At 42.9% G+C, this 283,767-nt stretch overlaps 19 protein-coding genes and 3 non-coding genes across 25 annotated transcripts in view; 9 read left to right on the top strand and 13 right to left on the bottom strand.

The window, feature by feature from the left end:
* Positions 1-1,329, top strand: part of LOC144542896 (uncharacterized) — a 2,579-nt gene extending 1,250 nt beyond the window's left edge. Inside the window, exons 2-3 of the mRNA XM_078290467.1 lie at positions 563-673; positions 950-1,329. Coding sequence (XP_078146593.1) covers positions 563-673; positions 950-1,191 — 353 coding nt within the window. The 3' untranslated portion in view covers positions 1,192-1,329. The remainder of the gene's footprint in view (positions 1-562; positions 674-949) is intronic.
* An 890-nt stretch (positions 1,330-2,219) lies between these two features.
* LOC144542932 (uncharacterized) lies at positions 2,220-4,404 on the top strand. The gene is made up of 3 exons (XM_078290554.1): positions 2,220-2,325; positions 3,379-3,489; positions 4,187-4,404. The coding sequence occupies exons 1-3, from the start codon at positions 2,274-2,276 to the stop codon at positions 4,402-4,404; spliced, it is 381 nt and encodes a 126-aa protein (XP_078146680.1). The 5' UTR covers positions 2,220-2,273.
* A 2,082-nt stretch (positions 4,405-6,486) lies between these two features.
* Positions 6,487-9,255, top strand: LOC144542929 (uncharacterized). The gene is made up of 3 exons (XM_078290542.1): positions 6,487-6,659; positions 7,906-8,016; positions 8,636-9,255. The coding sequence occupies exons 1-3, from the start codon at positions 6,608-6,610 to the stop codon at positions 8,854-8,856; spliced, it is 384 nt and encodes a 127-aa protein (XP_078146668.1). The 5' UTR covers positions 6,487-6,607; the 3' UTR covers positions 8,857-9,255.
* A 237-nt stretch (positions 9,256-9,492) lies between these two features.
* On the top strand, positions 9,493-15,158 carry LOC144542945 (uncharacterized). Its single transcript, XM_078290577.1, has 3 exons — positions 9,493-9,685; positions 11,139-11,249; positions 14,521-15,158. The coding sequence occupies exons 1-3, from the start codon at positions 9,634-9,636 to the stop codon at positions 14,742-14,744; spliced, it is 387 nt and encodes a 128-aa protein (XP_078146703.1). The 5' UTR covers positions 9,493-9,633; the 3' UTR covers positions 14,745-15,158.
* A 4,128-nt stretch (positions 15,159-19,286) lies between these two features.
* clic1 (chloride intracellular channel 1) lies at positions 19,287-26,487 on the top strand. 2 transcript variants are annotated; one of them, XM_071910875.2, is made up of 7 exons: positions 19,287-19,458; positions 19,735-19,797; positions 21,216-21,325; positions 21,766-21,891; positions 22,240-22,346; positions 23,247-23,428; positions 23,636-26,487. In XM_071910875.2, the coding sequence occupies exons 2-7, from the start codon at positions 19,756-19,758 to the stop codon at positions 23,795-23,797; spliced, it is 729 nt and encodes a 242-aa protein (XP_071766976.1). In that variant the 5' UTR covers positions 19,287-19,458; positions 19,735-19,755; the 3' UTR covers positions 23,798-26,487. The 2 variants fall into 2 exon arrangements, with proteins under 2 accessions (XP_071766976.1, XP_071766977.1); XM_071910876.2 differs by having other exon boundaries at positions 19,444-19,517.
* An 87-nt stretch (positions 26,488-26,574) lies between these two features.
* Positions 26,575-29,111, bottom strand: LOC144542935 (uncharacterized). Of its 2 annotated transcripts, XM_078290562.1 has the most exons (4): positions 28,744-29,111; positions 28,392-28,511; positions 26,894-27,154; positions 26,619-26,695 (listed from the first exon to the last, which is right to left on the bottom strand). In XM_078290562.1, exons 1-3 carry the CDS (start codon positions 28,793-28,795, stop codon positions 26,943-26,945), a joined length of 384 nt encoding a protein of 127 aa, XP_078146688.1. In that variant the 5' UTR covers positions 28,796-29,111; the 3' UTR covers positions 26,619-26,695; positions 26,894-26,942. The 2 variants fall into 2 exon arrangements, with proteins under 2 accessions (XP_078146687.1, XP_078146688.1); XM_078290561.1 differs by having other exon boundaries at positions 26,575-27,154.
* Positions 29,112-33,624: 4,513 nt separating this feature from the next.
* ddah2 (DDAH family member 2, ADMA-independent) lies at positions 33,625-41,757 on the top strand. The gene is made up of 6 exons (XM_071910885.2): positions 33,625-33,735; positions 34,883-35,618; positions 36,302-36,490; positions 38,386-38,505; positions 39,454-39,597; positions 40,739-41,757. The coding sequence occupies exons 2-6, from the start codon at positions 35,316-35,318 to the stop codon at positions 40,856-40,858; spliced, it is 876 nt and encodes a 291-aa protein (XP_071766986.1). The 5' UTR covers positions 33,625-33,735; positions 34,883-35,315; the 3' UTR covers positions 40,859-41,757.
* On the bottom strand, positions 41,753-45,152 carry rps5 (ribosomal protein S5). The gene is made up of 6 exons (XM_071910886.2): positions 45,075-45,152; positions 44,220-44,326; positions 43,726-43,935; positions 43,143-43,271; positions 42,238-42,336; positions 41,753-41,873 (listed from the first exon to the last, which is right to left on the bottom strand). Coding segments are annotated over exons 1-6 (615 nt in total). The 5' UTR covers positions 45,076-45,152; the 3' UTR covers positions 41,753-41,804.
* Positions 42,419-42,550, bottom strand: LOC139920812 (small nucleolar RNA SNORA3/SNORA45 family). The gene has a single exon (XR_011785065.2). It is a non-coding gene; the product is annotated as a small nucleolar RNA SNORA3/SNORA45 family (small nucleolar RNA).
* LOC139920813 (small nucleolar RNA SNORA3/SNORA45 family) lies at positions 44,018-44,149 on the bottom strand. Its single transcript, XR_011785066.1, has one exon. It is a non-coding gene; the product is annotated as a small nucleolar RNA SNORA3/SNORA45 family (small nucleolar RNA).
* Positions 45,153-47,518: 2,366 nt separating the features above from the next.
* ppt2b (palmitoyl-protein thioesterase 2b) lies at positions 47,519-53,590 on the bottom strand. Its single transcript, XM_071910867.2, has 8 exons — positions 53,162-53,590; positions 51,580-51,733; positions 50,712-50,807; positions 50,135-50,242; positions 49,822-49,905; positions 49,014-49,098; positions 48,254-48,308; positions 47,519-47,918 (listed from the first exon to the last, which is right to left on the bottom strand). Exons 1-8 carry the CDS (start codon positions 53,339-53,341, stop codon positions 47,775-47,777), a joined length of 906 nt encoding a protein of 301 aa, XP_071766968.1. The 5' UTR covers positions 53,342-53,590; the 3' UTR covers positions 47,519-47,774.
* A 769-nt stretch (positions 53,591-54,359) lies between these two features.
* cratb (carnitine O-acetyltransferase b) lies at positions 54,360-66,368 on the bottom strand. Its single transcript, XM_071910865.2, has 15 exons — positions 66,082-66,368; positions 64,968-65,192; positions 64,152-64,270; positions 63,282-63,335; positions 61,777-61,942; positions 60,502-60,676; positions 59,688-59,778; positions 58,960-59,047; positions 58,727-58,827; positions 58,424-58,543; positions 57,516-57,638; positions 56,773-56,908; positions 56,375-56,437; positions 56,149-56,286; positions 54,360-55,373 (listed from the first exon to the last, which is right to left on the bottom strand). The coding sequence occupies exons 1-15, from the start codon at positions 66,130-66,132 to the stop codon at positions 55,170-55,172; spliced, it is 1,854 nt and encodes a 617-aa protein (XP_071766966.2). The 5' UTR covers positions 66,133-66,368; the 3' UTR covers positions 54,360-55,169.
* Positions 66,369-80,439: 14,071 nt separating this feature from the next.
* On the bottom strand, positions 80,440-84,448 carry nrm (nurim). Its single transcript, XM_071910891.2, has 4 exons — positions 84,296-84,448; positions 82,871-83,064; positions 82,582-82,758; positions 80,440-81,119 (listed from the first exon to the last, which is right to left on the bottom strand). The coding sequence occupies exons 1-4, from the start codon at positions 84,444-84,446 to the stop codon at positions 80,805-80,807; spliced, it is 837 nt and encodes a 278-aa protein (XP_071766992.1). The 5' UTR covers positions 84,447-84,448; the 3' UTR covers positions 80,440-80,804.
* trnak-cuu (transfer RNA lysine (anticodon CUU)) lies at positions 83,885-83,957 on the bottom strand. Its single transcript has one exon. It is a non-coding gene; the product is annotated as a tRNA-Lys (tRNA).
* A 1,059-nt stretch (positions 84,449-85,507) lies between the features above and the next one.
* Positions 85,508-86,301, bottom strand: limd1b (LIM domains containing 1b). The gene is made up of 4 exons (XM_078290553.1): positions 86,241-86,301; positions 85,970-86,100; positions 85,748-85,799; positions 85,508-85,591 (listed from the first exon to the last, which is right to left on the bottom strand). Exons 1-4 carry the CDS (start codon positions 86,247-86,249, stop codon positions 85,508-85,510), a joined length of 276 nt encoding a protein of 91 aa, XP_078146679.1. The 5' UTR covers positions 86,250-86,301.
* Positions 86,302-91,420: 5,119 nt separating this feature from the next.
* On the top strand, positions 91,421-101,997 carry cdcp1b (CUB domain containing protein 1b). The gene is made up of 13 exons (XM_071910877.2): positions 91,421-91,630; positions 93,573-93,797; positions 94,477-94,827; positions 94,955-95,164; positions 95,421-95,768; positions 95,991-96,206; positions 96,919-97,275; positions 97,483-97,842; positions 98,444-98,641; positions 98,924-99,286; positions 100,210-100,566; positions 100,721-100,802; positions 101,013-101,997. Exons 1-13 carry the CDS (start codon positions 91,561-91,563, stop codon positions 101,527-101,529), a joined length of 3,654 nt encoding a protein of 1,217 aa, XP_071766978.2. The 5' UTR covers positions 91,421-91,560; the 3' UTR covers positions 101,530-101,997.
* Positions 101,998-102,424: 427 nt separating this feature from the next.
* Positions 102,425-105,225, bottom strand: clec3bb (C-type lectin domain family 3, member Bb). The gene is made up of 3 exons (XM_071910887.2): positions 105,104-105,225; positions 104,647-104,745; positions 102,425-103,696 (listed from the first exon to the last, which is right to left on the bottom strand). Exons 1-3 carry the CDS (start codon positions 105,198-105,200, stop codon positions 103,293-103,295), a joined length of 600 nt encoding a protein of 199 aa, XP_071766988.1. The 5' UTR covers positions 105,201-105,225; the 3' UTR covers positions 102,425-103,292.
* Positions 105,226-107,181: 1,956 nt separating this feature from the next.
* On the bottom strand, positions 107,182-111,268 carry exosc7 (exosome component 7). 2 transcript variants are annotated; one of them, XM_071910889.2, is made up of 8 exons: positions 111,147-111,262; positions 110,856-110,957; positions 110,147-110,241; positions 109,541-109,706; positions 108,953-109,023; positions 108,623-108,746; positions 107,924-108,079; positions 107,182-107,325 (listed from the first exon to the last, which is right to left on the bottom strand). In XM_071910889.2, the coding sequence occupies exons 1-8, from the start codon at positions 111,201-111,203 to the stop codon at positions 107,221-107,223; spliced, it is 876 nt and encodes a 291-aa protein (XP_071766990.1). In that variant the 5' UTR covers positions 111,204-111,262; the 3' UTR covers positions 107,182-107,220. The 2 variants fall into 2 exon arrangements, with proteins under 2 accessions (XP_071766990.1, XP_071766991.2); XM_071910890.2 differs by lacking the exon at positions 110,147-110,241 and having other exon boundaries at positions 111,147-111,268.
* Positions 111,269-111,840: 572 nt separating this feature from the next.
* zdhhc3b (zDHHC palmitoyltransferase 3b) lies at positions 111,841-123,411 on the top strand. Its single transcript, XM_071910868.2, has 7 exons — positions 111,841-112,235; positions 116,218-116,549; positions 117,156-117,280; positions 118,949-119,045; positions 119,206-119,287; positions 119,831-119,961; positions 120,876-123,411. The coding sequence occupies exons 2-7, from the start codon at positions 116,247-116,249 to the stop codon at positions 121,032-121,034; spliced, it is 897 nt and encodes a 298-aa protein (XP_071766969.1). The 5' UTR covers positions 111,841-112,235; positions 116,218-116,246; the 3' UTR covers positions 121,035-123,411.
* Positions 123,412-126,916: 3,505 nt separating this feature from the next.
* On the bottom strand, positions 126,917-129,744 carry tmem42b (transmembrane protein 42b). Its single transcript, XM_071910892.1, has 3 exons — positions 129,568-129,744; positions 127,461-127,607; positions 126,917-127,063 (listed from the first exon to the last, which is right to left on the bottom strand). Exons 1-3 carry the CDS (start codon positions 129,742-129,744, stop codon positions 126,917-126,919), a joined length of 471 nt encoding a protein of 156 aa, XP_071766993.1.
* An 8,942-nt stretch (positions 129,745-138,686) lies between these two features.
* On the top strand, positions 138,687-200,118 carry osbpl10a (oxysterol binding protein-like 10a). Its single transcript, XM_071910881.2, has 13 exons — positions 138,687-138,955; positions 147,340-147,515; positions 153,755-153,834; positions 158,077-158,145; positions 162,416-162,604; positions 171,361-171,601; positions 175,696-175,826; positions 191,924-192,073; positions 192,217-192,721; positions 195,707-195,893; positions 196,585-196,767; positions 196,889-197,042; positions 197,978-200,118. Exons 1-13 carry the CDS (start codon positions 138,687-138,689, stop codon positions 198,020-198,022), a joined length of 2,379 nt encoding a protein of 792 aa, XP_071766982.1. The 3' UTR covers positions 198,023-200,118.
* Positions 200,119-201,025: 907 nt separating this feature from the next.
* On the bottom strand, positions 201,026-277,808 carry LOC139920803 (dolichyl-diphosphooligosaccharide--protein glycosyltransferase subunit STT3B). Its single transcript, XM_071910884.2, has 16 exons — positions 277,346-277,808; positions 240,741-240,849; positions 233,677-233,964; positions 225,510-225,575; positions 220,523-220,622; positions 218,832-218,930; positions 216,351-216,497; positions 213,359-213,407; positions 212,506-212,660; positions 211,021-211,232; positions 209,192-209,379; positions 208,274-208,445; positions 207,475-207,648; positions 206,885-206,998; positions 204,736-204,942; positions 201,026-203,251 (listed from the first exon to the last, which is right to left on the bottom strand). Exons 1-16 carry the CDS (start codon positions 277,603-277,605, stop codon positions 203,177-203,179), a joined length of 2,415 nt encoding a protein of 804 aa, XP_071766985.1. The 5' UTR covers positions 277,606-277,808; the 3' UTR covers positions 201,026-203,176.
* Between the last annotated feature and the right edge of the window lie 5,959 nt (positions 277,809-283,767).

The following is a 283,767-nucleotide window of genomic DNA, read 5'->3' as shown; positions in this document are numbered from 1 at the left end:
AACAGGGTGTGGTGCACCACAAATCAACCACAATATTTTATGGTGATACTTTGGCGCCGGCACAGAGGTGATGCCATGCGGCCCGGCAGAAAGTCATGCTGAACGGTCGGGAGCAAGACTAGAAAAACATTATGAGGCATCGCTGACATCAAAGGCAAACCAAAATAACACAAGAATAACACAAACTCTTACCAAAAGCATTGCCGCCATGAAAATAAAGCAAATTATGGGTGGATATTAAAGTCGAGAGTCTTCGTAAGATCTTTGCTTACAAAATAGTCTTGAGGACATGATAAATCTGTTTTTGAAATACTGAGTGGAAGCTTTTTGAATGAAATCATTCCAATATGTGCAAACAATCTCCTGTAGATACAGAGATGATACAGATTTTTTTTTTCCAGTCCATTGTTTCAGCTCATTTGACTGAATCTAAAACTTTTGGAGATCAGCTATCTTACTGCCACCAACATCAGAAACTTAGCAGCGTCTGAATCCTCTCCTCGTCTCTGTTGCTTGCAAGTTAAATTACACCTCTTAACCTTTTGTATTGTTTCTGTTTCAGTGGAGTCCCTGACATGCAACAAATGCTCAGTGGGTCTGTTCGGTTACTGCCTGAACTCTGCTGACGTGACCTGCTCAACCAACACCAGCGTCTGCTTTACCGGAAGAGCAAGTAAGTCTCGTCCACCTCACCAGCACTCACACCCTGTCAGTCAAACATTACATAACCACATGGGCATGTCTGCATTGTCAAAATCACTTTCACATACCAACACTCAATCACACACACACACACACACAAACACACAAAGGTCAACAAGCATACCCAGAATGCCTCAGCTGCCCCCACGTGACTAGAAGTTCATGTTTTACCTTCACACTGATCTGTATGTTTTTTTTTCTCTCAATACAATCCTTCTCTTCTCAACATCAATACTTTATTCCTCAGCTTTCCCCAGCCTCAGTGAATTCCAGGGCTTCAACACCCAGGGGTGCCGCGAGCCCTCCGGATGCAACGCCACCACCAACAGCACCCTGCTGGGCGCCACCGTCCAGACCACGGTCGAGTGCTGCTCCACGGACAGGTGCAACCCCGTCCAGCTGAGCGGCGCCCCCTCCACCAAGCTGTCCCTCACCGCCGCCCTCGCCGCAGCCGCCCTGGCCTCAGTGTGGGGGAGCATGCTGTACTAAACACCTGACCGCGCCCCGCCCCGCCCCTCCCCTTCCAGCAATAAACACTTTACACAAAAGCAACAATAACAACAACAACGGGAAAGACACACCGCATCTGCCAGCTGTCCATGAAACCAGTCTGACAAACCGGTTGCTTCAAACTTGACTTAATTTGTCGTTTTGCTATGATGTTGAATTAAACTCTCTGGACTTCTTGAGATAATGGTCTATATTATTTATATGCTTTGGCCATCCTATACTTAGTTCTGCTTGTGGATAGTTGTCATGTCAGTTTCCCCTTTTCTGATGACGAGTAACGTGAACCCAAATGTTCAGTATGAAGCTAAATGAACCGTGTATAGCTGGAACTGTTTTCATTTTTTACATGTTTACATCATGGAAGTCGATCAATGGAGTGTTTAAGGCAAACACTGAGTTCTTACACCTTCCACGCTGTTTTTATTCTTCTTCTTTTTTTTTTTTTTTAAACAAATTTTATTTATCCTTTTAATTAGTGTGTGTCTCATTGGACAAAATGAAGGAGTGAAAATAAAGAAAATCCTTTAAAAAAAACGTTCACTGGTGTTTTTATTTTAGAACATCATACAGAATATGAGCTGATCTTAATATGTCTTAGCAATATTTTTCTCTCTTCTCTTCTCTTCTCCTCTCTTCTCTTCTCCTCTCTTCTTTTCTCTTCTCTTCTCTTCTATACTCCTCTCTTCTCTTCTCCTCTCTTCTCTTCTATACTCCTCTCTTCTCTTCTCCTCTCTTCTCTTCTCTTCTCTTCTCTTCTCTTCTCTTCTATACTCTTCTCTTCTCTTCTCTTCTCTTCTCTTCTCTTCTCTTCTCCACTTCATATTAAAGGAATGTGCCTCCCGTCACAGGTTCCCTCTTATCGCAGGCCTTTTGTTGACCTTTATTTGCAAAGTATCACTGATCTAACTCCTGGTATATATAGATATCGACTCTATTTCTCAACACTTTATCGCACTCACACAGCTAGAGGAAGAGGAAGGTCCTGCATTATCACAGTTAGAGACCAACACTACTCAGTGATATTTTCTCTGATATTCTCACACATCTCTTTGAAGATCATAATGAACAAGTTTCTGTGCACCTGTGTGGCTCTGGCGGCGCTTTTTGTTACAGGTAGGTGCATGGCAAGCATCTATTGTGCATGGAAAACTATACATGCCTTTAACTTATACTTACCTTGGGAAAATGAAAATGTTTATCTTTTGTTAATGAAACTATACATTTTGTTGTCGATAACAACGACTTAGGTTGTTCTTCATTTCTTCTTGTTACAGCTGTGATAATCTCTCTTTAAATTTGTGTTTGGTTGAATTTCCAAAAAATGATGTTCTCTCCTTTGAGTTAGAGTTGGGAGATGTTTCTATTAAGGATGATGATGATGATGATGATGATGATGATGATGATGATGATGATGATGTAGAAAACCAAGGACAGGGTATTGTGGTCACAGCATGCGGTGTGATTGTACAAAATTGATTTAAAAAGCAGGGCAGATTTCATCTCTTCTGTATTTACCTCATAAAAAAAGGGTGCGGCATATCACATAATTTGCTTCAAAGTCATAATCCATTTCACATTGTGCAACAGGGCCGAGGCCACGGTTCACCTTGGGTGGTTATGGAACAAACCCTGTTGTGTACATTGTGATTACAGCAGGCGTTTGTTTGATAAAGGTGGTAAAGTAAATGAAGTTTGAATTTTTGAGCTTTTTGTTTTTTAACTTTCACCCACAGTATATGGTGGAGGATTGATACCCGGGGATCAAAATAATTCAAAATAATTAAAATGTTTTCAATCTTTTCCCCTGTGTCCCCTCTGAACTTTCTCACTGTCCTCTCCTCTCCTCCTTCTCCTCTCCTCTCCTCTCTCACCTCATTCTCCTCTCTGCTCCTCTCCTCTCCTCTCCTCTCCTCTCTCTCACCTCATTCTCCTCTCCGCTCCTCCTCTTCTCTCCTCTCTCACCTCTTTCTCCCCTCCTCTCCTCTCCTCTCCTCTCCTCTCCTCTCTCTCACCTCATTCTCCTCTCCGCTCCTCCTCTTCTCTCCTCTCTCACCTCTTTCTCCCCTCCTCTCCTCTCCTCTCCTCTCCTCTCCTCTCCTCTCCTCTCCTCTCTCACCTCCTCCTCCTCTCCTCTCCTCTCCTCTCCTCTCCTCTCCTCTCCCACAGTTGAGTCTCTGATCTGTAACACCTGTGATTTTGATCTCTTCGGCGCCTGCTTCAAGGAGTCAACTGTAAATTGCAGCAAAGCTCAGACCAACTGCTACGTCGGAGAAGCCAGTAAGATCAACAGCTGAATGACTGATGCTTATTTCATTTAGCAGAAGGAAAAGCCATCAGATAACTGTACTGTACTGTTACAAAGTTATCCAGGAACTATTTGCATTAGACTGACATGTCGTTATATTGGTTTGCTGATATATTGGGCTGATATTGGCCTTATATTAAATATCAGAAACAGGCCGGTCAATGCCGTCCATCTCTGATACGATTAAGGTTCCTCCCTGACCACAGCTACAGCAAAACAGTGTAAAAGGCAATGACAATTTATTTTCTTGGCACATTTTATTTATTTATTTAATTGTTCAATTAGGATTTGTGTAAATTATGAACGTCATTTTGGGTTAAATTAACAATTCAGTTAACTCCAAATTATGTCACATGATGATCTAAATGCTGTTTCAGAGCCTGCCAAGAATAAAATTCTGGGGGAAACACTGAATATTAGTAATTTGTTTTTGGCATGAAAATGGTCAAATTTAAAGGTATAGAATATCAGCACAAAATATCGGCTATCTGCGACTATAGTCCAAAAATATCTGTATGGAAAATAGGACTTCAAAAACCCATGTCAATGAAACCCTACGTGTCATTTATCAGAAGTCATTTTTGTTTGCTTTGACTGTGTGATTGCTCTATAATAAGCTCAAGTAAAATGCAATTCACGTCAATGATACCTCTCCTCTGCCTCCTCCAGAGTTTAATGTGACAGAGCTGCTGAGTCTCTATGCCAGAGGCTGTATAGAACCAGCTGCCTGCGTAAACCAAACGGGAATCATCCTGACGACCAGCTACAGCGTCACCAGGACCTGCTGCAGCAGCGACCGCTGCAACGGAGCCTCCTCCATCCAGCTGCCTCTCACTGCGGCCCTGGGAGCCGCCATGGTGGCTGTTTGGAGCACCTGGGATCACTAGAGAAGAAGAAGAGTGGAGTGGGAAATGAGTCACTACACATTTCAGTAACCCTTTAAATTACAGGCCATTAATTACGCAGTAATAACCGGAAAAACCTAAGTAATATCCAAGTAAAATAGATGTAATAACTAGTTATAGCATTAGAATGACTGGTAATTACTGTGTGATACACAACTAAATAAAAAAAAGGTGCTTTTTCATGTGGCACTACCACACACTTTTGAAAACCCTAGAAAGGTGCTAGAGGCAGATGACACCTAGGTTTTCATTTGCTTGTAATGTAGAATACATACAATAATACATTATATATTTTAGAAAAGACATACCAGTACTGACTATGTACAATATTCACATATTAACAGAAAACAGCTGAAACCCCAGAACGGGCCTCGCCCGATAAAAAGCACCTTTGTTTACTTATACTTTGTTTACTTACTCAGTAGTTACCAGTCATTCTAATGCAGTAACTAGTTATTAAATCTATTTTATTTTTATTTTATTATTTTATTTGGAAATTACTTTATTTGCAGGCATTACTACATAGTTAATGGCCTGTAATTTAAAGGGTTTCCCACATTTCCAATTCAAAATTTCATTCCTTTTTTCTACGCCTTAATTTCTTGACTATATTTTAAATTAAATTTTTTGTTCAGTGTCCATATGATGTATACTGAAGGGATGCGCAATATGACTCAACTTGGACATAACACTCTATAGTATAGGAGACAATTACATGCAATGTGTTGGGTGTATCGAGACTGAACTGACCTGCTTTTATATGCACTTCCACACTTTTCAACACCTGTTAATTCAGTTTGAAAACCTTTAGAGGCTTCCAGAGTGTGTTGCCGTTATGCAGTGAAGCCACAAGAATTAAAGCAGGTTTTGATCACGTGACGTCTCCAATGTTTATTCAAGATATTGTAGTTTCACCTCACTGTATTCTCAGAGCCAACTCAAAGGCCTCTGTCTGCACATAACTGCTAAATCCTGACACCAATTACAACATGATATTATTTCCACTTGCATCCCTGTGTGTGATTTCTTTGGAATGTAGCTACAGCTTATAAGTAATTAATGTGATTGAATAAGCCAGATGTTAAACAGACCAAGACACTTGACTGGGGAGCGGTCCACCTGCCACCTGGATCAAACAGCATTTCCAAATAGTGTTTGTTTTAACCTGCTTGGAGTATGTGGACGTGGATTTTACAATAAATGCTATTGACTGAATTACTATTGACTATTTGCAAGTAAATTTTGTGTACTTTCACTATAGATTAAAACAAAAACTAAACTTTCAGATACTTTTTGACCCAGGTGTGGATTGCATGGGTTCAAACTCCAGTCACACTTTGCTATCATCTGTGTTGTTTTGATAGAAAAACTGATATGAGTAGACCTGAAAAAAAAAAAAAGATTTGAAATATGATTTACATCTCTGTGCTTATACAGTTCATATAGTTAGATGCAAAGTATGTTTTGAACACTTACTCACTGAGCTCACAGCTTCCATTCCATTCAAAACGAGTTTCTATTCTATTCTATTCTATTCTATTCTATTCTATTCTGTTCTATTCTTCAAAGTCTGCTATAGTGTAGTTATTAGCTCAATGCTATTACAGTGAAGGGAGTGTTCTCCTCATTATCGGATTGCTTTGATACAGAATCCTAATGTTTGTTGAGGAATTACTGTATTATTGACTGAAGATTAATTCTCTATTGAAAAGTTGTTCAAAGAATTCTTTTGAAAAGTAAGGTAATGGTGTTTTAAGTTTAAAAGGCTTGTTGTGCGAGAATGACGTGTGATATGTACACACACAAACACACAAAGACCCACTCAAACACACACACACATGCACACACAGCAATGAGGTTGTGCTGTCAACATTTTAACAAATGTGTGAATGGGCGACAAATCTACATCTACGCCTCTCTGACGCCCCGTTCTCTCACGGGTTCAACCCCGTTTTTGTTCACCATATAGGGGTAAGAACCACGTTCCCCAACCCCGAGCCCCTGACGCCACACCCTTGGGATAAAAGCAGATGCCCGCAGCAGGTGATGCTCATTACAAACCTCGATACACTTTATCAGACAGATACTTGCACTGTTGGATCTTTGAAAGGCTTTTTGACTGGTTCTGTTGCTGTGGCATCATCTTATTTCCTCTGTAGCCCACACATCTCTCTATAAGATCAAGATGAACAGATTCCTGTGGGTCGGTGTGGCACTGATGGCGATGTTAGTTACAGGTAAGAGGAAGAAGGAGGCATTCATCTACCACAGGAAAATGGCATTACATATTTTGTTATCATAGCATATTTTGAGGATTAGGACCTCCAAATGGTTCTCTCTCAACCTGATCAATGATAATCAGTGGTCAATGATCACCTATAAGGCGCTGATAATGCTCAGAGATGCAACATGATACATGAGAAAGACCCTCAATGAAACAACCTTGGGAAATGGATGAAGTTAGACTCACACTAGAGATACTTTATGTGAAAAAAGTTACAGACATTTACTGTAACTGAGATGATTAAAAGGAGGACACAGATAGGATTAACTGCTGATGACAAAAAATGTAATCAAATAATTTAAATGTTTATTATCATTTTAATGACTGCATTCCAAAGTGCTCTACATGCATAACTCATGATGTGCCTTACTTTTATACCAACAATCATTTCATAAGTTTGTTGTCAATGTTTTTTATTTGTTTATTTATTTCAAATTTTGTGTTCTAATTTTGGAATGAAACTCTTCAATTAGACCAATAGATAGTTCATGTCAAATGTGAGTTTTACTGATAAATTTAAGGCAGATATTTCACTGCTTCACGCAGAATCTTTGAGCTGCTCATATACTGTTTCGCAAATGGATTACATCATTATTTTATTGCACAGTGTCACCAAGTGTTGTGCTAAGTTTAGAAGGTGAGTCAAACTTAGTCACATAGTCATTACACCAATACACATGATGATAAATTATACTAAAAATGTGAGAGCTAAACTTGTCTGTCTGTGAGTAAATTAACTGGAATGTCATGGGAATAGAAAATGGCTGATCCATGAAACAACATTGGGCAACTAAAAACTCTTTGTCTCTCCAAGTATAAATTGAAAAGTTACTGGATTTAATCTGAATTAATGAAAGTGTTTTCTAACATTGTAGTTAATGTTTATGTGTGATGGTGTGTTTTTTTTATAATAACGACAACTTTGATGATGACTATGATAATGATGGTGATGTTGTGATGTTGATAAAGGAGATGATGATGTCAGCATTGTGGTCAGGGAAGCGGCAGGTCGTTGTATTCATTGAAATATTGGTTTAGTGACAAAATATTGAGTTTAGTCACTGTGGCTTACTGGTTAAATTTCCTCCGATGTATTACTTGGAAGAAAGTAGGTCCTTCTCCTTTTCCATCACCTCTCCGCTCTCCTCCTGTCCTGTCGTTTACTCTCCTCTGTCTTTCCCTCCTTCCCCTTGTTGCAGGTGAGTCTTTGACCTGTAACACCTGCAGAGTGGGGATCGCAGGTAAATGCCTGTTCAGCTCCACCGAGACGTGCGGCGAGTCCGAGACAAACTGCTACTGCGGAAATCTGGGTGAGACTAAAGCAAATGATCATCTGCTTTCCCGTTCAGTCCGTTACAACCTGTACGACTCACAGTATGTCATTCTCTGCACGTCAGGGATTCTTTATGATAAACAGTAGTTGTTTATTATTATTATTGAGTTTAAACAGCTGCTCTACAATGCAATGTGCTATATAATCAGTTGCAGTTAGGGACAATTAAAGCTACAACATGCAATAGGCTTTGAAGAAGTGGATGGTGAACGCAGCCAATCTGCAAGAAAAAGAAAATGCAATGCTGATGTTCACTGTGTTTTTGAACAGGTCTTGTCTGCTGCACGTTTAGCCGTGTTGTACTTTCTTTTCTTACCGCTTTCTACCATTGTAGTTGTTGCTATGACTTCCCTGCACTGTGGTCTTTGCCTCCTTGCTGGCCACACCCACAGCAAATAGTATATGCCCCGAAACGTCCCAAACACCATTGAAAAGCAAATTTTAGACAGTGGGATTTAGGCATGAACACACACAGACAGACAGACTGATAACGTATAATGCATCCCATTTTTTATTGTTATTATAACGTCAAAAAGTTACATACTGTAGCTTTAAGTTCAACAGAGGCAGCTGAACTCTTTCCTCGCCCCCTCCAGCTTTCAACGTCAGTGGTTTGCTGAGCCTCCAGACCAGAGGCTGCCTGGCCTCGGCTTCCTGCAACCAAACGGAGACGGGAAGCCTCCTGACGGCCGGCTACACCGTCAGCAAGACCTGCTGCAGCACCGACCGCTGCAACGGAGCCTCCTCCATTCGGCTGCCTCTCACTGCTGCTGTGGGCGCCGCCCTGCTGGCCGTCTGGAGCAGCTGGGATCAGTAGAAAAGCCTCTTAAGGGAGGATCCCACTCATCACTGGGTGTAGTCTTTGTATGCAAAGGGATTAAAAACAGGTTTTACTCAGGTGATGTGTTGTAGTTGTAACAGTGGCCTCTTGGGGAAGCACCATACAAACTGCTACATTGTGATACTTATGATGTTGTGCTATGTCTGCAATTTTTTGGTTCTGAGAATATAGACTCGATGTGGAAGCACAATGTAACTGTAGTATGGGACAATATTTTATACAAATGTGCAGCTGAGAAATTGTTCATCTAATTAGATCATCTAATCATCCATCTCATAGCCACAGAAAAATGGTTCATTACATTTATGTGGGCTGTTTGATTTCTTTTAATACATTTTTGCTTTTGTAGATTCACATGAAATATTAAGAAAAAAAACAAAAACAAAACAACTTATTGACTGATTGACTGATTTTACTCTTGTGTGTAAATTGGTTGAATGAATAAAAAAAAACAACTGAACAAGATTAAACTGAATGTCTGTCAAGTTTAGGTTCCTCCAGACTGTGTATGTTAATGGAAAAAGGTTTGACCTGTGAGGAATTTTCCAGTCATGCTGCTGACTTCCTCTTCACCCTGACACAAGAAGACAGAAGAACCTGATGAACCTCATTCTCTTGCCTGTTCCTTCCTCTTTGTTTCTCACCTGAAATCTTGCCATTGCTTTTTCAGTAGCCTGCTTGAGTAAGACCAGTAATTAAGCCTAAAAGTATTTTTATTAGAGGAATCTTTTGATCCCGTAACCACACGGAAAGATGAATAATTTTTGGAAAGGAGTGTTTGTCCTGGGAGCCTTCATAGCAGCAGGTGAGTTCAGAAACACGTCTAAAATCAGAACATTGACTTGATAAAATGAAATGTTAAACCTGATCCTTATACCAAACCAAAGCCAAAGGAAGGCCCATTACTGAAAACCAAACCATTTATTATTGTCATTGTTATTGTTGTTGTTTTTGTGGATTAAAAGAGCTTTTGATACGACTAACATTATGTAACGCCAAAATCTTTAATGCACTTTTGAGATGTAAAACATTTCTTTACGTCCGTAATATGTGTAGTGAGGTGAATCAGACCCACATATTGAGCTATATAAGTTAAAGTGTATCAGTATACCCAGATGCTTTGTGGCTAAATAAAATCCCAGGCTGGGGGTAACAACTAAACATTACTTTGACCAACAGCAAACAGCTGTGGAATTTCAGCGCCTCAAAGCTCGTCATTGTACTGTTACTGTGGCATCTGATTTCAATATCTAATAAGTGTGGTTTTCATTTTTGTGCCAAGTGCCAAATGACACTAAAACTCATTATAATAGGAGGACAAATGTAGTCAAGAGAATTGGATTCATATAGGTAGTATGGCTGTTACGATGTTTGTACCCAATATTGGAGGCTCATTATACCTGCATAAACAAAAAGAGAAAGATGGGTGATTATATTAATTGCCTTCCATGATTAAGCCTCATGGGGTTTTACTGCACAGCTTAATGATATTCACTCCATCAACTGAGTTCCTGGTCCAGTGGTCAGTCAGATCTAATAAGGTGTTCTTCGTTATCTTGTAGTATATACTGAGGTTTCACAATAATGAGACTAGAGCATTCTATATAATAATTAAAGTCACAATGAAACGGCACTTTGAGGGCATCTTGCTTCTTTCATTTGATGTATTTCCTGTTGAAATGGGAGATTGGGGCATGACGCACAGAGGGATCATCAAAAGTGTAAACCAACTGGATATCAGTTAGGGAGGGAAAGGCAGTTTTATTTGTTTTTTTAAGCCTCCTGGTACACAATAATGTGTATTAAAGATAGGCTACACTGTTTTGAAGAAAGCATAAGTGATGGGATTTTGATATAAAAATACAAGAAAATAAAACTTTTTTACAAATTTATTGATAATAGGTGTTTATTATGCAATGGAAATTTAGCTAACAAGGTGAAAAGTCATTTTTCATTTCATTGTGACTTTAAGTGCAAATACAAAATAGACCTGATTCCATTTTTTGGCATCTATGCATAATAATGTAGTTTATTACATCATCATCTCTAGCTGTCTTTCACACCATAGCAGCCCATGTTATAAGAATCAAGCTCGGTCACGTACGCCTGCAGCCTAGACTATCTCTATATCTCCCCAACCATCCATCATCCATATCTTTTTCCTGGTACAGGTGTGCTGTACAGGCAGTGTCTCCAAACTATGTTGTTGAGTGAGTTGTGAAGCTGCCATCATATTGTCTCCTCTTTCCATCCCACAGCACAGTGTCTGACCTGCAGGCAGTGCCCCATTGGTGTATTTGGGACGTGCCTGTTTCCACAAGATGTCACATGTGATAACTCAACTCTCAACTGCTACACTGGAGAAGCACGTAAGGAAAAATAATTAACATTATGACCAGACCGGAAAGGATGAAATATACCTGTATCATAAAACTAAAGAGAGTGATGTTAAAGGCCCAACCTGTAAGACAAATGTGAACAAGTGCAAATTATTTTAGCACTGAATGAATTAATGAATTGTCAAGGGGCAGAGATTAGGACCCAAATGCAGACAGTCTGAAGCAAGCAGCTTCAATGAAGAACTGCGGCAAGTACAAAACAGGAAAACCAAAAACCACCACAGGCTGGCAAACAAAGGAAGACAAAATCAAATCTGGCCAGTAACAAGGCGAGAAAGGTATCCACATGAAACACGGGGGTACACAGCAGGAGGCGCCGCAGGTAACGTGGGAAACACAACAGACGAACTGACACCACTCCAGGGAAAAGACAGACTACTTATACACACAGACTAACGGGGAAATGAGGAACAGCTGGCAGGAGGGAAAAGAGTCCGGGAGCTGATAGGTGGAAGCAGGCTGGTGAAGGGGGAACAAGGTAACAGGGCAAACGAGGGTGATGCAGGGCAGGTGTGGAGGGAAGGAGCACAGAAGGGAGGAAAGTCCAAGGGCATCTAGTGGCTGGCAGGAGGATAGCAGGACTGGGGAGTGAAAGGAGTGGTGACCACACAGGGGCAGACAGGGGCAGACCATGACATGAATGAATGAATGAATGAATGAATGAATATTTTATTTTCGTGTCTGGTCATCTGGCCATCCCTCATGGAATTATTCAGACACATTAACTAACAACAAACCAAACATTCTGGCATGTTAACCCACCATCATCTAACAGCACAATACATAGATATCATACAAACATAAATATAAACATAAACAAAAACATAAACATCATCCAAACATAAACATAAGCATAAACCTCCCACAAATAACGTTCCAGGAGATATCCCACAATGGAAAAACAGCAAATATACAAACATACAAACACAGCACTCTAAGCACAAGACACAATACACAAATCCAAATAGGACAAAATCTGCATCTGCATCCATTAGTGCCAAACACTGTATATTTGATCCAGTTCATAAACCAATAGTTTGCAATCCATATAAAATAGAGTATGAGGAATTTATCTATCATATGTTACTTTTCTCCTCCTATCCCATGCTTTAGAGAGATATTCAGAGAATGCAAAAACATTATCAAAAAGGTATTCAATTTAAGCTCCATTCTCAATACCTATCAAATCTAAATCAGGAACATTAACTAACAATATTTGTCGTAAATCATGATATAAAGGACAATATAGAATATAAATTACTTCTGCCCATGACTGTGTGCATTTAGTCTGGACTTGGTATTTAAACTCCTCCACTTCCACATTTGCTCTTTGGAGTCCACACTCTTCTAATAAATCAAGTATTTCAGATACCCATTCACCTCCGACAGACAAATCCCAATAAAATATTTCACTAGCCACCCTGTTGGTTGGTAAACCCAGCAGCTTTCCATCTTACTTCACAGGAGTCCCACCCCATATCTCCATTAACTGCCAAAACAGGCGCATATTTATGAAGTCCCAAAAATAATCGAATTGCCCGATTATGGACACCTTCGTTTTTCTGAAACCTTTTGTAACCCCATATTCCTGACACATAATCTAAAACAAGACATACACATGTTTGATACAGTTTGGAATATGTAGAATAACCCATATCTCTCAGCATTTTAGTTTTACCTATAATACCTCCCAATGCCCTGCTTGCCGAGTCTGCTAGAACTGATGCACCATGTAAAAAGGACATACTTTCATCTAGAAACAAACCAAGATACTTATATTTATCTGTAAACTCAAGTTGTTTCACACCAACACAAAACTGAAAACTACTCCTTTCTCTATCTGGTTTTCGAAAATCCATAACTTGTGTTTTTCTTTTGATTGATAAAAAGTCTCCACTTTTTACACCATTCAGCAACATGTCAGCATTGTTTGTAAATCCTCCTCATTTTCTGACAGTAAAATAATATCATCAGCATAAAGAAGAATGTACAGTACATGGCCACATAACACCCCTTTCCCCAGCTGCTTTACCTCTCTTACCAAATCATTAATAAAAACACCAAATAAGGTTGGTGATAGAACATCCCCTTGTTTAACACCAGAGGGCGTGGAAAACCATTCTGTAAGATATTCATTCACTTTTTCACAGGCAACGGGTGCCCTATATAAAGAGTTAACAGCTTGATAGAATTTTCCATTAACCCCTATTTGGTAAAGCTTATACTTTAGGAGATCATGATCAACAAAATCAAACGCCTTTTGAAAATCAATAAAACAAGAAAATGTGGGCTTATTGTATTTTAATCTGTTTCTAACCACTGTGGATACTGTATAAATATGATCTATACAGGCTCTTCCCTTTCGAAAACCATTTTGCTCCTCCTCTAGTAGACTGTTTTGCTCTAAAAACTGTACTAATCTATTATTTAAGACGGAGGAATACAGTTTATATACAGTGCTCAGTAGACTAATGCCCCGATAATTTAATGGCACCTTTGGGTCATCAGCACTAGTTAAATGCTTGCCAGCTGTGAGCGAAATACAACAATACAAAATCAAATCAAATCATTAGTAATAGCTCACTACTACGAGTAAAGTTACATCCTTATCAAAGTATTAAGCTCCCTTAGAATGAAGAAATCCAACAAAGAATATGTAAAAACTGTCAAACAATCTAATGTTGTTAAGTTGCAACATTACCTTATCTTATCATCAGGGAATGTGAAATGAATCTTCTACTAACAGTGAAATGCTACAACAAACAATTTAAATTGTATAGAAATGTGGAATGGAAAAAAACAACCTTGCAATGGAATTACACTGAACCACCACAGGCATTTCAGACAGTTTGACAAGGACCTAATGAAAATCCTACAGTCTCTTTGCAACTTCAGCACATGTAGATACTTGCCCTTCTGAGCATGACAGTAGAGTCGCTGCACCACTGAAAACTAAAGACAATGGGAGTTTTTTTCACTCTCACACTGATTGACAGAGAATCCTAGTTGTGCAAGCTTTGTTTACATTTCTAACGCTTGTAAACAGCGGGATAGAAGAGGCTTGTACTTTTGAGTTACGATGGATTAAGATAACAAATTTATTTTCCAGAAAAAAACATCATACTGTCTAAGAACACATGTACATATCCAAACTTTAGATGGTCAAAAAAGTGTGTATTGGGGCTTTAATCTCTTCTGACTTTCCAATTCATCCTCCTCCTTTTTTTAAAAATCTTTCCAGAGTTCAACGCCACAGGGACGTTCAGCCTGCACACCCGCGGGTGCCTGGACTCAGACCTGTGTGGGAAGACGCTGACCGGCTCCATCCTGGGTGCTGGTTTCACTAGCAGCTTCCAGTGCTGCCAGACTGACCTCTGTAATGGAGCCGGCGCTGTCCGGCTTTCACTGACTGCTGCCCTCAGCGCTGCCGTACTGGCTTCTCTATGGGGATTCTGGGAGTTGTAGTTTGGATTATCTCACCTTCTCCTGCTGTTTCCACTGTTTCCCACAGTGGATTTCCATGATTTGCCCCACCGTTGCCTTGTAATAGTACTTAAACTGATCATTTGTAATGCAGTGCACAAAGTAACACTACATACTGTGACCTGTTTTGCTGCTCATTAAATTATCTTAAAATACACAATGACAATGCAATGCTTGAATACTTGATTGACCTAAATGGGCCTGAGATAAGCTAAGGTGAAACTTATCCCTGACAGCAAATAAAAAATAGAAAATAAATAAGAATGTAGTGTGTGTGCATATGTGGGTGGGTGTTCAAATGGAAAATAACCTGTCTCTGTAGTTATGTGATAAAATTGAAAATGAACATAAAGTGTGCCAAAAAAGAACTAACTAAAAGTAAAACTGATAATGATATTTGTCTGATCTTTCTGCATCAAAAGCAACACGTTCATCATAGCTGCATTTCCATAATCAACTCAGAACTCATAGCATCCTGGTGTCCTCCTTTAAGTTTTTTACTCTCCAAACAAACACACCCTTGTCTGGATAATAAAAACTTCAAGTGACAGTGCCACAGACCGTTAATCAGCCCTAAAATCAGCCAAAAAACAACCATGGAAAACTACAAGACTTCACTGGGCGGCCTGAGAGACCATCCTTCACCTGAAGGACCGGGGTCAAGTGCTGTGTCAACAAGCATCTGAAGTGTCCAGAGCGGCATCCAGAGCGGCAAAATTAGAATTTCCCTATGGAGATTAATAGAATAGTTCTTCCAAAAATGAGTCAAAATTCAGTCATTATCTGCTCTACACCCATGTCAGTCAAAACTCCATTGAATCTTGTAGGATCTCCAAACACACAGAGAGTTAGCTCCATCTTCATCTTAGCCTTTTCCCAAACTGTTGAAGTTAACAGGGCCATCTTTTTACAGCTAAAAAAAAAGCATGAAATGTCAAATCAAATTTCTCCAAACACAGCAGAGTATTGTCAGTGACCCTAACCCCTTGCTGCACAAGCTCTTTGGAAGAATTTCATGGCCATTTTGTGCTTTTTCTTTTGAGTCGTAAAAACATAGCCCCATTGATTTCAATGGTTTGAAAGGAGGCTGAGATGGAGCCACGAGGGCAAACTCCTGTGTGTTCGGTGATCCTGAAAACTTCAGTGGAGTTTCGACTGACATAGGGGTGAGAAGATAACGACTATATTTTCATTTTAGGGTGAACTTAATCTCCATAAGGAAATTGTTATTTCCCGCTCTGGATGCCACTCTGGAAACTTCAGCAGGGCAGAAGCTTGTTGACACGGTTCTTCAGGTAAAGGATGGTTTCTCTAGGCCAGCCTGGCTGATTTTAGGGATGATTTACGCTCTGCACCATAATTGGTGGGCATGGGAAGCTTTTATTGTTCACAGAGGCAGACAACAGTTATTGTCTGCTCCTTTTGTGCAGGGCTTTGTTTTACAAGAACAGTCTGCACTGTGATATATTATGTGTCACACTCAGCAACTAGAGTATATCTTTGTGTGAAATCTTCTCCGCTGAGCCTTACGACCTACTTAGTCCTGTTTCTCCACTCTGTCTGCAGGTCGCTTCCAAACCAAGGATGCCATCTAGTGGCTTTATTAGTGTGACTAATAAAGACGGGGTTTGTCCGTCCTGTTTCTCTCTCTTTCTCTAGTGCATCTTAAGGAGGAGCACGGCACACTGACAGGCTGACTAGGCCTGAAGAGCCAGTCTCAGTCTAATCACAACATGACAGCCTCAGGCTTCTGCAATATGCAGCAAGCATGCCTTCAACACTATGTTTCAGTGTTTTTAAATGAGGCAAAGAATGAGTCACGAATGAGCCAAACAGATACGCGATTGTTGAAGAGTCCTAACCCTATCAAATGATTTGAAAGAATATGAGTCTTCCGGACACACCGCATAAAATTTCCAGGTCATACAGATACAGAAGATATGAGAGTAAAAACAGAACTGCAAGACAAACATTTTCCCCTTATTTGATCAACAAGTGAAATAATTCTCTACTAATTCTTTACTTCTCAGACAGGTCAAATTGTCAAATCAGGTCTTTTATAACTTGCTATCCAATGTCATGCCATTGTATTAACGCAGAAGCTACAGTAGAGGTTCCCAAATTTGTTGATGTCAAGGAAGTTGAGACAGTTTTGACAACAAACCCCCATCTGAGAAGTTTTTGTTGTCAGTCTCTACTTTATATGGGAAAATCACAGTGGAGAGAGTGAAACCTCTTATCAGAATAGTCACACTTATACTTTCTCTCACTGGGTTAACTTCTAGTGAATTAAATAACATTGAAATTAAACTATTATTATTAATTCATTAAACTATCCCCAAACTATCATTTTCCTGGAGACCCCTAAGAACTCCCTCAAGGACCCCTGGGGGCCCTGGGGTAGTTTGGGCACCACAGTCCGACATGACTGGGGCACACACAGCACCTGAATAAAGGCTTTGACTGTCAGTGTTACATGAGCCTGTTACTTACAGCTGGACTGATAACCCAACGTGGCTTCCCGCAATACTTTTTTCATCTGGCAGATTTTTGGACACGATTCAGCCCTGCATAGTTTTTGACTCCTGGCAAGAAGTAACATGAAGTTGTTTATCTTTTGAAAGCAATGAGCCAGTTAAAGATCAATATCACCCTCAACTGGGCATGTCCTGTACTGCAATACAACTAGACACACACATGCATTTATGCATGCATGCATACACACATGCATACATTTTCCATATATTTCAGAATATGATTAATTCAAAGACATACTTTTTACGTGCAGCTGACATTCATTGGAAATGTATTTTGAATGTATATTTTGACAACATATTTGCTGTTGACAAAATATATTTCCAAGTATTAGCCTATTCACTGCCAAAAGAAACAAAACATTGAGCTAATGTCATATATATTTTTTACTAGTCTGATATTTAATAGATTTGCATGCATATGTGAAGTGTTCAATATCCGTGCAAACACTTTGTGAACAATAACCAATAAATGTCTGTGACAGTTTGTGGCTGCAGATCCAGACTGAAAATCACAACATGAGCTGGGAAAAAATCATGATGTTTGAAATCACCCCACCGGTTGTGATTGGTATAGATTTAATAAGGGAAATCAATAAGGGACACCTGGATTCACCTAATCAAAAATAAATAAATAAATAAATAAATAAATACTGGTGATAAAGCTTTTTCGCTCTCATCTTCATCTGGTAATATAATCGAGAAAGTTAATGTTTATAAATATCTTGGTATTTGGATCGATGACAAATTATCATTTAAATACCATATTGAAACTCTGGTCATTAACCTAAGGCAGAGGGTTGTTTTTTTGCGTAGGAATAAAGTGTTCTTTCCTAGGAGTTGCAGGAAAAGGATAGTTGAGGCAATGTTTTTATCAGTCTTGGATTATGGTGACTTTGTTTATAGAAATGCTGCTACCTCCACACTCCACTCCCTGGATGTTGTGTATCACTCTGCCCTCCGTTGTATTTCTGGTGCCCCTTATTCAACTCATCACTGCACCTTGTACTCTAATGTTGGATTGCCCTCTCTTTCTCAAAAGCGCGATCAACATTTGTTTGTATTTATATTTAAAACTTTAATTGGTAAACTCCCACTCTATATTTCATCCCTCTTTGAATGGCAGAGAAATAATCACGACACGCTCCTCGGATCGCCTAATACTTCAAGTTCCTCGTGTAAACTCAGAACTTGGAAAGACTGCTTTAAGTTATAGTGCCCCTGCAACAGCCTTCAAAATGTTTTTAAATTAGATACCTTGCCCTCCCGAGGCCATTTTAGATCGCTTGTTGCGTGTCAAGTGGTATTTGAATGCAACTGTTTTAATTATTTTTTAAATTTGTAATCTTTTAATTTATTTGAATTTGTATTTTACTTTATTTGTATCTCATTTCATTCATTTTATCATTTTATGTACCCTTGTTTTCTTGTTCTTATTCATGTATTTTATCTGTTGTCCTCAATGGGTTTTCCGAGTATAAATAATGGTGTGATGATCACTGTAGGCTACTTAAGAAAGAGTAGATGTCCCTAATATTTCATTCATTCAGTGTATATTTTTGGCTACTATGAATGTGAGCTACATGTAGGCCTACAAATACACATTACATTTTCCACATCTTGAAACATATCTTTAAACGTATTCTGAAGTGTAGGCTATGTGATGTGAAATGTATTTTTTGCAGTATGGCAAACAGTCCTGCAGACATACCTGAGTAAGTAGACTATTACATAAGCGACAGCATGGCTTCCCTCAACCTACTTCTTTATCTGAACAGATTCTTGGATAAGATTCAGCCCCACGTGCCCAGGTTTTGACTCCTTTCAAGTTTATCTTTTGAAAACAACGAGACCATGTAGAGGTGAATAACTCAAATTCAGATGGACCGTTTGGTTTCGCCACACCTTCCTCGTCCTCAGGTTCCTCAGGACTTTTCTCAGGACTTTTTTCCCCCCCAGCCTCCTCCTCGACATCATCACAGCAAATCAACTCTTTGCTTCTGCCTTGAACGCCACTTGTTGCTCGCTGACTGAGACCTGAAACCAAAACCATCACCCGCTACCAGGAAATGGAGGAATGATGAGTGTGTAGCAGCAGAGAGGCTCGGACTGGGAGGGGAAACAACAAACTAGGCGTCAACGGCCACTTTCAGGACTTGAAGGTATAGCTGTGCGGATTCATTGTTATAAAATTTGATATTACGAGCCTTTTGAAGCCAAGGTTTGCTTTATCTGAACATTTATGATGCTTGTATAGCTGCTTCGATACTGTATTTGTTACTTAGTTGCTGACTTTGTAGCGGAAAATAGATTGGGGTGCGCGAGGCGTTTCCTATTCGTCTCGGTTATGTTAGAAAATGTTTTAATTTAGGCTACTTTCTGGCCTGCGCAACACAAACTTCTCCTCGCTCACTTGTCCATTTCTGTCTCCCCGAAAGGTTCGTGCACGAGCAGCCGAGATGAGCGACGAGAACCGACCGAAAGTTGAACTTTTTGTCAAGGTAAGCGATTGAATGACAAATCGCTGTCGCATCCACAAGTGACGCGCAATGGCGACATGCGTGACATGAATTTATTCAGGCAGTGAGTTCGTTATCTTCTTATCGCATCATCTTACTATGGCTAATGGCGCTTTATCGCGCACGTTTCTTTATTCGCAGCTGATAACTTATCACGGTAATGGGGTTTTCCTTGTTTGGGGACATGATGCCACTTTGATTTTGCAGCCACGGCAGTCTCTTCTGTTCTTTTATCATGATTTAATACACATGCCAGTTTGACCACCTTCGCTGACTCACCGGGTTTATGAACGACAGTACGGCTAATCTAATTAAGTGCACGTTAAGATCATGAACAGGCGACTTTAATCTATATTTAGTGTGTTGTCCAGGCTAATCTCGGGGCGTTGTCTTTGTCTCGCAAAAAAACATCTTCTATAATATAACCAACACGGCACTTTCTGCGGCTTTTTTTTTCTGCCTTCCTTCCCTCATGCTCTTACACAAGTTTCCATAATGATTCCTCTGTATGGACATGTGGGCCCAGCTGAGCCTCCACCTCCCTCTGTGTGTTTTTTTTCCTCTTCACAAGTGAAAGATGCTGTTGTAACTTCCCTAAATCCTGATGTCCGGTCAGCCTTCCCAATCAAACCTGCTACCCTTTCATAAGAAACAACCCCTGCCTGCACTTTGCTGTATGATAATTAGCCTACTGTATGTTTGGCAGGAGTTTCACGTGGGCGTTGGTTACAATGAGGGGTAATTTACCTGCCATAGCCAGCGCTGTAAAAGGCCACAGTAAAGATCCAGAAGGAGATATAGTTTGACTTAACATGAAATATTATGCTTTTAAAGTCATACAAGGCCACACTTTAGAGATGTATAAACATTGCATGAGTAGTACAAGCTGCACATGACTATAAGGATAGGCTGCTTACTGTTCCTCCTTTCAAGACTGAGTCAAATCAGCCAAACTGCTAGAGACACGTGCTGCTGGCTTGGATGGATCAAACCCTGTGTTGCAGTTTTCTGTGAGGCGGAGGATATTTAAGTAGAAGAGTTAAAGCAATAGCTGAACAGCATGCTTTTAACTCCTTGACTTCTTTGTTCTTAGTTCATTTTCTCTGTCATTTGCTTTCTTTTCTTGCTTCTCTGTTATTTGCTTGCTCTGTTCCTCTCCTTGGATATGGATTTCTGGCCATACTGTAGCTTAACAAATCAAGGATTACAATTTGTTTTGCCTATAAATAAGGTTATAAAGTCTCCACTGACTTTAAGGTTAACGTCGCGGTTAGGTCAAACATATCCCAAGTGCTGGGTGCAAGAAATGACCCCCCCAAGTGCAAGAAATGACCCCCCCCCCCCCCCCCCCCCCGTGCATGTTTATTTGTTTACAGCTGTTGTCTCTGTTGTTTTCCCAGGCGGGAATCGATGGCCAGAGCATCGGCAACTGCCCCTTCTCTCAGCGTCTCTTCATGGTGCTGTGGCTGAAGGGAGTCACCTTCGATGTCACCACAGTGGATATGACGAGGTGAACAACTTGGCCTTTCACTTCTTCTCTTTTTTTTTTTTTTTTTTTTTACTTTCACAGCCTTGCAGGTTTATGTATTGTCCCAAAAGTGGAATGTCGGCCCACTGTTTCAACGCTCCCAAATGTGCGATATGTGAACTTGGAGCATTTTCATTCAATTAATGGGTGTCAAAAGATATAAAGCTGCACTGGCATTGATTTTAGCGTAAAGCCAGGCACTTCTTAGTCACAACCATGTGAGTCATAGAAGTTTCCAATAAAAGTGAGGTTTCATATTTTCTCAGCTTCTTATTGTGTTTCCCCGATTCTCATTGCCTTTTAACCCTTTTTATTCTCACTCCCTCTCTCTCTCTCTCTCTGTCTCTCTTGCTGGATCCCCTTTCCCCTCTCTCTGACTCACGTCTCTCTCCTTTCCTTCCCCCCTCCCTCCCTTGCTGCAGGAAGCCAGACATCCTGAAGGACCTGGCTCCCGGTGCCCAGCCGCCCTTCCTGGTCTACGGCAGCGAGGTGAAAACCGACACCAACAAGATAGAGGAGTTCCTGGAGGAGAATCTCTGCCCTCCAAAGTAAATCTCTCCATCCATCTGTTCTCCGACTTTATTCGGTTGTTTTGCTTGCCTCCGACCTTTCCTCCCTGCTGTTTTGTGTGTCACATCCCCGTCTCTGTGATCCCCTTTGTCTGTATCCCATGCAATATTCAAATTTAACGATACTTTAAGATACAGCGTACATGCTTAGTATGAACGGTCTATGCTCTTCTTAGTCTAAGCTTTTCAAGATTTTACCGTCTCACTTTTCATCCAGGTGATTTTTTTGTTTGTGAAGAAACACATATGTATTCATATGCATGCAATAGCAGTATAATTATAAATATTATCCTGCTATAAATCATCATTCCCCTCTTTGTCGTTCAGGTACCCCCGCCTGGCCGCTCGTAACCCGGAGTCGAACACAGCGGGCATGGACGTCTTCTCCAAGTTCTCCGCTTACGTCAAGAACTCAAACCCCCAGCTTAATGACAGTGAGTGAGGCCTAATCTGCCCAAATTAGATTACAAGTAAAATTCGGATCTGTGAGGGTCTGGTAATTATAATTTGATACTTGATCCATGTAGGGAAACAGCAGGTGGATGCTTGCCTTTTTGCATTTCAGATCGTAATGAAATATATTGGAGGGAACCTTGTTTATATTCGGCGTATACGTTTGCATATGTATACCTAATACTATAAATAGTGTTTTTTCACACACACACACACACACACACACACACACACTGTACATCTACGCACACTTTACACAGACCCTGTTCTATTTTTGGGGGAATCTCAAACTGGTTTTCATCACACAAAGAGTTTTGCCTGTAACGAATGGCGCTGAGCTCCTTCTGTCTGCCTGTGACTGACAGAAAACCAGCAGGGAGTGTCTGTGTTAATAACATTATGGCCTGAGCTTTTCTGCCTCAGTGCCAGCAGGTCACCTGCTGCTCTGTGTGTTTAGCTCTGTGCTGGAAATGTCACTGCTGTTGTGTAAAAATTTCTAACCCCAGTTTTGGTATTTTTCTAGTTTCTGGTTTCTCTCTGAGTTTTATTGTTATTACCGTGTTTTAATAATCATCTGATTGATTATTTTAAGCATTTTACTGTCCCGATCCTGCTTTTAATATGCTTTTATCAGGTCCGCTCTACCTCTTAATATGTTTAATTTTTTTACTGGGTAATTTAACTGAAACTAAGGTCCATTAAATGCATTAAAAATCCATTGCATAATTTCAAAATTGAATTGCAATCAGCCTGAAATCAAGCCAGATTTTCTCTATTCTTGTTTACTTTTTGGAAATACAAACTATCCCACAGAGTTTTGATTATATACGTTTGTTTGTGTGTGTGTGTGTGTGTGTGTGTGTGTGTGTGTGTGTGTTCAGACCTCGAGAAAGGCCTGCTGAAGGCGCTGAAGAAGCTGGACGACTACCTCGGCTCCCCACTTCCTGACGAGATTGACGAGAATAGCGCCGATGACGTCACTTCCTCGTCCCGCCCCTTCCTGGACGGCCAAGATCTTACTCTGGCTGACTGCAACCTGCTGCCTAAGCTCCACATTGTCAAGGTAAGCTTTCGTTTTAAAGCAGCACAGCGTGAGCGCTTGGATGAATAGATTAAGTTTTTTTTTTAATCTCAAACGGAAGGCGTGCTGCGCTTTCTGTTTCTGTTTGTGTTTCCTGCAGTAACGAAGAAATGTTCCCCTAAAAAATTTCACACTCTCTCTCTCTCTCTGTCTTTCTCCTCTATTTCCCCCTCCCCTCCCTCTCCCCAGGTGGTGTGTTTGAAATACCGTAACTTCAATATCCCTCGCTCTCTGGCCAACCTGTGGAGGTACCTGGACGCTGCGTACGCCCGGGAGGAGTTTTCCTCCACCTGTCCGGACGACAAAGAGATCCACATCGCCTACTCCTCTGTCGCTAAAGCTCTCAAGTAGGAGGAGAAGAGGGGAGGGGTGCAGAGCATGAATACACCAGCAGAACCATACACACAGAAGCAAACACACACACAGGAATATACACACCCTCACACACACACACCCTGCGTTCACACTGCGAGCAACTTGGTTGATTCTATTCTGACCGATTGTGGGCGGGGAAAGAGGCTCGATCGCATTTATGTCATAGTCTCATGCAGCTACAAGTTTCAAACAGTCACATCATGAATTCTTTTTTTATTTAATAATGTTGCATTGTTTTGATGAGTCAAGATAGCTAACTTACCATCGATCGCAACGATGATTGTAACCGTCCTACTAACATTGTTTTTGAGAGGTTTGTTCCTGTAGTTTTTCAAATAAAAGTTGTAGAGAAAAGGGAAACTTTGAATGCCTGGAATCAACTTCTCATCCATTTTGCGCTTGCCAGGCTGAACTGTTGTTTATGGAACAAAGTCACATTGGTAGGGAAACGAATCTGATTGGCTGTTGATGGTCAATGATCATGAAAACTTCAGACATGGGCAACTTTTCTGGCTTGATGACCGTCTACACATCGGCCAGGTTTCCCTAGTTGCTCAACTCTATGGGAAATATTGATCGTGTTGCTCGCAGTCTGAATGCGGAGATGCACTCTTTGAATAGCAGATGAAGTGGATCCTCCCAAACACACACACACACACACATTGTACATGTACGCACACTTTACACACACTTAAAACTACAGCCTTGCTCGTGTACAGAGCTTCAATACCAGTAGATACACACTGTAAAGTTGGAAACATTTCTTTGGCTTGTTCAGACTCAGTAAAGCCTGAGTCTATCTGAAGCGTGCCATTGTTCCCTTCTTTATGACGAATGCCATATCCTTCATTTTGGTAAATCCTAAAACCGATGCGTCGATATGCAGATGCCCACAGAGCTGCCTGCCACATCAAACTGTCACCCGTACCTTCATATTCAGTCATCGCTTTGGGAAATACATTGTTTGTTTAGATGACAGACAGACATAACCAGCACCAGCTCACCTGCCAAGTGCCTTTTAAGGTATTCTTGCAATTACAGAAGCGTCACTTTCAGTACAATATATTACTCCACTGCTGAGGTATCAAGGCCTTTTACTGTTGAGGATCACAAGGGCACCGATCGCATATTTTAGTCACCTCGCACCTAAATGTAATAACTTCATATTGTTCATGGCCTGCAGGCTGGGACTCGCTGCAGGGACGTATAGCGGAGAACAGTCACAGAGGCAGGAAGTGATTTCAATAGACCTCTGCTTCCCCTTTCTGCTTTCTGCTGTCCCACACCAGGCGTGAAGGATTAATCAAGATTACCAAGCTTGTTTTGATCCGCTGTAAGGTCGTCTTGCCAGCGAATCACTCTGCTCTGCCTATATAATGTGTGAAGGATGTTTTTTTTTTGTCTTTCAATAGTGTAAGGAATCAAATTGTGAGCTTGTTGAAGTTACTCTAGATGAAGAAGTGAGGCGACGGTTGACTTGTCCGGGGCGCGAGGCCTGTTCTGTCATGAAGAAATGCAGGAAGTTACGCATAAGCACAGTTTTTCAAGAGGAAAAAACATCAAGAGCATTAGATTGATTAGATTGTATGATTGATTATGTAGTGTTTGCAGACTGACAGTTTGCATCATGTCTGCAATTCTCCTCAAAGTGACTTGAAATTGAACACATGGGAAGAACTGGAAATCATTTGTCCGTCCAACCGTAGTAGGAACTAACTGCAAGGCACTGTTTGAATTAAAATTTACAGAGGCAGTTAGCAGCCAAGATTTAATTTATAGGTAGTGCATGTGAACATTTTTTGTTGTGAGCTTTATAGTGTTAGCTCCTGGTAGCCTCGTTGCGTTATAAATGTCTCTCGGATCAAGGTAAAGCTCTGTAAAGCAATTAAACCTAAGTGCAATTTAACACGATTGAATAGGACAATCTTCTATTATCATATTGCTTTCATTATATTAGATATCTAATGTGAGCACTGTTGGTTATTTTCCTACAGAATTTTAATCACACAAGTTAAGCCCCATGTGTGTCGATCAAACCCATGAAATATTTGATTTGACTGAAAGATTAATTGTTGTGCATTTAATGTAATTGCTAAAGAACGGACCAACTTTCAGAATGGCTGTATGTTTAAAAGGGACCGAGTCTGTATAATTTCAATGCTGATGTATTCTTGTGTTTCTTTTATCCAAGCATGGAAGACTTGTTCTTGTTTGACTTTTTACTGTAAGACTAGAGACAATTTCAGGGAACTTTTAACTCACTTGTTACATTCCTTAAAATATGACCTTTATTTACTCGGTTAAATTTTCATTTCACTATTTCTAACTCAATTTTTTTTTTATCTTGCTGTCATGTATTGTCTTTGTTGGGAGACCCACATTGTGATTTTGACTAGCTGTTCACCCACTTCTGTGCATTTCCCTCCACATATTTTAGCCTTTTTTCTGCTCTCTTCCATGTAATCAACAGCAGTTGCACTTAAAGTCCACAGGAGCAAAATGTTGTGGACACTGAACCAATACAATTGACTTAGATCATTAATGCTGACGATCGAACTAATAGCACAGCTCAAAGTTTCTTTTATGTATTTTGTACCTCTTATAAAGACACATTCAATTATTAATATTCCAATAAAAACATCTTAAAAATAAATCCACCATTGACAGATGTGTTTTTATTCGTTTTTCTCCCCTCTTTTATATATGAGCCCCAGCCAAGAAGGCAGCATACAAAAAGGTACACATGAAATTTTTTAAGAGCAATGGCTTTAAACGTGAAATGAATTAACTTTTTTAAAACACATGTACATGGCAAATACTCACATATCTTTAAAATACAGCACCATTGAGAACCATAATGTTGGGAGGGCGTCTCTGAAAAGTAGTTTATTAAGGTTAAAGTTGCATTAGCATCACTATATACTGTTATAATTAATGTCATTTACTGGGCAGCCACTGGGACGCTTTCACTGTTAATTCGAATTATAAAAATGTAGGAATTTCCAAACCCTGCTGGCTCACAAATGTATGCACATGTGCCTCTTTTCCAGATATCTTTCTCAGGTGACTTACATCTTCAGTATGTTGTGTTGCACATGCCCCAGCTCAGCCTCTCTGCCTGTCAGGCCAGCAGCAGACAGAGGGCAGGCAGCAGGCAGAGCGCCGCCCCTCTCCAGCTGAGGGCAGCAGCGGGCCCGGCCCCGTTGCACAGGTCCGTGTCGCAGCAGATGTTGCTGTAGTTGAAGGAGAGGCCCGCGGCTTGTTTCTGGCCGCTCAGGCCGCACTGGGAGGCGACGGCACAGCTCTTCTCGTACAGGGTCAGCCGCAGAGAGCCTGCAGGGACAGGGGAACGAGGGGTTTTGGTTTTGTTTTGGCGCATGCAGCGATGGGCAAATGGTGGAGATTCACTGGTCAGACAGCATGTGAGTGAGTAAGTATTCATGAGTCCTGATGCTTACCTCACCACTCAAAGTTGGTATTTTATAACAGGAAATAATACTTTTGAATCTGAGCTTGTTATTTGACATCTTACAAGTTTTATTGTATACTGAAAAAAAATAAAAATAATAATAATAATACTCTCGCATAGAATTAGATTTGTGTCTTTAGTATAAAACAAAACATTTCAAATTGAGAAGAAAGAAAAAACGCAAAGAAAAATAACGATCTCAAGAGCAAAACTTAAGGAATAAATATTGCAAATTATTTCTATGTGAGTGCAAACTATCTACCTTTTAATTGATTCAAATAGCGATCCTCTGTTCATAGTTTTCTCTGCTTTGTTTATGCTGATCAGGACATCACCTTCACTCCCAGGATTTGCTTTTATGTTTCTGACACAAAACTCTCATGTGGGCGGGGCTTAGAGGGATGTGTCTCCTTTGTTTAGTGTGTTTTGTGTTGAGTGACAGCTCAATCACCGGGAAGTAGAAACTGCAAGGCAAACGTGCCATAAACTCGCTTAGAAATAATTTGCTTGCGAGAATTTTTTCCTGTTTGTTTCAAAACCTAAGTCTTAAATTTTGCTCTTGCGATCGTTATTTTTCTTTCCTCTCAGTGTGAAATGTTTTGTTTGATACTAAAGACACAAACCTAATTCCATATTCTCGCACTTAAGGTCAAGTCTGAATATGTCGTAACATGGATGATGTTGACACAAGGGAGTGTGTGTTTTTACAGCTTTTTGTCTCCTCTTAGCCTTTGATGAGACACACTGCCCCACCCACAGCCCTATTCTTAGAGATAATTTGACGGCATCACGGGCATTAGAGGACCGACAACCGGCTTGATGAGAAACCGGTGCTGAGGTTTGACCTGTTGAGCTACTCTCTTGTCTCGTGTGTTGTATGTAAGAGTCTAGAAAGGATCAGGCCTAATTGAAGGACGGCGCTCAATCCTATTCACAGACATTGTTCTGTAATTTGAGGCCATCATGCTCTAAATTCTCAGAAAACACTCTCATAAACAGAAGCAACACTCTCTCCCCCTCTCTCTCTGTCACACACACACACACACACACACACACACACACGCGCACACACACACACACACACATCGACCTGGAGCTCACCTCGTGTTCCCACCGCAGTGCTAGACAGGCAGCGCTGCCCAGCTGGGCATTCCTGAGGAAACTTGAGGCAGTCCAGAGGAGAGATGGCAGGAAACACACATGTGTAACAGTGCAAACAAGCTGAGGGGAAATAGTAGGAAACAATGGGAAATTCATTGTGAGACTTTACATTCTGCAAACAGGTCGCAAGTGATGAAAACCTTTTAAAAACCTTTTTGTGGAGGTCCGAAAACAGGTTTGAAGGCAGGTTTTACACTGAATCAAAACACATCCCTTAAATTTGTACTTTTGTCATGGTTTCAGTGATGATTACATTAAACAAAATCGTTCTTTCTTTGCATTTCCTACATACCTGCCAAGGGGAGACAACACAGGAATACGATGAGAAGTTGTGAACAAGACATGATGCTCCAAGTAAGAAGTCCTCAAATCGTTCTCAGTGCGGTTTTCAAGCTCTGCGTCCTTCCTGGTACCTTATAAGTTTCTCGTCCAACTAACTACAGTTGATCCGATGCGTCTTCCAACTCGTTCATAAATTGAGTTTCTCTTCTTTGTCCTTCTCTGCAACTTTGAAGTCCAAAACCACAGTCTCTCTCTTCTTGACCTCTGTCCACTGTCCTCCTTCCACTGTATTAAGGTAACAACTTCTCGAAATGTAATTTGTATCGTCAACCCCCTCACTTCACCTCCTACTCTATCTTTTTCTGTCTTCCTCAACTATTTCTCCCTCTATCTTAGTCGGGCCTGAGTCGGACACATAGTCATGTTACTTGGGCAGGCAGCGTCTCCTCCCTAAAACCTCTAATTTCATTTGGAGAGCAGCTAACTGTTTACAGCTGACATGCTCAACGAACACACCTCAACGGAGGAACGTTTGTTTTAAGAAAACGAGGAGCGAGCCAAGTCAAGAAATGTGTAGCATGGGTTATTCATTTATTATCTTATCCAGGATGTACCAAAGCGTCCTGCCTTTAGATCTATTTTGAGAGAAGTACACTGTAAAAAAAAAAATGTTTCAGTTTAAAATCATAAGGAATCCAGCTGTGTTGTGAATTTAAGTCTAGTCAATGGCAAAAAAATGAAGAAGTATGTTGTGTGTAAGGTCAGTGTTTACATTACAATACCACCTTCAGTGAGTTTCAACCACAACAGCATCTTAGTCACAGTTACTCAATGATCTGTAGTTCAAAAAATGACTGGAACACTGATACCATTTAGAGGAAGAGTGAGACAGAATTAGAGTAGAGAGAAGAGGAGTGTTGATGTGTAATGGAGTTGAGTGTGTTCAGTTAAACTCACTCCTACGCGGCATGATGGTGCAGTGAGCAGGGAGACCGGACTCCAACCAGAGGGCCTGGCTTCAACCCCCTGCAAGTTTTGGTTTTCAGGGGATCACTACGGTATTGCCAACAACAACAAAGATACTATCCTTTGTCCAAGTCAGATTGACACCTGTTGCGAATGTGTTTATGTGTATTTGTGTAGTGTCCACATTATTTTCCACATTAGTATCAGTCACAATACACTTTACATGTATGTTTATCATCATTATTTTGTTATTTCATTTTGTGTTGCTTCGGCAGCAGTGATTTGACCATCGTTCATGCCAATAAAACCTTCTTCAATTGAATTGGGTAAGAGAGAAAGGGAAGAACCAGTGAGAGAGAGAGAGAGAGAGAGAGAGAGAGAGAGAAGGAAGGAGAGGAGGAAAGAGCCACACAGTCAGAAAGACAGCCAGAGGGAGAGAGAATGACAGTGAGACAGAGAGAGAGACAGCATTTAAAAAAGAGAGACAAAGAGAGAGACACAGTCAGTACAGCAGAGATAGAGCATTTAAAAAAGAGAGACAAAGAGAGAGACACAGTCAGTACAACAGAGAGACAGCATCTAAAAAAGAGAGAGACAGCATTTAAAAGAGAGAGACAAAGAGAACGAGAAAGTCGGCACAGCAGAGAGAGAGACAGTCAGCATCTATAAAAGAGAGACAGACAGAGAGAGAGAAAGAAAATCAGCAAGGTGGCGAGAGAGACAGTCGGCATCTATAAAAGAGAGACAGACAGAGAGAGAGAAAGAAAGCCAGCAAGGTGGCGAGAGAGACAGTCAGCAAGTCAGAGAGAGAGAGAGAGAGGGAGAGTCAGTGAGCCGGAGACAGAGCCAGTCTAACTGAATTATCCTTTAGGGCCTAATAGGAGCCGTGAGGGCAGCAAGCAGGACGGTCTGCTGACAGCAGTCTTGTGATGGAGTGAGGCAGGCTCAGACTGAATAAGCTGTTTACCACTTGATTAATTACACAGCGCTCAGCCAGGCCAGAAAACTCCCCGGAAATGTTGACAAACACCCACCAGGCCCGGGCCAAGCAGTACTGGCAATAAAGTTTTCTGTGGTTTAGGTGCTGGATGGCTGGGTTTTGTTACTTATAGGACAATACAAGAAGTGTCAGAAAGTTTAGATCATCACAGTTGCGTATTTAAAAGTCATTTTGGTAATTAAGTGTGATTGACAACTTCCCTCACACTGTTTGAATTGTGCTGATTAAACTCACCTAGCGTCCCTGTACCATCCTTAACAGTCTGGCAACCACAAATCAAGTCACTGCTGTTGAGTGAAACGCTTTTATCTCCAAAATGTCCAACAGCCAATGTTTTTAGATTGACCACCATGCATTTTTGAGTTTATTAAAATGGATTTGAAAAGGTTTCATAAACCCAAGGGTTGCAGGATTTCCTCCAACCTTCAATTTAAGTTAAAACATAAAATTAACTACAATTGGAGTCATGAGGGTTTAACCTGACCAAATACAGGCCAAAAATGACAGTGAAGTTGCCCTCAAGTGCAGTTTAGGGATTAGTTTCCCTGCCACCAGTCCACACCGAAGCTGTTAGTGAGCAAAATTGCAAAACTGACCGTGGATCAGATCTTGACGGAGGGTTTAAGGGTGACTTCATCTTACTCACAACAACTAGAGCTAGTACGGGGCAGTAATAGCATTCATACAGCTTGGCGTCAGTACCAGCACAGCCTATTGAAGTCAATAGGAGTTTAACAGATGGACCACAGTTTTAGAAATGGTCCCTATGAATTAATTCCAGTAAAATCGTGCCCATTCAAGCCAGCGGTAATAGGATGGGCGGACCCACAGGAGGACAAAAATTTTGTGAATTCTAATTGTAAGGGGAGCGGAGAAGACCGTTTCCACACAGCACTGGAGTGGTGTGAGCCCGCTGATGCCGTGTTGATGTTGTGTGTGTTGGCTGAGGGAGCGCGGTGGACAGATGGTGTTCTTTAATCCTGTCTGTGCCCTCTACCTCGCTCCCTCCATCCCCTTTTCTCTCTCTCCTACTACAGCCACATCACATTTTCTGCCTCTCACGCTCTCACACGCGCAGATTTACACTCAGATTGCTTTTTCTTCTTGGTTTCTCCTTTGTCCCATGTAAGCTTTTCATCTCTCTCTCTCTCTCGTTCTCTTTATCTGTCTCTCTCTGTGTTGATGAACTGATCTGGCTGCAGTAACTCACTCCGGTCAGTAGAAGGGAATATTGTGCTTCCCTATGAGTCAAAAAGTATAGTCACATGCACACATGCATACGCACACAGCCATCTGTTACCTAGGATGTGTTTGTGCGTGTTTACATCCCTGCATGCCGCCCAAAGCCATATTGTTGCCAAATTGTTATATAAAAAAAAGTTTGATCAATAACACATCTGGGTATTAATTATAAACAGGGAGAACATTATGTGTTTATAAGCATTGCAGAGCTGTTTCCCTGGTGTCCGATGAGGCAAACTGTTTATCCCACAGTCTGTGCAATGTCCAATATCATTTGACCCACATTTCAGGAAAAGCCAGATTATATTTTTTGCTCTCTCATGCCACACAGACAAAGACAGACGCAAAGACAGACAACAACAATGGCTCTAACATAGCCCAGGCCTTAATCTATGAATCTGTGATCTCTTTGAATACAAGGAGGGAGAGAGAGAGAGAGAGAGAGATAGAGAGAGAATTGAAGGTGACTCACAATTGTTTAGACAGCCTGGTGAAATAAATCAGCTGTGAAATTGATAAGGTTAATGCAGCCATTTATTTAGACCGGTGTGGGAGAAGTGATAATAATATTGACTTATTTGATTTACTGCAACAGTCCCAGTTTATATCTAATGGGCGGATACAAAAAAGAGAGAGGAGGGAGGGAAAGAGGAGGAAGAGGAGGAGGGGTGGGCGTGGGTGGCTCTCTGGCCTTTTAGAAAAACAACACATCAGGATTAGGGGGGAAAATATGAATCCTTAATCCTGTGAGAAGACCTCATAGAAATACCCCAATCCCTCCTTTACTCCCTGTCCTGCCAGGACAGAAGAAACATGAGCAAAGGGTCAGAATAGCTGTGTAGGGTACAACAGTTATGCTAGCATCTTTAAATAAAAAAGGTGAGATGTGGTCAGTTTTTGGCCTGGTTACTCCAAAAATAATGTATTACTCGTTACTCACTTGAAAAGTAATTTACTTCTTTACTTACCACTCTCTGTTAGCGGTAATTCGTTACATTAATTTTCCGTTACGCACCCCAAATTGGCAGTTAGTTAGTCTCTCACCTTCAAAAAATCAGGCTGTTGTATCTCCTGTGAAAGACCAGGATAACGAATAGTGTTGATGTCCATTGTTTTTGTCGTCCTTTTGCTGTAACGTTATAAAATCACAGTAGTGGGATTACTTCAAAAGTGGAGAAAGTCAACTTTTATACCGTGTTTTGATCTAAGCTAGTTTAATATGAGAGGACGACAACTCCAGTTGACGAATCGGGAGATGGTGAGACTCGTAGTTTTTGGATAGTTCAACTGAAATTGTTGTTGTAATTCTTTACACTGCTCGTTACTCTTGGAAACGTATTCAGATTACTGTAACGCGTTACTATACAACACTTGAATCAGCGTGGACTGGATCCGGACAGGACGTGTGGGGGATGGGGGGGAAGTAGGGGATGAAAGGGAGAGAGAGAGCCGCGTCAAACCTCCGTCAAACCGGCCACTGATACGCAGATAAGACCGGAGGTTAGGCGAGTCGGGTTTCAAAATAAAAGCCTACTTGTTAGTCCAAAAACCGTTGCAACCCTGGAAGTAGTATATTACTGCAACCACGTTCCTTATTAAGAGTTTTATTTTGAAAGTTATAACCGGACGTCTTCGTATTTTGATTCTGGAGGGCTTGACACTGGTGGGTGAGAGACGGAGAGAGAGACAGAGGGAAAGAGAGAGAGGGAGAGAATAACGGGAACCGGTCGGTTTGGGAATAAAACACAAAGAGGGAAACGCGACCGTGCGTACAAGCCGCTGCACTTAAAAGAGGTAGGCGGGTGTCTATGTCCTTCTCTGTTATCTGTACAACTTCAGCAAATGTTAGTGATAGTTTGTAGGCTATAAATAGGTGGTACATCATCAGAAGTATTGAACTGCTGGGCGGTGCACTCCTGCAGTTTTGTTCTGCGTATGGCCGATGTTCGTATTGGCTACTGCAGCTGGACCTCAAGAATATCTGGAAAAGCCTTATGCGCAACTAAACAGTTATTGTTAGTGTTACTTTGTGAACCTAATGAAAAACAACTATAGTAATCATATAATGAATATTATATTGAAATATTATAATGATATGAGGCAAAAATAGCCTACTATAAAGTACAACAAGGTCTCTGTAAACTCACTATTGAGTACCACAGACACACTTCAAACCCCTATAGGAATATTATAGGAATATTATTGTGGTTCTTCGTTGAGGAACTCTCAAAAGCTTGGAGGTAATTCTCAGATACACTGTAAGCTTTTAGTGCTGCATAATAAATGAAATGCAATACTCCACACTTGTTGCGCTCGTTTTGAGAAAGGGATCGACCTGAATTTGAAGCACAGTTAGGAAACATCCCATCCTGTGCGTAGGGGATCCTTGTCCCGGACTGCAGCTTCACAGTGGGCGGCTGCTGAGGTTTACAAGGGAAGATGATAAAGGGGCAATTGTCCCAAATCAAACCCACCGCCCAAATATGGAAAGGCTTTGCAGCATATTGCAAGAGGCCATTGAAGAATGTTCCCTTTTAATCTAACCTTGAACAATGCTCCCTTGTCTACGTTGAGCTCTGCTATCTCTGCTGTTATTTCAGCTGCCTTTGGATGGTCCACTTTGTTGCATTTACCTTTCATTATGCATATGAAAGTTTGTTTAACTGGACTGCTTGTTTCTTCTTCTTCCCAGCCAGCTCACATCAATATTCTTCTTCAGTGCCATGAAGTAATCTAACTCTCCAAAATAATGATGCAGGCATTCGTCTCTTAGCAAACTAGAGCGGGATGTGTGGGCCCCGAAATATCTATAGATGTGTGCACTGGAGCTTGAGCAATTGATCGCTGCAGTTTTTTGGCCCGCTGAGCATTCATGAAGCAGTCTCCGTCCCATTGTGTCTGGCCTTATTAACATGTCCATCTCCTTTATCCTCTGTCTCAGGCTGTGACCACCAGACTGGATCTCTCCTTGGCGTCTGTGAGGATGCAGATGGGGCCTGAGTAGCCGGCGGAGCAACTGGCATGAGAGAAGGAGGGGAGAGAGAGAGAGAGAGAGAGAGAGAGAGCGAGCGATGAAGACATTCTCCACTCTCTCCGCCTGGATGACAGACTTCCCACAGATCTGCTGATTCGCCCCATCAGCTTTCTTTAGTGCTCAGCTGGTCTCGTAATAAAACCAAGCAGTCAGAAAGTTGGGAACACACACACACACACAATCCTCTTTATTCCCTCTTGCTTGTCTCTTGGCAGAACACACATATTGCCATTTCACTGGAAGAGCACCATTACCTGCTGTTAGAGAGGGCACTACCACTTCTTCTTACAGGCAGATTTAAGAAGTACACACACACACACACACACACTGTAGTGACATCATGGCTAACATGTGCCCATACGGCCGGTTCACCCACGCCGTGGTGCGGGGCATCCCAGAGTCCTTTGGGACTGCGGCGGGGGGCGACGGGCATGAGAACGGGGAGAACTCGGTGGACCTGGCCAAGGCTCAGCGGCAGTTCGGGGTCCTGACCGGAGCGCTGAGGCAGAAGGTGGGCCTGCAGCTGATCGAGATCCCCCCCGACCCCGAGCTGCCCGAGAGCTGGAGGATAGAGGATGTGGCCGTCATCCAGGGAGACACCGCACTCATCACCAGGCCCTTCAAACAGCAGAGACGCAGCGAGGTAACAAGGGGGAAGAAAATGACTTATAATAATCCATTGATATGCGTGTTAGTGTCTGAACCAGTTAAAGGCATAGTAAGTGAGATTTTTACTGCACCATGGCACAGAATGAGCATAATTTATCTGCAGGGGTTGATAGAGGTCTTGATCAATACCAGTGACTCAACGATTACTTTGCCAGGTGCTGAGATTTCTGGCTTCAAAATGTGCTACTTTTTTTTTTTGCCTACTTTTTTCTTTCTTTTTTTTTGCAAATACACATATTAGAATACACAGTACATATATTACACATATACTATACACAATACAATACTACAATGGTGTGATTTTTAATTTTTTTAGGTCTCCAAACATGTTGTACCTAAGAATCCATTGTTGAACTTGGAATTTAAAGACAACCCCAATCCTCCCATTTACTCCCCTTGGATTCATTTCTCTATGCATTTTCAACTCTCAGGGCCACATGTGAAAAAAGTATTTGAGTTAATCTCAGAATTCTGAGAATAAAGTCAGAATTACTTTAATCTCAGAATTCTGATTTAAATCTCAGAATTGTGACTTTAATCTCAGAATTCTGACTTTATTCTCAGAATCTCAGAAGATGAATTAACGACCCCTTAATTATGTCAAACTCTCATAGTAAGATAACTTCAGCATGTCTGTCTCTCTCTCCCCCCCCCCAGGTGGAGGCGGTGAGGAGGGTGATGTCGGAGCTCAACCTGACAGTGGTGGAGATGGGGGCGGAGGAGGGCGGCTCCGCAGGGGCCACGCTGGAGGGCAGCGACGTCCTCTTCACAGGGAGGGAGTTCTTCGTCGGCATCTCCTCCCACACCAACCACAGAGGGGCGGAGGTGCTGGCAGACACTTTCAGGGTGAGCGGCATGGAAGAGACAGGGAATGGATGATGCAGGATAAATGAATGAAAGACTGAATGAATGTATGAATGAATGAAGAAGACAGAAAATACAGTCGTGGATGTGGAGAAGTACCTTGGAGAAACTTATCTAATCCACAAACATTTTTCTATATCGCATTCAGTAGTTGTAGTGTGGATTTCTGGAGGGTAAGCTGGCTCTGTGGATCGGTATATAAGAAAACATAAGAAAACAGCTGATAAAATCAAAGCTAAACTTACCAAAAACCTTTAGCTGTAAAATAATCTTTGTTCATTTTTTTAGCTAGTGGAACAAAGACAACCTTCGATGCCAAGATGCTTGTCTGAAAACGAGCCCAGCTGCCAAAAAAGAGCAGGTGGCCATTTGTTGTATTGCATTTGGGGAATTATACCTTGTAAACAGTGATGAATGAGGCTGATCCATTGGCCAAATGATGGAGACCACACAGCGAGTCCCTTTAGGCTTGGCATGACCCGCCCATTAGTATTGATTCCCTCACTCCTCTTAAGTGCATTTTACACTCTTCTCTTTTTCTACACACACACACATACTTTTTATCTACTTGTGTTGAATATGTGTGTGTGTTTGCATTTGTGTACCTTTCTTTGTGTGTGTGTGGGTATGAGTTTATTGTGTGGGCGGCGGGAGGGTTTGTGTGGTGAGCAGAGGGATTAAAGAGAAAGATCATGGCCTTCCTTTGTACTTCTAAGCTCTTCTAAACACAAAAGAACATGATCCTCCAACAGTCAGTTCACTCCTTCACTGGCAGTTTAATATACAATGCTAGTTCTTAACAATAATCTTTTGAATTTGTATATTCAATATCACACCTACAGGCAAAAACACACCGCTGGGTGCAAAGGACAGCAATCTTCTAAGCATCTGTATCATGTTTCATGCCATTTGTCGCCAGGTTTTCATTTTTCATTCATAAAATTCTAGTGCACAATCCCTCACTTGTGCTGTTTACATGTTTCCAGTTAAACCATCTGTCAGTGTAATCATTTAGTCACACTGAATGCCTGTATTGCTCTTTATATTTTGTTGTTTAGAGGGATTCCACTGCAGTCTATCCTCAATTTGATTTATATCTTTGCATTTTTATTCTAGGCATTTATCTGACACTATTGATGATTGATTGACTTCAATATTTCAAACACACAATGTATTTTATGTGTCACAATGTATCTCACAGTGTATTTTAAAAACACAGTGAAGCATTATTAGAAGCTTTATTATTTCCAATATGGTTGTTAATGAAGCCTGTTAACCATAGAAACATTCAGTGTGTTCAAACTAGGGTTGGATGTTTTTAAAGGATGATACCGACCTGTAGCTTTGGATTGTAAAACCCCCCAAAATTACAAGGATTTGGTGTTTCCCCCAGAATTGTATTCTTGTCAAGGTGGAAAAGCCTCTGAAACAGCGTTAAGACCATCATGGGACACTAAAACTCTCCACTGAAAGCCACACTAATGAAATTCTTTCAGTTGGGTCAGCAGCTCCTGAAGGCAGGGTGAGGCAGGCTTCATTGCAGGTTTTGCAGACTGCCGTCCCTGAAGCTGTTGAGTGAAATAGTCCTGCATCACACTGGGATGATTTTGCATATCAGCCATAATAAAAAATAAAAAAACATATTCAGTAGCTGTGGTCAGGGACGAACTGCCATCATATCAGAAGTGGACAACCGACTAGCCTATATCCAATTTTTTATAAAAGGCCCATATGGCTTAATTATATTGGTCTAATTTTACTCCAAACAATGGAATTAGTCACCATTCATGAATAACCATAACTGCATTAACCCTAGTAGTAAAGAATTGTAAGGGACAATGTTCAGCTAAACCCTTTCACTGTCCCTCTGTGGTCAGGACTTCGCTGTGTCCACGGTCCCGGTGTGCGGTGGAGCCCGACTGAAAAACATCTGCTCCATGGGAGGTCCAGACACCATCATCATCAGCAACAATGACGGGGCCAAGAAAACACTCCGGGTCAGTGTGTGTGTGTGTGTGTGAATGTGTTTGTGTGTGCAATGTTTCCCACAGGTTAGTAGTTTACCTCAGCAGAGTGAGGTACGACATGTTCTTTTTTCCCCTTTATTCAATCTGTTGAAATATTGATGGCCTTGATCTCATTTTTCTTAGTTGTGTTTCTATATTTGGTCACTAAATTGACTATTGTAGTCCCAGTTTTGTGAAGCAAATATAAAATACATTACCTATGCTACCATAGGTTAGTGTGTTCAGTTTCTGTGCCAGTGTTCCAATTCCAACACTTTTCCTCATACCCCAACACTGCAACTGAAATATTACTGTAAAATATGTTAGACACATCTGTTCTGCATAACAATCTGCATAATCCTAACCCTCTAACCCCCCAAACAAAATCCCAGACTGTGTTTTTGAATTGTGGATGAGAATTTGGACCACGGGGTGATTATAATGGCTATAATGTGCGTTATAATCATTAATCATGTTGAGCAACAACAGTATTAAAAAATCACAAGCACTTATATCAGATATTGATCAATTTATTCCCTGAATATTGAAAATCATGCACTGCCCAGGCCCTAGAGTGTAGACATTACTCATGAGCCAACATTAGACCTAATTATCTGCCGTACATTTACCTCCCCTCCCGTCCAGATGTGCTCTCTCACGGCCCAGGAGAGTCTCTCCCTCTGTCTTCATGTTTCTCTCTGTCCTAATGTGAACTACACACACCCAGACTCCTGACTGCTAATGTCACACTAATGGCATTAGTGCTTTCTGTGTGCAGAACGCTGGGAGTGGTGTGCAGCAATATGTGTGTGTGTGTGTGTGTAGCTGTGGAGATGGTGCATCATAACACTGTGTATGTGTGTATGTGTGTGTGTGTAGCTGTGGAGATGGTGCATCATAACACTGCGTATGTGTGTGTGTGTGTGTGTGTGTGTCCAGATGATGGAACAGCTGACTGATCACCACTATGAAGTGCTCAGTGTCCCTGAGGAATCGGCAGCTAACTGCATCTACATCAAAGGCCCGTCCAAACTGGACTACCTGCTGCACCGGCCCGCCGAGGAATGTCCCGACAGCGTCTCTGTGAGCAAAACTAATCGTCCTTTGCTCTGTCTCTAGCTAAATTAATCCAATCCCTTTCTCTAGCTCAGAGCTCGGGTTCAAGACACCATCTCAGCTTTTTCTAATGAAAGGGGCATTAAGTGATCTATGAGCTTTATCGGCCTCTATCGAAGACCAGTAGAAACTGCAACATCTCCTCTTACACGAGTCTCTGCCACAGCTCTCTCATCCCTCCCGTCACTTTGATCTACGTTGACCTGAAATTGACAAATTCACAAGTCACATTTTCATAATACAGCCAAATAAGCTAGCGAATTCAAGCAGAGATTCAACAGAAATGTGTAGTGAAGAGGTAATGTATCACCATGCGAAATACTGGAATAATAATCATTCTTTGTCATTTACTTTTTTGTCTTGAGAACAAGGCTTTTTAGCCTTAGTAGCTGAAAAGTCTTAGGATGCTGGTCGCTCACTCGTAGCAGCGTCCTCCATTGCTGACCAGTTGAAAACAAAATTAGGTTATATTTAAAGGGCAGAGTGCCAGTGTGTATCGTATCTGTTGACATGATCAGATTTACTGATATGAAGGTATCTGATCAGGACAACAAAAGAAAAAAAATCAGAAAAAGATGGGGGAAGAGTTAAATAATAGGAAACAAATGTGAGTTGTGTTTAACAACCCTAAAACTTCCAACAATCCCATCCTTGGATCGTCTTTGTCCCATAGACCTAAAGGGAACTGAGATGAGTAATGTGGTTTCTCCTTCTTGCCCTTTTGCCCATTTAAATGTCATATTTGATTTATGTCTGATATTGTGTATAATGTATAGATCCAAGAAAGGAGAACATCAAGGTTTTTAAATGTTATTCCACCATGAAATAGCAAGCTACTGCATTTGTAAAGTCTATTCAACCAAAAAGAAAATTAAGGAACACACCAACATAAGCAATTACATTATTTTATACAAGCCACCATAGGCTGTAACAGTGATCTAATGTGCATAGTCATTTTGCTGTGTGAATTCCAGCCAGTGAAACAATTTTTTCCTTGCTCCCTTTCTGTCATTAGTCAATTATTTCTTCTGTTGAGCATGTGCAGTGCAGTCTGTGCCGATGATGTGACCGTGTGACTGTATGAGTAAGTTATGTTTCCTCCCTCCAGGCCTTCCAGAAGCTGCAGGACTACACCCTCCTCCCCACGGCCTGCAGCGAGGCCTCCAAGTTCGGGGCGTCTCTCTCCTCGCTCTGCCTCCTCATCAACAGAAAGCATACGTATTTCTAAGGAAAAACACTTTTAATCCTCAGCACATACACACAGTTTCCCTACTCATTTTCACAGCGGGGTTGGAAAACGCCTCTCTGAAACAGCTTTTAGGCAACGTCACACTAACGCTTTCCACTGAAATTAAATGCTTGCCTATTAGTTGTTAGGGGGGGGAAAACACTGATACGCGGCATTTGTACGACAAAGAATTTGATCCAGCTATAATGTGAACTAACTATTGACACAGCAGCCTGGGCTCAAGTTGAGTCCACAAGGCGTCCAGCGTGCGGTTTCTTTGCACAGCTGCCCCCCCTGCTGAAGGGAGAGAGCAGCATGCTGGTTTCCACACAAAGTCAAACAAAATTTATTCATGACACCACTGAATGCAGTTGTAGTTTCTCACTGTTGTAACTTGTTAAGTCGTTAACCACTCATTTCCCAGTTACTTTGAAGAGGACTTTGAATTTGCTGATGTCGGCAGCCAAATTCTTGTCTGTAGATTGCAAGAAATCTATTTGATCGGTGTCAGGACAGTGTACAGCCCTTATCAATAGTGAACAGTTTGTTAGAACACATTTCAATAATCCCTTCTCAAAAGCAGATTTGTTACTGACACTACAGTCTCATTTACGGTACGTGTAGCTGCTAAGTTTAGAAATGCAGATTTTTCCTCAATAATAGTGTTATGTTTTAGCTTTTGTATGTATAAATTTGTATCAAGTGTAGAGATGCCAATAAATTCAACTGACAACTATCACAAACCAAACATTTTCCTTGCTCATGTATTATCTATACGCTCATTTCAAACACTGTTCCATTTTGTACATCAAGAACTCCAAACAAGCTTCCCCATTAATGACATGAAAAGCAGTTTGGTAGACAGCAGTACAAAAACCACTCATGAAATCAACAGAAGTTTCTTCAAATTTATTTCGTGTTTTTTTTTTAGAAAGCAACAAACATATTAACGGTTGGACTTGGCCACTCTCTCCAACTCGTCCTTCTTCTTGATGGCGTAGGAGTTGGATGAACCCTGAATGGGAGGAAAAATATGTTTAATATACCTTAATTATTAACAAATGCCAAACATTCACAGCACAATAAAATACAAATGAAGAACAGACTGCCTGTTGTGTCTCAGCACTCCAATTACAGGTCATGTTTCATCTCTGAATTGATCAATGACTAGATGAGCGCATTATAAGCACTGGGAAGGGATTTTGTGCAATGAGAGCAATATACACAAAATGATCATATGTATGCTATGTGTAAAAATGAAGGTGTTGCACATATTGTCTGTTTAACTGAATGTAAATTGCGGAACAGGACCGCCCATGATGCACAACAAATGTGTGATGAATGGAGTGTGGTCATGTTGTAAGTGGATGAAATGTTACCTTGGCTGCATTGATCAGCTCATCAGCCAGGCACTCGGCGATGGTCTTGATGTTCCTGAAAGCAGCTTCTCTTGCTCCTGTGCACAGCAGCCAGATGGCCTGAGAGACGGGAGAGCGAGACATTAGTGGGTGAGACGGACCGACAAATTCACTTTAGTGGAATGAACAGAGCCTAGAAGTGTAATGTATCTGAGTTGGTGATTGGCTGGGCCACGACAGACTACAGCCAATGAATAAGCAAAGACATTTACTCTGCGAGCACTCTAGCACACCAGGACAACGGGCAGTGTCCAGGCGTGACTCTAGCCTCGCTTAACGCATGCAATACACAAGTGCTGAAACAATTAGTACATCAACAGGAAATTAACGGATTATAGTTTTATAACCTGATTAATCGTTTTAGTCATTTGTCAAGTAAAAATACCAAACATTTGCTGGTTACAGCTTCGCAAATGCTAAGATTTGCTTCATTTTCTCTGTTTCATATGATTATAAAATGAATACATAGGGTTTTTTTGGCTGCTAGTCAGACCAAGTACGCAATTTTAAGACTCACTTTGGTCCTGGTCCAATTTATAGACTAAATGATTGATCGAATATCTGATGATGATAATTTGCTCATAGTATTTCTGGGATTAAGGGTGCTTTATGCCAGACTTAACATAAATTGTAAATTCTATCTCTGGTTAATGTTCACTGCACTCAAGATGCATCCATCAGATACAATTCATGGCTATTGTCCAAGATACTTTCAAGCTTTACACCATCTTTACTCGAAGGAAAGAGGATTTTGTTGTCGAGACACTGAAGCAAAAAATTACCTGAGCCGTTTTAGAAAGACTCAGCATGGATGGGGTAGAGCAATAAAAGGCCTTAGCTGTCAATGCAGCATCTAGACACGTTACCTGGTTGACTCTGCGGAGGGGGGACACGTCCACAGCCTGCCTCCTGACGGTACCAGCGCGACCGATACGGGTGGAGTCCTCACGGGGTCCACTGTTGATGATGGCGTTCACCAGGACCTGGAGGGGGTTCTGAGGACAAAATGGGAAAGACATCGGATGGTCAGTCAATACATAACATCTGGAAATATCACTTTAAGAAAGACATTCATCGAAATGGATACCAGCTAAACTTGATGCATAGAGCTATTAGTAGCACAAGGCATTCTAATGCTTAGTTAAATTAAATGAGATTTGACAAATTAATGTAGATATATCAATGATGAAAAATGGGCATCAAAGGCCTCAGTCCCCATGAGAAACAAAACACAGGAGCTGCATTTAACCATAAAGTAAATATTCTTAAACCTTTTCAGTCTGAGAACCAAATGAGAAATTTTGTCCTAGCCTGGGATTCAAGCTCATTTAAAACATACCAATTCTTGTCATATGGAGACCCACCAGAAACGAGGCCACGGTCCAAGAGACACAGTTGTCATCTCTAAGGACTCAATGAAACACAATCGTCTCGTCATACTGTACGCACCTCCCCGGTCAGCAGGTGGATGATCTCGAAGGCGTGCTTGACGATGCGCACGGTCATCAGCTTCTTGCCGTTGTTGCGGCCGTGCATCATCATGGAGTTGGTCAGACGCTCCACGATGGGACACTGGGCCTTGCGGAAACGCTTGGCGGCATAACGTCCTCCAGAGTGTGGCAGGTACTTGGCGTACTTCTCTTTCACAGCAATGTAATCCTGTAGAGAAAAGGGGGGCACTTAATATTTACAGTTTATGCACCTTTGGGTGAAATCGTGTTGGGATATTAATGAGAACTGGTAGTGTATCTGAGTTGGTGATTGACTGGGTCACAGCAGACTACAGCCAATGAATAAGCAAAGATATTTACTCTGCGAGCACTCTAGCACACCAGGACAACTGGCAGTGTCCAGGCGTGACTCTAGCCTCGCTTCACAACAATAAACAGGTGATACAAAGTACTTTAACAGCTAGAAAAGACAACAACTCTCATGCTTCTCACCTGCAGGGAGATGTCATTGATCTGGACATCGTCGGTGCTCCACTTCCCAAAGAGCTTGATCTCTGGGGTCTCAGCCACGGCTGGGGCAGTCTCCCACGACTCAGTCACTGAGGATAAACAACCGTGGGTAAGTTGTAATGTTACAGGCTAAAGAAATCCACAGGAAAACCCGATGGCATCCAGGCGTCTGTGTATTTCCAAACTACGAGCAGTCTCGATCCTAGTGGCCATCGAGGTACTACGGAAGCTTTAGGACTGACTTTGGTTAACATTAGCTACATCCATCTGTCGGGCAAAGTCAGCCAATGCAACATGAACAGCAGGGTGTAAAGCTTCATTTCAAAATTTCTGCATATAGCTGGCCACCTTCACATAACCACAGCAAGTTTAACTGAAATTTCAGGACTCAAGTAAAAGCGGAGCCACACTTCCACAGTAGGGCCTGAACTGAAGCCTGCAACGGGTAACGTTAGCTAGCTTAAACCAAGGTAACCACAAGCTAGCCAAACGCGTGTAAACTACACGTCACATTTCCAATCACATATAGGATCAACTTTATAGCGAAAAGAGTGGATATATTGAGAATATGGGTGCGTGTAATGGGATATTGATTGTAAAAACTATCGATGGCCGGTCAGCATGCCGCATCCACACGTGCTAGCAGTTAGCCACATGCTAACGCACTACGCTGTTGTGCTCGGAGGCAACATTTAGTGGAAATAAAACAAGATTTCGGCCGAACTAAGATGCTTTTCTCTCATTTATCGTAAACGGGGATTGTTACCGCACCTATTTATCCGACAATACTCATTTTGATGACATCTGAAGCAGCAAAAAGGTGAATTTGTCACTCACTTGTGTCTGCCGTTCTGTACAGCACTTCTCAGAGACGGAAAAGGGCCTTCATGGGGCGCCTCGTGCAGATATCCGGTGGGCTGGTGGGGTACTTCCGCTGCGCAGGGCTTTTATGTACTTGTAGTCTTTTTCCACAGAAGAATTGGATCACCCAGTTTCCTTTGGTATTGGAATGGGGCAGGTAACGTTAAATGAAGCAAGAAGCCACGAGACGCCGCGTGCTTTACAGTGATTTTGCAACATCTTCGATGCGATGTTAAAGTGGAGTAGAGCTTTTATAAAATGGAAGAAAGAATGCATTTATGAGTAGCCTGATAAAATAAAATGATTACGTTTTATCCTTCCGCCAAGCAAACTAGTTCTTGAGCAGTAGCTAAACAAGCAGCATAAGTACAACACATAATCATAACATATATAAATTTGGTGCATTAAAATAGTTATATTAATCTTTAAATTAACTCTTATGTGGTATTTTCAATTTCAAACGTCACTCAGCCAATCACAGCTGAGGACTACCCCTTTCATAAAACTGAATAAACCAAAATAGCTGTTCAAAACTGTCATCTTTATTGAGGATTTGACAATTGAAACTTTCCATTTACAGACCATATACTGTGAATCTTGTAGAAATTGTATATTATTTTTTGCAACACTTGGTTAAAAAAAAAAAAGTCTCCATGCCTACATTTGATGTCTGTTAAGACACCAAAAAACTGAACAGAGGAGGGCATCCCTTAATTCCATAACAACTTAGGTCAGTTCATTTGTACAAGCATACATAAAACCAAGAATGCAACATTAATAAAATACATATACATAATACTGTAAATCTAACAACTTGAAAACATTTACAAAGGATTTTCAGCAAATCATCCCATCTTCATCCTTTTCCCCTCATGGTTCATATCTGGTTAAATCTGTAACCATTTTGTGCAATTCCCATGGTAATTCACTTCTTCACTTTGACACACAACAGATATTTCCCTTCTTTGTCGAACACCTATAATACAACAGACAGGCATAAACATTCAAAATATCGCAAATAATTAAAATCAATCCCTTTCTGACAGAGACAGACGAAGAAGAAGGTTGCTCAAACGCCTGAGATATCTAAATGCAATGGGAGGTAAAGAGTGCCACGTACAATAGTTTGGTGGACAGGTAAACGCTAATATAGCACTGCCACTCTCCGGCTTCTCTGCATCCGTCTCTACCCCACCATCCCCTCTGTTATTTATTTTTTTTAGCACCATCACTAAAGGCAGTGTGTTATAGCACTTCGGTTTGGGAAATGAAACACTGAGGTGTGTGGGAAATAGTCTACATTTAAGGCTTGATCTACTACAGCGATAGCTCAGAGAACAGCTGAAAAAGCACTGCATGACAATGATAACAAATGTGATATTCATGATCCGCACACATTAAAAAGGTTTGTGGGTTAAAACACAGGGGGGGAATTACACTCTCCGGGATTGAAAAAGAAAACAAAAAAGATACAAATCACTCCATCGTTGAGATGAGCGGGGCAGTGTGTGTCTGTACATGTAGACAGGATGACAGAACGTCGCTCAGGCACTGTTGTGTTGTGTTGTAACTTTTTGAGGTATGTGTGACCAAACACACACACACATACACACGCAAGAATGTATGTATATGTGGGCTCGACGTGTTAAAGTTATAAACCGTAACATGTTCATATAAATAAATATCGCCGATTGATGTAACACAATAGCGATTCAATCTAAATCCAGTTCATGAAAGCTTTTACATTTCCCGTTCTGGGTCTTTTCTGTGAAAAATCCTCTGGCAGACAAGGAGTGATGTGTGTTATGTTTCTTGCAGCAGCAACAGTGGTTTGTTTGAAATGAAGAAGAAGAAGAGGTCGGTAGTTCGCATGAGCACGACCAAGAAAAGGCCGGTACCTACAGAAACCCAAACCTAATCAACAGAATATAAGGAACAAGGACACACAGGGCCATAGATGCGAAGCAGCCTACACAGTTCAGCAGCCTCCTAACGGCCACTAGGGGCATACAGGCTAACTGTGAATGAATGGATGAATGGATGAATGAATGAATGAATGAATGAATGAATGAATATGTGAGAGAGTCACTTTATGGATCCATGAGGTGCTTCGCATCTAAAAAGACGTCAAAATACTGGCGACACTGTTTGATTACCAAGTGATTTCTGGGAAGTGCAGTGCAGAAACACCACAGCAACGACCGTGACTCACTAAAAATGTCGCCAAAATAAAAACAAACGAGGAACACAAACATTACCACTTTAAAGGGAAACAAAACACAGAGACTAGTTTTCAGGTTGGACCGACATCTACTGGCTGAAACATCATGCTATTGCAGTCTGCTATTGGCTGATCCATAACAAACCATGACAAAATGGGTAACCTACATCACAGGTAACCAAGATCAGCCAATAGCAGATTGCAATAGCATGATGTTTTAACCAGTAGATGTCAGTCTAAATTGAAAAGTAGTCTCTGTCTTTGGTTTCTCTTTAAGGAAAGAATCAGAAATGTTTGAAAATATGCTATAAAATGGTTGTGGAGGCAGAGTTTTTTCACACATGGTGGAAGTAAGAGCATATCACAACATTGCTGAGTTAAAAAACCTGTGTGTAACAGTGTGTGTGTGGTGTGTGTGTGAGTGTGTGTGTGGTTGTGCTGTCCAATATTTCCCTCTACACCAGCCACTTCTCCATGCAGGCGTGGAACACCGTCTCGTTGGAGTGCCACCAGACGTGTTCGACTCCGGGCACTGAACACAGGATCAGGTCCCCGCGAGCTGCCAGGCTCTTCAGACCGAAAACATCCCTCAGATACACCTGGAACAGCAAAAAGAGGAACATGTGTCAGGAGGGCAAGGTCATGTGTTATAGGGTTTATAACTGAATCTTCCCCAATGCACTTTGTGTCAGAAAAACAGTGGATGAAATTATACCAAAATCATTTTTAAAGAATTGAAAGGATCATAAAGGGCATTAAAACAAATGCAAAAAAGCAAGACAATACTTAAGACAGAAACCACCATCCAGTAGTTATATCAGCAGAATATGTTAAACATTCAATACATAGCATATAACTTATTACAAATAAGACACGCATAACTGAACATTAAACCCATCAGGAGACTGAAAATAAGAGAGTTTGTTCCACTCACATCTTGGTGCTGCATCTCGACGACGGTCTCGTTGTCGTCATAAAATCCAAACTGACTGAAAAGGAAAAGACAGAGAGGATTATTTCAGAGGGAGGAATCACCCAGGTAGACCTGGAAAGACCAAGTGTTGGATGGAGGGAAACAAGGCCTACACTGATAATAGAAAGTTTTATATTACATGAGAAAAAAAGCCTTTCTAAAACCTGAATAAAATAAATATACAATAGAATCATGAACAGAATGTGAGACTGTGCACTGAAAATTAATAGATCAGAGGGAAAACAAACTGTTGCATATTTGCTGCTCCGCCAAAGCGCATGAATCATTGTGAACTGAAAAAATAAATCATTCTGCACAACAGAAAAGGCTGTAATGGTAACAACCAGTGTGTTTTCAGCTGTAATAGCTTTCATCAGGGTTACAGAAGTGCAAGCATAATATTCAACATACTGAACTGACCTGGGTCTCTCAAAAGCATTTTAGTACTAGGGTATTAGTATTAGGCCAAAGACAGAATATCAGTGCAGTTGGAGCATATGGCACAAAAATGTAAAAATTTGAATGCACATGAACATATAGAAGATTTCCCTCTGACTACTACAATTCAAAGTGCTAGAACTATGCAAAAATGACTCCTATTTTTTTTATTTTATCCACGTCCAAATTTTTACATTAAATCATTCTCGATGTGGAAAGACCATCAGCACCACGATGCTTTTGAGAAAGTCAGGACCAGAACAGGACAGGGGGACCAACTCACCTGGACTGCCAGGGGGTGATGACTCCATCGTCCGGCCCTCCAATCAACACCAGCTTCTTGATCTTCAGGAAGTTCTTCTTCCACTCTGTGATTGACAGGTAAAGCACAGTGACTACATGTAGTTTTAGACGACTACTCAGAGGCTGAAAGGCATTGTGCACAACACACATCCTCGATATAACGATGTCTGTGTGAGAATGGCATCAATAACAACATGTAAATGAATGTAAACAAAGGACGTCACTGAATTTCATGGGAGGCTTTGAATATCCAGATAATTTGTGTCTTTGTTTTTCTTATCCAGTTATCGACAAATGTGTAATTGATGCCAGTTGATCAGATGTGTGTATATTCTATATACTGTATATTGTGATGGGTTTGTGTGAAATAATGTGTCACTGAGGAAGATGAAATCGATTCAATGTTTGATTCAAAGTTTTTTTTATAGCCCTTCTGCATTTGAGCACTGTGAACTTTTTATTTGGAGCATCTGTGATGAAAAATAACAGGAGAATTAATATTTTGACATCTTTGTGAGCCTATTATTCAGCAGTGTGTGAATTCTTCAGTATCTGCTCATTACACTTTGTATTTATAATCGACACACCTGCAAGTCAAAGTTATTTATGGACAAACTCTTAGGCACAACAACCTTTTCCTACTTATTGATACTCAATTTCATGGGTCGTGTAACGGGTCAAAGTTGGATAATGTTACTTCAAAAAGAAGATAAAAACTTAAACCCACTGATAATTAAAAGCATTAAACTGATGTGAACTGAAGTTTCACCCGTGAAGAATTTGCTGACCTGTTGCATTGGGATTAGGCCTCTCGCTGTCAAGCAGAGCCAAATAATCACTGCTGTTCACATACATGTCTCTGTGGTGCGGATCTGGAGGAGACGGAGAGAGAACAAACAACCAGAATGTCAAAAAGCAACTCCTGGTGGGTCAGCGATCAAAGACACAGATTATTTATTATACTCATGGGTTTGAATCCAATATAATCTTGTGAAAAAACGGTCTTCCTAGCCCACTGAAAATCCCATTTTCAAGCTTGACAAGCAAAAGAACATTACTACATTTTAGAATTTTTCCTGCCGTTGTCTTTTCCTGACTCACCATTCCAGTAGTTGCAGATGGATATCCTCTGTCCTACTGAGGTGTAGCAGACGTGGTAGAGGTTGGATTTCACAAACTGAGGGAAGAGGTACTTCAAGTAGTCCGTGTCTGGGAAGAAACAAGAGGCCAACAGCGGGGATAAATATCAAGCTCTGAAGTTGCACCTAGAAACCAGACCGACAATAGATACGATTGATGTTTGCATAATTTAGCGACATGAATTTGAGTCTCTGTGGAGGATTTTTGCTTACAAACCTCAGACAGAAACTCAAACGACTGTGGCCAAAGTGGGGATAAAGTCCTTAACGTGTTTCAAATTATCATTCTTGCCTTTCAGAAAGTTTTTTAGTTTATGTTTGGAGTGAGAGAGAGAGAAGAGATTTGTTCATATTTTAGAAGGGGGTTAGGTGGCAAGCAAATTGTAGATTTCCCTTAAAATTCCCTTCATATCTTCTATTAGGAGAGGATATGTATTTACAGCAATATCATTCCCATTTACTCCCACACTGCACATGATACAGTGTGTGAACTGATACCGATCCTCTCTATTCCCACTGGCTTCTGAAGTTGAACCCACCTCCGTATTGTCCGGCCTGTGGCGAGGACAGAGAGATGAAGGACTGGACGTTGTGGTCGGACAGAGTGGAGAGGATCCCTCTGCAGATCAGCCCGCCTGCGACAACATCAACAACAACAACAACAACACAGGAAGTCAAAAAGGGAAGCAAACAGTAGCTGTGTGTGATGCTGCGTTCCAGAGATGTCAGAAAAGTTGGAAATTCTGACTTCCTACTAGAGAAAATGCAAAGGAACGGCCCTTCAAGTCGGAATTTCAAGTAGGAAAATCACATGATGCCAACATGGCGATACACTGTGAATGTGACTCAGCATTACTTTTAAAAGCCATAAGATTGATTTTCAGCATTGTATGACTTTAAATCTATCAAAACACAGAGTGGTAAATAGTTTAACATATTAATTTGAAATGTAAAGTTTGCACATACAGTTGCTAATGTTCTATGCAAACTAGCTGGATAACGATGCCAAATATCATAAAGATAACTTTAGCTGTTGGGGAACAGTAGTTTACATTGGGCACAGATACTCTGGCAGGCTTCCATGTTTCCTCTCTGGTTTTTCCGAGCTCAGCTGCTGGGCTACGATCTACCGGCTGCAGAATTTCCGACTTCCGACTTTGGATGGAAAGCAGCATGTGACTATTATGACTCTTATGTGTTATAAAAAGATAAGCAGCAAAACAAACAAACAAAAAAAAAAACAAGAATTCTTTTATAGCCCCATCTTTTAAAAGGAGGAGTGAAACATCTACAGATTTACAGAATACAATGCCAGTCTGAAAAGGCCAATTCAGAGGCAATCTCATTCTATCCTCTCTCTCTCTCTCTCTCTCTCTCTCTCACACACACACACACACACACACACACCTTGAGAGTAGCAGATGAAGTGGACCCCGTCTGCTGCGTTTTGCATTATGGGGTAAATAGCTGCCTTGAAGCCCTCCACCTGCTTCCACATAGGCTGCAGGCTGGCGCTTCTGTCAAACAGGTCAATAACCGACACATTGGTTCCAGGATGAGACTGCCAGAGAGAGAGAGAGAGAGAGAAAGAGAGAGAGATGGTATAACTTATTAAACAGGGTGTGTTAAGCTGGCAGGGAGGCATTGTGTTTCAGTAACTCCTGATGTTCTAGTATGTTGCGTTAAATGTGTTTAACAAGAATCAACGTGCTGATCTCAGGTTATAAGCAGCAAAACTGATCCATGATGATTTGGTCTACTGGTCTCTAACACCTCAGATGCCTGTGTTATCAATACCAACACAGCTTATCCTATGGAATGTTTAACTACTAATTGATCAGGGTGTGCTTCAAATATTAATGATTCTGTAGTATGTTTGGTAAGCGGGAGAGAACGCGTATCTAGAGAGAAAAGTCTGAATTTCTCCTTTTATTTTATCTTTTTCCCCCCCCATAAATGTTGGTAATCTGGTTTCGCGCTAGAGCTTTGTTGGGGTAAATGAGGGGAACTTGATATTTGCCTAACCTCCTGAACCATGCTGGAGTCCCACAAAACTTCCTCTTCTTAACACACTGCATCTTCAACTAATGAGTTACTGTTGCTCTTGCAGCTCTCATGTGTAAATGTTTTTGGGAAGGGGGTGGGGGATGGGTGTGAGTGTGTGGGGGGTGGGTGGGCATGGAGAAATAAAGACGAGATGATAGTTTATGGGCTTACACAAAGAAATTTGTCAATAAATAATCACTGTAACTACCCACTGACAACTTCAATTAATTAAAAAAAGACTATATCAGCAATGGTTTGGCCAGTCCCATATAAAAATCCTATAAAACTTTATAGATTACCACAGGGAAAACTATAGAATATTGTACTAAACTATAATAGACTATAAATGACTAAATGGCTGTACCTTTACTATGCTATAACGATTACTACAGTACAGTTTACTTCATATTACACATTACTAAACTTTTGCTCTGCTATGGTAATGACAACAGTATAATATAGTTAACTATAGCAGGCTGCATAGTTTACTACAGTGAAAACTATAGAATATTGTACTAAACTATAATAGACTATAAATGACTAAATGGCTGTACCTTTACTATGCTATAATGATTACTACAGTATAGTTTAGTAAACTATGATATAGGCTACTTAATGTTACTATACTACACATTTACTCTCATATAGTAATGATAATGTAGTAAACTATTATACTTCACATAATACTACCAATTTACTATACCATATAAATCAATACTAATAATGTGGTATAGTATACATATATGACATACATACATATAGTATAGTGTAGGTTTACTGCCAGTGTGTCTGTGGTGGTGACATAATCTATAAGGCCTACAGTATGTAACGTGTAAGATGAACATCGAGTCAACTCCTGATAAAAATTCCTATATAACTTTCTTGCAAACCGGCCCATACGAGGTGCAGAGAAGACACGCTAAACCATTTTTCCACGACTCACCTCGTTGATGAAGCGTTGTAAAGTAGCAAAATCCCCCGAGCTGTCGAACAGCCCGTGGACTATGATCACCGGCTTGTATCCGACCACAGCAGCCCAGAGACACGCGCCGAGCAGCGGCCACAGCAGCCCGGCCGCCCCGCTGCTCCTCCGGCTGGAGACGGCAGAATGGGAGCCTTTCATTATAGCTCAAATCAAAACAAAACAAATAAAAAACCTGACTAAAATCCTTAAAATTTTGAAATAACAATAAAACTGCTAAAATAAAATAAAACAGCCTGGTGCTTGAATTTTCGGCTAATGTTCTGGTCTCATCATTCCCATTTGTTTTCCAGCAGCATTTCAGATGAACTGAAGATCTTCAGCGTCCCTCCGATGATCCAGTTTATATCTAATGCATTCCCTTTACGTATCTTGCATAATAACACTTTTAGGAAAACACTAAACAGCTGCAGAGCTTTGGTTCCTTTTGTTTGTTCCGGTTTTGATCAAAGCGTGCCGCAAGTGGCGTAACTTCCGGTTTCTATTGCTGGTCCATTAGGAGTACTGACCAAAAAAAGAAAATATTGGGACCGCTGGCTGAATGAAGGTAAATTAAAGTTTCATTTCATCCCCAATACATTACATTTAATCAAAAGTGTCTTTTAACCGAGATAGGATCTTTCTGACCGGATCGGTCAGTTCTGATTGGCGGAATGACGTTCGAAGCCGCTGGAAAACATCCAATAAGACCACAGCTCTGACCACTGACCAGGCAATTTAAATATTAATGCGCTAACCGAAAATCACCACTCGTTCGGTAACAGATACTTACGTGTTGCTTAGCAGCCACTTCGTTTAGTTACTGTTCAACTGCTTGGCTGAAGAACGTTTTGTTATATATATTTATAATATATATAATATTTTAATATTATAATATTATTAAAAATCAAACATTTGTTGAACACGTGCGTTCTTTTTTAACACCTCTGTTATATAAAAGCTTTGTATTGTGCCTAGCAACGCCTATTAGCTGTTCTAAAAACCACTGTAAAGCACAACTTGTGGCTTTTACACCCTTGCCGGTATTTTTTAAAGGATCGCAGACAACCGGCACATTATCCCATGCAAAACAAACACAACTCTGAGATGTTTGTATTCCACTTTGCCTAACCACACTGGCTGGCACTCACACAGACGCACACAAAGCATTTTAACCAAGTAGCGTGTGATAACAGGCTTTATTGACCAGTCCTGCAAGCGACTGCAGAACAGCATGCCCCTCTGTCGGGGAAAAAAAAAGCCAGTTTACATTCATTTCATAATACAGTAATAGACCCTGAAGAGCAGGTTGTTCGAGCCCAGCGAGATGAGCTCACCAGACAAAAGCTCCTGTCGTTTCTTTGTACCAATAATAACCAGCTTGCTGGCATTTGGTCCTTTTCAAACACAGACTTATCATCCTACAAAATAAACGGGTTCGATAAACGTTCTACTAGTGATTCCAAAGGCAGTGCAGCACACATGAAACACATTTAATATTTGCAGAGAGCATCAGATACTAGTCATCTCGTGACTTGCAAAGCGAGTGCAGTAAATTTAACCATAGACATGCTTGGCTTCCTTTGATTAATGTTGGAGTGTCAGGCAAGCTTCAACAGTGTCTTTGTTTTGCTTTCAGCATTAAAAGATTCCTCCAAGTGCATCCACTCCAGCGGCTATAATGCAACTTGCTTGCTTAGCTCATGCTGGGAAAATAGAAAATGAAAGAGATTCATCCCTTATCAAAAGCATTAGCACCTCAGAGCCGAGTACTTTGAGTTCAGTCATCGTCAATGCTCTCTCAGCACTAAAACGCTCCGCTGCAGCATTACAGGCCAGCACGCATTAGAAAACATTCAAGCCTCATCAAGACTTCTATAGCGACAAATGCTGGTTTAAGAAAATAAAATGTTTTTTTTTTTTCCTTTTCTCTACAAAGAACACCGCCATTTCTCCTCCTAGTGTTATCCTCCTGGACACAGACACAGCTCTACACAGCAGGCTGCAGCAGGTCTTGTAGCTGACACAGGGTGTTGTTCAGGGTGAGGGCCAGCGTTTCTGCATGCGTCTCCTCACAGCAGTTGAAGGCGGTGATGGAGAAGTGGACGTGGTCTGCCTGGGGGTTGTAGCAAATGGCGTAGCCGTCAGGAACGAGGGGCCCAAAACACATCACACTGTCTGTGTTCGCAGGCACCTGAAGGAACAAGAGAAACAATAACATGAGATGTTACTGACATGAGATAATGTAAAGGAATACCAAAGTGAGAGTAGACTCATACAAACAGTATGCAGACGCTATTCACAAATAACAAATATCCTAATTAAACTATGCTGACAATACAATAGACGTGTTAACAAGATGGTGGCAAGACTGAAGAACAATTCTGACATGCTTATTCATTGTGCTGTATGTAAATTCTGTCAAAAGTTAACAATCTGGGCAGACGATGATGTGGGCATAGAGAGTCAATCATCTGAATAGGGAAGGGCACAGTCTAGAGCTGGATTGTAAAAGGGCAATAACACAAAATGGCATGTGACTTGTAAAACTAGAGAAATTACAGCAGGCAATGAAAAACATGTCGAGAACATGGTTACAATCAAATCAACGTGTCATTAGTTTATGGCAGGATTTGGAGTGGATAACTTACAAGTCACAATGTCACCGTTTAATAAGAGAAGAGAAGCAGCTTGATTGTTGGAAACTCCCAAAATGCACGATGAGGCAGTAAATGTGCTACAATAACAGTATATCATGCGCTCCAAATAACAGGAAATCTTCTGACACAAAATTCCCCCTCATACACTTGCATCATTCACCATAAAAAACAAAAACATTTCCCACTTCTAGTTGGGCTTTAGTACCTTTTGTAAACACATCTTTGACATCTCTACAATCTCTAATAACACAGACACACACATAAGGACACAGAGACACAGACAACAGAGACACACAGACACGAACACACCTGCCCCGTTCTGAGTTTCCAATGTGTTGCCAGTCCGTACGCTGTGTCCATGAAGACTTTGGGGATGCTCAGTCCCTCCTCGATGGCCTGGAGCTTCAGACCCAGCAGGTGGCGGTCAATGCCGCGGCCTTCAAGAGCCTGAACAGAGCAGAGGACGAGTGACGGTGAAAAGGGACGACTAAAAGACAGATATGCATGTCATTAGTTTGGTTTACTTGGTGTTTACCTGCTCAGTCAGAGCGCCATAGGCATCAACAGCCTCTCTGAATAGTTGCAGCTTTGCTTCCCTCTGCAGCACAACAAAGAAAACACAGCATGAGTACACAGTGTTACCATTTAGTTTGCCTTGTTTTGTTGATGTTTGTTGTTGTTTGCTGGCTTGTTTAGCCTGTTTTGTGGTGTTATCTTGTGTTATGCATGTTTGTTTTTATGAGCGCACTACAGAAAATTCCAAGCAACTGTCCAGTTGATGTGGCAATAAAGTAAAAAGTAAAGTAAAGAAAAGTATTCTGCTACCTCTTACTCCAGCTTCCTTATCTTTTAATCAGCCGACACTAAACAAGCTATAAGTATCCTCACATTAGCCATAGTGAAACAGTTCAAAGGCAAAATTATGTTTCTCACCGAAACAGATGGATCGTCAAAGGCCAGTATGAATTGGAGTGTTTGATTTGTCGGGGAGCGGATGAACTCTGTCCGTCCTCCTCGAAACATCCTCTGGGAGGCGATGTCACAGGCAGGACACACCTCACTGTGAACTCTAGTGGTGATGGGAAGGACACAAAAACAACCACAGCAATTGTGTGAGATTTAAAAACACAATACTGCTGATTTTAAACAGGCAATCACAAAATTCTGACTATTGCTCTTTTCCCTACAGTACCATGCTTCCAGTACATAAATCAATGCTTCTGACACATTACACAACTCACTGGAAATCTGTACAACAAAGTGTGAAAACACCACGAATAACAAAATAAAAGACTACATCTGCAGTAATTAGATATTTACTCCACCCTAGACACGCCCCAGTGTTCACAAACTAGTTTGCCTGCTAGCTATATTTATATGACCTTTGATTGAAAGCAACAAGTTCACGCCTGTTCTCTGGGGAGAGTCCCAAGTCATTCTGGGAAATGTAGGAAATCACTAACTGAAGTAGAAGTAGACGAGGCAGGTTGAGGGAAAGTGGGTACAACAAAAAACATAAACTGCAATACCATCACAAAATAACTCCTGGAATGCATTGAACATAACAGATTGATGATATATAACAGTGTAAGCGTATCTGTGGGTGGATTTTTCTTTTATTGCAAACAATAACACAAAGACTTCCTCATTCCCTGTGATAATGTCAGTGTCCTGACCTGTAGTAGGCCAGCTGCAGGGCGACCTGGATGAAGGAGTTGGGACTCATTTTGTGCTGCTTGGGCAGCTCCTTGCCAAACCTCTGGAAGTTGAACACGTTCACATCGAGGTCGTTGATCAGTCTGCAGGAAATTCAAATTAAGTAGTTATTGCCAATACTGTGACATGGTAATTTATAACTGTTTCATTAATCATACGACCGGCTAATGCAGAGATTCATTTTCTCTGCTGTGCAAAACACTAGCCCTTTTCACAACGCGAAATACTGAATTTCTACAGTTTATATACTGCCAGGTGTCTCATAATCCCATAACAAAGCGAGTTCTAAACTGAACATATTTGTAAGGAGATTTAACAGGCATGGGTAATTCTGTAATGGGCTCTAACAGACTGTCTTTTGAACAGCGGCCATATTGTTCACATCTGTCCAATCCACTTAAATCCTCTCAAATCAACAGTGCACATAAGGCAAGGCTTCGTTCCCCATTTAGACCTCAGACACCTGACTGATTTAAGGCTGTTCTGAAGTCAGTTTAAACGCTTGTGTTAGGGATGTGGTCAAAGTGAAAAATGCAGGCTTCAGGACAGACAACCTGGATTACAACAATGACTTTTACGGGGGTCAGGGAAGCAGCCAAGCCAACGAGAGAACATTGTTTAGGCAAGGTTACATTAACACAGAGGAGAAGATAGCTCTATTTACACTCCTGTGGCTTTGGCTTAGGCCACCTATAATTCAGCTTTGTTAGATTTTGAAGCAAAAGCAAACATCTAGCTTACACTATGCAGCAAGGCTTTTCTTTCCTTATCTGCAGTGACCCTGCATTTACACTTGAGTCTGTTCACAAGACAGCAAGCTATGAGAGGTAAAGCAGGGAAAGAGGGTGTGAGGGACACGGGCGCTTACATGTCCAGGTTTTGCTTGGCGTGCTCGATGTCCCTCTTGATTTCTCGGTCGATGTGAAAGTAAAGCTTCTTTGGCATTGGTAGTGGGACCAGCGGGGCCCTCTTGGGGTCTGGTTTCTTACTGCGGTATGGAAAATAAAAATGTCATGAAGACCGCCAAAGACAAATTTTATGGGCATTTGGCGGATGTTACTTTTGGACCCTGACGTAGGAAACTACTCAAACACACAAAATACAGTAAAATACCACAAAGCACGAGAAGTAGGAAATGAGTGTCTCTCCCTTCATCATCCCTGTGTCTCACCAGTACTCCAGAATGTGATCCAGCAGTGTTGCTATGGGCGGACCCTCAGCGGTGGCTTGTTCATACAGAAGGCCCCATGAGCCGTCCTCACCCACCACAAACTGTTACATCAAGACACACACACACACACACACAGCTGGGTGCGAGATTTTTAAAGATTCTTACAGTATGAGTCTGTATCAGCTGCCCTTTTCTTATCTGACATACAGTATGTGACTTTTCCTTCTGCTCACCTGCAGTGTTTTGTCGAACCAGCGGTTGCCGCTGTTGGAGAACGTCCCGCCCCCATGCAGAACCTGGGCTGCCTTTCGACTAGCATACCTGCCAATCAAAGTGAGAACATGCAGAAATTACGTACTGTAAAGGTCAGAAGTGGTATAACTGTTCAATTTATTCCGAACACAGCATTATACCACTGCATTATGAGGATTATAAACATGCTAAAAGTAATGCTGTGTACCATTTACAGTGTAAGCTGCCATGCTGACGTTAGATAATTGCATCTCGGAAAACTCGGGTTTGAGAAATCTTGCCCGAGTTTCCTACTTGGAAACCTCCGACTTCGTTCCATTCGTTCTGTTGCATTTTCCTATTAAGAAGTTGGAATTTCCGACCTCCGACTTTGAATGGAACGCAGCAGAAGTGGCTCCAAAAGTCAAGTTTCTACATTGATTTGAGACCTCAGAGATGCAAATCTAAGCGTGTCACATTTTATAGATACAAAGCTGGAAACATGTAGCGTCAGCGAAGCAACTGGGGCAAAATTTCCGAACTATTTGTGTTTGAGTGTGAAATTAGAGGAAGTGACAAGTGTACATTATTGCTTAAGAATAACAGACTGCATAATGGTATCTGTCCACACAGGCTTACCCTACATATTTAGCAACCACAAAAATACCTGAGTGTGGCTTATGGGTGTGTGTGTGTGGGGGAGGGGGGGAGGGGGGGGGAGGGTACATACTTCTCATCTGATATCCTCATGACTGGAGAATCCAGACACAAGGAGAAAAGTCCCTTCTCTATCACCCGCACCGACTCCTTGTTTAGTTTATCTGAGTCATGGAGAGAGCATGGAAAGGTACACAGAGACAGAAAGACCATATAAACAAACGGCAAACAAAACCATCAGTGTTTTTTTTTGTATTAAGAGTCGACAATTTCAAGATTCAATTTTCTGCCATATGAGTGCAACTCTGTTATTAAATTATCTTTGTGCTTGTAAACAATAAAGTCTTTCAGACATATTTATCAAAACATAGCAATATTGTAAAAAGGATGAAGTTTGAATAGTGCTGAGTCAATAAAGCTGTAATTACAGCTACCAAGGCTATCTATAGTACAGTACTCCCAAATCAAGATTTCTGTGGTTCTGGACTTGTCATTATTGTTTTGGTCCTGTCTTAGCCTTGGTAAATTTACTACATTCACTTATTTCAAAGCAGAAAATCAACACTTTTATCCAAAAGTAAAAGCAACAGATTAGTCATATTTTCTCAAAATAGGTTGTCATCCAAAATAGTATCACATACTGTAAGCAATCACATATTCTTGAAAAAGACTTGACTCCCTTTGGTCTTGCTCTCATCGGCATTAACTAATGTGGTCTTGACTACAGCGCTGACAGCTACTAATAATAGTATAGTAAATCTGCTAAATGCCTACATTGTAAATAATATTCTACTATATCTATAAAATAGTTTTCTAACATTCTCTAAGACACTTTACTTGGACATATACAGTGATAATGTATTTGAAGTATACACAGCATGCTCTACCTCTCAGCAGGCGGTTGTAGGCCTGTCCCCAGGTGTGGCGGTGCTCGCTGGTCAGGATGCCCATGGGCTCTTTGTCCGTCTTCCAGGACTGAGACCTGATCCTCAGCAGCTGAGCGTGGATCTGGCTCTCCGTCATCCGGGAGCCGTCGCTGTTGTACACCTCCAGCTGGAAGAACTAGAAGGCAGGGGGAAAAGACGTCAGGAGACCACCTTCATTTCGGTCTCCCTTATCAGCAGTTCATGAGTTTAAAAAAGGGGGATGTTAGAGAAGTGAAGTATTGTCTTCTCAATTTTTTTCTCTAAAATCAGGGGTATTTAGGACATCCAGGTAGCTCAGTGGGCTTAGGCGCGTACCATGTGAGAGCGACGTCCTGGGTTTGAATCCGACCCGGGACCTTTGTCATGTCATGTCACGCCATCCCTCTCTCTCTCCCAATCTTTCCTGTCTCTCTACGCTTTCATCTGTCAAATAAAAGTGCAAATCCCAAAGAAAAAAATAAATCAGGGGTATTTATGTCTATTTATGTTTGTTTTACAAAGAGGAGACAATACCCTTCCAACCAAGGAGCGGTTTATTCAAAAGAGCATTTACTCCTTTAGTTCGGTTCACTTGGGCAGGTGACAACAGTGGCATTCAAATTCCGGTGGCATTAAATGACCGCTTGAAAATGTGGGTCTTGGCACTTTCCAAGTGAACTGCGGTGCGGTTCGTTAAGAGTGAGAAAGTTATCTGAACCAACTACAGGAAACGAGCCCAAAACACAAGGGTTTATGGATATAAGGAGACATCTGATAGCTGCGTGGAGAGCCTAGCATAGCAAAGTGAACTGAGAGAAACCTGCAGTCTTGACTGATGCTCATATTCAGCTATTTCTTCATGTGTTCTTACCTGATATGAAAACCAGACAAGGTAAGAAGTCCATCCTGCATAGCTAAAGTTACAGGGACTGGTATCAGATTTGTTTCGTCTCTAATCTCATGGGATGACAGGTTGCCAAAACAAGCTACTTCTGCATCCATGTGACTTTTGTTTACAAGCCCTGCTTCGCTTGTAATTGGGTGGCAAGAACCTTAACAAACCAAATACAAAAATGCAGCAAAGCAACTTTTCCACTCTGGTTCGCACCCAAGAAAACAAACAGTAGGTGTGATCGCACAAGATTCTTCTTCATGTGATGAGCTTTCTCTGGGAATGCCAAGAAACAAGACCTGACATGAGCTCAAAGTTGTATAACTTGAAATCCCAAGAGGGTGGAAAACGGGCGGCATCATCACCTGGTAGTTCCTGACCACTGTGATGTGTGTTGGCGAGCGCCGGGAGCGGCCGTGATGAGCGATGTAGTCGTGTTTAGGACCCGGGATCCTACAGGAGGAGAAGAGGAGGGGGAAGAGCTCCATGCACAGAGGCTTCCCTCGCATGTACTCTACTGGCAGCTGGCCACTGAGGGAGGGAGAGAGGGAGAGGGAGAGAGAGAGAGAGAGAGAGAGAGAGAGAGAGAGAGAGAGGGAGAGAGAGAGAGAGAGAGAGAGAGAGAGAGAGAGAGAGAGGGAGAGAAAGAGGGAGAGAGAGAGTGAGAGAGAGAGAGAAAGAGAGACATGGAGAGAAAGAGGAAGAGAGAGAGTGAGAGAGGGAGAGAAAGAGAGAGAGAGGGAGATAAAGCGGGAGAGAGAGAGAAAGAGAGAGACATGGAGAGAAAGAGGGAGAGTGAGAGAGGGAGAGAAAGAGAGAGAGAGGGAGAGAAAGGGGGAGAGAGAGAGAGAGAGAGAGAAAGGGGGAGAGAGAGTGAGAGAAGGGGGAGAGAGAGAGAGACATGGAGAGAAAGAGGGAGGGAGAGAGAGAGTGAGAGAAGGGGGAGAGAGAGAGAGAGAAAGGGGGAGAGAAAGGGGGAGAGAGAGAAAGGGGGAGAGAGAGAGAGAGAGAGTAATTTTGTACAGAGAGAACAATCGTGTTACTGGTACATATGGATATGTGACACCTCAAGCTGAGAGAGACAAAGAGAGATTGTGCATGTGTGTGTGTGTATGGAGGGAGAGACCGTACAGAGGTATGGCCATAGAAAGCAGGGGAGAAACAGAAAAGAATAGAGAGCTGGAGGAAGTAACAGAAACACTTTGCAAATACTTTGTGCCAGATGGGTGGAGTTTGGCAAATAAGATATGTCTTGATATGGCAAAGCCCGCCAATCTGGTCCTCTAAGCAGATTAAAACAAACAATACGATTTATTTACAACTACTACCTGACCCGGGTCTGCAGAGAAGAGTATACAGAAGGGAGATGGCAGGAGACAGAAACTGTTACTGAGAGATACTGTTACTGACAGTGCAGCCAAATAAAATTAGATCCAGATTAACTTCATACACCAAAGGAATACAGGGCAATGCCAGCCAAGCTAAAGGTTGGAGCACTGAAATAGCCGTTAGTGAAAGTGACTGCAACACAGGAGATTAAAAGAGTCATTGGATTGAGTTGTGTCACTAACTACTGGGTGATCAGTTTATACCTGATACCTGGCTCAAGTAATTGTTGCAGACAATTCCTAGCATTTGTTTTAATTTGCTTGTATTGTAATTACAGTATATGTGATTCAGATACTGTCCGGTAACCTGTCAATCACAGAAAAGCTTACTAAATTGACTTCCAAATACTTCCCTGTGGTCGTCTATACCATCTAGTATTCATTGTATTGTGCTATGTGGTAACCCCCATCCATATGGCAGTTAAATTAGCCAAAAAAGGTTTTGTATGTGGCCCAGGTTGATCATACAGGTAAAAACTTACGTGTGGATTTTGGCTTTGAAATCCAGCACTGCAGCTATCAGTTTGGATGCAAACCTAGGGTGGAAACAAACATGTTTTGGTCAGTGTTTTATTATCATGTAGAAAAGCAGATTATTCAGTTGTGCTATTTCAACACTCAGGGATGCAAATCCATCGTGCCTCAATCCTACAACAGGTAAGCAATTCATATTCAGGAAAATCTGCTCGAGGTGTCAAGTATCGTGTGAAGGCTGTTCACACAAATTTCAAATGCAGTTTAGAGATTACTAATGCATAACAGAGCATGTATAAATAGTACATGTCGTTGTGAGGTGAAAACCCTGTATCTCCAAAATGTCAACTTTTCAGGAACGATAAACAGCCTTGTTTTTAGCTTGACGACCATGCATTTTTAAGTTTCTATAACTGGTTTTGAAAAGATTTCATAAGACCAAGGGGTTGCAGAATTTCCTCAATCCACAGAGGAGCATGTAATCCTTCAACTGAGGCTAAACATGAAAATCACAAAACTGGAGTTACGAGGTTTTCACCTGACAACGATGATATACAAAACAAACAGGTGTGTGTGTGTGTGTGTGTGTGTGTGTGTGTGTGTGTGTGTGTGTGTGTGTGTGTGTGTATCCATCCAGATCCTGTCAACACTCGCTCAGGTTTGTGTACGGGCCACAAACTGGCCAAGCGCCCTCACTGGAAACATAACTACATGGTGACACAGAGATACAGGACTAAAATAAACAGATTGTTTTCGTCTGCTTGGCCTGGTGTTTGCGTTTTATTGTGAGAATGAAACTGGTTTAACTGCGCCATGAAAAGATCACTTCATCCCAGAGATACATTTAAATTTATAATAGTGTTTAGGTTTCCACTCACACCAGCTGGCCCCTCCAGTCGGAATAGTCTCTCCTGGGAAGAGAGATGGCCGGGTTCGAGTGCACAGGCAGAGGCTGTCTGCTCTCCAGGTACGCCCACTGCACCCACCAGTCTGAGATCTGCACAGGACAGCAGAGGAGAGACCACAGTTAGGTACGCACACGAGCTCCATGAGGATCAACAATCACTCTAGTAGCAGAACAATGTATGGAGGGATCGAGGGTTGATTTTTAAAGTATTTTATGTATTTTGTGTATGGTCTATCGTCTTAAGAGTTGCACTGAGGCTAATTCCTATCAATTTTCTTAACAAGGCGATAAATTATTGAATGTTGAATACTGAACTCGTCAAGCTAGAGGCCCAAAATATATTTTAAGCCAATGGTTCTCAACCTAGGGGTCAAGACCCAACCAGAGTGCTGATGTATGGTCCTGGAGAGATCGAGGGTTGATTTATGAAATGTCAAATTTATTGTTGTGTTTAATCTTTACGATCTTGTGAAATAATGAATGTTGCAGCTTCTAGGCTTCTTCCATTAATTAACCAGTAAAACAACCTGAAAAGCGCAGATAAAAAGCATCATTTGGTGTCAAAGTTCACCACTCTACAAGAGGTCAGAAGCAGGTGTTGCTTTGTTTTTGGGAAGAGAACCACGGCTTTAAGCAGTTTCACACATATGTCATCAACAGTGCTGGTTCATCCACCCCTGCGTGCTCCAAAAAAAATGTCACGGCAGCGTTATCTGTCCTTAAAATACGGCACGTCCATCACTAACATTCGTCCTTGTGTGCGGTTTCCCACACTGATATGACAGACCCAGTTCTTGGTGTGCCTGGCTCTCCTCTCCAGGCCCTGCTGCAGACTCTGGCCCAGGCCGCCCGGCTTGCCGAACTGCTGCACCATCCTGCGGGTGTGGCTGAGCTCGTCGGGGGGCAGCAGGGGCTCCAGGGCCGTCAGGTAGCCCTGCAGGGTCTGGGCCAGCGGGGGCACCGGCTGGGGGGGCACAGCCGAGGAGAAACACTGCTCCTGCCTGGACGCCACCTGCAGGTTCAGGACATGTTGGTGACATCTGAATGGAGATTACATGCCCTGTATTTACTGCATGTGTGCAACAGAATTTCCCTTAAAGTCTAATCAAGCCAAACACTTTAATTGTTTCCCTGCATAACCCCTCCTGCACTTTTGACTGATTAGGTGATTATTTTACTTACTTTACTTATTACCTTTATATATTTCATTATGTATTATAATTATTTTTTTCAGATTTCTGTACATATTTTTGTATCTTGTATGTATGTATGGATAGTTAGTTAGTTAGTTAGTTAGTTAGTTAAGCCCATCGCTCCTATGTATGTATGCATGCATGCATGTATTTTATTTTATTGTACTTGCCTGTGTAATTATGCTTTTTATTCTGTGAACCACAAGTATGATGTAGTAGATTTTCTGTCATCATTTCATACCGCTACTACTAATGTTTGTATCTTTATGGAATTTAATTTAAAAAAAAAAAAAAACCTCACCATAATAATAAATACATAAACAAAATAAAATAACAATAATCAAGCCAAACTTCTACATTGTAAGTGCAGATGTACAGGTACTGCTATACTCTGCATGTCAGTGCAGAGACAACTGTAATGCCTGCTGACATAACATAACATAACACAGTGTTTCACTTCCATGATATTTTGACTGAAAGCCAAGCAGAAGGCAGGGCAGACCAGGGCGTATCACAATAGGAAGTGTGAAAGACGGGTGAAGGTGGAAACTTTGATCACACTCAGTTGCTCTTTAATCGTTTCATTGCCCAAAACCAGAACAGCTAGATGTGGCCTATATGTGTCTCTATATATACCAACATTAGGCCACTGTGTCACCAGCATGGCCGTGTCAGTGTAAAGTAAACTCTAAAAGAAAAATCACTCACCCGAGACAGCCAAGCTCTGCAGGTTCCTGGTTGTATTTTCCTCACAATCATGTTACTGTTTCTTCACTTCAGTCCTCCAGTCGCTGTTGCATCTGTCAAATCTGTCAAAAGCAGCTTCACCTTCCTATATATTTTTTTATAAGTTTCGCAGGTTTGCACAGTTCAGACGGCCAAATCGTCAAAACGAAGTCGGAGCCCTCCTACTTCTTCTCCATGGTGGACACAGAAAACTCTTCTCATCGCCTAATAGTTCCTACCCTCTCGATGTTTCTTTCTTCTTCCTTTAAAGTACGAGCAGTCGCTGTTTCCCCGCAGAGGCGCACGTACTGAGGAGGCAACAAGCCCGCACACGTGTTGACGTAAAGCGCGTTTCCATAAACAGCTAAACTGACCTGACAAATCCCCAAGACATAAAGCAGTACCGCATTTGTCCACAGAGCGTCGCTGTTGTCCCCCTCATGATGATGACGCTGCACACCCACAAACTGGGGTCCAGGGGCGTCCAAGGGTCTTTGAAGGGGGCTCCAGGGGCCCCCGAGAAAATGAGCGACAGTTACATTTCACTGTTGTTTTGTTCACAATAAGTTAACACTAGACCCACTGGGTTGGGTGGGTTACTATAAAAATATACTACATTATAATTAGTTACTTCATCAAAATTGGAAACAGTAATGTACTCCTTGCCCAATGTATTCTGATTGTTTTCAGTTACTTTCAGATTGCTTTGTCATATTTGATGTATAAAGGTATCAGTACAGACAAGAAAAAGTGAAAAATTACAATGTTCATGAAATGTATGCATACAAATACAAATTTTCTCCTCTAAAGATGTAGATCACCTAGTCTCAGAAGTAGCCTAATCCTCTAACTTTTCACAAGTATCTGTGATCAGAAATCATTATTTTTTTGGTAATATAATGGAATATAGTTACTTAAAATTTTAGAATATGCATTACAAGTATCCCTTTACTACCCAACCCCCAGCACTAGAAGAGAAGTGGAATTATTATTTTGATCACAGGTTTCACTTTCCCCTCCAACTGTACAGACAAAAAAAAAACTACCAAGGGTCCCTGAGACAAAAACCAAACAAACAAATGAGGGTCTGTGGTTTGAAGCGTCTCTTCTTCTTTGATATGACGAGGGTGGTGGAAAACCCTGACTTTAAAAATACCAACAGACAAATAAAACAAGATGAGAGAAAACTCTTTTCAGAATTATTTATTAGACTTTTCTCTTGAAGCCAGCTTCTTCAACCATAATAGAAAAAAAAAATAATAATTTGAAAAGAATTTGCATAATGCACATTTTCTTTAACCAATTAAAATATTCATTTACAAACAAAAAAAATATATATCATGAACATAATACAGCCAAAAGTCAGATAGAGGCTGCAATATGATGACATGAATTGGAGTGTGAATTGAATTGTTTGTGCTCTCAACCCATCTTCCTCTCAGATATCTTTCTCCATCTCAACAAGACAAAATAATAAAATAATAGCTATATTTAAAGCATCAAATATACTATAAATTTAACTGTTACCATAGTTTAGCACCCGCAGAGAGGAGGTTATTCAAAAGGCTTCAGATAAGAAAAAATAAATTCAAATATCTCAGTCAACTGATCTTTATATCATCTGCATGGGCAAATCCAGCAGGCACATGAAAGCAGATGATATAAACATCACTGAATCTTTTATGGTGCTGAGGCAGTGCTGCCTTAAAGTTAGAAAGTAATTAATATAGAAGAAACTATCAAATATATTAGCTAAAAAATAAAATCTTATAAGGTAAATTCCATCATTTTGCATAGATAAGTGATCCTCAGCACCCAACAGACCTGAGGGTCAAAATAAAACTCTTTCACAATAACTTTTACAATATGTACCATACCATACTTTATAGTCACATTTGTTCTCCGTTTCCCTGACACTGAAAATAAACCTAGGTGATATTTTTCCCAGTAAACACCATTGTGTTCCTTTTATCAACTGCATACACCATACACCATGTATTTCTCGTACAACACTCATTCTCCCTGCTGCTACAACAAAATATTTTGCATCATAAGGATTACAAACACTCATCGACAAGTCAAACAAAACAAAATATAAGAAAATAACATGATATTGCTCAAAAAAATGTTGGTGATCTCGTCACATGGGCAATTTGGCGAGGTGACTGGCTTCTACCGAGGGCAAGACTCATCTGCAAGACAGAGAGACGGAGATGGAAGGTAAATAAGACGAATCTAGGATTTCTTTGGGCTGATCGACTCCATTTTCCAATCAGCAACCATGACATTTATGGCTCGGTGAAAACCAGAAATGCAACCTCCGTTCCATTCGCTCTCCAATAATCAGAAATTTTAGCTGAGTTTTTACAGTTTGTGTTGCTGCATTTGAAACAGACGTCACCTGAGATTGTTAGTACAGTAGCTATACTGTTAGTTTGGTTTGTAATACCCTGAGCTTGCCCATGCACCCTGCTACCTGCTGCCCAGAACAACACTGGAAACTGATCAAGCAACTAAAAGCTATTGACCTGATTCACACAGCGGCCATTTTGAACACTCGGGGTGGTAAGCTCTACCTCAAAGATTGTTATATATCAAAGTAGTGTTACCTGACAGTCATCAAATTAGCTAGCAATACCAGAAACAACAACCACAACAACTGCCTGAATTTAGCAGGGAAGTTAGTTAGCTAGCTTGTAAGCTAACTTCCCGGCTATAGACTCTGGTAGCTAGCAATAATGGGCCAGATATATTAAAATGTGAACCTGTATCCCTCTGGATTCTTCAGATCCATTTGTTTCTAATGTGTTTTTCAGTGGGGAATCTGTGAAACGATAAATGTTTGTATCATGCATCTTGGTACACAACAGTAGGACAGAGCTGGGCTGGAGTTTCCCCCCCTGATTGTTCAAAATGGCCGCCATGTGAATAAGGTCAATATAGCTTGCCATGGGCGAATGGTGGCTATTTATTGCTGAGGAGCAGGTTTGCATTTTTCAAGTAAAGTTGGCACTCCAGCCTCCTTTGGTGTTTTATTCATTTTTCAGGTAGCACAGTGAAGATAAACAGGAAAGAAACAGAAATGCGGCAGCTCAGCCTGAGTGAGATTCAAAGCCATGGACAGTTTTGCAGGAGATACGTCTGCTCAGCCGCTGTGAACCAACAGGAGGAGTGGGTTCGCAGAATACTCACAAATCCACTACACGTTATGTTTTTTAAGAAGGGGGTGGCACTGACCCACTCTCAGCACTCGGCCCATAGCAGTCCCCACATTCCTGGTGCTCTTGGATACCGTCACCCCTCGCTCCTCCTCCTCTTCCTCCTGCCCCTCCTCTTCCTTCGGCCTCTCATCCCTCCCCAGGTCGTGAGGGTAGGGGGTGCAGGCCAGCATGGAGGTCTCCGACGGATACTCACACACCTGCTCCAGCTGCACCTCGTCGAAACACACCTTCCCCTGTAGAGAAAGAAGAGAAGGGCTTGAGAGTCCTGAGAGGTTTAAATTTATTAACACCTAGACGTGGCGTTTCGAGTGGAGCGCTCTTCATCAGAACAAGTTTGCCTGCTCTTTTTGGTCCATATTTGCACCTGTTCGAGATTGGGACGTGTGTTTTTATACTCTGTTTGGTCGTGAGTAGGGAGACAATCCTTCAACTGGAAGGCCCAAGTTTAAGCCTCTCCTGTAGAGTCTCACACTGATTGATTACTGTGACTGAAGGCAATTCTGTGCAAGAAGAGACAAAGTCAGAGTTTTCGAAAGGGGCACCACACCCAAAAACCACGCTGACTGATTAATGATCTCAGCTATATTCCAAAACTATAAACACTGCTGCAAAAGAGAGAGATAGCAAGACTTGACAGGTGTGAATTTGTCCTCTATAGCGATGCGACTGGAGAACACTGAATCTCTGTGTTGTGTTCATTAATTAAATGATTTAAAGAATAGCATGACCAAACATTTCGTAGAAGGACACTGTAAGGAAAATATGGCTTCCAAGTTGATAAGTGAATAGTAGGCTAAATCAATCAGTTTAGGAATCCAAAACAAAGCATTACATCCAAGCAGTTAACAAATTAAAAACCGAGAAGATGGAAGCAAAGATCGACTAGGAAGACACACATCGCACCCCAAAGATATTCAGATATTCTAGATATAAACGATGGGCTAAAAGTTATATTTAGACATTCAAATGTAAAAGATCATAAAGGCGGTGAGGCGTGTTTCAGTCTGTCTCGGCCGATACTGTGGGATGTTTGCATGCTGTCAATATAATGTTAACTGACAGCATGGGGCTTAACACAGCAGAAATACTCGCTCCTTGAAGGACTGGCTGATGTCTGACTGATTGACCAGGGAGAGACTGTCATCACTCATATCATTGTGCAGCAGTGGAAGCAGAAACTGAACTCCACTTTAGTTTGCAGTCTATGTAGGTGTAATGTCGAAGAGGAATACCAGGCCCTGTAGTGTTTAGTTTGTCTTTGCCTGGATTGACGGATGTTTGTGTGCAGTTTGTTTACTCAAGGGTCAGCGTGGTGTAAACAGCCGGCCTAAATCCGTCAGGAAATAGACCTAGGGGTCAGCGTAGCACATTCACAGCGTGTCCTATTATACCAGCAGCTCAGGTCCGAGGTCTAGACATGTAGTAAACACACCTAGAGATGCTGACATGATCTGGATGGAGCTTGACACACGCACACACACACACACACGCAGCCCACGCCATGCCTGCTACATGCGAGTTACCGCTGCTTCACCCCTGAGAGTGGCTGTCTGGAGAGGAGTGCAGATAAAGAGCCTGGTGTGAGAGAGGCTGGGCGACTCATGCTAAGGCACAGGAGGCTAATCCCCCCTGCCTGAACCTGATTAACCCAGGGCAACACAGCGGGACAGCAGAGGCACCGGAGGGACAGACAGGGACGGGGAGGGAAAGAGATCCCACTGAGCGATTTTACATTGATTAGCCATTTAAAACACGTCTAAATTGCTATAGACGTCCAGACTAAAATGAGGCTACATAGGGTTTAAAAAGTTTAGACATCTAAGTCTTCTGGGGTAAATCACAAAAATAAAGTATTATCTTGTACTTCCCTGGTGCATATTTTTGATATTTACAGCTGTTTATGCATTGTTTAAATATGTAATAATGTATTTACTGCTTGGTCTAAAAGTGGGCTATACATAGCCAAAAAGATCCTGGGCTTTATGAGAGCTAAAGCCCAGACGCAACGTTGAAATTACGCCTACTGCTCAGTGGGGAGCGAGCAAAGGAGAGGTTGCCATAAGCAGGCTAGACGGTGGTACTGTATACTGTCCTGTGTGGTTTTATTCACCACTAATTCACCGTACTCCTTCACTGGTGGGACAGTGCTAATCTTCTCTAGTCCTGTGTGTAAGCTTAAAGGAAATACCGGGACGACTGCCGTTAATATCTGTTACTTTGTCATGGTCCAGTAGTCTGAGAAAGACCAAACCATGGGATTGAGACTAGGGGGGGGGATGAACAGAGAGCAGGTCCGAGGTAAAAAGTCATAAGAGGAAGATGAGCGAGCCAAAGAGGAGGAGGAGGAGGAGGAGGAAGAGGAGTAGAGCGCAAGCAAGTCACCCCCCTATGTGAGTTGATGGCGCGACTCTGGGGGGGGGGGGGGGGGGGGGGGGAGGGAAGGCTGGCGTGACGTCAAACGGTCTCAAGGGCAACAACGTGAGAGCAACAGGTGGTCAGAGAATCACCGGCCGCAGAGTGGTCACTCACCGCAGCTTTACGGTCATCGTTAAAGAGGAGCGCGCTTAACGGCGGAGATGATACAGGGAGCATTACAAGATTGCGGCCCTGAAAGTAAAACAAAAGATTATTGAGGGTTTTTTCTTTCTCCCCCCCACCTCTCTTGTATTCAATTTGGGGAGTGGGCAATTACTTTGAGAGATTCATTTAGGTGAATAATTGTTTATTCAGTTATACCTTAATGGATCAGTTGAGCGATTCATTTACAGTGAGGTGCACAATAATATGATGCTCTCCGCCTGATGTTGTGGTTTCACAGCGTCGAATCCTCTTTCCCAGTGGCAAAAGGCTACTCTCGTGACAATTACTATGCAACCTATTCTCTCATTAGACCGAGCCACATATGAAGATTTGAACATGAATGTCAGTTCCTTGTAGTCTCGTTTGGAGGAAGTGAGGAAGTTTGAAAGAGGAAGCGAGAGAAAATAGGCAGTGTGCGACAGCAACAGATCCCTCTCGCAGGGAGTTTCTGCAAACGGGGGACAACGTTTAGTTCGCCTACAATGCTCTCGGTATGACTGTCTTTTCTCTTTCTCTGTCTCTCTCTCTCTCTCTCTCTCCCACTCTCTCTTGGTATGTTTGACCTCCATGCGCTCTCATTTTTCTATAGCTCTCTGTCTCTCTGTGTCTCTTTCTGTCTCACCCACGTCAAATGAGTCAAAAGAGCCAGTGGCCCGCTGTAAGCGACGCTCGGCCATACCGTGTAAGGTCAGCGTGGTCAAAAAGAGTTTCTGCCAAGACTGCGGCCTAACGAACAAAACCCACAGCGAAAAACAGCCAACAAGATACAAAGAGAGATTTGTCTGACAGGCGGTGAGGGCTGACTCAACAAAAATGGCAGAATTTGTCAGAGGGAACAAGGAAGCAGCCTGCAATATTGTATGTATGCTCAGTACCTGACTGTACATGGTCAGATAGGGGAAATAACTGTTTAAAGAGCTTCAGATAGAGAGCTTTAAATAGAGAAAATATAATAAATGAGATTACAGGACAACACTTCTAATAGGGAGTTAGGGGAAGTGAAACACAAAGAAAGAAATACAGACAGACAAACAGATAGATAGATAGATAGATAGATACATAGATAGATAGATACATAGATAGATAGATTCAACCTCATTCACACTAGGGATTGTGCGGTCAGACACAGTTTAGTTCTGCTCTGCTGAGCAACTTTGTCCAGCGTTGCCCTAATTACATAAGACTCTCATGTCTGTCAGACAAGGATTGGATTCATGCAAATTAAAAAGAGGAAACACAAAGTACTAATACTAATTGTGACTCTAATGGGATACATTTGTAGTTTGAGTCTACACTGCTAAAAACTGAATTAAATACCATTGTGTCCTTGCATGTATTCACACACACACACACACACACACACACACACACACACACACACACACACACACACAATCTTGTTCGTTTGGTAGACAGACAGAATGAAAAAAAAAAAAAAAAAAACAGGGAGGAAGGTGGTGACAAGCTGTCTGTGGTTTCCTATTCAAATCTTCTGTCTCCACTGATGCCTGCAATATTACTGTAAAATTTCTACAAATGCTTACGCAAACTTGGATAATATTTGAAATTTTACTACTACTTTTATATTACTCTTATATTCATATATTATTCTGACTAGGCTCATTTTAAGTGCTAAGGTATTGGAAACTAGCAAACAGCTGAAATTACTGTGATGCAATGCAATAAGCAGTTGCTTTCACTGTGGTTTCTTTTGGGTGCATGTGCCCTTCTAAAAATAAACCACAGATACACAACAGCAAGTCTTGATTGTCATTGCCCTAGCTTGGTTAAAGTATGTATAATGAACATTATCATCACAGTGTAGGCCGAATCAAACGTCCATGATGAATTAGGCAGCAGAAGCAAATGGCCAAGCAGATCACTCAAGTGTTGGTAAGGATTTTATGGCTAAGAATCAAGATGTCGTGCTTGATAAGGCTTTAACAGGCTTAGGTCAGTCTGTGTGATCGCACTTCTCAATCAAAAGGGATGTTCTTCCAGTGAAAGGGGATTCTACTTGACGACGAGGGACCTTCAGGTAACACCGGGTCAGGGGGTTGGACAGAGAAATGGAGGGGGTATTTCACTTTCATTTCAAAATAATTTCAAACTGTAATAATGTAGATTACTGAATGATGAAATCTGACCAAGTGTATTCCAGTTGTTATAGTCACTGTTGTTTAGACAGTCACATGTAACCAAAGTAACCCAAAACTAACCATAATCCTAACCCAGTCTCTTTTTTGTTGGTGTCATTGCTTTAAACATGGTTAGGAGGTCAAAATCAATCCATAATCAAAAACTGAAGGTCTGCTCTTCTGCTTTATATTTATCTGTACACATTACACTGCCAGTGTGTGAAAAGCAAACAAACACCTAGTTCAATTCACAGTTACAACACTAATACTTGTGGCTATATATCCTGTGAAGCCTGTGTTTCCACTCACCCTTTTGGGCGTCCCTCCTCTGTTCTTGACCAGACAGGACTTGTCCAAATTCTGATATCCACCGATCACTTCGATTTCCTCCACTGTGGGATACCTCTTCTTCACTGGCTCGGCGACAGGAGAGGTAGTCTTGGTAGCCGGCTGCGCTGCTGGGGTCTTGGTAGCCGACGGCCCCGCTGGCGTGGACGCTGCTGCCGCCCCTCCTCCTCCTCCTCCTCCGACAGGCTTCTTGGGGGTGATTGTAATGGTGGCACCTCTCTTCACCTGGCCCCCAGAGGCACTCCTGATGGAGAAAAGGATGGGAGACGGGGTGGGAGATGGGGAGATGCTGGGAGACTGGGCAGGAGAGAGGGAGCTTGGGGAGGAGGCTGGGGTGGGTGCGCAGTCCGAGGGTTTCAGAAAACTGTCCGGGGATTGGCTCCTGAGGCTCCTGGGGGTGATGGTGACCACCCTGGACTGGGTTTGTTTGGGCTCATAAGTTGGAGAGCTCACCCGCTGGGACAACTCTGATATTCTGGGGCTCGATGCTGACGTTTGTTGATCCTTCTGTGTGTCCTTCACCTGGTGCAGCAGCCCTCCTCTGGGACTCGTCTGCCCTTTCGTCTCCCGGTCCCTCAGCGGAGTGTTTTGTTGTGTGCAGCCATCATGTGATGACTTCACCACTTCCTGCTCTCTCAGCTGAAACTGCTCTACCTGCCGCTGTATCGCCTGAACCCCACACAAATCTTCACCCGACTTTGCCTTGTTCTCCCCGAGTTTCCCCCCACCCCACAGCTGCCTCACATCAGCTGTCTCCTGATGGCACGACTCCTGCGGCGCGTGGGATACGTGGGGCTTCACCTTGACAAGGTGCACCGACGGGATGTCCACCGCCCTCTCCCTCACGCACAAGCCCGTCCTCGAACCGACCGTTTTCAAGTTGTAGATCCGGCTCATGGCGGCGAGGGAGTTGGGGTGAGGTGGAGAGGGGGAGAGAGATTGCGAGGGAGAGAGGGGGGATGTGTATTCCTCCTCCTCCTCCTCTGAGAGTTCGTCTTCTTCCTCCTCCCTTTCTTCCCCTCTGCTGTCGTATTCTCTCTGCAAACCGCTGTGGCGCCTCAGCTCTTCTTCTACATGTTTCAGCGGGTCATCTTCCACCCCTGATATTTGGAAGCAGTCAGAGATAACTTCGGAGACGGCAGCGGTGCATCCGCCTGTTACTTCCTCTCCTCTGACGGCTTGTGAGACTGGCAGAGAAACAGGAAGCTGAGGGCTGGTTTTCAACACGCTGACTTCCTGTGTGACGTCAAACGCAGTCATGGATGTCTGCGCTGCCGCTGGGCCCTCCTGTCCTCTCTCTGCCTCGATCAGCCTCTTCCTCATATGAGCTGCAGCTTCCCACTCTCTCTCCATTTCAGTTCCCCTCTCCTCGTACCGGTCCCCTGCTCTCTGGGTAACCGTGGCTTCTGCCCCATCGCCTCCATCCTCTGCCCCTCTCTGCATATTCCTCGTCCTCTCCATCTCTCTCTGCCTGATTTTCTCTCGCAGGGACTCGACGCGGCTCAAGGGCTTGCCGATTCTCCAGCTGTCCCTCCTCTCCACCCCTCTCCCTCCTTCCCGGTCTTGCCCCTCATCGCCTTGACCGCTTTTTCTCTCCACCATTTCCTCCGCAACGTAGAACACAGTCCTGGGGATTTGAATCTCCAGCGGACCCGGGGGGGCCCCCATAGGTGCGATGCTTTTTGGGGACTTGGGGATAACATCGTGAATGAGGTTCTCTGAGCCATAAATATGCGCGTCATGTGCCTGCGTGATCTCCTTGTAAGCCCTCTCTCCTCTCTCACTGCTGTAAACAGTTGTTTCTCCTATTCTCTCTATTTTACTGATGAGATCCTCTGTGTGTTGGGACAGTACGGACTGTGTTAGGTAGGGTCCTTGTGGCCCTGTACCGCTCCACTCTGTCGCTCTATGGGGTTCACCCGGCCTGTCTGCCACTGTGCAGAGCAGACTAGAGCACTCGGTGAAAGCTGATGCGTGCCTGTAGTGACTCTCAGCAGCATGAGGCAGACCGGCTGGATCTACTGACACAGCAATGACATAATTCTGCTGCGTAGTTTCAGCTGGGATTATGCCTTCTGTTCCCTCTCCTCTCCGAAAGTCTGACCCCCTTCTTTCGGCTACCTGTGGCTCAGCCTGCCTCGCTCCCTCCCTCCCTTTCTCTGTACTCCGCTCCCTCTCCAAAGTTCTCTCGCTGTCTTCTCTCAGTCGCTTCACCTCTCTCTCCGTTGCTTTCGCTCTCCCGTCCTGCCTGATAGGCACTCTTCTGGCAAAGGAGATTCCCTCTGTGTTTTTGACGGACGCCACCGTGAAGCCCTCGTCTCCGTCCGCGTCACCTGCCATCTCCGCAGCCCTCTTGTCGACGGGCTCTACTTTCTCGACTGTTGATGCTGAAGTACAAATTTTTGTCTCAGTTCCTGTGTTGCTCTTCGGCGTGGGCTCTCTCTCAGCGTGCACCTCTGGTTGGCTGTCGTTTTTTACGTGTCCGTCTCTGAGCTTTCCATTCCGGTCTTTATCCAAAAACCGAGCCCTCCCCAGTTTGATTTTCGCCGTGGTCTCCTTCTCTGAGCCTTCCCCTTTTGCTACGTCTCCCCAGGGTGCCACCTTCTTCTCTGAACGTGTCCTCTCGATCATTTTCTGGTATCCCTCGTCAACCACGCCGTTCTCCTTAGCACAAAAGGCTCGGTCGGAGAAGCTGAATGAGCGTTTGGGCATGGCCCTCAGCGGTGTACTCTTCCCATCTGCTTTCCTCTCCTCAGATTGGTGCTCATCTTGACCTTCTGAGTATTTTCTGCTGGCAAGTCTGAGGAAATTGTCTGAACTTTTGGATCGAGACGGAGGCTTGGGGTGCTCTCCGAATTTACTCAGCAGCTGACTAACCCTCCCTCCCTTCTCGACAAACACGCTATCGTCAGTACTGTCCTTCCTGTCTTCTTTAATGACCGTTGCCTGGCCCCACGGTCTCTCTTTCTCCTTGACAGTCTCTCTCTCCTTCTCTCTCAGCCAGGCCGAATCTGTTCTGTGCTCCCTGCCCATACTATCCCTTCTTCCATCCATGGTGCGCTTCGCCTCTCGCTCCTTCTCTCCATCTTCTCTACCCGACCCTTTGCCTCCTCCTCCTCCTCCTCCTCCTCCTGCACTCCTCTCCTCAGATGTTACCGAGGGTTTTATGATCAAAACCTCAGAGGCTCGGATCTCTGTGACGCTCCCTCCTCCAGCCAGAATCTCCCTCAGGTCCATCTTCATTCCTATCTTCTCCTGGTGGTCTTCCTCGGGCCTCTCTCGCTCTGTCTCCCTCCATCTACCCCTCCTCTCATCGCTACTTTTCCTATCCTGTTCAATGATGATGATATTGTCGGCCCGGATGGTCCGAAGGCAAGGGACCAGGGGAGCAAACAGGGGGCTAGGAGGGTCCGTGTCTTTCTCCTCCCCCTTCTCCTCTTCTTTCCTCACTTTCAGGGATTCCCTCTCCCTTTCTTTCACAGCATCCTTAAGTGACTCTCTCCTTTTGCCTCTGTCTCTTTCCCATCCCTCACTCGTGTCCCTGCTTCTCTCTTTTTCCCTTCCATCGCTCTTGTCCCTGTTTCTCTCTCTTTCCCTTCCCTCGCTCCTGTCTCTGAACTTCTCTATTTTCATTTCTATATCTCTCCCGCTTCCTGACTCCCCATCGTGACCTCTGGGGCTAGGTTTGTCTTTCTCCCTCTCCTTATCTTTTCCCACCTCGGCTTCTTGCTCGCTCCCTCTCTCTTGATAACCCACCTCCGCAGCCTTCTCGGCATCCCTACCCTTCCTCCATCCACTCTGGGTGCGAATGAATGGGTTTTCGTGGACGGGGACAATGGTTTCCATGGACACCTGACTCAGTGGTTTGGTCTCTGCATCCAGCCATTGCCCTGGATCTGGACTGAGCGATGGTTCACTTCCCAAATTAACTGTTACGGAGCTGTCCGTGTCACTCAGACCATCAGAGGGGGATTTGACGTCCGCTGGTAGGAGGAATCCCTCTCTCTCCTTCTCTCTGTCTTTGTCACCCAAACCCTCCTGCTTCGCTTTCCTCCGCTGGATGATCCCTCGCTTCCAGGCAGGCATGCTGGCGAGCTTCGCCTCCTCCTCTTTTTCTCTCCTCTCTCGCTCCTCCTCCTCTCTCCTCTTTCTCTCCAGTAGGAGTTGCTTCCATTCCGGCAAAGAGGAGACAGACATAACAGAGAAAGACGCAATTCTTTGGACGAGATGTTTGCCGTTCCTCTTGAGACCCTCTGAGATTTCTCTGCAAAAAATGAAATGGTGAAATGAAAACGATTCACTCTTAAACCAGATTTAATTTTCCATTACAAATATCACCCATATGAGACTGTTAGATACAGCTACAACTCATAATTTTAGTTAAGTTAATACAAATTCAACAGGTGTAATAACAGCTTAACATGCAATTGCAATTTCTAGTAACATTGAAAAGCATGATGCAAATCAATGCAGAATAATAGGCATACATTATAAATAGTAGCTTGCACGCATAGTTTACCTGTTGCACTGAGCCAAACATACAATATCACAGACCTTGCACGATTATTGGCACGTCAGATGTTTGCAACGTAACTGAAAATCATTAGCTGTTTTTCATATAATCTTTACGATAAATAAATGAAACTAAAACTCACCAGTTATTTCAAAAATATTTTTATATCCGTCTTGGCTTCGATTTTACGGCTGGCATCTCCACTTCGGTAAGGAGCGACTGCGCGTCTTGGCCCGGCTGTGCGTAATGCGCTCCACTCTCCACCTCGACGGAAAATCCCCTTTACCAGTGACTAACAGATTAATCTATGCTGTCAAAACGGAGGGTTTAAAATGTTTACATAACCAACTCAAATCACACCGACCTTACAGCGAATCAGCGCATGAATACACCTCCGTCGGCGTAGTAAATATTTCCAGCTTCGGAGCGGCAGGACTGTAATCCGATAATTACATTAAATTCCCTCAGGAGAGTTTAGTAGCACACACACCATATTGTCGGACCTAAGAAAAGGCGTTTAAAGAACATACCCGTCTGCCCGGTCACCAACCCCCCTCTTCTCATCCCTCCGTCCCGCAGCGCTAATTGGAAGAGAGAGAGAGAGAGAGAGAGAGAGAGAGAGAGAGAGAGAGAGAGAGAGAGAGAGAGAGAGAGAAAAGAGGGGGGGGGATGCTGTCGGCAGAGGAGAGCAGAGGGCTGTAGGAGTTACCTGAGGTAGCAAAGGCACGATAAATTTCCTTCCTATGACATTTCAATTGCAATTCTGGATACATAACCATAAACAGATTACCAATAAAAACTTAGATGAAGTCAATTCAGCTAATCAAACTGAATTTAAAAAGGTATAAAAAGCAGTTACTTTGTCACTTACTGTATAAAAAAACAAGGCAAAAGGACCTGATAGGACACTATTAAAATAAGAAATGAACATGGCACAGAACACAGCCATACAGTCTATTGCATTTATTCAATATGCTCTTTAAAATACTGAAGGCTATTAATAAGACATTACAGTGAATGCAAATGCTGCTCTATGGAAAAAATAACATTAGCCTGCCTTATAAAATCAAAGATTCAAAGATTACAGTACTCTAAAGTTCCAGAAGTAGCCACACATTTCAATACTGAAATGATTCTGCTCACTGCAATAAGCAGATGTATTTTGGCACACGTCTGACATTGCTGTAGGTGAGGAAATACATTTATGAACTAACAAATATCAGGAGACTTGTTTTCATGGATTTTCAGTGTGAAATCTCAATAGTAGGCCTATATCCTTTTCTGAGGACAGTCAAACTTGAAATCAGTGTGTAGAGAAATACAGTGTAACTGCAGCTGGCACATTTGAATGTTAGCTACACCAATAGGCTATAAAAATATACTCTATGATAAACAAAAACACATTCTGAGTAGTAGAACAAAAATATTCTATAGTATTTATAATTTCTTTTTATTTGTGTTTGTTTTGCTTAGAGATGGTCTATTATGTACTGTCTCTAATTGACTCTTTTTTTTTTTTTTTTTGCAAATATCTGATGTTATTGTCAAGGTACCTGCATCCCTTATATGGAAAAAAAAATTTAAAACTTAAAAAAAAAAAATAAAAAAAATACCAGAATATTTCTAAAAGCACATACAAAGTGACAAGGAATAATAAAAAAAAAATACAGTGTCAAGTTGCAAAGCATTCAGTTCAAGTGTGGTCATTTGCCATTAGCACAAACAGCCAGACCAGGTTTGTTCTTATTCAGCACAGTAGATCGGGTGCGAAGATCATCAAAGATCATAGAGATTGTCTTGGATACAAATAACAGTCAGTTTTGCAATTTCCCGCATGATGTTTCTGGGTAATTTTGGAGGGATAGGTACGTCGACCCATCGTCACACCGCAGCAGCAGCTTCCATTCACTTCTGCTTGTGGTTGTGACTGTCCGGGGGGGGAGTGGCGCTGCCCCGGTGTGGCTCGGCAAAGAGCTGCAGCTTGCTGTTAAGCTGGACGCACAGGTAGGCTAAATCCTGTTTGTCTAGTGAGTGCGCCAGGGCCAGGTAGGCCGAGAGAGTCGCCGCCAGCAGGAGCCGGTCCAGGGATAAGGCGGGGAGGAGCCACAGCACCACCGCCAGCTCCAGGCACACCGGGTGACGCAGGTGGGAGAAGAGACGCTGGGCCCGGGGAGACTTGTGCGACAGGGGGTCCCCCAAACCAAGACACTCATAATACACCTGGGAGAGAGAGAGGAGGGAGGGAGGGAAACAGAGGATGAGGGAGAAAGGGAGAGAAACAGAGGATGAGGGAGAGAGGGAGGGAAACAGAGGATGAGGGAGAGAGGGAGGGAAACAGAGATTGAGGAAGGGAGAGAGGAAGGGAGGGAAACAGAGGATAAGAGAGAGGGAGCGAAATTAGGTTAAGCAACGCATTCACTTAGCAGCAAAACCAATAATGAGTAAATCTACTTATATAACATTTTAAGGATATTAATAATCACTGTCACAGATTACATAGTCCCCGTTACGTATATTTTGATCAAAGTCATTATTATATTATTTTATGTGCTGTTCTGGCATCAGATCAAAATGAGGAAATTAATCCAGATGCATAGCAATCTTTCAAAACGGCACAGGATTGGGAAATCCTGTATGTAACCATGCAGCAGCAGTAATCTTGCTGAACGTCTGTTTGCCTCCTTCCTGAAGTTTCCACTTGTCCACTACCGGTCCTACTAACATCAATACTCTGCTTTGTGTCTTTACAGATTTTAGGAGAAAGAGTCGTTTACACTTTGGTCGAAAGGACTGGGAGTACAGTGAGTATGCTGGGGTTCGAACCCCTTCAAGATGTTAATGTGATTCTACTGTATATCCATTCACACTGACTGAGTTTACATGCAGGGAAGGCTGCAACTGGACTCATCTAACCAGGCTAATACGTACTTGGGTTGCTGAATCAGCTGTTGAATTAACTGGCTATTGAATTAACTGAAAAACTCAATCCCCTTGAAGTTTCCATCTGGGGCCAATGAGGTTACTCCCGTCAAGTTGATGTGATTATATAGGTACGATAAGTCGGAACTGAAGTCAATGTATTATGTTAATATATACAAACATAGACTAATATATATTACGTGGTCCTGTAGTCAGTGAGTTGAGTGTGACCCCAACACTGTCCCATACTAAAAATGTATGCACTCATGGTGCTGTAAGCAAGATTGGGTAGTAATGGAATATTTGCAACGGCTTTATATTTTCGGAATATTCTAAATTCTGTTATGTTACCTAAAAAATAATGTATTCTGATTACAGATAGTTGTGAACTCAGAAGGCCTTTTCAATAGTGGCAGGTGTGTCTTTAGAAAATGTGACACAGTGGAAAATATGTGTTTGCATCCAAACCTGAAATAAATTTCCTGAACTTTATTTTTCACTTTTTGTAATTCATACATTTATACCTCAAATATGGCAACCTGAAAGTAACTGAAAATAATCAGAGTCCACTACTGAGTTTAGGTAATGCCTTTGATTATGTTACCGATTACAGTTTAGATGAGGCAATTAGTAACTGTAATGGAATACATTTTTAAAATAACCTACCCACCCTGATTGTGAGAAACTTTATATAAAAGCGTCGACCAACATGGTGTTATGTCACAGCCACTGACCCAAGGTAGGGTTAGAAAGCACAGCCTACCTGCTTAATGCCCAGCAGTTCTGGGTAATCAAAGATCATGAGGATGCTGCAGATGATGGCCCAGCAGAGGAAGTGCACCGTAAAGCAGAGCAGAGGGAACCAGATGCTCCAGGGCGCGTGACGCACCGACCACAGACAGGGGGCACCGGTCACCGGCTGCCAGAACCGCATCAGGATCTAACGCAGGAGGAGAGACAATAATAGCACTGAGTGAGGACTATATAGTGGTTATGGGAATTAGAGAGAGAGTACATGCAGTGTGAGTGTGTATGTGTGTGTGTTGCTGTACCTGGAGTGCCAGTGCAGTGGTGAAGCAGTACGCCGCCCTGTTCAGGACGCCCAGCACTGACTGGCAGGCCTGTTTGACGGGCGGCCAGGCGAGCAGACTGTGCTGCGTGGTGAAGAGAGCCAGCAGCCCCAGATCCACACCGACAGCCCGCAGCACAGCGCCGTCCTGCAGGGCGGCCGACCACGGGACGGAGTCTGAAGGGTGGGAGAAGAGGGGAACAGTCACTTCCTATTTTGATTATCAGTTGAAGTTTTTGTTTGAACAGCAACACAAAATGTTTATAGTTCAGCATTAAAAATATGGTCACTAGAAACTCTACTTTTGAGTATATAAACACATTGTAAGTGCTTGCAGGGGTGTTACAGTGATGTTTTATTTTGGGTCAGGCACCAAGGTTTATATTACATTACATGATTGACTGATTGATTGATTAGTTCATTTCAGTGTCTTGCATCTTTAATAGTGCCCAGCCTTCATGGGCCTATAAGACACTATTATCCATGAAGTCATTGAGAACAGGCATCAAAAACACAAGCATCACATATAGCACATGGCCCAGCAATATACACACATGACCTATTACACACTTATGTCCCATAATTTAAACAGATAATTTAGCTTGTCTTCTAATCCATGGCCTAAACAACAGAAATGTGAATTAGATGCAAATAATCTCCAAGTATTCAAGTTTTCCTCTATCATCGATCGAGCCTTTGAAATTGTGGCACCTAAACTATGGAACGCTCTTCCACTGGACTTAAGATCTGCGGTCTCTGTTGACACTTTTAAAAAGCAGCTGAAGACTCATCTGTTCAGACTGGCCTTTGTCTAGCCTCTTGTGTCTGTATTTCTGTGTGTTTTTATGTCCTTTGTTTTTGTTTTATTGTTTCTTACTATTTGATGGTATTATTTTAACTATTTTACTCCTGTGAAGCACTTTGTGACTTTGCTCTGTGAAAGGTGCTATATAAATAAACTTTACTTACTTAATGTCTCCTCTCAGAAAAAACATTGCGCCCAACGTGGGGCTCGAACCCACGACCCTGAGATTAAGAGTCTCATGCTCTACCGACTGAGCTAGCCGGGCGGTGGCATTCTTGGATTTCTTCTCGCGATATCAACTTGAACTCATCCTCAGAATGTCACGTCAAACGTGAACTACTGCTACTTAACATTTAGAATCTTGTCGCGCGGTACATAGAATCTTCCATGTTTTAGAAACCAACTGCCGTACAGGAACCACAGGAGCTTGTTTTCTAACTCTTTTTGCATTAATTTAAAACACAGTCTAGGATGTAGTTGATAGCTTATAACGTTGTAATAACAAGCTCAAGCTCGTCTGAAAACCATCTAAGTTTATTTCATTGATAACCCGCTTCCACTTATATCATGCTCGCCTGACAGCAAGCAGCTACGGAAGCTTACCTTGACAGAGTGTCGTCTCTCCGGTGATGTTGTGGTAAATGGCTCGAAACGAAACGAAGCGGATGAAGTCTGCGCCGGTTATGAAAACAAACGCAAAGTTTAGCAGAGCCAAGGTGCAGAGAGCCCAGCCACGTACCGTGACTGACGCCATTTCAAAAAGCGTTTATCTTCATTTGGTAACTTCCAAAGTAGTGTCTTCCGGGAAGGTAATTTGTGGCGGTACTGGATATTAACACACGGTGTCGCTGCTAACCTAACCGACAGGAAAGAGGACAACACTATCCAAGTGGACCTCTTAGGGTACTTGATAGGGTAAATATTTCACTATTATGGTTATTTCATTCACTATAAGCTAGTACAATGTTAGAATGTGTAAGACTGGCTATTTTGATCATAGGTTTCACTCTCTCCACTAGTATTTCCCTCCGACAGCATAGAAAGACAACCAAAATCTTCTCGGATGGAGGTCTTGGGGACAAAACTGTGGTCTAAAGTGAGATCCTTGACTTGAACTGGTTGGGGAATTACTGAAATATAACATACAAGTGGAGATGTGGGACATTTGAATCCTATAAATCCACCCTATTACTTCAAATGTTGATCTTCAAGTAGGCCTAGGTGTTTCATCATTTGTTAATCATTTTGCATCATTGCATTAGACACATGATTCACCCACATTAATCATTGTTTGTCATTTAGGCCAGTGATTCTCAACCTTTTTCATATCAAGGACCCCTAATTTAGTCCACATTAGAGCCACGGACCCCCATTTGATGAGATTTTGCCTCTCGGACCCAAATCTGAGAATATTTTTATTGTGAGATATGATTTGTTCCAGAATTCCATGACTATCTGTATTGTAGGTAGAGAGATAACAGTGAAACTATGACCAAAACAGTCATTCTTCTACATTCTCTAATTGTGTTAACTTCTTGTAAATGAAATAATGCTGAAGTTTAACGATTCATCAATTTGCCTGGGACCCCCTGGAACCCCCTCAAGGACCCCCGGTGGTCCCCGGACCCCACATTGAGAACCACTGATTTAGACCACTAAAATGGGATACACAGAGGGATGCATGATTCTTTGACTTGGGCCTTTATTGCAGAAATTGCATGAAACATTACAATTTCACCATTTCAAAAATCACAGTTTCTTTTACATTTATAAAACAAGTACAGCACCAAATATGGAAAGATGAATGTCATATTCTCAAATGAGGTTCACCTCACTGTCATAGCACTCCACATGGTAGTTTCTGTTAAATGATACCACTCGAATGGACTCTGTAGACCCCTGAAACAACAACAGGGATTTTTTGCAGTTATTATTTGGGAAGCTAGTTTGTGAAATAATTATTAAAAAAGACAACCAATTTCTCAAAATATACGGAAAATACTGCAGGTGCTACAAAATATGAGAGGTCATTCACTTTAATTCATTCAAGCTCACCTCAGATGGCAAAATGGGCATTCTGCAAGCAGCACACCTGGGAGCCCGGAGCCTGAAACCAACGAGAAGTCTCAATGAAACATCAAAGAAACTCAACGATGAAGTCATTCTGGGTGTGACTTATCTCGGTGTGTGTCCGGGTGTGGTTTCACGTTGTTTCGGGGGTGTGAATAAAAGGGCTTGGTCCATTGTATTGGTGTCAAACAAGTCTAAAAAACTCACTTGTGATAGTCCCTGACACAGTAAACCTTGTTGTGTGTGTCGACAGTGAAGGACCGACCCTCCAGGCTCCGTCTGCAGACGACACAGCGGAAACAGGCCGGGTGGTACGACTTCCCATGAGCCTGTAGGACCTGGAAACACACGGGACATGACACCAGGATGAACTCCCCCTTCCATACAGTGAGCACAAACCACTCATGCATACATACAAATGAATGCATATATGAACGCATGCATGCACACAAACAAACACACATACACTCATACTCACCATGTCCATGATTAAATGTCCACAGCTATTACAGACTTCTGGGGATGGATGAACTCCCGAGTACTGAATAACAAAAAAAAGATTCACCCATCACATTTATTTTTTTCATTTATTCAGGTAAAATCCAATTGAGATCAAAATCTCATTTGCAAGAGAGACCTGAATTACATAAAAACTCATAAAACTAACAATTCATAAAACTAACAAACAATCTAAAAATTAATCAAATAAAATAATAAAAATGTTAAAATTCAATAAAATAAAATGTAATGAAACAATACAATGTAATAAAAGCATTAGGAAATATAAAAGAGAAAAGAAAATACTTAAAAGGATAATCCTATAAAAGAAACTGATTGTTGATTGCTGTATTTCTTTTCAAACAGGATATAAGGAATATATCTCTGTTTGTATCACATTACATCCCACTGTACAGCTGTGCAACAATATACAGTTGTGAAATACATACTTACTAAAAAGTCATCCTCACAAAAGATTCTCCCTGACAGAGAGTAAAACGGCTTGCCACTCAGCTTTTTACCTAAATGTGACACACAAATGACAGTTTGATAGGAGGAAAGAAGGGGAAAAGTGCTATAAATAAGAGTCTCTGAGCCACTTCACACAGACTAACCCAAAGGAAGTACTGGAGCACACTGTTTCAATTATATGCTTTCAATTTGTTATTTTGTTTTTCCTGTTTGGAGAGGCTAAAGCTTGTGAAACATCCTTTATTTGAGGGAAAAGTGACTTCTCCATAATGACACTTGAAAACACACTGCTGATTCACTTCAGGGATCAAAGCTACTGGAACGCATTCAATATTACGGCATATGAGCAGTTAGATTATTAGACTCACTGCAAATACTGCAGGTGAAGCAAGTGTCGTGGAACAGATCCCCCATGGCCTGGCAGGCTGTCCCTGCACCACACACTGCTTTGCTGCATCTCACACAGCTTCCTGAAAACAACAAAACAACAAACATTGTCCTGAAGACAATACACAACACAGAGTTATTCACCTGAACAAACACTACGCATGTGCTCTATTTTCAGTGGAGCAGCTGAGCAGTTTCTCACAGAATCGGTTACTGTGAAACTTGATCCACTCTCCATTCACAAATGCATACTGTACACACTGACGACACACTCACACACGCTGACTAATGATCTATCTTGAGCGTAGAGAGTGCCAGAATAGACTCTCACTAGAAAGCCATGCTTGAAATACAGAGATAAGAGATTTTTTTCTTTAATAACTCCCTTACCAAAGTAAAGATTAGCGTTATTACCGGTGTCCATCTCCTACTTTCCCCAGTTGCCTCTGACTCCTGGAGCCTACAGTGCGACTGTCTGGGGGTCTAATTTTATGTGCAGGGCAGACAGCTGTAAGGGGAGCTGCTCTCTGGGTTTATGGGTGCTGCATGCGGTGCTTGTGGTCTCTCCCGGGGGCAGCGACTCCTCCAGGGTGACCGGCTGAGTAAGTGGCGACAGACGAGACCAACTGGTATCTCTTACGCACTAGTCTGGACACTATTTGGGCACTATTTGTGTTCTGCTGGTGCTGGGACTGCATTAAAGGGATAGACAACTAAAATAAGCAATTTCCCCATTATCATGGCTATTTCCGTCGTCCTGGGATGTGAATTACGTCATTTAACTCTGAGAATCTGTGAGTCATATCTATGTTGAGAGAAGTCTGTCTGATCAGTTTCCCTGATTCCAGCAACCAGTTTGTATGGGGCGGGATTAAAAATGATGTTCATGCCTAACAAGGGGGGCGATCCTATCAAAACATGACCTCATTTGTGGATACTAGTGACCAAATGTTGAGTTTGAAAAGGCATGTCAGTAACACCCACGGAACAGAAAATGCCTAAAAGCTTAATTTTATTACAGTTACTGAATTTTAACCCTAACCCTTTTCATGACACCCTGAAGAAGGCATACTGCCGAAACATGTTGGTGGTGTAAAATAAATATTTTGTATGGAGAAAAGTGTACAACCTTCATATATTTATTTACTCAGTTATTGAATTTTAACAATGCTCAAATCTTGGTGGAAGATAAAGATACGTACACAAGTGATACTAAATAAAAAGGGCACATTTTCAAGCTGGAGTATCAGTCCCCTTTAAACCAGGGGTGTGTCCCCTATAAACAGTGTTTCTTACTCTAATAACTCAAGGTTGCAGGTCTGATCTAGGTGGGTCAACATGAGTAGAGAACCAGCACATCTGAATGAGCCTTGGTCCCAGGGTGAGATTAAATCTAATTAATATGAAAACAAGGTTTAAAAGGTTTAAGTGTTTGAGTGTTGCAGACTATGGGAAGCCATTAGGCAAGCTGTCTGATATGCAGGACAGACAATGAGTCATTCCTAATTGCCCATAAACATAGACTGGATTAAACTAGGTTTGGCATCTCACCTAGAGGTAAGAGCAACCTGACCTTGGTCCCTCCAGACTTTCCTCTTATCTTGTATGATAAGGTTGGTAGCCGTGCAAGCTGGTTAGTGAGAGAGAGAGAGAGAGAAATATGGTCAAAAACCTTTTTCTAATAGGCAAAAATGACCCACTTACAATCTAAATAAATAAACAAAAATAATGGACCTGTCTTCTGCTAAATTATCTCAGAATGTGAATGAGTTTGTTGAAACGACCTCTTATATGATAACAAACTGCAGTTCTTAAGGCTGAGATGACAACTCAGTTTATGTCAGTAGTCATTTTCTCAGAAGACCGCTGTCTGGGAGAGAATGTCAGTTTGAACCCAGAAACTTTTCTGAAATGAAGTACAACACTCTATCAGGGCTGTGTACATGTAGCATGCCACTGGTCACAAATCGTGCATTGCTGCCCTCATGTGGACTATTTAGGCCCTTAAGTTTATAATAAGTAGGCCTATTGACCTAGAATCAGACTGGGCCAAATGACAGTTTCAAATAATCCAGCCATTTGTTTTAGCCTGTTTGCGGTGCCAAGTGAGTGGGGCTTCCTGCATCAGAACAATTCAGACAGTGTAAGAAGATAAATACCCAATTAGATCAGGCAAGCCAAACTCAACAACAACTTTATCCCTTAACTTTCTTAACTGAAAAATGTGTGTATTTTATTCTTTGTTTTGTTGTTTTTATTCTTGTTTTAATTTTTTTGTTTTTTAATTATTATACATTTTACATTTGCCCTTAAGCATTTTATTATTTTTCTTATTAATTCATTGTTCACACTTTTATTTATTGCTGACATTTTTTGTATTGTAAAGCACTTTGTAACTCTGTTTTATAATAATAATGATGATACTACCACTATTACTATTACTACTACTACTACTATTACTACTTCTACTACTACTACTACTACTACTACTGCTATTTCTACTATTATTACTACTACTAGATAATGAATAAGAATAAGAAGGTTTGACTCAAAAATTGACTCAAATACAATCATTGTAGCCTACTGTCCATTCATTACAAAGCCCACCGATCTAGCACCTAAGTAGTCTAACACACTCTGTGAATAAGTATTCATAACACTACTTGACCTCAGTCAGCCTGGAAAGTCTCCAAACTGGTACAAACGCTGGCAGCACAGAGTCACAGGTGCTTATCTGTTTTGAATAACCTTAAAGGCCCTGATAAAGACTCAACAGCTATGAAACTTTGGTTAGGAAAATAGGGAATGAAAGAGAGGGACACAGTGGGGTTGTGAGAGGAGAAGGAGGCGGCCTTGTTACTCCTCCTTGTTCTAGGGTAACATGGGAGGGGAGGGAAGCTGACAGCTGCTGCTTCTTCACTGGGGTCTCTTGTTAAGAGACACTCCAGCACCAGACAGGCTGTCACATGCTGTCAGACTGGTTTAACCAAAAACTTGAATGTCGCATGTGTTGGTTGGTGTGCGCGGGCGGGCGGGTGTGCGTGTGTGGGTGTGTGCGTTCTTTCTATACTTATGAAGACCTCAAGTCCTCACAAGGATAGAAAGATAAGGAAAATCATGAGGAAAAAAGTGAGGACATTTTGCTGTTTCTCACTTCTTCAAAGGGTTTTTTTTTTCAGTAAAAAAAAAGAGTTAAAATTGGAATTAGGATTAGGTTTAAAGATTAGGTTTAGAGTATAAGGGTTAAAGTTAGGGTTAAATTTAGTGTTTAGGTTAAGTTTAGGGTTAGGGTTTGGATTTAAGATTAAGGTTAGAATTAGGATTAGGGTTAAATTAGGTTAAAGGTTAAGATTATGTGGGGTTTGGGTTAGGTTTTAGGGGTGGGGGTGGGGTGAATGTAGTGAAGTGAAGGCCCTCACAAATACAGTAATAACACAAATTTACGTGCGTGTGTGTGTGTGTGTGTGTGTGTGTGTGTGTGTGTGTGGGTGGGTGTATGGTGGCGTGGTCGCCCTTAGGGATTGTGTCTGTTCAGGAATGCCTGCGCTGCGTCATGAGGCATGTGGAGGCAGGAGGAAGCCTCAGCACCACTGGGAGTATTACTCAGTGTGCTATCACACATCAGGGATACACAACTAAGTCCTAATCACATTTTGATGATGATTTCACTGAAAAAAATGCATCTGACCGGACAAGTCTCACTGGTCTTTGAGTGAAAACATAGTTATCTGCCACCAAGAATTGTGTAACATTCCTACAGGGATTAGTAATGTGTCTGTAGTACTCATAAGTGAGTTTATAGTGACCTTTATAGTTTTTTTTTTATCTCCTATGGTATCGCTATAATATCACTAACACTCCTGTAGGGATTTATGAGGATTATTACAGTTCATTTTCGCTTGGGAGAGAAAGACTTATCATATTTTTGTGATATTGGTCCATAAAGTAATAATCTACTCCATTGTGGTACACTGTGGTCATTAATGCAGCCTATATCCGGAGAATTAGCTCTGTCGACCATATCCACACCCTTCCCTCTGTCTCATTTTGGGGATACACAGCCCCGTGCCAACAATCCTTGGCATGGTTTGAATGTGTTTAAATATAGGGCATCCTTTGTGCCAACGAGGGGAAGTCACACAAGGTCCCGATCTATTAGTCTATTTGCCAGCTCTAGCTGTTTGTTTCGGCTCACGGGTACACCGGCAGGGCCCGATCCTCACCCGTCAAGTTTGGACAGGTAACCGTAACCTACCTGCGGTCCACGCCCACAGGTAAGGAGGGAAGGCAGGATCAGGAAGTTGCGAGGCTGTCAACGCCATCGCAATTGTTTTAGCGTGGGATCTAATAAAAAAACATGCAAAGACCGCGTATTTGAGAGAAAACAGGCATCTATTTTTTTTTTTATCTACTTGTATTTTTCTTCACCTTTATTAGTGAACATGCAGCTCTGTGCGACCTGCGCCGTGGCGCTGCTGGGAGTTTTGTTTTTGTCGGGCTTCAACTTGTCAGGTGAGAAAATAATCTGTAGTCTGTCAGCGAGCAACATGTAGTGTTGGACCTTGTGTTAGTTTGGTTTGCTTTAATGTCCTCTTACTGTATTGTTTTTCAGCACAGTTGTGAAAATGTATTAAATTAGCCTATCAAGATACATTGGTAAATCGGCTACTGTAATATTATAATAATTCATCATTTGCATAATTACAAGTGCAAGTCTGTCCTGCTAAGGGTCAAACAATGTAATTATGATAAGTACATGCTGTTTATTTTGATAAAACATGATCAGGCCACATATTGAAGGATATAGAGGATTTCTAAGCAACATTACAGGTGATTGACTGACTTGACAGTGATGAAATGAGACTGCTGAATAACCTGCTACCCTGACTTATAAAACCTCCATTTTCAAAGGTTTACAAGACATTTATGGTGCTCTCAGAGACATGAAATCATCATGGCTTCATTAATGATTAACCAGCAATCTGTTGTACTATGAATCTGGAGGGCATTTTATCAAGCGAAAGCAGATATTCAGCAGATTTTAACTCTTTGCTTTCTTCCCCATTGACTTCACTGTTTTTGGAGTAGTTGCCACCAACAAGGTGTATTTTATTCCTTCCACAGTTCACAGTGTTTGTGGAAGTTGATGCTGAAAACAAACACCTTTACAACTGCTAGGTTTCACTGTTTTGCACCTTGTGACACCCCTGACACACCCATCGCTTACTGTTACAAGAAGGCCCTAGGAAGGCTTTTGACAGCCCTCTAGCCCATATTTTATGTAAATGCTGCGGTATTGTTCTGTTTCGGTTTCAAGTCCTTGCAAGTTTTGGTGAGGTCAAGAATTCCCTGCTTCTTCTTGTGTGAGAACTTATGCTGCTTTAAAACTTAGAGTAACAGGTTTATTCATTCAACAGGCAGTACATCACTGCAGCAAGAATATTGACACTACTGCCAGAGTGAATGTGAATTGAAATAACACCATGATTTAGCCAAATTTGCCTTTAAAACATAAAGAAATGTATTCCTAATGGTTAGAAGTGGTAAAGGAAAAAGGAACAGGTTTTTAGCAGCTCAACCTGCACTAGAACCATAACTGCATGGAACCAAAGCAGGGACAGATGTAGAGCCAAAACTAAAATTACACCCTGCTGCATAAAATCACAGAGGAGACAGCGACAATGGATTCATCTAAGCTTTGTAAAAGGATAAGGCTACATGTGTACAAGTTACTCAAATGGAGAAGTGTGGGGGCAGCCACCACAGGAGAGTCAAATATCACAGAGACAGCAGCTATTCATGTTTTTAAAACAAGACACTGGCTCACCTTGAGATCCCCCCTACCTGCTCAGCACTCAGATGACTCATGATAATGAGAATTCAATGAATTTGCTTCAGTCTGCCACCAGAGTACACAGCGACAGGTGTGCCTGGGACCGCTGTGTTTGCTTAAGCGGCAGCGCCGGTGTATATGTTTTGTTACTAGATTAATATCCTGAAAGTTGCTGAGGTGGTGAATCGATAGCTTAATTCATTATGAAGGACAGTTGGACTTTGTTCTGCTCAAACTGATGTCCAGTCATCTGATTCCTTCCTGCCCTCAGTTGATTTGAATATCATAGCCAGCATGAGCTACATTTTCATGAGAACGGACATTGTTGCTTGTAAGGATGTGTGTTTGTGCAATATCCACGGGACTCGAGTTCAAATATGGGAATGGGTCTAAGCATGCTCTTCCTCATGTTCAAGCAGCTGGAGGATGTGCTGTTGAAACAGGATATATTTGGCAATGATGGTGCCTTCTCTCATTGTGCATTGATTAAGAACTTTGCAATGTGTTGATTTCTTCAGCAACCAAAAAAGAAAATCACATTTTGACATTGATTGATGTTGACCACATATTTCAGCTATTGGCAACTGCTTCCTTCTTTCTGACATTGATCTGTTTCCTCAGAATGCCTAAAGATGGCGGTCCGACCAGACAAAGGCTCGGTGGTGACTGTGTCCACTGACCTGCCTAGCGATCAGTGTGTTGTGTGTACAGTCAGTGGTGTGAACGACACCCAGACCTCCTGCCACTCCTCTCTTCCTCTGGTACCTGAGGAAGAGGTCACACTGCTGTTCAACTGCTCCCAGCCGATTGAACAGGCTTACACCGTCAAGATTACCAGAAGCATTGGTGAGTTTAAAGATAGTGTGGTGATCTCTTTTCCAGTAAGGCACTAGCAAATACTTGCTCTGTTGGTTGGAACTTTAAAGATCCCATATAATTCAGGTTTCATGATTTTGTTTTCATTGAATTTGTTAAACTGAATGAATTTGAAGACTAGCCCTCATAGGCAGAACAGTCACATACTGGACCCCGATTGGCTGACAACACCAGCTCCTCTAATTCAAATGAGATAAAGCTGGTGAGTGGAGGCTTTCCCGTTCAAATGCTGCAAATTGGCCTGATTGGAAGGATTTCAGTAATTCTTTAGTGAAGGGAGCCAATCAGGAACAAGTCCAGTTGTGATGCATTTACTGGAGTTTGTCTGAAACTGCCTGTAAAAAAGGATGGATTTTTGAATGAACTCTATATTTAACCACTCAAATAAAATACAATATAATTTTGTTAAACATCTTTGATCATATATGTATATAAATAGAAGAAATAGAAGAACATTGTTGCATGACTCATAGACGTGCAACAGAGGAACATTTGAATAAGGGCCCTCTAAGTTAAATAAGTTAAATTTACATTGTAGCATGACTCATAGACGTGCAATAAATATGCAGATTTTAATTAAATCCACCATCTCAGAGTTTGAATTGTAAAACCAGTTTGGGAATTACTCTTCTCTTTATTTGTGATCCAGAATGCACTAAGGACACCTGCAGCCCTACAACAGGAGAAGCTCAACCCTCCCTCCTCACAGAGTTCACAAGAACCTTCACCTGGGACCTGAAAGCCCCTGAAAAGACTGTCGTGGATCTGCACATCCTCGGAGAGGGGCTCCTGGAGACATCTCAACCGAAGTCATGCCCTGATAGATTTCAGTACTCAGTGGTCAGACCAAAACTGAACGGCAATGTCCAAACTCAGGCTTACTGTCGAGGGGGTTCTGTGACCAATTTAGACCTGCCCAATCAAGCTGCTATGTCTCTGCAAGTTGGACCAAAGGCAAAGGTGGATTCTGTGTTATTCCAGGCCTCCGCCAAGCCGTTGAGTAAGGAAATATTATTGAATACAGACTCTTCTTTTACAAGTAAGCTCAAATCTGGCGCATACCAATAACATTGTTGCTCTCAGTTTACCGACTTCTCTCTCTCTCTCTCTCCTTCTCACCCCTTTAGAGGGCCGAACGATGGTGATAACCGATGACCCCGGCACAACCGTGGTATTCAACAGGGACCCTGACAAACTAGAATGCAATGTGTGCTCTGGTGACCCCTCCACTTGCAACCCTACAGAACTGACACTGCCTGACCCCCAAAAAACCTCGCTGGAGTTCAGCTGCCCTCAGCCTCAGGAAGTGTTCAGTGTCCAGATCAAGAAGAAAATAGGTGAGGACAGTGGAAATGATAAAGGCTTGATGTGCATGAATGTCTGAACAATGTGTAAAAATTGTATTCAATTGTATTGTATTGGAAGAGTAACTAAAACTTATCATGACCCTTTCACTTCTTATATATTGACTGCTTATAATGTTGGTAAAATATAAATCAAAGCCTTTTCTGCTATTGTACTTGTAAGTTGCTCCGGAAAGGAATGTATGTTAAATGCGGAAAACTCAAACATTGTCTCATTTTCTTTACCCAGAATGCACCAAGACCTCCTGCAACCCCGCTACAGGAGCAGTTCAGCCTGACCTCAAGGAGTTCAAAAGATCCCTAACATGGGACATAAGTGTACCAGAGAAAACCATGTTAACTTTGGGCTTCCCTGGTGATGGACTGAGGGAGATGACTGGAGCAGACAAATGCCAAGATGGCTACCAGTACTCGCTCAGCACAACTAATAGTGAAGCAGAGGTGAAAACTAGGACCTACTGCAAGAGCGGACCTGTGTCTCAACTGGATCTGCTTGGAAAGACCACTGTGACTGTAGAAGTCCCCAAAGGAGGAGAATTGAACTCGACTGCATTCACTGCCAAAGCAGCGGCAAGAAGTAAGGGTCATTTGTCCCTTCACGCTTGCTTTCATACCAGAAAAACAGAACTATTTATTTAATTTGTCAATTTGATCTTTTGATTTTCATGCATGTCTTGTAGTCGTACCAAGTAATGATCTCATTTGATTTCATTTGAGGCGTCATCTGGCTGAGAAATCTTGCTTCTAGAAATACCCCTCTGGTCTGATAATTATCTGATTGCACTACTTTCGTCTTCAGGGGGCAGAATGATGTCCGTGATCCCTGACCCTGACACCAGAGTCATCATCAGCAGGCAGACTGGAGAGCCGGATTGCAGCGTGTGTGCAGGCGAGGAGCCCAACCAGAAATGCGACCAAAAATATCTACGCCTGACAGACGCTCGTAACACCTCGGTGGAGTTTGGCTGTCCTCAGCCTCAGGATTTCTTCAGTGTGGAGATCAACAGAGAAATTGGTACGAAGCTCGGAAAATCGGCGTTGATATCAGTCTTTTTTTATTTTTCTTCAGGCATAGCCTTGCATGTGTGTTCTGTTGGCCACGAGAATCACTTCATGTTCCTGTCTAAAAGAAGGTCTAAGCCGCTGTGCATGATGCAGAACATATTTAGCTGAAAACTAACATTGACACACAGGTTCTTTCTCAATATGCGTGGTTGTGCATTCTTGTCTTTCATTATGCGTTTGACATCATATCTAACATCCAAAGTACAATTCCAAAACAAAAGAACGCTGAGGACGAAGACGGATATAGATCCCCAGAAGTTTACTTGCCAACCAAAGATGGTGACTCAACCAGTGAGAATGAATGGGAAGCCCCAAGATTCACTGCAAGAATGATGCATCATGTCCAATACTGTACTAGTCTATCGGCTATAGTATAGAGCTGGTAGAAACAGCTGGGAAATTAAACACCTCTGTGTCTTAATTAATCGTGTACAGTTTGTTCTCTCCAAGACAACTTCGGAAGACTGTGGCATTCTTTGATTTGATAATTACCTACAGTAAATGATTGCGTGGTAGAGTTTGCAGACTGATTCATATTGATGCTTCTGACTTGTTTTTGTGCCCTAATGATGCGGTTGACTTGGTACATTGCCAATACAAATCTCAGTCCAGAAACTAAATGACCATTGCATCATATGTTCTTCTATCTGCACCTCTTCCAGACTGCACAGAGACCACCTGTGCTGGTGACATCGTACAGGCCGAGTCCTCCCTGTTCCCAGACTTCAACAGGACGTTCACCTGGGACCTGAAGGTTCCCTCCACTCATGCCTTCCAACTGGGCTTCCCAGAACCAGGAATGCGACAGATTCCCAATGGCAACACCTGTCCAGATGAGCACACCTACACCATCGTGACCTATCTGCGCAGCGGACCGGCAACCATCGGCACCTACTGCAAAGGTGGCACTGTGACGACCATCCAGGTGCTCTACAAGGGCCGAATGTTGCTAAAGGTGCCTGGGGACAGGAAGCTCGAACCCTTGGACTTCAAACTCAGTGTTGGGTCTAAGACCACCAGTAAGTGTCGTTCAGTCATTGTGGAGATAGTATAGGAAAATGAATCCCTGTGAACAGTTTTCTCTTCCAGGAATTGCTACAGAGGCTGAGAATAACTGTTTAATTACTAGAACTGCTCTTTTGCATTTACAAGCTCATTTACAGAGAACCTTGATGACCTCCTTTGCATCATTTAAACCACAATGTTCTCTCCCTGTGTCTTGCCAGTGCTGGCCATAGTAAAAGTTAACCTACCGCGAGGCGTATCGGATACAGAATTCATCACAGCCAACTACCCCAGTGATTTCCCTGACAACCAGCACATGATGTGGGACTTCATCGTGCCCGGCATGCACAACTACACAATGCGTTTTCAGGATCACACAGCCCCAGAATGCCTCAAGAAGGAAGTGATGGTGGAGTACCAGAAAGAGGATAAGAAGGTGACCAAATTGACGCTGACGGACCCTCAGCCAGCGCATAAGCAGGGCAACTTCAAGATGTTGCTGTGGAACTGTGAGACCAACACGACACTACAGGGACTCGCCCTAAAATTCACAGTCTCTGTGATGAGGAGTGGCCATCCAGGTGCGTAGATCTGCTCTCACTGACAGCTGGGTGTCTGAAGAGGAGTCACATCGGATTTTATGATACTGATTACAGTCCTGATACTTTTAAATTCCATACTGGTCCTCAAAGGTCATTTTTTTCGATACCATTCCAGGTTGAATGAAAGAATATATTGTGTGAGAGAGTAAATTCATTTTTTTGTAACAGTTTTACATTTCAGTTGTTTTGATTGAATCAGACCAGGCTCATTTAAATTTCTTAGTACAAATGACCAGAAATATATAAATGTAACGTGTAAATGTAATGTTTTAACAGATTTCATTGAATGTCTCTAAAGTTCTGGACCTTTTGATGACAAAAATTGGTACAGTGCTGATAATTTTTGCTTTCCCATACCCAGTCTGAAGTGCCAGTATGCAAGATTGTTATAATGGCATATGTTCATTATAGGCAGCAATAACCAAAACCAAAAACAGATGCAACATTTTTGGTTTCTCTGGATGTATGAATACTACACAAGACAAAATACCATCATGATATATAGATGAATGCATTTCCAATACAAATGCCTTTTTTGATCACTAAAGTATTGTCCCTCTGTGTTGCATTTCCTTCTCAGTTCTGTGTACAGTGGATCTAACCAAGAAGCAAGGGGTGTCCCTGCAGATAGAGAAAGTGGGCTCTGATCCCTACTGTGAGATGAGCATAGGCTCTGAGGTTAAAAAGAAGATCAATGTGGCCACTGGGACTAAGGCCAGCCTCTCCTTCCTTGACTGTCCAAATGAAGATGTACGCCTGACTGCCAGTAAAATTATTGGTAAGATGCTTTTGTATCGTACAAAGTCAAAGACGTTTAGTTTCACTGAATAACAATGAAATAGTCACCACCTCTGGAATTATTGCAGTTAGTTCTTTGTTTTTTGATTGTATTGATATCAATATCTATCACGAAACAGAAACATTAGGTATTCTGATGCCTGTCTTGAAGTCTGAATGTGTTATTTATTAGAAAATGTTGATGTGTTTGTCTCTGGGGTAGTGTCCGCTGCCTATGAACTCACTATAGCCTCTCATGTGATTGTGTGCCTTTTAATAATAGGGTGCCAACATTTGAACTCATGCTCTGTGAGTGGGATGCTCCTCACTGTGCCCAAGTTGGATTCCTGCCTGCCCATGCCGCTCCACAGCTTCACCTGGCACCTGAACATCCCAGAGGACGGTACAGTGGAATTGGTGTCTCCTACAGGGACTCTCCGACAGTCGCTGCCCGGCCAGGAGTGCAACGATTCTGTGCCCTTGCATGTGGCCGAGGGCGATGGGTCTTCCATTGGGGATTTCTGCTCTAAGGGCATCATCCAGAAAGTCCAGGTGCACTCCAATGTCTCTGTCACAGCTACAGCCCAGGACTTCACCAAGACCAGGGGGCCTTTTCTTAATGTCTCCTTCAACAAAGAGATCTCAGGTACAATGTGAATATTTGTCCTTTATGAGGTAAATCCACCCTTAAAAAACTTAAACAGTGTTAAAGTAACAGCTACTGGTGATGTACCTTGCATTTCTGGGCCCATTTTGTAGTTTAGCGGTGTATTCTTCTTATTCCCATGGATAACTGGCCAAACATAAACAACGTGACGTCACGTTGAGATATTTCCAGTACAGCAACAAGTTTGATAGCAGAAAAATTTGTAGCTATCTAAAACATCAGCAGTAAATGTCAGGTTTGGTGTCAACCCCTCAGAATCAAAGAGCAAGGGCGTCTTTCTAGACTTAGAATACAATGCAGCTGTAAGACATGTTGCATTTTGAGTAAAGGGCGCAACTCTCACTTTTTCTCGACTGGAAAAAACGCTCGCTCTCTTACTCTCTCTGCCTACATGTATAACCCACAGCTGAATGCAAACAAGTTCACGGCCGTTCTCTGGGGGGGGTTTGAAAGTCATTCTGGGAAATATAGGAAACCACTAACACTATTGCAGTCGTTATTGCTCTCCACCTACATGTAAAATGGATGCAACAAGTCCAGGTGAGTATGTAGGAAATAATTTTAGTAGAAGTAGATGAGGCAGGTTGAGGGAAAGTGGGTACACCAAGTAAATTACCACACTTCAACCAAAAATAACTCCTGAAATGCATTGAATATCGCAGATTTAGGATATAACAATTGAAAAGTATACATTTTTCCCCTGAAAATTTCTCATGCTGTACTATACTGTCATACTGCACTGAAATTATGGTCAAATCGAGCACATTCACTCTACTTTAAAAATCCACGAGGGGGCACTATGGCACCACAAACAGTGGAGACTTCTCTTCAATTTGCAGAACAGTGGAGATTACTCACACATTATAATGATACTGAACATTATTTGCATCCTCCTCTTTCAGAGAGCATCATTTACACCGTCAGCCCTAAGATGTCCTCTCCGGCCCTGCTGGCCACCCCCAACTGGCCTGGCGGTATGAAGCCTTCCTCCACTGTCTCCTGGATCGTCAAACTGCCGAGCCGATACAAGGCAGCCATGCAGTTTGTCAATGTCAGCCAGCCCAAATGCGGCCAGAGGCACACGAGCATCAAGGTACAGAGGCTGGGGTCTGAGGAGGAGATGCTGAGCCGCAGGGAGGATGAGGTGGTAGAGGACAAGCTGGAGGTGCCAGGGAGCTTCTACCTCAACATGTCCAACTGTATGCCAGAGGACGGACACTTTGGAGCGGTGACCAAAGTCATTCTGCAGAAGAAGACTAGTAAGCAGACTCCACTTTGGGTTGTTGTTGTCATACATGGAATACCCTAATTGTGTATTTCAGTATAATCTGTCTCAGTAAGCTATACAGTATGTTTTCCAAGGTGAGCATATGAGTAAATGACCCTTATTGTCTCTCATTTTTGTCTTTACAGATCTTCTAGCTATCCTCCTCGGAATAGCAGGAGCTCTTCTCCTCGTTGTCACAGTGTTGGCTGTTGTATGCGTGATCACAAAGTGAGTACGCCTGTAGCTACACTGTCAACAATGTTTGGTTTCTTTGGGGGTTAATTCTGGCTCTGTAGTAAATTTGTTACAAGTGTCAAAGTATCATTTCTGTGGCCTGTCAGCAGTGGTTTCTCTTTGTTGTGGTGTAGTGAGATTTATTCTTCAAGTGCGTTGTCTGCTTGCCTGAATAACCGTACCCTGTCTTCATCTTTCAAACAGGAAAAAGAAAAAAGGACAGATGAACACGTCATCCATCTACGTCGGCAAAGGGAATATCTTCCTCCCGGGTGACAGGCACTTCGCCAAAGCGCGGTCCGACAACGACTCCCACGTCTACGCCTCCATAGACGAGACGATGGTGTACGGTCACCTGCTGCGTGACTCCACCTACGCGGACAGCATGCAAGACCACTTCAAGGGACTGCAGGTTGACTCGTACCGGACATTCACTGGGCCCATTGACGGAGAACCCCCTGTCATAATAGAGCCAGACAGTAAGGCGGACCCCGACGTGGACCAGTACAAGCCGTTCCTGGACCCCTCGGAGTCCTTCATCCCACCCCGACCCCGGACCCCCATCGACCGCCAGGACAGCCTCGGCTTCCAAGACCGCAGGATGGTGGACAATGAACTGTACACATTCAAGAGCACAGGGGAAATGAACACTATTCGGCTCTCCGGTGCAGACCTGGAACCGCAGCCAACGGTTGATACGATAAGAGAGGAGTCCTTGTAGTGGGATCGTACTGTGACTGGCATGATGGACTGCTGTTACTCAAATCTCGTTACGGCACCAGGCTTCCCCAGAGTGTACTGAAGGGGAGAACTGTGAATTACACTCAGGGAATCTGGGTTCGGCGGGCTCTTGAATGTGATCCGGATGTCGTCGACAGACAGACAGACAGACACAGCTGCCAATGGAGTGACTCCGTCATCTCCAAACCTTCTACAGTAGAAGCTATGATCTTGTTGTTTAATGCTTGATTTATCTAGTTTTATTAAATCTCAACCTGTGTGGTATGGATTCAGGAGCAGGGACACTGGGGAAAAATATTCAAGTACCTCTGCTCTTTTTTTTTGTAGGCGTTTTTAAAAGTGTTTTATATTGTTTACTATCTACTCTAGAGATCTGGCTTTCCTTTTTTTTTTTTTTTTTCTGTAAATACAATTTACCTGTTTTTTACAATAAATTCTATCAAAATTGGTTTGGTGGGAAATTAGTTTACTCCTTGAGATAATGACTGTCATCACACACTGGGCAGTGACATTTTATTTTCTCCCTTAGGCTAAAACATTTCAACCTTTTGAATTCTGGACGGTGAATCTAATTGAAACCACAGGAACTCTAGCCACAAAAAACAGTGTGAAGGAGGGTGTGGAAGGGCTGCAGACTTCAGAGTGGTAGCCACTGTTTACCACAGACAAGTGTCTTTTACTGGAAACAACCAAGGCAGAAGCCAAGTTTTCATACTAGCACCACATTTTTTGCAGCTGCAAGCAGCACAATTTTCAAGTCTGCCTTTTTTTTGTGTATTCTATGCATTCAGTTTTAAACATCTTCTACCAGGTACTTCAGTTTTTGGGAACAGGTGTGAGGTTTTATGAAATTATAAGTAATAGAGTTAACAATAGGATTTTCATGGTTTATTAATGTAAAATTTTCAGGTTATATCAGGCTAGACATTTTGTCAAAATAGGAGACTGCAAGACTAGCAATCGGAAATAATATTGGATTTTCTGGTTTTGAAAATCCAATATCACTTACCATTTTGGTTCCATGTGAGTCTTGTTGCCAAAGCACAGTAGTTCTCATGGGATCACTTGGTTTGAACCAGTGTTTCTCAACTGGTGAGTCATGGGACCGCTCTAACAGGGTTGCGGATATGTGCAAATTAAAAAAATCCCACCCAGTTTTGACATTTGTGCAGGGTGCCAGCACCTAAACACACTTTTATTGCAGAAATATTGAGAACATCCAATATCCACGTATCGGATATTGTTGCAAAAATGAACATCTTGTATGTTTTATGGGCCTATGTACACTTCTATGAAATGAACGCAGAGGTTTTGGAAGTGATCCTGTCCCACAATCCCTCGCCTATTCTTGCCTAAATTATGCTTTCTCTGGGTTTATTGTAACCACAAGGAATGCTACATACAAACAATACAACTGTTGGATAATTTGGGGTCTTAAGTATTGAAGGACCATGTAGTCTTGTTCTCAGGAGGTCTTTTTGGGCCTTGAAATCTATGAATATGATCCAGAGTCACAAATCATATATCACCAGACAACATTTGTCAAACAGAACTTTATATGTCACCGTTTAGTACAATTGACTAAGATTTCAAGATCTAATTTAGGTCCCAATGCAAAACCAGTTGAGAACCGCTGGTTTAGAAACTCCTTTCAGAATAGCAGGGAAAGTGGCATTGCAGAAAGATTACACAACAGAAAGCAGCTTATTACCATGCGCAAAGTCTATGATTAGATATGTGTGCTCAGACAATATTGAACTGGCAGACGGAGGCCTTTTCATCGCGACAGTTCTCGTCGAACCACTTCCCACCGGTCCCGGCGAGCACGGCGCAGTTCTGGGCCTGTCCGCCATCCGGCTGAGGGGACCGGCGGTTGGACGTGTCCCAGTTCTTGTAGGCAATACTGAACCCGGTCTGGTCCATCCACTTGCCCTCGCTCACCATGTCATTGATGCCGAGCCAGACCTGCTCGTCTGGGCCGATGCTCTGGCGGATGTAGACGCTGAGCTGGTCGTTCTCGTCGGCGGATGTGGGTGCGCTCAGGACGCCACCTAAGGCGTTGCAGTCTTCGCTGGCTGTGTGGTAGCGCTTCTTCAAAGGCTCAGCCAAGAAACACTTGCCATGGATCTTTATGCCTTTCAAACAGACTGGGGAGAAAGAAAAAGAGGGAATAGATAGTTAGAGAGTTTAATTTTTTTGGGGGGGGATCTCACTGCAAAACATCTTTAATTTTTTCCTTAGGAGATAATACAGGTGTCATGATATCTTGGAGGACTTTCCCTTGATAATAATATGAATAAAATTAGGTTAGTCGTTTGTTGGAGCCAAGATACGAGCACAATATTCTGAATGCTAATGATCAACGTAATGAAAGACAAGTGCTTTATATGTGTACTTGTAAGATTTGTGGATATCCGGAACAACTGGATATCATTTCGTGTTCTGGGCAAGAGGTCAGACAGGGTTTGCCATGTGTTCTCCAGATTAAGACTCTGCTGTTTCAAAAAACTACACATGTACCCCATCTGTCTTCATTTATTTGTGAGGGAAACAGACCGCTCTCAGACTATAAACCTCTGACTTGCATACAAATGGTGTGTCCTGAACAGTGAAGCTCATGTAGCACTGTCAATAAATATAATCAATAACCCCCCTAAAAAAATTTCCTATCCCTCTACATATGGAAGTGATACAGAGTTTTGTCTATTTTTTTATTACCAATGTGATACTTTATTCTCTTGCCTCTCCTCCACTGGGAAATCAGAGAGAAGGGAAGGAGTTCAGAGTCTTGCTCAAGGACACTTCAGCAGGTCGGATGCTTATCAACACAGGGACTTGAAACTGGATCCTCTGGTTGAAGGACCATTTCGCTAACCACAAGGTGTTCAAGTTTTATTTCTGTCTCCTAAGTGGCACGGGTCTCAATATTGATTCCATCAGCTTAATACCGCTGTCAGTCAAAAAGGTAAGATGATAGTGTTGGGATGCTTTTGGGAAATCCAGCCCAGATGAGAGGAATTCGATTTTTCTGCCTGTCTTTGAAAATAAAACAAATTCAGGTCTGTGTTCCAGCTGTAAAAAAAAAATTCAGTTTTACCTGTCTGCAAGGCCTGTTGTTCCTTCAGCAGGTTGAGCTCCTGAACAATGTCATCGATCTGTTTCTGTAGCTGTTCGACGGCAGCATCCTTGCCCACATCTGGATCCACCGGCACCAGGGACATCAGGAAGGTCAAAATCAGAGAGTGTAAGATGCAGTGGAAATTAGTGCATGATGCAGGTGCATCAGAGAAAGTAATAGGTAAAGTTGTCGCGACAATGATGGGTGCTTGGGTGATTTTCTTAATTTGTAAATCATAATTTCAACATTTCTCTTAAAATTAAGACTCAAACAGCTTTAGGCACATGGTTAAACAGGAAACTTGTGTTGTATAAAGAAAATTGAAGTAGATAACAGTATTTCAACAACACAAATGTTTTGATCTAGTTAAATAACACATAAATGTCCAGTCATTCGGCCAACTGGTTGCGGTCTTTATCAGATATCTGCCACCCACCTTTTTTCAGGGGCTTCTTCCTTGGTGGAGCCTGCTGAAAAGAGCAGTTCACCAGTAGCAGCACTCCCAACAGAAGACAAACTCCTTTGAACTCCATGGTTAGACCTGCGGAATAAGGCTGCCCCAACGTGGAAACTGGCAATTTATCTGTCCCTTCCCTCTCTCTCTCTCTCTCTCCTCTCTCTCTTTCTCACACCCTCCCTCTCATCTCCCACAACAGGGGAAACTGCTGCAGTCCAAAACTGCTGTTTGCAGGAATAACAGCCCAACCTCAGGATGGTGTGTGTCTCATCTGGCTCCAGACGCTTCATGTGGAAGGCCGGTGCTAACCAGAACCAGGCATGGAAAGCAGGTGGAGACTGGCAGACTGGGCGAGACAGCAGGAACCTCCGCTTAGCGTTTATGGCATAACCGTTTATGGCATAACCGTTTATGTAACATTACGGTGTGTTTCATCAAAGTGGGTGAAAAAAGAAATAAACACTGACTCACCCCTAAAAGCCTAAATAACTCCATGGTTACAGGTTGTTTCTTGGCTTTAAATCTTGAAAAACATTTGATGCAATAACAGCTTTCTCTCCTAAAACTTGTCCGAAAGGTATACTGTATGGAGCTTGTTTTTTGGCTATATACTGGCAAGATTTAAAGAATATTGCCAGGTATTTTTGGCAGTGATGGGCCACAGCAATGCAAACCCATTAATCATAACATCTTAAACCTCCAACTCCAAACAGTTTGGACTACCTGTATACTTTGTTTTCCATCCTTCAGTTTGAAACCAACTAGGATGATGTGGAACTAACTCGACTCAAGCTCTACACAACAAAATACCTGACTTTGTTTTTTCTAGATTTGGTTTAATCAGTCATTCTCTCGAGAAGTTTGTCTGAGTAGATATTTTTCATTTCAAAACCTGCAGTGAGGGGAGAGGCTGTAAATAGCAGTTTGTTTTGGACCTGCCTGCTGTCAGCCAGCGAACACACCCTGAGAGTCTGAGGGAGGAGTGGAACTGGTCCAGAGTCACATCTGGTGTTTCAGTGAGCCAGCTTCACACGATCCTGCGCCGACACGTGGCAAGGACAAAGGGACGCGCAGTGACCAGCCGCCACTCTGTGGCTTCTGTTGTGACTGTACAGCGGCAATATGAGATGTGTCTGCAAGACTTGTCAAAATAGAGAGTATTTTTTAGGTTTGTTGCTTTACACAGATAGGAACTGAAGCTTGGTTAGTCTGGAGCAGAAGGCACCAGGATGTTTCAAAGGCTTTGTTGTTGATTGAAATTTTGTTATATGTAACAGTTATTTAGTTGAGTGAGTAATTTAGTTTTGTGGAACACACTGTTCAAAAACATAACTCAATGCAGTGATTCTCAACCTTTTTCATATCAAGGACCCCTAATTTAGTCCACATTAGGGCCACTGACCCCCAATTGATGACATCTTGTCTCTTGGACCTAAATCTGAGAATATTTTAATTGTTAGATATGATTTTGTCCAGAATTCCATGACTATCTGTATTGTAGGTGGAGAGATAACAGTTAAACTATGATCAAAACAATCATTCTTCTACATTCTCCAATCGTGTTAACTTCTTGTAAATTAAATAATGGTGAAGTTTAGCAATTCATCAGTTTGCTGGGGCCCCCCTGGAACCCCCTCAAAGACCCCTGGTGGTCCCCGGACCCCAAGTTGAGAACCACTGACTTAATGGACTGACTGGATATTTTCTTTTACTAAACCTAGTCCCATTGTAATAATATCCCCAATATACTACAAGGCCACAAAATATTGGTGGCTTAAATAGGAAGAATATCTGTCCAGGATCTCTTTGCATCTTAGTTTAGACTCTCTAATGTGACCTGAAGCTCCTCGTTGTGCTTATGCTTAGTATCCTTTCTCATATTAGATTATTGATTATTACTTATTGAATCATTGATGTCCTCTACACAGGTTAATTCGTTGTGATTGAAATGTATGGGGTATGTAATGTATTCATCATACCCCTAAGGTATATAAAATAAATGTATTTAAGTTTCAGTAAAGACAGAGACGAGCAGACTGTACAAATTAAAAAGCTTTATTAGAAAATTAGACATGTACATACACAGATAGTTGATCCTAACCAAGGAAGCCAACTTTCTCTCTCTTCTTTCCCAAACTCTCCTCCTGATGCAGCAGCTTCATCAGAGGGGCATGAAGGGCCTTCCCCACCCGTTTACCTGCCTGGGAGCAACACAACATATTAGCATTAGCATATATTAGCATTATTAGCAGTACCTTAGGTTCATCATGAAATTTCTCTAATATCTCTAGTTTGTAAAAGTTAGGATTTTGTCAAGTAAGACCTTAAGTTACCTAGGATGCTAGAAAAAGCACCATAATTTGATCCTTAATTTTTAAAAAATCCCTAATTTTGGAACAAAAAACACCATGTGCGGTGAGCTCCATAAGTATTTAATGGTTATCTCAGTGTTAAATATTATGGCCCCATACTTCCAAATGTGAATTGACACAATGACTATGAGTTTAGTGCACACTGTCTGCTTTAATTTGATATGTATACACTTAAATTTAGACAGTAAACAGTAAGCAAACCAGCACATTCTAACCAAAGTCTGAAATTCTTAAGATCTCAGAAAGCTTTTACATTCAGTATATTTCTGTAACAGCGGATTCATCCAACTGAGAGATTAAAAACCCGCCTTAGTGGCTGAAGGTCAACTTTCACAGCTTCATGTTATGCTAATGCCTCAGCTGGGAGGGGAGAGGAGGACAGATGGCAGAGGAGGAGGGCAAGAGAGCGGCGGACCCTCTGACTCACCTCTGTCATTTCAAAGATGCTCTCCGGGTCCAGGCTGCCTCCGCCCACCTTCCTCACGCAGGTCACCGTGCCCTTGTGTGTGACGGAGATGATGAGGCTCGCCACAGAGCAAGCCTTCTCCTGCAGCGTGGCGTCCACCACGTGCCTGTGGCCCACCTGGGGACAGACAGGCCACGTCAGGAGGGATTAGCAGTGTGTACGTTTGGCCGTTTATTCAACAAGCCCACACACGCATAAGCAAAATGAGTGCATAATGTGGATAAAAAAGAATGAAGTAATATGACTTAAAGTGATGTTGGTAGTACTTTGGGTGATGATAATACCCCAAAATCGCAGATTCTCTGTTATCTGTTGCTCCGGTATTATTATTATAGTATTGTCAGAATCTCTGGTAGATTCTGACAATACATAAAAAAATGAGTCATTCTGCTGAATTCTTTTTAAGTGAATCGCTTTCTTTATGTTATTAAACCTTTCAGTTTGAACAAGTGCAACACCGAAATCCAGTCGGTGGAAACTTGAATGAAGAAACTAATACATTTACCAATAACTGTAAATAGGTGAAAAAATGTGTGATTTGGGGGTTATATCATGGTCAGGAAGCTACACAATCCAAGGTACTACCAAAGTTCAACATCACTTTAACTGCAGGTAATTATAGTTAGAAATAATGATGTGAATGTCAGCATGCGAGCTTACCTTGCACAAGGTCACTATGCAGGGAACGTTTTCTACGTCGAGTCTCATGCAGTCATAAGGGTCGTCTGACAGCTCGATTTCCTTCCCTCCTTCGTCGTCCGCTGATATGAACACTTTGGGAATTCTGTTGTTAAGAGCACAGGGGAAAATCAGACAACTGGCTATTAGCTTTCATTTTACTGAGTCAAGCTTTTCCTCATGAAATCAATTCAATCTATATGAACAAAGAGTCTATTAAACTGAAAGGTCTGACAGCGATAATTAACCGTGGGATTTGGGAATCCCTTCATAAAGACCCAAAGACCCAAACCAGTATGACATTTTACTTACTTAGTGTTGAAGAGAGCTGCCTTGATAGCTATTGAGATGGCATCATATAGGTTTCCATCACACTGCAGGAGCTGTGGAAACAAAAACAGAGTGGGATTTTGCCTTGGAACATGAGTACACCAGACCTTCAACAGCACTATTCCAATTCACTCCACTGAACCAGAGAAACACTTTGTCTAGGAGAAACGGACCACATCTACATAGTTTAGCAAAGAGATAATCTTTGCAGCCTGACTGGCATTAACTGAATCCTGTGGTTCTTCACTTTTTTTGATGGGGTAAACAATCCACATACCGCAGCAGATAATTTGTTTCTACATTTTATATTAAGCCCGGTATGAACATACAGTACAAGTAGGAATAGATGTTTAAAGAACTGCAGGACACATATGCATTATATTTTTAAAAGCAACAGAATAAGTGAGATGCTAATCTGATTTCATTGAATTGTAATGATACTTTGTACTATATATAACTCTGACATTGACTTTCTTCAATTTGAGCAAAATCTTAAGCCACATCTGAGCTTTGTCCTGCAGCTTGCCAGTACAGAACCTCGGATCTATTTGATTTTTAACGATTGCTCACCAGCACATCCACATAGAGCGCCCAGCAGTGTTCCCCAGCACTGATACACAGGCTCTTCAAGTCCACACTGCGTTTGTTGTTGAAGACTTTGTAGAGAGTGTTGCTCAGCTCTGTGCCCAGCTCCTCGCCTCCTCGACCCTCAAACTCTGGGGTTGCATTGGCCGAACTAGTGAAGGAAGGAAAAAACAAGGAAAATGTAGCATAATACAAGATGTGAGGTAACAAGATATCTATCTATCTACCTATCTGTCGATCTAGAAAAACAAGAGTGGGCAGTTTCCTCACCTTCAGTATTTTTATTATTTATTCAGTCTGTGGGAAAGTAGTGAGGGAGAAAGAGTAGGTATCTCCAGGAGATGTTCATCGGATATTTAAGGATAGACTTGAAAGACAGAGTACTGTGTTTTCTAATGTTTTCTATGGTGTCCGTTATCATTATCTTTTGGGAACGCATCTCATGGGGAACAACTGATGCAACACTACCTCCTGGTGGTAGTCAGGGTTTCCATCAAAACACTAACATAAAACTGGTTACCCATTTCTAACTTAAAGCATTTACAGTTTATCCTTACTTTACTAATGGCAGTAGCACCATACTGTACCTACCAATCAACAAAGAACTCCAAATATCCTTCATCTGGCACCATAGGCCTTGGTTTCCCAATCTCAGCCTTAATTCCAACTAGAATTGCTGTGTGACCCTGGAGGATACAAAACACAAAGCATTAGACAATCATTCAAGTCATCCTAAGGTATAATATAAGAATAAGATAGGAAGGAATAGCTAATAAAAAGTAAATAGTAATGTTCCCTCTGATACAATACATTACTAACAGATGGGTGTACATTATTCAGCATCTATGTTACATGATGTTCAATTAGAAAGTGTTAGTAGGATGATTAGTGACAGTGGGTGAACAGATCAACATCTTGTGTAAGTGTTGCTAGTCCAGGTTCAAACTGCAGGGAGCCAACAGTTAACATGCATCTGTTGAAGATAATAAAGGTGCTGTGAGGAGCTGTATTGTCATGCCTTAAGAGGTGAAATTCATATTCTTTTCATTTAAAACCAAGGTTAAAAGCTATTGTTTGTTTCCTTATTATTATGTTATTGACTTTGATTTTTTTTTTATTTTTTTAGCCTGATTCACACTTAACACTGGACTTGTATTTGGGAGAATAAACCATCCTGCACCCTGTCTGACCGTGTGCTTTGCCACATTTTTCACATGCTTTCCCACAGTCTATGGGTTTAAATCCAGTGTTAAAGGTTTCATACACTGCCTTCACCTAAGACATTAGGTGTGACAATTACCAGTGTGACTTTGGCTGAGCCGTCTGTGTTGGAAACCACGTCAGTCTCGATCTCCATGTGTCTGTAGTCCTCACAGCTTCTTCCATCCACCCGCAAGTCATCCTGATGACAAGGATGAAAATGACAACAGAAACACAGAAGAAGCATCCATCAGTTAGGAAGTGGTACTAGCTAGCTAACGTTAGCTAACTTTCTGACATTAAAGACCAAGCTGTGGTGACATTTATCGAAATATTCAATGTAGAAGAGTCGATACCTGAACTATCGCGCCTATCTGAGAATGAAACTTACCCGTATACCGTGTAAGATGTACACTTTTTCAGCCTCGCTAACTTGTACCGTTGCCATAATGTAAAAACACTGGTAGTGGTAGCATGTGTGTCGCGCATACACTACGTCATCAATAGGTGACAAAATCTCAGACTGGGGGTACGCAGGCTTTGTACACCCGGATGGCCCGGTTAGCAGTTTCCAAATGATCTTTCAGCAAATGAAAGGGACCCCGCCCATTGATGTGGAATAGCCATAGTACAGCCAGTTCCAATGCACAGAAATTGATTACTAATGAATGAGCCATACAAAAAATACACCTTAATCTTCCAAACAACTTTCAAATACAGTTTTAAATAACTTTCTTTCTGTGCGTGATATATTTTCATGTGATATTGCTTGCTGCCATAAAGGATATAAGTCGTTCTGAGGCGTATATTTCATTCGCCATTCAAACTCTATTTATTTAAAGAGAGAGCAAAGTCTCGAGAGGTTTCCATCTGATTGACACTTGCATTGTACACTAAAGAGAGAAAAAAAAGGGGAGATCCGTTTGCTCTGTTTGATGTTTACAATGCAGCAGGATTCCCATCTCCATCACAGACCCTGGGTCAGATTGAATATCTTCAGATAGTCGCACCTCGTTGCCAGGAGACGGTTACTAACTGATTCCAGATCTGCCGCTCCGCTCCTCCGCGCGGTGCGGAGTCCTGCGCATGGGAGGCAGGCAGGAGAGAGAGTGGAGGAGACTTCCTGGTTGGCTCTGCGTTTGTTGTCCTACCCGCAGAGCTTTCTGGATTGCCAACGAAAGAAACAATAAAGAAGTTGGGTAACGGCGTATTTTAGGGTTGTATCCCCGCTGTAATTTACATACGAATAAGCGAAACCCGCCCGTCGAAACCGAGGCAAGGCGGCAGTGAACGGGGGGTCGAGCCGTTGAGCCGTTGGAAGCTGCCCGCAGAACAGTGAGGTTAGCCGGGATTGAGCTACACGGGCGGAGCGGCGGAGGTGCCACTCACTGTCAGTTTTTGTGTGTTTTAACTTAACCGAGCTTCATAACTACGTGAGGACTTGTTACAAACTTTCGTCGACAAGCCAGGAGAGTGCGAGGTATGGTGTCTAAATGATGTGACTTGTTGCTTTTTACATTTTTTAAACGTGACATTTCCTCAATGCCTTTATCAGCTGCCAACCCCATGGAAGCCCGAGGAGAAGGCGTAGTGTCCAGCCCAGCTTCACACCACACCGCGAGGGCTGCTAGAGCCACTTCCTGGTCGGGTTTATGAGATTGCTGTAGTACTAACTGACAAATTAAGATCACTGTGTCTCTATAATTTGATAATAATGTGATACTCTATTGAATACCAAAGGAAAATTCTCTTTTTGCTTGCCTGTCTCCAGGGAGGTCAAAGGTCAGGGTGTGCTACAGAGCAGCACCTCTGGAGCTGGCAGGGATTCAGTGTCTTGCTCAAGGACACTTCAGCAGGGCAGATGTGTTTGAAATCGTCTAATATAACAGTTGCTGTACATCTTAATCCATTGCTAAATCAAACCAACCCTATAAACCCAAAGACAAGGATAGCAAGACCCTAAAGGTTGCTAGATTCACTCCTGGTTGATTTTACAATATTGTATTACTACTTGCTGGTAAATTATGATCATTATATCTTCATCAGATCTCTAATTTAAAACCTGTCTGCTAGTTTGTAGCCTAACTCAAACACTTCCTTTTGCTGTGATTTAGCAACAGGGAAACCCATGAGCAGAACGGTTAAAAGTTGCAACATGTTACTGTATAGTCCAAGGACTGTCGTTTTGTCAGGAATGCCGAGTGAGGTTAGCTGTAAACTGAAATCACATCAGTGTGTTAATTAACTGTTTATCTCACTAGGGGGTCAAATCCATCCATCCCTCATCTCTAAATTTCTCCATGCCTCCCATCCTGCCTGCAGACAGTAGTTGCCACCATCACTCAATCCTATTAATCGCTCTTCCAGGCATTCTAGCAGCAGGGCATCAAACATACCCATAAATCATTAATTGAATATCTGCTGCACACAAGTTTTGAGTTAGCTCGCTGCTGCAACTCTGGCACATTCACATATCTGGTCTTACAGCGCTGCAGAGACTTCATGATGCTAGAAATAATGTTGCAGCTATCGACTGTTGTCTCTTTTCTTTAGGTTTACAAGAGGAAAGGGGGGCTGTTCTGTAAAATGTTTATGTTACGCAGTACTGAAGTCAGTCAGATGCATTCATTGTATAGCTCAGCGGCCATTCACTGAGGGCAGTCTATAGACTCATTCACCAGTCTACTACAAAAGGCCATTGATTTAATTGACTGTTGTTAATGAACTCTGGCTTTGCAGTCAGTTCCATTCCAGTCCTTTTGGCACTTTATCGCAGCAGGTTCTTATCTTGTCAGATCATACACATTTTCAATGAACATCTAATTTTGGGACATTTTAGCCTATTTGTCTCTCATGAAATGAATGGTAACTGCCATTCACATGATCACGACGCCTTTACCGAGTGCCCTATATTCCTGGCATCCCCCTCACTGAAGCATGTTTGACCTGAAACCTCCAGCTGAATCAGATGTATAATGTACTGTATAAATTGTCATAATAATGTCTATGTTAGGCCCGTTCTCTATGTTGGGTTTAGCTAATAAGTAACCTTTTGTGTTTGCAGCTTGTCTGATAGACAAAACGTGATTCACAGACATATTTTCCACTCTCTGCTCAAAGTCAGATTGTTATATTCTCTGTTACAGTGCTAAACGCAGACAAGCAAACAGTCAAATCTTTCCTATGTCTGATAAGATTTAGTGAGGCAGGTTATCTCTGTTGGAATGAAAGGAATCTCAGTGTTTCCTCTGTATTCATTTGGCAGCGGTGCGCCACCACAGCAAGGAGATTACCACCACTGCTAGAGAAAGAGTGAAACTAAAATTAGGAATTGTAATTTCATTTTACTATCATCTAAAGCTCAAATAGTCCAAATGTTTTAAAAGTAATGATTTTATTATGATTAAAAAACATTTTTAGCACTACAGCCTCAACTTGAAACATAATTTAGGCTAGACCCAAACAGTGACAGATATGGGACAAAACTAGAATTATCCCCTTAAGCACAACAGCTGCTTAAAACTACAGAGGAAACACTGAATCTACATCGGTTATTTACTTTAACTCACTGCCACAGCTTATGTATGGCTTGTGATGGCTGCGATGGTTGGGTCTGTTTTTAGTGTTTGGGCACCTTGTTGAGTGAAATTAGCTGGATCGGCTGTTAGTGTTGGGTAAGCCCATTAGGAGCAGGGTGTAACGGTCGGGGCAGATGGTTAATCCCTGGCCTCTGGTGAAAGTGATAGCTGCGGACCGACACACTGGACCTCTGACGTGACCTCCCACCCAGCCTCAAAGAAGGAAGGATGTAGCTTGACTTGATGTGTCGTGAAAGGCAGCGTAGAAAGGGTCAAGAGGATACACAGCAGGATTGGGGTTTGTCATTTTATTCAGTGAATTTTCATCAAGATTAAAAAAAAATAAACATTGAAATTAGATAAGAAGCAACAGAACATGATTCTCCTGTTTGGTCTAGAAGGAGGAACCCTATGCAAAATGTGATGTTTACGATTATGAATCCTTTTATTTATACATATATGTTTCAGTGAGATCTGTATAGCTTTTTCATGACAGCCCAGTCTAAATATACGGTATAATTAATGCACATTGCACAGCCCACGCACGCTACACATGGAAAATCGCACCAAACAAGCACAAACAAGCGTTTAGGGTATATATCTCTCTCAGCTGGTTGAATTTAAAGAGATTGACCCTGACCCTCTTATGCAAGGATTCACCCACAGGCTGGGATGAAGTGAGCGTGTGATGAAAGAGGGCGTTCTGGTTTGGTGGTGGTGCAATGTGGGCGTGAGGAGGAAGTGTTGAACAGGTTGATTTTTTTTACAGTAGATCGAGTTAGAGTCAGAGGCCAGGCAGGCACCGAGCTGGGAGGAGGGCCAGGGAATTGGATGCATAGACGGAGGGGAAAAGGGTCTGTGTGTGATCTGGATTTAGGCTGTAATGGATCATTAGATATTGTAGTTTGATCCTTGGCGTCAATTAATCTCCTCCCAAACATGTTGTGGGAATGCTGCCGTATCTTTTTGCTGTAAAAATCTTTTGATTAAATTCCTATCCTTGGGGCGGGGGGAGGGGGTGAATGCTGAACTGCCAAGATCATTGGCCAAATCCTAATTAGCAGACATAGAAGTGAGATTAGGCTATCGCTCAGATGAGCTTGACGGATAGATTAAATTCTCAGGAATGACTAGGCAATTTGACTGCACTAACTACAAGCTTGGGTTTTAGAGGGGAGAAGGGGCCGCTGTGGTCCAGACGCCCTCAGGGGACGAGCCGTTTTATTCTAGTTTATCGGCATAATAGCGAGGCCTATTTTTGGTTTTCTGACATTTCGGCCCTTTTGAAGCCATGTCAGCATTGTCCACACACTCAAACATGTTTAAAGGTTATTCCTCGTTCGCATGCCTAGTCTCCAAACAGAGCAGAGCACAGACTAAGACCCAGTGCAGTCCAGGAGAACTATGTAGGCTGTTTCACTTTGAACAACAGAATAGCTGAATTTTAGTTTCTAAATCCACCGACAACCTCCTCCTTTTTTCTCACTGTGAGAGGAATCTGGATGGATTGTTTGCCCTCTCAGGATTAGACTAGTCAATGTTTACGCCTCTTTCACTTCCTGCTTCTTCCCGAGTATTGTCAGGCACCTCATTTGCTGATTCACTGTGTCCCTTATTTCCCGCTCTCTATATTACACAAGAGTGTAGCCTACTTATTAGTCTGTTTACACGAACTCATAATTGTTGTGGGACAGCACTCCTACACAGTTGCATCCCAGTACTGCTGACAGCACAGAGCGGGGCGCAGCGGTACCTCCCCTCATTGATACATCCGTACCCAATCCAAATCCCTCGCCTAATTCTCTGATTCCTCTTTCTCGCTCTTTATCTTTCCCTCCCTCTGCTGTCTCTTCTTTTCTCTCTGACTCTCCTCACTCCTCCCAGCATGCGGCTGGAGCCACGGATGTTGTAGGATGAAGAGCCCGGCGCACCGCACCAGGGACATAGAGCGGCAAGCCGGCTACCTGAAGCCCGAGCACTGCGCCCCTCCCCCGCCCCGCACCGGCTCCGACACCATGTGGTTCATCCGCGACGGCTGCGGCATCGTGTGCGGCGTCATCACCTGGTTCCTGGTCTTCTACGCCGAGTTCGTGGTGGTGTTCGTCATGCTGCTGCCCGCCAAGAACGTGGCCTACAGCCTCATCAACGGGGCGCTCTTCAACAGCCTGGCCTTCCTCGCCCTCGCCTCTCACGCCAAGGCCATGTGCACAGACCCGGTCAGTCAGTCAGTCTAGTTACTCTGCCTCTCGGTTAGGTGATCAGTCTTACAGTTTCTGTGGAAAGCCGCATCCTCACAGTGTTTCAAAAGACTCTCCCTTTCATTGTTTCAAAGGATAGAATGGATACATTTACTATATAGGCTTTAACACACTTCTTATAAGCTGTTCCCAAATAATAAAACATGTCACCCAAGAGAACCTTTATTTTCGACATGAGTTTTTCTTTCTTGTGTCAGGGTAGGTAGGGATTTTGTTTCTGGGACCCAGTTTTGCTCTTGGGCCCATTCAAGGATCAGTTCCAGTAGGTGTTGCAGTTAAAAAAATGGCTCTTATTTGGATATTTATATCATAATATATGGACAGTTGTGCTGTATTTGTATGCTATTGTTCTTTTTTTTCTGGTTGGCAGGCTGAGCAATAAGGCCAGATGATACATTTTTTATTGTGCTTACATTTTTCTAGCTGTGGGGGCGAATTTACATTTTTAAGGAGCCTCCGCTGCTAAATGATTGTAAAGCAAACACTGTTAGACATCTGCAGTAATATAAAAAATGATCCAAAGCCTCCTCACCACTTTTTCATGTTTTCTCACCTCTCTCCCAGGGAGCCGTGCCTAAAGGGAACGCCACCAAGGAATTCATCGAAAGCCTCCAGCTGAAACCGGGCCAGGTTGTCTACAAGTGTCCCAAGTGCTGCAGCATCAAGCCTGACAGAGCCCACCACTGCAGGTACATCGCTGTGTGTGTGTGTGTGTGTGTGTGTGTGTGTGTGTGTCTCTGTGTGTGTGTGTAGATGGTGGGAAAATGTTACAAGGGGATTACCGAAACTGATCTTTGCAACCACTGCAACATGCAAGCTGTGGGACCGGGCTGGGTGGAGCATTGTGCTGCAGTCTGCACCTTACAGAGGAAGTCTTAAGATGACTGTCCCACTGGGAAACCCCCCCTCCTCCCCTGTGTTTGTTCCTGCTCCTATTCTCCTGCCTATGTGGGTGTGTGTGTGTTTGTTTTTCTTTTTTTTTATGGGAGCTGCGAAGCATTTCCCTCTAGACTTCGCAGCTTGATATTAAGGAGTTTCCTCTGTGGCTGCTCAGCGGGTTCCCTGGGATCTCGAGGCATGAAAAGTGCAAAAACACTGTGGAGTAATTGAATTGTAAAGTCAGTGAGTCATTGTGTCTCAAAGGGAAAAAATGGATGTCAGTTTGAATGAAATAGATGATCTTTTTAGTGGATATTATAGCATTGTATGAGTCATCCTTGTGGGTGGTTTGAGATGATGAGATGGTGAAATAAGACACTGATCTCAAACTACACATAAGAGTGATATGTAATATAAAGGCCTGCAACTTTATCTTATTTTTCTTTCGAGTGTATGTGCGTGTGTGTGGGGTCCATTTAGTTGTTTAAGCCAAAAACAATACTGTTCCATAGCAGAGCAGAGACAATTGATTTTATTAGTTAACAAGCTGAAACAAACTTTAAGTTACTGTTGTGTCTTGGTTATAATAACTATTAAGGTTATATAGTTTTTTTTTTTTTTGTTTACTATATACTATATCCTCTTACTATATACTATTTTTTGCATTAACAACCCTTTATTGTTATTTCGTTTTTCGCATTTATGAAAGGTATTCAAAACCTTTAATTGAGATTTGACAAACAAATTAATTATTTGTCAAATCCTTGTATATTATGTATAACTATTGTGATAGATTCTCATCACACTAAACCCAGGGTCCCTTTCCCCCAAATTCAGACTATGGAGATTATTATAAATAGTTTGTGGGGTTAAATATATATAAATATATATATATATATATATATATATACTGTATATGCACTAAGAATAATAATATACTGGAATACCATACCTGCTTTATTTTTACCTGAGAGAGCATGTAAGCGAAGCACGTTGGAGATGATAGATTATCAGTTGTCAAGGCTTACTTGAGTTGTCAGCCAGCTACGGTTCTCTCAATAAATTATACCCCCCCTCCACCCCATACACACACACACACACACACACACACACACACACACACACACACACACACACACACACACACACACACACACACAACGCACACAAACGCACACAAACGCATCAGCCACTGTGATTGAGAGCACAGTCAAGCTCAGCAGGCTGTTCCAGTTCCTCACGTCTATCAATGCCAACATTGAATTACGCTGCTAAAGGTGGATGGACTGACAGAGTTTATGCGTGTGTTGTGATTTACTGTTATTAATTAAATATATATTCTGCTTGGTCTTTTGCCTGCCCAGGGGTAGCAACTTGAGCAGGTCACAGTTTGCCCATAATATTTAGCTCGACTGGCTTTTCTGCTTTCATCTTATCTCCTCATGCTTTATTATTTGTGTGTGTGTGTGTATCCACAGTGTGTGTAAACGCTGCATCAAAAAGATGGACCACCACTGTCCCTGGGTCAACAACTGTGTCGGAGAGAACAACCAGAAATACTTTGTGCTCTTCACAGTGAGTCTTAAACCCCTTTTTGAATTTTGTCAAAATACATTCATCATTTATCGGATTAAGAGCCCCTGTATGGTTTTTGAATTCCATTATAACATTGTGATATTATGTGTTTATTTCAGAATATAATCTATGTTAATATCAAATCGATGTTTCTTTTCAGATGTACATTGCACTAATATCCTTACATTCACTAGTCCTGGTGGCCTTCCATTTCGTTTTCTGCTTTGAAGAAGACTGGACGAGTAAGTATCATACTGTACCGTACAAGCCTGTTTTCTACAGGCCACAGTGGCCTGTAGGGACATTAAATGAAATTAAATGAAATTCACGAGGGACATTACTGTTTTACCAGCCAACTAGATTTTCAGAATATGCTTAGTTTTCTCCCAAAGTGGCTGGTAGAGATGCCAATCTTCCCAGCCACAGACAAAATTTGCCAGCATATGTTTTTCGTTAGCGCTCCAGCCTGTTTACTCGCATTACTGTTTTCTTCTATGTCTCTGTCCTATTTGAACTGATGGGATAGTCAGTATCCAGGGTGTCAGTGAGGTGCTTCACTTCATCTTGTAACCATAAACAAAGGGTTTATTTAATTGCTTTTTTTTATTTTTCTTAATGTGTTATTGTTTTATTAACTTGTGAAGCACTTTGTTACGCTCACTCTTGAAAGGTGCTATATAAACTTTACTTATTTACTTAGAAAGGTAACAAACCTGTTCCTCTCTTTTTTTGACATGAATAACCTCCCCCCCTCTCTCTCCTCCTCTTTCCTCCTCCCTCCTCAGAGTGCAGTAACTTCTCTCCTCCAGCCACCGTCATCCTCCTCATCCTCCTGTGCTTCGAGGGCCTCCTCTTTCTGATCTTCACGGCGGTTATGTTTGGGACTCAGGTCCACTCCATCTGTACCGATGAGACGGTAAGTGGAAACACTAGTGACACTCATAACTGTGTGAAAAGTGGTCTGTAGATATTCAGTGTCTGGGATGGGGTTAATCTTAGGGTTGGGGTTAATGTTGTGGAGATGCAGCCAATAGGCAAGCGACACTTTTTTCAACATCTACTATTTGTCACTTGATAGTTGAGTATCAACGTTGGACTATTCAAATAAAGTGTTACCAGAAATTTTCTCACCTAAATATGTGGTGTGCAATGCTGTATCTAGATCCACACTTTTACACAACAGTAACATTTGACGATATTTTCTCCAAAAAGGAGTAATACTAGTTTGGTTGGACTCTTAAGAGATGGGTTAAAAAAGTACAGACAATATTATACACATTTTATTTAAGCAATAAGCCACACAGTGATTTTAGAATAGCTAAGAGGTGCTGTTGCTTGATGGAAAAAGAACTGTTCACAAAATCAGTAAACAGATATGGATAGGAACAGGTGATTAACTTACCTGTGGCTTCCAGGTTGTTTGAGATTAGTGTATCAAACCACCTACAGGGATGACTCTATAATATTGCTATAATATTCACTAAAAAGATCACCTATTTCAATCAATTTCAGTCTTATAGAGTGCTGCCGTTCTCTACCTTATTAGTACATCTCATGTGTGCTGCTCTGAGACTGTCAGGAATAGCCGAGGCAGTGAGTCACTTAACCCTGACTAAGGCCTCTAAGAGCAATTCAAAAGAATGGAAAACATGCTTAATTTTTAATCCTTTCAAGGGGTTATTTTTTGTTGCAGCATTAATATTTCAATTGACAGCCACAGGTGTGCTTTGACTGGGTATTTTACAGCAGCTTTGAATGTGACTCAGGCAGTCAGACCTGGAGACTAGAACCGTCTGTTTCATAATCGCTCCTCTCATCTTATGTCCACAGGGTATCGAGCAGCTGAAAAAGGAGGAGAGAAGATGGGCCAAAAAGTCCAAATGGATGAACATGAAGGTGGTGTTCGGCCATCCGTTCTCCGTAGCCTGGCTGAGCCCGTTCGCGACGCCCGACCACGGCAAGGCGGACGTTTACCAGTACATCGTCTGAAGCCGAGCTGGAGCTCAGCGCGCTCACACACAGCCAGCCGGCCCTGCTGCTCCGGGGCGAGGACTGACGATGAGTACAACTGATCAATCACGGTCCTCCCTCCCTCACGGCTGGACTTCACTGAGCATGAACTCCTCTTAACCACTTCTACTTGTTTCTTTCTCTCATTTATGGATCATTTATATTTCAGGGTGTTCTATTGTGAGCTGTTGTCTTGTTAAATCTTGTTAAATCAAACTTTTTTTTTTTTTTTACGTTTTTTTTTTAAACCTCTCACTTTCTTTTTGTTTTATCCGTTTCTTTCTTGGTGCTGACTGATATATGTAAGGTATAGCTGTTTTGCTTCCACTGAAAACCATGCTCTGCTAAATATTCAAACAAAAGAGACGTCTCAAACTCAGCGGTGGACTTTGTCGACATGAAGCCACTTAATGAGGATTGGCGAAACAAGACCGGAGACTGAATTCTGCTTTCTCCAGATAGAGAAGACTTCCCACAGTACGTCTGATCATTTCCTGCTTCTGAGACCAAGCAATGTCAACACCAGGTGAAATCCAGAATGTTCTTACTCAAAGTAAAGCAGCCCAGGCGCCGAGACGGTCGACCTGGTTTTGTCTTCCTGTTAACATTGCTGTGATCCCGTCACTTCATCATTTGCTGTTTTTCTATCATTGCGATAGTCTTATGCTGAATGCTGCAGATGACTTGCCTTAGTACAGTGCATTAGTGGTGTTTGCTATTTGTTTTACTTGTATTCTGCCTTAATGTGACGGTCTGGGCGAGATAGGAATCAGACCTTGGTTAAATACTATTTGAAATACTTTTTATAGTTTGTTTCAGCCTGTTCAGATGCCAGATGGGTGGCTTTGTTCAGATAATCAAAGGAACATATTTTGAGAGTGAAGTCTACTTTTCTGTGATTGACATTCATTGTCCTTCTGCAGTAAACCCCACCCATCTGGTACTCCAAGCAATTTAGAATAAACGCCACAAATTACATGTAAATACTATTTGACCCAGGTCTAATAGCGGTTTCTCTTTCCTCTGATAGAGAATAGCCAAGTGTCTGGTCAGGCCAGAGCAGGTTCACTACAAAGGACAAGGCTGTAGGACACAGAGAACATGAATAGCCTCGCTGTTGGAACGGCCAGTCCCAGCGCTGCAGGCGTCTAGGCCACTGGTGGACGACTGCTCGAGTCAGCCTTTGTCCAACAGAGCAGCAAGATGTCTAACTGGATACCTGACAGGACGGGGAATTACCACCAGTCACCAAATGCTGGTTAATTTTGTTTGTGGCTGGGAAGATTTGACACTTTGGCAGGTGAACAGACAGTCTCGTTTCTGTTCTTAAGAAGCAGTTTGGCTTGTGAAATGGTGAATGTGGCAGCTCAGTTTTTGGAATCCACCTGCCACTTTGGCCAGTGGACGAGGAAATCGGTGTCCCGCCTGCTGATTGCTGGAACATTTGAGAGCTGTGTGTGTAGGAAAGTGCCCATGAAGCTAGCTGACCTCTTCGCTTGGTAACCATTCCCGTTACAGTCCACCAGCCAGGGAATAAAGCAATACACATTGCTCTCTGAATGCACTGACCCTAAGTGTAATTGTCCCACTAAATTGATGAAATTTGCCCGTGGATAATCCAGTTTGTTACAGACTGTGATTATGAGTCTGACACAGATAAAGGACATAACGTTGATAACATTTAGGCCAGTGGAAAATGTGCACTGAGGCCTGAAGACCACGCCAGAAGTGTGTGTGTTTTAATTGTCACTGCTGTGGACAGTGTTAGGCCACCCAGCGTGAGGAGAAAGCACAGAACGGCTTTTCTGTGTGTCAAAGCCTGCGACTGTCGATTTTACCTTCAGTGAGGAGTAATTTGATGCAGGTAGTAAATAGGCCACATCAAAACATTTAATCCTAAAAATGCCTTTGCCTAATTGCGTTCAAAAGCCTTACTACAGACAGAACATGTTTTGATGATGATCGAAGGACTTATTTAAACATACATGTTGCCAAATTTTGTGCTTTATGAAGGGAGGCATCTGTGAAATAACCTCTATGCATGTCTGGAGTGGTGCAGCCAAGAGAGGAGTGCATTGGTAAGAATCAGTGGGGACATTTTCTTAGGCTTCTGAAATCACTGGTGTTTTTAATAAAAGAAAAACTGACTATTATCATCGTATGGAAATGCAAAGTTGCTATCCAATTTACACGTACACCAGCTTGTTTTTGTTTTTTTTCTTGAATTGTTCATTCAGTACTGTGTGTGGTCAGGTATGAATGCCATTTATAGTGCTTGGACCACATAATGTTGATTTTGTGATGATTATTGTGGTATATGTTTAAAGGGGAATGAAATAAAATAGTATGGATGTCATGCTGCTTTGGGTAAGTCTTATGGGTATTTTATTCCATATTATCAATCCTGACAAACTTTGACAAACAGTTACAGTAGTTAGGGTATCTAATTAAAAATAACATGAACATATTCAGTCATCATTGCAGCAGCATGTTCTTATCTGTCATGTGATTGGAGAGCAAGGCTTGGGATAGGGCTTGAATCTGATTCATGTCTTCTCGCCGGAGACATTTAAAAGAGACGGACCGGCCTAATGGAGCATAAGACTTACTGTAAGTAGATGGAGACCCGCTCAAGGCTAACATTACATCCAGCCTCATTAGTTACAATAAGCGCTATCTTCATTAGACACTCAGCCACTGCTGTGTTTGCATGCAAAGAGAGGATATTAAGCTGGGCGGCTATAAAGTCCCAGTATGCATCACATGTTCTTTACCCATTCAAATACAGACAGTAAAATCACATTCAATCCACATCTTTTTCAGATGATCTGCAAGCACAGTATCCTCAGGAAGCTATTCTGTTTGAAGTAGGAAGCTGTTAGGAAGTTATACGTCTTGCCACAGTCAACATGTAATCAATATTTGAGTGATGAAGACGAGAGAATAATGTCTTTTGTCAGATGAGATGTTTATTTAATCGTTATTTAACAGTGTTTCATCTCTCACCGGAGATGACAGTTTACACACCCTTAAAACGTTTCCTATAAATAGAAGATATTTACACTTTTACAAATGTTTGTTTCACACCATTTGTAAGACGAGATATGAATGGTCTACATCGGAGCAAACGCACACCGTAAAGTCACACTGTCAGTCTCAATCTGTGAGGGCAATGACACTGCCACTGGTTGGAGTTAAAGGTTGAACTAATGTTAAATTTGTCAGTGCAGTTGCCTCCAAATGTAAGTGATGATGATTCATCTGCACATAATTTAGGTGCAGAAATACAACCAATGCAAAATCATTGTCTCCCATCCATTATTCTGAAGCTCCCCTCATTAAATATTATAACTCCAAGATAATTCAGACTGAACGAAGAAAGATTGCTCTTGTCGAAGACGCTCTGGTGCATACATATATCATTCTCTTGAATTAAACGTACGCCTAGTAAATTTACTGGTTTTATTCTATCTCGCAGCGCAGCACAATAACTTATCTATGTGACACACACCTTGTCAGGTCATGATCGTATTTCAGCGGTTTTCTAATCTCCGAGTACGACTGCATCTACAGTTTATGTGTACATTGATATAAATACATCACACTCAGGGACATACCGCTGTCACACAACTATAAATGTGGCTACTGCAATGCTCTGATTGGTTGTCTTACAGTGAGAGTGGGTTCACAGGTTGATGGTTTGCCCTCATGTCATACTGGTAACTCAGCAGGAAGAAATGCAGGCACAAAAAGTCTTCTGAATCAAAAGCACAGATTATAGATATTAAAGGTAGGTTAAGTAACGTAAGTAGCACAGCCAGGATCCAAAAAGTGGAGACATAAACAAGTGAATGCGCTTTTGTTGTCTCTGCAACTGCATAGCTGTGAGCGATGAGAAGGGCTCAGGTGTCGATGATCTCCACTTTTGAAACATCCTGTGCGGTGAGTGCAGCCCTGCTCTCTAGGAGCCTATGTAACATCACTCAGCCAGCCTTTACTATGGTAGATAGCTGTATAATCACATTGTCACTGCAATCACATTAACAGGGATGCATGTAAATAACACGATACAAAAAGCTGCAGTCACAGCTGCAGTTGGAAGGACGTCTGATATATTGTGCGTTGTTGCTGTGGGATATTACAGATAGATAGACCGTTGTTGAATATGAGCAACAGATATTATAGCTACCATTATGCATTTATATTATGATGGCTGATATGTATCAAAACAACAGCAAAGTGTGAGCTCAAAGTACCATGCCATAAGGTAACCTTTGATGTCATTCTCAGGTAAATCCCTGTATACTATAGTACACTTACTTAACTTACTGAAATGTCCTCCCAGTAACATGTATTGCCATTATTAATACTCCATTATTAATGCTCAAAGCCCCTCCCTATTATACACATCACAGTGTTATAGGATATAAAGGAAGTATAATGTTTTTGCACTCTCACTGACAACTGGCCTCTGCAGGGATGTAGAAGGAAGCATTGTGTGCAACCAGATGTCTGTGTAACCCGAGCGATAATGGGTTGATGGATTGATATCGATGATTTGTAACAGAATAATCTGTGATTGCAAATGCACGGCACACACAGCTCAACAGAAGTCACAAGCTTCTCTGTTGAAATAAAACGAAGCAGCTGATAGGAAGGTCGCTCTGATATGAACTGACGCTCCAGGATGCTTTGGTGTGAGTTATTTGGGTTCAGGCCTTGGTAGGAACATGCACACAGCTTTCATGAAATGGAAGACCAGCTGCCTCTGAATCCATAAATGTGTCATGCTCATATCTTGAGGTTGAGGTTGAAGCTATCAAGAAAGACCAAGGCAGACAGCAGATTCCTAGCAGGGATGAGGCCTTTCAGCGCTACATTGGTATGATGCATCAGTATGTGTGAAGATACAAGTGCAGCTAGTAAGCTAAGTACTTCGACTGAAACATCACCTTGAGCATGCACAGTCTAGGATGTTTACAGTGAGTGTCGTAGTATGTGAGAATGTGAGAATAAAAAAAGCTTTGGTGATCTGACGGCTGCGATGCATAATCCATAGGCTGATTAACGGTGACATCATGCACGTTGCCAGTGAAACTATTTGTCCATTGCTCACGTACAAAACCCAAATGATTGAAGTCTGACTTCAGATCAGTCTGTCAATACACCGTGACACTAATTCATCCACTAAATGCTTCTGGTTCTCCAAGTCCCCAAATCATATTCATGTTGGGTTGCATTATCTGTCTCCCTCTTTTCTCTCTCTCTCTCTTTTTCTTTCACACTTCCAATTCCATCAGGTGATGAGTTGTGCAGACTACAAAAACTTCCCAAAAGCAACTTAAATCATTTTTGCTGTGTAAGCCTGTAGACAAAGATGATTATAGAGCTTTTGGGAAGCTGGACCCGGGGAGTTATTACCTTATCTCCACCAGCCAGGTTTCAGCTGTGCCACGGCCCGCCTGGCTGCAGGCCAGCATCTCCACTGACTTTAGAACTGGACCAAACCAGGCTGGACCGCAGCTGAGCCAGCACTGTTTTAATGGTCATTTATTATAAATTTAACACTTCCTGTATATCAGGAAAAAGTTTTGCGTAGCATTTAGTTTTAATAGTTAACATGAAATGATCTATTTCACAAAAAAGTGATTGGGGGAAGAATAACAATGGAACTGGTAATTCTCCTTGTATTTTCACTCTAGTTCTTAAAGGGGATGTTAATCGAAGTGTGCTAAATGCGCTTGCTAATTTTAAATCTTGCTGTTCTTTGGCTGGATGGATAATCAATGAGGATGCAAACCAAAACACAGCGTGCCACAGCTAGCCCAACAGCTGAACAGAGCTAATGGAGGCGAGACAGATTATTCGTCCCTCTTGGCCACTGCGCTCTGGTATCCATCCTGCGGCGAGGCTCTCTGCAGTACCAGCAGGCCAGAGAAGGTCAGGGAGATCCCCACCCACCACAACGTTATCTGGGTTTCCCCGAAGATCAACTGGCCCAAGAAAGCCTGCAGGGAAACAAGAAACCAGGGCTTCCCATTAGTCAATACGATACTCACTCCTGCCAGGTGAAATGTTGATTTGTTTCTAAATGTATAACAGCCATTAGTTTGACAAAAGTTGCCCTGATGGGAAATGTCAAACAAGGAGTTGCACTCTGACAAGAAATCCCTTTAGGTATTTCACGAGGACAATTAATTCTGGATATAGCCCGGCCTATTTTCTAAAGCGAAGCCGCTGATAGGAAGGTCACTCTGAAATGAACTGACACTCCACTACATTGTGGTGTGAAGTATTTGGCTCCAGGCCTTGGGAGGAACATTCACTCATCTGTCAGTGAATGGAGGAGTACTAAAACTACTAAAACGAGACAACGGAGGGCAAGGAAGTGAGGCTGCTACTTACGGAAGATACGAAGTTGGAGGCGGTGGTGGTCACAGTGGCTCGGGTGGAGGAGGAGGAATACCTGAGCGCCTTGGAGAGGAAGGTCCACATCACAGCATTGCAGGTGAAGAGCAGCCCGCCGCACAGCAGCCTCAGAGGGATGTGGAGCTGAACGATGAGAGAAAAAATAATAATAATAATAAAGAAGTGAGTGACAGCTCGCTGCTTTCTGCTCCCAGCGCTGCTTTCGTGCTGAGGGCACGAGATGTGGACTGTTTTATACATACTTGAACAGAAAATGATTTGATTTGATTTGATTTGCACATAACAAAAATAGGTATAAAGGAAAAAAGAAAGAGATATAGTTATTTTGCAGGAGAGGTCAGGAGCCATAGGCTGAAAACAATAATAGACTGTTGGTCATAGCTGATGCAATTTGGACACATCACAGCCTTGTAATAGTATAACAAGAAAATGATGTGTATGAGAGCAAAGAAAAAACACATATATGAGATGAGGCAAACAAACATCACAAACACATTTATGTACTGTATCATGGCCATTGAGCTGGGAGATAGTATTGGTTTAAATGGGCGCAAGAGAGGGAGAGAAACAGAGTGAGAGGGGGAGAGAGAGAGAGAGAGAGAGAGAGAGAGAGAGAGAGAGAGAGAGAGAGAGGGTCAACAGTGCAAATTTAGACACTGTGGCTATGTAGAAAATAGCCTATTATAATGTAGCTTGGTTCGGATCGGCTGTCAGTTTCTTTTTGAAGTAGTTTAAGGATGATGAGCTCTTAACAATATGTAGTCTGGTGTTCCATACCGGTGCGTCAGGATATCTGATGGAGTGCTGCCATGACTAGTTCTGTAATGTGGAGATGGTCTAAGTGTCTATAGTGTTGTAAGCAAGAATTTACGAGTTGTGTGTGAAATAATTCCTACAGGAGCGGGGAGAGAGAGTGGCGATAACATGCATTTGTATACAAATCTATATATTTCATAGACGTGAACATAAACTATTGAAACATGCATGTATAGGCTTAGTGCTGCATCCCACAAATCCTCTACATGTTATCATGCATTTCATAAAATAGCTTTTCAGTATATCTCCAGGTATTTTATGACAGGTGACAGGCAACTTATCAAGGGAAAATATAGCCAATATATCAGGCAGTTAAAATGTTTCAGCCTTCTACAAAGAACATTTGCAACTGCCTGACACATAAATTTCCCTCAGTCAGTCTTGTGCTTTTGCAGATGTGTCACATGAGGACTCAGGACTGAATGAGTGAAATTCATGCATTATGCAGTTGAAAATCCTGCAGTCATCCATGGAGGAGCCTCAGGATGTCTGGCTGGAAATGTAAAATAAAAAACAAATTTGGTGGCAGGTTGTGTTGCCCAATCAAGCGATTCCTCTTTGGCTGACTAGAATGTTTGAGTTTCCACATTAAGATTCAAATTTAGTCTGATACAAGGCACACATTGGCTGTAAGCAGGCCTCATGCTGCATACAAACGCTTACTTTTTAATGACAAATATCTGTTTTTGCATCCAACCTGCAAGAATCATAGGCTATTTTAATTCTATTAAAATTCTATTACGTCCTATTTGAGATTAGAGGTGGCATTTCAACCATTTAAGGTTACAGATAGACCTCAGATGCTCATGTTGTCAAACTAGAAACTAGACCATGAGAGACCCCTCGTGCCCGAGTCTGAAGGTCATTCAAGAAATCTGACCTCTTTATAAATTTCACATAACATTATTCTCTCTTGCTCAATTGTTAAAAATCTGCGTATCAACACGACCGCGCCGAAACAAGTTGCACACTTAACGCGATAACACGACTTCCACAGGGGTCGCACGAGCTGCAATGTCGTTCTGCACGCGGACACGGCACGAGAGAGCTGGGCTCCCACAGCACGCTGCGTCTGATGATGCCGCTGCTGATGGTGCTGATGCTGCGAGCTGGAGTCAGGCGGCGGAGCGGGGGAGACCCCAACTTCCCGCCCGCGCTCCGTGAGAAATCACCCCGCTGCAGGCGCGGTGCTGCTACATTATTCAACGCCGGCCCAATCCCTGCCGTTTTAATAATTCAAGCAAGTTTAACTGCGGCGATGCCTCACCCAGTCACAGGCGGTAGTTTCGTCCGCTTGTCTAAATTTCCGCTGCTCTCCCCACGTCCGGAGTCCGGTTTCACAAACCCCTTTCAGGTAGTCGGCGCCGAGAGACAGTTTGGCCGACGACGACGCCACGGCGCCCAGGAAGCCCGCCAGCAGTGCATAGAAAACTCCGGGGAACATGTTGAGGACAGCCGAGGCACATAATTTTCTAATCCATCATTACATTTCTGCTGCTGCTGGTCCGGATTGAGCCGCCTGTCTGTGTGTCACGGAGCACGCGTTGTTGCACTTCCTTCCAACAGCCGTCCGGTGGCAGTCGCACCAATCCAAACACATGGTCAGCCTCCAGCAGGGCAGTGGTTGGGCTGCTATGCCCGCGCAGCATTGTGGGAATGGTAGTTCTATATACTGTGGGAACCCCATGCTTCAATAACCTTGACTGAATGAGGAATGACGAGGAATGACTTGGAATGAAGCGACAGAATAATCCACAATGAAAAAAATGTGTCTCCCAATCCATTTAATGAGCTGCCTCATATGTGATATATTGAATAATTGATTGAAAGTGGATTGAGATAAGCAGAGTTTGATCATAAGAAATATACAGTGCACGACAACTGACCAGATTACTGATTGTTACTCCCTCCTCTTCTTCTGTTTTATGAATACAGGGTGGAGTAGAGGGCAATCAATGCTAATGTGATGTCCTCCAGCGGGGCAGAGAACAGTCCGCTGTACATCAGACCGGGTTAAGTATGATTCCACTTGATGCAGACTGCTTGAACCCCAAGGACGGGTTCCTGTTCCCTTCAGCATACTGATGAGCCGCATTATAAAGGCTCATTACGCTAAAACACACAGGGTAATAAGTGGAATGGATGGAGGGAGTGTGTGCGTGGGGGGGATGGATGGAACGCACACACACACACACACACACACACACACACACACGGTGCCCTCATATCTGTGCCCTTTAGAATGATGAGGCTGTCAGAGAAGTGGAACTAGAACAAGACTAAATTATTCTCCTAATTATGGGTAGGAAAGGGAGCTATCATCAAGAATGTATGGGCCTGTAATAACTGCATTAATCAGAGCATTGTAATAAGACACGAGTCATCAAGCAGATTTTCTAGAGGTAGAGACAGATGTGTATCTCTTATTTGGCCATAGGTGATGAGAGGATGAAGAGAGAAATAAATGCAGCTGGTTACAGTAGTGTCAGCGTTGAAAATATTGGCTTGAAGAGTTTACTTCCAAATTTGGATAAGAGAACTACTCTTACAAAATGACTGATCACACAAGTTTAAAATGTGTCTATATTCTTTACTTTAAACTCAGAACCTTTTTTTTCTCAGAATTCTGGCTTTATTCTCAGAATCTCAGAATGCTGAGATTATTCTCAGAACTCTAATACATTTTTCACATGAGGCCCTAATCCTCTTCCATAAAAACAAAATATGTGCCTATTTGAAAGATATTAGGTACCGTAAGTCCTTGGTTGACAAAATTATTATATTTTTTACAGACGGGAACCTGATGTCAAATGATGAACTTCTGGTAATGATTTTTTCCCCCTAAAATGAATATATAGCATCTTGAAATCAAGCTCTCCATTTTCTCCACCAGACTATGAATCTACTTCCACATTGTAAAAAAAACCTAAACCCAGATTTTATTTCTGGCCAGTAGATGTCTCTAATGTTCTTTGGAGAAACAGCACATCCACCATGACCTCACATCACAGTTTAATAAGTTTGCTTAGGATGTAAATCATTGACTTGTATTTAGCACAGGTGACCTGTGCCACAACCTGTATAATGTCATAATAAAATAGGATCACGTTTCACTTAATGGTCAGTTCGAAATATGAGCCGATGGCTTGTTGATGCTTTGACAACTTGGTACCACAAATCAATATTACCTTTCTATCATGACGTTTGTGAGCAGTAAAATCTAAATTAGTCCATAAAGAACCCATTATCGCTTTATTGTTTATAATACACCAGCATAGTAAAGTCAAGTTATAGCGCACTTTTAACGAACAGATTTTTTTCAGTGTTTTAAGGAAGATTAGGAACACAAAAACAGATGAAAACAAGGATCATAAAAAATAGTACAAAAGTAGTAGTAAAAAAGTACATCACAAGCTCAAAGGAATAGGGCCAGAGCATGTATGTGTGTGTGTGTGTGTGTGTGTACAACACGCACATGTGCAAGTAGATATGAGAGTAGTGGCCAATGAAAGTCCACATGAGAAGTATGTGGATGACAGACTGAGAGTCAAGGTAGGCTGCAGGTTCTGTGACAGTGACTTCTGCACCGGTCACCCTGAAACAAGCTTTAAGAGGAATGGCCGTCTCCTCATTATTCCAGCCACATTATTAAACAGTCATCTTTCTGGAGTGTCCTCTTAGCAGGAGAAGTCTCAAATCAAGAGGAGCCATTAGCTGTTATCTTCTCGCTTGGAGATTCCAGCCTGAAGGGCCTTTGACAAACAGAAGTGTCAAGCCAGAGCGCTAATTGGGGTTCTTCTCCTTCCTGTTCAATTGAGCGATAATTGAGCCTACAGAGAGATAGTGACACTTTTACTGAAGGCCTGTCACGGCCCTCCCGTGTCTTTGTCCACCTCCTGTGTTTTTGGTCCTGCACCTGGCCTCTAAGGAGATTTAATAAAAAGACTGTCCTCAAAGTGAAGGGCTCATTAGTATGAAGACTTGGCACCATACCATGGCCTTTACCTTTAGCCACCAGTGGCTCGCAGACAAAAATAGATTTTGATGAAACATACAGGTACAAAAAAGTCTTGTGAAGTGGACCTTTATGCCACATGGTTGCGCCTTTCCCTTTCTGCATTAATTTCTGCTTATCTCCATAATCATACTTACCTATCAGACCTTTTAATTCCATGGGATACAGTCAAACACCGTAAAAATCCTTTCCGATTGAACTTATTTAGCAGGTAGCGGTTCAGTTTGTTGCTGAAGGACACTTTTACAGGACACACTGTCTGTTGTTGAGATTGAACTTTTGATATTTTGATTATGTGATGGTTTTTCCAACAACTAGGCCGCCCTGACCCGCTTTTTAACACACAAGCCTAGCCACCACATGAAGGTACCACTAAAATGGAGGCTCAACAAAAGATAAACTGAGTCACCCCGAGTTTTTTATCTAGCCAAACACTTTGCTATGAGAAGATTTAGTCATGAATATGCACTCAAAAACTCATGTGGGTGGTTGGGGTTTATGGTCACATGGACATTCAGTAGCTAAGTGCTTTTGCGTTGATTTACAGGTCATGAATGCCCATCCTCGCTCTTCTGGAGATGTAGAGGCGCTCTGTCCTTCAGAGTGGTGATTTACTGAGTGTTCCTCATTCACAAGGAGTCGGAGTATGAATTGTACGGTCTCCATGTTCACCTCTAGCCACTATAAACCCTTCATTCTTTAGCTGCCATGATGAATATGCATGGGCTGCATCTTTCAGACACATACACATGCATAGATGTACAGACATACACTCAAATATTCGCTCACAGGCACACACACTTTTGGACTACAATATCCCTCTCTGTTGCTCTCGGCTTCTCTCTCCCTGTCTCTCTCACACATGTACACACACACACACACATGCACACACACACACGACCTTGTCAGCATGCAGGGTCAATAGCCCCCTCCAGTCCATTAAGTGCTTATTGGCGAGGGTGCGGGTCTTTGTGAATAATGCAGGCTGTTGTGCAAACATCCGCAAGCTTTTGGCAGATGGAGCATCTCCACCTGTCATATATATACTGACTGAACTGAAACAACTGAAACACAGTTATGCCCCGTTTGACTTTAAGATTGCAATCTTAAGATTACATCCCACTCTAACTACAGTAACACCCCCCAAAGTAAATTAAGCTTATTTCACACATCAAATAAGCTTCTTTCCCGAGAACAAGATGGAGAGGCTTTTTAAGGAGCCATCTTGGCTGGCTGCAGAGCAGATAAAATGTTCCCAAAACAAACAAACTCTAGATAATCTCTGTTCTTGCAGTTGCCAAGAACAATTAGATCAGGTGAAATGCTAATCTGATCCAGCTGTTCTCTGCAAATGCAGCGTCACTGAAATAGAGCAACAAACCAAGGTCGGCCATGGCTGTGTGTACATTGTTATTGGGCTCTGGGCTCTGAGAGAGAGAGAGTGAGAGAGAGGGAGAGAGAGATGTGGATGTGTGTGTGTGTGTGTGTGTGTTTGCACACAAACTGATAGGCATTGTGTGATTGTTTTTTTCCCAGACAGTGCTCCAGTCTGCCAGATATCAGGCAGGAACAAGGACATACAAGCTCACACAGCCAGGCATTGATAAGATGCCTGATGAAATACGGCCTTCCTTATTGGAGCTCTGACAGCCTGCACTAAAATGAATCCTGCTACTCAGACCTTTTCCTATAACCTTTCAAGATGTGCAGTGACTAGGCAATGAACATTTGTTCTGACACGTTGTGTCAAGGAACAAAGCCACAGAAACTGCATCCTGCCAGTCACTATAAAGTCGCCTTTCAGACGCCAGTATCACTTACAAAGGTATGAATTCATATTATTTTGTGAGAACTGAGGACATTGGAGCTAAGAGATAGCAGCGGGTGCTGATAACGGACATCCTCACACTGTTTGCTTTATCTTTGAAGCTGAGTCTTGGGCATTTTCTTCGCTGAGTCTTGCGATCAATCACTAATTATTTTCTGAAAGACTGTCAGACCTCTAAATGTCAAATCTGCTGGACAGCATTAGACTTTGATCACGTTTTGCTTTCCTAAAGTCTTGTACTGTTACCAAACTTATCCTACTATTCGTATAAGAACATAAATATGACCTGCTTCTATCCATAGGTATATGGCCTATATCATAGAAGATATGAGCTCTGTACATAAGAACATATATAAACATGTTTTGACTGTAAAGATCCATATTGCATATAGGCTAAACTGCCATTTAACATTTAAAGCAAAACATGATAAATAATTCAAGTAGTCATTATTTCCCATGAACCATGAAGGTCTTATGTACTGTACATGTTGTTTTATATCTTATTAGATTGCCTGGGGCTTCATGTAAATGCAAGCTATAATGATTTATGGGATTTATGGGATACTACAATTATCACAGAGCTTTCTTGACCTCTTCGGTAGATGAGATATGCAGGGGTGTTTCTGGATGTCACATCAATTTTACCTCCTCTGCTGAGAAGACATGATGTACAGACTCATACATCTGAACAGCCTGAACACACTGAGCCCATCCACAGGCCCTGGGTTGGGTTTTCCAAAAAAACATACTGGTATTACAAGCATCTTTGGTCTACTTCAAAACAATGGGATAAATTTAGGCCAATGGGATAAAGATTTGATTTCTTTCTTTTCCATATGTAAAAATACATCAGTCAGTAGTTCAATTTTGAAGGAACAGACAAGGAACGCCCATAAAACAGTCTGAGAGCTTGACAGGAGGCGGTCTCCAGTGACAACTGAACTTATCATCACTGTAGAGGATAGCCGATATAGCATCTTAGCGATAATCACAGTTCCATTGTAAGTCAGCGGGACAAGGCTGATCTCACTGCCTTGCTTTTGAGAAACCCAACCCCAGCTTCATGAGCAGAGACACAATATGTTCTTTTACTAGACTTGGTCCTTGAAGCCATGCTGCTGTCCAGACCGATACACTGCAGCCTCTGACAGCAGTGGTGTGTGTGTGTGTGTGTGTGTGTGTGTGTGTGTGTGTGTGTGTGTGTGTGGGAAAGGGGGGAGGTAGCTTTAGGCATGCATGACCCAGCAAAAGATACATAAATAGCTGTATATTGTCGTTGGTGGGTGGAAACCTTGTAACTCGAATTTTGGTGATTTTCATATTTTAACTCCAATTGAAGGATTACATGCTCCTCTATGGGTTGAGAAAATTCTACAAACCCTTGAGGATAAACTCTGGGGCTAAAACCCTTTGGATAAACTGAAAAATGCATGGTGGTCAAGGTGAAAACAAGGCTGCTTTCGCTTAGTTCCTGAAAAGCTGACATTTTGGAGATACAAGGTTTTCCCCCGACCACAGCGATATGTCAAGTGCACTCCTGCTAGGCTGAAACGGGGCGGCCTCAGCTGCCATAAATCTGAACGGGCTGACACAGACCTGTAATGGAATAGATTGGCGCAATGTTAGTGTGGCTGGAGTGATGCTTGCGGGAGACACGTACAGCAGAATAGACGCATGCCGTATCAAATCGTGGCTGTGGGGAATGTGGCTTTCATGTTTTACACTGTTGGGGTGGGGGGTGGGGTGGGGGGGTGCGCTCAGATTGTGCTGTGTTGGTGGTTGGTGAGAGCGATCGTGACTGCGGTGGTGATGATGCAGGTTGTTTTAAAATGCTTTTGATGGGATGAAAGCGATGATGAAGCAGGGGAACAAGACGAGGGAGAGAAGGGGGAAGAGGAGAAGAAAGAGGAGGAAGAGGAGAAGAATAATGATGATGATGAGGATGTTTGTAGGCAGAGGGAACCTTACACTGGATATTATAGCTGGGTATTGTGTATATAAATATTTAGATATGACCTATTCTATATTTCTAGAATTTATATACCTATTAAAATGGAAGTTAAATCCAAGGGCCGCAGAGTGAAACTGGTATGATCTCGCATAATGAAATGCGGCTGACCTGAGCTTGACTTTCAGCAGAAGCTTTTAACAAACCATTGACTCTCTGTTGCCCGGGGATTTTTTTTTTCTCCCCCTCTCTTTTTTATTGATCCCCGCTTTGTGGCTGCTTCAGCTGACAAGCAGCAGGAATCTATCCCTCGCTCTGTTAAGTGTCCTGTGGAGATTCATCGAGGCATGTGTTCGATGGCTCAGCGCAACCTCGGCCCCGTCTTAATAACCTGCAATGTTCCTCAGTCCGGTCTTCATTAACGTGCCCCTTTCATCCTGGCTGTCATGGTTGTGTGTGTGTGTGTGAGTGTGTGTGTGTGAATGGGATCTATTTTGATGACAGCTATATCAATAGCTTCAGTTATGTATCTCAAGTATATAGCTAATGCACAATACTCTCTTGTTCGTCAGCAAACTAGAAAAAATAACATGTTATCCTGTTTCAAACACTGTGGGTATATACTGTATATAAGCCTTTATACTGTATATTTTAATTGGATGTGAATTCTGGGAAAAGAAGTGTACCATACTGTGGGGAAAACAGATAGGATAGCTGGACCAATACTGTATTTTCATCAACTGTTCCTTATGTCTTTGAATAACAGGGGTGTGGCAGAGATTATTTAGGAAAAACTCCACCTTGAAACAGATGGCACTTATTATGTAACTATGATATTGCACCGTTGAGTCAATATTGGTGAACATGAGCAACTCCTCTGCCAGGATGATGTCGTTCACAGACATACACTGGAGGTTAACTGGAGACTCAACAAGTCTTTACACCTACGTTTTTTTCATTTCTTGGTATTGCTCACAGATCTGGAGCAGAAAACGGGATCCATATCCCATAAAGAAGAGTAAAAGATTAGGATATGTGTGAGAATTGTGTTTTTTGGTGGTTCTTCCCTGTCAGAAAAACTACCTAAAGCAGTTAAATGTACTGTAGCTTACACTGATAAACTTTTGATTCACTGGTAGCCCAGCTGTCTATCTGAGTTCAAGGCTACAAAATTGCTATTTGCCCCTTTCTGAAGGACATCCCAGAGATAAGACATGGGAGAAATGAAAGTTCCATCTGCTTCCAAAGTAGAAGTCTATACAGTTAATCAAATGTGCATAATGTCCATAATTTAAATTGCAAATATAGGCCTATTTCCAGTTTGGAATGCATCAACTGTAATGGAAAATCCCTATAGCATTTCCATAACATTGCTATAGGGACTTACAGTGTGTCTGTGGTATTCAATAGTGAGTTTATAGTTACCTTATCCTACTTCATGGTATTGTTTTATTTCCTATAGTATCACTATAATGTTCCTATAATATTCCCATATTGTACTACTAGTATATACAGTATATAGTCAGTAGTGAATTTACTTTATCGTACAGTTATCATACTTTATGTTTTTTTTGTTATTCCCTAGTATTCCCTCCATAGTATCACTATAGTGTTCCTATAGTATTCTTATAATGTTACTAATGGAACTTCTAGTGAGTCAATAGTGAGTTTAGTGACCTTATTGCATATTATGGTAGGTTTTTATCTCCTATGGTAGGCTATCATTATAATGTTCCTGTAACATTCATATAGGGGCTTATAGTATTTCCATGGTATTCAATAATGAGTTTATAGTTCCCTTATCGTACATTATTATTGTTTAATCTCCTATGGTATAACTGTAATGCTCCTATAATATACCTGTAATATTACTATAGGGACTTATAGTGTCTCTATGGTTCTCAAATGAAAGTTTAAATTGACCTTATTTGTTTTTATTTTGTTTTATGTCACTGTAATATTTCTGTACGATATTATGTAGTTAATGTTTTGCTACAATATTTGCTTCTAAAATCTCGTAAAGGAAGCCTTCACAGTACAGATGTGTAAACTGAACGTATTAGTCACACATATGAGATGCCTTTGGCTTTTTGTTTTATCCACCACACACATGTGCAGCAGCCCAAACTCATAAGCCGATTTGGCGCTGTTGGCTGTATTTGCAGTTTTTGGGGGATTGTGATGATGTGTAATAAGATTGCATTGTAATATCCGGGGGCTGGTCCAGAGTTGAGTGGGAGTGTCTGCGCTCTGCTGCTCCCCTTCCCAACAGGAAAACGCTGGAGGAGAAGCACAGTGCCACACAGCCAACCACCGCAGTGAAGGGAACAAGTCCTTGACAGCAACACCGAGGAATATGCCCGCTTTCCCACGCTGCGAGGGACGCGCAAACCACCGGCGGAACATGGTTACTGCACATGCAATGCCTCTGATTTAGCTCAGGAGACGTACATCGCCCTGTTTACCACTTATGCTCTGGTGAAATCTCCCCTACTGCTGCTGCTGCTGCTGCTCCTGGTCCATCCCTGTCCCCTCCTCCTCCTCCTCCCTCCTCCTCCTCCTCCTCCTCCTCCTCTCCGCCGTCCCGTCGCCAGGATGGACAAGGCGCTCTGCAGTCCGCATCCCGGGACCAACAAACCCAACTGCGGCCCGCTCGCCTCCACGGACCGGGGGAACTCCGCGAGGAAGATCGGGCGGACCGGCTCGCACAGCCCCGGCTCCGGCTCCCTGACTGGCCCGGCCGGAGCGGGAGGCAGCCGGGGAGCTTTGCTGGGGAACAGCATGAATTTGCAGCAAGCGCACAGGCGGCAGCTGGAAGGAGTGCTGAGCAAATACACCAACCTGATACAAGGCTGGCAGAACAGGTAAGCAACAAGCCACATGGACGGGGAAGAAGGGGGCATAATGTTGCGTGGTGGTTCGCCGTCGGATCAGATGTCGGAGGGCTTCGTGTTGTTATTTGCCCCGTCCACGTTGCACTGCTACCCACCACGTCACGAGGAGGAGGAGGAGGAGGAGGGAGGGGGGCAAATCCAAACCCTGCACACACTCTTATAGGCCCACTACTATACTGATGTAGAGGTAAACAGAGAGGTGGGTGGACTGTGATTGTCATTATAAGGCAAACAGACACTATTATAAACAAAAACCTGTTATATTTGCAGAAAAGCAGAGATTAATTCATGTTTTTTTTCCATAAATTATCCTATCTTCATATAGGCAAATTTGCTAAAAAGGTCAAAACTCCAGCAACACTTGTAGTATATAGAACAACTTTATTGTTAGACCAATGCGTTTCAGCTTGTGGCCTTCATCAGGGTCACCATGAAACACATTACAAACAACCAAGGCTAATTTGCATCAGTTTGATACTATTTACTATGCTTTATACTATGAATTTAGGTTATTAAGAGTCATGGCAGCCTAAAACAGTGTTTAAACTCTAGTCCACGAATAAAAACATGGGTTGACTGAGTTTAGGTGTGTTTACTCTTCACTATCTCCCTGCTACAGGTTTTTGCAAAGGATCATGGTTGCTGATATTGCTTTATTCTGATAACCTGCCTAGCTTGTGGGATATTTGGATATTTTGCTATTTCTGAAGCAGTGCAACCACTCTCGTAATGAAGTACAGAATAGCTTGGTGACAGCTGTTGAGATCACAGCGGCGCATTATTGTGTGACTGTAGTTCATGCAGCATTTATGTCTCTAACATCGTCAGTAGGTTCACTCCCTGCCCGATCCCTCACCCATCCCACCACACAAGACTGAGAGGCTTGCGAGTTTGTATTTAGAAATGTCAAGTTGATAAAAATGAGTCAAGTCTGACACCTGTTGTTTTGAGCCATATGTGGTTTGGTGGTTTTCAGTGTCTTTTTTTTTTTTTTTTAGAGGAATGGAAATCCTATTGTTGCTAATTTCCCAATATTGCACAGTAAACATGAATTATGCAGGTGCTGTCCTGGAGGTTCAGTGTGATGTGATGCTTTCAGCTTTTAAGACACACACACACACACACACACACACACACACACACACACACACACACACACAAAGCAGATTGAATGGTGAAAAATAACTTATAGTGCCCCATTGTCGTTATAGCATTACTGCAGTGAAGAGGGAAGCTAAGACTCAGCAGCATGCTACAATAGACTGTAGTCTGTATGTTCTGGGCCTGAGGCCAGTGTGTGTGTGTGTGTGTGTGAGAGAGAGAGAGAGAGAGAGGGAGAGAGAGGGAGAGAGAGGGAGAGAGAGGGAGGCGACATCCAGAGAGAAAGAATGGCTGCTCTCTGCTCTCCCATTAAACTGCACTTTAATGCACACACTCAACAACACACACTCATCACACTCAACAACACACACTCATCACACTCAGCAACACACACACTCACAGGACAAAAGGTACAGATGGTCACTTCATACAGGGCCGGGCGATAATCATAACAATGTTTTTAAATATCGATACATATATCACGATATGGCTTACATATGGAAAATTACATGTTAAATAATCAAATTGATTACATCGCACTGATCTCAATGGTCATTTTAAGTGCGATGTCATATAATATTCCTTAAAATGTTTCATACCTCATTTCATAGTTTTTTTTTTAAATTGCTTGTTATCCTCAATTTAGACAGTAGAATTGTGTGTCAAGATATCACCATGTCATCACCACATGATTCCACTGAAAGACGATAAATGATAATATTGAATTATTGCCAAGCCCCAATTTCATAGAGGTGAACATGAAATGGTATTGATTAAAAGCAATCCAAACCAAGTGGATGTTCAAGTGGGATTTGACCTCTGTCACTCTGTGCACACACACACACACACACAGACACACACACACACACACACACACACAGTCTCAAGGTATGTATAGGGTGTTACGAACAGGAGCGGTCTGTCCCGTTGACTCTGAAGCTGCGCTGTTATCAGGAAGGGTATAAAAAGATCAATTTGTTCTTCGGGGTCGATGGTACCTGTCCCGTTTCAATTTCAAAGTGCTTAAAGGCGACAGTCTGGCTTTCAAGGAGACATTCCTTTTGGTTCATTGACCTGGGCCGCTGCCGTGGCCCCAAGCCCGAGTAAATGTGTAGACAGAGAGAGGTACAGTGAGCGCAGAGTGAAAACATCCTAAAAATCTGACCGCCTCCAACTGAAAAGCCTTTTTAATCTACAATCTCTCCTCATCGGATAAAACCTCTCCCATGAACCCACAAGCCCTGGCTAGCTAGTAATAATAATAATAATAATAATAATAGTAAAAAGTGGACTCATATCTCATCAAGAAACCACATTGGACTCCCATCAAGCGAATAATTAAAAATCCAGTTATCAGTGAAATGCAACTTTCTGAAATTCAGTTTTCAGTTGTGGTTTGAAAGAGTTTGCTAATCATATTTTGCCTAAATTAAGCAGTAAGCTGCTGTCTCACAGGCCTTGCAAACAAAGATGAAACCTTTTCCTGGAGTCATGCTATTATTATGTTGCAGAGGGACACTATGTTTCCTGGGAAGTTGAAAAAGATAATCTTAAAATATGCAAGGCCCTTTATTTCAAAATGCTATGTGTCCATTTGGAGAGAAATATGTTACCTGAGGGTCATGTGAACATTTCCAAAACACAGGAGATCTCATCCTTTTCTTAGTAATGTTGCTGTGAATTTCTTAAACTAGTTAGTGATATAAATGGGATTCCATAATATGTTTTACTTTCAGTTTCAGTAAACAGTCCCAGAAATCATTTTGTCAGAGCAGGTTTCATGTTTTTTCAAAATATCTCATTTTGCAACAGGATTCACACTCTACTGCCTCTTGAGACTATTTGTCATGCTGCAATTTGCAAAGTAAAGCAGAATTTTACTCACAGCATCTCCTTGTAGTTTATAAAGACTAACAATGTATCCCCCCCCCCCACCCCCGTTTTAAGAACATCTGGGTGAGAATTAAAGCGGGCAAACATATGGTGTAATTCAGTTTTCTGTTATGCATTGAACTCATGAATGCTTTTTCTGCCAGAGAGAGATTTTTTTATCAAGATACTTTAGGTTTTTGCCAGAGGTGGGACACAAAAATGTAAAAGCCTGAACTGGAATTTCAGAAAATAGCCTACTGGTAGAAAAATATAGGCTTGGAAATTACAGCTTTTGGCGCAGCCAGGTCACAGTTCAAATTGTCCTGAATTCTTCCTATCCCTTTCAACTTTTTCTTAACCCATTAGGGGAAAGATAAGAATAAATCTTCATCCAAGCTGTGTACAACAACTCCTAACTCGTCATCACAGCGTTCAAATAGGGAAATGACTGAAGGAGGAGAGGCAGTCCATTGGTGGGAGACAGTGTTGGAGTAATTACACGACATGTCAGTCACATTCCCATATTTATCACGTGGGGAAACACAAACATTGCATTATGTGTATTTGGCAGGCGGCGTTATGGTGGGCAGTGGACCTGCGCTAATTCTGCCAGTGTGTGGGTGGCCATGTGTCAGAATGAAGGGCTGTTATGCTGTGTAGGTGTTGTGTGTGTGTTTGTGTTAGTTTGGTGGCTTGTGTTTCTGAACACACACACACACACACACACACACACAAACACACACACACACACACACATTTACATGTATGAGTACTCACCTGCTTAGTGCCTATGTGCTAGAAGACATGCACTTGAGATGCTATTTCAGGATTAATGGGTTGACTCTACATCATACTGCCTCTGCAACAATCAGGGTGCAGCACTCAGAGTGGACTATTTTACACACACACACACACACACACACACACACACACACACACGTACACACACACACACACACACACACACACACGACATGATTAACATGTCTGCAGTATTAGCTAAGTGTGTGTTTTAATAAAGAGATTTTCATGTGACAAATAAGATTCAGGTAAGATTCATGTGATCAGATGAAAGATGGATAAACTTTTAACCAGATGCACAACTTGTAGTGTGTGTGTGCGAATGTGTGTGTGTGTGCACGTGTATGTGTATATGCCATCAGCTGTGCATGTTTGGTCGTGTGTCACTTCATCTCCAAGTTAGTGCATTTTGTTGTTTTTCCTCACTGAACCAGAGCAGAGAGTTTTGATTGTGGACGGCGGCTCAAAGCTGGTTTCCAGGGTGATGGTGGAGGCTGATTTAGCCTTGTTTCAAAGGGGTAATGGTGGAGAAATTCTTCCACTGCACTTAGATCCAGATTCTTTTACAAATTGCAGCGGCAAATGATCTAGTAGCCTCACCTTCTAGCTTTCATCTTTTGATGCAGGGAATATTATCTGCTTAAATTCTCCCTACTGTCATTAGCTTATACTCTGTATTGTCAGTTACTGAGCTTGATGATTATTTGTGCATCATAGGTAGGCACAACATAAATCCAGAGCTATTACACCGTTCGTATTCAGATCACTTTGCAACAGAATACAAAATATTCTGAATCTTCTCATTCTCCTATTCAGTCATGCTCTTTTCTCTGGTTCCTACTGTTCCTGTGTGTGACAGGAGGGCGGATCTGCAACGACGGTCTGAGCTACACATGTAGATTCTATATTTACGTCTCCCTAAGCAGCCAGCCGGGTGGGGAGTACTTTGTGAGGGATGAATCATTTCTTTGCAGATGTGCCCAATGGAAAGGAGCCCTGCTGCGCTCCTTTGATCAGAGCTGTGAGTCGGGGTAATGCGCTCTGGTGGGTGTCTGTTTGGCTCGGCAGAGAGAAGAAGGAAACCTTGCAGCCTTAAGTAGCTCTGCTTTTCCTAAATAAAAAATGACCATGTCCAGTTCGACTTCTCCTGCCCTTTGTCAAGAATTTCAATTTCGGTTTGAGATGGCTTGAGTTCGGAGTTGCTGTGTTGACAGTGTAAGTAATGACTTAAGGCAGTGATTCTCAACATTTTTCATATCAAGGACCCCTAATTTGTCCACATTAGGGCCACAGACCCCGATTTGATGAGATTTTGTCTCTCGGACCCAAATCTGAGAATATTGTTATTGTTAGATATGATTTTGTCCAGAATTCTATGACTATCTGTATTGTAGGTAGAGAGATAACAGTGAAACTATGATCAAAACAGTCATTCTTCTACATTCTCTAATTATGTTAACTTCTTGTCAATGAAATAATGGTGGAGTTTAACAATTCATCCATTCGCTGGAACCCCCTCAAGGACCCCTGGTGGTCCATGGACCCCACGTTGAGAACCACTGTCCTAAGGTGCTGTTCTTTAGCTCTATCAGCTGATTCTTACCTGAAGCACTACAGCTGATCACAAGTCAGACTGAAGACTTGCTCATGATAGTGTGAGATGATATTATGTTGGCTCTACATAACCCCTGTGACAAACACACCCATCACATTTTGTTATCAGCCACATTTACTGCCAATAACCAAGTGTGATTTACTGTTTTTCTTGTTGCTCAACTTTCCTCTTAGCCTTTCTGTATTAACTTGCCAAAATCCCAGGGAGGAGACGCAAATTCTGCTGACAGGCTTTTTCCTGCAGCATCAGTGCCATTAGGAAATGGCAGTGTGTCTGCTGATGTGGATAAATGTGCTTGTCTAAGCTCTTTTTACAGTGTTATTATTATTATTATTATTATGGAAGTGATTTATTTAAATGATATAAAAAAAATGTATCTGTATTATAAAGCTTTGTTATAGAGGAGGCCTGTTTTTCTTGAGCTGTTATCTTGCAGCCGTGGGAAAACGAGAAAAGTCACTGAATTTGAATATGCGTTTTCCATGCCTGAAAAAAGTTATGCAAAAGCGTGCATGTCTGTCAAGTTTTAGGAAATGCATCTAAATTTGCTCATAATCCTATTTTCAACCAGTCAAGGGCTTAGCATCAAGTCTGGCTGCACCACACACCTTTGAAGGAATAACAACCCAAACAACAAATTTCTGGATTGCGTAAATCCTTCAGTCATAGTTGTAGCCTGCCAAAAAAGACTGGGGTGTTTATATTAGCTCTTCAGCCATAAACTGTAGCATTTAAACAAATCCATTGCCTTGGAAATAAAAGTTACTGTTCAAATGATCGACTTGTTAGGTGAGAGAGAGCAATAGTTTGAAGTGAAATAACTCTGTTGGCGTACTTGTAACTTCATTGTTGTTCCATCATTATATTTCATTTTGCCCAGTTTGCTCCTGCCTCAGCTGCTAAAGGTTAAGAGTGCAGTATGAGCGCAGAGACCCCGGCCTCCCCCGGTCAGACTTTATCAGTTCTGTCCTGACACAAGGCTTGTTATCCAGCACCATCCATCACGTTTAAAGACCTGCGTTGTAGTTTAACCCGCAGAAACAAGAGTGCCTGGAGGGGGTCAGTGGTAAAGAAGGCCTCTGCTCTGCTGACTGAACAGGGGATAAGAGCTTGTGTGTGTGTGTGTGTGTGTAAGTGTGTGTTTGAGTGAGAGAGACAGAGAGAGAGAGAGAAGGATAAGAACTGACGCAGGCACAAAGTTCCCCCGGTTGACTGTGGCCAACATAAATCAGCTGTGCTCGTGATGGAGGGGGCAAGACTGAGCGAGGGGGCAAGACTGAGCGAGGGGGGGGGGGGGGGGATCAATTTCCAAACAGCACTACCCTCTCCGGGGGAAATCCCAAGGGTTCATGGGAAAATGCCTGATGTGAAGGATACAGGCATGAAGTTCTTTGTTTGTCCTCTCATCACTTGCATACTTGTGGACTGCGGTCACTCATGATCTTCTCTTTTTTTCCCAATCGTCGGCTCCTCCACTGTTTCCGCTGCGGTAGCTGCAGTGTGCGACATGTCCATGATTTTGTTGAACCTACATCGTACAGACATAAGCCTCTTCATATTGTATAGTGTTACAGATGAGAGGAAAATGTGATACCTAGCTATCCTGATGGATCAAAGCGGTAGAGAAGGTCTCCTGTGTGAAGCTACAGCATTGAAGTGAACTGTTGCTACTCTTTGAACTCTGTGGAACAAGACAAACGCACCCGTGAAAACGACACCTATGGGACGTTGGAGCGGACGGGTGATACTTCGCGATCCCTTTGAATCAGATACAACCAGGGTGTGGAGGTGGGAGGCTGGTGTTGCAACTTACTGAAACGAGCGATGTAGCACAAGGCTGTTATCTGTGTTGAGGATTGTGCTGCTGCCGGAGTTATTGACCCATGTAACCGCTGGCAGGGATTATTGCGAAAGGCCTAGTCAATACTGTAGCTTCTTTAATCGTGCATGGAAAGAGAGCATTGATCTGCGAGCACACACACACAGGGAATCTCTGGGAAAAAAGAAAGGAATGCGAGGGCCGCAGCAGAAGCAGAAGACGGCACAAAGACGACCGCTGTTACCTCAGACCGCTGTACACGAGCACGGAAAGGTCAGCCAGAGCCACCCGGCGTCACCCCGGTCTGCGCTGAACCGCAGAACCAGAACAAAGCCTAAGTGGAGCGGACAGGCTCGTTTCTGCGTGTCACACACAATCCTTCCGTTCAGACAACCAGCATTATCCAAAAGATGGCTGACTGGGGCCACGTTGCCCGAGAGGAGGAAATGAAACGTGTCTGCTTGTGTACGTGTGTGTGTGTGTGTTTATGCGTGTACATGCGTGCATCCGGGTCTGTGTGTTATTGCAGTCTGGCATGAGCGAAGCAGAGATTCAATTATGCCGTGATTGAATGCGATTCATTAATCACAAAGGGGAAAGTGCGGGGTTTAATTTTCACGCCTCGAGCCGTGTGTTCTGCTCAAGATGACCGTGCTAATCACCACCTTGAGTAATACGGGATTGAGCTGCTGGCTTGGTGTTGGTGAAGGCAGACCTTAATGTGCTAGGAGGGGGTTATTTTAGTGAATATTGTATGTGGAGAGAACTGTGGTAAATAATGTCCCGCAGGCTCCGATGCATGGGAGGTGAGAAATTTAAGGGTGTTGTGTGTTTTCACGTATGCTTCTCTCTCTCTCTGTCTCTCTCTTTACACACCCACATCCTGAAAAGTTTGTGCAATCACAGCCAAAGCAATAGAAAAAAAAAGCTTTAACAGTAAACAAGCTGTGATAATGAGAGCATAAAACAAAATGATGATAACATTAACGGTGTTTTTCCTATTTCCCTTTCCCCCCTCTTTCTCTCTGGCCCATTACTTTCTTAACTTCTTTACTTTTCTCTCTCTCTTCTCTTTCTCCTCTTTCTCTCTCTCTCTCTCTCTCTCTCTCTCTCTCTCTCTGTGTTTCCCCCCCCCCTCCCCTGCAGGTACTTTGTGTTAGATCCAGAGTTGGGACAGCTGCAGTACTTTGTCAACGAGCAGGGAAAGAGCCAGAAGCCCCGAGGGTCCCTGCCCTTGATTGGTGCCTCGGTAACCCCGAGCGACGAGGCTCCGCACATGTTCATTGTAAACTCTGTCAATGGAGAGCTGTACAAACTCAGAGGTATGACCTCACGGTGGCCTCGGCTGCCCTTATTTGGCAAACTACAAACACACAGCGGAGCGCAAGTGCTTCATGTTGGAACGAGAAAGATCCTTAGCATGTAGTGTCATTTGCTGGCGGGTGTTTGCTGTACAACAGTAACATTCTCCTTGTTATGCAAAGTGCTTAATAGAATTAAATCTCCAGCGCTTGACTCTTAAAGTTGCATGAAAGTTGCATGAGTCACACTGAATTACAACTTTCATCGCACTAGATGTAATTATTGTTCTCCTCTGGCACTGAGCAGACGAGCTTTATTGTGTTACTGTGCCGCCTTCAAAATCGAACTTTTCCTCTTGTGTGCACAATTGAGTTTGAGTAACCTTTGAATATCAATTTTCAGTGTTGGATATTAAATATTCCCTTTTGTAGCAATAAACCTAAGGGGAGAGATGTAATTGACAATATTCGTTGGTCTGTAGTAAACAAAGTAAAGCGCTACATATCCTGTGTTGCTCTCCTCTCCTCTAACCTCAGTTAAAATTGATATTTCTCTTTGTTACAACATTTGTTATCCTTTAAGACGTTTACTTTGGTGTGAGTGTGCGGGCAGTAAGCCTCTGACATTGGTTTTCCCCTGAAGTGTGTATTAATTACTGGCATGCTTGATTTTTCTCTCTCTTTTCCCATGAAGGAATCTTGAAAACTCCAACATACAACTTGGAAAAACATATTTGTTATAAATAATATGTACTGTCTGCTGGTATTAAGACTGGACCAAGGGCATGACATCCCTTTGGATACCTGTGATAGCCAGAAGAAATGTGAGGCCTACTGTTGGAGGCATGATAAAAGCTAAAAAATATTATACCAAAGTGAAATATCGCTTTAAGACCCAGACACTTGGACTGTAGCTGGTCACTGTGCTGAAGGCCTTTCCTTCCACTGACCTGTATCCATTGAGGCAAGAGAGACTCCCTGCACTGTTGCTCTACTTGAGCCTCTGGAATGTCCCCTTACACTCCCAAAGGGGGATATCAGAATAACTTGGCCTATATTCCATGAATAACTCAGTGATCCATGTGTATTGAGCTAAGAGGAAACAATAATCCCACAGAGAAGGAGTTGGATGCTGCAGCTTGCAGGCAGAGGTATTTGCACAGTTCACTGGAGAGTGTCGACTTAGGACTGACTGGATATAGCAGCATTAAAAAAACGCGTCAGTGACTTCCAAGAATTCCCGAGAAACCCATTGAGAGAAATGGCGTGCGATCTTTTGAATCAGCTCAGCCGAACCCCCGGGCCCGTCTCGAGGTTTGACTGGTGCCAAAAAAAAACAAAAAACCCAGCCCATTAAGTTTTCTTACTCTGAAAGCACTTGAAGTGGAATGGCAACATTTGTACGTGAAACTTCAATTTGCTCAAACAGCGGGGAACAAAGCCCCTCACATGTGCGTTCTCAACAGTCGTGATTAAGATTAGTTGGGTAGGCTTAGATCTGGCATCGGTTGCCATGGGAACGCCTTGGGGGGGGGGAAGAAGAAAGTTCACGGTTCAGTCAGGAGTCAGTTTCTAGTTTTCCAGGCTTAACAATAAACCGGTCTAAGGTATCACCTCACTGATGGTCTGTGTCCAGGCTTTAAATGTCAACTTTATTCTCATGTTGATGCCCTTTTGACAAGTGGCTTTTGAATGCTTTTGAATAGGTTCTCTTACTGCTAACTGGTATTTAAGGTGTAGCCGGGTAGCGGATACACACATTCTGTAACGCAGACGTTCCCTTGAGGTGTTTTCTGAGCAACAGTCGATCACAACTCTTAATAACGTTTCTCCATGAATGTAAGAATCCGAAATTTGATCGGGGGGGGGGGGGGAGTCAGATGTGACATCTAACAGAGCTGTAAACCCGCCTCAGGTTTTGTCTGATTGTGAACCGAGGGAGCGCAGGGTAATTAGCGAAAGCAGGGGAATATAAAGGGAGTATTTCATTATCCGATGCGGGGACTGCGGGGCCTTGTGTACCGCTGCTGAGCAAAGGTGGAGAGCAGCGGGAATTTAATCACGTCTGAATGTTCGGATGGCAAATTAAGCTATTTATCATGTGACGCCTCTGTGAGACAGTCAGCCAATGATAAAGGGTCAAGTTGTTTCCAGCAGGGCTTTCAAACCGACTGATTAGAATGCCTGACACAAGCCTCGGTGTGTATCTGAATAATTAAAACCCTACTTTTCTGTGATGTTTTGATGCAGAAATCTATCCTCGCTATTGATGATTATAAACCCGCCAAGACATTACACTCTAGGTTCACTGTTTGCCGCAGCAAACTATTTGCATGTTCCCTGTGATGACCTGTGTTAGCTGTGGAAGTGACATTATGTTTTAGACTGAAGCACTTATCCAGAGAGACTTGCAGTGAGAGTGAGCAGGGAGCGGTTCAGTGTCGCGCTCAAGGATACTTTGACTTGGCACACAGCTGTTGATAGATACACACTGGCTGCTGCAGGGTTCAAAGTTCAAGATTCAACTTTATTTGTTCTAAAAGTGTTTTTGCAGCAAGCTACAAGAAGGACACATAAAAGAACAAAATCAACTGCCAAGCACACCAAATGTGAGGCACAGTTCATCATGGCTCAGTAAAAAGGAATTAAAAGAAAGTTACAGTTAAGCCCAAATTATGACAGATTTTCCATGACATCAAAATTCATGGTCACATTAGCAAAGTGAATCATGGGGATCAAACCTGTGACACTTGGGTTAGGGAACAGTCTATTTGCTGGGCCACCCTTGCCACCCATTCTGGTCCCTGTCACCCTGTCCGTTTTCTTAAAATTTATGGTTAAAGTGCCCCGCTCATATTATCTCCTCGCACATTAATCAAATCTAACTACTGGTCCAAGCATTCATCTTGAAACTTACCATCACCACCACCAGTAGGATCTACTTTGACACTGCTATAATTAAAATTAGTGTAATTGCAGGATGATGGTGGTGCTATGATTGACTGAAGTAGCGCTCTCTCTCTCTCTCTGTCCCTCTCTCTCTCTCTCCCAGAAAGTAGCGTTCGGATACCATTCAAGCGTCTCTCTCCGGGATGGATATTGACATTTAAATGGGATACACGGACCAGGATGGCAGTCCATTGTTGCTCGTTGTAAACGGGCAGATGGACTGGCTTCTCGCTGTAGCGTTTCGTTGTTAGTCTCCCTCAGTTTCCAGCACAGGCCTTGTGCATTCATCAAACGAATAGAGCTGTCAACACTTCACCTCTGAGTCCGCGGCTCTTGCGACACAATACCAGCTTTGAATTTTTCATCAGCATCATAGTATTCCCCCTGAATAAAAACAACCTGGTCTTCGCTAAGTAATGACTAATGTGTGTGTGTGTGTATCGCTTGCCTCAGCCTCCTATTCTCACCGTATGAACAGGTGCATATTAGCATAGCCACACACGCTTGCCCCCCCCCCCCCCACACACACACACACCCACAGCACCCATCCACACACACACACACACCTCTGCTCAATCCAGCGAACTAATTATCTTTAATCACAGCCAAGCTTGCACACATCACAGAGGAGAAATAACTGATTTAGACGCTTGCTCATTCCCCGGCTAAGCGGCCCCCTTTTGAGCAGAAGATTTATGTGGCTGATGACAGCGAGGAAGGAGTGTGGCGGGGGGGGGGGGGGGGGGGGAGACAGGGGGGTCTTTGCAGGGAGACAGCTGGGTACAGGTGTTTTCTATGCGAACACACCGCCAGAGCCTGTTCTCCTCTGAGAGACGAGCGGCCCCCTTCCCAGTGGGAGAGCGCGTCTCATATGTACGCGCCGCTTGTCAAGAGTTTCTCGGTGAATGTCTCATTTTCTCAGAGTCGCCTCTTCACTTAAAGAGGCTTTTTGTCGGCGTTCCTGTGACTTTTGCAGCTGTAGGCGGTGCAGGTGATTGACAAGCGCAAATTGAATTCTTTGTACGGTGAAATGACTTCCATCGGTGTGTCGAAAAAACATGTCATGAGATTTCGTAAAAAAAATAAACCCTTTCTTACAAGATTCAAAGTTCTACTCTGGTTTCATTTGGTTTATGACCACAAGGAACTTTAAGATATTTAACCTAATGAAAGTTTCGGTCCTGTTTATCTAATGACAGTTGATGATGTTTTTTTTTTGTTACTCTCTCCCCTTAAGGGTCTCTCTTTTCCAGACCTCAGGCAGTTTTTAAGTGAGCGAGCATTACAGCGTCACCAGGTGCAGTGTTTTCCATAATAGTCTGAAATCCATTACAATCTTCTGTAATTGACTGTTTAAAGACAGGCTAAAAGAACGATTTCAAGATCAAATAATCTGCCTTTGTAGTAAAATTCGATCATCTCTTGACCTCCTTTGCTACTCTTTAAAGTTGCAGCCTAAACTCATGATATCAGACCCATCGGACACATCATTCTCCGCTCATTAGTCAGTGAAATGGGATCAGAAGGGTTTTATTGTCTGCTCTGACCTGGAGGCGGTCAAGTACAAGCAGACAGTCAGTGTCTCCTGTAACTGGAGGGCTGCAGCTGACTTTGTTAGTCAGCAAGTCTGAGTTTCAATTGGCTGTTTGTGTTTAGATAGCAGGATGGATCGTCTTTGGGCCAAGGGGAAGTCAGAGAGGAGTATCAAGCTGCCTCCTCTCTTCTTATCCATGCTACTCACAAATGAATTGCTCTATTTCTTGAATATTGAGGGAAAATTAAGAGGTTAGGATTTGATACCAGGGCTCAGGACACCGTTCAAAAGGCAACAGGATCAAATGGCTTGGGAGACAGTCAATAAGTTGAGGAATCAAATAGTAGCAGATATGATCATTGGCATCCAGCAGACCGACTTCAATGAGTAAGAGTATCATAGCCTGCCCTCGTCATCCCTTGTCAGAATTTGAGCTATTCCCTTCAGATCACAACCACAAGCTCAATCAAACAGATTGAAGTTGTCATTTATTCCTCGTGCCATAAACCTGCTCAGATGTAACGGCTGGACTCTCCACCGGATTCCTTGGTCATTTTATGAGCTTTACATCTTTCATTTGCTCTGTCTTGATGTGTGAATTTATTGTGTAACCTAGGAAACAGACTATAGTGTATTGTACAGTAGGCTACTGCACATAGTACTGCACAACTCATCTAAATCAGTGTTTGTTTTTAAATGAAGCTAATGTTGGGGCATTTCTCAGATCATCAGGCAGGGAGTTCCACAGTTTAATGAAAGCACAGCTGTTGGTTTATAGGTTTATTTACCTGCTGGAGCTGCTGACTAGAGAGCCTGCCCATCTTCTCCTCACCCCAGGTGAATTGGTGCTCTTTCCTGAATACTGAACGTATGCAGCGTGATGCGTATAGTCTTCTCATTATAATGTGCCTGCTGTTATCCCTGCACTGTACATAAGGTCCTGTTGTCCTTGTATCTTGTGTGCCAGTATTGTACTGTGAGACTCTGCTGCAGAGAGACAAGATAGTGTCTTACATTTTCTTTCTGACTCACAATATCAACAAGACAATTTTGTGTACTTATTTGTATGAAAATGCGCACTTTCATCTTCTCTTGAAACTTAATTTGGGGTCAAAAAGATGTTCCATTCTGTCAGTTCAGAAAGGTACATTGAAACTGATGTTACAATAAAAGCAGTAAGAATATTTACAGTAGGTTTCAACCGATATGAGTTTTGTATTTGAAGCTACCGATGGTTGATATTTTGTGCTGATATTCAATATCTTTAAATTTGGCCATTTTCTTGCCAAAAAATTACAAGAATTCAGTGGCTCCCCTCTAACTTTATTCTTAGCAGAGTGCAAATGCTGCTGAAACAGCATTTAGACCATCATGAGACACTAAAACTCTCCACTGACACTCTAGTAAAGTCAATCATCTGCCCATAGAGTGACTCAAATTTTCAATCAATTTTGTCATCGAGGGCAATTTATACTTGCAGCTGGCCTCGCTTACTACTGATGCCTCCGGCGTTTGGGAAAACCCCAGGCTATAAGTTAAGAGTTCATCTGTGATAATGGAAGGCACAGCACAATAATAATAACAGAAATTGAATGGTAATCATCAGTGGATGTGGGGACACTCAGGGCAAATGGCTTTTTTTGTGACTGCATATTGACCTGACTGTGAACTCATGTAGGGATTTATTGGTAATTCTCACTGTATCACTGGAATGAGAGGAAACAAGTCTTTGATTTTATTTTATTTTATTTGTTATGTGTGATGTGTGTCTTTGCAGCCTCCGATGCCAAGGAGCAGCAGTTTTGGATCAGTCAGCTCCAGGCCTGTGCCAGACGTCATTCTGACAGCAGTGCCAAGGTAGGACACACACACGCACATGCACACACACACATGCACACACACACACGGTCACAGTTGTAAACATGACCCAGGCCAAGCTCTTGGAATGTGTTCCTCAGGAAGAGCAGTGAGCGGAAAGCCTTGACATTTCCCTGGAGATTTCTGTCCCCCTGTGCGTCTGTTTAGAAATGCGATTGTGGCTGTTTCTCATTTCAGTAAACACAGGTCAGGTTCATGGAGTTAGACAACTGACAGTCTCTGTACGCGAGCCTGCCCCTCCGACGGGTGAATCACTCGGTACACCAAGTGCTTAGAGGAAGTCGTCGTCCTCGCTCCCCTGTTCTGCTGTTGGCCCACTGGCTTTCAGTGACAGAGTGTAAACATGGAGGTGACAGATGTCATTTTCAGTGGCATTAGCTGCCAAGCTTCTCATTTACATTCAGTCCAGAGTTTCAGTCGATGTTTTTTGCCTTTGCTTTCCTTGCTCGAGTGCCTACATGTTGAAGAAAACCACACCGGATCGTCTCTGTTCTTCTCCTCCTGTCATTGTCTCTCCCCTTTGGCCCCCACTATGTTTAGCTGGTTTTTCTATGAAATCTTGTATCAGCCTCCAGTAATCTTGTACAAATCCAATTCATAAGAGTAGCGTTGTACTTTTGCTAAAAGCCAGTAATACGAGAGGAGACCTATACATCTTGAATTTCAATTTCAAAAAGTGTATATAAGGCTGCGTTCACACATAGCGTTTTTTGATGTGGATAAAGCGCTGCCTGGAGCGCTTTTTGTGAGGAGAAATAAAAAGCGGATCACGGCAACGTCACCTTAGCTAAGACCATCCTGATCACGTGACCTCACATTGTTTCGCTCCACGGATCAGTCTGGACTTCTAGCCGCCCACATTGATTTCAGTGGGCGGGAATACTTGCCTTGACAGACAAACATAGCCAATCAGCGTAACAAAACATGTGACGCCATCACGGTGCGCTGTTCAGTGGATACACGGGATAAACACGGTAATGTTAGCAAGGATTAAACAAGCTATGTCTTCTACAGAAGTGAACGATTTCTGCAATAACTGCACTTATGGCTGTGTTTACTCTACTAACGTTAACGTTACCGCTCGTTGCTTCGGGAGACTGCATTACTGTTTTGCCAGTGGCGGCCTGTATTTCACGTCAACTACGACGCAGTCCCTGATTGGCACGGTTACGTCATCAACTACGACGCAGTCCCTGATTGGCACGGTCACATTGTAATTTCAGGAAATCGATGTGGGCGGCTAGAAGTCCAGACTGATCCGTGGAGCGAAACAGAATGTGAGGTCACGTGATCAGGATGGTCTTACCAGGCTAACGTCACTTGGTTAGCTGAGCAGCTGCTAGCTCACTAACCAGCTGGTTAGCTCTTCTAGCAGACAGAACAGTGTTGTGCAACAAGCAAAGGCTTACCAGATATTTCCAATACATGTCCAGTATAATCCATACTGCCTTTAAGATCGCTGTTGTGGTAACGGAAATTCACTTATTCCAATTTCTCCACCGGCACTTTCACTTTCTCCATATTTGTTGTTGCTATGGGAAACAGCCAGCGTCTCTGTGAGCGCGATTGGTTGGCTGGAAAAAACGGTTCACGTCACCCGGCGCTTTTCTATAAAGTTGAACATTTCTCAACTTTTGAAAGTGCTCCGCTCTGACGGAAAAAACGCCGCTGCAGCGCTTTTTTCAGGAGTGGCCGCCTTTTGTGCGCCTTGTGGCCGCTTCCCATTGCTTTTAATGAGAAAAGGGTGCTGGCGGTTGGGGAAAAAACGCTGTGTGAACGCAGCCACACTGTGATCAGATAGGACACTTTTTCTCTGCTCAAATGCAAAGTACAGCTGTGAGTGTAACAGAGAGAGCAAGAGCTCAAAGGCTGCAAGGAGCATGACATCATTCTTGTTGCTATGCAACACAAAGTTTAGCAACATCTCGCAAACTATCAAATTAGCTTTAGTGAGCTAACCTGCAGTGACAAAGGAGATAATGCTGTTGAAAATAAAAACGGACAAGAGAAAGTTAGCGACTGCTCTGCTTGCTCTTGAAGAAGAGGATGAGGAGCCCGTTATGAACCAGAGGATTAGTTAAAGTTAACGTTACTCACCAGGAAACTGTAAGAGGCTGCTACCTTCCCTCCAGGTGCTGCATGTTTTTCTCTAACTGACACTGACGTAATGCACGGTGTGGCTGAAGTTGAGACATGTTCAACTTGGAGCGCCGAAACACACTGTGTTGAGGCTTCACCCAGAGACATTACAAAAACTGTAAGAAGGCATGGCCCAGTGGTTCTTCCCTGCACAACCTTTTGTCAAAGTTGTAACATTATGTGAATCTGTTCTGAAATGCACAAAAATGCACCTTTTTGCGGAAGACCACGCCCACCACCACGCCCCCTTTTGGCCAATCGACATGAAAAGTTAATCAGTTCTTCCTTGGCCCATAACCAACGTTCATACCAAGTTTTGTGCAAATCCGTGCCCAACTTTGTGATCATGATCATGACACTAGGTAGCTAGGGTCAAGTCCAAGTCAGATCAATTACCAAGGGTGGTGATATTAGCTGTTTTTTGGGGCAATATAGACGGGCAACTCTCCCATCAACAGGAAACAATTTGAGACAGAGGGTCTAAAAGGCGATTCAAATGTTTCCTGGCAACACAAATGTTCGAATCTTATGAAAGCAACGATGCTGAGCGAACTCCTCATCAAAGTTTCCCAGAAAGTCGCCCTGGGTATCGCTGCCTTTACAGCCAAACCTGTCCGTAGGTTTCATGGTGGGGCGTTTGTTTTCGCTTTAAATTCTGCTGGAGCTAATGGGGGTGTTTATTATGAATATACCAAATGTTCTATCATGTTCTTTCATCTGCTGTGCTCCCTCGTTTTCTCGCTCTCTCTCCCTGGCTCTCTCTCCCCATGACCACTAACTGATTGGGCAAATGCACAGTTGCAGACCACAATAAAATGTTTTCCAAATAAATGCCGTCTCCTTTGCAGACGACGGCAATTAATACTATCCAATTAATTACATCTGTCTGTGTATCTGTGTGTGTCTTTCTGCCCATGCATCCCTCCCATCTCCTCCTCCTCCGCTGCACTGTAGCTCTTAAATATCGTCTCCTGCTGCTGCTTTCCTTACCGAGCTAAGAAAAAGTGAGCTAAGCTTCCATGTGCGACATAACCTGTCATATGGAAACTTTGCTTGCCTTTCTAATTCGAGAATATTTTCCAGCGCTTCCACTGATAGTAGACTTAGGGATTTAGGGAAATATGGTAACAGGCTGCTGCTTTATATTAGGATGAGAGTGTAGCAGACTGTGTACATTTTCTGGCTTCACTGCCCTGTTCCCATCTCTGCAGGCTCATTTCTTAAAGATGGGCTGTGTTGGGCGTGGTAACTACCTTTATCCACCACAACCAAAATAGCCAAGTGGAAAAAATATATATATTTTGATCTGGGTTTCATGGATTAGTATTTGGGCATGTGCAGTTTTTTTTAAAATTTAGTTTGGGCTTCAGGGGATTAGTGTATGTGTGTGTGCTGTGTGTATCTCTGTGGGGTGTATCCCCATTTGCCTGATCCAGTGGAGAATGAGGCTTGTTATGGAGCTCCTTCTGGATCCTTCACTGTAGGACCTGACAGTCTGGAAATCCGCCGTGTGTGAAGGAGAGAAATAAGCCAAATGCTGCAGCAAACTTTTGGAATTAAAGTTGACGTGGAGTTGATGGAGATGTGGAAGCTATTTTTGTTGGTCTTTGCTGTAGCTTTAATTGTATAGGATGATGTTGTTGTGGTATGCTTGATTTGAGTTGCACATCCCACTTGTAATGTTTATTTGGTACCTGGTGTGCAGTGTATTGATTCCTGCTGTACAGTAAAGCTGTCTTCGACTAAAGGAAGTCGAAGCTGACCAGTAGGCATGGGATTGTCTCAATTTATAGACCAGGTAATAGACTAATCTGCAGAATTTCTTCTCCTTCTGATGCCATAAAATGTATTTAGAGCTTTTAGGAAATAACTTGAATTGAATCGACCAAAAAAATCTTAGTCAGCTAAAACCCCAACAACCAAATAGTAAACGAATTGACGAAGCGGGGACAATCTTACTGTACAGTAAGGCTGTGATTTGTACTATGTAATGTGTGTGTGTGTGTGTGTGTGTGTGTGTGTGTGTGTGTGTGTGTGTGTGTGTTGAATCTTACTATACCATATGTTTGTGCTTGCTCTCAGGTGAGGAAGCTGAAAGGATCAGATGAACACCTGAGTGTGGAGAGGGCAGCAGGAGGCCAGGAGGTGCTGGTGAGTCTCCACACACACACACACACACACACACGCACACACACACACACACACACACATACACACACACACACACACGCACACACACACATCTGAGCCCCTAAACTGCACTATACTTGACGTTGTGTCTATAATGTAGTTTCACCTCCAAACTTCAGAAATCAAGGAAAACTCCAGCTGTTGTTCTTGCCTACACTTTAGATTCCGTCTTTTCCATGACAACAACACTCCTTTCATGTGTCTCTTTGAACAATTAAACACCTCGGCCTCATTATACAGCCTCATCGCCAGCTTATTCAACACGTTGCTCCTCACCCCTTCAAAACGCTGCACAGCTGGGCATACAAGCGAACGTCCAATTACCAAAGCAACCAAAAGACGAGCGGAGAAGAAGAGGGGGATAAATGAGAAGAAGAGCAGAGGAGGAAGAGAGGAGCGTTTCCACGGCGAGCTGAGCAGGCTTTTTGTTCCTGTACGCTGACCGTGGGGCATTGCCACGGCAGCAGTTGTTATTACTGTACCCACTGCTGTGGTCTAATCCTTCCCTAAGCTGCACTGTCTGCCTCTCAGATCGCTATCGCAGCTACTCTGGTGATGAGGGTGTGTGTGTGTGTGTGTGTTGGCTTAGCTACATCTCTGCCCTGTCAGAGATACACTGTGTATGTGTGTGTGTGTGTGTGTGTGTGTGTGTTGTAGCTGGTGGAAAAGGCATATAGCAAGAGCAGTGTTCGTTATTCGCTACACAAGGAGGGCAAAGGGTCATTTCCCCCATGAGTCTGTATGCTGCAGGTAACTGAATAAAAGAAAGGGATGACAGATTTTTATACTGTCGGTGGATGCAGTAAATACACTTCTCAACCTTTTCTTAGGGAGGCTTTTATTTTGATAACATCAGTTGTTGAGGCGGTGGAACAAACGTAATCTCTTCTGGGGTAGAGTATACTGTATTTCTACACTCATTTTTCCCCTGAGTGTAGATAGTACTGCACCTATGGAGAGATAAACATGTGCATTTTATATGATCAATGGAAGAAGCTGCGATATCCTAAAGTATTTTAACTTTATCCTGGTGGGGTTTTCATTTCCATCACCTGCTTAGTAGTTCTGTAGGAACAGAAACGTATATAATCTCTTTCAAGACAGATTCAAAATCAGAATAATATTATTATTCAAGAAACATGGTGGCATTGGGGCAGAGACATTACCGACAGCTTACTGAGTAACACAGCACATACTGACACACGCTCCAGTGCCAGCCCACTCCACTGCAGTGAGAGAAAGCTTCCTCCTGTTCAATAAAGCAATAACTCTTAAATGAAGGATTTGAAAATGCTATCTCTCTGGCCGTAGCTCTCTACAGATTCCCATCAGGCCCCTTAGGGCAGTTTGACCTTTTTCATTACAGCAGTACCAGTCTATTGTTGGTCTCAGCTGGTCAGCAAGCCGGTCTGTCAGGTGCCTCTCTCCAGCACAGCTGAGACCCACACATAGCTGGCTACACTAGCTGGAAAAACGGTTGCTGTAAATTATTTAACGCTATACACAACGCAACAAATCAGGTAACTGATTAGCAATATCTCAAGGTTTGTTGTATCCCTATTAGGGTTAGATCAATACATCGGTTTGCTAGTCATGTCATCCGCCTCTGAAGTGATGATCCTTCCTGATCACAGTTACATAAAAACTGTAAAATCCTGCAGTGACATTTTATTACCTTTGCACATTTTATTTATTCATTTAAATGTTCAGTTATGCCTCTTGTAAATCAACTTTTCATTTAAAGGCCTGAAGTATCCCAATATCCTCAATGGAGAGTTTTAGTGTCCCATGAAGGTCTGACTGCTGTTTCAGAGGCTTTTCCACCCTGGCAAGAATAAAATTCTGGGGGAGATACTGAGTACCTGTCATTTTTTGGCACAGAAAATGGTCAAATTTAAAGATATTGAATATCAGCAACTATCGGTGACTAATATCAGTTTCGGTCTTCAAAAACCCACATCAGTCAAATCCTGACTCCAGTAAATATCAGTGTAAGATGTATGCTATATAGCAAGGTGATTATATCCTAATAAAAATAAAGCACGACTAAGTAACACCCTGAAAAACTAATTAGGCTAGCTTTGTTCCCAGCAGTGCAGAGAGTGACAGCAGCTGCCTCACAGGGTCGAGTCTGCCCACAGAGGAGCGGCAGGCAGAGCACTTGTGAAGTGAAGTGGCAGGCATGTCGGGGCTGTGTGTGTGTGTGTGTGTGTGTGTGTGTGTGTGTGTGGGAGAGGGGTGGGGGGGTATGGAGGATTGTAACAGTGCATCATCCTTAACTCCTCTGCATTTCTCAGTCTATGCCATTTACTGCTGGAATGAAGTAATCTAAGCAGCAAAAAATGACAGTCTTTAAAAATCCCTTTTCACGTGTCCAGTTTTACTCATTATGTGATGTGTGTGTGTGTGTGTGTGTGTGTGTGTGTGTGTCTCTCCTTATCACCAGGTGCTCCTAGATTCTTCTAGTTCTTACAAATCACATACCAGTCGACCTTATTGGTTTATGCATGTGACCTCCACACGTGACAAATGTAGATGTAAACGTTGCACTCCTCTCGTTCAGTTTTCAGTGTCATTATGTGTTCGTCACTTGTCCCCTCGCTCCTTTCCTCCTTGTCTTTGCTTCTTACCGTCCCCTCTCCGCTGCCCCCCCCAACACACACACACACACACCTTTTCCTTGGTCAGACGTCTTCTCTCTGTTCCAGTTTATTGAAATGCTCGGGGCGCTGTGCCAGTTTTGGAGGACAGAACCTGAGCATGTCTATCTGTTCGCACTCCCAAACGTTGTTTTCTTTTCTGCTTACTCACAGCTCGTGGCTTATAGCTCTGCACAGTACAACACAGTGTACTCTCTCCTAAGCTGATTATTTCCTGTTAAATTGATTACACAAGGACTACCTACTATTCCCCCTCTATTTAGTGGTTGGATGCATCTAATCATAAGAGAGGTGCTCTTACACTCTTGTTTGTAAAAATATGTAATAATATGCTACTACTATTTTGCATGCTTTTTGTCAAACTTATCATTGCAACGAGTAATCGGTATCGGTGTAAATGTTATTTATGTTTTTTTTTGAGTGTCAATATTGTGCTTAGTTGAATGGATGGCCTTGAAAGTACTTTGCACCAAAATCTTTCAACATGCGGCTCTCTGGACCTTCTCCTTCATCTGAGGATCAACACTTCACATCCTGAGGAAAACCCTCTGATGGATATTTTTGTTGATATGGCAGCAGCTTTAAAACTGATTTCACCAGGATATCTTGACCTGACAAGATCATAATCTAATTTTGACCAGTCTTACCACACACACAAAAAAAAAAATAATTCTGAGTCCTTGAATTTCACCAAACAAGTCATTGAAAAGTCCTTGAATTTGATCCAAGTGAGTGTGAGAACCCTGTTGGAATAGTTGCTAGTTTCTGCAGTGCCACATGACTCTTAGTTTTTGATGTCCTGGTGGGATATTTGTGGGTTACCAGGGAGCGAGCAGCGCTGTTCCAAAAAAACTGAAGGCCAGTTGTTTCTCCCTCACTGAGCAATGCTCTGGGGTGGAAGTTGTTTATTTGATTTATCTATTTTTTATTTTCACCGCTGCTGTGACCAGACCTCGGTGGTATCTGAGGGGGAAATCTCCGGTGCCTTTTCTCCATGTGCAGCTGTAAACTAATGGAAGAGAGAGAGAGAGAGAGAGAGAGAGATACCAGTCTGACGGTGTGTGTGCACAGAGGTTAGCAAACTGAAGAGACAGAGTCACAGACAGGAATCGAAGGAGGCATACAGATGAAGAATTTGATGTGATTTTAGTCGCAGCACAGGGAGCTACGGACAAAAGCTCAGTTTAAGTTCACTTTCAAAAGTCACGTAAACCAGTGGTGGCACGTATCTTCTATCTAACTTTAGTTGCTGCTGTCAGGCTTGAAATGTTTGCAGGTGTAAGCAAGCCGGGGGGGCGGGGGGGGGGAGGAGTTGGGTTCTCTGGAAAGGAAAGTTTGTAGGTTTTATTAGTTTCAGCTCAGCTCATAAAATAACTTATTTATCCACTTGGAGTTAACTAATGGACCCAAGTTGCTCTCATTCAGAAAAAATCTCTTTCTCCCTCTCTCTCTCTCTCTCTCCCCCTTCCTCTACTCTCTCATTACCTTGCCCCCATCACTTTTGATTTACAACTCCATCTCTCTCTCTCTCTCTCTCTCTCTCTCTCCCTCTCTCTCTCTCTCTCTCCTAGGTCTGCTCGTCCTCCGGTCGGACCCGCAGCTTCTCCCTCCTCCCCCACCTGCCTCCGTCCTCCTCCCCGGGTTCCCAGAGGCACCCGGTCGCGCCCAGCAACATCGTCACCATCACCCACCACAAATCTCCGGCTGCGGCTCGGCGGGCCAAGAGTCAGTACCCGGGACGGCTGCTGGAGGTCAAAGAGGTGGGTGTCACGGCGTTATTCAACCTGCGGCTTCTAGACAGACTGATTGACCTTTAAGTGTCTTTTTATCTTGTTTTTTAAGAGGTTGCACAGAAGGGAGTCGGCAAGTGGAGATGAATTTGGCAAGACCATGAACTCCCATTACTTTTACTTCTTGGAAAACACAGCATCGTTAATGGTGACCTCATGCTGCACTAGTAGAATATAAATTTCGAACCAATAAAACCATCAGATCTTTGAACAATCCCGCCCCTCTGCACCCCTCCCATCAAATGAAATTGCCTTTCTCTCCCTGACTCCTATTCCACTGGTTTAGACTTTTGAATGATCCCTCACTGCATTAAGTCTCGCCCCAACATCTTGTTTCAACAGCAAATGCATCAAATCCAGGAAGTAAAGATGCCATTTCATGAAGTGAGGAGAGGTTTAATTGTGGAGAAGGTCCATCTGGAAAGGTTTGTCCTCTCTGATAAATGATCAGTTGGACACCGCACTGCGTTCCATGTGGCCTTTGTCTTCAGAGCCTCTGCCTTGGCCTCAGGTGGGACACTGGTGCAGTGAGTTCAGCAAATATTCCTGGCCTCCCGGCCCGGCCCGGCGCGTTCCACACTTGACTGCAGTGCGTTCAATGTCTGCACTGTAAGTTTAGCTTGGTTGGCGTTTTACTGTATATATCCATACTGCTTAACATGGCCGCTGACAGAGGGAAGAGCTGGCGGAGCAGATCGCTTCTCTACCTCCAATCTTGGTGATTTTCATGTTTTTGCTTTAGTTGAAAGGGCCGTTGACTATAATGAAACCCTTTTGAAACCCATTGGATAAACTGAAAAAAATGCATGGTGGTCAAGCTGAAAACAAGGCTTGTATCTCCAAAATGTCAACTTTGGAGATACAAGATTTTCACTGGACAGTGACGATACGTTGCTGCACCCATGGGTGAGTGCCATTAGGTAAACCTGCCCGTGTGCAGTAATCAACATATGAGATAAACACTGATGTAGAAGTGTCAGTGTTTGCGAAGAGGATGAATTGCGCTCTGCAGTCCTTGCAGAGGGGAGATGATGAAGGAGTAACAGCTTGCTACTCCAGTTCCTCCTGCCTATGCAACATTTGATATTCATGTTATACTGCTAATCCCTTAATGTATAGAGCAGTGCTTGTACATTTTAATAGTTTTTCTGCTATTGCCATGAGATGTCAAATTTATAGACTTGCAAGCTCATACTTTGCTAATTACAAAATCCCTTCACTTGAAATTTCCTATTACTTTTTTTTGACTTAGTTTGAAGCTGAAATCCTCATTAATTCTCTCCGCCTCAGTTGCCGGACCTGTCAGTTCTGGTTACCACCTCGTCCTCATCTGCTACATCTCCATACACCGATGCAGTCATTCACTATTCTCTGCTTATCTTTCAAGAAAAGACGTTTTTTTCCCCCCCTGTCTCTTCTTAATAGCCTGTCTGCAGTTGGTTTATAATGATTAATTAAAAGAGATTAGGCTTGAAGTTAGGTTTGTGAGGCGAAAATGACTGATAAAGACTTGATTGTATGCCTGGCTGGAGACACTACAGGCCGAACAGCTGCAGCATCGTTTCTTTTAACTTTTTTTGTTTGGAAGTGTGTTGTTCGGGGCTGTTGCCAGGGAGCGGTGCATTATGGCCGCTGAATTATGGAGATAAGATGACTTCAATACATTTTTAGCTGATGGAAAGACTTTCAAAAATGATGACTAAGCGTACTGTAGCGGTGAGGAAGGAGGAAGAGAAAGAGAGGGAGAGGCACAGACAAAAGGAGAGAGGGAGAGAAAGAGAGGGAGGGATTGTTGCTTTGCGAATGTAAAATATTTCCGCTGTGTAAACCTGAATAATGGCGAATGACAGGGAAGAAGTGATGGATAGCATGAACTCTGTCATCATTGAGAAATATATTTTTTGATCCGCTCATGTTTTGGCAATGGAAATGTTTTGTCCCACAAAATGTTTCAGCTGTGTCAGCAAATTAAGTGGAGCCATTTTTGTTCGTCTTTCACTCTGAGCTGTTTGGATGTAAATAGCTGAACTGTGATAACATAAATTGTAGATGGTGTATATTCAGTAACTGTGCCTCTAGTAACTCATTCAAATCAGAATAGATTTTATTAAATAATTGGGTTTCAAAGTGAGATTTGGTTCCACCATGTGAAAAAAGTGATGCCTACTTGTACAAAATGATTGATAGCATAAAATTAGAACAAATATTACATAATACAGATAATACTTTTGAAGGATAGTAGGTAATTTAAGTTCAAGGTTGACCAAATGATAACTCTCAGTGGACTGGAGGGGCGGAGCTTGACTTTCATGCATCTGTCCATCCAACCATGTTACAGGTCTAAAAGGGCAAAAATAATAACTCATCACCTAATCAACTTATCAATTACAGTTAAAATTCACAACCATTATGCTACAGAAAATGCAGCGCTGATTCCCAGTGAGACTGCCAAAACAACAACATGAGCGTTTAGCTGAAATTTGATGTATTTATTTACCAATTCACATCATGTAAATGCACCGGCCCTATAAATTCATTTTTCAGATTTCATCTTGTCAATGACTGCATTGATACAGGTTATATGAGTGAATTAGCGATTGGAAAAAAGTCAATGACTGTTCATAATATAGGCTACTTATTTAACTTCATTTTTACCAATATTACTGCCCACTGAATGGGTGCCGTGGGTTCACTTATGCTTACCGAATATCTCTTTTACTGGAGATATTGAATATTACTTAAGGTAATTATATTTTTCAATATATAATGCCATAGTATTTTGAAAATCCCAGTCATGGAGACACTGTGAGCGCAATCCTGACTAAAGGGCACAGGATTAAGAAGGCAGTGTTTCACCTGCAACTACCTGACCCAGGCCCCAGAATAACAAAGACCCCTCTCATTTAGGGCCTGTCTGTGGGACAAAGCAGCCTTGTATGGGTTCAGCGTAATAGGAAATTCTAATAGACCACAGGCGAATAACACTGCCTGGCTAATAACTTATCATGTAATTGAAACCTCACAGTGGGATCTGAACACCTCGTAGCTGTGTCTGAAAGAGTAGGGCAGAAGACTGTCGCACCATTAGCAAAACAGCGCACTGACAATGTGACATTTTCCTCAACGGTTCATCTTGTTGGTTTTCTTCTACTTGTCATTCAGGCGACATTGCGTGTGGTTATTGACATTCTTGGAGGAATATCAATATTTCATGCAAAGCCCTTTCTTTCATGCCTTTCCCTCTCATTGAAAACCAGGCCAGCTTCAAGTTGTGTTTAATTCCCCATTCAGATGCGCCATGCTGTGTCTCTGCCTCATCACACTAAGAATATCTTGGCTAAATGAGATTCAGTCTGGGACAGAGAGAGAGAGAAACTAGCAAACGGTGGGAGCGGAGAAACATTTCTCACCTCTCAGGAGCAGAGTCTTATTTCCCGAAGTGAACCCGGGACAGTGAGAGTAAATATTGAGCAGATGGTCTGATCATTAAGCAAAGCAAACACTCCTTTGGTGCTTTCTTTCGTGCGATTTCTCTACAGATGGAGAAAACACGGCCCTGTGTGAAGTGTGATTCGTTCTCCATTCAGTTTTACATTTCCGCTGCATCCCCAATTCTGTCAAAAGGAATCGGGTTGCTGCCTTCTGTGACCTGATTCATACCCGCTGTCGTTTAGCTCCCGTGTTTATCTCTCCCCTCGTCCACTATCACCTCCTCCCCTCCTCTCCTCCCCCTCATGTAGGTTGTTGTTCTACCTCCCCTATTCATAACAGCCATAAAGGCCCATAAACTTGGCTGACGGAGCTGGCGCAGGGCCAGAGGATGCTAGAGTAGAGTAGAGTAGAGGGTTTAGGAGTCTGCCTGCATGCTGATTTATGCACCAACATACACAGTTAGCTAGCAGACTGCCGATAGCAATGCCGCTGTGTGCTGCTTATTGGTGGATTTATGGTGGGACAGTGCCGTAAGGGATGTGGGGGTCGTGTTGTGGGGTACAACCTGTTTATTTTCTGGTCAACGTTGCTGATAATATTCATAATTTGTGATGATGATGATCTTGAAAATAGGGTTGTTACTTATGTTAAATTAGCCTACAGACCATGGGCGTCAATTGGGTATGGCAAGGCTCGGCACTATATAGCCATACTTAGACCAAGTGAGTCAGAATTAAGTCTTGTAGATTCATCATTATAATGGAGAGCAAAGATCATGCAAAATTCAAGCGTATTGGAGGCTATATCTAACACAGGGAGCGATGGGGGGAAAAAAAGGAGAGCATCCTTATGCTCTCCTTTTTTTTTGTTCCCTTTAAGATGATGGTTTGGCGAGCTAAAATATCTAATCATCACCAAATATTATCTTGTCAGTCATAAGTAATGGTGCCACTTGTCCCCAGAAATGTAATCGATCAAAGTGGATGTTTTGGAAGCGAAATATTAGATGCAGGATCTCACTTTAGCGAATTGACACCCATGCTACAGACACACTGAAGCAGCAGAATATTCACACTCTTGCTAATACAGCTTCAGGATCCAAACCCTCTGTCGTCTGTGGCCTATGAAGAGCTCGTTTTCTGTTTTCCATCAATCCACTTTCATTACAGAACAATAATCTCCATGCAGTTGTCACTTCCCATACAAGTTTTTTTTTCATCCTCCCTCATAGTTTGTTTACTTTGGCTCTTTTCCTCACTGTCATGGAGGGAAATTGCTCTTTGCACCTCAGTGAATCACCACAGGATCCGCCTCCTCGGCTCCGCCCTGTTGCTCCCCGTCCCACCAGCATTCACTGAACCTGATCCTCGCACCGTGGCAGCAGTCCCACAGATAAACCCACCAGCAGCCCCCCCGATGACATGCACGCTCTTTGAAGCAGGACCCGACCGATAACACGGGTTTATTCAGTCCGATACCAGGAATTGTGGAAAGGAAATGAACAGTGTCTGGTGTAGTTTCTGATTGAATGATTTTGTCCTTCTGATTTATTGAAAGATTGAAGGATTTTTTTCTCCTGGTTGTGTTGTTACTCAGCTTGATCCAATATGTACAGTTTCTCTCAGCCGTTTTCCTCAAACAGAATTCAAAAACGCAAATATATTCTGGGTTTTGGTTTGGAATTGGTGTTTCTTCTCAAAGGTTTTGTGTAGAGTGAGTGTGAAAATCGCCCTCATTGTGCTGAAAGCAGCAGATGCCGATTTATCTCTGAAAGGCAGTATTGGCGTACCGATATATCGATCGGGTCCTGGTTTGAGTATTGGGGCCATTATTGGCGTGTTGCTTCCCCTCACTCGTAAGCACCTTCCTGTGTCACTCTCCATCCGTCCATCCGTCCCCACAGAACTGTGACGGTGCAGTCAGACCACATGACCGTCTCGCCGCCCCAGCCGCAGCCAGCCTGTCACTGCCGGCTGATGTGAACCCATCAAACGCCTTGACTCTCAGTGGAGCAGCACCATTGGGCTCTTACGCTGCCATGGCAGAGCTGGAGCAGGAGGGGTTAGGCTATTTCTGGAAGCACCGTTGGTCCTGTTGGCTCCAGAGAGAGGGGTGGGGGGTGGGGGGTGGGGGCGGGGGTGGAGAGGTCTGATGGTTGTTCTGCTGCGGCTTCGTGTGCTAACATGACGATAAAGAGAACTAGGAAAGGTTCAATTTCCTGAAGATTTGTGTGCTTGCTTCCGTTTGAAAAGGTAGAAAGATGAATTCATTAGAAAGAGTTTCGATGTCTTTAAGATTTGATTATTTGGAGATTAAGCAATTTATTTGCTAGCTAAAAGATAAAGAGAATTACCTCGCTGTAAACCAAATATTCATTTTGTTCTTATTGGTACACAGGGAGAATTATTTGATTGTGTTCTTTTGTGAGAGTTTTGTATGTGTGCACTCGTGTGTGTGTGTGTGTGTGTGTGTGTGTGTTTGTCTATGTGGGTGTGTGCATGTGTATAAATGTCTCTGTCTGCCTCTTTCAGTGATATTTAGGTAATTAGGTGTTGTTTTAGTGATTTATTGAACGCTTTATGTTTGAATATGAGAAAGAGGAGATTTGTATTTCCTTGCCTCTATATGAAACATTCATATTGTAATGTATTGTATGTATGCTTGTGTGTTTGTATACATGCACTTAGGTGGTTTTTCTGTGTGTGTGTGTGTGTGTGCGTGTATGTGTGTGTGTTGTCCACCTGGTGACAGGTTTACAATAAGGACACACACACACTCCTTCTCAGCCTTTGTAAGGGAAAGGCTGAGAGGGAGTGTGTGTGTGTGTGTCCTTATTGAGTCAGATGGCCCTGCTGATAGAAGATATCTCTTATTTCATTGTTTGTTGTCTCTTTGTCTTACTCTCACATCCCTCTGGGTATTCTCTCTTTTCTTGCTTTAAATATCTCCTCTTTTGTCTCTCTTCCTCTGCGCCTCTCTCTCAGTCTCAGTCAGAGAAGTGGAAGAATTCACATCCACCACAGGTGTTTTTTTCATGCTCGCATCCTTTTCTGGTTTAAATCGGGGTAGAGCTATATTTTACTGCGCACCATGAAACACAGAGAGCTATGTGTTATTTTTGTGCATCCAGCGGGGTTCAGAATTACACTTTTTATGAGTTACTTCAGGTTGCATAGCAACACGTTTGCTCACCAACTTGCATTGTCACCTGCGGAAGGCCCGTCGAGTAGACCTGCACCCCAAGGCGGCGCTGATTTCTGCCTTGATTAGTGGGATACAAATGCTTTTGTGTCTAGTTTTTGTATTTTTTATGCATTGGCCCATTAATATATAACATGATATGTACATATAAAGTGCAGGGAAATCATATGTCCTTCATGGGTGGGGCACAGAAAGGTCCCTCTCAAGGGTTTATGGGTAAAAAATGAGAAGGCTGTGTGGAATGACACAGTAAGTGCCTCACCTAATGTTCCACCATCACTATTGACTGAGTGTTTGAAGGGCGATGTTGTGAGACTGCAGGGGAAATGATACAGTATCAGTGTGCTGAACATTGAGAATCTATTTATAACAAGCAACACTGGGAACTGAAATTTGATCTGTACCTGCCCGATGAATTCTACATCCGACCCAAGTAAATAGCTGAATAATTGGACACGCTCAGTGATTTTTTTTTCTCTTGCATCGATGTCTGTGCCACATTTATCCGTGCCGCAACAACTTTCAGCGACTCCAGAATAGCTCTCTACACTGATATGTGGAGACAGATGTGCTATTGAAGTGTGTGTGGAGGCCGGGTGTTTGTGAAGCCATACAATATTAATGAATACAATATTTCCAGGGTGATAAACAACCCAGATTCATTAGCCTCGAGAGGAGCTTAGGCTTAGCTGCCAGCGAGAACCGACTTTGTCTTCTTTCCTTTTGTGTTACATTTAGACTCCGATAGGTAAGTCAGACAGGAAGGAATTCTGTTGTGAGAAACGTGTATGTGTGTGTGTGTGTGTGTGTGTGTGTGTGTGTGTGTGTGTGAGACTGGGGGAGAAGTTTTCTTGATTGAAGAGTTTTTCAATTCCTTTTTGGTGCTCTCTTACTGGAGCTGAAGGGTATCGGTTGTCAAGGTTGAGGTGATGCCACTGGAATTAGTGCTGTGGGAAAAGCTTCATCTGTTCCTACACATGAGTGGAACATAACAGTGTAGAGAGATGGGATACAATGGTGGAAGACTATATATATAATGTCAGATTCATATTTGTTTCTATCATGCACGTACCTATCATGTACACTGCCAGTCAAAAGTTTGGACACACCACATTTTTCTTTATTTTTACTATTTTCCACATTTTAGAATAATAGTAAAGACATCAAAACTATGAAATAACACAAATGGAATTATGCAGTGACCAAAACAATGTTAAACAAATCAAAACTATCTTATATTTTAGATTCTTTAAAGTAGCCAAAGGAAAGAAATTCATACATAGGCATCAACTTCACTATTTATATTTGTCTAAAAAAACAAATTTCAAGCATTTAAGCATAAGCCTTTAGATCAAAATGGCTTTAAGATCGTGAAAAACATAATACATTCAATCAGGTGTGTCCAAACTTTTGACTGGTAGTGTATTATGAGTCATTATTCTGTCCTACCTTATTCATGTGACTAAAATATGTTATATTCAATCGAACCACATGCATCATTTTCCAAAATGTAAATAAAGATTTGATATTCTGCAGGGATTGAGATGTCCTCAGTATTCAGTTATCAGCTTTTAAACCATCACTTATTAAAGACAAATCTGTTAGTTTGCTCTTCAGATGAAATCCGCACACTCTTGCTCCAGTGCATAATTTTTAATTATCAAACACCAACGTTTCGGCTCGTTTTCGCCCTTTTTCCTGGTGAATAAATATCTGAGTGTAAAGTTGTTCTTTTCTAGGCAAACGCACCTGGTAGTAATTAGTGCTTCAGAAGTATGCAGCTTTTCATCTTTTTATCATTTCTTTGCAGAAACCGGCACCTTGTAAGAGACGATGTACATTTGCTCTCCTCATTTATGCAGTTTGCTCTTCAGTGCACAAATTATGATTTTGCCTTTCACAAGCAAAGAGACATGGGAAATCATAATTTTTAAGGATCTGATGTGATATCTCATCACAGTAGAACGCACAGTAATGACTGGTGTGTCCAAAAGGTGCTTCTAGATATGCAGGTGACATCATTTGGCTGGGCAGAGACTAACATTTACAGATGAACGAGAGAAACTCTATCTATCCTTGCTGTTCTCCCCCAGGTGATGTCCCAGGCGGAGAGCCAACAGAAGAGCCTGGTCCAGTCCATCGACTCGCTGCCCACCAGAGGCCCTCTGTCCTGCCTGGACCAGGACCTGCTGCTGCTCAAGGCCACGTCCGCCGCCACCCTCAGCTGCCTGGGCGAGTGCCTGAACATCCTGCAGCAGACCCAGAGCCACGGCCAGGCGCAGTCCCAGTCCCAGGCCTGCCAGCCCAACCACGCCGCCCTCGGAGCCCCCTCCGGTGAGTCCGCCCCGGGCCCCGTTCCAGTCCTGCTACTGGAGCCCCCGACCCCTCCGCCCCCTCTGTCCCCCCTGTCCCTCCGGTCCCCTCCTCCACAGCCCGGCACCGGCGGCAAGGGCCACCTGGGGGAGCTAGACTGTGGCCCTTGTCCCTACCTGATGGGGGCCATGAACTTGAATGTTTGTAGTAACTGTTGTTGAATGTTGCATTTAGTGCATTGATCTGTTCGTTTCTTTCTTTGTTTTCTGTTTCGGTCCATTCGTGTTTTTCTTTTTATTTTTTTTTCATAGTTTGTAGTGTTGTTCTTTGTTGTGGTTGTTGGTGCCAATGTTGTTTTTTTCCATTCATTGTTGTGTTATGTTATATCTTGTCGTCAACTGCATTGAATGCTGATAGTTCCTTCTCAAAATGGTAACTTTGCCAGCCAAGTGTAAGCATGAGTGAAAGTGTGTGAAAGTGTATTTATGGTCAATATTGTTTACAAAGGTTCATGAAAGCATTTTAGACTCTCTCCCTAAGTGCATGTAAGAAGGAAAATGATGTGTGAATGAGAGAACCCAAATACAATGACTAATACTATGCACTTCTAAATCTCCTCAACGGATTAAGTCTTTGCCAAAGAAATCCACATTAGTGCCTACAAATGTCAGACCTATCTGCCATGTTTAATCCTCTCTGTGCCAGATCTAAATCGATCCAATAAAGCTCTTTCAACGCAAACCTTTTGCAGCCTGAGGGTGCTTCTATGTTTTCTATGCCCCCTCTATTGGGCATAATGACAAGGGTGGATTTGGGAGGGGAACAGTCCTAAAGGTGGAAGGTAGACCCCAAATACTGGACAAGAATCAACTTGCCAGATAATCTGCAATCCATTAAATGCTCTGGACTAGTTCTGCTACTTTTCCCCTAGTCCAGGGGCATTTACAGGGAGACAAACCACACCCATGTTCTCCAGCAGGGTGGAGTCAAGCTGATTCAAGACAACAAGTTGCGGTCCACCTCCATCTGTGGCTCTCACAGGGGGTTCTGGGAAGGTCTCCTGGGTGGGCCTTGGGTCTGGGTTTGGTCCTGGACCCCAGTCAGTCTGTCAGTCCTCACATGTTGTTGGTCTTCTGTTTGCACCAACAGTCACCCTGCCCTGTACCTGTTCTTCAGACAGGGGGTGGTGCGGAGTGGGACCGCCGGGCCGCAAGTACAAACCTCTTTCCTTCCGCTGCCTGGCTGACAAGTCTTGTGGGGGTCCGGCCGCTCCCCGCTTCCGGCATGTACCCCCCACTCCCCAGTGACAGAGTTTATTTAGGACGCTCGGTTTTGGCCGAGCGATGGGTCGCGTGGCACACCGGCATGGGCGGCATCCAGATTTGATGCGGCTGATAAAGGGAGTGGCTGGCTGGTTGGTTGGTTGGTTGGATGGTTTGGTAATTCCCACACAGGAAAGCCTTGCCACTGCATGGGCAAGATAAGTCTCCAGTAGTGAGCCGAGCATGAGGTCGGACCGAGCTTGGCTGGCACGCTGGTCCTTCCAGGCTCTTATAGCTACAAAACAACATGACAACCAGGGCCGCTCAGTTGAGTCTGTTTTAGTAATGAGAGTGAGTGTAATGAAACTTTACAGATCTTTGTAAACTCCCACCAAAAACCTGCCAGTCGCAAACCAGACCGCATATTATCAGTCACGGAGGATCTTGGCTGCTCGCTCGCGCTCTCTCGGATCCCCCCACCCCACCCCCACCCCCCTTCACCTCCGTCACCCCCCATAAAAAGCTTGCTGAAGGCCCACCACACATGGAGGATGTTCCTTTAAGGAATTGAAAATCCATAAAGGAATGAATTTGCCTTGCCACCAACTACTCCCCTAGCAGCTTGACATGGTGAAAAAAGAAAAAAAAAGAGACATGCCTTGATTCATGTAGAATGGAGATGAGAGGCGAATGGCATGTCACACTTGAAGAGAAGATGAATGGGAGACTGCGGTGTGCGCTGCGTTTGAGTGTGTGAGAGAAAGAGGGTGGTTGCATCGGGCAGGTGGACAGGAGGTGGATATTGGGTCAGAGATGGATGTTAAAGCATCACAAAATATGGAACTTTGATGTCACAGCCCAGAAATGGAAGGTAAAGCCATTGGACACACCTACTGCATGAATGTTTGTCTATCCACCATTTGTTCTGCACCGGCCTTTTGGTTCACCTGCATGCTCCCATCCAATGGCCCCACACACTCCTGCTCACTGAGGAGTGTTTCTACTTCTGGTGCTTTACTGTGACATCTCAGAGCAAAGTCTCACTTCCCCACAACAGTAGATATACAGTATATCTGTCAAATGTAATTTTTAAGAAGCTGAATTGCCGTATTTGTAAACCAGTTGCCTACTTGTGAAAACGTCTTATTCTTTAGTAACGCCTGGCTATTTCCAGAGATTTCTCCCCCCTCAAACCCTTTCTTGAAATGCACTCAAAGAAGACCGTTAACCGTCTCTAAATGCCTGGAGAATAACCTTTCAAAAGCCGGCTCAGAAATTCTATTTTCGTTCTATTGACGACTCACTCGAGCACACCTCTGCCGCGCAGCTTCCCCCGCTCATGTCTACACTGTACGTTTGAAAAAGGACAGAACCGGCGAAGATGGGGCAGCTCACACTTTTAACGTCCCTGTCAGTCAGACTGTCAGTTGACCGGACCAGAGTGCCGGGCCCGAGGGCGATTTTAGAGCATTTTGTCAGGAGCGACTAGCCTCAGGCGCTTCAGCCAAGCCGGCCTGTCTCAGCACAGCTTGCTTCTCACTAATGGATATCAGAGACTGGGCTCGGTGCATTAGACTTTTAACCTAATCGGAGTGCTGGGGTTGGAGATGAGGAGGGCCTTTTGGTATCACTCAGAAAACAACAGAGTGAAATGGGATTGTGTATTAAAAACTTTTTGAGTGAAGAAGCGTATAACTTGGCTTTAATTTTTCAGATGAGTGACGTTTTCGAATCTCATTATCTGAGGACGGAGTTAGTGTTGCGTATAGGCAAAGACAGTAAAGGTTGAGTACTTTCAGGTGACACTCCAATGACTTTAAACTAACTATACAGCTGCAAGTATGTTGACATTTGGTTCTTTGAAGGCTTAGTTGCGTGACACAGGCCGTAGAGAATGTAGATCCATTATGATTCTGTGTATGATTTTGTTATTCGTGGCCTTGAGTCAACATGAATCATCGTCATTCTAGTCACTCCTGTATGTTTGACCTGAGCTGAGTCAATACATCGCAACGGGCCGGGGCATAATAATGAACAAGTATTAAATTTGAACACTCACGCACACCTGACACACACACACACACACACACACACTCACACACACACACACACACGCACACATACATAATTTCCTGGTGTCTTGTCTCTGTGAGTCAGGAAGAACAGTCTCTGAGTTCAGCGCTATTTATGAGAACTTTAATATTGAATCTGTCAGAAAATACATCAGATATTAATATTCCCAAGAACAGAGTGTGATATGAGTTGGTGTTTTCTCCCCCATCGCCCTTTGGTTCCCTTATTATTGCCACTTTCATGAGGAGCTTCTCTTTCTGAAGAAATTAGAATAGAACAAAATTGCAACCAAAAACAGCTACTAATACACACAAATCAACAGTGTATATCAGTAGGGATGGGACAATATATCGAAATTCAATATATCGCAATACAAAAATGTGACAATACGTATCATGGGGCAGAAAAATGTATTGTGATATTGACAATTTCACAAATTCTCCATTGAAATTATATTATTTGCACTTTGTAATGACATTTTTAAATTGTTTACATTCTGGCAAGCCAATGCCATTGCTAGAAAGATCTGTGGCTCAGAAATAAACGTAAATCTGCATAGTCATACATTGTCATTGAACTTTTATCTATTACATCGTATCGTGCTTATATTGAATTGTGAAACCCACATCGCGTATCGTATCGTACCGCATCACATCGTATCGTGAGATAAGCATGCGGTCCCATCCCTATATATTGGTAAATCACAAGCTGCCCCTCCCCACTCCGGTCCACCAGAAGTCGGCAGTTGGCTCTGACCCGGCCTTGTTGTCCCGTTTACAGATGGTGTTCCTGTGTGGACTGTACCAAAGTCGCCCTCAGGGGAGCAGCTGAAGAACGGAGGTCTGACTCCTCTGCGATCAGCCGAGCCCTCCCCGGCCCTCAGGAAAAAGAGTCTGTCCCATGGTGCTGAGGTGAGACGGACCGCTTCACATTCTCTGACGTTGCCTCTCTCTCTCTCTCTCTCTTCTCTCTCTCTCTCTCACTTGCTCTTCTTCCCCACTCTGTTTTCTTGCTCTGCCAGTTATCTGAAGTATGAAATATCTCAGATGTGGGGCTGTGATCCAAGAACACTTCAGGGCTGCACAGTTAACCTAGAACATATTTAAATCTCTGTATTGACTTGAGGGAAATGTGTTTCAGACAATTTACCATACAAGGTTTTTTGGTGCGGTGCAGAATCCCCGGCCTACAAATCAAACCGAGCAACTCCTTGTTATCTCTCCTAATCTTACCCTTATTAAGTGCTGTTTGCAGTGGTACTATTACATTTAAAGTGTTCTTTACTGTGCTAGTCACATGCTATATAAATCTGAATGGAATAAACAGTCATTCACTGCGTGTGCCTGTGCCATCTCTCTCTCTGAAACTCTCTCGGTGTGCCAGCGGGCACAAAAACACATCTGCGGTGATGACGACGACGGGGCAGCGAGGAACTCTGCCTCGCTTTCTTTCATTCTCTTGCGTTGCCCTCGTTACCCTGCCAGGGAGGCACTCAAGGCTTCTGAAAGTTTTAACAGCGCTGCTGTCAAATAAGTGGGTCACGCAGTATAGAGCTGGAACTCAGCCGATCCCAGGAGGAGGGCTTTATAAATTCCTGCCTGCCTGCTGCAGAGAGAGAGAGAGGCTGCCTGATGTTTCTGACTGTGTCTAGACCTCCCTGTATCGCTGACACGAAATAGAGACCAGGTGACAAGTGACGTCATCGTGTGTGTCAGTGTGGGGTGGGGAGTGGGGGGGATGGGAGGGTGACAATGTTTGCTTAATTTTTGTCCCTAACGGAAAGCAGAACTCTTGATAATTTCCAGTTAAATAGTTGATCATTAACCCAACGCCAACTTTAAAGGAAAAATCCAGCTGAAAACACTTTGACACTCTTTAAAAAAACAGCTATTGGTGATGTATCTTGCATTTCTTGGCCCATTTTGTTGTTTGGTGGTGTATTTTTCTTATTCCCACGGATAACTTGTCAAACTAGACAATGTGACGCCACATTGAGATAGTTGCAGCGCAGCTACAATGGAGTTTAATAATATAACATTTACTGTCTAAAACTGTCTAAAACATCAATTTTTAAACGTCAGGTTTTGGCATCAGTTCCTCAGAATCAAAGCGCGAGGGCTTCTTTCGAGACTCAACATTTTGCACCGATGTTCAACAATCAAGCGAGAGTGAAGAGTGAAATCCATCGCAGGAGAGGCAGAGAGGCCAATTTCTCCACCGACAGTGTAGCCTCAGTAGACCATAATGCAATGCAGCCATGAGAGATGTTGGGTTTTGAGGAAGGATTCTCACTTTTTCTCAACTGGAAAAACTATAAACTGTAAGAAATCACTAACTGAAGTAGAAGTAGACAAGGCAAGGAAAGTGGGAACAGCAAAAAAGTAAATTACAACACAAAACAATGCATTGAACATCACAGATCGATGATATATAACAGTGGAAGAGTATCTAAGTGTGGATTTTTCCTTTAACCTTCACCTTAACCTCAATTAATTTTTGCGTCCACTGATTTTCAAAGATACAGCAGTTTGTTTTTTTTAACTGTTTGACTCGGCCACAATGTGACCCAGTGAACATTTCTGAAACAGCTCCGTCTTTGACTCTGTCATCTGATTATTCAAACATGGCGGAGTAATGGAACTCTGGAGCTATGAATAACAAGACGAAGATTAATGGGGAAATTGTCATCTCAGCGACATTTACTGCCACGCCCGCTCATAACGCCCTGCTTCGTCAAATGTTAGACTTGTATCGTTACTTGTCACGAGCCTGTGTCATTAAATATTGAGCGAGCGTTGTGTTAAACACTCATGTCAGATCTTATAACATGCCTACACTCAGGCCTGTAATTTCTGTCTTAGTACAAAAGGAGGTGCGGGGGGGGAGGGAGGGACATTTTGATCTTGATGTACGCAGTGAATAAGCGGTCCTGTCTGCATGTCACAAGGGACTTACTGTACCAGCAGCAGTCTCTAACCAGCAGACATGTAATTTAGAGGCAGCGAGATGTAATCTGTCATGTTAATGATCATTTTCTATTGACACATGACTGTAAAATGGGTATTAAGGCCTTGCAGTGTCAACTGTTAAAACTGATTTACAGCTAATTGTCAAGCTGTTCAAAATACTTCATGTGCAGAATAGAGAAGAGAGAAGGGGGCTGTCCACCATGGTAATTTGGCTCCTGTAATGACATTATATTATTATGATTTAGCAGACTTCAGCCAACCAGCTGCAGTGACGGTCCTGCCACTGTCAGTATGCTTCTGCTAGTTAAACTGTGCTATTAGGGTAGTGTTGTCCACTAATGGGCGATGCTATGAATTGTGGGATTCCTTGCAAGTAAGACCACAGACCACAAGAAAACTCAATAAAAATGACAATCTGGAACCTATTTAACCATCAAAGTTTTGGTTATATTCACATGTTCTTGAATAGATTTTTTGGAACTTTCTTATCCCGTTGTAAATAAAAAAAAAAAGTTCTGATTAATTCCAGCATTTACAGACATAACAAATGTAAAGAAAGTATTCACAGCCTCAAAACATGCAAATGATGTCTTTAATCCAATAAATTGCTATGTAAACAATTTCAGTAGTTGGTCAACAGTATTTTGACAGAATGCACTATAATGAATTTGTTTATTTCAAAAACAGTTAGTATCCATTTTTGAAGAAATACCCTGAAATCCTCTCTTAGTCTCTAAAATATAGAGGATCTAGTCTTACCTGTACTTTAAAGCGTAGCCTAACTTTGTGCTATCTATAGTTTGTGAGAGTAGACATCTCATTTTGGAGCACAACTCCGAGTTTAATTCAGACTTTTTCACTTCTCTATCACGTCTCGCCCTTCCTCCCCCTCTCTGCCTGTGTCTGTTTCTCTTGCCGGTTCTGCAGTGCGAACCAGATTTCATTAGTGTCTTCAGAGCTGCTCTGTCCAGCGTCTGAAGCAGAAGGCAGGGAGACGCAGATGCAGTCCAGATTGCCGAGGCACATTACTCCGACTTGACTCTGACTCTTTTATTCATCTTCTAATGAAATTCGGCAGCGGCACCCAATCCTGTCTGATTCCTCTCCGCCCAGTCAGGGTGATATGATGTCTGACATTATCTTCTTGTCTTGTGTGTGAAGGAGATGGGGAGGCTGAGGAGGGAGGAAGGGAGGAGGAGAGATTCACTAAGGTGATATTCAGATCATGGAGGACAGGGATCGGCTGTGTTATTGGGATGATAATTCATCAGATGTGTATGTGTTGGCATAACAGAGGGTAAGTTTATAGAAGTTGGAAGGATGGTAAGCTTGCCACCTTGTGGTATTGAAACACAGTGCAAGTAGAGTTAGCAATAAGATGCTAAGGGTTTCTGGATCAGGTGGCTTCTGGTCCTCCTTTCTTTTTATTTGTCTCTACTTAGATATTCTTAGATTGCTGTGTGTTTGTCGGTCAGGTGTCAATGTGACTCCCCTCCTTAGATAAAGGATAAAATGTGCAGTGCAGCATTCAAGCTCAAGGTCAGCTCATACTCTGATAAACAATTCAAAACCTTGGTCAGCTGCCAAAGTCCCATCTTCCATGTGGTGCAAGGAGTAAAATATGAAATAGCCCCAGAATAATCAAGGCTTTCTGTTTGAATCATTCAGCACCACAGCAGTGCGTTTGATATTCTGTTTTATTATGCGGCCAACAAGAGAAAGTACTTGCTCTCTCCTTTATCATCACCCGGCATGCGGCCAATCCATAGCTGTGGGAAAAGGGGAGTGAAAAGTGCTGGTGTTTGCAGAAATCAGGTGGGTTTTATGCATTTCCAATAGCACCAGTGCGCTCCCTTGCCAGATATTAGACCCGTCCACTGCATTACTATGGATGCGGGTTGCTGCTGTAGAGGAGAGAGTTAATGACAGACCGTCAGTCAGTTCTGTAGCAGCAGTGAAGCACAGGAGTGTAAACCTGCCTGTGGCTTGCTGTGATGCTGCGGAATACACCGGAGAGGGACTGTTGGCTTGGTGCTTTCCTTCTGCTGCCCACATTTATCTGTAAAAAATGAATCTGATTTATTTTCTTTTTTGTTCATTTTCCTCATCAGTTAGACTCATTCTCTTTTCCGTCCTTTGAGACATGCTTGTGATAAAGGGCTATAGAAATAGACAAACTTGAACTTTATAAGCACAGAGTCGCACAGAGTCAAAAGGTCAGTATGAAGAAAAGGAAAGTAATTCTTTCATATTTTCAAAAGGAGAATTAAATCCTGTCCCACCTTTCCAACCTCCAGGAAGAGAAAGAGAAAAGAAACAGAAAGAAAAAAAACCACTTGAATTGAAATGCAGTCACATTCATCCGTATCAGAGAAGTATCAATAGAATAGAATAAATGAGGCTTACATGTTCATGCTTTGAAAGCACCACTTTTAATTGATGTTTTCATCAGTCAGATCTTATTTCAATGTTTATTTGAACAGGGACATAGACATGGAACATTTAAGCGAAAATAGTCTGATGTCACATATCATAACATTTATAGCCTAAGCTAATTTGCAATGGTTGTCAAGGTCACAGGATCTGAAAGTAAATCAAAGGAAAAGAGACAAAATCATTACTCAAGACACATCAATGGACACAATGAGGCCAAACAACATCTGTGTCACTAGCACTAGTAAACATATACCGTATGTCACTCATATATGTCAGTAGTGATTAGATGTTATGTTTATGTGCATGCTTTGCACTCCTGCAGTTTCAGCCACAAACTCTTTCACACCTTCCATCTCTGACTTATCGTTTCCTCTTACTTCCAGCAGAGGGCAGAAAAGCACTCTGCTGCGTTGCTGTGCAGCGTCTTGAAGCTCTTGTATAATTCAATACAACAGTCTACTCCACTACCACAATGGGTATTACAATCACACTTGAGATGAATCATAATAATTACATAATAAACTATACGGTAGTAGCAATCAGTGCGTGACAGGCTGTGGAGCTGCAAGAATGATCAACCTGCAACTCGTGCAAAGGTAAACTTTAATGATTTGATTTGATTTTATGATTCTCTAAATTCTCACTGGTGTCAGCCGGAGAAATCAATAGAGCATCAACTTGATTGGATCTAATTTATAGGCAAACAGGCCCTGTCAATGACTCAGTTTATATAACTCTGCATTTCAGTAGCCCCGGTATGAAAACACCAGATAATGAACACGGGGCTCCTGTTGTTGTCTTCCTCTTTTATTCAGACAGACAGACAGGTAGGTGGCAGAGATCAGCGTGGGAGAGATCAACCAATGAGTCATTCTCCGCATTTTATCCCCTTCTCTTTATTGAACTCCAGCTCCGGTTTGGCAGACTGGATACGACACCTGCCACTTAGAAACTGCCTCCCCGCTCATTCCTCAGCGCTCTCCTGATTTAAAGTAGAGAGACCGTAATTCTCCTCTGTTTATTAATACTCCTTATTACTTTCTGAGCCAAGGAGCCGGAAGCACCAGCCACCTCAATATTAGTCAATACAAGGGAGACCAAAGCCCATCTTTAACATAGAAATATTCATTCAATACTTGTTTTGTTTTGGGGTTTTTTTGTATTTTGAATTGCAATAACTAATTTTATTTGTTCTATTGTCTGCCCTTATGGTGAATATTTAAATCTTTTTGCCATTAGGAAGGTATTTGTGTGAATTACATGCACTGTGAGGGGGCATGTCTGCATAATCCTGTTCTTGGCAACAACAGTGACCTTTTTGCAAAGACCTAAAGTGTCTTTCCTTTGTAATGCTTTGTTGCTGAATGCACATAACCAGGTCATAAGAGTATTGACTTTAGCGTGTGTTTAAATGCAGATATGTCTTGTACTGCACTAATAGAACAAAGTGAACGCGTTGAACTAGTTAATGTTAAGCCCACTCTGACTCTGTGATTGATACCCATGGTTCATAAAACTAGAGTGAATTCAATGTCACAATAAAAACACATCATTTGGTGTTACTTTGATTAGTTAGCATCATAGGCAGAGTTTGAGTTGTATTCTTGGGGGGGCACCAAAAGAAAAACTCAAGTCAATTCCCACCACGCCACACACAATGCCAAAATAGATCACTTATAGCCAATAGACCATACACCACAACAAATTACAAAGTAGACGACAACCGACGAACACATCCAAAGCCAGGCTTGTATAATTCAATACTGTACGACGCAAAGTAATTAAGCAGTGGGGAAATAGATGACTTGCCAGTAGACCAGAGGACAGCACATGAAAAAGTTCTAACCGCACTGTGCAGGAGCCTAACTCCAGATAGACAACACACACACTTCAAATAAACAGCCGTCTTACCTAATGCAGTAGTAAACGTCTTTTTCCGCCCTGCGTAGATGTCAACAATCTTTTCTGGTGACAGTCCTCTGGTCCTCTGGTGGCCCTGAGGGGCAAAACACAACAACATTTCAGAAAACACAACGACATTTCAGAAAACACAACAACATTTCAGAAAACACAACGACATTTCAGAAAACACAACGACATTTCAGAAAACACATCATTTCAGAAAACACGACATTTCACAAAACACAACATTTCACAAAACACAACATTTCACAAAACACATTTCACAAAACACAACATTTCACAAAACACATTTCACAAAACACAACATTTCACAAAACACATTTCACAAAACACAACATTTCACAAAACACAACGACATTTCACAAAACACAACGACATTTCAGAAAACACAACATTTCAGAAAACACAACATTTCACAAAACACAACATTTCACAAAACACAACATTTCACAAAACACAACATTTCACAAAACACAACATTTCACAAAACACAACGACATTTCAGATTACGGAAAAGGTGGGACAACACTTCTTGTTTGTGATTGGACAGAATCCAAGTCCCTGGCGAGTTCAATGTAATTTCCTGTTTCTATTGTGTACTACTCTCAGCAGTGTCCTTGCACAAATTTTAAACTGAGTTTGAAAGGATGGAAGAGGAGATTGAAATCATAAGGGAATATTTTAACAAAGGACATTCATATGATGTAATTCTCGATATGCTTTCAACATATCATGACATTAAAATGTCCCGTGGAACCCTGAAAGCACGCTTGAAAGAATTAGGACTGAGGAGACGGGGCGGCTACTCTTCAACATCTGATCTGTTGTGGCAAGTGCAATTTTCTTTGCAGCCATCTGTTGGGGCAGCAGCATCAGAGCCGGCGACTCTAAGAAACTGAACAAACTGATAAAGAGGGCTGGCTCTGTGCTGGGGACTACTCTGGAGCCCCTAGAGTTGGCTCAACATAATGGACAACACGACACACCCCCTACCTGTTTTGTGAAATGTCGTTGTGTTTTGTGAAATGTTGTTGTGTTTTCTGAAATGTTGTTGTGTTTTGCCCCTCAGGGCCACCGTACAAATCCGCCTCGATATGAAGGATATTGGGATATCCATTTTATGAAAATTCCACAGCTTAGCTAGTAGGCTACTTCGATTTCACCAAATCTAACAACAAAATGGCTGAGTACCCGTGTATGCAACATAAAAAAAAAACACAAAACACTACAAGTCAATTGGCGGTAGGCAAAACTGGAATTGATTAATCTTTTCAAAAGTAGAAGTTGGAAGACTCAGTTGGGTTATTGAACAATACTAGGGAATACAGGGACTGCACATGGTATTCTATCGTTAACGCGGAAACGCGTAGGGATGGGGAATTCATGTCACACACTTGTACAACTGTCTAAACTTACAATATTAATGAATAATAATGATTATATTTATACTCTAATATTTATAATAATTATTATATAACAATGAATGAAGAAACCACTGTCACATTCCACCATACTACGCATGCGCGAAACGGGAGCTCCTAAAGTGTTTTTTTTAATTTTTTAATTAAGTTAAAGACACATCTGGATCTCACGCCGCTTTCTGTATGACCTTAAACTTTGTTTTATTTTGCCTGAATCAAATAACATATATAAGAAAAAAAGATAATGGTCTGAATGAGACACATTCCCAGCTAAAAAAGAAGCAGTGTAGTCTGCCAGTGAAGACGGAAGTAGTGAGAAGAAGTGAGACCCATCTATCGCTTTGCTTGTATACTCTGACTCAACCATCAGAGCTTTAGCTAAGACGAGAACCCTGTGATGCCTGTCAAAGTGGATAGCATGACAACGAATGGGGAGCCCGGAGATTCACTGCAAGAATGACACATCACGTCCAAAACTACAGTTTATAGTACAGGGCCGGTTGAAAACACCTGGGAAAATGAACAGCTGGGCATCTTAATTGATCATGCAACGTCAAGCACACTGCCCATCTCAAACTGTAAAGACACGTTCTCTCTGCTCATGTTCTTGAGAAGTTCGCTCTTTCTCCAAGACAGCTTGGGAACAACTTTCTCCACAAGGACGACTTGGCGTTCTTGGATTTGAGATTCACCTTCATAGTCTCTGTTGGTCGCATAGAAAGAGAAGTCAGATGATCAGCAGCAGCAGCCACGGCTTTATGACCATAGTAGGAAATATTGTCTGGCTTTTCCTGTAGTTTTGGGCTTCAGCCTGGCTCCACTTGCTCCACCCTTTATACACCCTCTTCTGCACAACAACTGGCTCCAAAAATACAACATATCAGCGTGCAGAAACCCCAGTTCCTGGGCTTCAGACAGGGCAGCCGAAAGTCAGCGGGTGACGTCACTTTGTCCATTAGTTTCCACAGTCTACAGGCTAAACTGTCTGTAGCCTCAGCGCTCTCTGTCTCAGGCTTGGCTGACTTTCCTCTTGTTTCTGTGTGTTTCTGTGGTTTAGAAGGAAGCTTGCTATTAGTCATCAGATCCTGTATTGTGTTATGACAGCCCAGTGTTTTCACAGCGACTACAAGGAATCTTTGTTGTTGTAATCCTTCTCAAAGCTCCTTGACAGAGACAGTTGTTTTGATGCCCAGAGTTTGTGTGTTTTTCTGATTTTCTTCAGGCTTCATGTCAGACGAGGGACAGTCATCACCACAGAGCCTTGTATCGCCCTGTGTGTGAAGACGGGGGGGAAAAAAAAGACTAAATATAATAGTATCTGATGATGCTATACATTGTCATATGAAATTTGGATTTGATATTTGAAACATTTGATATGAGAAGGTTGTCATAGTCAACCTGTTAAATAATAAGAACAGTGCGCTCTTCCTGTTTTGTGCCGTAAAGCAATCTCCCTTTGTGCCATAAAGCAACGCAGCAGATTTCCCACTAAAGACGATATGGCGTTGCACAATGTAAAATGCAGTTTTGAGGCAGGTACAGTAGAGGCTGCCCATCTTCTCATCGATGGTCTGGTTTGTTTACAGTAATTATATTAATTTCTCAAAATGAATGTGGTGATGATTTATTGATGTTAAAATGCTGCACACAGCACCTTTAACCTTTTGTTATTACAGACAGTGGGTAATTACATCAAGCAGTCCCTAGACAGATGCAGGTACAGAGTTGAAAAGAGACAATATGTACTGTAGCTTCCACTGTGCTGTCCAATGTCCTGTTTCTGTAATGAAACACACAATGGCAGACTTGTCATGATTAAGTGCAGTACATCAGCTTTAATGAGATCAGTTCATCAGTGGGCAGATCCAGCATCCACGTGTATAATGACTCAACACCAGAATGGTGCTATAAAGCATAACCCAGTGTAAAATGCTTTTTCTTTGATCTGTCTGTGTGTGTGTGTGTGTGTGTGTCTGTGCGTGAGTGAGTGCCTAACCAGTGCAGCTGTGCCAGCTGTATGCGTATCCTCTCATTAGATGCTTCTCTGATGAAACTGCTCATTATAATTTATACATGAAGCACTAAAAACTCAACTCCCAGCCCCACTTGCCTCATTTCATGAAGAAGAAGTGGGAGATATTTGCGGGGTCTGATTTTGGCACAGTTTAGATCCACTTTCTCATCCATGACCATACAAGCGATACTTTTCTAAGCCTGTGCTTAATTTGTGACAGTTTTCCATGTCTGTCTCCACGGCTCATCTGGGCCTCACCTCTTTTTTGAGAACATCGTACCTGAGAAAAACTGCTTCTGTCCCCTTTCATATCAAAACATGTGCATCTATTCTCTGTCTTTTGCTGACTAGACTGCTAGATCTCATACTGCTAGATCCCCCCCCCCCAAATGATCAATAGCTTTAAAATTTAAGTTTCTTTTGATCAATAATTTTGCTCGCCACAGGGTGATTTATCTCATTTGTAAGTAGTATTAACACTTATTTAAATAAAATGACAAATGCAGCGTAAGAATAGCTTGTAGTTCAGTTAGATAAATGGGATCCAAGCGGGAAACCTTTCGCACTAGAGGCTGTTGTGGAAAGGCTTTTCAATATTTCCCTGGATGTTGACATTCAAAACACCTGACACTTAAGAAAGGACATGGCGCATGACCATAATATAACTTCAACTTAACTAGAAAATTAATTCAGCTGCTTAGCCCACTGACCTGGATCCATTAAGCCTTCTGGCTTCTGAACTCGTTCACTGACTCCTCTTCAATCTTGCCTCTGGAAGCCAAATTCAGGTATTAGTGTCATAACCAGTAAGTTTGTGCATGTGCTTTTTGCAGTGAACTTATGCTTATGCACAGTACAGTTGTACAACTATTGAGCTTGTCTACTGAGTGCTTTTTCTCAGTTCTCACAATACAGTTTGAAATGTAAGGTTGGACCCACATTGGACTGTAAGACGTTGTGACAGCTTATTACTCTGAGCTACTGAGTCTAATTATGCATTAGCTTGTCTGAGATCATTTCAGTTTCCTCTTGGAGCTGGTGCTTGGCGTCCAAATGTCACCCCTCGGGGCGCTGGAACACACAACTTCTGAGCTTCTGAGTAGTTGCTGATCTTATTAAAGACTCGCTCTGCCACAGAACAGGGAAAGACTCGGGTTTGGGGTCAGGGGCTCCATCTACTCGGGAGGAACGAAACGAGGAAAGAGGAAAAAAAGAAGACTGCATGGAGCTAATTAAGATCTAGTTTGAGCCGGGTGGAGACACAACAGCGTTTTATTTGCACAACAAAGCCGGCATCCCCGCCCCGGTGATAACGCCTTCTCTCCAACTGACGTTTTTTTTTTGTTGAACGTGCCCAAAGGAGTAGGAGGAGGAGAAATCCACTTTACTCTAGCAAACATGCTTCAAAGGTAGAGGTGCAAAGAGGACACTTCCACTATTGAGCTATTTCACTGCGAAAGGTCAGTGGAGTTTTTCCTCGCACACCCACGCTCTCTCCCCAGCTCCCAGATGGGGGTCTGACAGAGAAAAAGGAGTGCAGAGATGGGAGAGGGGGGGAAGGGTGGGGTGGCAGTGGATAGGTGGAGGAGAATTTGCTGACATGTGGAAGAGGTAAGGATAAGGATGAGGATGGGGGGATGAGGAGGGCGGGTGGTGGAGGAAGACAAGCCCTCAAAGGTTAGCGTGTTCAAACTGTGAAGGAAAGAGAGCCTTTGAAGTAGGAGCGCGAGCAGACTTGCCCTATCTGAGCCTTCTGTAGCCGCCCACACTCTCCCATGATGCCTTGAGAGAGAGACAGAGAGAGAGACAGACAGACAGAAAGGGAAAGAAAGTGAGGTCTAATGAAAGTGAGAGAGAAAAGAGAGAGAGTGGGAGGGGGGGGGGAAACAGAGCGAACGGATAAGGAGCTGGTTAAGGAGAAAGAGGATGACGATGAAACAGAATAGCGGATGGCATGAATGAGGAGAGGAGAAGAGGGAGGGTGAATGAAAGAAACAATCGGGAGTGATGACAGCGCGAGGGCGGGGGAAGAGAGAGAGAGAGAGGGAAAGAATGAATCAAACAGGAGCGTCGAGTCAATGAAAAAGAAGACTGTCGGGCGTGATGAGAGGATTTGGGAGTTAGAGAGAGAGAGATAAAGAGAGACAGAAACAGAGACAAACAGATATAGAAAGACAGAGACAATCAGACGGAGGGAGAGAGAGTGAGATAGCAGAGAGAGAGAGAGTGATACAGAGAAGGCTGGCAAAAATATTTTAGAAGACATGAGAGAGATAAAGTGGGTTTGAGAGCCAGGTGGCCGCCCATTAGTTCCAGGAAAAGAGTTGGTTTGCAGAACTGCCAGACTGCTGGCAATTAAGCTAGCTGATCTACACTCCCCCATCTTGCATGTGATAAGGAAGCAGTGGAGAGGAAGAGAAAAGAGATAAGAGGGGGGAGGTGGGGGGGCACGATGCATGCAGGATAGGTGGAGGAAGAAGGCAAGGAAGCACCAGTCATGGAAGAGAGGAGACGTAGAGAGAGAGGGAGGGGAGTGAGAAGAGGAGAGGAGGAAGAAGAGCGTAAGACATGCAGGAGATGACGGGAGGGAGGAGGGGAGAGAAACACGAGTGATGGGGAAGATGCTGTAGATGGAGGGAGGGAGGGGAGAGAAGTGAAAGAGAAGGTGGGTACAGGAGGAGGAGGAGGGGAGGGGGAGGAGGGAGGCGTAGGGAAACACGGCAAGAGGATGATTGGAGAGTGCAGAGGGAAACATCCACGTCACCGGGACTCTCCCTCAACTTTTTTCTTTTTTTTCCTTCTCCCCCTGTGTTTCTCAGAGTGGGTGGTATAGGCAGAGAGAGGCTCTGCTCTCTCTCTCTCTCTCTCTCTCTCTCTCTCTCTCTCTCTCTCTCTCTCTCTCTCTCTCTCCCCCTCTCTCTCTCTCTCTGCACGTCACGCACAGAGGCTCACCTCCTCAACTCGGCCACATTGCATGTCTCTCTAACAAGACCCAGGGCTCCAGAAAGAAAACTGCTCACTCAGTCAGCAAACTCTCTCAGATGAGGAAGAAGCCTGTTCGTTTTTCTCTGCAGAGCAACTTTGAACTCTTCCAAAGACACAGGTTTTGTTGAGTTTCCCGTTGAGGCTAGACCTTTGTAATTGGATTTTGCACTGACTGAAGACCTGTGCGGTGGTTTTCCTCTGTTAGGAGGTTTTATATCAACAGCAGCGCAGTTTTAACTTCCCTCCTCTTGGTGGATATTACTTTTGGTGGTGTTGACCTGAGGCCACTTTATTTTTCCCTTTGGCACCGCTGATATTGTATTGGAGATGAGATCCAGCTCCATGCCGGTCAAGCCTGTAGCTTCACAGCAATGCAATGTGAGTGTTTATAAACTGGTGTTCTTGTGTGTGTGTGTGTTTGTGTGCGCTTGAGTGTGTGCAGTGCCAACATAAAAGTAAAAAGTACGTGCACATGTTTCTTACATGTTGGAGATGTTATGGGGTGAATAGTCTACTTAAAGCCTGAGGGTTTTACCAGCTTGCATTGAGCAGTAAACATCACTGATCTGAAATTGTAAGCAGACTTTCCCTCCGAGAGTGAGGGCCTTTGTTGACTTCATAAATAATAAAACAAACCAGCTACCAGGGCAAGCTGTGGTGATAAACTATGGAATTATGCTGCGCTTTGCACATTTTCCAGCACGCTTGAAAGTTGTTGTTGGGAAGGTGATGTGTGTGGAAATACACACAGCACCTCCCTCCATTTCATTACACACATTGACCAGTGGCCTGAGTTGAGATTATCAAATAAATGCATGGTCTACAGCATCCATCATACTTTGCTTACAGTATCATTTTTTGCTATTAAAATCTGTGTTGTTGATCAAGCATGTACAGTAATATTGAGCTCTGGCAGACCTGTGTGCCCCCCCACCCCCACCCCCACCCCCTCCTCCTTACAATGGATCTGACCTAGAATATAGTCGATATAACTGTCAGGCCCTTCAGACTACACCGAGGATGTAGTGAGACTTAATGTGAGCTGGAATTCTGTATAATACATTACAACCTAATGTCAAAATGACTGATTTGATTTTGTGTTGCAAGGATAGGGAGTGCTGCATGTATAGATTAAATACATCCAAAATCTCTTTCTGTTGCACTATGACAACTGTATAAAATGTTGCTTTCCCCACATTGCTGTTTAAAATCAGAAGTCCAAAACCTCCCATGCCTCCATGCTCATTTAGTATTTGAGAGACATTATTATCCACTCGTCCACTAACTCTGCTGCTCTACTGCTCTGACCTCTTCAGCGATTATTTCCTGTTGCTATCAAGAGCGCCTCTTTAATTAGTTAGAACCGCTGGAATCATAACAGACCTCCCTCTGCCTCCCTCTTTTCCCCTTCACTTCTATATATATCACTCTGCTCCGCGAACCGACCGGCTCCTGGGACTCCAACATTTGTGTGTTCAAGCATGTTCCCTTGTGTATATGTGTGTGTGTGTGTGTGTGTGTGTGCTTTTTGCCTGCTCAAGTGCAGAACGCAAAGGTTTCGGTGCACAGAGCGTGCAGTGAGAGAGAGTGTGAATGTGCGTGTGTGTGTGTGTGTGTGTGTGTGTGTGTGTGTGTGTGTGTGTGTGTGTGTGTGTGTGCGCGCTCTCTGCACAAAGATGTGTGGAGCGTGGCTTTCGGCATGCATGGAATGAAATATTCAGGTGACAGGCAGGCACATTCATACTGGAAATCTCTCTCCTTTTCTTCTGCATTTCTCTCCCTCACTGCAGGCACACTCTGTTCAATTATGCCACCAGGGAGTTTCAGTTCTGGTTTATCCCCCAATTTTCTCTCTCTCTCTCTCTCTCTCTCTCTCTCTCTCTCTGCCTGTTTTCTTCCTTTCTCAACAGCAGTGGAAGAAATACAGAGTTTCATTCCAATCAGAGATCCACAATTTGGGGAAAAAAACATTTATCACAAATTAGATGATAGCAGAAGGTTATAACAGATTATTATTATTACATAGAGGGAGAGAGAGAGAGAGGGTGGAGGGGAGGTGGAGAGCGTTGTTGTTGCCCACAGGCTCGGGAGCACTTTCTGCATTATACATCAGCCTCTTTCTGTTTTTTCCTCCTGCCCACCCCAAGTCACTGCAGGAGATATCAAAGGCATTAGCTCTTCTTTAACCCGGACTGGATCCGCTTCCAGCTGAATGCAGGAACACAAACGAAGGACGCAAACCTCCGTCCACTTTGACCACTGTACTGCGTGCCAAGCGCCCGGCGAGGCATTGTGGAGGTCAGGGCCCGCAGGCTGTTAGAAGCAGACGAAACAAAAGGCACTTCAAGGTACAAACAGAAACTCGGCGTTCCTCTTGCGTTGCGTGACCTTCTGCTCCTCGCCGAGCCGATTCAGTATGAAGAGTTTGAAAGCGGTTGAAGAGGGAGGATGATGGGGGGGGGGTGAATGGGATATGAATTGACTGGAGTGAAAAGTGAACGAGGGTTGTGTCCTTTTGGTATTTATAGGTAGCTTCTGGCAGTGCGGGCTGTAATCGGTCCTCCACTGCCCTCCAAATGAGAGCGTGACCTTATCCTTGGTATTGGCAGTTAAAAGCCGGAACAACAAAATGGTTTCCTCTTCCTCCTCTTGGCCTTGGAGGCTGACAGGTGTCACTGGGAGCAGTGCTGTATCTGAGATTATGTGAAATGATCAAATATTCCTACACTGACTGGGCCATCATATGTTATTATTGTAATTCTTACTGTTTTAGTACTGTATAGACGAATGAAATAATAGGGAATACAATCAATAGGTTAAATTCAAGACTTTTAGACTTTAGACTTTGAAGCACTCTTTCAAGGCAGTTTTTCCAATGACAAGAACATGATTTGGGTGAATGGTATCATACAGTCATGTAGTCTTTCATTAATAGCCTTGAAATGAAAAGTATTTTAAGTAGTTTTTTGTTGAAAAGTGGTTGCATGGAGAGGAATTGTTTTCAGTTGTTTTTTTCCACATTTTGGCTTTCAGTTCCAAAAACTTCACAAATGTAGAAAAATAGCTTTCTTTTCAGATTGACATCCATACATTTTTGGGCTTTGAATGGGCTTCACGGGCCCTTGAGTCATGAAACTTGTTGAAACTATGAAGGACCACTTAGCCTTCGATTCAAGTTAAAAAGATGAAAATCATTGAAATTCAAGTTGCTAGGTTTCTCACCAGCAATTTGCAATTGTACTTTCTTCGTGTCTCCACAGCACCACCCAGGGCTGGAAGACATCAGCCCCAGCGAAGAGGTGACGGACATGGAGGACAACGAGGAGGAAGACCTGGGTGTCCTGGACGACCAGCGGAGCATCATTCTCCACCTGCTCTCCCAGCTCAAACTGGGCATGGACCTCACACGGGTACGGCACTAAAGCATGGACCAAAACCCAAATGTCGACTTTAATAAAATCCTAAGGAAAGCCCCTAGAGTTCCACACTACCTATCTGTCAGAAGAATATTCTGCATTTTGTATTCAGCATATTTTGTGTCTTTGTTTACCAGGTGGTGCTGCCGACCTTCATTTTGGAAAAGCGCTCACTGCTGGAGATGTACGCCAACTTCATGGCCCACCCCGACATGTTCCTGTCCATCACCGCCGGGGCCACAGCCGAGGACCGCATCGTCCGCTTCGTGGAGTATTACCTGACCGCCTTCCACGAGGGCCGCAAGGGCGCCGTGGCCAAGAAGCCCTACAACCCGGCGCTGGGGGAGACCTTCCACTGCTCCTGGGAAGTGCCCCGGGACAAAGTCAAGCCTCTGGTCAGGTCTAACCAGGGGTCGACCAGGGAGCCAGGCAGGGGCCCCAACAACGCGCAGCAGAGTGAGAGAGACGATTCGCCCGGAGGCTGCTACAGAGTCCGCTTCGTGGCGGAGCAGGTGTCCCATCATCCACCGGTGTCGGGGTTTTACTGCGAGTGCCGGGAGAAGAGGATGTGCGTCAACGCCCATGTATGGACCAAGAGCAAGTTCATGGGCATGTCCATAGGGGTGTCCATGGTGGGGGAAGGTAAGCTAATCCACGACATATTGTGCATTTGGATATTTCGGAAAAACAAATTTCTTACTTGGAAATTTCACATGAATGCCCTCCAAAGTCATTAAGTCAGAAACCACCTGAGTTTCCAAGTTATGACACAATGGTCATAACTTGCATTTTTATTGCAAGTTCATTGTTAGCCAGACTAACCTTACATTTGTTTGAATGAAGTTTGTCAAATTAGATTGTTAAGCTGCAGGACATCCGTGTTTGTTTATCGTTTGTCTTCCGGGTTTGACAAAATAGCACATGTATGCAACGCTGTTTAGCAGCTGACTTTCCCACCAGCACAAATAGAACTGCTGGTCCAAACTAATAATATAGATATGCTAATGTTTGAATCACATAAAACGATCACCCTTCTCCCTGTGGTGCTTTAAGTTTACTAAACTTGATTTAAACTGTCATTATAATCTAAATGTAGCTACATTTGACACTTTTTGACACTGAATAGCTGAATAGCAGGAGCAGCAAAAGGCCTAAAAGCCTCCGATAATAGGATTTTGCTATTCTGGTAAAAGTCATGCACTTGGACCAAGGCTGTCCCAGTGTCCTGCCTGGTATGAAAGGGTATGAGACTTCTCCCATGTCAATCAATAAGCCAGTCCTCTCTGTCAGCACCGTTACACTACGAAGGCCGCTTGTGATGACTCACTCTGAGCCAGGATACAGGAAGTCCTTGAACCCAATCGACTGAATCCGGATACATGAACCGATTCAGTGAAACCTTCCAGTTTTCTCCATCTTACCTCTGACTGCCTGTCGCTGAGTCATGACGCAGCTCAGGGGGATTTTTGCGAGTTTCTGCTCTCCTAATGGCAGTTGATAGTTTTATGGAGGGCTGAGACACTGTTGATTGGCAGTGAGTCAGGAGCGGTAATGGAGCGGAGTCACAGCACCCAGCAGCACAGCCTGCTAGTTTGTGCTGTTGTGACCCGCCAGGCTTTGATTTGACCTGTTGGGCTGCTTGTTAGGCGGCTGCTGAGGTGAGCCTGCTGTAAAAAATAAAACCTCTGACGCTGGAAGAGTGGAGCGCTTGGCTGTCACAGACACACACGCTGCTCGGCTAGTCGGTGTCTTGAAATAGAAACAAACACCAAGAGAATGATCGTTACCTACAGAAAAGCAGAGGTGGATAGGGTGTGATTTAGGAAATTATATGGTAGACTCTGGTACTTGGCAGTTTTTCTCTGCTTCAAATCCATGTGTTTAGAGTTACAGGGTAATCTACAGAGTACCATACATGTGACAGCCATCCACATGACTTTGACTTATCACACCATACCGAAACTGTTTCAATCAGGTATACCGTCTTCACATGAAAGCTAACAGAAAGAAACACATGGGTCTACCGGCCATTATGTGATTCTGAATGACTTTCTCTCTCAGTATGTCCATCTCTGTGTCTTTATAAGCCTCACAATGGTGCAAGAGTTTACCCCTGTGGGCATTTTGCAGTGCAACATAGCTGCTGCACAAGTAGTTTGATGTAAAGACATGCGGCTATGATGTAAGAACAGAAAACTATTCATGAACGTGGGCAAATCTGATGAAAATGTGGTGCTCACGTGTCCATATGGCAAAATGTACTGAAGTACTGATGGAATGACGCAGATGATGATGCTGTGCGTTGAAGTGAGCTGGCCTTACGGGAATCCCTGCACCCAAGAGATGCTAGATGTGAGCCGCACAAAAGGAGATATCAATGAGTTTATGTAAGGCTCTTCACTGTGGGTGTCCATTGTGCTGAGTATGTTGCATCATGCGTAATCGAAAGGGCTACAGACGCCCACCACCAATTTAGCTAATGAGTCTTTTATCACTGTACACAGACATGAAGACACCAAAGCATGCTTGTTTTAGTTTAATCCCAATATGAAGTAAGATTGAAGGTGGCAGCTCTAATTGGAGAGTTTCAGATTGTCAAAAACACTTCTAGTCATTACATAAAAACGATATTAACGACATATGAGAGCACCAGCATTGTTAGCCACTTAAAGCTGCAATAAGCAACATTTTTGGACCACTAGAGGGTGACAGAAACCGCAGCACATTTGTAAATATAGCACAGCAAAGCCACTACACTACGGAGGCCTACTAAGGACAAACATTGCAGGTGTCGCAGGTTACCAGTCTCGCTTTGACAGATTTTTCTCCCGTTGAAGGCTACATGTCCCACAATGATAAATGAAGCCTGGCTCACTTCATCGATTCCGCCGTTACGCCAGATTTTTTTCAGGAATGGGAGGGGATGAGGGCCGCTTTTAAACAGCGAGAGAGGAGCCAAGCTAGTATAAAAAAAAATGAAACGCTACTGAATGGACCGGGAGGAGCTTCGTTCCGGCGTGGAATGTGACAACAAGCTTTAGAAAAGAGGTGAAAACAGCAACACAGCTGGCCCGCTGTGTGGATATTAGTTTATATCATTATGTCTCAATGAAATCTCCACATAGCACACATTAGTTTGGGTCTGATATTGCTTATTGCAGGTTTAAAATCTGTAGCCTATTCATAATATTTCCTATACATAACCCTCCTATACATACCTCTCTACACTGCCTGCTGTGTTTCGCAAGTGCGTTAGACTCATAACCAACTTAGAGAAAGCATCTGCATACCAGGCCAGCAGATTAAATTACCGTTTGTTACTCCGACATTTGATTAAACATTTAGACAAAGAGAGGCAGTGTGCGGGGAAATTAGCTGGCTAGACATAAATGCATGTGGGAGGAGAAGTGGGTTAGTGTCTCTCTGCTCGGCTCGACATGCCTCACCTGATCCGGCACCATCTCCTCCAAATTTCAACTAGTTCGCGGCTCTGCTCTATTAAGCTTCCCCTCATTATTTTCCACATAAAAGCTCTCTTCAGATGTTCAAATCACTCGTTTTTCTCGTTTCTGTGCATTTGTTTACCCATCGTGCATCTGAGGATTAACCCTCTGACTCTCCTCCCAGGGGTGCTGTGCCTCCTGGAGCATGACGAGGAGTACGTCTTCACGCTGCCCTGTGCCTACGCCCGCTCCATCCTCACCGTGCCCTGGGTGGAGCTGGGGGGCAAAGTGTCCATCAACTGTGCCAAGAGCGGCTACTCCGCCACAGTCACCTTTCACACCAAGCCTTTCTATGGAGGGAAGGTGCACAGGTGAGTCTGTCGCTCTGTTTCTCTCTCTCTCTGTCTCTGGCTGTCTGTGTACATTCATCGCAGTTTTTTCTTTCTGCCACTTCACACATAAACATTGTAGAGACACAGGAATATAGAAAAGAGGATGTTGCTACTTGTCCCTCCTCCCCCTCCCTAGCGTCCCTTCATGTGTGTTTGGTCTCTTTCACTTTACTGAAGAGGATAAAACATGTTGGAAATGATTTTTCCATAGGCCTTCCACTTGTTCCACCATCTGCTATTGAGAAAATTAAAGTTTTAATTTGCGCTTGAAGAACAGTGCCCTCCTACTGTTATATGCCATAAAGCAGCCTCCTTTGTGCTGTAAAGCAATCCAGCAGTGGTGCACAATGTAAAATCCAGTGTAGAGGCCAATCTTTTCAACGATGTCTTATTTACAGTAAACGAAATGTCTCAAAAAATATCAGCACATAAAATGTAAAATGAAGGGTTTCATTCCAAAATGCTATATCTATTGGAAGCCAACATTTGAAAAACATAAATGATTCTGTCCTCAAAAAATGAACTATTTTATCAGCAAATGTCTTCAGATGAGTCCTAACTTCAATACTAACCCATAATTTACTTTCATGGCAGTAGTCAATATGGGAGAGTGGGTGTCTTGTGTAGAAATAGACGTTTCCTGACAAGCTCTCTGTTTGCCCGACTCCAGAGTGACAGCAGAGGTGAAACACAACCCGACCAGCACCATCGTGTGCAAGGCGCAGGGCGAGTGGAACGGGACGCTGGAGTTCACCTACAGCAGCGGGGAGACCAAGGTGATCGACACCGCCAAACTGCCCGTCACCAGGAAGAAGCTGCGGCCGGTGGAGAAACAGGGCCGGACAGAATCCAGGTGAAACACGAATTAGCACCGTTTTTCTAAATGGGTCGATCTAGGAAGTGGGTAGTGTGTTATATGTGTGTGGTGTTACAAATTGAATCTGTGTGTGTGTGTGTATTATGTGTGCATGTAGGAGGTTATGGCAACATGTCACCAAGTCGCTGAAGGAAGGAAACATCGACGAGGCCACGGAGCACAAGCACAGGCTGGAGGAGCGGCAGAGAGGAGAGGAGAGGCAGAGAGCGGCTGATAACGCACCCTGGACACCCAAATACTTCACTAAAGAGGTACAGTGTAGAGCAGTGGTTCTCAACGTGGGGTCCGGGGGCCGCCAGGGGTCCTTGAGGGAGTTCCCGGGGGTCCCAGGCAAATTGATGAATTGTTAAACTTCACTATTATTTCATTGACAAGAAGTTAACACAATTAGAGAATGTAGAAGAATGACTATTTTGGTCATAGTTTCACTGTTACCTCTCTACCTACAATACAGATCGTCATGGAATTCTGGACAAAATTGTATCTGACAATGAAAATATTCTCAGATTTGGGTCCGAGAGACAAAATCTCATCAAATGGGGGTCTGTGGCTCTAATGTGGACTAAATTAGGGTCCTTGATATGAAAAAGGTTGAGAATCACTGGTATAGAGAGATAAAAGCATCCGCCCTGCTGAAGTGTCTTTGAGCAACATAAAGAGTTTCCATCATTCCACCATTTAAAAAAAAAAAAAAAAAAAAAATGACACCCACTCTCCCATATTGACTGCTGGCATGATAACCCTAAGCACATTATTGGTTAGTAGTGACTCATTTTAAGACATTTGCTTAGAAAAAAGTTCATTTTTTTGAGGACAGAATCATTTCATGTTTTTCAAATACTGCCTGATGAATTTCAGGCATTTTTTCCAAAATGGATAGATAGCATTTTGGAATGAAACCTTTCTTCTTAACCAGCCATTCTTATCACAAAGTAGAATCCTCTCTAATGTCCATTTGAGTCATTCTCAAGTCAGTCTTGGTAGCAAATGATCTCTGAAAGAGGATTTTAATGGGCAATTTCTTTGATCATTGTATAGCATATACTGAATGTAAAGTAGGTCATTTCATCACTTTTTCTTTTCTTATCATATGGAAAAAGGAAAATGATTCCTATCATTTCTGCTGTTCATCTTGCTTGGTCGCCTAATATGTTTTTTTCTCCTTTTCTGCCCTCGCCCTGCGTAGGGAGACGGCTGGATCTACAACACCCCACTGTGGAAGTCTACCTGACAGCAGAACAGCACAGCCTGTTCTCATGGACAATAACGGAGACCCTTCCTCCCCACACTGAGGTCAGAGGTCAGGGGGTCGGGAGGGGGGGGGTGAAGGCCTCTCCAGGGAGCGGCGGCCTCCACAGACCTGAGACCTGAGCTCCGGACTCGCTGAATGACACTAGGGAGACACTTACAGGAAGCAGCAAGGTGCCAAAGGGATCTCCACTGTAATAACCAAGAAGGGGTCGGGGCTCTTGGGACAAATATACATTTTTATATAATAGTATTACTATTAAAGGTAGAGTATTTCTATTTTTCACCTTGCCAAGGCCTTTTTTGCACACGCACAGTAATGAAGTTTGCCACTGGTGTTTTCATTTTTTTCTCTTTTTCTTTCAATTCTCAGTATGTGTTGTCACATACATTGTCTTTTTTTGGGGTTCCAAAGCCTTTAGTTGTCACGCAGCATTAGAATGAAACGAAATATTAGGCAGAGTCGTCAAATCCGAGTCCCAAGCGACAGATAATACTGCAGGTACAAATGTGTCGCGTTTAGTTATAAAGCGCTTTTACAAAAAACGGGTTTGTCTCGAGGTGCTTTACAGAAAATAAAGCGCAAACATAGATTCAAAAGCAAGAGATAAAACAAACAAGGGATAAAAAAAAGAGCAACTGTACCGCATACAGTATGTGTTATACTTTATTATACAATACTGGAAACTACTAAACAGTAGAGTGACGCTGGTCAGAATCTATTCCATGTTAAGGAAACCGAGATCCTGTCTGTTTCGGCCGCATAACGAATGTATCTGGGCACATTAAAGTAGTACGCCACTTGTTTTATCTCACACTGTCTGCTACTACACAAGCTTATTGTGTTGCATCTTTTGATTTCACCATGCTCTCCTCTCCTCTGCCCGTCTATTTCTATTTCATCCACTGAGTGAAACGCCTCTGCATTACCACGCTTTCAAAATTATCCATTATTACCCCTCTCATTCAGTAATTACAGCCATTAGCTGTTATTTCTGCACACAGCAAACAGCCGGTGGGGTTTGTGCACTGTGCTGTGGCGTGTGGAGGGGTCTTCCATTCTCCTTCTGGGGATGCGTGTGTGTGTGTGTGTGTGCCCTTAGGATGGCATTGGTGTAATTAGGCAGCCGCTGCACCCATCTCACGCCTCCTGATGTTAATACTTCTCCATAGGTCGCCCCTGGTGATGAATATGGATAAGACGCATACAGGAGGACTCAACCTGTTCCTTACACAGGAAGGTTTTCCTCCACGAAGATGAAAGGATGAGCTTCCAGAATTAAAAATCGCTGCAAAATGAGGTAGCCGGCCTATTGGATAGTAAGAGTAAACTTACTGGGTCATACGCCCATGCTGTAGTACGGTACACACATTTTCACAGTCCGCATATTAATCATTCACTGCAGTTGCCAAAATTTTACCTCTCCATCCCGTTCCTCTCCGAAAGTCAATATTTAACAGTACAGACGGCAGATTTTACAAAATATGTGGCCCATGTCCAGATTGAATGGCATTTTTTAACAAAGCAACGCCCTGGAAATCAATGCTTTCTACCCAGAATGCTGTGTGACGCTGGAAGGACATTCATATTACCTCCTCACAGCTTGCTCTTTCAGTTGTTTCTCGACTTACCTTGTAGCTTTTAAATGCAGTGTTGGTATTTTCAACCGGACGATTTTACGTCGGATGCCAATTTTACCCCGTGACGAGATATATTACACTACAAACCCACTCTGTCACCCACTTTTTATTATTTTCTATGACACTGGCCTTATATGAAACTAACAAGCACTTTTCTATATCCAAGAGTATATCCAGGAGACAGAGACTGTGGATTAGGGAAGGTCTGTCCATCAATATAGATCCCATCCCTCTTTTTTTGTTTTGTTTTTAATAACACGTGTCCACCCAAGATGTCCTGAATGTATGTCTGTTATATAACGTCCTGCAATGTATCCAAGTGCTGAATCATAAACCATACTCCTCATTCACTCCTTAGGTAGAACACCTATGCAACACCTCATTTGTCATACCATAGGTTGAAGGAGGCAGTGAGGAAAAGGTTTAACAGAATTTTGTTCTAATAAATGTGCCATGGCAATTATCGACTCTCTCTTTTCTAAAAAAAAACTTTATCCTGTGACCGTTTGTTTAGCATGCTTGATTTTTTTCCCCCCAAGGGGTTGTGAGGGAATGCTGCCTGTGTCAACACATGCAATTTATTAGATTTTATTCACCTCTATCACCATGAATGCACTTTCTCTTGTTCCTCCGCAGTCATTCAGTTGCACATATTTACAACCACAGTCCTGTGGAGAAATTAGGGTTCAAGTGCCTTGCTCAAGGGCGCCTCAGTTGTTAGTTGTTGAAGGAGAGCTTTACTTATTCACAATACCCAACACTATTTTTCCCAGCTAGGGATCTGAACCGGGGACGATCCAGTCCCACGCCTGCTTCCTCTCAGGTCTTAACAGCTTCTGCGGAGAGTTCATTCATTCTCAACTAGTCCGTTTATACATTCTGCAGCAGACTCAGAGCAAGTGTCTTCATTCAGAGGCTAATGCTGCCATCAAGTGGTTATTTCTTCTTAACCTATAGGAACCTAGAAATGACAGGTAGAACTGTGTGACTGAGTTACACCCAGTACTGTACACTGAATACAAAATTCCTCGAAATTCAACACTTGTTGTACATCAATATGATGTAAACTGAGCAACATGGCAGTGGCAGTGGGTGAACAACTACATAAAATGTGTTGTCAGACATGTAGGAGAAAATTAATTTTGGGGCAATTTCTCAAGTTTTGAAGACCTGAAAATTACCATTTATTTCCCAGACCTGTATTGGAATCATGTGAATTCAGATTCATTGCCCTGGATGATGGAAAAGTGTGTGTGTGTCATGCTCCGGTGTAAAATTAGATCATTCATAAAAACATTCTGTAAAGCCACAAGAACAACTTACACAAAGATTTTTTTTCAATTTTGTCTATATTTAAACATGACCGAACTGAACAACAATGTAAAAATGTAAACTTCGAAGGTGAGCAGGAGACAAGCGGGGACAGGGGTTGCATAAAACAAAATGAACGCACTGGTGTTGAGGACAGAGAGAGGAAAGACGCTATCGAGTCACTAAGAAATAAACAAACTTAGAAGAGGAAGGAGGAAGGAACTATCTCCACCATTCCTGATAAAAAACATACACAAAATGAAAGAATAAAAAGGTAATAAGAGGACAAACAAACTGTACACTCTCTATATCACATTAAGGCTTAATCTGAACTATTTGTCTTCTTGCTTGACAGATGAGAAACCAAACCGATAAAGTTTTATGCGGTGTGTAACTGTAAATAACAGTGTGGCATTCTGGGCCTGAAGCTTGAGAAGGTGACACACACCGACTGTCTCAGAGACGATCAAAGCAAAGAGAACAAAGCAACTTGAACAGGGAAAAAAACAAAAAAAGTGTTCAGAAAACAAAATCAAACAGGTGATACTAATAAAAGTCACTTTCTGTGAAGCGGGTAGAGGTGTGAGTGATAAAAAAGTAGATTTGTTAGTCTTTTTGATGTGTCACTTATATGAAAAAACAAAAAAAACAGACAGTCACTAAAGCGTGCACATACAGAAAACCCTTTAGTGTTTTAACATGGGTGTCTGAAGACCCCAAACAGCGAAGAACAGTGCAGTGCCCGTAGAAGAAGAAGGTCACAGGATACAGCTGACCCAAAGTACACCAAAGATGGCCGCTGGTCTGCCCATTCATATGCCTCTTGACCCCTAATCAGTACGTTTCTTCTGGGAATTTCAATAACAGTGCCTGTGTCATAACTTGCCCCCCCACTTCACTGATCCCCAATCTGTTCATTTGCAGCCAAAATTTCCAGTTTCCAAATTTTTCCTCAGTCTGTTCTAAAGCGCCCCCCCAAACCTCCGCAGTGTTAACGCATGTCAAGCCAAAGAAATACTAGTAAGACAGAAAGTCACAAAATTAACGTGGTGATGATGACCAGCAATGAGGCACTAGGCTCGCTCACCCAACTAGAGAGCTCCCCCTGCAGGAAGGGAGGCCTAATTTATTATCACTACTTTTTACACAGAATTGCTTGCTTCCATTTTTTTTTTTTTTTTTTTTTTAAAACCCTAGCAGCAGAATATACAATCTAAGCAATTAATGAAAGGGGGGTGGAAAGCATTGTAAAAATTCACATTCATTCTTTCAACAAAATCTCAAGTCCCTCCATACGAGAATTATTGCATTCACTGTTCTATTTGCTGTCATACAAAAAAAAACAAAAAACAGATTTCACACAAAGAAAAAACAAAAAACAAGATCATCTGCATATTTAAAAATCACCACAATAATCCAATATATTATAACCCTTTTAGACATTTTTCTTTACATAACATATTTACATATTAGGCCATATTTTTTTTTTTTTTCTAAAGGATTTGCTGAAAAGAAGGACAGGGAGCCAGGCAGACATAAAGCAGGGAGATGGTGATAAAAAGGTTAATATTACAGATGGGCTGTGTCTAGACAGTGGCGTTCCTCCATACCGCATACTGTCCTCTGTACACGCGTCAGGAACAAGTCCTCGGCTTTCGCTCCGGCCTTCCCTCACTCTCACAAATGAGTTTTACATGTGCCAAGGAGCAAGGTCGATGGGTCTTTGGTGCAAACGCTCCCCGTCTCCTCTCGGTTTCTGTTTTCCCGTACGTCACCCTCGCCGCCTCCCACCCAAACCGATTCCCCCGGACTGACAAGCAGTTAATTAATGTACCACGAAAAAATTAATTAATTGGACGCTGAACCCAGCAGAGCAGCCCCCTATGCCTTGCCGCACATTCAAGTACAAAAAAACAAACAAACAACCAAACGACAAAAAAAAAAAAAAAAACAGGAGAAAAATGAGCAAGACAAAGGTCCTCAAGGATAAAACGGACAACGGTTCTGGAGCGAGCCAGAGATGACACTTCAACCTCCCCGACACACGGGGGCGCTCTGAGGAGAAGCGCTCGGGACTAAGCGCCAAGATTCCAGACAATGGCCGCTGTGTTCTTCTTCATTGGTTGTTAAGAGGTTTCTTTGCATTTTTTTTTTCTGTGTATTTTTCTAGTAGAGTTCGTCCGTATTATTTTTTGTTCAGTTTCTTGCCTTTCTTCAGGGCGAGCTTGTTCTTGATGTGTCCTCGCTTCCTCTTGGCAGTCTGTTTAGCGGGAGGGAAGAAAAAAAAGTCAACGTACAAACTTTAATTGGCATAGCTTTCATTTTACATATATATTGCTTACACATCACAGTTTTGGGCCACTAAACAAGAATTCACCTCAAACAGAATTTGGTTTAGTTATTCCTATGATCTTGTTCAGTCCAGATTTGTCAACATAAAAACAAACAAAAAAACTTTGTCAAAGCTAGAAACAACGGAGCCGAGACTCTTGATCATAACATCAGGAGACAGATCCTGAATCTTTTTTACTCGGAGAATGGGAGACTTTGTAGATGTATGAGGGATACTGCAGGCTGAATTTAAAGCCAACATTTATAAATGGTTCAGAACTTTTAGCTGTGCTTGTATACATGCCAACAAGTACAGATTATGTACAGTATCATGGCATTTGGAGCAATTGCAGACAGACCTAATTAATTAGCAGTTTATTTGTGGGCAGATCTCTTTGTGATCTCAGCTGCTAGTTACCGTTGGCAACGGAACCGTTAGCAAACAGAGCTTATAGCATATTACATACATACTGTACACAGAAGCACTGCTTATACAATGTGATTTATTACAAAATGTCTAAGTATGTGTTGCCTTACCATTATAAAAAGATTTAAGTTTAAATATATCAGCATACATCACTTTGTGGCCACAGTCCATGCAAACTCCTGTTGTGTGAATTCAGTGAAATTCAATCGCATATGAGAAGAAGATTATGGGAGTCGTGTGAAAAAATTTGCAGTTGCAAAGTTTTCGGTATAATACAACTTTCACTTTCCTTTGATTAATTACATACTGCTCAATAAAGAACAGACTTGAGTTATAGAAACTGATTTTTACCATTAATACATTTTGATAGCACCCACATATACAAGTGTTAAGTGTCACTCTGGGTGACTGATGTGAAATTGGCTTTTGAATACCACTAAAAAAGGTATTTTAAGTTTAAGGTTTTTAGGTTTAAGGTACTATTGAGTTCAGTGTCAGATTTTATTTTAGTGGAGTGCATCTCAGGTTTTTGCTTTTGAAAACGTTACACATTAGAGCATAAGCTCTCTGGTTTCTTGCTTACGGAGAGAGTTGCTCATTATAAATATTCATTGGACTACATGATCCTAGGTTTAACATAAGCAACATTTGTGTTTTGGAAGAAAATGGTCTATGGTTTTGACAGTATACAGTGAAGAGTGACAGAAAAGACATGAGACATGAGCTGGATTTCGACCAATGGCGTTGCGAGTCAATGGCCTGCACTTTAGCCTGCAGGATGCTCTGTGTGATCTCTGTATTAGGGTGGATTTCTAAACTGTAGAAAATAAAGTTAGATGAATATTTCCATTTGGTGGCTAAAAATTGGAGAAAAAATATATATAAATATCCTACATGAATCCCCTACTCTTACAGTATCTATTATGGTACATAAATCATCAATGCATTGACCGATTTAAAAAGAACAACACAACAGAATCTGTTACCTTTTTGGAGGTGTACTTCTGCTTGGACACTATACTGCGGAGCTTGTGGTCCAGCGGCTCTCTGTTGTCCAGCTTCTTGACCTTGTAGATCCTGACCAGCCAGTGTTCTGAGGTGAACGCCTCCTCCAGGTGCTTGAACTTTATATCCTTGTTGCCGATCTCGGCGTTGCGCGTCCGGTCGAAGCCAGGTGGCGTCCGGAAGTCCAGCTGGGAGACGGGTGATATGGTAAACGTGAGAAGTAGAAGTAGAAGTGTGCACATCCAGCCGAAATCAGGCTCAGGTGCAGGGTAAAGTTAAAACTCACAGCAAAACGGAAGAATATCCGCACTCTGAATTAAAGTTTCCCTGACGAAGACCTTGTCGGTCGAAATGCTGCAATAAACTTGCTGGGAGCGTTAAATTCAGTCTGCGGATATTCTTCCATTTTGCTGAAAGGACAAACACACCGAAGACTGAAGAAGCAGCTTGACATTTGACTCGCTTGCTTGCAGCTAGCTGTGTCTCTTGGTTAAAAGGCTTTTTATTTAACTTTTTTTTTTTTTTTTTAAATGAAAACCGAAGGACAGGGGGAGAAATTCTTCCTTTTCGTGACCGAGGAAGACGCAACTAAAATCATTTTTTAATTTACTCCAGCCCACAGCAGTCTTCACTTAGCTGAAGAACATAACAGAGAAAGACAAGGACATACAGGTGAGACTGCAAACACAACTGTGACAGAGCATGCTCATGGTGAATATGCTCTGAGCACTTTGATTACAGTACAGTACATCGTCTGCCCTTTCATGACAGTGTCGCATTACACACCGTCGGTACAGGCCACACTTACTGCCTCCATCTCCCATTATTCTGCTCTCAATCCCCTTGCACTTTGATTGTCCCCGCTCCTCCTCCTCCTCCTCCAGACTCTTTCACTGTTACTGTGTCCTTCCAGCATTTGATTTGCCCTTGTCACAAAAAAATCTATCTTCCCTCTGCTCCATTCCTTTGTGTACCAATTTTTCTCTATCTATCTCAGCATCTCCTCTATGCCTTCAGTCTACTGAGCAACAATATAGTGTCGACTATTCTGCTACATACATATTTCTTTCTTAACACGTAGCTACTGGCACCGTACAGCTTTCCACTTACATGCTAAGAAACAGAAATAAAGCGGTAGGTTTTAGAGGACACTCAGATATCAAGTCCATGGAGTAACTCTATTCTATTCTCTATCCTTTACTGTATTATGCACTGTCAGTATTATCCTTTAATCTCCACTCCATTTGCTCAGCGCCACAAACTGCATTCTCAACTGTCTTGTACTATGGTTCACCCCGTCCTGCTCATTGTCTTTTTCATGATGTCCTCCAAGCTTCTGTTTTTGCCCTTGTCACATCCTGTTTCCACAGACCCAATCTGTCTCTGCCCCCGTCTCTCCCTCCCTCTCTCGCTCTCTCTCCCTCTCTCCATCTCTTTAGCCCGACACAGGGCTTTGGCTGGCTGTCTGTGGCTGGTGGCAACCGAATCGGCTCAATTGATTCTCCCGTCTCCACTGAGCTGTTGGCCGGGCGGCATTTACAGCATGGATATAAGCACCTGGCAACCCCTCTCCCTCTCATCTCTCCTCCGCTACCTGCCAGAACTAGCCTTGGCACATCTCAGAGCTTCCGCCGATCCTTCATATTCCTCCTCTATCCTTCCCCTTCCTCCCCGCTCCATCTGTCCCTCAGGAGCTCCCTAAGGCACCTCCTTAAATCCTCTTCTGCCTGTCAGTCAGCCAGCTCCTTCAGTTTTACAGTAAGATACAGTAGCAGGAAGTCTTACACCTTTGGTGGTGGCAGCTGCTTGTTATTCTCTGGTAAAGCTGCAAGCTGTGTAAGATACAGCGGCAGGAAGTTTTACATCTTTGGTGGTGGCAGCTGCTTGTTACTTTCTGATCAAGCGGCATAGCTGGAGCTCATTATTTTCACCTGCACAGTTGATTAGGAACCCAACCCCTTTCTTTAAACTTTTCCTCAAAGTCAGTGGAGTTTCAGGCTAACCCTGACCTTGATTCGAGATGGAAAAAAAAGATCAATAAAAGTCATAGACATGAGTTTTTTTTGGCTACGTTGTTTGGCCAGAAAGTGAAAACCGTTTGCCATCTTTAGTGATGACCGCTTCCCTCACCTGCATTTCGCCGAATCGATAGTAGGACATCTTGTACATGAGACAGTTGAGCAGCGTGGGCGAGCCGGCCTTGTCCACTCTGAACTCTCCCTGAGGGGTGAAGTAGTCGCTCTCCTGAAGGACACAAGAAAGGAAAGAAAAAGGAGGTACAGTGAGTAAGTAGAAATGAAAAGCATTTGAAGCGCCACCAAGGACTCACCGAGACTGATCCTAATGGAAAGTGTTGAAAAAAGGTGCCTGGGAGTCTATGTATTGACATTCATCTAGTGAAGAGTCTGTTTGTGCCAAGTCTGTGGTCGCACCCATAAATTTAATTGGCATCTTTGGGTTTCCTCCTATTCAAACACCTTTCTCATGGCCTGATGTTTCCAAAGTGTCATAAAAACACTGTTCAGGGGGAGGATACGGGCTTGCCGATGAATTCCAGATTCATCTCGATCTGTGTTGTTTACCTGAGCTAAGCGGCAGGACAAAAGGATTATAGAGCAGCCGAGAGTCCTTGACAGTTGGGAAAGCATCGGTGTGCTTGGCTTGATTTCAGAGAGAATGGCTTCAAAGACGGGCAGACGGCGGCGGCGGCACACACTCACCCTGATGTCCTTGGGGTGCTCTCCCTCCGCTATCCTCACCATCCACAGGAACTTGTTGATGTCGTCGCCCGAGTAGCCGATCACCCCTCCGAAGATGATCAGCACGTAGTCCACGTCCAGCGACCTCATGATTTTGTAGGCTGCACTCTCATTGGACGACATGGCTTTGCCCACCTAGGAAAGGCGGCGAGAAATGAGATGACAAGTCGTAATTTAATAGGGGCTTCCTGCAGTAACCGTCACACCATGCAGCTCTGTTTCACATCACATGGTACTTCAAAACGTGGGCAACCGCAGACAAGAAGTGGCAAAAAACAGCAATTATTTAACAGGGATCCATCATGCATTCTCTGCAATTACATTTCCCTTGACAGATGCTGAAGAGAGAGACGCGTAGCAGGTAGACGGAAAGAAAAAGAGAAGAGCGGTATAAAACACTTAGCGAAAAGACAAAACATTCCTCTATGTTTGGCAGCACAGTGGGGACGAAAAAAGAAAATCAAACCCAAAGAGTCTGACAGCAATTAACTGAAATCCCCCAACAGTGTGAATTCAATGGGAAGAGTTAAAACAAATGAGATTATCTGGTTTGTTGGGAGGAGCATTTTCATACAATATGGCAATTACATAAAAAATGTAAGACATCGAAGAGCTTGCTAACCATCCACTGACTGCCTGATGATACCACGTGTGTGTTTCTATGTGCATGCATACATCCAGGAGAGAGTAAAACAGGAACAGAGCAAAAAAAAAAAAGAGCAGACAGAGAGACAGAAGGAGAAACAGATGGAGAACTCACCAGCGCTATATGACTGTTGTTCCACGTGTTGTTGTCTACTAGCGTCGTCCTGTTGGCCATTCCCGCTATTTGGTAGCCGTAGTCCCACCACGACATGACCCGCGCATGCTCGTCCGTGTTCTGTCTCAGCCAATAGTAGGCCTCCCTGAAGTCATCCAGGATGTTGCGTGTCCTGTGAAGAGAAACAAGGTTGACAGGTAACGGGAATGGCAGGCATATGGCTGCTGAGGCTATTAATATTTCAATTAAGACTTCGAATTAGGATGGCAACAACAGCTGAAAATAGAGCACTCATGCATAATATATTGAGGGTAAAAACGATCTCATATTTTGAACGAACATTCATGTCCAAAATTTACCTTGAGGAACAGCAGCACACATCAAGCCGGGCAACCAATTAACTGTAAGTACGGTAATCATGCAGGTCTGTGCGTGTGTGCATGCATGCGTGTGTGTGTGTGTGTGTGTGTGTGTGTGCGTGTTTGTGTGTGCAAGAGAAAAGAACAGAGTGACAGCTATGCTGCTGCAAGAAGCATGGCTAAAGCATTGTCTGGGAGCTGCCGTTGTTTCATTAATATATGTATGAGTACTTGCATCTACCATTTAGTCTTGGCCTTCAATGTTTCCTCTCTAATAGTTAAAGAGAATAATTATGTCTGTAAAAAAATCTCACAGAGAGAATAATACATTAGCTTTTTATAAATCCAGAGATGTTTTCTGTGACCCAGAAAACAATAAGTTAAGCAATCATATTAAAGCTTATAGGCTTGTGCATGCACATATGCGCTAATTTACATGCAAGATGGAGCGATCCAGCCTACTGCATTATAAATTGTAACAAGGGAGTTGGACCTTGCTTAACTCCTTGTGGTTAAATGGATTGTGTGTGTGTGTGTGTGTGTGTGTGAGTCTTCTTACCCGTCATGGTTGTATGAGGCCAGCACCACACTAGGACTGGAGTAGGCGTTGCTGGTGACCCAGGTGCAGTGGACGGCAAACATCATGAGCAGCATCAACATCAGCATGGTGACTATAGACTTGATGTTCGGACCCAAACCCTCCTCTGCTTTCTCCTGCTCCGACACGTGTTTGCGTACCTTGCCGGCCTGCAGGGGGAGACAAACACTATTATGACGGACAGCAAAGCCTGTAGCATTCCACACGGATGAATTATTGAGCTGAATGAATTATTGAATGAAGTAAATGAGCAAAGTGTCCTAGAGCATCCTCGAGTATTCTATATTGTCTGAAGAGACACGGTCGAGGACTCTGAGATAAGGTGATGAGTTAATATTATTTTAGATTGGCAGCAGCGCCTTATAAAGGTTAGGAGAACTCTGGTACCGAACAGATCTGCACAACGGGAGCATGATTCTTCTCCATCACTTCCAATTACTAGTTCTGACCCCTCAATCGCCGGCTGACAGACAGTAAAGAGAAGAAATAACGTTTGATCTCTGCCAACAAGTGAGATGTTAATGGGAATTGATTACTGACGCTCCAAACCTTTTCTCTTGGTCCGACTCTGACCTCTAACCATCACCTATTAAGTCAAAGAAAAAGATCCTTGAGCAAGGCACTTAACCCTGAGCTTCTCCACGGACACGACTGGGTGCGCGACCTTGGGCTCCGACTACTCTCTTGAAAAAAATACTATGTTTGCAAGAGAGCTGAATGTGCGTTTCAAGGAAGGCGGGGTATACCAAAATATGTAATGCAAATGGACAACTACAACAGAATGTAGCATATATTAAAACCCTCAGGAACAAGGGCCATACTGGAGAATGCAATGCTTGGCACACTGGCATACTAACAGTTGAATTTGCAGTTTGATTAAAATACTTAGGCAGCATGTATTAGCAGGGAAACCTTCAAGCATAGCCAAGAAACTAGGGATTTCTGCATCGCTGCATTTTCTCTGCCAGTGTAGGGCAGCAAGGTGGTGTAACGAGTGGCAGAATTGTCACAAAAACCAAAACTACAATACTACTTCAACTTCAATGTCATTGTGAAAGACAGAGTTCAACATTCAACTTTATAAACGTTTGACACTTTCACCAAATGTGTTATGCAAGCTGAAACTCCAATTTCAACGGCACAGATGGCACAAATGAATGATATAGCGACAAGAAGAAAGAGGACTGGAATAGACTGAGCTGCAGTCTGGCTCTCGACAGCGGACTGCAGCTCAGTCGATTCAAAATTCAAACAGTCAGCTGTTGACAGTCCACCACATCTTGAACTGGATCCCAGTCCATCTCACCTGGTTGACAAAACTGGTGCCAGGAGTGAAATATGGAACTATTTCGCTTATAGAGCTGAAAGAGACGGACACCCAACTGAGATCAAAACTAAAGCATCTCAGTGACCGTTGTTCTGTAACATTGTTGGATGGCTTTTCTTGTTTGCCATGGAAACGTGGTAATTTCATAGTATCACATTTTAAGATATTCAACTTAGCACTGGTATCAAAGTCACAACTCTGGTGTCAACAATTCTGGTGTCAACAATTCTGGTGACAACACCACAAATGAGTAGCAAGACCAGTCTTCGACCGGACGACCCGGGTTCAAGCATCTGTGCTTGTTCTGCATCTGACCTCTCTGTGGATGGAGAGCGAGCGAAAAGAGAATTTCCTTACTGAGATCAATACTGCCTCACATTATTATTACATTATTCTAGCAGAACGGTCGATGTGCATGTCTGAGGTTCATCTTGTCATATTCATCATTTCGCCCTCTCCTGACCTTGTCGTAGAGATTCCCGGAGTTCCTCTTGTCGTCCTCGTCGCTGCTGTCCTCGGCGGGCGGGTTCTCCCTCTTCATGTCGTCTCCCAGGTAGTGCTCGAAGACGCTGGAGAACGCCACCGCTGACAGCATGCACACCACCGGGGTCAGAGTCAGCATCAGACGCACCATCACGCCGGCAAAGTAGACCGCGCTGATGGCGTACAGCGCCACTGGAGGGCAGTAGAGAGAGGAGGGGCGGGGGTGGGTGGGTGAGAGGTGTGGAGAGAGAGAGAGAGAGAGAGAGAGGGGAAAGGAAGGAGAGGTCAGAGAAGGAGAGAGGTGGAGTGAATGTGAAAGAGAAGGGGAGGGGCGGTAGAAAGAGAGAAAAGAAAGGGAGCAGAGAGCAAGAGGAGGAGAGAGAGACATGAAAAAGAGAGATTGAGTTGTTTAAGTAATCAGTCTAGGTTAGCTGTGTACAACTCTGGAGTGCTGGCTGCCTTTCGCCCTTGAACACTGCCGACCTGACTCAACAGGTGCGTGGCTAATCAATAGCATTAATAGGCTGATTAAGTCCAAGGGAGAACAACACAGACTGCTGAAGGACTGGGGTTGTGGCAGCCAAAAGTTCTCTGCCCTTGATCTAGGCCATCTTACTCTGTTCACATAAAAGTTTTTTTTATTATTAATGGACTGAGAAGTCAAATCCTCTTAGTGTTTTTTTTCTTTACTGAGATGGAAGGAAAGCTGAGAGGGAAATATACCAGGGGAGACGCAGGAGAGACCAGACTTGTGGGAACAGATCCCAGACCAGCGGACGTTCTTTCGGTTGCAGAGGCAGGGTTTCTGAATCATTACGCCGTCTCTGGGCATGTTTCATATGACTTTTGATATACTATTTTAACACAAATCATGCATGATAATCACAGTTATGTTCATAGTATGTATGTTATTTATGTATGGGACGATATGCTTATCTCACGATACGATTCGATGCGTGATACGGGGTTCACGATTTCTGATACGATGTAATAAATCAAAGTTCAATGACAACAAAGTCTGTGCAGAATTATGTCTATTTCTAAGCCACAAATCTTTCTAGCGATGGCATTGGCTCGCTAGAATGTAAACAACATTTTAAGAATGTCACTACAAAATGCAAATAATGTAATTTGGATGGAGAGCTTGTGAAACTGTGATGGGCAAGCCGTCTTATTTGTGATTACTACAGCAGAATAAATGTAGTTAATATCGTGATAAATTTTCTGCCCCACGATACGTATTGTCACGTTATTGAATTTCGATATATTGTCTCATCCCTAATGTTATTCATAAATATAGAAATATGATCTACATTTTCACAGTAACCACAAGACAATCATTAGTGAAAGGACTGCCCTGGTTAAAGTGATGGACAGAATTAATGCATGCCGCGGTGATGCAGAAATTTTGAACCTTATGCTCAAAAAAACCATGGTGTGCTGAATTTCAATAAAATGTTCATACCAAACACTCGCTCGTCATTGATATTCTTGATGCAGAACCAGAGGCCTGCTGGGAAGGTGCAGACCAGGATGTGGAGGTCGAAGAAGAAGGAGACCCATGTGGTGGGCTGGTGCTCCGACACCGACGCTATGATGGGGATGTGGATCTTAGCATAGCTGGAGAGAGAGAGCGAGAGAGAGAGAGAGAGAAAGAGGGAAAGAGAAAGGATGTTATTTATGTTGGGATGAGAGCGTAAGGCATGTTAAGACAAATTAGAAAATGCAACCTCCTAATTAACTGCAAAATTTTGGGAAGAAGAAAAAAAAAAAAAAAAAAAAGAGTGAGTGGGATAATTTACCTCTCCGGCATCCCCATGGTAAAATATGAACAGATCTAACGCAAGAGATGAGTAATGCTCTTCTTTTGCTTTTATTTTCTCATCTGTGTGAGCCTTGTTTATTCACTATGGTGGGTTGTTGCGCACCAGTTTCTGTGTTATTCTAAATATTTCTCTTTAAAGTGTGTTGTGATTACAGCTGGGAAAGGGAAAACACACAGCACATTAGGGAAAGAGTAACAGCCTCTTAAGGAGAGAAAAAAGACCATCCAAAACTGCTTCAGTCAGCAAACCGGGGAGGGAGAATTGATCGGGTCTTATTGCTGAAAAATCAGACACGCTGCGGCGCGTTTGGAGAGCACAGGGTGCCCGGCGCCATTTGGAATTAAGACATCGGCCCAATGGATAACCTATCCTGTACCGTTTTTCCCCTTTGGGACGGTGCAGGGGGTTTTGCAGCCCTCTTAGAAAAACACACACACTCGATTTAACAAGTGTTCCATCGATGGCGAGAGTGTGAAGGTCAGCAGGGCTTACCCGGTGTCCCAGAGCGAGTAGAACCGGCCACTCCACGGAGCGATGTAGCCTTCAAAACAAACACAAAAACAATCAATACAGAAACACAGACAGACAGAACAGGGAGCTCTGTCTGCCTTTTTGCTTGGCTTTAAATACTATTAGAGCCTCAGACTGTGAGGACCGTCTGTAGGGATCTACTGCGTGTGTGTGTGTGTACAAATATTATCAGACCTGGCTCAAACTGCAAATAATTTTTTTAGTTTGTTTTAACCTTCTTTGAGTACCAGATGGGTGCGGACGAGATAAGTCACAATCACAGCAAAGTATACTAAAATTACTTTAAAATACCTCCCTGTATTTGTCTAAATTTTATGGCATTCGTTTGTCCTGTCCTATGTGGCAAATCCTGGCCATCTGTTACTTCATGCAGGTTTAAAAAAAAAAAAAAAAAAAACACGCTAAGAATTTGGCAAATACTAACTGAGCTATAGGCCTGGAAATAATGTAGAACAGAGCTTGCCCGAGGACAACACACAATCTAGACTACAGTTCAGTCCACCGATTCACTGTGTAGAACAAAACTGAAATACACTACATCAATACAACATGGTAATTCAGATCTAATGTTATTTGAGAGTGTTCATGTGTAGACCTAAAGCATAATACCAAGCTATTAACCAAGCAGGTCTATTAAAGGGACTGAGCTGAGTAAAGCAGAACCTTCTGCATCCACGGCTCCAAACCATGAATAAACTCTCAGCAGGAGAATGTGTCAATGCTGAAAATATATTCTATTGATGACGCTTAATTACTGGAATTGACTTGTTTATTAATGTAACTGAAAGCATTTAAACTGCAAATTAGACCGCGCAGGGCATTTTATGTGCGCATGCAAATGTCTCATTTTGGCTAAGCTTTGATCTGGAATTTCAATACATTTCAGCTCTGAACTGTTGCCTGGATGCTCCCATAGACACTCACACACACACACACACACACACACACACACACGCACACAAACACACACACACACACACACACACACACACACACACAAACACACACACACACACGCACAGACAATAACACATAAAAAAGCTCTGGCTTTCTCATGTGTTAAATTTTGTGATGTGTCTGCACTCAATTCTATCTGTATTACATCCTTTGTTGCACTCTAAAACACATTGTGACAAACCCGTTTAATAATAATCATCATAAACAATTTAAGCACTTTTCTAAATAGAAATTACGAAGCACTTAAAAAACGCAATAAAAACCCCAACAAAAGTGATAAGTAGAAGGGGGTTTGAGAAGTGATTTAAAGGATGACACTGATTTAGCCGATCAATAGACTCGGCCCCAGTCTTTCTTTCACTCTGTTCTGAAAGACTGAGGAAACTGGTCTGGCTCCATCATGGCCACTAGCCCTAGGGGAGCTGAGAAAAAAAAAAAAAAGGGAAAATACATTCACAGGGACAAAGTTCATCCAGCTGGCTATGCTCACCAGGCTTCAACCAAGTCTGAGTCAAAAACAACATATCAAAGTTCACAGATGTAACTAGGAGGCACTTGGTGGAGCGCAAACCTCCGCCAACACTGAACAGTTCTCCAACTTGCAAAGCAGCAGAACTCCTCAACGGTTTATGTTTGTTCATCTTTTGTCTTCTGGGTTTGATTTTCTGACAAAGTAGCAAGTGAATGAAATTGGGACTTCTGGATGTCGGACTATCCAACTAGCACATGAATGCAGCATAATAGTTTTGGCATCATCTGAAATGGCCAAAAACTCTCTGTCCACCAAATTCCAGCCACATCTGCTGTAACAGACAAACAGACGGGTGAAAACATAACTTCCTTCCTACTTCGTTAGCGGAGGTAATAAAATCATATAAAACTCTTATTAAGTGATAAAATGAGCCAGCTTAACACTGGTACTCAAAGACTGGACTAGGACAAATTGCAGGGAGATGCTGAATATAGTTTCAATTGTTTTTGTTGGCAGCAGCTAAAACTTTTACACATTATTTTAAGAAGATGATCTGACAGCCTCATTAGGAAGCTCAATTTCATCAGCTTTACTACATCACAGCACCTTACGCATTTTCACGCCTTGACTTAATTTATTTTTCATCATATTTTATTACAGTGAAACACCTTCATTTCTGAGGCATTTGCACATGCAAGTCAGGCACGACAAAAATAAAACTAAGGAAGAGTAGGTTTCCTTTTCATGAGTGTGTTTACATGCACACAGATATCCTGACTGCATTTGGGAGACAAAAATATTACTTTTTTTGTGTTTGTACAGGTAAAATTGGATCCCGTCTCCGACAGCCTAGATGAGCTCTTATCTCGACTCCTAAGTAATCTAAATAAGATACCTGGGATATGCTGATATAAGACAGCTGCCGAGGTCCTGTGTGCACCTCACAGTGAGCTCAGTTTCCATGGTAATATTCACAGTGTTGTTTCTTCATGTATAAAGGCATGGATAGTCATGAGAACATAATGTATACAGGGAGTTAATCTATAATAAGATCTTAACGGAGATGTCTGGATCACTCTGTGCATTTTAAACATACTCTATCTGAGACATACAGTAGATCATTATTGAGTACAGGACTGTAACACCTTTTCCATTTAAGAAATCCATATTTTTTTCCAGATATTAATTTCTTGGTTGACTAGATTTTAGCTTGTTTTCAATATAAAGTATGCTGATGGTGAATGAGTAATCTCACCATTGAGTAAACCATGTCAATCTACAATTGAGGATTATTGCTGAGAAGGACAAATAACATAACGATACATGACATGACAGTGGATCTACAATTAATAAAAATGATGAAAAGTCATATGTGCATCAGGACTAAACTCTTCAATAATTTTTCGGACTGTTTGTGCAAATCCCAAACTTTGCCAGACCTGGAAGTAATGAAAAATTGAAATTTTCCACATATTTTCAGACTACCCAGAGGTGCGTTATAACTGCGTGGGTAAGCGTACGGACCTGTGTACGTGAGATAGATAACGGTGAGGAAGACCACGCCGGCGGCAAGAGACACTCCCAGGAAGAAGAGGGTCTGGAACTCCTGCTTGGTCAGCCTGTCCTTCAGGTACTGCAGGAAGGCGTAGGCCTGGAGAAGTGCAAACACACCTGGGGAAAGACACACACAGACACAAAAGAATGAGCGAGCACACAAAGGAAACTCACGCAGAATATTTGAGAAAAGCCCTGATTCATTCTGCCTCCTGCAGGGTATAAAGCAGGTTTAGCCGCTAAGAAGCAGAGGAAATTTTTGATGAAGCGGCGCACGATAGCCCCTTCGGCTGTACATGCAGATGTGAATGACAAATACTACGGGACAACATATTCCGAATGCATGAGACAGATTTGTGTAAACAAGCCTCCCTTTCTCTTGCTTTGTCTCTACTTCCTACTATCTCTTTCTTGCCACCTTCCCTCTTTCGCTTGCTCTCTTCTCTTTCTCAACCCCCTTTTCCTCACTGTGTCTCTCCTTCCACGCCTGGTGAATTTTAACGATAATTGAAGAGGGGCTTGGTTTCCCTCCCTTTCGTCACCTCACTTCCCTTGACAAACTTCGTGTGAAATCGCCCGAATCCTCCGCTAGCCTGCCACCGCCCACGGCGGGTCTCAACCATTTCCAAGGTTAAAGCCCTGCCTGTCTCCTGGAGAGGCGCCATGGTGCTAACACGCTTGTCACTCTGTGCCACCCTGCTTGCCCGCCTCAGGGGCTGACATCTCCACGACACCCAGAGGTCCGCGGCTCTGTCACTCTCTTCCCGTCTCCCGCTGTGCTCCCTGAACGCCAAAGCCAGATGTTCTGAGCAGCTGCTACTCTGGCGACAAAAAACACACTCGCCCTTTGAGAGTGAGAGTGAGAGTGAGAGTGAGAGAGAGAGAGAGAGGGAAAGAGAGAGAGAGAGAGAGAGACAGGCAGAGACGGTTTCTGGTGGTGACGGCTTCTGTATATTCCTCAAAGCTTCTCGTCATGCCGTCTGTGTTCTCGACACCCAGGAAAACAGGCGCACTTCACTGCGCGCCTGCTGCAGTGTTAAGAGGATTCTCAAAAAGGTGCCGTCTAACTACCTAACGCTGCCAACAACGGTCCTCTCGCAGTCTGGATGTAAATGAACACAAGAAACACGCACATACATACGCACCCATCCGTGCTGTCGGGGAGCAGATGGGTCCAGTCTTGAGAGGCGAAACTGAACAAGCTTTTATAAACTACCCACAAGCCTAAATGAAAAGTACTTAAAGTGCTAAACCCATATGGGTGTCTTGTGATTTTCATTTTGTAAACGGATTCCAAGAAGGTCCTGTGTACCCCGATTGGATAACCGCATCCACCAAATGGTTTATGTGAAGACGTACTTTTAACACGTGAACTACAGCAGTGCAGCCTGGATTGTTTTCCCCTGTGTTCTGACATAGTTTTGTTGGTAGTGATTACAGATTAGAGAGTCAGGACATGGAGGTCGCCCGTTAATGACCTCATTAACCTGCGCCTACATCATGCCGAGGCAGGGTGGCCAAGTGGTTAGAGACACCGACACCTAACTGAAAGTTTGTGCGTTCAATCCCTGCAAGAGCCAACGAATCCTGTCAGAGTGTCCTTGCGTAAGACACTGAACCCAGAAGTGCTCAATCACTGTAAGTCACTCTAGATAAGAGCGTTGGCTAAATGCCTAAAAGGTAAAAATATAAAAGTAATTCAAGGTGCGCAAGTTAACAAAGGTCAGTGTTCTAGCAGTGACAAATTCTGCATTAAGCAGTAAATTACTGTTTGTCGGTGCTCCAGGCAAACAGAAATGTGCTCATGTCATTGTGAAAGTAGATTTTAGAGCAGTGGTTCTCAACGTGGGGTCCGTGGACCACCAGGGGTCCTTGAAGGGGTTCCAGAGGGTCCCCAGTCAAATTGATGAATGGTTAAACTTCAGCATTATTTCATTTACAAGAAGTTAACATAATTGGAGAATGTAGAAGAATTACTATTTTGATCATAGTTTCACTGTTATCTCTCTACCTACAATACAGATAGTCATGGGATTCTGGACAAAATCATATCTAACATTAAAAATATTCTCAGATTTGGGTCCAAGAGACAAAATCTCATCAAATGGGGGTCCGTGGCCCCGATGTGGACTAAATTACGGGGTCCTTGATATGAAAAAGGTTGAGAATCACTGTTTTAGAGTAGTAGAAAGTAGATTTTAGTAGTTAACTCACACAAAACTTGATTTTTCCACCATGTTGAGAAGTTTAAGTTATCATTGCGTCATAAGCCGGGAACTCGGGTCACAAAATGTTCTCATTATTTCCAATTTCATCATCTGACTGTGAATGGCGTTCATGTGAAACTTCCAAATAGGGAGGACTTGTTTTTCAGAAATATCCGACAGCATGTGAATGCAGGGTCAGTTACAGCATGGGTGCCACTCAGGAGGCAGAGGGGGCGGGACCTACCTGCCGCTGCCATGTGTTCGCTGGTCCTGATTGGCTGGAAGCCCACGAAAGGGATCTGCATTGACAGTACGAGGCCCACGATGTAGAAAGTGCTGTAAGCTGTGAAGAGAGGAGAGACGGAGGGAGGTAGGGGACAGGAGAGAGAGAGGTGCGAAAAGAGAAAGAAAGAGAGAGGGAGAGAAAGAGACAAAGAGAAGAGCAAACAAGATAAGAAACCAAACAATCAAAATAAACTATTGAACTCTACCACTTCTCTACCACCATTCCAGTTTGGGTCCTGCTGAGGGAAACCATCACCACAGAGGTATTTAAAGCCTATTGATTTTCACTGTCGCACTTCAGAGGGAGTAAATACAAAACACCTAATCTGAAGTCATTTACTGAGAAAATGGGAGCTGGCGCGGAACGGCGCGGTGGGGGCCCCCGAGTGAGACCGCGGTGCTGGAACAGTACAGCTCCCACCTTTGTGACTGGGGGGGAACCGATTCGCAGACGCACCAACTTAATTAAGATTTCATACTCTTCCTGAAGAGTGTGCCTCGTTTTTGAAGTGGCTGCGACTGCCCTCAGCGATCTCCCTCTCACACATCTGCTATTGACTCAAGACAGAGAGAGATGAATTGTGAGGGAACATAGACTGCAAGGCATTTTATTAAACACTGATTTTTTTCTTTTTTTTCTTTCCCCTTTTGTGTTTTCCTTCAGAGTGACTGAGAGACATCTGGCTCTGAAAAGCAGAGCTGCAAGATTGCAGCTGAGGAGAGAAAGTGAGCAGTATAGGAACCACTTAAAGAACTAATGCCTTTTCTGTCAACTGAAAATGTCTACAGATCTAGCACTCCATCTCTCATTTGCTATCAAAAGATCCGTGAGGTTGCTGGCTGACGCTCGGGCCGTAAATATCCTTGAAGAACGATGAAGAATGAAATTTTCCACTTCAACTAACAGCCCTGTGTCGTGAAGTACAACTTCATTGTTGGAGAACTTCTGTTTGGAGATGGAGCAGAGTCGGGTCAAAGCTCCCTCGCTGTGAAGAGGATGCAATTTATTTTCAAAGCATTCAAAGACTATGGTTTTTAGTCATGGTGAGTACAACATACAATCAGGTGTAAATGATGCTTGATGCAGTATCATTTATCTTGACCTCAACAGGAGTGCCTGCCCACGGCTAAACTGACAATGGATGTGTTCTGGTGGAGCGTCTGAAGGATTGAGCTCGCGTTCCCTCCGCCAAGGGATGTTGCGCCGGAGCTGCCGCGTGTTCAGCGGAACTGGGATGTTCTGCGAAATAACAAGCCTATCCTCTTCACCGGCGCTCCGCTTCTGGTATTCACACAAAAATGAGAGGATCAGGTAGCAGGTGGCTGCATTTACTGTTAAGTGGTGTGTGGGTGTCTGCGCCGCCGATGATGGAAAGCCTAAGGTTGCATGTGCCGCGCTGATAGATGAACACAGGCATGACTGGGCGTCTGAGGTTGTTTCAGGGTGAAATGCCTGGGTAATAATGTTGGGAGGAGACCGGGCAGGAGTAGTGGTTTCTCTCGTACCGTCGGGTTTCTACTCTGATTCCGATACCGGAGACAGGCTCATTTACTTCAATGTCAGCTGTGTGTGGGAGTCCGCAGCAACAAGTCAGGCACTTGAGGTTATTCTATGGGTTAAATGCTTGTGTGTGTGTGTGTGTGTCTTACCGATGTAGACTCTTCTGCTGTAGCGTTGCATCAGCAGCAGCACAAACACATGCAGAGGAATCAGGTTGATGATGAACACGTAGCCTCCCCATGCCGACACCTAGAACACACAGGGGGGAAATGTAGCAGTCAAGTGAATTCTCAGATCAAGTGCAAATATTTGCCCATGAAAAAGTTATGTCCTTTCCATAAAACATGATTTCTTTATCTATGAAGAAATCAAAAGGTCACATATAAATTTTCCATGATTTTAAGATAAGAATTATGTTCTTCATGATGTTTTGCAAATAAATACAGTTTACTTAAAAGTTGAATTGAATTAGTCTTCAAATGTATTCTATTTAACTAAGCCCTCACTGGACCCCGACTGGCCGACAACACTATCTCATCTAATTTAAATGAGATAAACCTGCTGAGGCGTTCCACTGGGTATTTCAGTTCAAATGCTGCAAACTAGCCTGACTGGAAGGATTTTAGTAATTCTTTAGTGAGGGGAGCCAATCAATTCCAAGTGGAGTTGTGATGCATTTACTGGAGTTAGTCTGAAACTGCCTGTAAAAAAAGGATTGGCTCTTTTTTAAATGCAATAACTTTAAAATTTAAACACTCAAACCATATCAAATTTTAATAATATTTTCATTAAACATCTTTGATCATATATCATACATAAAGGAACATTTTAATCCCTACAATAAGGGGCCTTTAGGGCTATATCATTATTATATGAACTGCAGTTTCAATCACATTTTGAACTGAATGAATTGAAAGTGAATTTACCCACACACACACACACACACACACACTATAAAAATCAGCTTACACACCTGGAATAGAATCATACTAGATGGATATAAATACATCTTATTGTGATCTTTGCTTTCAGACTTCAGGCACACAGCTATAACACATTGACATATATAGTGGCATATAAAAACTATGCAATCATACTTTACACGTTAAGCCTAAAACGTGAAATGCACCAATAACTTTAAAAGCTCCATGAAAATTATACTTCAACCCCTTTGAGGTCCGCCTAAGTCTCGCAGCACTAGACGTGGGGGCTATAAAACTACTCTACAAAAACATCACTCACTGGTTTTCAATTGCCTGTGCTTGACTGCAGCAAAGGGGCAAATGGAGAGGGAGAGAGCACCAGAGAGAAAGACAGAGCAGCACAGAGAGAGGGAGAGAGAGAGAGAACACAGAAAACACAAGAGGAAGAGTGTTCAGAGAGAGAAAGCGAGACAAGAGACAGAGAGCAAGAGAGACAGATTCGACAGAGAGGGAGAGCCAGAAAGTGGCAGGAAGTGCAACAGAGAAAGAGGGAGAGACAGCAGAGAGGGAGAGGAAATTAAACAGGAAAAGGGATTGCATAGCAGCAAATTGTTTGATCCTTTATTCATAACAGCTTGTCAGAAACAAAAGCCCCTTTGCACCTGTTAAGAGCGTTCATTACACTTATGCAGCCAGAGAAAAACGAGCACCTCATTCCTAATTGATAAAAACAGTAACATGCTACATTAAGGGAGACAGTGAAAGAAAAAACTCCTAAATAAGTTCCTTGCTGAGTGGTTAGGTGCAATTATCTTTTGGCAGTCATTTGCATCTGTTCCCTCAGATGGTGACAGCCAATTAGTAGCATGTGAACCGTAACCTGAATGAATACCAAAGATGACTTCAATTTAAAGCTCATTTTCAGTGTTGACACAGGCGGCTGAATGAGTCTCACTTGCTGACTGGCTGGGCACTAATTGAAAACACGCCGCTGAAAAAACACAGAGCAGGTGACTGGGAAAAAATACAGAGGCTACCGGCTCTGCGGCTGGGCACGTCCTCGCAATTTGACCAAATATTTGACACATCGGCTGTGTTAATATTTTAGTGTTTAGCGAGTGTGTACGATAGAGTCATGAAGAGAGAGAGAGAGAGAGAGAGAGTGTGTAGGAGTGACGGGAGGTCTGGAGGAGTCAATTGTGAAAATTGAATCTAAATTCCCCACTGCTATCAGGCCGCTTACAGCCAAAGCCGACCGCAATCTACTGAACGCACCAAAGCGTATCGGCAACAAACAGTGAGAGAGGCCAGCTCCTTCCTGACATTGAGGGGAGTGCGATCCAACTCAATCCCAAGGACACGTTAAGCCGGCTCTGCGCAGGCAAAATGGCCAAGTCATCCAGTTCACATCGATATGCATGTTTGAGAAAACATGGCATGTATTGACGGAAAGAAACCACACGAACCGGCGCTTTATTTGAGTGTCTTTCTCAGGGTAAAGCTAATAAAAAAAAGCCTCTTTAAAATATTGATCTATCTGGTTAGCCTCCCTGATATCAATGAAAAGCATTATCGACTCAGACAGTCAAAGTAAACATTTTCTTTAGGGTTTGTTTTTCCTGCGGCTCTTAAAGTGGACGAGAGAGTGGGAGGCTCGGGTGCTGATCAAACATGAGCCATATTGGCGCCGTGTCAAGCCTCATTATCACCCGAGGCGACGAAAAGTTTCTTCTCTAAACTCTAGAATGCAACTTGTTTGTAGATTTGCCTCTTGAGTCTTTGGAATAGATGGTCAAACCAGCGCAGTGCATAATCAGCCAGAGGGGAAAAACGGACGGGTGAAGCTGGCCATCTGGTCACATTAGAGGACCACGCGATGATGAATGCCCACAACAAAACCGCAGCTCTGCATGAGTGTATAAATGAACCAGCTCTATCGCAAAGTATGTTCCAGTCTTTTTTTTTTGACCCCGCCAGCCAAACCTCCGCCCGAGCCACAAGCTAACAGCCGAGGGCAGGGATCAGACATGGTTTGGAGCAAAGTCTTTTGCTGCTATCGCTCTCTGCATTTCATACGGGACTTATCTGATGACCATGGGGCCACCGTGGAGCGGATATCGAGAACACAGAGCATGCTAGAGGGAGAAGGGTTTTATTGTGTGTGTGTGTCTGTGTGTGTGAGTGCGTGCGCGTAAGTGTTTCAGCCTGTGTGTGCACTGCAACAGTAGGGGGGAAAGTGTTGTTCTGTATGTGTGTGTGTGTGTGTGTGTGCAATGCCAGCTTTGACTTTGTGGATCATCAAGGGGACTATGAGATGACATGAGACTTGAAGTCACATGATGAAAAGACTTGAGATAAAGGGTCGGCAAAGGGCCTTGACTGAGACAGATCCGCCGTGCTGTGAAGCTTAATTCCACTGTTGGCGAGCAGGCCTGTGTGTGTGTGTGTGTGTGTATGTGTGTGTGTACGTGTCTTAGTGTGAATGCCTGTATATGAGGCAGGTGTTGATAGACCCAGGGCTGCACCGTGGGCAAAGGCCAAGGCTCCGGGTCGCTTTTAACTCTCATCAAAAAGATCCTCTTAGTTGTGGAGTTGCGATTTTTATCACTTGACTTCTAATAATAACCTGCAGAAAGTGGCAACATCTTATAAACAATCACCTGAGGAGGCTGAGTTGTGCTGAGAGCACCTCATCAATACTTTATGAGGGGAAAAAGAAGCTTTTGAAGAGCTCCCATGATGCAGGTTGCTCTGGTGGTGGGGACGGAGGAGGGTTTAGAGTGGAAAAAAGTGAGCCAGCGTCTTGGGAATGAACAATCTATGTATCTCTTCTTGCTCTTCGCTCCGTCTTTCCCTCTCTCCAGCCCCCCCCCCGGAGGGATGAAGGGATGATGTTGTATAGCTAACACAGCGGGGGTTTCTACGGCTCCTGTCCATCAGTCGGTCCTGCTCGTCTCATCCTCTTCTTCATCTCCCCCTGCTCTGTCCTCTCTGCTCTGATTATGCCAGTAGCCAGGCAGGGGATCGCTCCTTCCGTCTCCATTTCTGCATTATGAGTGTCACATTTGATTAAGCCCCACAGGCGCATGTAGCCTTGGCTATATCCTGATTAAATTGACAGCGGAAGGTGATAGGGTGGTAAAGAAAAGCAAGGGTGGATCAACCAGCTACTGCAGTGTATGCGGTGCTTGTGGGAGAGCGCATGAGACAAAGAGGAGACAGTGTGGAGGTTGATGGACACATGCAGGCCTAGTTTGTCTACTTGCTGGCATCTGCAACAGTGGGTGGGCTGCAGATACAGTACAGAGGAACAGAGAGAGAGTGAAGGAGGGAGAGAAGTAAGGAGAGAGGGAAGCAGGGAGACGCAATGTTTCTGATCGTCTGTAACCAGGAGAGAGTAGTGAAGGAAGAGAGAAAAGCACGATGTTGCCTAACTATATGCTATCACCTGTTATCCTTCTAGATCTCCCTCTATCATCTCTCCGTCCCCCTTCCCTGTCGTATCTTCCCACTATCTCTCTATCCCTTTCTTGCCTTTCCATCGCGTTCTCTCTATCCCATTTCTCCATTCTCTCTTTCTGTCTTGCCCCTCCGTCACTATATCTCTCTATCCTCTCTCCCTGTATCTTGTCTCTCCATTCTCTCTCTACCCCCCTCAGATTCTGTGGCCCAGTGTGATCGATGAAGCTGGATTTCAGTAATCCGTTTCATTTGACATCTGTCTCACGGCCGGCCGGAGAGATTTAGCTAGGAATGAGCAGGAAGCTGGAGATTTTCATAGGCTCTCTCTCTCTCTCACACACACACACACACACAATCTATCTGTCTCTGTCTGCTTGGATCGTCTTTTTTATCTCATCTCTCTCATCAACCCCCTGATGGGTCGTGCCTGAATTCATAAATAATGCTTAACACACCGGCTACGCTGCTCCTCCCCTTTTCCCATGCAGTGCCATGTCCGTTCATGACAGTAGGCAATCGCTCCAGCGGCACCATCTCAGGGGCGACACCTTAATGCAGTCACGACTCGCAATTCCCATTCAGCTGAAGATGGAATGCTGCATGATTAAATCAAATCAGTCCAATCCAGTCTATGGCGGTATCTACTCTATGGGTTTTTCTGGACTTGAAACTGACTCTTTCTGTGCACAGACCATTCTGTATGTGTAGACGTGTGTGTGTGTGTGTGTGTGTGTGTGTAGACTATTCTCACCATGTAGAAGTAGGAGAGACAACAGCCAATGGTCCAGAATACTGAGCCCGTCTTCACCGATTTCACCTGAGACAGAAGGAGACAACACAAAATGATTCAAGGGTCAGGATAGTATGTTGGTCATGCATGCTTCAACATCAAATAAGACGTGCAGACATACAGCAGGTACAACTCACTAATTTGTTTGTTTTCTTGGAAACTAGAAACCCAAGACCACAAGCACATTCTCTACAATAACTACATGCAAATCTCCTTGAGTAACAGTTGAAAAATCGAGAATCTGGACTGAATGCAATCTGTCCTCTCCACTAAAGGCTCAATCCATAGTTTGTTGTATGACCTCCCCCTGTTGAAATACAGTAGCCCCATTACAGGCTTTGTTTACATTGTGATTTATTGTATTAGAGTGTATTTTAAGATGTGTTTTGAGACTGTGAAAGATCTCTTTAGATCTGTACCATCTGTAAAACTGTGGAATAAAAACAAACTTGTATTTACAGTGCTAATGGGTTAATATAGTGCTAAAAATACATATTTTCCATCTACAGGTCGAACTCAAAATCTACACCGTCACATGGATGGAATTTATCTTTAAAATTACTTTAGTAATTCCAGCAGATCAGAGAAAGAGGATGAGAGGAGACCAGTTTAAACTAGACTGCTGCTGACAGCTTGTAAACAAGCTCTCCTTCCCCTCCCACAGGCAGATAAAGCAGGCGAGCGCATGCACACTCAAAGATATATTCACTCATAAACTTAAACTCACATACAGTCACACACACACACACACACACACACACACACACTCAAACATAAACACACATACACAAACTTAACAGCTCTTCTTCCAATAACAAAGCGAGGCCCGGTGACAGGAGGGGAGCCGTCATGGGGCTCGTATCACATCGAACACCGCCTGAGCGACTCATCACAGCTCACTTGATCCGCTGATGAGGGGGATCGATGGATCTCCGGAGCAAGGTGGCCACGCCTCGCCCAAATACCCAGCAGAGCCTCAGCGGAGCGGAACACACAGACCCCCTCTACCAGCCACCAATCCATCAATCGATCGACTGTGCACACACACACAGACACTGACACTGACTCACACACACACACACACGCCTTAACGCCCAAAACAATCCATTTCCAAACAGTGTTTTTCCTGCTGAACTGAGATAAGCTAAGTTGCACTGTGCTGACCTGATTAGCATTCTCCTTTGTAAAAGCTGGAACTTCCGTATGCTGAACAGCAATATTTGGGGGGAGGAAAAAAAGGTTGTTGGGCCACTGTTGTTTGGTTTGGGTTGGAAACGTGACTAAGTTGTAACTTGCATTGCCATAGGCATAGCCGGCAGAAAGCCTCCCTTGACACGCTTCCCTCTAATGGTTCCTTGCTGCGCCTTTGCTCATTTTTTATTTACCTTAGGAGTAAAAACAAGCATTATCTCTATATCGAGCAGACTGAGGAGAGAGGGCTGACAAGAGATATAGGCCACTGCGGAAAACGCACGCGCCGCTCTCCTCAAAGGACAATTAGCCCGCTGTAGCCGGCCGCGGCTAGCGAGCGGTCTTGTGACGCCGACTCAGAGCATGTGCGAGTCATGTTCAACTGGTGCCTCATCCCCCCCGCCTCCGGCTGCCCTCCCAGCCTCCGCTCCCCTTGTGAAAACACAGAAGTCACACAGCGATACGAGTCTGGCTAATTAAATGTGAGCCGAGAGAAACTGTGGAATTACTGTTGCAACAATGTAGGCATGGTGCATGGGGTGAGTGCAAGGGAGGGAGGCAGTGCAACCGTGTGTGTGTGTGTGTGTGTGTGTGTGTGTACTCATGTTATGAGGAGCTGGGGTGTTAAAAAGGGCAGCTCTCCCGGGTGTGAGAGGATTCAATTATAGATTAGGGGAGGGGATGGGGGGGGTAACACAGGGAGATTAAGCGAGTGGAGTTGAATGGGTTATTAGCGGATAAAATGAAGGAGCCGGATAATGAAGATTGGGATGAGACTTGAGAGAAGGGCTCTGCATGTTTCACCATGTGGAGAGGGCGGGGGTAAAGAGACAAGGGGGAGGGAAGGAGGGGGAGAGCGGAAGAAAGGAACGAGCAATAATGACACAGGGAGAGAAAGCAAAGGAGGGAGAGCAAGAAAGAGAGAGAAGAGAGAAGAAGAGAGAAAGAGACCATGACAGAGAGACAAAGGAGGAGAGACAAAGACAAAGAAAGACAGAAGGAAAGACGGGAGGAAAGAAAGATAGAAAGAAAGAAAGAGAAAACGCCGAGACAAACGTGGGTAAATGAGACTGATAATGGGAAGCAGTGGCGCGTGTCCAGGATGATTGTTTTTCAGGGCCCTTGCCAAATAGAATGGCAGTGTGAGCGGCGGCGTGCGTGTCAAGGGGGATTTTTTTTTTCCCTCCGCCGGCGCCGCTCCGCTGATGACGCATCACACCTTAAGAAGCTGTGATGACCGCGTCGAGGAACACCTGCCTCACCTGGAGATGTATTGTCCACATACACAGGATGACAAGCGGCCTTTATAATACTGCAGACACAAACAGCTGCTCCTCCAACACACACTCATACGCATTTCCTGGTGTGAGACAAATGATGATGGCGACGGTCTTTCGATGAGTCCTGACGAGTCAAATGGTGAGGGTTTTTTTTTTTTTAAAGCTCCTTTTGGAGATAAAAATCATTTCAGAAGCCTCATGGGGAGATAAAGATGATTTCAGATGGACGCAGGAAGAAAAATGGCTCAGATGCAGGAGGAAATTGCCTCAGCTGGAACCAGCCTCTGAAAGGATGAATCAAGACTCTCTTGTTAGCATTAAAAGTGCTGAATGCCCTCAGAAAGATTTAGTATCGCCTAATGAGAAAATATGAAACCTATCTAGCAATTTGGTAGAAGCCTTAGATGGATTACTCCCTTGAAATCAAGCCTAAATTACAAAGAGTAGGATATAAAAATGAGTACAGAGTGTTCTTGGCACTTGATTTTAATATCAAGAATCTAGCCAGTCTGTGACATGCGAGTCTCTCACAACAGTATTAAAATTCTGTGTGGTGGGTGTGGTCTAAGGTGCGTACCATGTAATCGTGTCCTGGGTTCGAATCCGGTCTGGGATCTTTGTCACAAGTCTCTTCCCCCTTTCCTGTATCGTTCTCAACTGAGCTGTCCAATAAAGTGGAAATGCCATAAAAATAATCTTTTAGCAGTAAATAAAATGTGTGTATATATTTATATAATATGTTTCATTGTGACTTAATTGTCCATAGCATTGCATAGAATCATATGAACATTTTTTAAAACAGAGTTCCTATAATTAGGAATTCCTATATTTTAATTTTAATTCTTATTTCAATTCCTATATTCATATTGTACCTTATTTTATTCTGTACGTTACTATTGTAATATGCTTTGGCAACACTCAGTACCACTTGATTCCTGCCAATAAAGCTTTTTCTGAATCTGAGACAGTGTGCGTGTGCATGTGCATGTGTGTTTCACAAGTATTGATGTGTGTGTGTGTGTGTGTGTCTCCCCAAGTATGTGTGTCTGAGGATACAGACACTCTCTGAGTGAGTGGCACCATCAGCTGTTCAGTTGCACTTTGCTGAGCTAACAGCCACAGAGCTAGTTTTGTTGTGTCAGGACTTAAATTGCAGACACAACAGGAGCGCTCAGCCGGCCACCTGGACACTACAGGTCACTGCCAGATCAGTGTCAGTGACCGAGTTCAGAAAGGGCTTTAGAGCTGTCGCCAAGCTCGCTTGAGCCTAGTGACTCAGTGATCGTACACACACAGCCGCATGTAGAGATGCATCCATGCACGATTTGACAAACTGACATAAACTGGGCTGGCTGGATCCCGGGTCGGACGAAAGGGGCCTTCCAGCCCGGCGGCGGCCGCACTGCCGAGCCTGCGACAAACGGCAGCGAAGCGTGGCGCGACGGAATACCCCGCGTCACGAGTCACGACTCCTACCTGTAAGAGTGCTTTCCTGGCCCGGCATGTCCTTGGGCCCCGAGTTGAAAGGGAGGACAAGGCCTCCAAGGTAAATGCAGATATAAATTGAACAAATAGCCTACGAGCTACTATTACTGTTCGCTGACTGCCTGTGGCACGCATAATGGAAGCTCTTCTCCGTTCGCCTTCTGAAACACCCTTGGAGCGGGACAACGGCTAGAGGAGCAGCTCTCCTGCGCATTATCTGTCTGAAATGAGGCTCCATTCCAACCCAGCTGATATTAATCACAGTAGGTGATATGAGGGAGACGTCCCGTCTATGGAGGATTTTTTCATTCAATATTCAAATGTAATCGTTAAATGATAAATGCTTTTTTTTTTTTTTACTGTAGCACTAGGAATGAAAAGGAATGAAGTGAAAAATAAAATAGAAAAGATTAAATGGCAATGTAAAACTGCTTACAGGGAATATTGTTCCTGAATACTCCCTGATGTGAACTTTTTTAGCTTCCAAATTATTTTCTGGTGACTTTTGCTTGATCTTTTCTCTCCCTTAAAATGATAAAATCTACAAAATCAAATCTGGATTCACTCACAAAAACAGCAGATCGTTCACATTCAATGAACAGCTGCACAAGGTAGGCCTATGGATTCTTTCACTCCAGCTGTTTACTTTTTACTTCAATATCACTGGCAACAATTACCTTCATTATTAAAACTTATTATAGATGATAAAGCAATAACTATATCTTAATGGGTAATCACACTATAGCTCTGTGTTGTAGACATGGCATATTATTTGTATGTCTTGTAGACAGCATATTATTAGAGTTAATAACCCCTTTTCAATAGATAAGACAATGTGCTTGCATACTTTATTCATCTATATTGTAGCCTGGGTTTATTGAGGCTATGTCCATCCATGACATGAACCACAAGACAGAAAAACGTAATAAAGTAGATTGCATTGACTGATTTTGGAGGAGGCACAATTGATTCTATCACAATACATGTAGCAAAGGTGTTTTGGTTCTATTACAGGAGTGAGAGATTACAAGTATGCTCTTTCTCATTCATTTTAATGGAGCGCTGTCAGTCTGACATCTCAGGGTGCTAGTTTGCTGTCACACTGATGCGTGGGTGTTAAAATGTGAGCATCATTTTACAAAGTAGCAGGCGTTTAAGCGTTAATCAAGAGCAGGCAGATGACTATAGATAATAAAACTGTCGACACAAACAATAAGCTGTTTTAGCTTAATACGCAATGAGTTACAAGTACTAGTTTACTAGCTAATGTTTGGCTAGTGAATTCTCTACCAGTTGGGATGATAACAGGAAGTTGTGGCAGCAAAAAAATAAAATATATAATAATTTTATTCTTCTAGATTGTAGACTATTAAAGAGTTGAAAGTAAGGTTGAAAGAAAGACTGGCTGTACTGTTGATTTTTAAATATTTTTGTCCAAGACCACAGAATCATGTTGACCTGTAAGGTGCCACTAACCCTCCTCCATCCGAGACCCATCCTGCTTACATTGACTGATGAAGGACCAGGCCTCTTCATTTACATACAGCTTGAAAACTGACCATGACAATTGGAAAAAGCCAAATGAAAATGAGAGGCAGCGTGAAAAAGAAAACCTAACTTTTTGGATTTCACTTTTCATTTTCAGTTTTCCATTTCAGTTTTCACAATTTTCAAGTAGCCATTTAATCTTATCCATTTCTCCTTTCATTGTCGAGTTTCCTTTTTCTATTTTCACTTTTAAATTTTATTTTGGTGTGTTCATTCCTAGTTCTACAGTAAAAGATAAAGCATTGATCATTTAAGGATTACATTTGAAAATTGAATGAAGAAAATCCTCTGTGCCCGTCAAGGTCAACTCCAATAAGGAGGATACGGATGAAAGCGTTTGCAAAGCAGCGCTCTCAAATTTCATCTCGTTGTGTTGGCATTGCATGTGCCTGCACAACACTAGCAGGATGGGGAGGGCACACCCACATCATCAGAAGAACAAAATGCGCAAAGTGTGAGTTGGAGCCTGACTAACCAATGCCTCCCGCCTCCACACACACACACACACACACACACACACACACACAGAAACTCCGAGATGCATCCACACAGGCTCCTGATAGCTGTGGGGCGGTGAGGCAGCTGCTGATGTGATTGAAGGGAGTGGACAGACTGAGGGCAAGTGAAAAGGATGTTTCATGTTTCTGACTTCTTCTACCTTGAAAAAGGTTCTTCCTTCCACCTACAGTAACCGACCATCCCATTTCAATACTTTTTTCTGTGCGGCACTGCCTGCAAACCTCTGAGCTGTATTCACAAATAACCTTTTCCCCTCATCCGCGGGATTGCTTTCTTCTGGCAAGGTCTCCCTTACAGACCCAGGATAACTGCGATGAAAATGTTTTTAACTACACTCTGCTGGGGACACACAAAAATGCTTTAAAAATATTTTATAAATATATACAAGATAGATTAAAGCTAAAAAATTTAAGATACTTTCAAATATTAAAAACCTCTGAAATGTGATTTAGGCAACAGATTTGAGATCATTAATGTAAATATATATTATACTGTATATATATGTTTGAAAATCAAATCAAATGTTTCACCTTTATTCTCTAAATAATATACATCAACTTGTTGAAAAAAGTGATATTAACAAACTTAAACAAATGTCAGCTACTGTGAAAGGTAAAACACAACACCACACAATAAAACCTTGACAAAGGCAAGGAAAGCACATTTCAGTACAAAAAGAAACGGCTGCTGTGTTCAAATGAGTTCTGACATTCTTTCTGGAAAGGAAGGTAAATAAAGGGAAAAAAAGCTATTCCACCTTTAACCCGAGATCTTTTCAATTCTACTCTTAAAGGTCACAGAAATGCAAAGGCTTTACAGAGCAGCATGCCGTTTCCTGGCCTCCACATGGCCGGCATAGATGCCCTGCCTGCCTTTCAAGGCTTTGTGTAAATAATTTAACAACCAAGTCCGAGCAGAAATTAAAAATAGGGCAGTATAAAGGCTGTATAAAGACTGTCTGCTAAAACAACTGAAGACTAAGTACAAACAAATAAGCTCTTACAAATTGAGGTAGAAAAGGCATGTGAAAGTCTAAATGAATATTCATGCATTTGGCATCTCCCAAACAATTTATTATTGAGTAATAATTGGCTTACTCGTCATCTGTTGAAGCTATGTAAACATGCCGGTAACACCCCAAGTGAAATCACTGTCAAGTTGAATTTATTTTGACACAGATCAGCTTAACGTGCATATTGTTGTTAATCCAACTGGAATGAGCATCCAAACTTATCCTCACATGTCAATACAATAATGGTTAGCACAGCCACTAACCAGAGCTAGGGAATGGCAAAGTCCAACATTAGTCTGCTTTGTTTGCTTGTAATGATATTTTTTGACATCATTCCATCTAAAACAGACAAATAAAACAACCAATGTTCCACATGTTCAGTTTTTCTGATGCCTCCCAAAGCAAACGTCTGATCGTCACTTGATTGTAATGGCAATATAACTCCATGTTAGAGATGCACATTCGCATTACATGTACATAATATTTGCCTACATCACATTTCCATGTGTAGTAAACCTATTCCTATCAGGCTTTATAGCTCCAGTATTGGCCTTGACCGAGAGCTAAAGCAAGAGAAACCAGTCTGATCTGAATATGGAAAGCTCCTCTAAGAACCCAGAGGGGGAAGATAACGCACATGACTAGAAGGTTGGTGATGAAAGGTAATCTCTTTAATGTTGCATGGGTTCTATGCACCAATCCAGTCTTCTAATCTTCCAACACTGGGTGACTGTGTGCTTTCCCACTCAAAAGTATTAAAACTTAATCCCATGACAGCACGTAAATACAAAACAGCTCTAAAGAGTGAGTGTGAAGTGTGAGTATCTGGTTCAATGTACCGAAATAATTTTAAAATCCGAGCGAGTGCGGTGTTCACTTGTTTTCTTTGCCACTGAGAGATGGGTGGGGAGTTTTTGCTCCAAAGCAGAGAATGCTGGCCAGAAAGTGAGTTTTGAAAGCTAGAAATCTCAGCACCTGGTGAAGTAATCGTACTGGTATTGATCAACAACCCCGCCAAACCCCCGCAGATATTATTATGCTCATTCTGTGCTTTGAGACAGTAGAAATCTTTCTTGTAGACCAGTATACATACCCAGAGGTAGTAGGTGAACTGCAGGGCGAAGATGGCGATGCCCTCGTTGTCGAAGGAGCCGGCCACGGAGCGGGAGATGTAGCCGGGGACGATGGCGATGAAGCAGGCCGCCAGCAGCCCCGCCCCCTGGTTCCACAGCTCCCGCGTCAGCAGGAAGGTGGAGATGGAGGTCAGGCCGCTGAAGACCGGCGCCAGGAAGACGCACACGTCGCGGATGTGGACGGTGATGTGGAGCAGGTTGAGCACGTAGTGGATGAGGCCCGCAGTCACCATTAACCCCGGGTATACCTGAGGGAGGAGGGAGAGAGCGAGAGGTGGAGAGGGAGGGATGAGAGGTCGTGAGTAGTGAGAAGAATAGAGGGAGGGAGCGGGGACGAGGGAGAGAGATGGATGGTAGGTGGGTGGGGGTGGGGGGAAGTGAGTGATGGAGAGGTAGGCGGGAGGGACAGAGCAGGAGAGAAAGGAAGAGTGAAGGAGCAGGAGGAGGGAACGAGAGGAAAAAGACAGAAAGAGAGTTATTTTTGTGATGAGGCATAGTGAATGAAAATAATAGATGTGGCACTCGAAATAGGACGTACAGTACAACACACTCTAAAAAGGAGCTTGTTATCTTCTGTGGATATTAAATATAAATTCATTTTAATGGCTGACATGCAGGCTTCCATTATAACACACACATACCCACAGAGCCAGTGGATCACATTGCAAGGCAGGAGAGAGGAATGTCAAACAAACGCTCCACGGCTCACCTCGTTGGTATATCACGAGAATCAAGTTAATTGAATCTGCCTTGGACCCCGGCCAACACTTGGCAGCACCAGGTAAGGCGATCTTCAACATAAAGTTGTAACTAATTATACCATCCAGTCAGTCAGAGCTGGGGCCTGAGCAGGCGAGGCCCCACGGCCCTGTCTCTACTATACATGAGAGCAGATCTAATTAGGGCCCTGTGCAGTACACTGGCTGTCTGAAGTAAAATGGGGCTAGGCTATGTTTAACGTGTGACTGATGTCCCTGATGTGTGTGCGCTATAGCCACAGTCCACACAACTTTGCCTTGTTGCTGATCCGTTCTGGTCTTCACATCTCTAATTAGCTGCTGCCTGGAAGGCCTAAGCTCCATCAACCAATCTTCCTCTCCCAAATCAGCCGTGCCTGCCTCTCAGCCCCGTGGATTGGACTCAGCCTAATGGAGCAGTATCATGCCATTTACAAAACCACTGCTGAAATCATTAGCCATTTTGATCTGTGCGGTAGGGCCCACATCCACAAGACATTACAGAGACGATTTGGCCGGTTCATCATAGCTAACTGCACTTGGCTTAGAATCTAAAATATAAGATAGTTTTGATTTAACACTTGTTTGATCACTGCATAATTCCGTTTGTGTTATTTCATAGTTTTAATGTCCACAATTATTCTAAAATGTGAGAGATAGTAAAAATAAAGAAAAATGTGCGTGTCCAAACTTTTGCCTGGTAGTGTAGTATAATTTATGCTAGATTTTGAAATTTCTGCTCTATATATTGACACAGTTCCACTGCTGTGTCACAAATGACAGATTAGATGTCCATCCCATAGAGATATAACACTAGAGGGGACATGACGTCATTAAGCGTGGGATAACCGTCCGCCATCTTACCTGGGTCCAGTTTACCTGTACATACAACAGCTGTCTATGGGAAGCAACCACTGTTGTCCTGATTTGGACCTAACTGCTGCACTAAAAGAACCAAAGAGACCAGAGAAGCTGCATCACCTTCCACACGTCAGTAGAGTAGAAGATAGAGGCTGTTTTATATGCTAAATTTAACTGACAACTTAAAACACATTTCAGGCTGTATAGGCTACTGTGGATTTTAAGTTGATTCAAGTGTAGAGCTGTTTGTTTTTACTGTAGTACTGGTTTACATGATGGCATCTATATAAATTATTTCTTTATGGATTGTAATTTTAATTGTAGGCTAAGATGTCATGCCAATAAAGTAAAAAAAAAAAAAAAATGTGAGGGCCTATGTCCATTATTACCTGCTTAAATTGGCTTAAAGCTGTCACACTAACCACTAAATGGCATTACATTTGCCTTTTATTGTATATTTTATCTGGGTGTATTAGGTGTGTTTCAGTGTTGGTGATATTTAATTGTTGCCAACATCTGTCTATTGCTACAACAACAGATCATTTGGGAGTTTTACATTAAAAATAAGCAGATTTTCATATATACTCTTATGTCACTACTCCGTACCAAAGAGTATCAAAGAAATCTGAGAATTATAAAGTCTTCTTCAAAATAGGATTCATAGTTTCTGTAAAGTAAATGCACCATTAAAATACTTCCAGAAGATAATCTTTATGATTGAAAACATAATTACTTAGTAGTAGTTTAGCTATTTTTATCTACAAACTACAAAAAATGCTCATGTTTGGTACCATTTCAGACAGTCACAGTTGTCTTGCATACAGTGAGCTAAATAAAAAGTAGTAGTGATGTCTCAATAAAAAAATATTAGCATTATAATGGCAGCATAAGGCATTATCACCATTGATTCCAATTACAGTCAGCTGAGAAGTTGACCCAGGTAAGATGGCTGCCATATGGTCCCATTCCAAAATAGGAATTCTCTATGACATGTCCCCTCTAGTGTTATATCTCTATGGTCCACCCCATGAAAGGACTAAATCAGTATTCAAGAATGCACCACATACTGCAGCTGTTGTGAAGCTGTTGTTCATCATAATGAATGTATTATAAAGTGGAGGAGGCAAAAACTGTTACCAAAAAATGCACCCGAGATATTCCCCTTATGGCAACAAAGAGTGGTTTATTAGCTTGACAGCACTCTGTTGTTATGGACTGTCACATTAGAGAAGCCCTCAGCCCTTATCTGTGGCTCAGGAGAAAGAGCAACTGACAGTCATCCTCTGGGGAGTGGAGGGAGGGTGGGAGCGAAGGAGAAATAAAAAAGGGAGAGAGGGCAGCAGAAGTGGTCTAGGCAGAAAGGCACTCACTGTCATATTAACGGATATCTGTCGTCTGTCTTCAAAACGGTGCGACCCATCTGAGCGCCAAGAGACTTAACGCTATCATACACAATTAATGAGGACTGCCAGGATCATCTGCCTGAGTTTGAATGAAAACGAGGGAGGAGACGAGGGTGAGGGTGGGAGCAAGGGAGAGAAGGATGGCAGAGGTGAGGCAAGAGAGCAAGAAAGGAGAGAAAAGCAGAGGCAGAGAGGAGAGAGAGCAGCGAGGAAAGCAAAAGATAGAGGCAGAGAGGAGAGAGAGAGAGAGATGAGGGAAGAGAAACAAGAGGCAGGGAGGGGAGAGAGAGTGGAGAGGGGAGTGCAGGCAGCGGAGGTCGAATGCAACAGATAGAGTCTAGGTCACTGCTCTCAGAGACAGGAAAGGTGGTTTTTTGAATTCCACCTGGAGCCAAATGGGTCGTAGACCACCACTCTGCAGGAGAAAGGGGACCGACGCTGTTAAAATGTCATGTTCGAAAAAAACGAAAAAGGAGCAGATAAAGCCAAGTCACTAATTCATAAACGATGTTGAGTTTTCCCAAGCATGGCCAGGGAGTGTAACTGCATTATGGCCATTGAAGCAGACTGTTTGCGGCAATCTCAGATGAACCCGGCACTTGTCCACGCCCCTGCATGGTTTAAAAGCATAGGCTTGATGCAAACAACGGCTCTCACATACTCATTTTATGATTTCCAAAGCAGTGTGGGAGTAAACTAAATGCCCCATTTCCCGAAGCCCGTGTGTGTTCAGACAACAACTATCGATTTATCTCAGTCATGCAAATACAGTAGGTGGGATTTTGACAACTAGCCTACACAAGCACATTCGTCAGAACACAACACAAATCTGTCCATGGAAAGTGACTAAGAGTGGCTCTCTGCTACCTCAACAAATACCATCCAGGTGCCCTTGAGCAAGGCAGCTGAGGCAGTGGAGTGGCTGACAGAAGACGACTGTGACTGAACTGGCCAGCTCCCAGGTGTGAATGTGTGCAACTGTCTGAATGTCAAGGGCATTGCTGAAAAAGAGCAAGCGTGCTCAGTCAACTATTCTCTAGGTAAATAAAGGTTAAAAACAAGTACCTTACAGCCTTTCAGTTTCAGGTCCGCAAGGACTACGGCCTATTATACTGGGTTTAATACTGTGGGTTCATTCACACCGAGTGTCCCGTGTCCTTAAGCATCTCTACCAATTGGACTTCAGCCTCTCACAATATAATGACATGACAGATAAAAGCTGGAGATGAACCACAGACCTATCGCTGAGCCAGGTGCTCGACACTCTGCAGTGGCTCTGCCGGATCTCCCCTCTGCATCAGTTCCTAGATCTCGCTTTACTCTGCATAGATTTGCATGTTATAGGGTGACATTTGCATTTGGTACGGCCATGGAATGACCCGCCCACCTGCTATGGAAATGCCTGTGAACCCTCCGAGGCAGGATGTGACTTGCCATCTGGCACCAGTGGTAGCACACTAACTTCTTCCAAGTCTACTGTGGGTTACAGTAGGCTTAGCCTCTTGCAACAACCCCATCCTTTCATTTGATGTCACAGCGCCTTTCTGCTGCCAAGATACATTCCTCTTAGGAGACACTGAAATTCCTCGAATTACGCTAGCAAAATGGCATGTAAAGCAACCCATAGGTTCCATAATACCAGAGTGCACTCCACTGTCAATAGATAGCGCTCACTAGAGACAATATTATCCCATAGCTTCCAGAATCAGATTTTTTTTAATTGTCAAGTACAACAGGTATACAGTTATCTGTCTTGGTTGCGCTGGCGCAGAGACATATTGACAACTTAACACTTTAGAGCATGCAGGTTCTACAATAAAACATACTGACACTGTTTGAAATAATGACACATGACAACTGGAAAGCATTGCTAAAAGACAGTGCGAGATATACTCTAGCCAGGAGACTATACAAATCACTCTACAAATAAATATTAAACCGTCAGGTGGATTCTTGACAGGTAGCTCGGCCAAAAGGGAACGCTGTAAGTGCCAATTTCTTTTGTTGTTGTATAGTCCACCATTTACAGTGAAAGGGTTGTTACAGAGTGTTTCTGCCTGCAGCTCCCAATAGCTAGAAGCTAGCTCTGCCACAGAGGATGTAATACATTCCAGTCATGAGAAGCAGCCCTACCTTCTTCCTGTCTCACACTAAGCCACAGCTCTGACACAGCACAAACTCTCGTGTGTCATCTATTTGAAAGTTACTCTAGCCAGAGGGTAGTTTGCTGAGCAAATTAAAATGTCTAAAATAACGTTCCAACTGGCAAATGATACAAACTTGTAAGCGAGACTAAATCTGACCAGAGGAGAGATCAGCACGACTGGTTATAATCCACTTCAAATGAACCATGTGTGAATTACTCTGGAGGTATAGTTGTGTTTTTTATTCATACATTCATAAAATGCCAATACAAGCTTACAGAAGGGAGACGTGAGCTGTGTGCTTATTTGTATGCAGAGGACAATGTGCTGTGCAGCCCAGGGATCTTGCAAATGTCATGAAAATTAACTTAGATCTAGGCTATATGCTTTCCAAGTCCGATTACAAGTCTAATCACGAGTTTCAGCTCCAAGCCTACGGGTACGAGGCCCAATCCAAGTATCCAAGTACTGTAGCAGAACCAGCACATAGCTTATTACAAGCTAGACTTGCCACAGACAATTAAAGAACCACCACATCCCTTATTACAAGCTAGCCTTGTCATGGACAATTATCAATAGCTGATGGTAATTGCCTATGACAGATGAATGCTGATGGATGGGTTTTGGATTCCAATTCCTTGTGTCCCTTGTGCAGCAGTCACCACTACATTCAAACATCGCCACCTAGCGTGGCTACAGCTCCTGCTCCGCACCATCTGCTCGGTGCTGTAATGATAACGGCATCCGATAGCAATGCACAGCGCCGACACGCCTGGCTGTCTCAACTGCTCAGTCAAACTCCCCAATCGGCCCCCAGTACTAAGTCTACACTGCACATAGCAGGCAGCTGAGGGAGGGAGGGAGAGACCGCGACAGTGAGAGAGATGGGAGAGAGAGACCACAGGTGCCAAGTGCCGGGGTCCATCGCAGCCTCCCAGCTGGAGCCAATAATGGAAATGTGTAGGGAGCCATTTCCAGGTTTGCCTGGCACCAAAGTGCTGGGTTATGTAGTCCTGTTGCACCATTAGCTACCGCGATTACAGCTCACAGCGCAATGCTGGTGGGTCCGGGGAGCTCGGTTGGAGGAAGGGAGGGATGTAAGGTGGAAGAGGAGAGGAGGCTGGATAGGAGAAAGCCAATCATATTTTACCTTGGCCCTCCGACAGTCCAGTTTACAGGACGCAGGGCTGAGAAGATGAGGCTGGGAGAAGGGATGCACAGAGAAGGGTAGGCAGGGGAGATGGGAGATAAATTGTGTGGAATCGGCAGGTAGTATTTCACACTGAAAAGGGTGGCGGTTTCACAACAACTCTTGCTGTTGGTAAACAGGGAGGCTATGGCAGCCGAGGGGAATCTGTCAAGTTAACAGCTCACTGTTGGTGCTGGAGTGTGATTGAAATCCATGCTGCTCAGCAGAGGTTTACAGGGCACTATAGTATCCCTACACTGCCTCACCTGACCCCGGATGACCCCGGATGACCCCGGATGACTGAGGATCATTTTCCTTACATTAACGATTAATGAGGAAACTGTAAAGCTGACCCCACATCAGCATCTATGAGTGATCCCCCCTACACCCAAATGAATATCATCGAATATATGAAAATTTGATTATTTTTCCATGCTTAGCCTATTTTCTGGCCTGAGATGCACACTGTACTATTGCCTAAAGTTGTAGTTATTGTATCTGCCATCTATCCTGCATTAGTGTTGCCTCATTTTGTTAATTATTTTTGGGTGTGGAACGGGAGCCTTGCAGCAAACATGTAAAACATGGGGCTTGTCTGCATCTATGTGGGGAAACAGCTCTTTTTTCCCTGTGCTTATGTTCTGTCTGGGATGATTATGTTTGCACGGTTGGGCTTGTGTTCAAACTTACTGTGCCCCCAACAATCCTGCCCAAGGGGTACCAGGCCCTTTCGTCGAACCAGTTGAGGAACTCGTAGAAGCCATTTGTGGTGAGATGATGCGTTGATCTGTAGTTGAACCTGAAGTGAGGGGAGAGAAAGAGAAGAGGGCTGGTTGAGTACAACGCAAAATAACAACCACTCACAAAAAAAGGAAAGACTGCTTTTTCCATTTATAGACTACATTTTGCCAAACATTTTCTGGCTGCGGATGGACCAAAAACCATTGAACTTGGGGAAAAGAACAGGCTGTTTTATTTCCAGATTCTCCAAAGGCGGTCAGAGTGGGTATACTGCAAAGACTGCCTTGTTAGAGTGGGGAAGTTAAAAACCTCCATTCAACACGTGAGTCTTTCTGCTGATGCCAACAACTCTCAGGTCAGCTCTAGGTTCAAAAATGCAGAGACAGAGGGCTCTCACACACACACACACACACACACACACACAGTGGCATTTTTCTGAACAAAGCTTTCTTATTCTACAAAACAATTCCAATCTGCTTTCCAACTCCAACCATTGGCATGTGCTGAAGTGACAAAGACAGAAAAATGGGATTGGAGTTGTTAAGACAGAGAAAAATAATGATCAGAAATTGCCACAGAATAATTACAAGGAATATCTGCGAATCTGCCTCGATTCACACTGTAGCTGTGGTAAGCCGAGGGGTTTGGAACGCTGTCAAGGAGCAGACTGAAAGAGCAGACACTGTTGAGAAGGCCGCTGCCAAAGAGAACGAAGCAAGTGTTCAGTACATTTTCAGAGGCACCTTCATCCCTGCTTAGCTCATTAAAGCAGGCTGCTTTATGGTATGTTCAGACGAAGGCCAATACGCCTCACGTGAAACACTTCATGCATAGAGAACATACAGCAAGGTAGAGCAGGGCGCTGAAGGACAATTACCTGTTCTGGCTGACACTAATAGAGAGGTATGGAGGAGATAGCCTCATCTCAGCATGGCTAATCAGCGCTTTCACACATCATATTCTATCAAATATAAAAATACCTTCAGTACGCCAACCAACACAAGGTCAGGTTACAGTGAAGAGAATAAGATGCTATTAAGCAATTCAGAACCATATTTAACTGTGATTGTGTTTTAACATCCTTCATCTTTGCGTTTCATCTTCTCTCCAATTGTTGCTGCTGGGCTCCAATAATAGTAGCCTGAACAGCCTCAACATGTTGCTGGAATTAATTTGCATTTAATTACATCTTTAGTCCAAACACCACCCATGCTTAACCTTGGAGGAGACTACATTTTGACCAGACAAAGGAGCGCCTGGTCGAAAACAGGTTCTGATGCGATGGCTCCCTCTTTGAGTTTACACAGTGCAGCTATGTGAAAAATAGACACATTAACGTTTGACATTTTGTGGTTACAATACACTTAACACACCTCAGAAACAGACCACTCAATGTCAAAGTCAACTATATGCCCTGCCGCTATTGTTTGCAACACTGTGGAGGCCAATGCTGACTCTAGCAGGCACAGATCAAATTTAAAACTAAAAGTAAATGCAAATAAATTCCAGCGACATTTTGGCTGTTTGGGCTATGGTAATAGTAGACTTGAAAGACATATCTTTTCGCAAACACAAGAAGCGTGACCTCAAAAAGCCTAGCTGACACCAGTCTGTCAACAGCCCCCAAGCACATCAACAGCATTTCCTTCTTTCCATCCACAGTTTATGATTCAGCAGGCAGTGATTCAACTGACGATTGTGTGTACAGATATGTGTGCGCGTGTATCCGTGTGTGTGAGAGAGTACAAGTGGGTGAGAAGGGAGACGCAGCAGCAGAGTTGTCACAAAGCTGCTGGAGTGTGCGCCGCCGAGACTCACGATCAGGACAGTGTGTCTAAAATGGCTGGCATGAGGTGCAGCTCATTAATCATCACAAGGTGCTTGGTTTTCTCCCTCCTCCACAGCGTACCTGAAGCGGACGCACTCCTCCTCCATGCACTGGACTCCCGGCTCGGCCTCTTTCTTTCAGTACAGCAGACGGTGGCCAGACATCAGTCATTTGAAACCCAAGTGGTTTCCAATATGCATCCTGAGAGCCATCTTTCATTATCAAGATTATCCCTTTTTTACCCACTCATTCCATTGTGCACGGTTCCAACTTCCAACACATTTTCAATTGCCGGTGTCTGGGTTTAAATTATATGTTTTGTTGAATTTCTGTTTTGTATGCAGATGTACAAGCACCCATGTTCAATGTTTAACATTTGACAGACTGAAATACAAGATTACAAACAAAATCCCATGATATTTTCTTTTGGATATCAAATTTTTCCATGGTTTGTCCAGAACTGGAAAACAATTTTCAGATTTGGTGACTTTGAAAGGTTTTCCATGGCCGCAGTCACTTTGTTTATAATCAAAAGTGATCCTTATACTGCATTTTGCCTTTTAAAGAGGTTTTCAATTGTTGTCCCAAAAGCTACTGAGATGACTTGTGAGAAAAAGGATTTTTGTGTGAGTGCATGTGTGTGTGTATGACTTAAGCTTGCACTAACTGTGGCAGCCTATCTAAAAAAAAATACAATCAAAATGGTGTGTGTGTCATGGCTAATTCATAATTCATCGAATGACACATTTCACTCTGGGACAGACACACACACACAAATGAAATCCTCAGATCTCCTCATGTTGTATAAGCCCATGATGATCACTGACAAGCGAGCGATTTCAGAGTGAAGGGAAAAGTAGGACTGTTTATCCCTGTGGCTCCTTGGGCAATCGGATCACATTACTCAACAACCTGAAGCCAGCAGAGGGCCTGAGACCTGACACAACACACCAAGGGCAAGACAACCAACCATCCAGCTGGAACACAACAGTCCCACAGACTTCAAAAGACCCCAATATAGTGCCAATGCCCCTGCATCTCATTCTTTTAATTCTTTAAGTCAGTCTATTTGGACAGTAAATGTATTTAAACTTTTTTCCAACCCAGTGACACGGTGCTACTGCACAGCAAAACTATCAGTCAACAAAGATCTGGCTTTTCCCCACTGCAACTTGGGTCTTTCCAGCCAGCGAAGCTTCTTTTACTGCACGTAATTCCAAGTGGCCAGCCAAACACTTTTCCCCTTTCAAAATCTGACGCCCATCCAGGCAAAACTCTCTTTCTGTGAATCTTTTTCCTTTCATTCTGAGGTGTACAAAGAACCACAAAGTAACAGAGTGCAAAGCTACAGAGTAGGTCAGATGCAGCCAGGTGTGAGAGAGCTCTACCACAGAGGGCCTTCCAACGCAGGTGGAACCGGCCAGCCACTTCAGCCTCATTGTTCTTCAGCTGTCAAAGCACCGAGGCAGAAATAAAGCGAATCCACAGAAAGCACTCTAAAAGAAACTTTGCCAGCTGCCGCACCATATCCGCAAAAAAACCCATTTTCCAATGATCTCATGGACAGCAGAGCGGAGTGCTTTATCCCTGCGCTTGTCACTTTGATGGGGCGGATAATGTAGCTCTGCCAGGCGCATTAGCAATTTAATGCATAACTGCCGATTTGGTCCCAGGCCACAGAGCAGACTACTGCTGATGCGGCTGCAGCACCACCAACAACCAGCGAGCAGGTGAGCTTCAGGCTAAACGGCACACACCCGATACCATTTAAAAATCACTCCTGGCTTTGGCGGCCAGGAAAATGAAGTAGAGAAAAGGAGGCTTCTACATCAACTCCATAGATAATATCTCAAAGCAAAAATGGAAATTAACTGTGGCACCTTGTGCACTTTTCATCACTTGGGGACACCTGCAGGCGTCATAACTAATTTTGATCATGGTCCGTTTCCCTGATTACCAGTTTGCTGTGGAGACAGAGCCCTCATCCTCAGCATAACTAAACGGGCTCCATTGTGGTTTACAAGCCAGTAATGCCTCCTTCTGCATCAACTGTGTAATCAAGATGCATCATTGGTTTTTCCCTGCCGGCTCACAATTTGGTGAACGTGTAAGTGAACTTCTGGGTCCGGGGGTGTAATCGCCACCTTGACTAATTAGCCAGCTCTGCTCAAACTCTGTGAATAGATTACCTGTAAGTGAGAGACTGCTCAGGGACCCAGAAGGCAAGTACTAAGCACTGCTTCAAAACATACAACTTGAGCTGGAAAACACCTACTCGCTGTTTGCAGAATGACAGACACAACAACATGACCTCACACAAACTGCAAGCGGATAAAGAGATGTGCGAACAAGTTATCACCTGGCCCCATATAACATCCCATCAAAAAACATAAACAAATACAAGAAAGAGGAAATACAAGGGTACAAATGCTGTAAACAAACAGGTTGAGCGCAGACCTTGGTGTGCCGAGTAGCGACCTTTGTCAAGCAGCTAGTCACAACAAATACATTGGGATGCGCCTATGGTTCACATGAAAGCAACTTGAAGAAGCGGCATCTTTTTTTCACCCTACCATCTTATTCAGTCAAAGTCAATGTTTTCAAGGTTGGGTGAGCTCATGAAACAATTCACCAAAACAGTGCTGTATGATTTACAGAGCCAACAGCACCCCAGGGCTTAGCTGAAATGTCTTCCGATCACATCCTACCTGGATGCGTTTACTCTCCACTACCTTTGCACACGAATAGAGCTGCCTTGGTATATTGAATAAATGTCATCCAGTGGAACAGAAGGGTTCAATCAATTCTTAAGGGACTATGCATATTCTCTACTTGAAAAAAGTGAATCCAGAAAAATGACAGCAGATTCAGCTAATATGCTATTTCAAATGTGTGAAATAATAGTAATCTTTATTGATACTTTGCTGATCTCTGCAGGGAATTTCACTTTTTGCTTTCCCCCTGCCAGGGAAGTTAAGGGCGCAGGGTCGGCGTCAGAATAGCAACGCTAAAGCTGGTAGGGATTCAGCGTCTTGCTCAAGGACACTTCAGCAGCGCAGACGCTCGCTGAGACAGGGCATAAACCACGGTCATCCGGGTGAAGGATGGTCTCTCTAAACACTGGGCCTCTCTGCCACCCCAAGAGTAAATTTGGCATTCTGGTTAGGCATCCAGACAAGCGCCTCACTGTTTCACAATCGAAGAACAGGATTACAACTATATCTGTACAATACAAAATTTGCCTTTTAATAGTCTCTCAACAGGATGTTCTGGTTGGATTACCTGAGAATTGAATTATTACAGCAGGCTGTTTGTGGGTGGGAGAGCCATAGGAGCTTAGAAGACACAAAGCCAAGAACCCACCACAGGAGTTCTTCTCCATTACACTAAATGAAGTATTGTGTGAGGCCCCTCCCCCAAGGCAGTTCGCGGCCACTATACACACTCGGCACTTTCCCCTCCTGACCCAAAACTAATGTGACTACGCCGGCGGAGAGGAAAGGGTCACATTGACTGGCTCGCTGGATAGCTGCCAAAGCTGTACTTATAACAGTGCTGAGTGTCCAGCCACCACCAAGACAAGATGAGGCTCCCTGGCATATCATCAGGGGGTTGTAGTGCCATCGCTTCATGCTTCTGGAGGAGGAGGAGGGGAGGGTAAATTACGCTGCTGCTTGCTCAATGACCCAGTATGGTAATTGCATTCTGTGGATGTGTGATGGCAATATTGTGCAGATGCTACAGGAAATTAGTTAATAAGTCTGAATTTAAATATTGGCTGTAATTACTTGCTCGCCAGCATATAGGCTAAATGAGGCTCTGTCTCAGCTGATGTAGAGTTGTTTGCACAAGCTGCAGCAGCAAAGAAAAACTAAAACATGAACAAGATCAGTAGGTGATGAATACCAAATACACAGCTAATGATTCTGCCAAGTCAACCATTTCCGGCATTACTGAACAGACAATAAAAATATAATCACCATAATTTCAATGTGTAAACACTTGCTGACACAGCAGAGACAGTTCTTCCGATTCAATCTGATTGAGCGCACAGCTCATCTTTTGAGTCAAAAAGAGATCCAGGAAGAGCGGTTTAATCTTAATACTGCAAGAACTTAGCCATTAGATTAAGACTGAATCTCAGTCATTTCCTTGAATTAGGGTCTAACTCCAAGTCACAATTTAAACTTTTCAGAACCAGCCAGCCGGCAGTAGTTATTGCAGAAACACAATCAGATGCCTCATCTTCCTAGGTGGGCTGTACGGTCATCATGCCAAAAAGCAATAAGCGGAACTACTGCCTATTCAAACCAATGAATGAAAAATGAAAAATAACAAGCTCTGTCAGGGCTTGGTACTTGGTAAAAAGACATAATAATGGCAGAAATACTGACTTGCCTAGGGGAAAAACTTCAATACACAACTGTGCTTGTGCTCTGCCTGGTACTAGCCGTGAGACATAGAAAAGCTATAAACCAGCATTGTTTATTTGCTTCAACACCTCCAAATTTTGACAGAGTAAAGATAAAGAATCACAAATAAAACAGAGTTTGGGCTGTAAAAAGCTGCTGGGAGCAGAGTCTTCCAATTTCGAAATGGAGCGGAGCCTGATAAAGACTCATCCGTGCTTAGGCTCTATGCGGTGACTGTGTCTATGCTTTGTCTATTACACTAACACCAAAGGCGTAAGGAAGCCAGCGGCTCGACATTTGTTCAATCTTGGAACGTGCTGCTTTTTTTGGTCAAATACTCAATGAGAATGATTTGAAGGCAATTAGCCAATGAGCTCTACATTTTCCTGACATCAAATTTATGGAGAGCGCAGTCAGTGCTATTGACATCCTAATTACCTTTTCACAGTAGCATGGGCCCTTATTCACACCTGTGTGCAAACAGCTTGGCAATAACTATCACGACGACACAGAATTATAATACCTACTGGGCCTAAATCGAGGGATCGATTTTGAATTAGGCTACTTTCTACTACACAAGCTATATAAGCAAACAAGGGGAGAAATGGAATAATAAATTGTTTATATAAATAGGGTCAAGAACGCACTCTGATGATTAAAGAATGCATGCCTGATTTCCTTTGCTCACTAGTTCAAAAAGAGGGTGAGTCTGATGAAACAATGTGACGCATTATCCATCTGCCTGACTTCACGAGTCTGCTGAGCACACTCAGCTCTGTCATGAGCCCTGCACAGGGGTGGGGAGGTTTAGTGCTACAGATTACTGATTACTAAACACTTTCAATTGCTTTTGGATCTCTGTGCCTCCAAAAATGTCGAAAATATGCACTTAAATGGAAAAGTTACTTTAACTTACAACTCAATTTGAATAGGGTTTAAATCACAATCTGCAACAGTAATTAAAGCTACACTATAGCTTTTGCATTTTGGCGACAACTGTGGCCGCTTTGGCCTCCAATTCCCATGAATTCCCTTCCCCGGCGCTTTATAGTGATGTCACCAATCTATAGAAACTTCTGACAGGGCCCCACTCCAAATTGTGCTTCATCTCCTGGTTGTAATCAGGACATTTTCTTAGACAAAGATGAGACAACAAAGACAATTAGACCGCACCATTTATTTTTAGATAAAAGATCAAATCAACTGGAAAATATCTTTTATCAACTTTTTTTTTTTTACCTGTCCATTAAAAACAGAATCATTGCCACTCCTTGAGGTCTTTCCATTGAGTAAAGGCAGCTGCAATATTTATTTTTGTTTGATTCTGCGGCTTATCACTCTCCTTTTTCGCTGGGAGACTTTCCAAAGATCTAATTCCTTTTTTCAGGTTGTGTATAAAATCTCAGTATCTCTACCACCAGTCCACCACTGAGAAAATCAACCAGTAATCGCCTATTTTCAAGCATGTGTTGAGGTATATACAATCTCATTATGGATTACAATATTTTGTAATCAGACTGCTGCAATCAGATTATTCCTGTTACACCTGTTCACTTACAACACTCATGATTGTGTGTATACTGTTGTGCGTTGTTGTGCTTTGTTAAGCGCAGCCTGGTCCTATAAGAAAGGAACTGGCAGAGTTTAGATACTGTCTGACTAGCCAAGCTCCTCTGGAGGTCTGTTTCTGAAAGCAGCAGCACAGTAAAGGACTATTCTAACGCACAAGTTATTCAGCGGCACACAACAAAACTTTAAACAAATGTACATAACTTGTGACAAAGAGAAAACAGTAAGTGTTTAACCTCCTGGTACGAGGTGTCGGTCTGCTGCTGTTGCTGCCAGGGGAGGGCACGGGGCTGTGGAGCTCCATTAAGAAATTTCAAAAGAGGTCTGGAACAGAAGACCATTTCACACCCAACAGCTTGCTGTGTTTTGCACCAAACACAACTATAAGGAGATTAGTGCTCTGAACAAAGCAGTTGCCCAGTGTGATTAAGCTGCTCCCCATGATAGAATGACAAAGAAGAATGTGGCTGGTCAACCAAGCCCAATGAGGCCAACTTGTCTGGATTGTTCTCAAAGAATCTGTAGCACTAGGACCGTCTTGTGCAAAACAAATGGTTTATAGAGAGGCTCTCCAGTGGAGAAAACCTCAGCCTACCAGACAAAATCAATGCTGTGTTTACACGAGATGTTGTCACCAGAGACGTACAATTAACTGCTGTTTTAACTGTGGACTTTTGGATGTAAATAGTGAGCATGCATGTATGGCAACGCCTGATGGGTAGGTTTAGAAAGGGAGTGTTTTACCTTGAGCTGCACTGGGACAAAATTCAATCAACTGTTATGACATGTTAATACAGAAATGATTCCTGATTCTTGGAGCCGTTCCATAAAACAGAGGTGTCACAAAACCACAGGAAATAATATGTACAAGCAAGAAAAGAAGTGAAATAAATAAATAAAATCTAGAAAAAGGTAAAATCCTCACAACTGGCATTTTAGCTACACAAAGTGTTACAAATGTGTTTTCTGCTAGACAAGTGCAAGCTACCACCAACACAACTGTCCATCTTTACCTGTTCTAGCCTGCAGCATGGAGGAGTTTCACTGTAAGACACCAAGCATCAGTGCTGACCCATTGAAAAGGCATTCATACAGACATCAGCTTTCCTAAGGGGAAGATCAGGGACAAAGTTGTCTCCTCTTGTAAATCAGAGCAGAGTTTGGAAGCATTTCCTGAGCCTCAACAGCTCAGCAGAGGATGGGTAGGCAGGCACTTGGGGCAGCTTTTACCTTCAACAGACATAGTCTATAGCTACTGGATCCCAGATAATGTTACATAGGTAGTACAGGGCCCGGATAAGTAAATAACGAGGGCTTTTCACTTTTGGTGAGGTATTTTTTGTTAAAGCCACACAGTATCAGGGCAGGAGCTGCCAGCAGCTTGGCTCTGCAATATAAAGCTGCTTCACCGCTCACCACAAGTGAACTATGGGAAAGCTTTATGCAGATTGCATCACATTAATATTTGATGTTCAACAAACAATCCATTGTCAGAATGAATAATTCAGTTCAAAAACATTTTTTTCCACGCAGATCTCTAAAGATGGGGAAAAAAGATGCTTAACAAAAAGGCAAATAATTGGCTTGCTCTTCCTCTCTTTGAAATTTGAAATTATGCCCTTCCTCACTCTTAGTTAGTACACGCTTCACTTAAGAAATCATCTAGCCTATAAGACTCTTAAGCTGCATATAAGGACCATCAATATGCCCTACTTGGCAAACCTCATTATCCACTTTCTGAAACAGGAATGTGAGTGATAAGATGGGGAAATGATTAGTGTATACAAGATAAAACCATTAAAAGATTGAACCTTGCACAGTAAATGAGTGTGAGAAGAGAAGAAAAGAGAAAAAGTCGATTCAAATTTTTGAGCAATAAAGTGTGTACATGAGAAAAGGTTAATAAAAAAATAAAATAAAAAAAAACGCCCTAAAATTATGTTGTAATAACAGGGATCCAACTGAGACTGAGGCTCTGACCCAATAGGCTAGATCGACTTTATCAGCACTTGCAGACCTGTAGGCGGTTGTGCAGAGAATCCAGGCTACTGTGATTTTTATGTTCAATAACACTATGCAGTGGTGGCATACAATTATCCAACTGGAGCTAGGTTAGTATCGATTAGTAATCACAAACTGAAGTAAGATGGGAGAATTGAATCACAACAGGCACTGGTTTAACACCAAAGCAATTACCCTACAACTCACTGCAGAAAGCATACTGAAGTAAGATGTGTGTAATGGTATAACAAGATGAGGCAGTGTCTAATAATAGTCTAATAGCCTTATTAAACAGATAGTGTGGAAAGTTAATGTAAGCCGCAGCCTAGCTAAAAGAAAAGGTCAAATTGACATTATGTGGATAAGCCTACAAGTAATTACTATCACAGATCATTCCACTGCAAGATGAATGCAGAAATGCAGCTGAAGCTGTCAGAGTTCAAAGCAAACTGATCCTCTTTTAAAAGACCAGGCTCCTCTCAGTATGGGCTGCAGTCCCACAGACCAATTCCCCACAGAGCTTAGCCTCCCATCTCCCCGGAGTGTCCCTGACTGAACGGACGTGACATTTGGACAAAGCATGGGGTGAGTAAACACAGCTTTCACAGATGCATCCTCCCCATGGATGGCGAACAATCAAAATGTAAACACACCCTCAGCAGACTAGTGGAAAGAGTTGAGAGGTGTTTGAACTTAACTGACCACTGAGGACAATTTATACAATTCCCGTTACAAGGACGAGTCCTATTCCAAGGATGGCAGCTCTCAGTGGTTGTCGGTCAGACCTCCAGCTTCCACCCCATCCCCCAAGGAACACAACCGAGGCACTGAGGCCTCCGAGGATGTGAGCCATCCCCCCAAACAGTGGGAAATTAAACGGTGTTCAAGAGTGAAAACCCTTGGTAACAGGTTCATATCTAGAAATAACCATAAAGGACAGAAAATTATTGCTTTCCAGCTACTATAATATCATGAATTAAGGCAGTCAGAACGAATTTCCATATTTGAATTTCAGTTGAATGACAAAAAAAAAAATCACAAATTCCCAAAGTCCCAACCTGCCTGTCGAACGCAAAATATATAGGCTATATATTTTTTCACAGCTGATTGATCACTAGCTTCTCATGCCTTCTCTCCATATAGTAGATTCACTGTTGCTTCATCATACTCTTCTACCAGCCTGCTAGTTTGTCATTAGCACGTGCTTGTTAGCAGCATCTTGGCAGAAAATATCCAGTCCGACGAGGCGATTACTACTCCTCCTAGTTTAAGAAGTGATGTTATTCCCCTGATTCCCCTCAGTAAAAAGCAAGACTCCGTTGTCTGTACAATTTGCCAAGAGCAACTGAAATATCACTCCAGTACGAGCAACACGAGGGCCCGCATTTAAGCTACATGCCCACTTGCAGAGACTGAGACGAGGGCTTCTGCGTTTAAACAAGCATGACAGAATACTTCTGCCACAGAAATAGAAGAATAGCCATTTCTGTGACTTCTGTGCAGCTCCAATAAGCACCTTGTCCGCTGTTCACCAAGCTGCCATAACTGATAAGCTGGTGCATTTCATTTTCAAGGACATACGACCCATTAACATTTCACAGGGACTTGGATTTCAGGAGTTAGCCTAATCCATTTGCATGAGCAAAGTTACAAAATTTTAAGCCATGGAGCAATCATCAATCGCATTGTAAAACTATATGATGCCACCAAAGAAAATCTTCACAAAATCCTCTCTGACGAATATGTTGAGCTGACAATTGATGGGTGGACTTCAATGGCAGCAGATGCTCATGTGACAGTCTGCGCACTACGTGGATGATGAATGAGAAATTAAGGACATGGTTCTTAAAACACTGGAGATTAAGAGCGAGCACAAAGCTGAGAATGTCACTAAATGCATCGGGGACATACTGGATGAGTACAACATTAAGAGACAATCCGTTATGGCTGTTACCACATAATGCTGGCAATTATATAAATACAGTGGAAATGCACCTGAGGGCTATGGATGTGCCGTACACACAACCTCGCTGTCCGAAAAGGACCAGCTGTGAAAGCCATTAAAACACCAATCACCAGACTCGAGGCCACAGCACTTCACTTTACCAAGTCAACAACCGACAGCTACCTCCTACAGACCAAACTGGCAAAAGATTATTCAACATGGTGAACAGCACCTACAACATGATATGCCGTGCAGCGGAGCAACAGGCGCCAGTGGCTGCTGTCATCACTGATAAAAAGCCACCTCATTGAGCTGAGCACCAACAAGAGGACACTAATGGAAAAGGTAGGAAATTCAATCAAAAAACTATCATTAATATATTTTCACAGTAGCCTGGACCTTTTAAACAGTGAGTGGATGACATGATCATTTTCACTGCTAGTCTAGCTTGTGGTTTAGTTCAAATATGGCTAGTGAATATAATTTAATTTCTGCAGGTAAGCAAGGTGCTCAAACCTTTCAAGATGACAACCAAGTCACTGTTAACAGATACACAACAGCATCAAATGTGCTACCGCTTAAGCACATTCTTTTGTCTAAATTAAACAAACCAACCACAAATGATCCAAAGGCAATACAAGAAATGAAGTCAAGGATTGTCACTTATATTGCAAAGCAGTATGTGGAAGATAAGGAGGGTTCATGCTTTTAAATACAGCTCCCTCGACCCACGATTCCACTGCTTGATTCATCTGACAAAAGATCAAAAGAAGGAGGTATGCAATAAAATTATGGACGAGATGAGAGCGAATGTGACTGAAAATGAATACTCCAACATTGAGTTGACAATGGGAAATGAGCCGGTGCATGAAACGCACACAGCGCTTACTGTGCCAGGGGGCCTTTTTGGTGATGCCTGGACACAGTGGGCAGCATTAATTGAGAAAAATATGGCAATGTACAAGCAGGAGACCCTGTAGACAGCAATCCACTTGAGTGGTGTAAAACTTCAGGCTCTGTCAGGCACACTCACCTTGCACAGCTGGCACGCAGATACTTGAGCGTACCAGGCACATCTGCCCGTGCAGAGTGTGTTTTCCACAGCAGCAAATATAGTGAATAAAAAGCGCTATTAGATCGCTATTGGTGCTCTTTTTTTTTAACATTATTTTTTGCCATTTTTTATTTGACAGTTCAACGTGGAGATAGACAGGAAAGATTGGGAGAGACAGGGAGGGATGACATGCGACAAAGGTCCTGGGCTGGATTCAAACCCAGGACATTACATGGTACATGCCTTAGCCCACCAGCCAACAGGATGCCCTGCCTCGTGTTCTTGACCCAGTTTGGCACGGTATTGTGTTGATAAACTTAGGTAGGCTTTAATTTTATTTTTATACTTTTATATATAATTACATTTTTCTTACACCTCTATTTGTTCAGGAAAGATTGACTCAAATAAATAAATTAATTAATTAATTTTAAATAAATAAATCACCGATTACCGCACATTCACAGCTGTGAGCTGCCAAGTACACCCAAAGTCTACTCCGTTGGAGCAATTAGGGCATTACGTGTCTTGCACAAAAGCACCCAAATGTTGAGAGAGGGGAGAGTGTGTCTCATTCATTTTCCTCAGCCACATTTTCCAAGCCAGTCCTTCTTCTCTAACCTCTATGCCGAGCGCTGCAGCCCCAGTATGGCAAACAAAGCGCAATGTTGGATTTAGAATTATGTCATACATCTTTGAAACAAGAGTGATACAAAGGCAACAAAAGATCATAACGTATGAACCCGTTTAAAGGTAAGAAGGGGGATAAGAAATGTGTCGTTCCCAAAAGCATGTAGTCACTGAATTTTAAACTGCAGTGTGTGAATCAAAGGGAATAGATGAAAGGCGTGCCGATTCCACATTTAGCCAAGGAGTCCGCTGGGGCACAGGCTTCTCTCTTTTATCAAAACCCACTGTTACCATTGACCAAAAATAGGAGATGCACTGGGAGAGCCAGGGAAAATCAGCAGGCACCAGTGAATCCCAGAGATAGGGAGTAATTACTGGCAGACAAAGAGCTTTGCTGTCATAACGGGCGGCTAATCAATGGGATATCACAAACACAAACACTGAGGACAAACAGCAGCAATAATTACAGACCTAATCATCACAGGCTGAGATCTCTATTGAAGGCTCTCTCAAAGAACCCACGCTTGAATGCTTCATCGTGATTTGGATCAAGACCAGCACAGCTTCACTCTCAACTTTCCAACTAGTCTAACTCCTATCAGCGCGTCGTACTGAAGAAGGCAATTAAGATGCATGCACGCCTCCACCTCGCCCAGCCTGATGGTGTGCTTGTGCTTGTGCTTGTCCTCAGTGAGAGTCTGCCTGCTATGGATGTGGAGGGGCTCAAGCTCAACTCCTGAAGGTGCATGTTAGCAGCAACGCCTTAAATGCTTTCAAATCGCAGCACATTTTAGGGCTGCACAAACAAAAATACACAAAATCTCCCGATGTGAGGCTCCAGGCTGAATATCCTGCAGCGAGGGCAAAGTGAGGGCAGCTGCCCACAACCCTCTGCTGCCGAAAAATCATTTTCTCTTCAACCAAACATCCACCTGCTGTGAGAAAGCAGGGTGCTGTGAGAGAAAGCTCTATTACCACCCTGTGATGGCCAGAAATGAAACCATAAAACAGGATGTTAAAAACACAGCTGTGGACAATTACGCTGTCTACATACAATAGTTTCCCCTGGACAAAGAGTTGTTATTGCACTGCCTATGAGCATAATGCCTTTCCTATGCGCTGTGGAGTCACTAAGAGACAGCGGAGAAAGCCGGTAAGACATCCACGCCTCATTGGCTCAAACATCAACCGGGCAAGGCGCTCAATAACACTCCAGTCAAGAAGATACAGAGCACTTTCCACGTCCTCTCTCCGTAAACTCGACAATCATTAAGACAGTGCAGCTACATCATAACACAAGTTATTGCTGCCCCAAAGCTGCCATATCCGCATGAATGGGCTTGCCACTGTGGCTGTGCAATCCTGAGGGGTCAGAATTTACTGCCAGGGCTGAGTAATTATACACTGTCTTCTGTATCACTGCGGCCCCTTCATCATTATTTCCTAACACATGGCTGCCTCTGCTGTTCCATATTCTATGGCTGTGAGATAATGGAACGGGGACAGAGGGGAGTCCTCTTTTTCTCCCTCTCCCTCTCTCATTCTTCCTATGGTGGTGAGGGAACAATGTTTTATTCTTCCACAGGGGAGTCTTTGAGCAGGCATAAATCCCCAACTCTTATGGCCTCTTCGGCCTCACTATTACGGCCCTGACTGTATTTCACAGTCAACCAGTCCAGCAGGGCCCCGCTCCCTCTATGGGGCTTTGGCTGGCTCTCTCACCACGCAAAAGCTCCAGCTAATAACGAGGCCGGGCGAACGATTAATATGAGAGCCCCCCGGGACACACATACGCTGATGTGACACTTAAGTAAATCACAAAGTTTCAGTTTTGAAGAACACCAAATGGGGTGTGGATTTCTAAATGAGGCTGCAAGAACAAAAAATTCCCAAACTTGAATAAACTTTGAGCCGAACTAGTATGACTGTATTTAAGACCAAACCTTCCCCTTGAGATCCGTAAAAGTAGTTGACAGTCTCTGAGTTCCATGTGACAGTTCCATTAACACTTTAAAAGGAACAGTTCACCCCGAAATAAAAATTCAGTCATTATCTACTCACACAGGGGTGGGGGATATGCTCAAAATATCATATCATCTTTGTTTTCGTTTGGTTGGAGATAAGGAGGTGCGCTCATTTTACTGTCACTTTGTGTGGCCGCTTAGTTAAACAAATGCACATGGGTGCTAGTCGTAAATCATGTTTTCACCAATTTTTCGAGTGATGACTCTGAAACTGCTGGACGTTATAGTGGCAATAAAGAACAAACCTGTTTTGTCCGCCTTGTTCGGGTAGAATCTGCAAACTGAGCAAAACATCTCCGGTATGGAGGGATCAAACTGTCTCTTCCATAAGGGAAGAAAGTTTCTCCCGCATTTCTTTTTATAACACTGTAACATATGTAGTACTTTTAAGTACTTTTTCGCCAACATTTTGAATTACGCTTCATTGAGCAGACTATGTGATTGGTTTGATTGGCCGACGCACACACAACATAAAGGAAAAGAGAGTAGCTTGCCCGAGGAAGTCTCACTGATGTTCACACCAATAATAAAGACCAAGTAACGCAACCTCCCGCGGGCGAGTGGTTAGATTCATTTTTATGTTTGCACAGTACATATTTTAATAGTAAATGCTATTAGTTTGATCTCTTCTCCCACACAACTGAAGTGAACAGGATCTGTTTGTTGAGTTGAAAACTGGCATAAAATTACCAAATTTCTTTAAACTGCAGCAAAATAAAAGTGCTTTGTAGCCAAACGACTACACTGTGAGTCCAAAAGTCCTATATTTACCTCATTTTAGCAGATAATGACAATTTTCTTTTAATAAGGACCACTGTATAAATATATGAAATGTATGGTGGGAAATTAAGGCACACAGTGGATGAATTAATAAATGAGGCTATGAATAAATGATTAAGCATGACATCCAAGTGGAGGCGCATTAGCCTTCCAAACACTAACCATATGGAGCCTCCCTTTTAATGTTTCCTCATATAGGCCTACAGTTACCCAGAAATCCCATATTATTGCTGTGTTCGTCACAATGCCGATCCTGTGGCATGCAATGATACTCAGCATGAGAAAATACTTCCCCTACAGTGTTAAAATGAAAAACTGAGGGTTGACTATAAACCCATCAGTGGTAAACATATTAATGATGATAATAATAAACTTTATTTGTATAGCACTTTTGAAAACAAATTTGGAAAAAACAAAGTGTTTTACAGTATAAGAAAAAGCAAAAAGTCATAAAGTGCAAGAACAATTAGATCAAGCTAGATAAAATTTAAGCAAGAAAATAAAATAGAAAAATCTATGAATCCTAAGTCCTAAAAGTGAAACATAATCCAAGATAAAACAATAAAATGAAAGAGTATAAAAGCCTGTTCATAGTAGTCAAGTACTTTCAGAGAAGACAAAACTGATTTTGCTAGCCTGCTACAATATCCATGGATATGGTGAAGAAGAGGGGGGAAAAAAGGAAAAATATAATGACAAATTGGAAATTGTTGTTTGTCCTTATTTTTGCATCACTATGTTTTGTTTGGAGAAAGGGAAGAGATGCTGTGACTGAGCCATACTGTTGGCAGACTGCTCGAATGCTCTTTGAATACTGAGCCCTGAGCTCTTAAGACCCACATTAACTTCAGTTAAAATTTTATTTGACTTGAGTGAACTAGTGTGACAGAATACATTACTCACTCTCACAAAAGATGCCACCATAGATCTGCAGTAATTCGGTGGATGACTGAGAGTAAACAACAATTTCAGCAATTAAAAGCTTTTTAGTGGGCTATTTGGATGGATTAGTAAACAGTTACAGGCATTGTTCTGCATTTTAAACATTAAAAACAAATTACATCAAATTACTTTCAATAACCATATTAATTGCTCATTTGCTTTCACCTCTGTATGAATCCCATACACTCCTCTACTTATTGGTTTAAAAAAAATAACAAACATTTTTAAAAAGGATTGCTTCAAAGACCTTGGCAATAACAACTGCCATGTCAGGTCTCTGTTGTAGCAGCTGGAGAGGGAGATAGTGGCTGGATTCTGGGCTTAAAGAGCAAATCAACCCTAAATCACATAAGGCAGAAAATCATTGTTGCACTGCTCTCTAAGGGTTGAAACTTTCCAGCATGTTGCACGTCTGGCCACACCCCAATCAGTGATGTCAAAGCTGGTGTTTTGCATCAGCAACTAGCTTGAAAGATCCAAGCCAAGGAGAGCAGTGCAACAACAATTTTCTGTCTTATGTGATTTGGTGTTGATTCGCTCTTTAAGGCCTGCCTAAGGTTTGCCTGCTTGACTGCCTGAGACAACACAGCCAACACAGGCCAACTACATGCAGACCAGAGAAGTGCTTGTTTAATGTAGCAACTTCTAATGCATCCATGCAATCTAATGAGTAACCATGCCAAATACAGAAATCACCACAGGGGGGCTTCCCGACTTTGTAAAACACAGAAAAAGCCTCTCCGTCATAATGGTGAATGTGACTGTGCATGCATAATTAGGCCGGAGGAAGAAGGCGTTGATTTGGGGGAGCTAAAATTGCTGCAGTAATTTCCAGGAGAGGAAAGACAATGAGCCTTTTGGTACTCCAATTAAATGTCACCCCAGACATGGTGAGGCTTCCACGCTTTGGGGCGTCAAAACTGCAAAAGATGAAGGATTGCTTGCGGCTAAAAGGAGAATAGCTGTGTGCACTGCTGCTCATCACTCAGGGCAGGGTTTCCCAAACGCATCTAAGTGCTGAGATCATCTTTGTTCTGAGACCATGGAGCAAAATCCTTTACAGCAGGGGCTCTTAAACTACTTCAGCCCAAGGCCCAAACTGAGTAAATTTAGTCCTAGTTACCCCTCTTGCCATGTGATGCCCCACAAGAAACAGCTGCGTGACCCATTTCGGGCTCCGACCCCTGGCTTGAGAAATGCAGTTTTATGAGAAACCCAGTCCAGACCCTCCCAGCTGTATGATGTAACTGAACAAAAGACCTTGCCAAAACACTATCACCCTGACCGAACAGGCCGGCACTGCAGCAGATAGGCTACATGTGGATGGGAAGGCATTTATCACGCTTGGTCCGATCAGTGTTCCATTATAGTTTCCTTTCTGTTTCTGTCTGGCTGCTGCAGCTGCTCTAATGCCTCAGAGATGATCATCTGATACCGACAAAGAATGCAAAAATGATGGTCACCAATGACACAGTGCTTACTTATGAAACTCATCAATTGTATGCCCAGGCAAGCAGTCATTACCGCCATGGTATGAACATTCTCCTTGGACCCCCAGTAAATTAATAGAAATCTAATCATTCACACCACATCCTACCCAATAACACACAACAGTTGTCCTTATCTGGCTTTGAAACTTTAGCAAAGATAAAAATCAAGCGGCATAAGCACTCACAGATAAAGCATCTGTGTGAAATGTGTAGTGATAGCATCTTAGTGGAAAGCGGGGCTCCGGGCAAAGAGAATACATAAAAGGCTACAATGAACTCATCCTGGATAAAACTCCACACTCTTTCTCTCCCCCACACCCGATAGATTTGGAGTGGTGAACGAGAGCAAAGGCTCTCTTTCGCTCTCTGTCTGGGTAGCAAATCCCCAAATCCCAGCCAGGGGGGGGAACAGATCCAGCACCCCATTACAGGAAGCCTGAGAGATGGGGCTGGGGTTCATTCGCAGCCCAATTCAGCTTCTGTCTGGCGGGGCCCATCAAACAGGGCCCAGCCTTGGCTGGGAGTGTCGTAATGACATTATGCCAGCTCTATGCTGCGGCAAATGCAGGGAGGGGGTGTGTGTGTGTGTGTGTGTGTGTGTGTGTGTGTGTGTGTGTATGTGTGTGTGTGTGTGTGTGTGTGTGTGTGTGTGTGTGTGTGTGTGTGAGAGAGAGAGTGAGAAAGAGAAAGAGAGAGAGGAAGAGAGACAGAGAGAGAGACAGAGAAAGAGAGAGAAACGACTCTCTCAGCCCGAGTCTCCTGATTGAACTGCAGCCCAGAAAACCAGAAGGGGGAATCTTCCCTCTGATTTCCCCCTGCAAATGAATGATGCTCATGCCGATAGCAAGACAAATGTCACAAGCAGTACCGCCAGCATCCTTGAAAGAGACATGCTTTGCGCCAATTTCAGAGTGCCCCCTATTATGTCAAGCAGGGGGACATCATTTTTTAAAGGTTACAGTACCATCTGCCTTTCATCAGCATTAACAGCATTCATGGAACATTAGGCATATACAGGAATTTAAAGAGGTATAACCATAGCAATCCATAGCACCTACACCAACATGCAGCCTTATGATCTGGTAATAATAAGGCTCATTTACTCTTATTCTGAATTAAATGAACTTATTAACACCTCAGCTGGACCAGAGCAGCCCGATCTGTCCAAGCCTGACTGAAATGTCAATCTGGTTGAACCAACCATCCCCAACCATTGCCTATAACTCATCCATTCAATGGGAGAATAATGGGATAATGTTGGCCATCTAAATGCCCAATCTATGACTTCACTATAAAGCGCCCTTGTTCAACTGTGCCAACAAATGTTACATCATCATTTTACATCATCAAAAACTATGGACTATGCCAGATGAACTTCTCATATTCAAGTAAAAAATCAACTGCATCAACTGTATACCTAAAAGCAAAAATAACTTATCGTTTTATCCACAATAATGCAGGTTTAGTGTATGCTATGCCATTAAGGTGTGTAAAATATAGCAAGCATGCATAGCAACAAACCAACTCCTTCACACAGAAGGGCAAGTCTTCATATTTTTTATATTTCATAGGTCTATAGAAAAGTCCTTTCTCAAAACATTTCCAACATACAGCACAAAAACAGAACAGCCCCATAGCAAGACAAAATGTTGTTCATGTGTTCAAATAAAACTCGCTCAATACACTCTCAAAGGGCGCCAAGATAGCAGGCAATCAGACATTACTGCTGAGTCACCTAGACAATATTGTAAATGGAAAAAAGTCATAAGCTCAATCAAGTCACACCTCAACCATTAAGTAGCCATTTAGAAAATGTCATAATTTCACTGAGCATTATGAGATTATACAGTACAGTCCTTGCACACAATATTACAGTACGCGAACAGGACCATAAAAGCTAGGTGAAGCTCAACGCGTTCTCTGGGAGTTTGGGAAGTAGTCTGAAAAGACTTTCGCCATTAGGGGATTGGCATGGGTTATATAAGGTGACAGATATAGCCCCTACTAAAAACATCAATTCTAAAAACATGCAAACGGGAAATGCCAACACGGTCATTCTGAAGAACTCTGCATGACATTTGCAGGTCCATCTTGCCATTCTTTCTCCACAACACAAATTCCAAAATATCAAGCCTTTCAAAATGATCCCCATTTGCCATTTTAAAAGCAAACACAATAGCTGAAAAAGCCTAATGAAGAAGAGAAGGATGATAAAACAATTTTGCCAGTCAATCTCCAGGGGAATTTGACATCAGACGATGTGCCGAATGGCAACAGTGACAGCATTACTAAAAAAAAAAAGAATCTTCCTCAACAACCTCGTTGGCACTCAGACTGTCACTGGCTGGGGGGGGGGAGCACAATGTGGCGGGGTTAGTGTACAATCAAAGTCAGGTACAAAATACACAAAACCCGCCTTGAAAGAACAAGAAACACACAGCACGCACACACCCAGACACACACACATACACTGTACGTGTATTAAGGCATGGAGGTTTAATAAGGCATGGTTTTCATCTTCAGTGGAGGGGTCCTGTAAGGTTGTCATGTGGCTTTAGAAGCCACTGGGATGACAGGTGACAGAGCAATAAAGGGCCTCCACGATTTCATCTCGCTTCAAACGAACTCCGGGTAGCTGGGAGGACCAGATGGGAGTTAGATCACAGTTTGAGAAAAAGACTTGCTTGGTAACTTACAAAGACATGCTCTTGGGAAGAGAACAGAGAGACATGAAAGCAAGCAAGCAAACTGGCAAATAAGGAATTGAGAACGACAGAGAGAAGAGAACCTCAGTCAGTTTGCCAATAGGAGCGAGGAAGTGTGTTTCAAGGTCAAGATAAGTAGTCATGGTAAATGAAATTCTAATGACTGTGGTAATTGCTAAATTGCTGGAGCTACCGGTATATTGAAAGGGAAATGTAGAAGTCTGAGGTCACTTATCTCTCCTGAGTGAAACCATATCAAGTGCCTAATGATCTTCATATATTCCAATGAAGCTTTGGGTGCACTTTTAATGGAGGGGTGCCGTCATCAGAGCGGGATTCATTCCTTAAGTGTCTGAAACATCTCCCTTGATCTCACTAACAAGAGTGGCATCTGATTCAAAGGAAATATGCTTTGAAGGTCACAGCTTGAGATGAAAAACTTTGGTAAGGGGAAGATAACACCGCCACAAGCCTTACGTCTCATCGCAGTCTTTGATTTCAGTGTTGAATGCAAAGGCCCGGGGAGGGAAAGCAGGAATGGGGTGCTTGTCACAAACAGAGCAGCAACAAGAGGATAAAAGTAAAATACTGCCATAAACAATAAACCTGTTCCACAAGACATGAAGATGTGTGCTCAAAACATTTACAGAGAGGAGAATTCATTGTACTCCATCAACCAGTGGCATCATTAGGCTGGAGGGGTTGGGTTGGGGAGGGGGTCTAGACTAATCTAGAAAATTAACGACTGCTATATTTTTAGGGACACTTTTAGGGACTTTACACTTCGATATAAAATAAACTTCCCCCACATTATAAAAAAAGAAAAAAGTTCATATTTATTTTTTGCATATAAAGTCTCCAGCACAGAAACCCATAGTTACAGCAGAAGTTAGTACAAGATATGCATGTTTGATAAAAGAAAGGGCACTCTGAAAAAGCGTCCTCCATCTCATATTTCGTGCTAAGGGAGCCTTTCAATAAAGCACAAAGTACCGACTATCAGTTTTCATTAAAGTGTGGCCAAGCTAGTGTGAAACAGCAGGGAGAAACCACCAAAATCTGGCACCCAAACTAGATCTGACCCAAAAGCCCTTCATGAAACTGGCCCTCAGGAGACTCCGAGCAGATGTAATAACAGACTTTACGGAAAGAGCGAGAATTCAACAAAGGAGCCGCACAGTGCAGCCTTCGGGCCTCAGGATTTCTTCACTTTTCCTCTTCATTCATTGTTTACAAGGATTTAGCAGTGACAGCTTGGTCTCCATGTTGGTCAGCCGAGGACAGGCTCCTGCTTCCCTGTCCCGGCCCAGGGCAATGCATCAGTTTGGGAACTTTAACTGCCTCCATGAAATACTGTACAGAATGCTACAAAGAGACAGCCCTCTTTGCAGTTTCTTAAGCAGCAAAGGAGGACTAAAGCAAACCCCATCTTGATTCCCTCTTCCTCTTTTCTTGCAAACTTCATACCTCCAAGATTGATCAATTTCTTGGTGCATGGGTCCAAACAATGATGGAAACTCATTTTCAAGTTTCTGAGCAGAAAAAACTGTGCAAACAGCTTTTTATTACAGATTCCCATTTCAAATTGTTCTCTGCATAAGTGGAGCAGGTTGGCGTTCTATCAAAAGGCAAAGAAACTGCTAAATTATGTACCTGGGGCAGGGAGCATAGCTTCCCTGTGGTCCCCAGATGTGGAGCAGCAGCTTGGGGCGACAGTAATGACTGTGGCATAAGTCCAGACAACCTGTGGTGTTTGCTTCGCTGTGCTCATCTCTGAAGACACTGCATGACAAGCAGCTTTTATCCCAACAAAACCTCTTTTTTCCCCATTCATAGAAGATTAGGAAGGAGAATTCATGTGTGCAAATGGTGGATTGATGGTGCAGCTCAATGAGGACAACATTGATCAACTGTCTCTCCCTCCCTCCAAGCAGGGTGGGTAGGAGAAATAGCAGAGTAGCAAGGAGATGCGTGGGATATGTTGGTATCACCATGACATCCATATGGCGGTTGACTCAGAGAAAAGTATTGAGTTGGACTGCCAAGCTGCTGCTGTGACTCAACAATAACAAGAGTCCAAGGATGGTGGCCTTACTTTCCCCCACCAGGGCAAAAACAGCCTGGCAAAAGTGAGATCAATAAAAAAAAAGAGAGCTTCTGAGGATGAAAGCAGTTTCCAGGCTATCAGTGGAAGGCAGAGACTAAACCTGCCAATCAACAGGGTCAGTCCGTCCTGTGGTTGGGAACTGTGGAGGGATCAGGGGAGACAAGAGGGATTATGAAACTTGGGACACTGATTAGCATTTGGAAGGAAAATCACTTCCTCTTTTGCGGTGCTACACGTCTCAAGGACACATTAAATTGAAGAGCTGGCTGGGAAAAAAAATCATTTTATTTATTAATTTCAGCAAATCTGTTCTGAAGACTTGGCTAGATGGGGAGGAGGCATGATAAAAGGCAGAGTGAGTAGGTAGAGGTTATGTCTCTGCAGACTGAAATGCTGCAAGACGAGACTGAGAGCGGAATGAGAAAAACATTATATACCGAATGCATCTTGTTGCTTCTTTTAAGAATTTAAAGCCATTATTACTTAACAGTACACAGTGTAACTCTGATTTTGTTTCTTCACATATCCCTCTAAGACATGGAGGTTTATGTCACCAGAAGGGCTTAAGGCCATTGTGACATTAGATGTTGCTGTGATCCAGCATGAGACCTCTTTACAAGATGGTCTCTCTAACCACCGGGCCATCCTGCCACCATGATATGTATGTGACATTTGGAATTGATAATAGTCCTAAGAAAACTTAGGTAGAAGTAAAATCAATCCGTCAATAAATTAGGCTATGTAATGCTAGTAATGAAATGCCCCAGTTGAACCCAGTGACATCAGATTTTATACAGAGACAAAATGGGCACTTTGTTTTGGTCCTTTAAATAATATTAATCCAATTAATTACAGAACCTATGCAAGGCCACAGTAAAACTGCAGTATTTCATTCATTCAATTGTAGGTGACACAGTTTGTTCCTCAGGTGAATTTATAGATTCTGTATGTGTATGTGTGTTCCCCTTAGGGTACTTTCTGCGGTGTACAGATGGCTTTGTCTGCACTGTATATCAAAAATGAAGGTGTTGGGGTTCGGTAGTAAGACTTTTGTTACCCCTCTTGCCATTAAAACCACCAGTCTTAAGTACTGTAGAAAGTGACCTCATATTACCAGAGAATATGACAAGAACATTATAAATCTTCAAAAGAAAAGTAAATGGCAGGCTTTTATTATAGGGTTCCACGCCTCAAAAGGCCTTTTTGGCTGTCACTGTATCTAAGAATTTACAGAATTTACATTGATCTGTCGAATAAGGTTAAAAAATCTGCGATATAGCTATAACATTTCATTAGAATTGGACAGGCTTTCTTTTAAAAATCAGAGATGTCTTAAGGCTGAAACAAACTGTTTACCTAATGGCCTGCAAGAACAGTGATGCCTGCTGTGGGTAGCCTGGAGACACAATGAGTCACGCTATTCTCCAAGCACTCCTTAGACTTTTATAGCAGCAGGTTAGCTGCTGCCAACAATGCCCACATTTTCCACAAGGGAAACCTGTCCTCAGCTAGCACTCACATTGTATTCTGCCTTCTGTCACTTTGAGGTGCATGGAGATAATAGTGGAACGCGGGTGCTTAAATAATGACAATGTAACCTAAAAGTTGAGCTGAAGTAAAAGCAGCCATGGTACCCGTTGGATTTCTGTGGTCTTGCCTTTTAATAAATTAGCAAGGCATGTAAACATGGTCAAAATATTACTTATTTTTCATAATCTAGGCTAAGAAACGTTACATGAAACATTAATTTACAAAGACATGACCAACCAAGTGTTGATGCCCCAATTTCCTTGCTAAATAAAGGGACGAAAACACACCATTTAAAATTAAGCTAAATTTTACTTGGATTAAACCTTAACCATTCCAAGACAGTTTAATGAGAATCATCTTAGAGATGAATGATTCTGTACAGCAGTCTGAACTAACCCATTGCAGCTTAAACAGCTTGAAAAAAAGTCAGACTATATCCTTGCGGGTATTAAAATCAAACAATACGTTCAAATTGGATATTAAATGGTCTCTAATGGATTTTCTAGGGGCACGTCTGAACTCTCTTGATTAATTTATTGCGGGTGATTAATTTCAATGTCCTTTTGTCTCCCATTTCCTCTTCAACAGACATTTCACCTTTGCCATGCAGAGAACCAAAACTACAGTATCAGCTGTTTAGAGGCCAGTCAATACAAAAGGGGCACATGACCTACCTGGTAAGAGTTGACAGCGAAAGAGAAAACATCTTCAAAAATAGTTATTTTGTATACTTGGACAACAGAATTAGAGCTTTGGACAAATCAAATACACGGGTCATTCGGTAATAATAATTAAAAAATTACTTCAAACAAGCTTGCTCCTCAAATGGACTGTATTATTAACAAATCCCTTTGATTCATTCTCACTTTTGAGCAGAGGCACCTCAAAGGTGACCCTTAGGGCCAAAGCAGAGTGTGAGAGATAGGCCAAGATGAGCCCTGAGGCAATGTTTTTGTATTCATTGGCCATTCATATGAAACATTCTCCACAAACGTCTCGTGTGTTACTTTGATCTCCATCTCCATTGGGATGACCATCATAGCATCTTAACTTGAGGCCCGCCTCGGCCTCTCATGGGGTCCGATCTGGACTCTTTGGTCCCATCTTCATAGCTGGCCTGGCCTGCCCAGACTACCTGCCAGCTGCTGTACTTGATAACCGAGATGATATGACAGGCGCCTGACAGGCTCGTCTTCCTCACGCTGTCACAGAATGACAACCTATTCCAGCTGTCACTCTTTCAGGCTTGACACCACTCCATTCTTCCATCTATCATTTCTCATCCTCTGCCCTTCGCCATCTTCCACCCACTCCTCCCTTCTACTACTCCTGCATTCGTCTGGCTGTCTCCAATGCCCTAGGACAACAGACAGCAGCCCTGAGCAGTCATGTCCTTGCCTGGCTGTCAGCTGTTCTGGCAACCTGGAACAAAGCTGTGACCTCAGACCATAATGTTGCATAATGTCATACAAGGTGGGCTTGCCAGCGGCTAGGCTGCACCGATGAAGTCATCTCTTTTCAATGGGACGATGAGAATGAACACAAGCACAATGCCTGAACAATGGCAGCATCTGCAGCAGGAATAAATGGGGGAGGGGGCAGCCAAAATGGACAGATGCCCATTGGCAGACCTGCAATGGGCAGAGTGCAGGACAGCACAACAGGCAGTGGTAGCATCAGGCCCTTTCTGGGAAATGCGGTAACATCAGCTCTTAAGTTTAGTTTATTTTGGGTTCGGTTTATTTGCACAGTGATAAAACATTGAAGTGAATTGATAAAAACAGTGTTGAAATAAAACAATCAAAACAGAAAGTTCAGAAACAAATTGCTGATTCGTGCAGGTGAGGTATAAAAAAATGCAAGGACCTTGCAAAAGCCTCTCCTTAAAACAAGCGAAAGAAAAAAACAATCAAATAAACAAAAAAACAAAAAAAGATTACCAACAAAGACATAACTGAATTGGATAACAGAATCTAAATGACAACAGAACACAAGGCATTCAAGAGGTGCCAAACAGACAGCTGGCCAATCATCTTGCTGGGGAAGATGCCAGTGGGCCTATCAACAAGCCTGCAATTGAGCAGGCCAATCTCAACGTGAAACACAGTGGTAACAGAATATGGCAGAAAATCAGCTCCATGAGTGGAAAACCCAAACGACTACCAAGAGTCGTTGCACCAGGCAGCACAGTGAGACTACAACTGCCCGACCTTCACAATAACCTCTGATTTTAGATTTAGTTGATTAAGCCGGCTCTTATCTCTCGACTTCGGTTTGCTGCTGATGCTAAACAGTGCATTTCTAGGGAGTTGCTGGGGAGTATGGGTGGGATTAAATTGAAAGGAGAAAAATGACTCAAGAATAAGCTGAGTTGAGCTATTTGAACTATTCAGTAGAGATGCTTTAAGCAGTTGATCTTATTAAATGGGCTCTACTTTAAGTAGTCTATCAGCCATACAAGGAATTCAATTTAACTTGAGGCTGAGACCGACAAAATAATAACTCATCCCCATCCTCCCTGTACAAAAAATAATACACACGCACACACAAACAAACTGATAATGCGTTTTTTTGAACAATGAAATTTCTTTGGCTCCCCTACCACAACCTCCCTCAGATTGGATGCCTGGCAGGCATTAATTTCTTCTCTCTGCTTCTCCGCCTCCCACCCTCACACCACTGTCTCTTTCACTCCTCCTCCCGTCTTCTCCGCTCTGCATGCAGGTGCGCTCGCCCACAGAGCTGCATGCTGACTCCTGTCAGTAAGAGGCCAGGGGTGTGCGATAAGCAAAGCCCCATCCCACAAATGACCGCTGGTTGTCCGGCTTTCAAACACCGGCTCTGTCTCCTTCACATTGCTCTGCCTCAGGGGAAACCACCATATAGGGCATCAAGGGTCAACTCAAAGCTGACATGTAAGACGCAGATAAGACTGAAGGAAAATAGTAAAAAAAATAGTTGATGGTAGGTTTAAAAAATCTTGGACCCTCAGGTAATTATTATACAACTATCAACTATAGAGCTGCAACGATTAATCGATTAATCGATTAGTTGTCAACTATTAAATTAATCGCCAACTATTTTGATAATCGATTATTCGGTTTGAGTAATTTTTTAAGAAAAATAAGTCAAAATTCTCTGATTCCAGCTTCTTAAATGTGAATATTTTCTGGTTTATTTACTCCTCTATGACAGTAAACTGAATATCTTTGGGTTGTGGACAAAACAAGACATTTGGGGACGTCATCTTGGGCTTTGGGAAACACTGATCGACATTTTTCACCATTTTCTGACATTTTATAGACCAAACAACTAATCGATTAATCGAGAAAATAATCGACAGATTAATCGACAATGAAAATAATCGTTAGTTGCAGCCCTAATCAACTATTATCCAATGGAGGGGAGGCCATTATCCTGTGAGGGTGAAATCTGAATCTACCTGGCAACAGGGCAAGAAAGACCGGTGGACTACGCCCCGTAGACTCAGACCAACACTCCCAGCCTGGAATCTCTGAGTTTACTGAGAGAAAAGACTGAAGAGAGAGGAGGAGGATGTGTGTAGCGTGCATGTGTGTGTTTGGAGTGGGGTGGGGGTTTCGAAGTATGAACACTAACCGCTGACCGGGTGTACACTGGTGCTACTGACGCAGGGAACAATCACTGAGAGACCACGCGCAAGCACACACACAGGCAGTCAAAGGAGTGCCGTCAATTACAGCTTTGCATTTGTTAAGAGGACACGTCGTTCCTTCTGTTGGTGCTCGACGGATGGGTTCTGCAGGCTGGGCGGTCATGGAACAACAATCACATCAAAGCGCCTGTGGCTAGACAGACCGAGCAGCTTGACAAAAGCAGCATCAGCCACGCATCTCCACTCTGCATGACGCACTCTGATGTGTGAGCGTGTGTTTCCATGAAGCTTATCCAGTGTTTCCTATAGCATTTTTTGTAGATGAGCGGGGTGGGGATAGCCTAATTTTAGTTCTGCAAACCAGGATTGTGCCTGGGCCCATTCCAAGATCAGTTCCAGTATGGGCTGCAGTTTAAGAATGGCTGATATTCTGATATTCATATTAGGCTTTCACGGAAATAAACGTGTGGTTAATTTGTTGGATATAACGATTTGACATGAGATATCACAATATTTAAGTGTATTGCCAAAGTACACCTTGAAAGTCAATAGTATATGACAGCTGTCAAAAAATGAAATCTAATTATTTCCATAATCAATTTATTAGATCTATAGACTTAGTCTATTAAACTCCTATGTTGTTCCTCAAAATAAAATTATTTCCAGCAGCAAAAAAAAAAGCCTCACTGGCAAAGTTTTCAACTAAGAAATAAAATGACAGTTAATGACAAAAGTAATTCAGTACATTTTTTGCTATTCAAGACCTTAGAGGATACTTTATAAATGTTTATGTAAACTGTGAACTCTAGTCACAAACTACCTTTTGCTGTTGCTTTCCCTGCAACTTCATCTGGTTCTCTACAGACTCTGTGTCGCTCTAGTTTGACCCTCCACTCAGAAAAAGATGCACATTTTATCTGCCAAACACCGCAATGTCCATACACGTCCATACTGGTTCCACTCCAGTATGGATGCGTGCATTTTCATCACCACGGATAGCTCGCAGCCTCAGTTACGCGCAGAATAGTGGCTGAAAATAACACCACTTATTTGACTGACATTTCATTAAACTGTGAAATCCCACAGGAACGGCAGTAAAAATCTTGTAGCGGAGGGCCTGAATGCTGAATGAATGCAGCGGAAACACTGGTGCTGGAAGGACTTGTCATGGGGAGTCACGCTGGCAAAACTCTGGGCAATGGATGGCTACTTGAATGCTGGCAATGAGGTTTGATGAGCACCAATGCTGCCTATTTCAGATTCCTTTGTTGTGCACTCTTCATATAGCTCTTTGTGGTCGTATTTGAGGTAGTTACTGTATGAGTTTTTTGCTGTACTCCTTGGTGTCCTTACCACTGCTCGACACATTTTGCACAACACCTATGTTTGAGAATGGTCGTCTCTTCTGCATTCTGTTTGCAGAGACTGGACGGCATGGGGAGTGTAATCTTCAAAATGTGCAAAATCACATCCCTCTGCGATGTGCATAAGATACATCTTGTAGTCCAAAGATTTATGTACATTTGTCGTTTTTATTTTAATTGTATATTTTTTTAGGGGGTGAGTTGAACAAGGGCAGATGATGAATTTTCATTTACATTTTTCTAACTGTGGGGGACATTTTCTAGCTGTAGGGTCCCACTGTTGGTCAATGAATGTAAAGGAAACACTTCTATCTACATGTGCTAAATGTGAAGGTAAAAGCACTAAACTCAAGTGAGATGAATTGCTTGTGTGCACTGCTGCCATGCTTGAAAGTCACGGGAGTACAAGATCACACTCTTCAGGCTCCGATAAAGAGCGAAGAATTGGAACACAGGGTTTAAAGCTGTCAGAGGATAGTGCACTTTAAATCTCATTAGAGAATGACTGCCAAACCTAGCGAGAAGTGTGCAGTCCAAAAAGGTGGGGCAGAAGACCGGGACATGGTAATTTGTAATGCATAATTGCCAAGGCTACATTTTAGGTTATACGAGCAATGGGCTATGCTTAACCTCTCCCACTCTCATGTAAAAAATTAAACAAACACTTAACAGGCTCTAAACATCGCTGTTGATGCTTATCATGCGCGGCTGTACACACAAAAACAAATATTCCTCTGGATACGTAGCAGAGGCAATTCATCACACTAACAAATTGGGCTACTTTTCAGTGCCATCATCCTCCATCAAGGCATCTGTGATTCATGTGGCCTCTGGGCTGCTGACAAGCACCTCTCGTTAGGTGGCAACCCTGCCAACACTTTCAGAATGGCCCCACCAAATTGCCTGTCAGGCAAATTGGGGACTAACAACTGGGGCATCAGCTATCCCCAATTCAATGTGAATGAATCAACCAGGCTCCCCCCCTCCATACTGGAGATTGTACTTTGTTATTCTCCTGAATGGCATTCATGAGCATGCAAAACGCTGAATGCACAAGCTCCTGCACATTATTCACAGCCAAGAGTCAAACCTCTGCACAGAGGATACGGAGACATGCCGCTTGGAAGGTTCAGCTCAACATAAACAGGCACAATCAGAATGTCACGTAATAATGGTCTGTTACTGGCTGAAAAAATTGATTTATTATGGGGAGAGATGAGGACTATATATTAGGGCTTACGCATGTGTGTGTGAGTTAGAGAGAGAGAGAGAGAAAGAGAGAGAGTTACATTGTAATCCTGGGCCTCTGTGCAACAAATAAAACCAAAAAGCAAACAAACAAAACAGGGATGAAAAGGGGCCGTTTGTATGCAGACGAAGCTTTTCATTGTGCTCCCCAGTGGCTTGGGAGCTTGATGCTTCTTCCAGCCAGAAGCAGCTCATCTCCTACGCATGCCGCAGGTGCCCTGGGACAGATCTGTCTCTCTCTCTCTCTCTCTCTCTCTCTCTCTCTCTCTCTCTCACACACACACACACACACTCTGCACGTCTTGGACGAACTGACTCCCCCGCTACGCCTGGCACTTGCCCGCTGGGAGGCCCGGCCCGGGAAATAGCAGTTAATCATCAGGGGTTTAGCATCAAGTCCCTTGATTGAGGAGAAAGCAGAGAATAAAAAGTGCTGCCAGGGAGGATAAAAAAGTACCACTGAGTGTGTTTTTGTGTCCTGTAGTGTGTGATATGAATGTTGTGCGCAAGGAGGCCTGGCCTGCGAGGCTGGAGTGAAGACGAAGGAACGGGAGCCAAAATGCAATCATTACCTTTGGCACTGAGACACAGCTATAAAATGGCTAGTGAGTTACCAGCCTCATCTCTGAAAGATTTAGCCAGTACACAACCAACCACATGCTTAGGGTAGGTTACATCATAAAAATAGACTCTGAGCGTCAAAACACAGGTTCAATTTTAAAGGATTGCTGGACGCAAAAATCATCCTTATTATACAGAATCTTTTAAGTCAGCTGTTTCTTAAGACACAGTTTAAGGCTAGTTTGCAATTACAACTCTCATGTGGACTTTGCACTGGCAACTCCCATGTCTTAAACAAGGCCCGGGCTAATGTGTGTCTAGGAAACCAGTCCATAATGCCTGCGGATGGGTCCTCAGTACATCTATTTTCTACAGCTGGTAATTGGACGCTGTCTCTACACTGAATATTTCATAAGCTGTTGGACAGTCAGTCAGGAGTTTAAGCAGGGCATCACCACTCCAGCCAACCGTCTGGTAGAAAGATCAATCACAGCTTATTCTCCGTTTCCCCACACTACTGCACTAGCTAACGTACTGCTGTGCTAGCAGCCGCTCCTGGGCTGGCGTAATCTACTTTGATTTAGATGTGATGTTTTGTGTGTGTGTGTGTGTGAGTGTGAGAGAGAGAGAGAGAGAGAGAGAGAGAGAGAGAGAGTGAGTGAGAGAGAGAAAAGAGAGAGAGAGAGAGAGAGGACATACAAGACTGCTGCCCCCTGCTAATTTCACTGGCTTTTCAAAAAAGCTGAGGTGGTAACATCACTTGTGGGGAGGTTTCACTTTCAGAGCACTTAACAACTTTCAGGAGCAAAGATAGTATTAATGAAAAGCATTCATGAGCCTGATGCAAATGTATTATTAAGAAAAGGTCTAAATACATTGTTCAGAAACCTCACGCATGGATAAAACCTAATGTGTACAAATGTTTTTCAATTTACCATAAGATGGTTAGAAAAGGTAATTAGGTGGACCATGGACATTTTATATCGCTCAATGAGCTTAACAACTATAATAAGATGCTGACTGATCTTCTGTCAAGTTGAAAACTCAAATCCTGGCTTTATGTCATCCATTTTTAAAACTATGAAAATAACAGCTTTTATTTAGTCCAGCTGGTTAGGGAATAATATGTTGCTCCAAGATTTGTATGAGGGGATCTGCTTCTGCCCATAACCTGGGGTCATGTTTACCAGCGGGTGAACAGGGCAACGTCTAGAGGCTTTGGCAATCAATACAGAGTTAAATGAACCTGATCCTGAAGGAGCTGTGAGTGTAACCCGGCTGCCTGGCTAAAAAATCCAGTGCACTTTTTTTTTCTTCCATCTTTCAACTTGAGCCTCACGGGAGTTGGCCACTAAAAGCAAACATCCTGTATAAGACACATAGTCAGCACCCATCCAGGGCTGAAACAAAGCTCCAGTCGTGGCACTGGCTATATGAAGAGGCAGCGGTTATGGTGCCGACAGGAGTAGGAGAGCAAGTGTGCGAGTATGAGTGTGTCTATGCGCGCTCTACTTGAGTATCCAGCTCATTATTTGCCTGACAGAGATGCTTCTCCTCCCCTCACTCTTCTGACAGAACGGACTCCTACTTCCTGACACAACCAAGGTGGAATAAACTTGACTGATTCCAAGAAGTGCTCCCCTCCAGTCAGTGTATATATAGCCCGTACACACACACACACCTCTGTGCCTCACCATACAGCTTGCAGTCTGGTTAGAATCTATTTTCTTCCCACTAAGTCAATAAACTGGACAGATGTTACAGAGGAATTTGGATAAAAATCAACCCTGGGAGTGGGATTGAATGTCTCCTCTAAGGAGTACCACTAGCAGCTTGGCAAATGCTGGAGATATAGGCTATTTGTGCCAGTGGGGTTGAGGAGGAGTTACACCTCCACAAGGTGCAGCCTAGTAGGCAGCTAGAACAATATTCTTAGCAGAAACCACGACTGACTCATTGACTTGAGAAGGTTGGGTGTTAAGTAGGAGTTGGTTGAAGGAGCTGCAAATCATTTCTAAGCCAGGATGCAACTTTGGAAACTAATTACTTTCTTGAATGGAGGAGACAAATAAAATCCCACTTTAATGCCCGCTGTAGTCTGGTCTTAAAATAATCACCAAATATTAGGAGCAAAATGAGCAGAGCCTGATAACAGGCAAGTCATGTCAGGCACTCACTCACAAAATCAGGGCCGCCTCTGTAATGTTTGCGTATTTCAAAATAAGCCTGACATTTCAGTGCTGTTAAATCCAATCTTGGTTCTTCAAATTGCCTGCTTGTTTAACGTAGCGGTTAGCTGCAGATAATTTGAAGCCCTAAGCAGAGCAAAATCAATAACAGCATCCAAGCATTCAGACGACAACAACACCAATCATTCATGTCTGGGAGTGACGGCCGCTTCAAATCAGCATCCAATGTGCTCAGAAACGAGTGATAAGAGACAGGCATGCTGTGATAATACATGTAACCTCGTCACAAAAGTATGCTGTTTTGAAAAATGCACAGATTGAACCCATTTCGAAGAGTACCACGGAGTTTGCAAGTTGAGAGAAAATAACAGAATACAACATCCTTGCTTTATTATGTTGTTGTTTTTTTTTTAAACCTCTGGAAAAAAACAGTGCTCACCAGAGTCAAGGCTAGGGTTGTCTGTTTTCAAGAAAAGAAAACCAAGGCTCTCTTATGTGTAAAACTTAGAATCCTTTATTGCTACGGCAACCCTAAACATTTCAGAAATCCTAGGGGAGTCTGCCATCCTCAAACATGGTTCAAATGGCTCACATGGTTCAATCAGGATCAGGACCACGCAGGGGGTCGAGACATCATTTTTGGGGCTGGGGTGGGGATTGCAAGATGATTCATGCAAAGTAAATAAGAGGCAGAATTCTAATATAAAACATGGTACTGTATGCTTTTTAGGTTACTTGCAAAATAATGAATATCTGCAGCTTCTATGCTTCTTACAATAATTAAGTGAAACATCCTGAAAGGGAAAATAAAAACCATCACTTTGTGTCAGAGCTCATCATTTTGTCCATTCAAGTCTGCAACAGAGGGTCCCAACAACCGTGCATTGCTTTGTTTTGGGGGATCTGAGCAGAAAATGTTAGCAGAAAAGGCTTTTTAACTTTTCAATATAAAAAGAGTGCCTTCACTTTCTTTTCTTTGACATGTTGCCAAGAAGGAGCTGTGCAACACTAGCTCCGCAGCTGGGGAGACTCTGATGCCGCTTTATAGCCCACTGAGGCAAAGCAGCTCCCACTGTCACTATGATACAGGGTAGTGTTGCAAATTACCATAGGTAAATTAGCAACCATGTGATCACCCAGGAAGATAATCAGATATGAAAGCAGTGTGGAAAACTGCAGCTTCTAAAGAGTGTGTTACACTTGTCCCCAAAGTTAGGTTACTTATTAACAGTGCTGAGATTATCTATTGATGCACAAACCAATCTCAAAGCAGGATCACACTCTTTTGGACCGTGCAGAACTGGTGAACCCGTGATAACCCCGAGCCTTGGCCCATGACTCAGTATAATCAAGTTATTAACATAATTGAAGAGGCTGCTGTAACCCTGAACAAGATGGAGCACCTGTCCTTGAACATTAATATATGAATGCATCAGCTGGGCTGTCTGGTTGAATGGGAGTGTGAACACTGAGAGAATGGCAGTGCATTGCAACCAGACAGACACTTGTGGGCCCTTGTGACACTGTTACAAAACAAGCAGAATAATCCTGCATGGCGATGACAGACCAGACCGGATCAATTGGCTTCCGGGTTATAAGCTCTCTGCTGTCATGGGCACCGGCTGCAATTTGCGCGGAAACCGGGAAGTCTTCTTCATCATAATGAATAGCAGGAGGGTAGACGGCGGTACCAGCATTCACAATTTATGAGTTTAACAACAAGTTACGCTGAAATCCCAGAGGAGATCTACGTTATTCCTGCAGAACCGTATCCTCTGAAGAGTCAATCATATCGACCACCGCTGCCGCGATAATCCCCATATGAGCAACAACTATTTCAATTTAATACGTTCACACTGAATTTGTTTTCCCTGAATAAAGAAGGCAGCGCGAGGTGCAGAGTGAGCGTGCTCGTCTTCTGCCCTTGCTCCAGATTATTCACACGTTCCCCCCCAACCCAAAGAAAGTTGTAGCTGCAGCTGAGGCGTCTAGCTCCTGATATAGCTCACTGCAGCTATGATACTGTTTTTATTATTGGGTCAAGGGTAAAACAGCATGAGGCTTGACTTGGCGGACTGGGAACCGACTAGCCAAACCGGACTAGCTAGCTAGATAAAGCAAAAACACTACATTGTTGGTTGCTATGGGCTCCACAAAGGTGTTCATGTGAAGGTCTGCCAAACAGATACACACACCCGGCCACTGAACCCAATTTAATAGGATTTTGTCCCGAGGCACTTGAGAAGACATTTGTTGTTGGATATAATTTAGTAGAGAGCTGAACAACTGTATGTGGGGAGCTAACAGAGAAGAACGAAATCTGAGTTCAAATCACCCTTAACATTTTCTCACTGCGCTAACTTCTAACTTAGAGGATGAAACACTAGTGAAATAAAACTGAAATTAAAATGTCCCTCATTTTTGCTGGGGACCCCCTCTGAAGGTTCCCGGACGGCCGGACCCCACTTTGGGAATCACTGTCTCAGGTTACCACTACCACCAACTGTACCGGGGAATCAGGCGGACTAACGTTAGCTAGCTTACCATGGATCAAACTCGTGGATGATGCTCTCGAACCGGATCACTGCGAAAAGTCTGGAGCTGAATCCTGCCAACCAGGCCAGAAAAAGAATGGTAAACGAGAGTAAAGACTGCCACCCGGCTGGCTGTGTCAGTCCGCCAGACAGGCCTCCTTTGCCCCCTCCTCCACCCGCGGCGCCGGGTCGGCTGTTCCCGTGCACCGAGCCCCCGGCATTGGTGGACGCTTTGTGCTTGCCGTCGCTGGCTGCGTGGTGCTCCGCCATTTCTGCGTGCGGTGTCGGTTGGATTTGGTCGAGCGTCCCTCCTGCCACGCTCCCGTGTCTCCCTCCGCCCCGTCCTGCTGTAACCCTCCCTTGGTTATCGCCCGGTTTCCTTCGGTATCCTCTACCTTCTGAGTCCCCCGGGGATTTTCTCTTTTTTTTTTCAATTCAGAATCGCTACTGCGAACAGCCGTTACATCCCAAACGCACACTCATGCGCCGCATATCGAGCCTGCAATACTCAATCCGCTATACGATTGAACGCCGGTGGAGAGGAGAGGGATGGGATGGGATGGGCGGGACGATAGGAAGCGCTGTCAGCCTCTCACAGAACGACAGGTACGAGAGGGCGGAGCCAGATATGGCTCAGCCAATCCGGAGACAGCACTGTCTGGATAGACAGACTAGTCCACCAATGGAATTCCACAAAGTTATGGTTGAAACTGATTGAAATAAGGATTATCCCCCTGTTCTCTATGAAATTGAGTCATTCTGCTGCTCACTATAAATAAAACCCTTATTACTCGGCTCTAAGTTAGCTGTATAGACGTGAATTAGTCATTTCTCATAGAGTATCACAAAGAGAAGATAAAGTACGGGAGGAAAATCCATAGGAAGAAATTGATGTTTCCTTGCAGCTGAAAGCTATAGGCAGGTGTGTGAAGATGAATGTTCTTTGTGAGTGCAATATTTCTGTTGCCCTTGGATGTTCTGGACTGGGAGGTAGGTTGGTAATAAAGATTGATGTGTCTCATCATTATTTTGTCCCCCAGCAAAGACAAGAGCGCAGCATTCATCATTCTGTTAAACTCAGGCTGTACTCTCATAACTTCCCCGAAGCCTTCAGAGCCTATATTGGAATGATACACCTTTTCTGAAGATTTCAAATAAACGTTGAAGAATTGATTGATTGGTATGCATTCATTTTACGCTTCCACTGTTCCGCATAAAGAACCATGAGGCAGAGGCAATGGAGGATTAGTGATTTATCTGAGATAGGTAAAACGTAATTCAATCCCAAGGGGAGAAAAAAAGAATTAAAATCAACATCATTACAATACCACAGGTACGAACAACTTTGCATTCAAGTCACAGTGCGGGGAAAATTCTTGACACGTTTCCTCTAACATTTGTTGCATATTATGCTGCGATATTTGAATCCATTACAGAGTTCAAGCTCACTCTGAGGTTACCCTTGGAGCATTGTATGATCAAAGGAGCCTAATCCTAAACAAGCAGCGATGTAATTAAATCAACGACCTCCAAGAACACGATTATAAATTCAGATTATTAATTGACAGTGTTTTAAAAAAGAAATATATAACAACACCTGCTTTCAGCACCCCATGCTTTGCTTTAATGATGGCGATGTTTAACCAATTAGTTGATACTAGTGGACAATATAACTACTTGTAAGCTGTGAGCTGAGTATTATATTGTACATGTTTTTGGCATGTACAATATAATAGCCTACTTAATCAGAAGATGTCAGTCATATTTGCTTTTGGCACCTTTTGATTTTTAGACTAGTCCAAATTCCCATCCTTATTCTACATCAACACAGTTTACAGCTGCCCTGTCACACATAAGACAAGAAATTGAAAAATATAGATGAAATATTCACATAGGGGAACTGGCGACTGCAGTCTGGGCCAGTTTAATAGGGCTTTGGATGGGGACTATCTTCTGGAGAGATAAGGAGGAGATAAGAGTGAGATAAGAATACAGCGGAGGAGAGATGGGGAGATGGAAGGCAGATAATAAAGGAGAATAAAAGGATGATTATGAAAATTGATGGCGGTCATCATGGAGAGTAGATGGAGTAGGAGAAGTGGATGAGGGTTTTGAGTTCATGCAGAGATCGCAGAAACCAAAGCTTTGTAACACAGACAACCGCAGGCGTGTGCTGCTGTACTGCTGCGGCTAAAAGTCAGTGCAGAGGAGAAGGCACACACACACACGGACACACACACTACACACACATGCACACGCACACACACACACTGAGCACACAGATAGGCAATATGTATACATAAACATGCAATCACATGTATTCCCACCCGCATACTCACCCAATCACACACAAACAGACAAGTGTTTAGGTATACACAAAAGGACACACAGCCATACACACACACAAACACACATACATATATGCATACACACACACGCCTCCCCACAGTGCCTCTCATTCATCAAGGCCTGTTTATGCCCACGATCAACACTCTAACCCTCCACCTCTTTCCCCCTACCTCCAAATTCTGAATGGGTGACCTTTGAGACAAATGGAAATGCAGGCTGTGAAGATTGCTTCAATCGCATCCATTGTCAAAAGGCCAAGCCCAGATGAAAGCCAGCCAAAATGAGTGCTGTTGCCAGGCAGGGCAGATTTGCTTTCCTCTGTCTCCCGAGGCGGACTTGAGTGTGTTTGCTTTGTCTTTCTTTTCTGTTTCTTCTTTAAGAACATGAGAGGCCCACAGAGTTTATGCGAGGCATTCTCTAGGTGTGTAGCTACAGTTTGTTACTTTGCCAAAGGCCAGTCAGGCAAAAGCTCACGATGAAACGTATAGAAGCCCTCTTTCTCTCCACCTTCCACTCTCTCTCTCTCTATCTCTGTCATTCTCTCTCTGCTCTGTGTGTGCGTGAATGTGTGAGAGTGAGAAAAAGAGAGAGAGAGAGAGATGGGTGTCACAGTTGGTCAAGAAGAATATGATCATGTCCTCTTTTTGTACCTTTTGTCTAAAGTGATGGGTCACTAAGAATGGTGCAATCTGTGAATCCTGAGAGCTGTAGACATCTATCTCCTACGCGCAGAATCGACCGGCTTCAGCAATTTCTCCCAAGATGCACAATCATCTCTAATCACTCACTCGATTGTGCGCCCTGTTATATAAGCATGTGGAACAAAGCGGACAATCCGCTCTGAATCAGCTATCTCTGACAAAAGCAAAGTTGCAGTATACTTTTAATCGGAGGCTCCAATCCCATGCAGACGGTGCGAGAATTGCACAGCAGGAACTAATGTGTGTGTGTGTGTGTGTGTGTGGGGGGGGTAATCTGTTGTTTCAGGTCGGCACTCGAGACAATGTAAAGGATGTTAGGCACAGCATGTTCCTGGATTCCCTGGAAGACACATCTTCATAAAAATGGAAGCTAATGGAAGCTAAAAAAAACAACCCAAAAAGACAAGTGAGAATTATAGATCTGATGATCAAATCATGCTAACACCTCATGCATGTTAGACCATAACGTGCTTCGGCTCGGGCCATCGTTGCTAAATTGTTATTGTCCTTTAATTCCCCTTGCATCTCTTCACTGTGAGAAGTTGCTTCATTATCGCCTTGTGCATCTTCTCCATGTACAACCCAATAGGGGAAATATGCATTATGTATATTCTATCAAAAAGCAAGGAAGAACAGGATGTTTGCTCAATGTGAGTGCAGAAAGCTTTAAACACTCCATAGAGTCTGTCTCTGATCTACAGTAAGAGGATGATTAACCAGTGCCTGGGGATCGCCACTGCACAGACCGATCTGCACCACAATCATTAACAGAAATGAGAGCACTTAAAGAAAACCGCTTAGCATCCCAATGAGATGCAGTATCCAACGGTTATGAACAATTTATTTGTTTGCGGCCAATAGAAACTAGAAAGTGTGTGCTGCTGAACAATTTCTTTAAATGCATTCTAGAAAGCCGAGAGCCGATCAACACCAAAATAATAATAAGCACAAAGCCATGTTGAATGCGTCACAAAAAATAAATCCTAATTACTTTGGAAAAATATGGATCAAAATTTAAACAGGTTTCTATGACAACAGAGTTTAATGGCATCATGCAAAGTGCCACTAAAGAGTAAAACCCTTCATATTGAGTCAGAGGGTGAAAATACAAGACAAAAACATGAGTAATGACCTGAGTTAACTTCTCCCAGAGCAAGAGCTGTCAATCAGCCGTCCTATTTGACAATGTGGTTCTTTCACTGAGTGCCCAGGGTCACCTGTGTCCCCTCATCAGTGACACACCATTTCACATTGAGCATGCCTCATTACTCCAACAGTCAATGGGGCACAGAGAAGCACTAAAGCCTTCCAGGTGTGAATAGGACCGACTTAATCCCAGTCTCTGTTGGCAGCACATTTGGGCAATAGTCTACGATGGCTGAACAGTGTGTTAATGCTGATGGTGATGGAACGTGTGCCGACCTCATGGGACGGGCCCGTGTCATGCTCCGTGGATTTCACCTTGTAATGACAGGATTGTTATCTTGATAATGCCATGGGTGACCCGCTGTGATTACCTGGCACTGCATCACTTAGCCAGACATGTGTACCATGCACAATCGAGCGCAGGCTAATCCTTTCTCCCTGGAGGAAATCACATGTTGTGATAAAGTATGAACTAATGGGATAAGCTACTATATCTTGCAACAGAATATCGCATGATCCATCATGCTGGAGATTTGAGAGCTTTTGCTCAATTTATGAGGCTGCATCTGCCTCAGGATGCTATGGCATTCAGGCATCTTTCATTTTCCAAAGCATATTAAAGGTTATTTTCCTCAACTAGGCTGTGAACCATTGAAACAATGACAGTTTTGATTGGAAAAGTATTTTCTTATGTTATTTGATTAGAAACATATTTTCATCTGCCACATCACCAGAAAGGGAACAAAGCAATTAATGGAATAAACCTTTCCCTGAGAGCTTCCCTCTTTGACAGCTCAAATCAAAACTAAATGAGAAGGTACCACTGTATTTTTGATAAATGTCAGGCCCTTGAGTCTTTTTGTGAACCAACACCATAATTCAAAAGAATAACACAGTCAGCGAGCCTATTCGTTTTAAATTTTAATCAGGCTTTTAATCACAACAATTATCCCATGAAATTCTACAATAATTATGCAATTATGCAATGAAAAAAAATGCCTCTCAACATCGGAAAGAATAAAGCAGACCTTGCACACAAATAAGCAATAAAAACTTTTGGTTGAACTTGTTGCCGAAAAGAACTTTTAAAAGCATATCAACATAGAAAATGGCCCGTAAACATTCACAGTTCACTACATTCATCAAGATTGATCCTGACCTGTCCAGCTCAAAGTGCCTGCAGTGATACTTCAAATCCTATTGGCATACTATGGAAACTTTATAAGAAAGTTTCAGTTGATGGAGCAAAAAAAAAGAGCGAGAGATAGAAAAAAAGGAGAGAGTGAGGCACCAAACTAAGCTCAACAGAGATATCAATTGTCTGCAGGCGTAATGTCAGACTGAAGGTTGCCCTGCATTTCTACCCCTGCAGAATAGCGGCTCCCTTATCAACACTTTCCTGGCTTTGGTTTGGATCGAGCTTCTGTGTGATGTCTTTTGAGGGGGCTTGCCATTCAAATATGAGAAATGTAATACATGGAACACAGTTGAACTTGGCCTGACATCATCCCCGAGGGAGAGAAAAAATATGATTCACGTGCTGAAAATTGAAGTGTGCCTCCCAATTTCCCAGCTGCCTCAGCTTGACAAATGGCCCCACTCTCACATTCTTGAGTGGCCAACACTGGCTGTCTCAATTCAGAAGACAACAGATTTATGTGATATTGCCTCAGTGACAGCCTTGAAAACTTGATGGCAATAGGAGCAGACACACACTTTGCAGAGAACTGACATATTGACATTATACTTCCAGTCATTTTAAAGTTCATGCAGGGATCATGCATGTATGAAGACTCAGAAAACAACTGTCATGCTTTCACAAGCAATGGGCATGTTTGAAATGTCGGGTAAATTCAAACTCAGCCGCTGTCGGTTTCTCATCCTGAAGCTTTATTGGCTAAGATTTTTAAAAGTAAGCATGTTGAGCAATTTATGGTATGGCTGTTACGGACAATCACCTCTCATCAACTTCAGTCATGTTTTTTGTTTATTTTGGGCAGTCTGTTCACAGTTCTGTGAAGCCAAGTCTGGTGTATTTTCTGATCAAAAAGCATTCAGTAAGTGGGACTCAATACAGAGCGGCCTCTTGGTCAGGACTATGCGTCTCTGCGCTCTGCCCGTGTCCAATCGATTCTCCCCCTGGTTGCCCCAGATCGGTCATCTGACAGAACACCATTCACGCCTCAGAAATGAAGTTAAACTTAGCTGGCCTCTGCGACGAAAATGAGGATGGGAG

The sequence above is a fragment of the Centroberyx gerrardi genome, chromosome 19 (assembly GCF_048128805.1).
Source record: "Centroberyx gerrardi isolate f3 chromosome 19, fCenGer3.hap1.cur.20231027, whole genome shotgun sequence".
Taxonomy (NCBI): Eukaryota; Metazoa; Chordata; class Actinopteri; order Beryciformes; family Berycidae; genus Centroberyx; species Centroberyx gerrardi.
The sequence above is the reverse complement of the archived record's forward strand: the minus strand, read 5'-3'. Positions and strand labels throughout refer to the sequence as shown.

What these genes read in the sequence shown, in the direction of transcription:
- LOC139920803 (XM_071910884.2), bottom strand. Translation starts at nt 277,605, where the DNA reads ATGGCGGAGCACCACGCAGCCAGCGACGGCAAGCACAAAGCGTCCACC. An exon ending in CAATGACGAGCGAGTGTTTG is followed by an intron (nt 211,233 to 212,505) that starts GTATGAACATTT and finishes ACTGCCCTCCAG; the next exon opens with TGGCGCTGTACGCCATCAGC. An exon ending in CCGGGAATCTCTACGACAAG is followed by an intron (nt 209,380 to 211,020) that starts GTCAGGAGAGGG and finishes CTCCCCCTGCAG; the next exon opens with GCCGGCAAGGTACGCAAACA.
- nrm (XM_071910891.2), bottom strand. Translation starts at nt 84,446, where the DNA reads ATGGCGTCAGTCACGGTACGTGGCTGGGCTCTCTGCACCTTGGCTCTG. An exon ending in AGAGACGACACTCTGTCAAG is followed by an intron (nt 83,065 to 84,295) that starts GTAAGCTTCCGT and finishes CCCACCCTTCAG; the next exon opens with ACTCCGTCCCGTGGTCGGCC. An exon ending in CCACTGCACTGGCACTCCAG is followed by an intron (nt 82,759 to 82,870) that starts GTACAGCAACAC and finishes CTCCTGCGTTAG; the next exon opens with ATCCTGATGCGGTTCTGGCA.
- zdhhc3b (XM_071910868.2), top strand. Translation starts at nt 116,247, where the DNA reads ATGAAGAGCCCGGCGCACCGCACCAGGGACATAGAGCGGCAAGCCGGC. An exon ending in AATACTTTGTGCTCTTCACA is followed by an intron (nt 119,046 to 119,205) that starts GTGAGTCTTAAA and finishes GTTTCTTTTCAG; the next exon opens with ATGTACATTGCACTAATATC. An exon ending in CTTTGAAGAAGACTGGACGA is followed by an intron (nt 119,288 to 119,830) that starts GTAAGTATCATA and finishes CTCCCTCCTCAG; the next exon opens with AGTGCAGTAACTTCTCTCCT.
- LOC144542932 (XM_078290554.1), top strand. Translation starts at nt 2,274, where the DNA reads ATGAACAAGTTTCTGTGCACCTGTGTGGCTCTGGCGGCGCTTTTTGTT. An exon ending in GGCGGCGCTTTTTGTTACAG is followed by an intron (nt 2,326 to 3,378) that starts GTAGGTGCATGG and finishes CCTCTCCCACAG; the next exon opens with TTGAGTCTCTGATCTGTAAC. An exon ending in CTGCTACGTCGGAGAAGCCA is followed by an intron (nt 3,490 to 4,186) that starts GTAAGATCAACA and finishes TGCCTCCTCCAG; the next exon opens with AGTTTAATGTGACAGAGCTG.
- cdcp1b (XM_071910877.2), top strand. Translation starts at nt 91,561, where the DNA reads ATGCAGCTCTGTGCGACCTGCGCCGTGGCGCTGCTGGGAGTTTTGTTT. An exon ending in TGCCAAAGCAGCGGCAAGAA is followed by an intron (nt 95,769 to 95,990) that starts GTAAGGGTCATT and finishes TTTCGTCTTCAG; the next exon opens with GGGGCAGAATGATGTCCGTG. An exon ending in CATTCTGCAGAAGAAGACTA is followed by an intron (nt 100,567 to 100,720) that starts GTAAGCAGACTC and finishes TTGTCTTTACAG; the next exon opens with ATCTTCTAGCTATCCTCCTC.
- tmem42b (XM_071910892.1), bottom strand. Translation starts at nt 129,744, where the DNA reads ATGTTCCCCGGAGTTTTCTATGCACTGCTGGCGGGCTTCCTGGGCGCC. An exon ending in AAACTACCGCCTGTGACTGG is followed by an intron (nt 127,608 to 129,567) that starts GTGAGGCATCGC and finishes CTCATCGTTCAG; the next exon opens with CTCCACATCCCTCTGAGGCT. An exon ending in CCTCCAACTTCGTATCTTCC is followed by an intron (nt 127,064 to 127,460) that starts GTAAGTAGCAGC and finishes GTTTCCCTGCAG; the next exon opens with GCTTTCTTGGGCCAGTTGAT.
- limd1b (XM_078290553.1), bottom strand. An exon ending in TGTGTCAGGGACTATCACAA is followed by an intron (nt 85,800 to 85,969) that starts GTGAGTTTTTTA and finishes CGTTGGTTTCAG; the next exon opens with GCTCCGGGCTCCCAGGTGTG. An exon ending in TGCCCATTTTGCCATCTGAG is followed by an intron (nt 85,592 to 85,747) that starts GTGAGCTTGAAT and finishes TTGTTGTTTCAG; the next exon opens with GGGTCTACAGAGTCCATTCG.
- LOC144542935 (XM_078290561.1), bottom strand. Translation starts at nt 28,795, where the DNA reads ATGTCTTGTTCACAACTTCTCATCGTATTCCTGTGTTGTCTCCCCTTG. An exon ending in GTGTTGTCTCCCCTTGGCAG is followed by an intron (nt 28,512 to 28,743) that starts GTATGTAGGAAA and finishes ATTTCCCCTCAG; the next exon opens with CTTGTTTGCACTGTTACACA. An exon ending in CACTGCGGTGGGAACACGAG is followed by an intron (nt 27,155 to 28,391) that starts GTGAGCTCCAGG and finishes CTGTCCCTGCAG; the next exon opens with GCTCTCTGCGGCTGACCCTG.
- clic1 (XM_071910875.2), top strand. Translation starts at nt 19,756, where the DNA reads ATGAGCGACGAGAACCGACCGAAAGTTGAACTTTTTGTCAAG. An exon ending in GAGAATCTCTGCCCTCCAAA is followed by an intron (nt 21,892 to 22,239) that starts GTAAATCTCTCC and finishes TTTGTCGTTCAG; the next exon opens with GTACCCCCGCCTGGCCGCTC. An exon ending in CTAAGCTCCACATTGTCAAG is followed by an intron (nt 23,429 to 23,635) that starts GTAAGCTTTCGT and finishes CCCTCTCCCCAG; the next exon opens with GTGGTGTGTTTGAAATACCG.
- LOC144542929 (XM_078290542.1), top strand. Translation starts at nt 6,608, where the DNA reads ATGAACAGATTCCTGTGGGTCGGTGTGGCACTGATGGCGATGTTAGTT. An exon ending in GATGGCGATGTTAGTTACAG is followed by an intron (nt 6,660 to 7,905) that starts GTAAGAGGAAGA and finishes CCCTTGTTGCAG; the next exon opens with GTGAGTCTTTGACCTGTAAC. An exon ending in CTGCTACTGCGGAAATCTGG is followed by an intron (nt 8,017 to 8,635) that starts GTGAGACTAAAG and finishes CGCCCCCTCCAG; the next exon opens with CTTTCAACGTCAGTGGTTTG.
- exosc7 (XM_071910889.2), bottom strand. Translation starts at nt 111,203, where the DNA reads ATGGCAACGGTACAAGTTAGCGAGGCTGAAAAAGTGTACATCTTACAC. An exon ending in GCAGCTCTCTTCAACACTAA is followed by an intron (nt 108,747 to 108,952) that starts GTAAGTAAAATG and finishes TCTTAACAACAG; the next exon opens with AATTCCCAAAGTGTTCATAT. An exon ending in GCATCTTTGAAATGACAGAG is followed by an intron (nt 107,326 to 107,923) that starts GTGAGTCAGAGG and finishes TGTTGCTCCCAG; the next exon opens with GCAGGTAAACGGGTGGGGAA.
- rps5 (XM_071910886.2), bottom strand. An exon ending in TCAATGACATCTCCCTGCAG is followed by an intron (nt 43,936 to 44,219) that starts GTGAGAAGCATG and finishes TTTTCTCTACAG; the next exon opens with GATTACATTGCTGTGAAAGA. An exon ending in CCCTCCGCAGAGTCAACCAG is followed by an intron (nt 42,337 to 43,142) that starts GTAACGTGTCTA and finishes CCCGTCTCTCAG; the next exon opens with GCCATCTGGCTGCTGTGCAC.
- clec3bb (XM_071910887.2), bottom strand. Translation starts at nt 105,200, where the DNA reads ATGGAGTTCAAAGGAGTTTGTCTTCTGTTGGGAGTGCTGCTACTGGTG. An exon ending in GAAGAAGCCCCTGAAAAAAG is followed by an intron (nt 104,746 to 105,103) that starts GTGGGTGGCAGA and finishes CGGTGGATCCAG; the next exon opens with ATGTGGGCAAGGATGCTGCC. An exon ending in ACAACAGGCCTTGCAGACAG is followed by an intron (nt 103,697 to 104,646) that starts GTAAAACTGAAT and finishes CTTTCTCCCCAG; the next exon opens with TCTGTTTGAAAGGCATAAAG.
- ddah2 (XM_071910885.2), top strand. Translation starts at nt 35,316, where the DNA reads ATGGCTAACATGTGCCCATACGGCCGGTTCACCCACGCCGTGGTGCGG. An exon ending in AACAGCAGAGACGCAGCGAG is followed by an intron (nt 35,619 to 36,301) that starts GTAACAAGGGGG and finishes CCCCCCCCCCAG; the next exon opens with GTGGAGGCGGTGAGGAGGGT. An exon ending in GGGCCAAGAAAACACTCCGG is followed by an intron (nt 38,506 to 39,453) that starts GTCAGTGTGTGT and finishes GTGTGTGTCCAG; the next exon opens with ATGATGGAACAGCTGACTGA.
- osbpl10a (XM_071910881.2), top strand. Translation starts at nt 138,687, where the DNA reads ATGGACAAGGCGCTCTGCAGTCCGCATCCCGGGACCAACAAACCCAAC. An exon ending in AGAGCTGTACAAACTCAGAG is followed by an intron (nt 147,516 to 153,754) that starts GTATGACCTCAC and finishes GTGTCTTTGCAG; the next exon opens with CCTCCGATGCCAAGGAGCAG. An exon ending in CAGGAGGCCAGGAGGTGCTG is followed by an intron (nt 158,146 to 162,415) that starts GTGAGTCTCCAC and finishes TCTCTCTCCTAG; the next exon opens with GTCTGCTCGTCCTCCGGTCG.
- ppt2b (XM_071910867.2), bottom strand. Translation starts at nt 53,341, where the DNA reads ATGAAAGGCTCCCATTCTGCCGTCTCCAGCCGGAGGAGCAGCGGGGCG. An exon ending in ACAGGCCGGACAATACGGAG is followed by an intron (nt 50,243 to 50,711) that starts GTGGGTTCAACT and finishes GTTTCTTCCCAG; the next exon opens with ACACGGACTACTTGAAGTAC. An exon ending in GCCTAATCCCAATGCAACAG is followed by an intron (nt 49,099 to 49,821) that starts GTCAGCAAATTC and finishes TGTCAATCACAG; the next exon opens with AGTGGAAGAAGAACTTCCTG.
- cratb (XM_071910865.2), bottom strand. Translation starts at nt 66,132, where the DNA reads ATGATTGTGAGGAAAATACAACCAGGAACCTGCAGAGCTTGGCTGTCT. An exon ending in CCAGGCACACCAAGAACTGG is followed by an intron (nt 64,271 to 64,967) that starts GTCTGTCATATC and finishes TGTCCTGTGCAG; the next exon opens with ATCTCAGACTGGTGGGTGCA. An exon ending in CAGTGGTCAGGAACTACCAG is followed by an intron (nt 60,677 to 61,776) that starts GTGATGATGCCG and finishes CCTGCCTTCTAG; the next exon opens with TTCTTCCAGCTGGAGGTGTA.
- LOC144542945 (XM_078290577.1), top strand. Translation starts at nt 9,634, where the DNA reads ATGAATAATTTTTGGAAAGGAGTGTTTGTCCTGGGAGCCTTCATAGCA. An exon ending in GGGAGCCTTCATAGCAGCAG is followed by an intron (nt 9,686 to 11,138) that starts GTGAGTTCAGAA and finishes TCCATCCCACAG; the next exon opens with CACAGTGTCTGACCTGCAGG. An exon ending in CTGCTACACTGGAGAAGCAC is followed by an intron (nt 11,250 to 14,520) that starts GTAAGGAAAAAT and finishes AAATCTTTCCAG; the next exon opens with AGTTCAACGCCACAGGGACG.